This window comes from Miniopterus schreibersii, assembly GCF_964146895.1.
Source record: "Miniopterus schreibersii genome assembly, chromosome: 11".
In the NCBI taxonomy this organism is placed as follows: domain Eukaryota; kingdom Metazoa; phylum Chordata; class Mammalia; order Chiroptera; family Miniopteridae; genus Miniopterus; species Miniopterus schreibersii.
Genome location: NC_138111.1, coordinates 21,231,670 through 21,520,027, shown reverse-complemented (window position 1 = coordinate 21,520,027; position 288,358 = coordinate 21,231,670). Strand labels below are relative to the sequence as shown.

At 36.6% G+C, this 288,358-nt stretch overlaps 1 pseudogene across 1 annotated transcript; it reads right to left on the bottom strand.

Annotated features, from left to right (window-relative positions):
* Nucleotides 1-193,176: 193,176 nt before the first annotated feature.
* Nucleotides 193,177-198,352, bottom strand: LOC308564062 (large ribosomal subunit protein uL6 pseudogene; annotated as a pseudogene). Its single transcript has 2 exons — nt 198,349-198,352; nt 193,177-193,762 (listed from the first exon to the last, which is right to left on the bottom strand). The product of its transcript is annotated as a large ribosomal subunit protein uL6 pseudogene (transcript).
* Nucleotides 198,353-288,358: the final 90,006 nt, after the last annotated feature.

Sequence of the window (288,358 nt, the reverse complement as noted above, 5' to 3'; positions counted from 1 at the left end):
AGTCAATGTAAGGCTAGAAGGAAGGGTCAAACAGGACTTCACTATATCCTAGTGAATCTGTTAACAAATGCAGGTGGGGGAAAATGTGGAGGATGCCATACATCTGGATACATGGCTTGAAAGGGATTACTTCTCATGAAATCAGATTCCCAATTTTCTAATTGGATTTCGGAAAGGAAAAGTGATGGCTCTTTGGGTATTTCCATGTTTTCATCCTTAAATATTTCTTGCCCCACCCCTGCCTTGACTTAGTCTTCCTCTTCAAGAAGTCCTAAGGATTAGGATATCAACCCTCCGCTTAGCTGCAATGTTTCTACTGATACAGTCTAAACAAGTAAGAGTGGACTGAACTCAGAGGTGTAGACCAAGCCATTGTTAATAGCCTCTATTGCTGGAGAGAGCATTATGAAAGTAAAGAAATACTCCCTTTGCTCAGTCATCCTTCTCATCTTTGATTCAGTCACATTATCCTGGTAGGTTTTCTCTGTTACAAGAAAAGAAGATAGTTTTATTTTCTCTCAATAATGCCTTTATATTTTCCAAGGTATTGTTTCTCTCTGTTCAAATTTCATTTCCTATCATTTTTCTCTGATTGCTTCTTGGAGTAGTGATACAACTTCCTTAGTAATTATAGGCTGCTATCATTATTATAAAGAACACTACTTTTTCATGACAAATAACAGATATGGTCCAATGTATAAGTGAATTTTAAAATAAATTATTTTTTTATACTGAATATAACTGGGTCAGTCGCTGAATCTAAAATATCTCGATCTTCATATTATAATTAAGTAGACAAGGGACACATAAAAATTGGAAAACTTCTAATTTGCTTTGATATTTAAAGAAAGAAGGAATTTTTTTAAAAAGAAAAGTGATTTTGTTCTGCCCAATGACAAGACTTATTGTCTGTGTTTATACTTTTCAGTATGTTAGAGTGATAAAAATGAAAGACAGGATGTGATGTTGTTTTGACAGAGCTATGTAATAAATGAGGTAATTATTCAATTAAATAAAGATGTCATATGAGGTTGGAAGACTTTTCTGATTTTCTTGTTATATATATATATATATGTAGGTCTCATAACACATAGATTCTTACATACATACACATATACATGCATGTATAATATATGTTTATATACTATATAATATACCCATATATTTTATATATAAAACAGTATTTCACACGCTAGATTTTAAGGAGTCTAAAGGCAACAATTATAATTTAGATTATTTTAAATCTACCTATAGTCAATACAAAAATAAAATTAACCAATTATAGATAAGACATCTGAAGTTTTATTAAATGGTTGTAGAATGTTATAAAGTTTTAATGGAAAGTTGTTTGGCATTCATAAAATGTAGAGTACTTTCCATGATGATAATATTAGTGGTAAGGAATACTGGAACTTTGGTCAACATAACATTTTATATATTCAGTCAAATTAATCAAGATATTTATCTTGGCTGAGTATGAAATGTTGAATTGGTGAGAATTCACTTATCTATTATGGAATACACACTATGGGTGGTACCTACGATTCACAAACCCTAGGATCCATGTCTTTGAGTAATCGCCTCTCCATGAGTTTGGGCAGGATATGCAACTTTAAGTTATTCAAAAAAAAGATTGCCCTTAGTGGTCTGACATAATCAGGGAAGCCCTTTAAAACGGTATATAGAGATCAAAAACTCAAATAAGCAGAGCAACACTCTACCTTTGCTTCTAGCTTAGAACGAGCTAGCTTCAATGCATTTTGTGTTGCAAAGGAATGCTTCTGCTGTCACTTAGAATGCTTAGAAGTAGATTCTTCCCTAGTCAAACTCCCAGACTGCAGATTATGATTATTGCAGAATCCATATTATGCAGCCTGATTGATGTCTTGGTTTCAGCCTTGTGATAACTTTAGCAGAGATCCCACATGAATCTGTACCCAGACTTTTAACCTACAGGGATTGTGACATAATACATGGGAATCATTTCAAGCTCCTAAATTTGTGGTTGTTACATAGCCATAGATAACCAATGTACTTATGCAAATAAATAACCATGGACAAGCCGGGATTGAGAAACAAAAAAGTTTTTATAATTTTAAAGATTTATATTACAAAATTTTTAGGTTTATAAATGTATAAATAAATATAGCAAGTTAAAAATGAAAGCCTTGTTTTTGTGAATGCCATGTTGAGCCCCTACTCATTTAAAAGTCAGATGGAGAAAGGAAGGAAAGAGGAAAGTCTAACTTCTGTCTTGCAGGTCACATCACAATGCATCCTTACTGTACCATAGTGAAGTAAAACAGCCATTTGTTATATTTATGAATTCTATGAACCTACTACTTAAACTGGGCACAACAAAAATGGCTTGACTCAGCTTCAGATATATGAGGATTCAGACAAAAGACTCAAAGGGTAGGAGCTGGAATAATGTGAAGACCTATCCCCTTGCATTACTAGAGGATGATGTTGGACATCAGACAGGTGCCTCAGTTCTTTCAAACATGGTTTTTTATAGGTGGTCTCTCAGCATGATCTAGCATAGGATTTTTCAGGATCCAGGTATGGGCTGGGTTCCAAGTGTGAGTATCAGGAAAGTATGAGTATTATAGCGCAAAAGGGAACACAGTCATGCCAGAGAGAAGCTGTGTGCTGTATTCTTCTTAAAACATAGCCTTGTAAGTCAGGTAGCTCTACTTCCACCACACTCCATTGTTTGGACAGTTACAAGCCTACCCAGTTCATGGGAAGGAAAATAGACTCAATCCATTGGTCAGGGACTGGCAATGTTCCAGAGGAGCAAGTGGGACCTTAAATATTTCTATAGCTATTTTTGGAAAATACAATCTCTCTCTTGTGTATTTCCTGTTCTCTCAAATTTATGTTTGGATCTAGGATTTATTTGACAAATAAGGACTAAGAGACTATAGTCACTTATATATTACATAATTCATTAAAATGCTAATTTTAACTGTTCTGCATATTTTCAATTTAGAAAAAAACCTGAAAAATTATGTGTATCTTTAAATGAGGTACCTTAATATCTTTATGAAATACAGGGACTCCTTGTCTGTTGTCTCCTTCATAATTTTTTTTTTTTCTTAATAGAGATTTCTGCTCCTTACTCTCCCTAAAGCTCTGGGAATTGCTTGTACAGCAAATTTACCCATGCATTAGAATTAATTTTTTCTCAGTCAAACTTGGGATTTAAAATAACTCCTTTGGTTATTTCATATATCTACATGCACATGTGAACACACACACATACACACACACACATACCCCTTTATAAGTACTCATAATGCAGAGGTCTTTTGCTCAGTCTTTTCAACATTTGAAGCAATCAACAGCAGTAAATATTGTTTAATTGAGGCCTGCAAAATATGAGCACAATCTACATAGTCACTAAATTTCAGTGGCTTAGCAGCCATTCATGTACAGACACACAAACTCATTTCTTTTTTCTTTTTTCTTAATATATCTTTATTGATTTCAGAGAGAGGAAGGGAGAGGGAGAGAGAGAGATAGAAACATCAATGATGAGAGTTATTGATCGGCTGCCTCCTGCACGCCCCCTACTGGGGATCGAGCCCCTAACCTGGGCATGTGCCCTGACCAGGAATCAAACCTCGATCTCCTGGATCTTAGGTCGATGCTCAACCGCTGAGCCATGCCAGCTGGGCACAAACTCATTTATTGCTCACAAAACCTTACTGGGAACATAACCAGATTTTGGGCTATCCACATTCACACGTTAATTCTGGAATCCAGGTTTACAGATCTGCCATATTCAATACTTGGACTTCAAGATCAGCCTGGGAGGTCCCAGAAGGGAAAATATCATTAGAGACTATAAAAGGAATTTCATTGTTCCAGGCCACTAATTAATGTGTATTGCTGTTGTTTATATTCCAATGACTATAACTCAGTCATGTGAAAATTCCTAAGCACAAGAGAGATAGAAAATGGGTAGGTACCCAGTGACAACTCTGCTATGGAAGTGGGTGCATAGACTTCTGGTGAACAGTCAGCCCGTTCTGCCACAATGATCAAGAATTCCTGGGTAATGGTTATGGCTAAGTAAGGCCCAAATTTTGCTCAATTATTTTACTTGAAGAACTACTACTATATATTTATTCAAAGTGTTTTGTGCATTCTATATATTTCAATGCATGTAATGATATGCAAATGATGAAAAAGCAAAGATAACTCCACACTATCTTCTGTTCTCCCACATAGCATCTAGGTCCATAATACACTGAATTAACTGAAGACTGATTATATACCCCATCAAGTCAATTTATATAACATTTTTTATATTATATAGACTAGTGTATTCTTAATTGCAAAATAAACAGACTCCTCAAAAATTATATTTTGAATATGCATTTTTACCACAAATTAAATAGCTACACTGTATTTTCTAAGGCAAACTTAGCTTTATTAGTAAGCCAATGATTTTATTGTTTTAAATTTAAAATGTTTTAAATATAAAAATATGTATCTACAACAAAGACCATTTTTTGCTAACTTTTCAAGCTTGCATACCACAATAGGTGAGTTCATGACCACCATTAGGCATGGCTGTTTGTTCAAGAACAATTTTTTAGATAATCATGTGAAAACACATTAACATACCAGCTGCTATGTATTGAATGCTTGTGTTCCCTCCAAATTCATACGTTAAATTCCTAATTCCCAAGATGATAGAATTGGAGGGGAGCCTTTCAGAGGTAATTAGGTCATGAGAGTGAAACGCTCATAAATAAGAATAGCAAGTGGCCTTATAGAAGAGGTCTGATGAACTCCCTCACCAATTTCCACCATGTGAGGAAACAATGAGAAGCTGGCTATCTGCTTCCTGGAAGGAAGTCCTTCCCAGAACCTGACCATGCTGACAGGCATCCTGATCTTAGACTTCCTGCCTTCAGAACCACCAGTGAGCAGTACATTTCTGTTGTTTCTAAGCCACCCAGGCTACGGTGTTTTGCTATAGCATCCCGAATGGCCTAAGACACTTGTTAAAACATTAATACTAATCACTCATTTTACCTATAAAATAGGGAATTATGTGAATGAACAGCATTAAACTTGTTTACATGATAAAATAACCCTACATAACGTAAGATGTTTTGTTAATAAATTATTTCAATGTGTACTTCTTACTGAAGCAATGTAAGAAAAAATACACTTGCTATGTAATAAGAATGACAGACTGCCCTATGAATTTGATTTATGAAAACTATCGAAATACGGCAACCTTGAGAGAGGGTAAAAAACACGTTGAAATGCCAGGTAGTCTAAATTCAAAAGACTTTTAGGTCATGCTTTCCCATAAATCATGGCTTGTACAACACTATACCAACCTGCTGGGTATTATTTCCTAAGTGAAATATACATACTAATTAAAAGGGTTCAGAAGGCTAAGGATTTAAAAATATTTTAGCCCATGCTATTCCTGTGGAGAAGATGTACACCGCAGTCTCTGAGGCAATACCAAGAGTACAGCATTTCCCTTTCTGCTACGGGCTTGTTAATTTCTAACAACAACCTGGGCTGGGAATTATACCATCGGTTTTCCCAGTTCTTAGACCTCAGACAGACTGGTAACTATTACTGGCTCTTCTGGGTCTCTAGCTTGCTGACTTCAGATCTTGGGGTTTCTAGGTCTGCTATAAACACGTGAGCCAATTCTTTATAATACTTTCATATATAATTTTATATCTATACCTATCTATGATCTAGAATGGGATTTTTCAGGATCCAAGTCTGGGCTGGGTTCCAAGTGTATCAGGAAAGTGTGAGTGTTAGAGCACAAGAGGGCACACAGTTATGCCAGAGAGAAGCTGTGTGCTGTATTCTTCTTAAAACACAGCCTTGTAAGTCACATAGCATTGCTTCCACCACACTCCACTGTTTGGACACTTACACGCCTACCCAGTTCATGGGAAGGAAAATAGACTCAATCCATTGGTCAGGGACTGGCAATGTTCCAGAGGAGCAGGTGGGACCATAAATATTTCTATAGCTATTTTTAGAAAATACAATCTCTTGTGTATTTCCTGTTCTCTCAAATTTATGTTTGGATCTAGGATTTATTTGACAAATAAGGACTAAGGGACTATAGTCACTTATATATTACATAATTCATTATAACTGAGGTCAGAGAGAGAAATCATTGCGGAAGAGTCAGAGACACGGCAGCACGAGGAGGACTCAACCTGATATTTCTAGCTTTAAAAAACAAGAAAGAGCCACAAACCAAGCAACACAGGGAGCTGCCACATGTGATAAAAGGCCAGGAAACGAGTTCTCCCCCAGGCTCTCCAGAAGGGGTTCCAACCATGCCTGCTTTTAGGCCAGTGAGACCTAGGCTGGACTCCTGTTCTACAGAATTATAAAGTAATTAATGGTTGTTATTTTAAGCCACTAAGTTTGTGGCTATTTGTTATAGCTGAAATAGAAAATCTGTGTTTATAATGTGGCATTTGGTTCTCAAGAAGGAATCAGGTACAATTATTTTCCTTACTTTATGGAATCTCACCCTCACAGTGGTTAACTGAGTCAGCTAAAGTGACCATGTGAAAGATAAAGCTGGACTAAAACTCTACATTCCTCTCTGGACAAGACTTATGAGAGTTTGAAGTCATCACCCATGGAAACAGATTCTACAAGGACAGAAGAGAGAAGAAACTGGCAGATTTATAATAACGTGAGATAATGGGTGAGAAATACCCAGAAATAAGAAATTCCAGGAAGTCAAGGTTGAAAATAAAGGAATCAGAAACTTTAAAATAGATACATATAAATATGAGTCCTCACACTGAAGCAACATCCCGATTCTCATGAAGAATAGGGGACCGGCATAAACACCTGTCTGCTGTTGGGGTGGGGCTGCCTGTATGAGAGTGGGGGACAGCTGCGGGGCTTACAGCCTGAGCCATAATAGCATGGAGACAGTAAATGAGGCCTCAGTCTACAGGCAGTAAGTTTAATTTAGGACATCTGCATAGTCATGGTAAGGGCTGTGTAGTGAGGGAAAAGTAGAGACTAAAAAAAAAAAAATACCCATTGGCAAAAGATGAGGAAACATGTCTCAATATATAGTTTTAGGGGGGAAAATCATGCTGAGAAAAGAAAGCTTGGGTCTAAAACTTGTATTGGTTTGGGATTCAAACTCCAGAAGCAGCAGAAATCTTTTATGTAAATGGTGAATTGTATGAAATTTTCTCTCTTGACAGAAATACTTGGCAATTATATAACTAACTCTACAAAATAACTAGAGGAAAAATAGCTTTCTTCTTCTTTTCACCAAAGATGATTCTTCTTAAAAAATAAAAACTTCACACTTTACTGTAAAATATGAAAATGAAAAGCAAAACTTCAAAAGTTCATTTCAGTCTATCATTCATGGAAAGATCATTCTAGACAATACAACCCCCCAAATTTGCCATTAGAAGTTTTAGGGCATTACTCAAAATTCTCAAAGAGAAAGAGGAAAATATTCAGGATGGTATATAGTTAGTGAACTAAAATAATCTGTACTCTAAGTTAATACATATTTACAAATTAGTATTAATTCCTTGAAAAGTATCATCCCTTATGTACTGTTGAACTTTTATTACAGATGTCATCCATTCCTCTTGGAATGGTAAATGGTGACATAGGGAAAACAGCAAACCTTTGAAGGAACTGGAAAGACTGGGTTTGCACTAGAAATCTACCAAGGCTGTCACTCCTGGCAAGTTACTTGCCTCTCTGAGATGCAATTTCCTTATCTATAAAATAAGGGTAAGTATTAGACAAAAAGTATGTATTTCAAACCTGGAACATAGGAAGTTCTCTTAGGCTTGTGTCAAGCTTAAATAAAATTAGAGTCTCTGTAAAATCTTGGACACATAAGGACTTTATATATTAACAAGTGCCTAGAATAGCATTTTTCAAAATATGGTCTATAAACTCTAGAGTCTACAAGACCAGATGGCTCATAAGGTTAAAATTATTTTCATAATAACATTAAAGCACTGTTTGCTTTTTCTACTCGTTTTCTCTCATACATGTATAATAGAGATTTCCAAAGGTTATATGATATGTCATATTATCACTCTAGTAACTAATAGAATGTTATTTGTATATTATCATATTTTACATTTCTCAGATTTAACTTCAAATGTGGTAAATATTAATGGATGTAACCCACAGAGGCAAAAGTTCTTGCGGTCCTCAATAATTTAAAAGCATCACAGTGTCCTGAGAACAAAAGTGTGAGAAATCCTGGTCTATAGATATATTGAGTTCCATAGTATTTTAGACTACAGTGATCTCAGGTAAACGGTAAATAATTTTAATCTTCCCATTCTTGCAGTTTGAAAACAAACATTTAGACTAGACAAGTAAGGCTGATTGTCTAAACAAATTCCAGGATAGCACTATCTTGTCGATGTAGCACAGCCTAAATCTAGTTCTAACTCTTGCTTTTATAGAATTTGACTTTCAGTACATTCAGAGCTGTACAGTGTTTGTTGGTAAAAATGTGCATAAAACAAGAACAAATCAAAATGTCAATTTTTATGTAAATAATGATTGTCATCCCTGTCCATTAACTGTGACATTTATCTGAGGACTTCCTTTTTATACATTCAGGAGCCTGGAAAGATGACTGTAGCTATGCCATTCATCTAAAATGCACAGGGTTAGAGCAAAATGATCTGAGATATATTATGATATACTTCACTCAAGCCATGGTAAAAAATTCTGGAAATATCACAGACCTGAGGCCAAATATAACCTTCTAATAATTGTCATGTTCTTTAAATTAAACTTCTCACCTCCACATAAAAGTCAATCCTGTGTAATTTAAGCAAACATTTTATTATAAGGATACCAAACAATTAACAGCATCATTGGAAAGACTGGAGAAACAAAACTGACATAAGTGTGAAGTCCAAGGGTACCAGAAATACAGTCAATATCATGGACACAAACAGCCTGGTTAAGATTCTACTGCCACAGAAAATTGGATTATGCTCTGGCAGTGCTATCTTCTCCACCATGAATAGGCCCTAAAATGTCACTCTCTTTTGTGTCATTCATTCCAAATTCCAAATAGGAGCTTTGGACTGATTAAGTTTAATTTGCACACCCTTGTCCTATTTGCTGAGGCATGGGATCAACTATTTGGCTCTACTGATTTAATAATCTGTTCTCAGTCAGCATAATGCAAATCATTCTTCAAGCAACAGAAAATGGAATCATCTACATTCCCAAAAGACTTCACTCAAGATCTCAGCAGTCACTGTATCAGCTAGTTCCAAGCGATGGTCTCCAGGTGAAGGTGTATAACATCTTCAAATCTCCAACTTTCACCCTCCGACCTCACTTTCATAGAGACCCTGTAATTACCTTGGGTCCATGTGGCAATCCTTACCTTACCACCTGCAATGTCCCGTTTGAGGTAACATAATCACAGAGAATAGGAATAAAGATGTAGTCATCTCTGGGGGGCCATTATTCTGCCTTCCCCATAGTTAAACCAAATCTTCATTCCTGTGTGACCTAAGAACTTTTTGTCCCTACATTTTAAAATCGTTGTAGTAGTTTCTGTAAACATTTACCCCAGTTGTGGTACTAATAGGAGAAGGAAACCATAAAATGATTTGCTTAATTCCATCTATTCTCCTCTCTACTGTATAGCCCAGTCACATAAGAAGTTGATATATAGAGTTAACATATCTAATTAAAAAAAAAAAAATCTTTTTTTCCTACTCTTTCTATTCTCTGGTGGAATAATTTCTCTCTTTGGGTTAAATCAATATACTCCAGAAACTATGAGGTGGGGACTTCTTATGAGGAGGTAATTTGGTGTGATGGTAACAGATGCACCCTAGTCTTCTACTTCACGGTTCCCAGACCTAAGTACTTTGGCTAAGGAAGAATTAAACCATATGTTAATAGCTGACTAAAAGGCATATATCTTTTTACTGATACCACCACCTTAAACACCCTATTCTTGCAAATTGCTCTAAGACACCCAGCTATGGTGGAGCCAGACAAGTCTTTGCAGTGAAGATATCCATGTTGTTGATTCTACATATAGTATCTATCTCTGCCCAAATAACTTTTTAAATTATATTTGATAGATTTTTAGAGAAAGAGAAAGGGAGAGAGAGAGGAAGAGAGAGAGAGAGAAAACAATTTGTTGTTCCACTTATTTAGGCATTCATTGGTTGATTCTTATACGTTCCCTGACCAGAAATCAAACCTGCAACCTTGGCATATCAGGACAATACTCTTAGCTACCTGGCCAGGACATGCTCAAATAACTTTTTAAAATCAAGACATTGATCAAGCCCATAAAGGGCAAGTAAAACAGGCTGTTGCAGGATTGCTTGTTTCCACTGAATATGCCTTTGCTTTTTCATCTTTAGTTACAGAAATCAAATTTTATTTAGAACTGCGGTGCATCCAGATAAAATACTATATTTCTTTGTTCCTCATCCAGGTAAGACCACATGGCTAAATTCTAGTCAGTGACATAGAAATAAAAGTATTGTGTTCTATTTAAACACTAAGTGATCTGACTTAAATGATACGTGGGTTCCTTTGTACTGCACCCTTTCCTTATTCCTGTTTCTTGACTTGCAAAATGTCAAGATGGATGGAGCTCCAGCTACAATCCTGCATCAGCAGCTGACCTGGAGAGTGGAAATGATTCACTCATGAACATGAAGCTACCATACAGCCATAGACTGCATAGCTCAAGGTGTTTTCTATTAGAGAAAAATATACTTCTAAATTTAAGTCGCTGCTCTTTTATTTTTTCCTGGTATATGTAACAATTGCCTAATTTTAACTCATTCGCAGATTACTGATAGTCATATAACTAGATGTTCTCCACCTGACCTTAAGGAACTCCTCCAGAGCCAGACGTTCAGTGAATATGTATATGAAACACATATTCCATACTCTTTGTGAGGTTTAGTCATATACTTCTTCCTGAAATGTCTTTATCTCTAATTCTCCAATTTTGTTCCTCCCAAATCTTTGGTCATTAGACCAAAGCATTGCCCATTGCCCATCAAGTCCCTGAAGGTTCTTAAGTCACCTTATCTTTCAGACAGAGGTGGTATTTCCTGCTTAAGTTTTTGGCCCAACCAGAGGACTTCTCCATAGGTGTGCTCAGGACACTTTGGAATGAACTTCTAATGGCAGAGCATTGAACTTTGGGATGTCACAATCAGTAAAGTCATTAATGAATCAGGCTCATATTTTTCAACTCATTCCATTATTTATAAAGCATTTTACATGAATCCCTAATGTGAGTTAAAGAAAGAATAGAAATGAAATAGAAGTGTTGAGGATGTGAGTAATTTTTACCCACAACTAATTTATGCTTTCAGAACGTCCTTGGGTCTAGTGCCATAAAAAGCACATTCACACAAAGAAAAAGTGTCTCAAGACACAACTGTGTTTAAGGCTAAGTGGATAGTTCTAGTTGATAATGGATGGCTTGGTAGAAACCATATTTCTTTGTTGTCCCAAGGTCAGATGTTCAAACTTTAAAAGGGCTTAGTAGCAGATGAAAGGCCTTGTAAAAAAAAAAAATCACTACTTGTTAAAGAAGGAATGACTTTAATGAAAGAAAGAAACTGGGGCCTTTACTGTGATTCTATTAAGTCTTCCCCTGGTTTAAAATAAAGCACCACCCCCATCTATGGGAATTCTGAGCATCAATGGATCTGCTGCATCACAAAGCTGAACACCAGACTGCTTCAACTAAGCTGCTTCAACCTAAATGTTAGGTGAAGGACTTAAAAGTAAAAGCTTTTCAATAACAATTGGATGAATTAGAGTAGCACACTCAAATGTAATTTGAATTGCATCTAAATTTTTATTAAGCTCACTGTGTTTTAACTCATTTTTATTGAAAATGACTATGATGCATTTATCTGTCCCTTTGAAAGGAATATGCCACTATGTTACAAATCACTGTATTTTTAGAAATGTTAGCAAGGGGGGAGATCTCTGTATTTTCACGGACTTTTTACCGTATGCTCCTAGATAAGAATTTTTTATACCAAGACCTTTAATGGAGATAACTTCTACTTCCTCTTTTCCAAGATTTTCAAAACTAGTTGGCTTAAAATTGGAAGTGCCCCTGCTAAGCTGCTGTCCCTGCCAGGTGAAAGCAGAATGCTTTTTATGTTGGCTGTTTATTGGTTTAGAGGGGAAAAAAATTATCCCTGAATCAATAGCACACCAGATGCCAGGGGCTGTATTGATTCACTTTAGTAAGGAAGGCACATTTGGGGCAGTAGTTGTAATCGGAAAACCACCTAATCAAATTCATGATAAAGGTCTATAATTCTTCAGGACAAATCTTTTGTCTCAGCCAAACTGAAGAGTTAAATGGGGATGTAATAGGGATGATCACTTCTGAAATGTTCCAGTTTTATGATCTGTGATTCCCACATCAATGGAGCATTGCTTCTGATTCAATATTGACACAGAGAAGTGTTCCAGGAACTTCCATTTGGTCTGTCTTATAATCACGAGTTTTCTCAAGGTAAGAAAGCAAGTATGAGGATGTTTTTCACTGAGAAGACATATCCTTACTATTCACTCATAAATGGGAGGGATTTCAATTGCTGGATTCTATTGGGGCTAATATAAATTGCCTAGTTTAAAATGTTTATTACTTTATCCATCATAAGCCTCTTCCACATTTCCTTGTGGGCTTCACGACAAATTTGTACCAAAAGAACCAAGATTATCTCAGAACAAGTTTATCAAAGTTCAGCTAAACACACACACACACACAGAGAGAGAGAACCACTACAAGGCTTGCAGGAATGAGGGCTTCAGTAAGAAACTGGGTAAAGGGTTAGTCCTTATAAAACACCTAGTAAAACATGATAAATTCATCTGGCTGACAAATATGGTTGATGATATATTTTGATGAAAATGAAAAGAAATGCTCTGGCAACTTTTTACAGAACCTTTAATTTAGAATGAAACAGAATTCAAATGAGGTCAACTGGGAAATAGAAAAATGAACATAAAATGTACTTCATTATTCCAGGGAGATATCCTCTGTTGCAAATATGATCAATATTTTGAACCTTAAGAAGAAAAACTCTGATAAATATTTAAAGTTTTACTACTGACAGTAAAAGAACAGAGTATTTTGGTGGTTATTATTTTTTAAATTTACCAGTGAAGGGAGGTGCAATGAGAAATGTCCTCATGCTCAGTAAGTAGTTTTAAATGGAAAGTGTAGAAAATATCAGGATGAGAGACGAAAGATGGGAGTTACAGAAAGTATACAGAGAGGGTTGAGGATGGCTTCTCTGCCAGTAAGCAGACAGCACAGCAGAGGAAAGAAATGGTTTGGATCATAGTTAAGTCATCATATCTCTTTAAGTATTACTTTCACTCTTTTTAAAATGGGAATGAAACTATATGTTTGGACACTATCACTTTGGTTCTGAGCTGCCCCTGAAGATTCCTGCCGGCCCGCTGTCTTCTTCTCTTGTGAGGATGAAATGATAGCCTTGTCACAAAATATGAAGTATTTACATAGGAGAGTTGTTAGGCTGGCAGCCTTAGAGTCAAACCAAATTCAAACCCCATTTCCACCACTTACAAGCCATTGAATTAATTTCCTAAACAGTCTCCGAAGTCAGCAATAACAATTGTTTTCCTATTGCCTTTGAAGCAATTGAGAAAACTTTTGAATCATATGTATAATAATTTACCCTCAGTCTGGGTTTGGTAGCATTTGGTGTGTGTCAGAAATAAAACCCATTTCTCCCACTGCCCTTGGTAACTATGATTTCACACCCACAACAGGGAGTTTGAAAAAGAAGAGAGACGTGTTCCATACCATTATTCATTTCAGTAAGACCTGCCGCTACTGTTTGAAACTGGAGCCACAAAGTGTTTATTATTGCAATTTCAGTGAAGTTTATTGAATGAGGTTTTTCTGGAGTGTGATACTTTTGCCACATGGTAACACATTTTTTTAATAGAAGTTATAATCAACCCTAACAAATCCTGAGATAATGTTTAAAGGTTTATTATTTTATGTCTTGAACATTACCAGTTAATTTATGCAGACCACATGCTATTATAAATAGGGTAAATAATATCCACCCAACACCTGATTAATAAATTTAACATTACAGCACCAATTGTATTTACACTCATTCAGGGCCCCTACCTTATCACACCTACTTTCCAGCCCACTCTCCTCTCCCCTCAAACATTCACTGTATTAAATTTTATATATACAGTCTATTTTTATGTTTTTTATATTTATGGAAATGGAATCATATGGCATGTTTGTTTAATAAACTTATTTTTATTACTTTAAAAATATATTTAACATATATACACATATGTATATATAGCTATAATGCATTCATTTTCACATCTGCAAGTATTTCATATGAAAATGCCAAAATTTACCTATTTTTCTGTCCATATATGTTAGTGTTCTTTCCAGTTTTCTCTATTACTAGCAACACTGGTATACACATTTCTATATGTTCCCTGGTACACATGTGGAGAAGGTCCCTGAGGCTCTGAGGCCAAGTAGGAGTAGGCTTGCAGATTCTTTGGATATGCAATTCCTCACATATACTAGGCCAAATTGTTTCCTAAAGTCTACAACAATTTACATTTCTACCAGTGGTGAATAAGATATTTAAAAATAAACAATTCTGTATTTTAAGAGTTGTATTTTACATTAGAACATTTCCAATCATTCTTTATAGATTTGGATTAAATAGATTAAAAGTCACAGAGCATTTTTTTTTTTTTTAACTTAAACTCTCAAAAGGACATAAAACACCCATTCAGACAGACATCCCTTCCAGTGGGTATCAATGCCTATTGTTTCTCTTGTGTATGAAGACCTGTTAGTTTCCATCAGAGCAAGATAAGAGCTTGAAGTTTTCTAGATCAAAGTTATTTCACGGCAGGGTAGGTAAGCTGCAACCCTTGCACTGAATGGAGAAACTCATTTATTTCCCAAGAGTAAGTTACATGAAAAGTGAAGGCTTATGCTGAAGAAGTAAACATATTGAATGGTCCATCTGTGGGCATCATCACTGACGATGAGTTTACACAGCAAACGGTACCTCTGAAAGAAAACCTGCTCTCTCCAAAAAAAGTGGGTTAATTTTCAATGGAAGTTACCAACTCAATGACTAGTGGCAACACAGAGATGATCTTTAGATCACCTTTTGCATCTGGCCCTTACCCAGTTTTCCCAAATATTGGAGTATGGATGGACAATGGGTCCAGTGCTGGCTGATTCATACAGGAAGTGGGAGACATGCATTGAGCAAAACATCTGAGCTACAGACAAAGAGCTATCTCTGCTCCCAGAGCACCTTGCAATAGCTATATTAACCTAGAAAGAGTCAGTTTTGTGTGGAAGGAAAAGTTTTCTAGGCTTGGGTCAGAGATGTATAACCATTATCTTGAACATCCACACATGTATAACAAGAAATTGAACATATCCATTCCTCAAATTGCTGCAAGGTTATTTTCATGATCATTTGTTAGTATCTCATTGTTTCCATCTCTATTTATTTGTCAATCCTAAAAGGAGAGTCAATGAGCACTATATTACTTTTGCATCTCATAGAGCAGCAACTATAGTTACACACAAATTGTTCAGGCCAACCTTCACATTTCCAAAACTACATTCTTGAACTCTGTCTAAAACTAAAGTTACTCAAGACTCCCTTTTCCCAGCATGGGGCAATGAAAAAAATTAACATTAACTGTGGACTGAGCTCTGAAGAACACAGGAGACCCAGTGGGTATACCTCTACATCTCTTGAAATAAAAATTAACATTACGATAGTCCCTTTAATTCCTAAGTCTTAAGGAGTACTCTCTTCCCCATCAGTAAATTAAAGTAATGGTAGCTATAAAAATATTTTTTAATTTATTAGTTTCATTTTTTTCAATAAGTAATACATTCATATAATTCAAAATTAATAAGCTTAAAGAAAATCTGAAGTGAAAAGTCTCTCACTTCTGCTTTAAGTAAGTCCTTCCTCCACCCCACAATTATTGGGTTACCATTAATTCTGTTAGAAATATGTTAACGGACAAATAAATAAATTAAATGTAAACTAGTCTTTTCTTCTTTTTCCATAAATGAAAACTCACACTTGTACGCACACTGTTTTATACCTTGATTTATTACATACTAAATAGATCTTGGAAAACTTCCTATCAATTACAAAGATTCTCCACCTCCTCTCTCTACCAGTTTTATCATATCCCATCTTATAGACTAAAAAAAAAGGGGGGAAGACAGAGATAAGAAGATAAAGGGGGGATAAATGGTGACAGGAGACTTGACTTGGGTGGTGAACACACAATGCATTATACAGATGATGTACTATAGAATGTACACCTGAAACGTTTATAATTTTATTAATCAATGTCACCCCAATAAATTCAATAACTTTAAAAAAATTTTAAATAAGAATTCATTTAACTGGTTGTCAGATTATGGACATTTAGGCTGTTGGTTGTGTATTTCCTAACTTTTGGGTTTTTTTCCTAACAATATTGAAAAGAACATTTATAATTTTCAATGCATTGTATCTCTTTGACCCAGGATAAATTCCCAGTTGGAATTGCTGAATCAAAGGAGGGATTTATAAATTGTTAAATGACGACAAATTGACCTCCATAAAGAGTGTATCAAATTATACTATTCAAAGAATATATAGGGTTCTGGTATCAAATTTTGAAAATGTTTTACAATATAATAAGTGAAAAACAATATCTCAGTCAAGTTTTAATTGAACTTTCTATTGTAATCAACTTTTTATTGATTCTTATGTTTTAGAGCTTTTTTAAACTTATTTTTCTTAAAATTTTGTTTTCACATTCTTTGCCTTTATTTACAGGTGTTTTTGGTCTTTAAAAAATCTATATGCAGAATGCTCCATGTGCAAGAAATTAATCCTTTGTATTAAAATCTGTAGATGTTTTCCAATTTTGTCAAATATCTTTTTGACTTAGATTATTTTAAAATTAAGATTGTTTTATGTTATGATGTCAAATTTCTCAATATTTCCTTTAATATCTTCAGAGATTTTGAATCGTAGTTAGAAAGCGCTAGTCATCCAAAAGTTAGTAAAAAATTATCTTTTCTCTAGTAACACTATTTCTTTTATATATTTAAGTATTTTAGTCTTTGATTTATTTGAAATGCACTGTCTAAATTGGCATGCAGTATTTATTAAATGAGTATCTTTTTCCCCAATGATTTGAAATATCACCCCTAAGATATACAAAATATCCATATAAGACTTCAAATGTTGACATCCTTGTGACAGCTTTTTTTAAACAGCAGCATGATATACATTTAAATTTATTATTTTTGTTCATTTGAACTAGATTTTTTTAATTCAAATTTTGCATGGTGCTCTTTAAATTCAAGTCTTTGCATAGACCTTTTATCCCTTGGAATTTGACCTTTCCTTGCTAATGTCAATGGAGTCTTTTCCTCTATGCTATCTTCTGAGAGGCTGTTACTGAAATATGTGCCACCAACTGTTTTCATATATTAATTTTGTACTGTTACTTCTATAAACTACTATATATTCACACATTTTTTTAGTTTATTTTGCTTGATTTTTCTTAGTATAAAATTAGATCATATGAGAGAAATAAAGTTTTATCCACTTTTTACAGTTTATATGCCTCCAGTTTTTTATCTTCTCTAATTGCACTGTATACCACCCTCAGTACAATGGTAAGTAACAGACGTTAATGGATATTTCTTAATTTCCTTAAAATGCTACAGAGCAAATAAGCATAATTTATGTTAATAAGACAAATCCCTATGTTATTATTTTATCATTGTTAACTTCACATCTGTTGAACAGATATATTTTATTAAATACTCCTATAGAGGATTGTTATAAGCTTTTGTTAGATACATTAACATGATGAATTATATTATCCATAATCATGATGCATTATTTTAATATTCTGCTGGATTTTAGTTACTAAAATTAATACTTAATATTAATAATTGAGGTTGGTCTTTAATTTGTTTGTAAGATTAGGAATTCAACCAACCCAACCAACCGAGCCACACCAGCCAGGGCAAACTTCTACATTTTAACCAGACTGATTATTCCACCCTCCTATTCAGTGTTGTGATGTCTTTCTAAAGCCCAGGTAGTTTTTGCTATGTTCCTGGAAAGCACAGACTATCAAAAGATTTAGCCAGGACAAATACAAGCTTTAATTATTTGTTTCTTTGGAAAGCTCTCTTACCCCTTTTAGAAGACAAATGGAGTTTCTTTTATCAAGGGTCTTGGCTGCAATGCACTCTGTATTGCATCTGTCTGATAGAGTTAGGCTTAACATCCCCTCCGTATGATACAATCCTTCAAGCACATCCCATTTCTGCATATATGGCCTTGGTTTAGTCTTTCAATCATTCTTCCTTTCTTGTGTTCCCTTTTTTCTGGGAAAGATTTCAATATGTCACAACAGAACATTATCTCCCATTACATTTGCAGCATGAAAAAAGGAAAACAAATACTGACCATATAGAAGTAGGAACAAAGACATACCAAGCACTCAGTCCCTTCCCTGCCTGCAGTCTGTAAATGGCACAAGTTTTGTTCTCTGGAATTTGTAACTAAAGGACAGAACAGATGGTAAAGGCTTATTTAAAATAAGAGGAGAAACTATTCAGTTAAAAGAACTGCACTGCTAAGATGCAATTTATTCGGGGGGGGGGGCAGGCATGTGTTCAAAGAAGCTTGGTCTTATCTAGAGTGAGATAATATACTACAAATTGATATAATTCATATAAGTGAATTGCTATTAAGAAAGCCACATTGATAGCCTGCATTCACCTTATATCACCCTAAAATGTTAAGCAAAGCATTTTAAACTCAACTATTGTCTTTGGTTTTTAAGAAACAATCCATTTAAGAACCTGCCAACTGGACATTAATTATTGAATTTATGTTTGAAAGAAAAAAACAATCTGATTTCATTTGACATCTGCAAGGATAAGATATTGAACTTGCTATTCCTCAGTGGGAAAAGAAGAAAAAAATCCCTGACAGGAAGTGAAGTGTTTTGGGAAACAGATTAAGTTTCTTAGGCCATTATGTACTGTATGGCTGTTTCTTAATTTTCTGTGGCACATGCATTCCTCTGACATTCCTACTCTGAAAATTGGATTAAACTGATGAAACACACCTCTGCTATTAAACAGCTCTACAATTGATAGAAATAAAGAAATTGAGATTCCAAAGTATTTCTGTTGTTGGATATCTCTAGGCCAGGGCTCACAAACTCAAACAGCTATTAGAGTAAAGGTGGGTATGAACAAAAGATACATATTTCATACTAAATACTTTGTTGTCGAAGTAAATAAGAATAATGTTTATTTCCACAAGGAAATAGTCTCCCCTATTTTTTGGAAATGTTAGCTCTTCTAGATTTATTTTTTCATCTGCATACCTTTGTTAGAGACAGAGAAACAGAGAAATAGTTACTTACTCTAAGAAAAACAACTTTGGTGACATAGTTCACATTCAGCTTCTCTATCACTGAGACAATAAATTGATAGGTACTCTGTTGAACTGAGCAACTGCAACTCAGCTCCAGCTGGGTGCTGGCCCGACATTTCCAAACCTTCTGGTCACTTTCCCCCCAAATGAAGGAAATCATCTTTACTGGGAAGGTCTTGATTTTTTTTAATGTTGGCCTAATTTAAATTTTTAAAAAAATAAAAACTACATAAAAGAAAGCATCCCAGGCTAACCACTATTCATCTTCAGTCTGGACTGGGCAATAGGCAAAGGGTTCCCAGATATTACGGTATTTATTTAAGTGAATCTTTAAAATTACACTACCTGAAAAAACTAGCAAATAGGAGTTTGATTCTATGGAAATAAAAAACTAGAAAATGCAGAACTGAATTCAGTTCAGTCAGACTATATACAAGTATCCAAACTATGAACAGACTTTGTGTTAAGCACCTTCCAGGTGTTACCCACGCTCCCTTGTATATTTATAATGGACAAACAAAATAAAAATGATTAGTATACTGAGTCTTCCTTATTTTTCTCTATGGCTCCGGATCAACTTGCCTTAGCTGTCTTTAGAGTTTTTCTAGTGTGGTGTGATATGATTAGGAAGTATTACATCAAATTATTTCACATAAATTATTTCAAACTATTTGCATTAAATATTTATATGTTTATTATGCAGGTTTTGAGAGTTTTTCTTAAATACAGTTTTCAGCTATTAAAGAATTGAGAATTGACTGACTACTGGGTAATAACTACTCAGGTGTCTATAGATACAGTATTACCTTTCTGTATCATCTGTAAAATGGACATAATATTAGTACTAATCTCAGTGAGTTGTATTAAGTTATATAATATATAAAGCCTTTAGATCATGGTATGACATAGAAAGCATTCAAACAACCTTAGTTATCAATATAAATTTTAAATATTGCTAATTAATAACTATGTTCTGGTAGATAAGATATGAATAAGAATTTCCAGTACATAGAACCTAATTGTTCCCACTAACTCCCATTAAAGAAACCCACAGAAGTATGCGTTGACTCTCTAAAAGCCTAAACTCAACAACTAAAACGACATTTACAAAGAGCAAGTAATAGATTATATTTAAGCAATGTTCTAGTATAAAAACCAATCTGAAAGCTGTAAGGATGAAACCAAAAGCAATTAAATGCTCATCATTAAACAAAAAACAACAAAATTAGGAATAGTAGTATCTGAGTCACAGGTGTAAACCAAGGAGGTCATGAATTGGTCCTTGGAATTGAGACAGAAAAGAATAAAACAGGAAGAAATGCTATCAGACTAAATAATTTAAAGCACTAGCATCCTAATGGCATGAATTACTTCTAAAAGAGTTACTTTCATTGTCAATGCAGTTGTCCATGCAGGAATAATGACTAATAGGGAAGTTATTAATATCTTTTAGGTAGGAAGTTAAGTTACTAATCCCCCCCAAAAAAAAAATTGAGGAAATTACATAATTTGTCAAAGTGACAAGGCTACAAAAATGTAAGAGTAAGAAATCAAATGTGGACCTCTCACACTCAAGAAATCATGTTCTGTTACTGCTGCCTTTCCATGTAGGGACTAAGAGGTTTTTCACTTAATAATCAGCAAGAAGCAATTGTTTGAACAAACAGATGTGTAGGTTGAGAAGGAGAATTTTCACACAAGCACAGTGTATTAATTTACCAACTGGTAAGGGATATTAGCCACTTGTTCACAGGCACTATCCAGTTGCTGGGATTATTTGTAACATATTTAAGGTCAAATAAGGAGCAGGGAATACAACAAATGGTTTTCTATCTCAGTTGTATGCTGGAATCTTAAGGTTCATGGAGAAATATTTTAAACAGTCAAAGCATCTCAAAAGTACATAATCAGTTACATTATTCTTTGACAATAAAGAATGAAATAGCTTTCATTAGCCTGGTTATATTCAGGCTAATAATGACAGCCACTGAAAGAATGCGCAAGTCTATTTCATTCAGTCGTCTACACTGACAGAACAAAGAAATGTGTAAATAAAAATATCTATTACATGGATTAAATATTTTCTTCCATTAGTAACTAAAATGTACTAACAGTTTTGCAAACTCTGCAAATTACATTGAGAATTGTTGAGTCCATTTCACTGTTGTATTTTCTGTGCTTGTCACAGATGAACATTTCAAAGCCTTTCCTAGTGATTCATTATCAATATATATTCTTAAAGCATTCTCCTCTCCAAATAGGTCCTCACAATTCACCCTTAAGTGCCACATGAACAACTCAGTAAGCTACGTGGCTCCAGTCCTTTGAAGTCGATGCTCTAATGGAACTGAATTGTATTACATTGACCGTGCAAAAAGCTTGTCCTAACCTCTAAATATTTTCTCCAACAAGACTCTTACAAATGAGTGCATCCTACTAAAAGCCAAAAAATAACTTTTCAAGTGTAACCATTAATCTGCTGGAAGTGTTCACTTCAGACCTACTATAGAACTACTATTTCAACCTATGAGTAGACATTACAGGAGAATGCCCCCATTCTGACTTTTAGCAACTTGATGAATTAACTTTATGGGAGGCATCCTCAGTGATCATCAAACTGAATAAACAAATCATTCTTGAATTAACAAATAAATCAACAAATATTGTGTTATATAGGGTACAACTATGAGATATCTGGTCCTCACCTTTAACAGCCTCAAATCAAAGAAAAAAATTCAATGCAATAAATGCCAAAAGATCATATGGTATTTGTCTTTCTCTGACTGGCTTATTTCACTTAGCATAATAATCTCCAGGTTTATCCATGCTGTCACAAAGGGTAAGATTTCCTTCTTTTTATGGCTGCATAGTATTCCTTTGTGTAAATGTACCACAGCATTTTTATCAACTCATACCATATGATCTCACTTATATATGGAAAATAATAAACAAAATAAACTGATGAGCAAAACAGAAACAGAGGCATGGATACATGGAACAGACCGACAGCTGTCAGAGGGGAGGGGGAGGGGGGATTTGATGAAAGAAGATGAAGGGATTTGCTAAAGAACATATACTCATAACCCATAGACACAGACAACAGTGTAGTGATGGCCAGAGGGAAGAGGGGTCAGGGGCTGGGTGGAGATGTGCAAAGGGGGATGTGAGGACATCTGCAATAGTATCAATAATAAAAATAAAGTTTAAAAAAGAAATGTTGCTCATTAGTTTTCTTTTTTTATATTGTAGTATTTATTTTTTTCTTGACATGATTGTATAAGTAAAGTTCAATAAAAGGAAGTTTTTACTGGAAAAAAAAAAATGCCAAAAAAAATCTTTCTAGTGAGGCAGGAAAGCTTAAAAATCTTATGGCACACATTTATTTTGGTTGTTCTAAATCCAGTTACCTTTAGGTAAGAATATTTCACTTTTCTTTGTGTTTGTCCCTGTGTTGGCTGGATGCATGATGTCCTGTCCTCAACAACAAAAAGACAAATAATCCAATTAAAATATGTGCAAAGAATTTAAAAAGAGACGTTTCCCAAAGACACAGAAACGGCCAACAAACATATGATAAGATACTTAACATCATTAGTCATAGGGAAGACATGCAAATCAAAATCATGAGATACTACTTCACACCTTAAAAAAAACAACAAAAACATAGAAAATAACAAGTCTTGGCAAGGATGTAGATAAACTAGAAGCACTGTAATATTGCTGATGGGAATGTAAAATGTATATTGCTGATAGGAATGTAAAATGTTTCAAAGCTATTGTGGAAACCGATTTGGTAACTCCTCAAAAAGTTAAACATAGATTTACCATAGGACAATATAATCCCACTCCTAAATATGTAACTGTAAGATTTGAAAACAGAACTCAAAGAAATATTTTACATGGATTTTCATAGCACTGCTATTCACAATAGCTAAAGGTGGAAACAATCCAAGTGTCCATCAACAGCTGTACATATAAACTGTAGTATATGCATGCAATGGAATATTATTCCTTAAAATTATTTCATACTGGAATATCATTTCATAAAAAGGAACGAGGCACTGATACATACTGTAACGTCTCTATGGATTTAGAGACAAAAAGCAAATTGGTGATTCCAAGGGGTTGGGGGAAAGAAATAATGAGGAGTAAGAACTTATTAGGTATGGGTTTTATTTTGAGGGCAATAAAAATGTTTTAGAACTTGATAGAAATGCTGGTTGTGCAATATTGTTAATGTACTAAAGGTCACTACACTGTTTAGCTAATTATGTTAAACGAGTATGTGATAACAATTATGTTATGTGAATTTCACTCCAAATAAATAAATAAAAGATTACAAAAAGGGTGTACTACATTAAAAATCTTGAACAATTAGTCTTTTATTTGGAAATTTAATCATTAAGTGAGATTATTATATGAAAATGATTAACCCTCTTTCATTAAAATGAAAGTGTGATGGAGATGGCTTTTGTTGGTATTAAAATTATTACTATGATTCTTATAAACATATATTTCTTTGTTGCCCCAAGGCACCAAATATATTTTTGTTCACAGAATAGAGAATAAATCTATGAGAGAGTGTTTCCTAAGCTTCTAAATCTATCGATTAGGCTTATAAAGCTTTGCACTATCAGACATGAATACAGCTTCTAGCTCCATCATTATTCTACCATAGCCTTCCACACCATTCTGCCACACTGCTCCCTTTTTATTATAAACAGCACACTTGTAGCCCCAAACAGTTCCTAGAAAATTCTAAGATGCCATAATGAAAGTTAGTAGTCCTCTCCTGAAAACTCTACTGCTACAATCCACTCAAAAAGGCAATTTCTCACTGCATATTTCAAGTTTTGAAACTAGAGATAAAATGCATAAGACACCAGAGTTTATTTTAGTCCATTAATCTTCAAAATGTTACTAACAATATTGCTTTTTCTTTGAAAATTATCTAGTCTATACCATAAATTTCACATCTGTGTCATCTATTGATTTAGGAGTTATAGCTACTCCTGCTCATTAATCAGAGAGTTTGCCAAATTACTTGTAGTTCTCCTGTCCAATTCAAATTCTGTAATCATCTTTGGTGACTTAAATGTTTTACATCAAATATTCAAGGAAGTTATTAATCACATAGAAGTTAAACATGCTAACTTTGATTATACAATTCAATACAACTAAGGCTTGAAAATGAAGTTTGTAATTACACCCAAATCTCTACCCCACCACCAATCTCTCTCAATTGCTCACCTACTGCAAATTTCCTTCCCTTCCCCTCCCTCCCTCCCTCCCTCCCTCCCTCCCTCCCTCCCTCCCTCCCTCCCTCCCTCCCTCCCTCCCTCCCTTTCTATTTCTTCCTTTCTTTCTTTTTCAATTGCAGTACACTTTCAACATTGTTTTGTATCGGTTTCAGGTATACAACATACTGTTTTAGAAATCATATGCTTTCCAGGTACCCACCTGCCACCATACATAGCCACTGCAATATTATTGATTATATTCCCTGTGCTGTACTTACATCCCTGTTACTATTTTGTAACTGCCAATTTGTACTTCTTAATCCCTTTACCTTTCACTTGTCCCCAACACACCTCTCCTTTGGCAACCACCAGTCCACCTTCTGTGTCTATGAGTCCATTTCAATTTTGTTTATTTATTTTGTTCTTTAGATCCCACATGTAAGTGAAATCATATGGTATTTGTCTTTCTCTGACTGACTTATTGCAGTTAGCATAATACCATCTAGGTCAATCCAAGCTGTCACAAATGGTAAGATTTTGTTAATATTTGTGGCCAAGTAATATTCCACTGTATGTATGTACCAAGATTTTTTATCCACTTGTCTATGGATGGGTAATTGGGTTGCTTCCATATCTTAGCTATTGTAAATAAAGCCTCAACAAACATAGGGGTGCATATATTCTTTGGGTGTTTGGGGTTTTTTGGATAAATACCCAGAAGTAAAATTGCTGTATCATAAGGTAGTTTCATTTTTTAATTTTTTCAGGACCCTCATACTGTTTTTCACTGGGGCTGCACCCATCTGAATTCCCATCAACAGTGCACAACGGTTCCCTTTTCTCCACATCCTCACCAACACTTGTCATTTATTAATTTATTGATGATAACCATTCTGACAGGTATTCAATGTTACCTCATGGTTTTAATTCGCATTTCTCCAACAATTAGTGACATTGAGCATCTTTTCATATGTCTATTGGCCATCTATATGTGCTCTTTGAAGAAGTGTCTATTCAGGTCCTCAACCCATTTTTAATTGGATTGGGTTTTGTTTGTATTTTTGGTGTTGAGTAGTATGAATTCTTTATAAAATTTTTTATATTAAGCCCTTATTGATGTGTCACTGGTGAATAACTGTTCCCATTTTGTAGGCTGTCTTTTTGTTTTGTTGGTGGATTCCTTTGCTATGCAAAAACTTTTAGTTTGATGTAGTCCCATTTATTTATTTTTTCTTTTGTTTTCCTAGCACTAGGCGATATATCAGAAAAAATATGTTAAAAGAAATTTCTGAGATTTTACTACCTATGTTTTCTTCTAGGAGTTTTATGGTTTCAGGTTTTATATTTAAGTCTTTAAACCATTGTTTGTTCTTATATATAATGTAAGAAGGTGGTCTAGTTTCACTTTTTTGCATGCATCTGTTCAATTTTCCCAACACCATTAATGAACAGGCTATCTTTACTCAATTATACGTTTTTGTCTACTTTGTCAAATATTGACTGTGTAGGTGTGAATTTACTTCTGGGCTCTATTTTGTTCCAATGATCTAAATGTCTGTTTTTGTTTGTTTCTTTGTTGTTTGTTTTCAATATATTTTCAATGATTTTAGAGATAGAAAGGGAAAGGGAGAGAGAGAGAAAAAATCAGTGAGAGAAACATATATTGGCTGCTTCCTGCAAGCCCCCTACTAGGGATCTAGCCGAAAACCCAGGCATGTGCCAGGACCAGGAATTGAGCCAGTAACCTTTCGGTGCATAGGATGCTGCTCAATAAACTGAGCCACGTTGGCCAGTGCTATATGTCTGTTTTATGCCAGTACCATGCTGTTTTGATCACTGTGGCTTGTAGTATAGTTTGATATCAGGTAGCATGGTATCTCCAACTTTGTTCTTCTTTCTAAAGATTGTTGTGGCTATCTGGGGTCTTTGTGGTTTCATATAAATTTTTGTTATTGGCTCTAGTTCTGTGAAATGAACCATTGGTACTTTGATAAGAAATCTGTTGACTCTATACATTGCTTTGGTTAGTATCACTATTTTAATGATGTTAATTCTTCCTATCCATGAGCACAGTATATGCTTCCATTTATTTGTATCTTTTTCCACTTCTTTCTTCAGTATCTTATAATATTTTGATTACAGGTATTTTACCTCCTTGGTTAAATTTATTCCTAGGCATTTTATTTTATTTTTTGATACAATTAGAACTGGGATTGTTTTATTAGTTTCTCTTTCAGATAGTTCATTACTGGTGTATAGAAATGCAACCAATTTCCAAATACTAATTTTGTGTCCTGCTACTTTACTGAATTCATTTATCAGTTCTAGTAGTTTCTGTGGAATACTTAGGGTTCACAATATACAGTATCACGCCTTCTGCAAATAATGACAGTTCTACTTCTTCCTTTCCAATTTGGATGCCTTTTATTCTTCTTCTTACCTGATTGCTGTCCCTGGGAGCTCCCTTGTAGGTAACTGTCTTTCTCTTGCTGCTTTAAAGAGTCTCTCTTTATCTTAATCCTTTGCCATTTTAATTATGATGTGTCTTGGTGTAGGCTTCTTTGGATTCATCTTGTTTTGGATTCTGAAATTCCTGGACAAGTATGTCTACTTCCATCCCCAGGTTAGGGAAATTTTCAGTAAGAATTTTTTCTCATGACATACCCATTGCAGTAAATTTAGCAAAATGTATTTGGTTCACCTATTCATCTTTGATTGATTCATTTCAAGTATTAAGACAGATATGTGCTTTAATCTGTGTTATCCTATTACCATACGAGCTGACCCCCAGGTTGCACATTCCCTCACAAACTAGCTTAAGGCTTCTATATTAGATTAGCAAGCTCATGGCATTTCTGAAGAAAAAATGGCAATATAAAGATCAAATACATTAGATTTAAAATTCCTTCTGAATTCTGATGAATTCTAAAGTATTCTACAGTTGTTCATAACTCTACAGTACAGCTAAATTAATCTAGGTCATTGTTTCTGAACAAATATAGAATATACTGTCACTGAAGACATCTTCAGAGCTTAGTGAAACTTGAATATTATGTACTGCAATACTAACATTATACAATTTCAATAAAGTTAACCATTTGTTAACTTATTAATTGTATGCAATAGAAATAAAATATGAGTGAAAGGATATGACTGATTTGAAGCCTTGCTATTTCCCAAGCATTTAGATATGTTTATGTTACAACCCTTTTATGGATCTCAGTTTGAACAATAGTTAACATTTTGGGGATAAAAACTTATACAGGTATGTTGTGAATTACAGTTCAGAACTCCTTTCCAATGTCTGTATAAAAGTATCAAATTATAAGATCATACATGCAAATATACCTTAGTATTGCCTAAAATTAAGGACATACATCATCCATTGTGCACCAGGAGAGCCAGGCAAGCGCCAGCTCTGCTGATACTGGCTCCTCTTTCTCCTGGCTCCCTGCATGAAGTATGAAAGAGGAAATAATAGAAAAATGAAGATAAGCACTATCACTTGCAACATAGTTAAATAGTTCCTACTGGACACAACCCTCCTGTGTATAACAACTATGAACTCGAGACGGCCTATAAAAATAAAGCAATGGCCTTGGCCAATATGGTTCAGTGGTTACAGTGTAAGCCCTCCCAACAAAGGGTCATGGGTTTGATTCCGACTCAAGGGCACATACCTGGGATGCAGGTTCAATCTCTAACCCCAGTCTAGGCACGTGCAGGAGGCAACCAAGCAATGTGTTTCTTTCTCTCTTTCTCTCTCTCTCTTTCTCTCTCCTTCCCTCCCTCCTTTTCTCCCACTTTCTCTAAAAATCAATAAAAAAAAAATATCCTCTAGTGAGGGTTAACAAAAATAAAAATAAATAAAAATAAATAAAGCAATGACTACGACGCAAGGGATAGTGATGAAATGCAAAGACGTCCTTGAACTGAGTTAACACCTATTTAAAAAAAACAACGCTACTGTGTGAGTTATGTGTTTTTTTCCCCCTGCTGGCTTTTAGTTTAAAGTTAGGCCATTTTCAATATGTGAAATAACTAAAACTTATAAAAAACCTGCAGACTTCCAAACCTGAAAACCAGAAGACATATTTCAAGGCAACTGTACTTCTACAAACAGAGGGGAGACTCCTGAAGAGGAGAAAGTCACAGAGGAGCCCCAAATTCTGAGTATAAATCCTATCAAAAATCTCTAGTGGGCTCCTGAACATATATTGCATGGTATAGACTCAAAGTAACTTGCAATGAATGCTAGCATAACTAAACTGAGATTTGAGATTTGAGCTATAATAAAATATTTAAATATAGCCAAATTGCCTATCAAAACAAAACAAAAACCAATCTTAAGAATATAACTAAATGCAAATTATCTATATAATAGCATTTGAAAAATAACTGGGACACAATCAAAATTAATCATGTATCAGGAACCAGATAAAATATTACTGATTCTTAAAGGAAAAATTATCCATAGATTTTAACCTTGAGACTGTCCAGATGCTGGAGTCATCATACAAGGACTTTAAAGCAGCCAGCGTCTATCTATGCATTCAATGTGATGGAGAAACACTCATAACTTATAAAAATCAGGAAATCACACCAGAAAAAAGTAAATACATAAAACAAAATTGATAATAATTCCATAACAATTCAATATATAAATAAAACATTATTTGGATAAGAAGAATTAAGATGATGGAAGAAAGAATCAGTAATCTTGAAGACAGATCAATATAAATAATGCAGTCTGAAGACGACCAAGAAAAATGTTTGGGGGAAAAATAAATGAATAGAGCTTTAGGAACCTGTAGGACATATCAGAAGTATAAACTACATGTAATTTGAGCCCAAGATGGGTTAGCAAAAGAAAAGAGGACAGAAATAAATATCTTTGAAGAAGTAATGGTCAAACACTTCCTAAATGTGTTCAAGGCATCATTTTACACAAACAAGAGGCTTAGGAAAAGCCAAACTGGAATAATATAAACAAAACTAAGTCCTAGCACAGAAAAGTCAAGATATAATGATCACGGGTGTGTATGACCTTATAACCAAGCTTCAAAACACATCATGCAAAAACGATAGTATAAAGAACTAGCTAGTTCTCTAAGCATAGTAAAAGATTTTAACAGTCCCCTTGAAGAACTGATTGAGCAACTAGACATAAAAACAGAGACAACCTAGATCTAATGGTAATTATACAGCATTGCATATGATAATGTCAGAATACACATTCTCTTTGAATTCTCATATATTCACCAAGATGAACCATAAACCAGACCGTAAAAAGTCTGAATCAATTTAACAGAATTGAAGTCCTATGGAATAAATTCTCTGACCACAATGTAATTAGATATCAAAAACCAGACCATATCTAGGAAAACTGTAAATATTTCCAATTAACACACTTTGCAATAAACCATTAAAGAAAAAAACCAAAGGAGAAATTACGGAATAGATTGAACTGAACGATCTTACAAAGTACAGCATCTAAAACTTGGAGGAGAGAACTAAAACAATTATCACAGAGAAATTTTTACTTTTAAGTTTTCCGATTTTTTTTACAAAATTAAGGTCTAAAATTAATGACCCAAGACTCTGTATTAAATAATTTTTTTTAAATAATAGGGCAAAGTGAACTAAAAGTACGTCACAATTAGAAAAATAACAGATAAAAAAAGATCCTTTCAGACAGCATGGAGGGAACTAGAAAGTATTATGCCAAGTGAAATGAGCCAGTCAGAGAAAGACAAGTACCACACGGTCTCTCATATGTGGAATATAATAAACAAAATAAACTGATGAGCAAAATGGATCCAGAGACATAGAAGCAGGGAACAGACTGAGGGATCTCAGAGGGAAGGCGGGGAGGGGGTGTGGGTGGAGAGAGATTAATCACAGGACTGACATGTTTACAAGCATGACCCCTGGACACAGACATTGGTCTGGGGGGGCCTGGGGGTGGGATGGATGCGGGGTGTAGGGGATCAGTGGGGGTAAAAAGGGGACATCTGTAATATTTTCAACAATAAAGATAAACTTAAAAAGTAAAATAAAAACAAAAAGTAGGCCGGCCAGGCGTGGCTCAGCGGTTGAGCGTGGCCCTAGGATCCAGGGGATCCTGGTTCGATTCCCCGTCGGGGCGCATGCCCGGGGGCGGCTCCATCCCCCGTGGGCGGCGGGCAGGAGGCAGCCGATTAGTGACTCTCTCATCGTTGTTGTTTCTCTCTCTCCCTCTCCCTTCCACTCTCTGAAATCAATAAAGATATATTAAAAAAAAAAGTAGACAGCCACAAAATAAAAGGCAAACATAAAATTAACCAAGTAGAAAGCCATCGTTTTCAGTCCATCTGAGATGTAGCAACACAGCTGCAAACGACTGTGCCCTCCCTGCCCCCCAAGAGAGCCTTTAAGGGGCTCTACTGTGCACGGCGAGGAGCGGGGGCGGGGGAGGGGGAGCGCGAGGCCCTGCCCGACTCTCCGCCGGCGGCGCGGGGCTCACCTCAGGAAGTGACCCGGGCCGGGCGCCGAGACGCCGCGCTTGTGGAAGTCGCTCCCCTTCCGTGTAGAACGCAGTGAAGCCTAGAGGCTCGCGGGCGCTTCGAGGCACAGTCCACACCGCTGGGCACCGCGACAGGCGAGCGCAGGCCACGGCCGAGCCGCCTCTCACACCCGGCCGGGGGCGTCTCCCCAGGGCCCGGGCGCCCTCGGCCTCCCCGTCACCGTCCCCGCGGCGGGGCGGGCGGGACAGGCCCGGCGGCTCCAGAAGCCCGAGGGCAGGGCCGCGCCCCGTTCTCTCCCCGCCTCGGGGCCGGGGGCTGCGCAGGGCGGAGGCCTCTCCGGGGCCTGTGGGCGGCACTGGCCGCAGGGCTGTGGCCGGGCGGGAGCCCAGTCCCGGCGGGAGCCGCAGGCCGAGGCTCCTCAGAGGCGCCTGCGGAGGCCCCGGCGGCCTGCGGACCGGAAGCGGCTCCCGAGCGCTCGCCCCGCGGCTGCGCCTGGGCCCCGGCTGCGGGGTTCCTCCCGCGGGGTCCGCCGGGGGCTCGGCGGGCGGGCTGTTGGTGGCTCTGCTGAACCTGCCGGGAGACTGGTTCTCCTGACCACGGGCTCGGGAATGTTCCGGGAGCCGTTCCCCTCATCCCAGCAGGGCTGGCGCCTGATCTCGGCCAGGTGGCCGCAGTGACCCGTCCTGGCCGACCGGGGGCTGCGGGGGCTGCGGGGGCTGCGGGGGCTGCGGGGGCTGCGGGGGGAGCGAGGAGCCAGGTGCCTGCAGGCAGGTGGTGGCGGGTGACCTGTCCTCCCCCGCGCACTCTGCCTGCGCGGCTCTGACCCCCTCGCCCCCCCCCCCATGCCCTGCTTTGGGAATATGATGCGGTACAACCAATCTGGAAATCTGTCTAGCAGTTTCATTACAAGTTAATATTCATCCATCATGAAATCCGGCCATTCCATTTCTAGGTATTTACTGCAAAGAAATAAAAACATGTATCCTCACAAAATGCCCTTCAAGGATACTCATAGTTGCTTTATTCATACTAGTGAAAAACTGAAAACAATACAAATTTTCATCAACTGGTGTATGCTTAAGCCAAATGTGGACTATCCATGCAAAAGAATGCTACTCAGCAATGAAGACGAACATGCCACTGTTCCCAAAACCCAACACGATGCATCTTAAAAGTACCTATGATGGATGATTCTATTCACACATTTTAGAAAAAGAAACCCAATCTACAGTGATAGTAAACAGTGTGAGAAGGATTGCTGAGCGGTACAAAGAAACAATTAGTGATGGAAATACTATTCTGTACCTTTCTTGAAGCAGTGATTTTACAAGTGTATACATGCGTCAAAATGTATCAAATTGAGCACTTTAACAGTTTTCTTTCTTCCTCATTATGGGAGAAACCTATTATACATCAAATATGTCAAGATACTACTAAATTGTTGAAGCAGAGGATCAAGTCAGCAATTTTGAAGGCAAGGTAGCAGAGGCCACTTACTCAGTGCAACATAAAGAAAAAATAATTTTTAAAATGAGGATAGTTTGATGACAATATCAAGCATAACAAAATTCACATCACAGGAGTACTAGAAGAAGAGAACAAGCAAGGGATTGAGAACCTATTTAAAGAAATAATGACTGTAAAGTCCCTAACTTGGTGAAAAAAATAGACATACAATTCCAAGGAGCACAGAGATTCCCCAAGAAGATCAAGCCAAAGAGGCCTCCAGCAAGATACCTTACATCATCAGCAGAATGAATGATTAATTGACAAAGAAAATTTAGCTTGTGAGAATAATAATATAAATATTTGGTATTCTCTTCAAGGCCCACACTAAGACACATCATAATTAAAATACCAAAGCCTGAACACAAAGAGAAACTCTTAATGGCAGCAAGAGAGAAACAGTTAGTTACCTACAAGGGGGCTCTCATAAGATTGTCAGCTGATCTCTCAACAGAACTATTGGAAGCCAAAAGGGATTGATACAAAATATTCAAAGTGATAAACAGAAAGGACCTACAACCAAGAATACTCTGCCCAGCAAGGATATCATTAAAAGTTGAAAAAGCAATTTAAAAAATAGGAAAATTTAAAAGTAATAAAGGTAAAAGCTAAAGGATTTCATTACCACAAAATGACTGTTACAAAAAATGTTAAAGGGACTTCTTTTAGAAGATGAGAGAAAAAAAACCAAGGAACATAAATGTGAAGAATAAAAGATCAATAAATATGTACCTATCAATAATCACTTTAAATGTAAATGGCTTAAATCTTCCCATTAAAAGACATAGGGGAGCTAAACAGATAAGAAAACAAGACTCATATATATGCTCTCCACAAGAGACCCACCACAGAAGGAATGTTATACACATACAAAGTAAAGAGATGGAAAAGACAGGAAAAAAAGTGGGGTAGCAATACTTACATCAGACAAAATAAATTTTAAAACAAAGGCTATAGTAAGAGATAAAAATGACACTACATAATGATAAAAGGATCAATCCAACAAGAGGCTATAATTCTTGTAAATGTTTATGCGACCAACATTGCAGAAACTAAATATATAAAGCAAATACTGAGGGACATAAAGGCAGAGATCAACAGTAATACAGTCATAGTAGGGGATTTTAACACCCTATGGAAATCAATGGCTAAATATTCCAGACAGAAAATCAGTAAGAAAACAGCAGCCTTAAATGATACTCTAGACCAGATGAATTATTTGGTATTTTCAGATTATTTCACCCCCCAAGGCAGTAGAATATACATTCTTTCCAAGTGCACATGGAACATTTTCTAGGATAGACCACATGTTAGGACACAAAACAAGTCTCAATAAATTTAAGAAGATTGAAATGATATATATCATCTTCTCTAACCACAATGGTATAAAAGTAGATCTCAGTTAAGAAGAAAAGTGAAAACACACAATGACATGAGGCTAAATAACATGTTACTAAACAATGAATGGGCTAACAATGAAATCAAGGAAGAATTCAGAATACACCCTGATACAAACGAGAATGAGAACACAACAGCCCAAAATCTATGGGATACAGTGAAAGCAGTCCAAAGAGGGAAATTCATAGCAATACAGGCATAAATTAAGAAACAAGAAATCTCTAATAAACAATCTAACTTTACACCTAAAAGAACTAGAAAAAGAACAACAAGCAAAGCACAAAGTGAGTAAAAGGGAGGAAATAATAAAGATCAGAGCCGAAATAAACGAAATAGTGTCTAAAAAAATACAAAAGATCAATGAAACCAAGAGCTTGTTCTTTGAAAAGGTAAACAAAATCGATAAGCTTTTGATTAGACTCATCAAGAAAAAAAAGAGAGAGTACCCAAATAAACAAAATCAGAAATAAAAGTGGAATAGTAACAACTGACACCACAGAAATACAAAGGATTGTAAGAAAATATTATGAACAGCTATATACTAAAAAGTTGGATAATCTGAAAGAAATGGATAAATTTCTAGAAACATGCAGTCTCCCAAAACTGAATTATGAAGAAACAGAAAACCTGAACAGACCAATTAATTAAATTGAAGCAGTTATCAAAAAACTCCCAACAAACAAAAGTCCTAGATCAGATGCCTTCACGGGTGAATGTTGCCAAACATTCAAAGAACTAACACTACCCCTTCTCTAACTATTCCAAAAAAATTCAAGAGGACTAATAAGCTCATTTTCTGAGACCTGCATGATCCTAATTCCAAAACTAGATAAAGACACTATGAAGAAAGAAAAGTATAGGCCAACATCCCTGACAAACATAGACGAAAAAATCCTCAAGAAAATATCAGCAAACCAAATTCAACAATACATTAAAAAGATCATAGACCATGATGAAGTGGAAGTTATTCCTGGAATGCAAGGTTGATACAATATCCACAAATCAACTAATGCAATACACTACATTGGAAAGAAAGGATAAAAATCACATAATCAATTAATAGATGCAGTAAAAGCATTTGACAAGTATAGCACCCATTTATGATAAAAACTCTCAGCAAAGTGGGAATAGGGGGAACATACCTCAACATAATAAAGGCCATAAATGACAAACCCACAGCAAACTTCATACTCAGCCAGGAAAAAACTCAAAGCATTTCCCTTAAGATCAGGGAAAACACAGGGATGTCAGCTTTCCTCAGGGTTATCCAACAGAGTACTGGAAGCCGTATCCACATCAATCAGACAAGGAGACAGTAAATAGAGAAATGATACAATCTGAGCTATTTTTAAAGTCTATTCTAGGTGATGTAAGGCAATTATAAGGGGACAGGTAGGCTGTACCAAGAATAGAAGCAGGGAGAACCAATAAAAAGGTTATTGTAGCCATCTAGTCAGCAATGGAAGAGAGTTAAGATGGAAGCAGTGGAAATGGAGGAGTGGACAGATTTCATTGTCTTTTTTAGGTAGTCTGAATAAGAATTTCTGATAGGTTACATAGGAGGGTGGGTAACAGGAAGGAAGAATACAGACTACATCCTAAGTCATCTGTTTCACAATTAGATGGATGGGCATGTCATTTACTGATAAAGAAAGATTATGTGTAAATCACCTGGTTTCAATATTAATCTGAACATACTTAACATTACTCAAATGGAGACACTAGGAAGACCTGCATTATCACAATAGAATGTTAAAATTTGAAATTTTGAAAGAAATACAAATATTCAGCAGATATAAAAAGCTGAAGCAACTTTTGAGGCAAACTTTCCTAGGGGCTGCAAGAAAAAAAAGGTACCTGAGAATTATTTAGCTCATTTACTTTCATGAGGTTTTACATTGTTGTGGCTGGAAACAGAGGACATTGTTGAAAGAGATCTATCTATTTGGAGAAAGTTGCTGTTGTAGAGTAAGCCCCACCCTTCCTCAAAGGAGATTTAATGAAATGTAGAGTTTAATGTATTGCCCTGCCGTTAGGAAAAACACACCAAACAGGTATTTTAAGCTTTCTTAGGAAATCTATAGGATGAGAAATGGGCTTACGATCTGCTTTGGTGGCAGAACAGAGAAGTGGCTGCTGCTTTGGTTTCCAGCTCCACACTCAGAGACGTCTCAGGAAGAGAACACTTGAGTGGATATTGTGGGTCAGCTATGGGTCATGCAGGAGAGAGAGCTACCTATTTGTGCAGAACTACCTAAAGAGTGATATGAAAATTACCAGACAAAAGATTCCTACTGCGAGTATGGCCATGAGAAAGGCATAAGCAACTGCAGGATTAGACCTAACTGGCCAACATCAAGAACTCTGTGTGTGTGTGTGTGTGTGTGTGTGTGTGTGTGTTTCTCCAAATTACCAATAAAATTGCCCATTTAGAAAACAGTAAGATTTAAACAATTTCTAAATCCAGGAATGGTAACAACATTGTTCAACAATATTAATAAAGAAATTTCCTGCTCATCCTTACCAGTACTTCCTCCCCATTTTCCCATAAATAATAAGAAAGGATAAAAGCATAATATATACTTACTAACATATAATTATATTCTTAACTAGTGAGGGTACTATTTATACACTTATTAATTGACAGGATATACCATCAAATAGTAAGTAATCTAGCCTGCAGCAGGACTTTGCTGGGAGGAAGGAAAAGTTCAGAGATTTTCTTATTATATAGATAAAAACATTTTTTATTTGCTAAATTAAGCTCATGTTGACAATTTACAATAATCGTAGGATTTTCTGTTTCCCAAGAATAACTAGAAAAATCACATGGCCTTGCCAGCTTTCACCTGCTGGAAATACAGTTTGGAAGCCAAGAAGATGTTTTTGGTATTTCAGGGCATAAAAGTGAATGAGGTAACTCAGGGGGACTGAGCCTCTAAGTGGCAAATGCATGCTGTGCTCACCTCTGTGGTTCTGAGGAGCCACACGCTGCATCTCAGTCAAGGTTAAAATAGGCAAGGATGATGTCACTTAGAGATGTATTTGTGAACTGCAGAAATATCAGCTATCCCCAGGGATTTCTAGACCTGCAATATTTTTCTTTAAATTTTGTTTAATTCCCACTTAGAGGAAATAATTATTTCAACAGAAATGGAAGAATTATTTAGCAATAATCAAAGATCATTTTAAAAAATATTAAATCAATCTTATTTAAAATTCAGTCTAATCTTAGCAAATAAGTTTGGTATTGTAAGGAAGGAGAAAATCAGAAGCAGAAGCTCCAGGAAATAGTGGGGGAAAGAATTAATCCTGGATTCTCGCAGATGTAGCGTCAAATCCAGGCTCCAGTAATTTTAACGTGTGGAACTTGCCGCCTGGACTGGATACTCCCACCGACAGCAAGCCACTTACTAAGGACAGACCCCAGGTCCTGGCTGCCCCCGTCCTCCAGCCACACAGCAGGGACAGCCGCAGGCACAATGAATCAAATGAATATGAACTTTTTATCTGTGACAATTCTTTTATGATTACTTGTTTTGTTTGGGAGATTTTTGGTTTTCTGTTTGGTTTTTGCTTTCTCTTGGGTTTGTTAGGTGAGAGAGTGATGGCTCCGGGGGTGGGGGTGCGGAGAAGCCCTCCCTGTCAATGGCTGGGGGTCAGTGCTGCCTCTGGCTCATTCTCTGTGTCTCACATGCTTTTTTCCTTTCAAAATTGGGGTCCTTCATGTTGAGGCAGCCATAGAAGATAGCAAGGATGAAATCTCTGCCAAATGTTTTTTGTTTTTTTAAAAACAAAATGTGAAACAAAACCTATTATATACAGGGTGCCCCCCCCAAAATGTATATACACTTTAACAGCTGATAACTCAGCTGATTATTCATTCTTTTTAGATTTAACCCATTGGAATTAATAATCATTCAAAGTGCGTATACAGTCTTTGGGACACCATGTGTGTGTGTGTATATATATATATGTATGTATATGCATAAACATATGTATCCCCCACCCTCACCCCCCAGCCTTCCTGAAGCTGCTGCTTTCACAGGAAAGCAATTTTCTACTTACCACCCTTGGCCCTCTTCACATTTTTAAAATAAACTTTTAAAAAGGAAAAAAAAAAGTGTGGGACTTACTAATGCTCCTAAATGGCAAGATATACCCACCTCACATGGTTATTGTGTAGATCTGTGAAGTGATTCAGGCAAAGTATCTTACATAGTACTCAAAAAATTTGTTCCTTTCATAATATTTTGTAAGGAATTTATTTTCTAAGTCACACTCTCTAATTACTGTATTGCTAAATATATACAGGCAAATTTGAAAAACCCACCTTTCCTTAAATCTCAAATACAGCTTGTGCGTCTCTTATAGAAAACTTACTTCCATCACGAGGTTATTTTCTGATTCTTTTGCACTGCTATTTCTTCAAATTATGAATAGGCTTTCAAGACAGATTTCACTTCATTTAAGAGCTTTTACTCTCACAGGCTCCGCTGCTCACCCCCCAGGGCATCTTCTCCCCACAGTCAATTGATTCATCGCACAGTTGTTACAGTTCATTAAAAGAATGAGGGATGCTGATAATTCAGCAGATGAAATTCATTGGCCTTTACGGCTCCGCTACCACTGTGCGTTTTGCCCAGTGGAACAGGGCAGCAGGGTGTGGAAGAGGCAGGAAAAAACTGCGCTTGCTGTAAGCCCTTAGGTTTGGTTTGGCTCATCCTCTCTAAATCAAATCATTAAATATCCCCAAGAGCTTCAAGTTGTTGGTTGTTTTTTTTCCCCAAAATTATTTTGACCATCACTGTTGTACAGTAAGAGGTGTTCACTATGAGCCAGTGAGAGTTCTGATTTTATTTTTTTCTGGCAACACTGATTTCTATAGGGGTAGCAACAATGGAATTTTAATGCCAAGAAAGACCTTATGTAAATACAAACTAAATAATTCAATAGGGCAGTATAGTATAGAGAAATGTCAGTGACAGTAATTATTTAGTGCGTGCTAGATATTACGTTAAGCATTCACAGTTTAGTGGTAAGCAGACAGGCACGTGGGTGTGAGAAAGATCGGAAGCATTCCACAGTAGTACATTATCAGTCTTGCGACCACAGAGACTAGGAGCAGTGAGCCATGTGGTTGATCAGAAGATCCACGCACTGCACACACAGGAATTGTTTAATTAAGCCAGAAAGGTGAACTCGTCCTGGGTATAGTCTATGGGAGAGAAGAGAGGGGGGCATGTGTCTCTTCATACCTACGGGTCAAAGTTCAACCCCTAGGGAGATGATTTTCCTGCTACTCCATCATCTGTCACATTTGGAGGCTCTCAGAATGTCAGAGCCCCACCTTCTGTGGCACTGTTTCATCTAAATGCAGGAAATGTGGGTAAAGCTTAAACTTTTGACTCTGTAGCCATTTGGCCAAAGAGCAAGGGGGCGGGCCTGGCATCCTCAGGGCATAGCACTTGTAGCTTTTGGATGAGAGGAAAACAGCACTTAGAGAATGAAGGCGCCAATCAAGCAAAGATGAGGTGGAGCCTAAGGGTTACTTCCGACAGAATGTCAAAGACTTTATGCAGACAGCAGTGCAAAATCTGTCCAAGTGCAATGAGTCTGTTACTGTTCGCTAACGAGTGATTGATAAAATGAACGAGGAAGAGTCATGCACTAGGAAACTTTTGTGAAACATAAAAGATGGAAAAGTGGAGATAAGAAAATTAAATTATTTTTCTATAAATAAATGAGCAGCAATTAATGTCCCTACAACTGGATTTTTGAAAAAAGAATTCTTTCTTAAATACTGCAAAGAACTATGGAGAATTGAAAGAAAAATGTATTGTTCATTAAGATGCTGGAAAAGCAATCATTGGCTAACTCTGTTAAAATAAAAGGCGAATGGAATATTTGCATGGTGTTCACTTTAATAAAGAAATGTACATAATTTACCCCTCCTAATCCTTTTCCGTCCCTAGATATCGAATTGGTCCTTTCCAAACTATTTACATCAAGATAAAACAGCTGACTGTATATTTTAGAAGTTCGAGTCACTACCAGCTTCTCTCCGTCAGACATGTAGGAATGAAGTGCAAGTGAATGTGTGATACTGAATTCCGAGTGTTATTTGCTACTTTAATACATTAAGTAAATGATTTGGAAGTGTGTACAACTATTCCCAATAACAAAGCTTTTCAAAAACATGTTTTAAGTCTCCCTCCATTGTCCTGTCCTATGAATCTTTTTGAAAATGTGTCTTGCAGCAAACCTAATTTAGCAAGCCCGGAAGAAGTACATAGACTGTTAGAGATTTGCTGCAGGGTTTGACTATGCCACGGACAAAAGCTTTGTTATGTACTGTTATATATGTTATATGTATATATTACTTTATTATGTACTAAAAGAGCCAGGAATTTTTTTTATTAGGCTCACAAATTATGTGTTTCACTTATAGAAATTTCACATGTATCACCAAAGCATATATACAATTCCCAAATTTCTCATCAATAAAGTAGGTCAGACAGATAATAGTTAAGTTGGGAGTATTTTCCTATGAAACTTCCTTAAATTATTGCACAGCTTTATAAGTCTGAATTTTTAATACTTCCAAATGCCTGTTAAATAAAGTTTAACCACTACAGCTACTTATTCAAAATCACCTAGGGTAGGCCATAATATAGAGATTATAGCAAGTACAGCTTCGTGTGGTTAGTGTGCTACTTGGGCATGAGCGTACAATGGCAGTTAAGATGGGAAGAAAGTTTTCATTCAAAATTTTAAAAGACTTTTTTCATCATAATGAAGATTTGTATTAATTATATAAACAGTGAAGAGTCCAGACTGCTATGAAATTGAGATTTTTTCCCCCTGCATTTGTATACATTTCTCCTACACAGGATATTGACTGACATCTGTAGCTCTCCATATAGACATTGTAGGGCCCGATTTTCTGATTGCATTTGGGCACACATGCAACCTCTAAGATCTCTAGTCCTTCAAGCACCACCTGATCTAGTGTTAAACCTGCCACATGTAGAGCCTCATAGTCGGATTTTGCCTTGTGCTTGGACGTAAAGCATGATGTGTTATCAAGCATGCCTTACAAAGGAATGGCCTACAGGGCTTAGCATGTTTATTTCTCCCCACTAGAAAATATAAAAATATATTTTATCATCTTGATGAAGCAGACATCATAAGAATCAGTAACCAGACATTTATTGTGCTTTTCTTTTGAGCATATAGTTTCAGCAACAGAAGTATTTCAAAACCAACTGCAACTTACTAAATTGGGTTTTAATATGCATCGTTCCCCAGAGCCAAATTTCAATTTAAGCTTTCTAGTGAGTTACATATTTGAGGCCTCTGCAGATTATGCTGTGTACTTAGAGCATAAGAATTCACGAGACACCCTCAGAGTTCTCATTAGAAACAGCATGTCCAAAATCATTACTCTACCTGCAGGCTCCTTAGCTGATAGACACAGAAGCCTCATGGAGACCTGGTAATTTATTTTATTTGTCCTTGCTGCTACATATACCTTCTCAAGAGGAAGGACCATATATTTTGATGAGGACATATTATAACCCTGTTTCCCAAGTTATGTTTTTCTCCACTGAGAAAACTGAACCTACCACGGAGGTGTGCAATCAGCATATTAAAACTAATGACGGCCTATGTGCAGGGCACAAAAGCCTGAGACCAACTGCCTGAGGATTGTCTGACTGCTGCCACAAGTTTGTATGTTCATTTGCTACTTTTAAAAACAGAAACAGGAAGAAAGTACAGTAATTGTGAGAAGGCAAGGAGGCAGTGTATGGATGCTAAAAATATTGTATTTCCTTATCTGAGAAAAGGTTACTACACATAGATGTCCATGATGTGGCTTAGGATGTATATGTGCTATCAGCAATAAAAAATGTTTTTAAAAACTGACTGACATGATAGTTTCGTGAAGTTAAGCCAATTTCCCAAAGATGTCTTAACTATGAACATCATGCCTGCATCTTAATTTATTTAGGTTGAACAACAAACACAGCCTACCTACTTTGCGAGGCACAGAATGTGCTCATGACAATATTAATAGTTATATCTTGCCAGATTTTTGCAAAACTGTTGTTGTTTTCCATTTTACCCATATGACAATGCAGCAGCTAGTGAATGAAAAATTCTGTCCAAGCTGTGGATTATTTTAAACTATCATCTTTTATATGTTTACTACCATTAGATATATGGCTTTAGAGCTCAGGAACTGGAATATCACTATGATAGTTAATACAATGGGGATATATGAAATCATCTAGAGAGAGAGAGCATGGAGTGAGAAGAAAAGTTGTCCAGGAATACAACTGTAAGAAGTGCCAAGATTTAAAGGGCAGATAGGGGAAGAAGACCCAGTAGAAAACTAAGGAGGAAGAGCTACCTGGGTAGGTAAACCATAGCAAAGTGTCATCAAAGTCCAGAGATGATGGATCCAAGCTGGGAGAAGATCAAAAGTCTAAAATGAGGCAAATCTAGAGTAAGCATTTAAAATTGCTGCCCTTGAACATGCCTGAAAGCTAAAAGGAAAGAGGTAGTAATGTGAGAATGGAAATCCAGAATCCAGGTATCGGATATTCACTTTAAGATACATCTCATTTAGTAGCTACTAAATGCCACATGTTTTAGTCATGTTGTCTGGTTGATTTTTACCCCAATACCACAAGAAAGAATCACTATTTTACAGATTGCTACACCAGTACCTCGCCCTGAGGTAACTAGAATGCACTATGTAGTTACTCACACATCTACCATACTATCACTCCATGTTAACTTATCTCTTGTCAATCATGGAAATTTTCCAGGAGCCTTTTAATTTTTTCTGTCTAAAGTTTAGGATGATATTTTAATAATATTTGTACATTTTTTTATATGTTGGTGGACTTTTTTGTTAAATAGATTTTGGGCATGATCGGTACCATTATATTTACCTGTTTTTATGCCTCACACAGCCTAAATATACACATAAAACAATGCAAGTTAAATATTTTATTGAAACATTTCAGCATAAACTTATGAGCACTTATGATAAGGGGTCTAATTCAAATAAGTAAATATAACTTTATGCACAATGGGGGGGGGCATGGAATAGAGGTTTCTAAGAGTCTTCCAAAGGAAACTTTCTAAAGTTAACATGCATCAATTTGATTAGTGATATTCATGAAGATGGATTAATATAATAGACAAGAAAAGAAAGCAAATTTACAAAGGAGATACGTTAATCCACATACTAGAAAATGGAACCATACAGCAACTTCACAAGGACCACTGCATGGTTACTAAACACAGAACAGGATAATATTTTTGTAAATGCTTTTACAGTCTAATTTGATCTAAAATATTCTTTCAAATGGCTCTAATTTTAGAATTCCATGTCCTTTTGCACCTGAACCAATAGCCCTTTCTTTCCTTATTTATAATTTTTAAGGCCTTTGTTTTTATGGCTATGGGCAGAATTCCATTAGTATGAACTGAATCAAAAAGTGCAGGAGCTAAAGAAATCCACTTACAAAAATTGAAAGAGAAAGTGCAGGGGCTAATACAAATATATGGTATAATTGAATTTTAAGAAGAAACATAAAGCCTATAATAGTTTCCTTTGTACTGATTATGTCACTCTCTACCTTAAAATTATTTAATATCTTCCTTTTGCCAAGGTCCTTAGAATGTTAAACAGGTCTTCCATGGTCTTCTTAATGCTTCCAGCATCATCTCTCACCAGGTCCTCTGGGGCCCCATGCTTAGGTCATACTGAACTCCCTGCAGTTCTCCAAATGCCCCAGACCATTGCAAACCTCTATCAATTTGCATATTTAAAGCCTCTATAAATATTAGCTCTTTCTTGTACCTAAAATGCTTTCTCTCCTTATCTCATTACTTGTCATTCTTTCTAATCTCATTTTTAGTGCCCTTCCTCACAGCTCTTCTTACACCAACCTGTCTCCTCCCTCCACTGTGTCCAAAACTACGCTGATACAGGTTTCAAGCTCAGTCTCTTACATTCTATCACATCTGCTTAAGTCCCCAGCCCCTGGAGCGCTGTGAGCACATTGAAGACAAGATGGTGATTGATTCATCTCAGTATCCTTTGCATTTGTATGATTCTAATTACCATTAAAAAAATCTGTGGAGTGAAGAACCCAGAAATAGACTCATACAAATATGCTCAAGTTATATTTCACAAATTTTCAAAAACAATTTAATGCAGCTTAAAGCACAGTGTATTCAACAAGTAGTGTTGGGGAAACTGGGACTTACATAGGGAAAAAAGAACCTTGACCAAAACCCCACAAACTTACATAAAATTTAACTCAAAATGAATCTTGGACTTAAGTAAAAATATAAACACCTTCAGGGAAATGCATATTAAAATTACAAGGTATCACTACACACCTGTCAGAGTGCCTAAAATTAAAGAAGAAAAGAAAAGAAAACAGTGACACCACTACCTACTGGCAGGGATGCAGAGAAACAGAATCACTCCATAAATTGCTAATATGAATATAAAATTGCACAGCTACTCTGGAAGTCAGTTGGGCAGTTTACTTCAAATTAACATGAACCCATCTATCATATGACTCATCAACTTTGCAGTCAGTGAACTTGTTATGTTTATTAAATTGAAATAAATCATCCCGGTTTGTTAGATGTTTTTGCATATACATCATCATCATATAAATATGACAGTTTTGTGTCTGTATTTCCAATCCTTTTACCTTCTTATTTTCTTTTTTCATTATTATACCGTCTAAAATCAACATTAAAAAGTTGAACATGAGTTGCACTGCAGGCATAATTTTTGCTTTTCAGATATTAATGAAAAGCTTTCAATAATCTACCAGTAAGCATAGCATTCACTGTAAGTTTTTATAGATACTCCTTATCAAATAAAGATAGGTCTTTTTGGCCAGGTGTTTAAAATGGATGTATTTTACTTTATCAAACTATTTTTCTAAATATACCAATATGGTCATATGACATTTCCTTTTTTTCTTAAAGTGTTAAGATACAGTGTTACGTATTCTATCCTTCCTTATACCACATTTGCATTTCTGGAATAAGACCCTTCTGTTACAATATGTTTATAGTAAAATTGTATACAGGCAGGTATGAGCCTTCATAGTTCCATTCATCGAAGCATTCCTCCTTGCATGAGATCTATTTTGTCAAGAAATATATAATTTTGATTATATTATTCCATAGAGATTCTAGAGTGAGACTCTGAGAACATGCGCTAAATTATAACACTAACGAGAGAAAAAGTGGTGTATGTATGTGTGTGAGGGTTGGGAGAAGAGTGAGAGAGGAAGGAAGGGCAGGAAGGGAGGGAGGGAGAACACTGACCTACTCCGTAAGTAAGAGTTTGAGGAGATCCTGGTAGCGGGGGCAGGGAGCTGATCAGAGAACAGCACTTCATCCTGAGCCATTGCTCAGAACTAGGATTCCAGATCTGGGCAGGGCTCTGCGGCTGGCAGCACTGCCTACGTGGCCAGGCCGAGGTTCCGTCTCCTTAGCATATACTCCTCTGCCTTCTCGTATCAGGCGCTGGTTAAAACTGATCTCATGAGCAAAGGCTCCACAGAAGGAAACGGCAGCAAGGAGTGTAGAAACTTCTATCCTGACCCAGGCAAGTGGCTCAGAGCAGGCACCCGGGAGAGGTCCTGGCCATCCTGGTAACTCAAATCACGTGCCTCACCTAGCAACTAAATGCATCGGAATTTAATTACTCGACACTATTATATACCGACGGCAAACTCATTATTGAGAGATTGATTGCTATGATGCAAACATGTCCACTACTCATTTAGCAAACGCTTGGGCATACTTCCCAGACTAGAAGTGAATCCTCCACTTCTTGTCACCTCATAACCTTCCCAGTTGAGTATGTTTAACTTTCTGAGGTTGCTATTTTGACTCATATCATTCTTTCTCATGATTAAGCCATTAAAATTCATTCAGGAAATAGACTTTTCTTCAGATACAAAAGCAGCAGGATAATAATAAAATACAGAATAGTTGTCAGTTCTACTCTGACCACTCAGCTTACAGGCTCTTACTTGGTTGCTCATAGACTTTCTCTGACCCCCAAACCAAGACTCTGGCATAACGGATTGCCTGCTAAAATGTGAGTCGTAAGGCCTTGCTATAAACATTTGTTGAGTGAATGGGTGGATGAGGGAAATGAACTCTAAGGCGCCTTATTTGTCCAATGTTTCCAACTTGCGGAGGTGACATTGACCTTGTATGCTCATTTTCTAAAGAAAATAGTGTTTGCCTTCGAGCAAACATTGATAAATACCTTATTCAAAAAATTCAATAAAACTTTAATGAGCATTCACCCCACTTCATGTTTGTGCAGGTGTCTGAAGAAAAAGTTTTCCTTTACTAATAAACTTCCAACCCCAGCATTATTCTTTCTAAACAGCAAACTCTCAGTGCAAGTTTCAGATAACGGTAGCTCATTAGCAAAGTGTTTTTAAATAACACAGAAAGGTTGTTTTTCAATTGTTCCACATATTAGGGGCTGTTTTGTCCGTACCTATGGATTCAGGATGACATTTTTGGGGTTTAAAATTGTTGGGGTTGGAGTAGCAGTGTACACTCAGGGATCATCAAACCTGCCTTTGTCTTACCTCTACTCCATATCATTTCTAAAGAGTCATCACTTCCTGGATAGCACTGGGTGGTGACTTCTGGACCCAGTTATAAAAAATACTTCCAATTTCAAAGGCACTGAAAGCCATTGTGATAAAGCAGTTCGTGTCTCTCTGAATGTTCACTTTCTACGGTAAGTCACAAGGGCTTCTAATCAGGATCTGAAAAACCAGCTAAGTAAACAAGCCCAATATACAGCTGTAGAGGTAAAAGCCAATATGTGGTTGTGCTCTGGATTCATGGAGATCCCTGTGTGTGTATTTCAGAGAAAGCGGCAAACTGTGTGATAGTGGCAAACTCTGTGGAAGTAACTCAAGTAAATCCATGAAATGGACCCTGACATACATAAGTCATAGTTTCTCAGGACTTCCCTTGCTTTCCCCACTTCTGCTCCTAATCCTGATAGAGATGAAGCATTGGAAATGGGACATCTCAAACCTACAATGTGAAGTATCAAATATAGTTGCAATGTCTACACAAAATGTATTGTAGACACCCTGGTCCCTAAGATGAGCTATATAAGGTATACCCACACTGGTGGCAAAGTAGATATAGCCTAAAAGAAAGAGAGAGTACAGCAGACACAGCAACTGAAGATAGCTTTTTGCAAAGTGACAACAAATATGAAGCCATGAATTACAAAATTCTATGAACTGCAAGGGGGAAAAACAAAGAAATCCATATTTAAGCTCATAAAATTGCTGAAAAGTAGATTATCTTTATATTTTATTTTAATTTTTTAAATTTATCTTTATTGTTGAAAGTGTTACAGGTGTCCCCTTTTCCCCTCCATTGACCCCCCTCTAGCCTGCATCACTGCGCCCCCCCAGGCCTTCACTGCACTATCCATGGGTTATGCATATATGAATATAAATTCTTCGGTTAAGCTCTTCCCGCCCCCCTCCCCTTCCTCTGAGATTATCTTTAAAATACTGAAAAGAACAAAAGACAGACCTAATAGTGATGCATACTAGACTAGTCATTGCCTATGGCTGGAGGAGGTAGAGTGTGGGAGAGCAGGGAGGGACCGGTAGAATGCACAGAAATTTCCTTCTCAGGGACAGAAGTGCTCTAAAATTAGATTGTAGTAAGTGACACAATCCTGTGGGTATACTGAAAGCACCGTACTACACACTTGCAAATATTGTCTTGTGTGGTGTGCAAACTGTATCTCAATAAAGCTGTTAGAAATGGTCGGTCAGAAATAGCAGAAGCCTAATTCACAGTAACTATGGATGCGATCATAAACACACTGGCATACGTACACACAGAGCTATTTGTTTTTTACTGCTTAAATTTGGTTTAAAAAATCCAAATATTGAAAGCAGTCGCCAGGTCTACAGCTACCACAAATACATTAGCAGGCATTTCAGTGCGACGAGTTATGGTCAGCTTTACAACCTCCCTATTGCCTGTCGCGGCCTACATGGGCCCAAGGACAACCTGCTGACACCAGACGCGCTGCGGCTACAGAGATAGCTGCGTCCCGCGTGCTGACAACCATCCGGGTCTCTGATGTCAAAGCAAAGGGGTGAGGACCATTCGTCTGAAGCACAGGGAGACGTGCATGCTCACGCAGCAAAAATGAGGTAAGGGCGGGTGGGAGGAAGCAGTTCGGTGGATAAGGTCAGGTGATGAAGAGAGAAAACCTGGACACGCAGAGGAGAAAGGCAGCTGCCAGTGGCAGGGCACTAAAGGGCACTAAAGGGCACTGCGTGGTAGCCGTGTGGAGGACGGTGGGACACTTCCCACACCCGCACCCAGTCAGGGCCCTGCTCAGCCGGCCGAGTGTGAACGCAGACGGCCCCTGGGGCGCTGTGAGGACGCTGACGGTGTGTTAGGGCCACATCGTGCGGCTCGGGTGCTCCAGCGGCTGGAATAACGGTGGGAAAAGGCGAGAGCTCCGCTGGCCTGCATCACATCCCAACGCCATGCACTAGCGGCAGTTTAGCACCTGCCAGGGAGATTTGGCAGCTGTGGTATCTATCCAAGCGCTGGCGGTGTTATTTTGTGCCTCCAAACGAGCTGGGGAACTAGCGAGCACGCGCCGACAGCAAGCGCCCTGCAAAGCCCTCTCGGGGAAACTTGTGGAAGGGAACTTAATGAAGCTCAGTGAATAAAAGTCCTGTAAGTGTGGAAGACTCGATTGTCTACACCCCCTCTCCCCATCAAAAGAGCCTTTTCTCTGACCACCAGGGAGAAGAATCGTTATGGTTTTTGCTTAACAATGTAATTTAAACATTGATAAAGAAAGAAACAATTTGGAATGTAATTGCTTTAATATTTTCTGCAGTGGATGTTTTAGCTGTGTTGCTGACCCATCTAGGAATCAGGGGTGTTAAGATAAAAAGTTCTTCACCCTCTGTTTAAGAACGATCTTGAAATATGAACAAGTTAGTAATTTGCCAAGAAAAAAATAACCAAATATTTCTCATCTGAAAAAAATAAGATAGATAAGTAGATATAGACAGACATATATAACACTCTGCATCCTAACATCCTGGCTAATATGAAAGCTATGTCCCATCAAATAATGAAAAATTGAGGTTTCCATATTTTTTCACACATTGTTTAAACATGCCTAATTTAATATTTGGCTTAGAGCACCTTGTGGTCAAAATATCTTCTCTGACTAGAAGTAGGATAATCTAAACACAGAAAATATAAAAAATTAATAAAATTATTTAGAAGGAAGAATTAGAGAAATATAAAATATTAGGAAATAATGGGAAGGGAAAATTAAAAATAAAATTGTGAGTTAAGAATATTTTGGATCCAGCAGTTCTTGGTAGTACTTCTACAATAAAGATTGAAATAACGTATCCATATACTTTCCTTCACCTTAACACGATATTTTAGAGCACCAACGACAGCCAAGTCTACAGCTTGGCTGGCAATCTTCCCCCACTCCAAAGGATTAAAATTCATTATTAAGGGAAGAGACCCTCTAGCTTATAGTCAAGATTAGTGTACGGCTGCTGTTTAACAAATATTCCCTAAAGCAAAGCATGTTTCTTGTAAACTATGTAGATGGTAAATCTATATAGTTTACATTTGTTTTTGTTCAAATGGACATGAAGCTACTCTAAAAATGTTAAAACTGATTACACCAAACAACAAATTAGGTAAATATTAAGCAAAATGTATCAGAAATACAAATACTTCTTGATTTAAAAATAACTAGGGTAGAAAATGTCAGCCACGTTCATCACAATCAATCAAATCTAGTAAGTAAACATAAGTTTGGATAAAGGAAATTATATAATCAGTGTATCAACCATCTATCTTTATATATAAACTATTTATATCCTCCTGTGTAACATTGCAATACGGCAAGATAAGATAATTTTAAATTGGTAAGAAAACTAGTACAAAAATATAATGAAAACAGAAAAATTAGGTGGAGATAAAAAAATTTACAAGACAAAATACCATGAAATCTTACACTTCTGATACAATTTATACAAACTTGGACCTAAAATTTCTAGAAACCACATGAGGATAAAAATGAATATTTTAGTAGCCATAATATTAATTCAAAATTATTCAGAAATACGACATTTATCCCCTCTACAGACACCTAATAGAAATTTCTCACATAGCCTGTAGTATAAAGATAACAGCATTGCGTGATGAAAAGAGTAATATTTTCATCTTAAACATAGTAATAAAATCTATTAGGCTGCCTTATATGCACATAAGGCTAAACCAATCAGTTCCAGAAAGGCCAATATGATGTGGTTCAACTTCTGTTCTGAAGAACTACCACTGTTCATACATGGATGCTAAAGCAATGGCGCTTCAACTCTTTTGACAGTGGCCAAAAATAAATATATAAATATTTTACATCGTAACCCAGTAAAAAATATACATGTATGTGTACATACACACACACATAGCCACCCAACAGAAACGTTAAGCAACAATAATTATAATTATGCTATTTTCTAATATTTCTATGTTATTAAAAGTGTGGTATTTGTAACAAATAAACTGACTTCCTGACCTACTAATGGTCCCATAACCATGGCATAAAAATGGTGTGCTAGGTCTCTATATAAAAATAGATATAGGTAAAAGCCATAAATAGAATCTTGCACAGCCCAGCTATCAAAATGTCCTAAGACGGTCAGGCCTACCCCTGAACTAGTGCTGGAGTTACAGACTTCAGTGGTCAGCGGGGGCTAGTTTCACATCCCTACAAAACCAGACCACGATCATGCACTTTCCCACATCAAGCATTGTGCATCCCGTTCCCTTGTCTGCTTGGAAGGTACTTCCGTCCTCTGTAGCCCCGCAGGCTCCTGCTGCTGCTTCAGGTCTCACCTCAGTTGCTACCCAGTCAGAAAGGATTTGGACATCACTAATTAAGGCCCAGTCTCTCTACTACTTCTGTTCCTACTCCCATGACTTTATACTCTTTCTCAAGGCAGGTTTGTCTTCTTCATAGGAAGGTGTTTGAAGACAACATTGATTTCAGCCCATTGACACTCATTTTGGATGTCAGATCTCCAGAACTGTAAGATACTAATTTGTTTTACCCACTAAGTTTGTGGTTATTTGTTACACCAGCAGTAGAAAACTGATATACTTTTTAATAAAAATTAATGTACAACACATGCCTAAATGATTAGTTATATGCCTAACTGTTCTTATACTCCCAAATCAACTTAGAAGTCTTAATTAACAGTGTAATGGTTTTGTTACATTCTGTAAAATTAGTTAACCACAATGAAGAGCCTCTTCTAGGGACATTTTGATACAATACACTTTATAAATAGCACCCTGAAGAATATATTTTTCTTTTGTTTCATTTCATATTGTGTCAATTGTGTTTTCAAATACATTTCCAAAGGTAGGATTATTGAGAAAACTATAAAAAATGTATATGATTCTTTTAAAAAAAAAATCTTTATTGATTTCAGAGAGAGGAAGGGAGGAGAGAGAGACAGAAACATTAGTGATGAGAGAGTCATTGATCAGCTGCCTCCTGCACGCCCCCGACTGGGGATGGAGCCCGCAACCCAGGCATGTGCCCTGACCGGGAATCGAACCTCCATCTCCTGGATCCCAGGCTGATGCTCAACCACTGAGCCACGCCCTGCCGGGCTGTATGATTCCTGAGGTGCATTACCCTAATATGCTCAAAGAAGGGCTGTGCCAATTTTTCCTACCACTAACATTCTTTATCAGTTTGACCACATAACTCACAGTATATTATCAACATTGATTCTTAATTTTGCAAATTGAGCAGGAATAAATAGCACTTATTTGAAGTTCTGATAATTTGTTGTTTTTAACAACTAGTGAAATTGTTTATGTTTTCATATAATATTTTTATGGACTTAACAGTTCTTATGATGTCCTTTGCTCATTTAAAAACTGCTCATATCCTTTCTCTGAGGATTAAATCCAAGGATATTTGCCTTATTTAAAATTTCTATGAGTAATGGTCCATTCTTCATCTTTGATTAGAGAATGGATATTAAAGAGAAAATTCATTTGCTTAACACATTATGAAGCTAGCTTATTCATCCACATTTATTGTCCCAAATAATTAGCTGTTGAATCATGCAATTATGATTAGAACTGTCAACCTGTAAGTGAATTTGGAGAGAAGGAAAAATTAGAATTTTTTATTTCCTACCCCTCTATTCAAGAATATAATGTACTTCCTCCTTTAGAAGTTCTTTTAGGTGTTTCGATAAAGTTTTGTATTTTTCATAAACAATTTGAATTTATATTTGGTATATTTATTGTGAGGAACTTTATATTTAATTTATCCTCTGGGAATTTTACATGAATTCCTAAGGTATGAAAGCCTAAAGTCTTGAGTATATTTATTCTCCCCCTGAAGTACAAAAACATTTAAATCACACTGCCTCAGATAACTGCCACCGTTCCAAATTTATATTTATGTCATTCATATTTATGCTTTAATTTTTTAACTGCACAAATCCATTATTCCTACCTACATCTCAGAAGTTATTTTCTGGCATCATTTTTATTGTACATCTATGATTTTAAAATAACTTAGTAATTATTGCCTGGACCCTTTACCTCATTAGCAGATTCCAAATGGTTATTGAATCAGTCATCTACTGCTGCTTAAAAAGGTATCCCCCAAACCAAGTGGCTTAAAACAATAGCCACTTCTTATTGCTCACCAGCCTTTGGTTAGCTGCGTGTTCTGCTGGGACAGGCCCTGTGGACCTCGGCTGGGCTGGCTTCTGTATTTGAGTTCAGCTGGCAGGCTGAGCAGCTCTGGCAGCTCCAGGATGACAGGGTTAATTATCCAGCCGGCTAGCTTGGGCTTGTTCCCATGGTGGTTTGGGGTTCCAAAGGTAAGAAGCAAAGGACACAAAACCTCTTGAGGTTTAGGCTCAGAACTGTCACAACATGATATTCACTGTATTCCTATTGATCAAAGCAAATCACATAGCTATCTGTGCAGAAATAGACTCCACTTCTGGAGGCACGAGTCTGTAAGGTATTGTTGGAAATGACACAGTGGATAACTGTAGAAATGCCTGCAGCCTACCATGGTTATTATTCTTATTCTGTGATTTCTTCTGAATTTATTCTTTTATTCTTCCTTTTATCAATCTGTGGTTACCTTGACATACGGATCATACCGAAAAGGCAGGATAATGTCTAATTCTATCCGTATGTGCAATGCATTCTGCTCTTGTCTTTATTTTCTGTGTGTAAATCAATTTAAAAAATAATGAATTGATGTCATAGCAATTTCCAATGTTGACAATGATTTCTTAGCCTTCTCCCAGATGCACAGTAATTGTCAGATCCACTTCTGAAGATTCCACTTACAGCAGGGTCTTCTCTTTTAAGGGCATGTTTTTATTGATGATTTCTGAGTTCCAGCATTCTTTGTTTCTCATACATTCTGCTCAGCATGTTTAGACATTTTATAGGTTAATCTAAAAATGTGTGATGCAGCCCATCATATGGATGCCGGGCTTGTCCTTTGTATCTGCCACACAAAAAATGATTCATTCAGTCAAGATACATATCCTTGGACCATTTCTGGTAATAATTTAAATATGCCATTCACATCAGTGCATGTGACTCACAGCATTATTTCTATACATAACCTGCATGCTTTATTCCAATATCTTACACATTTTAACATTTAGTTCCTTTTTTGGTATCCCAAAGATTCTATAAACTAAATTGCTCTAGAATAGAACAAAATTGAGAGAGAACATAGATTTAGGGTGTCAACCCTAAGTTATTGTGGGAATAATACAGAGGGAAGACTGTAAATAAGTCATACAATAGAAATATAACGTGAACCATACAGGTAATTTTATTTTTTTTCTGGAAGCTACTTTAAAAAAGTAAATAGAAACAGGCAAAACTCATTTTAATAACATGTTTATCTGACCCAAAATATTATGGCATCAATGATAATAAACATAGAAAATTATGAGGTATTTTAATCCTTTATTTCATACTGGGTCCTTGAAATCCAGTGTGCATTTTTAAACCAACAGCACATTTCAATCTGGAGCCACATGTTAGGTGCTCAGTAGTGAGATATAGCTAGTGGCATTTTACAGCACAGTGAAATTTAGGATAAGCATACATTTTATACTACCACAAGGCAGCAATTTCCCTTTTCACTACCATCCCACCTTGGGGGTGGGCTTTTAACAGATTTGCTAAAACACACATGAAACAACAACAATCCAAACTACACTTTACCCTCCAATAGAGCTGCTGATCTTCTCATTTGAGCTGCTCCAAAAGTACATCCTTCTCAGGACAGGAGTCGAGAGGGGAAGGACCTGTGCTTTGCTCAGGAGGCAGGGTAGGTAGCTTTCACATGGCTACTCATGCATAACCTCATGTTGCCTCGGGGGGGAAAAATTATATACTAGAACCTAGAATGCAGACCTAACGCCACACAACATCATCATCACAACACATTTGATAAGTTTATCTGATATTATGAATTTATCTGATTATTTTATCCTAAGACTATCTTAACTATGTACATAAGTCCACATTTTTACTTTCTTTGTTGAGGATTACACTCAATACTACCATTTCTGGGTTTTCCTAATCATCAAACTTAAAACACTTCACACAACTGAATTCATTATATTTGAATAATCCAGCATCAAAGTAGAAGCATGTTGCTTTCCATTCAAAGGCAAGGATGTAACTACTGACTTCAAAACATTTCAGAGCATCTCTTCTACAAGGTAGTTCCACAATGTGGATCATTGAAAATAGCAATAACGTAAAGGTGCCACTGTATCACTATAAATATTTTAGATGCAATGGTAGAGTTGAAATCATATTTATTCATCTTGTCTGACCAATAAAATGTAAGTTTTATTACAAAAGCAAATGTTTAACACTAAAAAATCCTTAGCCCTGAATAAATATGCCATTAACTTGTTAATGCATTTAAGGCAAAAAATGTGAATTCGAGAATATAGTTATACTTTATACAGAGTATAATAATAGTAAATAACATTGTACTATTGCAGATTGGACAACTGCATTCCTAATGATTTCATTAAATACTCCTGACACAATCAGCTACCCAACATGGGATCATTCCTTTGACTAAAATGCCTCAGTATTAGAAGCCAAAGTAGAAAATGACCTACATCCATGATTATTACACGTCAAAACTATTCTAGGCACATTAAACGTATCTTCACTAACCTTCAATACATTATATAAAGAAATTATCCACCTTCGATGTTCAGATAGGAAAATATGCTTTCATGAATTAATTATCTAAGGTCACATCATATACTTTAGTGGAGCTGAGTTTCCAGGCAGGATATGTCTGTCCCCAATGACCCAGCACTTCTATTACCACTTAATAAATTTTTTCTATAATTAACTGACCTTACACTTCAACTCAATACTAGAAAAAAACATGCAAATGGAAGGCACAGTTGGTGTTTTGGAACTAACAGTCAGCAGTTTTCTGACTAATAAATCTAAGGACCCAACTGTTTCTCTCATTGGCAGTAATGGAGCAGCCTTTAGGCTCTGCATTTTGGGTTAATTAGAACACTTCTCAGGTGGTAAAATTGATAGCCTTCAGTTGGTATGCTTTAATGCCACCTGAGACATGCTGTTATCATTCGGAAATGCACTGCCTCCCAAGTACACTGCTTAACCCACACAATTAGTTTACACTATAATCATTGGACTGCTTTACAAATAGGATTTGGATGAAAAAAATAAAATATACATGTATTTTAAATTTTTAATGTCCAGTTTTAGAGATTCCTCTATCTTGTCATCACTTTAGAGATCATAGAAGTTACCTATAGATTGTTTTTAAAGTAAGAGTTAATGATACAAATATAACAATAATAACAAAAATCAGGTAAAAATTATTGACTACTTATTTTCTAGTCACTCTGATTAGACCTTTACGTCAATTATCTGGTTTATTCCTTGAGCCTACTCTATGTTGTGGTAGCCACTGCCATTCCAGTTTTCCCAATGAGCAAACAGCATAATGCTGTAAAATAATTTGCCTCAAATCATACAAATATTGAATGTTTGGCTGAGATTCCAAACCAGATAGTCTCACTCTAGACCTTTCCCTCTTACTAACTGTAAATTTTTAAAGTTGTTACCATTTTAAATATAGTAATTTTTCTACATGTCTACCAACACATTTGTTAATTCAAGAAAAACAAACTAAAAAAGTATTATTTTTTCATTTGACTGTTAAAATAAACATCTACAATATTTTAGATGATCCTAATATATTTAAATCATTTTTGATGGCTTCTCAGATTAAATGAGGTCTTTTATTTTGAAAAGCATCTTCTGTGATGCTACCCAATGTGCACAATCATTTGTTGGCCTTAAGAATAACAACTAAATTGAGAGCTTCTTATTTGAAGTAACTCACTAAACACCTAAAATAATACTTTACTGAATTTATAAAAAACCCTATGAATACAGTTGGTATTTCCTTATTAATGTTCAGAGATTAATTAGAACTGTAAGCCTATTGGAATCTCGTTGATCTGAGAAGTATAAGATAAAGTTACAACATTGGCTCTTTAGATATTGGATGACTTCTGTAGAAATAATTTTATGGTTCAATCAGTTATTCAAAAATAAGTGCTTTTGGGTACATACTCTGTCTCTGGAACTATACTAAACAGAAAGGATAGAAATGTGAAGAAGATAAGAATCATAAATTAGGGAGCTTATGGCCAGCAAGTGGTTTACACACTTGGCAATGTATGATTTGTTCTAGCCAATTCATTGAAAACTTTGCCCTATTTTTTTTAACAAGATTATTTTCCAAGGCCACTTCAAAGATATTAGGAATAGGATACTGTGGTAGATTAAATATGGCCACAAATCATTTGTAGTTCCTCTCGTTAACTGTGGGAGTCTATTTCCCAACTTCTTAATTTTAGACTAGTCCTGAAACTTGCTTTGACTAATAGAATGGAGCAGATGTGATGCTCTGGGAGTTCTCCAGTCTAAGCTTCAACATACCTGCTGGCTTTTGCATTTGCTCTCTTGGAATGCTGTTCTGAGAATGCCATGGAAGAAAACTGGTGGAGCCTATTGGAGTATGAGTAGCCATGGGAAAGAAGTGAGCTGTCTCAAGTGAGAGCCAGGTACAACTAGGGGATTTGGGAGAATGGTCAACTTAGATTCTGAGCCAAATAGCCCTGCAGCCAAATTTAGCTCATGAGTGAGTTCAAGTGAAACCAACAGAAGAACCATCTATCCAACTCACAGAATCTTAGAAATAATAACCCAATTATGTTTTAAGACACTAAATTGTAGGTGGTTTATATGACAATATTTAATTGAAAAGGATATTTTAGAGTTTTAAGTAGTATATGAGCTTCAGAGGTTAATATCTTGAAGATGGTTTGGATTTTCATGCCTCATCATAGGTCCTGAGTAGTGGCAGTAAGTAGGGTGAATGAATTTTCAGTGTATAGAGAAATATCTAGTCAAAGTTCTGATAAGACAGATGAAGATATAGGTGTAAACTTTACAATGTATTTTTTAAAATATATCAGCGCTAAAATACACATTTTTCCAAACCCATAGAATGTAGAACATCAAGAGTGAACCTTAATGTAAACTATGGACTCTGGGTGATAATGATGTGTTAATGTAGGTTTATTGATTGTAACAAATATACCACTCTGGTGTAGAATGTCAATCATATGTATTTGTGTGAACATGGGGTATATGGAAACTTTTTGTACTTTCTGCATAATTTTGTTGTGAATCTAAAACTCCTCTACAATATAAAGTTCACCAATTTGAAAAAAACTAAAGTAGCAATGACAACAATAAAAATCATGTGCATTTGATATGTCCTCTTTTAACATATATTCAGAAATTCAATTAAAAAATTTTTTTTTAAATTTATAATTTATCTTTATTGTTGAAAGTATTACAAATGTCTCCCTTTCCCCCCATTGATAAATTAGTTTGTTGTCATGTCAGGATGTAGTCAGGTTTAACTTTACTTTATCCCTTAATGAATATTGCTAAGTATGAAAATTAATTTTTATTTTGTACTTCTAACTACAGAATTCACAAAATATTCAGTTATACCCCAAAAGAAAGAAAAAATGGCATGCTCTGCTGCTTTTACACAAATACACATAGATACCTAAGGGAAATATTTCATTAGTCAGTGAATTGCTCTATACATGCCAACAAACTATAGATGTAGGAAGAAAATTACGAATTATAAAATCACTTGGCAAAAATGCTTAATTATTTCAACATTTTATTTCTCTTGATAACATTTAGAAGAGGTGGGGGAAAAGAGATATATATGATATATATGATATGTGTGTGTGTTACTGTAATTAGCTCATCATTGATGGGAAAGGAAGCAAAGGGGGAGTCAGACATTGTTGAGCATGGTTAGCTGGGAAGCAGAAGCCTGTTTGCTTCACCAGGAAGCTACAGCTTCACCCCTCCACCCCACTCCCGCACCCCACAAGGGAACCACTGGTCTGTTCCCTGCAGATCACTGGGGGAAGGGATAGAACAAAGGGGGAGGTAAGCACATGTGCAATAAAGTCAAAATGGTGCAGGGGGAGGCCTTTACCATAGAGGCCTGTCAGTCCAACCTGGGAAAAAAGATCATTGGCTAGGGGGTGGAGCCAATTCAAGCCTGCCAAAATTTGGAAAGTTGATTGGTTATTTTGAAAAAGCTCCTGGTTAATATCCCAGGGGAACAAAGCAGCTCTCTGTCTTGCTTGTGACCCACATTCTCCTGGTGTGCTCGCCTGCTCTCTCCATAGTAGCCATATGCTGTAGCAGCCAAATGCGGGCTCCAGGCAGGAGCTTGGATACAGCAGCAAAACAACGTTTTGCATCCAGGAACACAAGCTAAGCTTGTCAAATCCTGGACTAAACTAAGCTTTAATACGGCACAGTATCTCTGGACATTTGCTCTATTTCTGGCCCTGATTTCCCATGGCAGAACAGATGGATTGGGACATCAGAGGAGCATCCTTTTGATTTTGCATCACAAATAAATATTCCCATCAGTCCTCATCTTCCCTTGTGGGTCCCCGAAAATGTTTTTTCTCGCAACACCGCAAGAACCCCACATCCACTGGCAACAGAAGCTTCAGCAAGTTATCCAGAAGATCTAGCTAATTAATGAACTAAGATAATAATGAACTAAACAACAGATTTTCAATGAGATAGAGCAGCCTTATAATGGAAGAAGATGCCATTTAGGACTGTCATTGCTGGAGACCAGAAGTCAATGGCTGGCTTCAAAGCTCCGAAGGGCAAGCTGACTCTTGTGTTAGGTGCTAAGGCAGCTGGTGACTTTAACTTGAAACCAATACTCATTTACCATTCCAAAAATCCCAGGGCCCTTATGAATCATGCTAAATCTACTCCATCTGTGCTCTATAAATGCGACAGCAAAGCCTAGATAACAGCACATCTGTTTACAACATGGTTTACTGAAGATTTTAAATCCACTGTTGAGACCTACAGCTTAAAAAAAAAGATTCAAAATATTACTGCTTGTTGACAATGCACGTGGTCACCCAAGAGCTCTGACTGAGATGTGTTATTGAGGTTAATATTCTTTTCATGCCTGCTATTACAACATCTATTCTACAGCCCATGGATCAAGAAGCAATTTCAGCTTTTTAAGTCTTATTATGTAAGAAATTCACTTCATAAGTCTAGAGCTGCCATAGAGAGTAATTCCTCTGATGATCTGGGCAAAATTGAAAACCTACTGGAAAGAATTCACCATTCTAGATGCCATTAAGAACATGTTTCACGGGAAAAGGTCAAAATATCAACATGAACAGGAGTTTGAAAGAAGTTGATGGCTTTCAAACTCAACCTCATGGATGGAGTCAACCTCATGGATGACTTTGAGGGATTTAAGACTTCAGTGGAGGAAGTAACTGCAGATGTGGTAGACAAAGCAAGAGTCCTAGAATTAGAAGTGGGCCGTGAAGATGTAACTGAATTGCTGCAATCTCATGATCAAACTTTAATACATGAGAAGTTGCTTCTTATGGATTAGCAAAGAGAGTGGTGTCCTGAGAAGGAATCTACACTGGTGAATATGCTGCAAAGATTGTTGAAATGACAACAAAGGATTTAAAATATTAACTAAACTTAGTTGATAAAGCAATGGCAGGGTATGAGAGGATTGACCCCAATTTTGAAAGAAGTTTTTCTGTGAGTAAAATGCTATCAAACACAATCACATCCTACAGAGAAATCCGTTATGAAAGAAAGAGTCAATAGATGCAGCAGACTTCATGGTTGTTTTATTTTAAGAAATTGCCACGGCCACCCCAGCCTTCAGCAACAACCACCCTGATGAGACAGCAGCCATCAACGTGAAGGCCAGAGCCCACCAGTAAAATGAGTAAGACTTGCTAAGAGCTCAGGTGATGGTTAGTATTTTTTCTTAAACAGTAAAACATTTTTTAATAAAGGTATGTACTTTTAAAAACATATTGCTATTGCACACTTAATAGACTATAGTATAGTATAAGCATAATTTTTATATGTACTGGGAAATTGAAAAATCCCTGGGACTTGCTTTACTTTTGCAGTGGTCTGGAACTGAACCTGCAAGATCTCTAAGGCAGGACTGCATTTGCAAGTGGGTAATAGTGGGATGTAAGAATGAGGGACATTTTATGGATATTCAGTAATATGGCAGCAGCGACAATAAGGTATAAACTTTTAAATTCAATTTAGGGCAAATCTAAGTAAACCATTGAGTTCAGTCAAGTTTCATTATGTTATGGCTCCTGTGACTGTATTACAATGCCAGGAGAAAACTGTGAAAAATAGTTAATACCATAACAAGAGAATTTTGCCCTTTTGATTGCTAAAATAACAATATCCAACATTTGTTGTGTGCATATTGTGTGCCAGGCACTCTTCTAATCAGTTCACATCTAATATTTCATTTAATCCTCATAAAAACGATTTGAAGTAGATATTCACTTTATAGATTAGGAAACAGAGGCACCGAGAGATGAAATGATTTCAATTAAGGTCATATCGCTACTAGATGTTAGAGCTGAAATTTAAACAGTAAGTTTAACTTCAGAACTCAAAGTCTTGAATACAGGAGCCAAAAAGAAAATTGTAATGTGACTAGCTGTGTACACATAATAATTTATATATTTCTTACTTCTAATGTTTTTAATGAAGAACTCAGATATTTTGATCAGCATCAACAAAAAATTTTTGTCACAAATGGCACAAATTTAACACTTCCTTTGCCAGACCAGTTATCAAAAGGCATTTTCTACCTTGGAAATATTTGCCCATGAAATATATAAAACATTTAACTTAGTTTAGTAAAATAAGTAATGCCGATAGTTACATCAATATGGAATCTTTGCGTTACTACAAAGAAATCAAGAAGCTATTAAAAATAAAGTAGATTGACAGACAAACTTAAAGTTCCTCTATCGTCATATTAAAATAAAACAGACATATGTCCCTATGGGGACTGCATGAAAAGAATCAAATTTTAACTGCAAAAATGATGTTTTGAACTAAGATTGTTATAGTACCAAATATGCTAGGAATTAGTTTGGACTTGTCGATTCACTTTCATAAACGAATTTCTGTATCGTGATACATGTTCCTAAATTTTCACTCCTAAGCTTCTTAACCTTCTGTTTTCACACTTGTCCTACCTACTGCCCCATGGTGTTGTCACCTTTAGAATATCCATTTCTATCTACCACATTGGGCCTGACTTATTGATAATTTTCCTTTTTCCCCCCTATGCTAGCAGTTTTCAGGCTTAAAGCCTCAGAATTTCCCACGAAAGGAAAAATAAAAGTTTAATGTTTGTTTATGCTGATACCCTTGTGGGAATTTAACTGTTCCTATTGGCTTTGGCTAACACTGCACCATTCTGATCAATTTAGGACAGTTTTACTTGAATAGGGGGAATCATTCTAATAAGCACTACTATAGTCACTCACATCCCCAAAACCCCTATATTTGCGTCACATTTGCCTAAATAGACTCTTCCCCTGGGGCAATCAATTCAGTTCTATTCCCACGATTTTCTTCTTAAAGAGCTTTTGCCAATATTTCACACTAAACACTTTAAAGCACCTTAATAACAACTACAAGGTATTATCTCATTTAGTCTTTCTAAGGAGATTCTAAGTGAGGTGTCCTTGGAGACTTGAAATTCTATTAGCATGAAAGAGGAGGCCCAGGATGCTGACCTATGGGTTAAGCGTACAGTAAGTAGGACTGCACGCGTACAGTCAGAGACACGGGGAAGTTCAGTAGCAGGCCCTCGGCCACACCGATGCGAGCCAAGGCTTACTTCAGGGCCACAGGGAAGCAGGCACACCTTGACAGTGCGGTCTGGGAAGGTCCCTGAAAGACCAAGTCAACTTACATCTTTTCCCAGTAGGAATTGCTTGAATATTTTAGCTTACTTTACTCTCTTCTCTATCTGCTACAATTAAAATCTGTAACAAATGATTGAACATAAATCCCATTCTCATTGTTCTGCATGCCTTACCCATGTCTTCCATACAAAGACAAGAACCACGCGATGCTACCTATTTAAGCAAAGGGGCCGATTTGTTTAATCCATTTTCCTGTGTCCATAAAGGCGCAGCTCACAACTAAATCAGTTCCACCCACACTCGGAACTCAGATTCTGATCTCTGTGTCTTGATGCTCAGGTTCTGATTACTTGACCACTTACCCCCTGAGCCCAATTCATGGGTGGATCTTAACCCATAGGTCAGCCTCTCTGGGCCTCCCCTTTCATTCCTCTGAGTCTTTGCTAATAGAATTTCAAGTCTCCAAGTCTATCTAAAAGGACCATTGGTAAAAACTGTGGGCCTTAAACGTCCATGTTATTACAGCACTGCTTCATTTATGTTAGCTTCTAAGACTGTAATCACCATTCTTTTTCCTGGGTCTCCGATTTTCATTTTGTCCTGCTCTTTTTGTCTATATCCTTGAGGACCTATATCACAGGTTGTAATTTCATTAAGTTGGAAGTAATCTGTCTCATTTTGTGGTCATTTAAAACATCAATAATATTCTCACTGTCTGGGCATATAAAAGTGGCTTGACTACCATGCACCGATTAGCTGATTGAAGTTCATACCCAAGAATACTTAAAGTTCTCAGCTACCTCTCCAATCCCTAGCTTTCTTATATCATATCTAGATATTTTTATTTTCCTTTATATTTATTTATATATATGATTTTCAATATTCCAAACATCAGTGCCTCCATTTTGACCAGGGTCCAGTGATATAATCCTTACTAACACAAGGCTTCAAGATAATACTTTGGAATATTCTCCATAAGCACAGCTACCTGAAACATACATATGTTTATAATTTGCATTCATGTAACATAAATGACACGCTAACTTTAACAGCTTTGCAGAATATGGTATACTGAGTTTAACAGAATAATTTTTTAAACTTCTCAGTGACAGTTTTTAATTGACCCACCCCTGTGGATCCACAAGGAAAATATCAGGTGCCAGAAGTTTTCCACAACACTACTTTCAACATGAAAAGTTTGATGTACTTAAATTAATTCTTTTAATGAAACTAACTGCAAATTTACTAAGGTACATTGACAGAATCAATGGGCTTTGAAAATGCAGTTCTTACTCTCTGACTACCTTTGTAGATTTCCCAGATTCTAATCAAATTTTCAGCCGGTATTTTCAATTACCATTTAATTCATTTTACAGTGTATTTGCTGTGTGCCTCTCATTTAACCAGCAGCCATTGATTTCACCTATTCAAGCACTTCAGATTAGCTTTTTCAGCTTGATCATCTCAAACCTTTGTAGCTCTGAAATCTTCAAAATGTCCTTTCAGATACGAAGAGGAAGCAGTCTCTTCCATGCCTCTCTCTTTAACTGTCTCTCCCCTTCAACAGAGACACTAACATGTGGATGCTTGATACGAGTACTGTGGTCATAATAATGAGGGGTCTGGATAAATGACTCCCTGGGGAGGTATTTGAAAAAAATGTGCACGTGATTAGCATGTAGAAGAGAGGAGGTGTTGAGCGCCTGAGCGGGAGATATCATTTGGAGAGCTTCAAATATTTAAGAGCTGCTTTATATATAAGGACACAGGTTTATCGTGTAAAGTTTCAGAGGGCAGAATGAAGATTAATTTGTAGAAGATCCAGAAAGAAAGACTTCGTGTGATTACACTGAAGAACAAAATGAATAAAATATGAAATAATCCAAAAACAAGCTTTTCCTCTCTGCACTTTGATTTAATTCAACAACGATTTATCCAATTCTAACCACAGGCACTGTCATACGGTATAGAAAAGTAGGAAATAAAGATAAATACAGCACAATGTGGAGTCAATTCAGACCTCTGTCTGTGCCACCACCTCTGGTCTCAAGGAGCTTTTATTTTATCTGTAAGGCCCTGACCAGGCAGTTTCTCGTTATCTTCTGCAGTTTGGGACAGTTAACACCTAATATGGATGCTCTCATTTCTTACCACAGTGGCCTCTGAGGACACTTATCTCTACTTTGTCACTCAGACCCCAAGAAGATGCATGTGCATGGCCTAATTTTCTTCCATCCTTATGAAACCAGTTTGGGATAATTTAATAGCCCTTCACTAAAGGTTCGAGAATAATAAAAGGATAGCATTCAACAGAGCATGCAAATAATTAAAATTAGCGAACAGGTAGGAGAGAAATTAAAATCCACAGCCCTGACATATCTTGTTCACTTTTTCACAGCAGGGCTTCTCAAGTCTGAATGTTCACTACAAGTCATTTGGGGTGTCATTAAAGCGCAGATTTTGCAGTAAATCGAGGTGGAACCCAAGCTCTGGGGGCTGCTGCTGCTCAGCTTCGTGGGCGTGGAGAGGCAAAGCTTTCCCGGTGCCTTTCTAAGGAGCTACAGGGCTTCTTCCCTTCCTGTCGGTCTTTCTGTCCAAACCCACTTCCTCCTCCGGTGCCGGGAAGCACACAGGATCCGCCCAGAATGCCATTCAGCATGGACGAGGTCCTCAGAAGGGAAGGGATTTGCCTCTCAACCCCAAATACTGACCAGCTCCCTAGGCCATATTTCCTATTTCAGAAATGTTTGACAGAATGATTTTTTTTTCTGTAATTAACCCAATTTCTAATTTAGCCACAAAATCCAAGATGATAGATTATTTTGTTATCAATAAAAAATAAAAATTTAAAAAGCAAGTTAATAGTTCTATTTAAAGCTTTTTCTAATTTAAAGAATGGAAAACTCCAGGAATATTTCCCATTCCTCAAAAACTTATATAACATCAAATTATGGTCAATATCTGTCCAATCCAAGACAGTGCTTATTAATTCCCATCCAGATCCTTCGATCTATCTCTCATCTTGATTCCGGGGCAGATCAGAGCTGCACAGCTCCCCTGCAGTCTTCTGTAAGTGCTCGAAAACAAAACGCACAGGGGACACTCCTCCAGAAGATATATGTGAGTGTGCAGGCACAGGGCGGTCTAAGCCATCCTGAGAGAGAAGCTTCCCTGCTGGGGAAATCCATGTAGTATCGGAAGAAAGGAAACTGCCACAACATATTTAACTTTTTTCATAATTACAAGAGGTACTTTAACTCTCCTTAAAATCCGAGTTCCTCATCTCCTTTCACTTTCAATACCATCTCTGGTGCATAACTAAGCTGTCCCTCCCTTAGCCCTCAAGTTCGGGAAACAGTCCCTTCCACGGGATCCTCAAGGCCTTCCCTCACATTACCCCCAAAACGGTTTCCAGCTCTGACTCCACGGCCGACTGGATGGTACAAACACCTGTCCGCGTTTCCTCCTAGTATCCTCACTCTCAACTAAAGCCTTTTAAAAAGGCTGACTCAACTTTGGGGAAAGAAATGGAAAACAAAGCAAGACAGAAAAACTCCACTGAGAGTGACTACACGTAGTCACCCCAACTACCAACTAAATTTTGAATGAATTATGTGACAAATGGTGCCAGGAGGTCCTCTTTCTTGAGGATTATGGTTTGTCTTGGGCACATGTGTGCATCTGATTGACTATGTAAAAGGGGGAAATTTCTGTCTCTGCAGTCTCTTAGTGAACCCCCTGTAGTGCATTTCCTGAACAGGCTTAAGCACAAAATATCAAAACAGAACTTATAAATCAAAATATATCAGTGACCAGAAAAATGTCAGAGTAAATTTACTTGAAGCTTGATGGGAATTGCAATAAATTTATATACAATTTCAGGAAATTATCTTTACAATATTGATTCTTCCAATTTATGAATATCGCTTTAATTCACTCCTAATTTATAATTCTGTATTAAAAGATCATCTTTTTTCCCTATTGTCATAATTTCCTTTTTCATTAACATATTCATCAGTTATTTAAAACTTCTTCTTTGCCAGCTCAAACATCTGGACCATCTGTATATCTTCATCTATTGCTGTCTTTTCTTGTGATTATCAGTCATATTTCTAATTGCTTTTCAAATGTGTTTATGCTGAGTATTGTCTTAGATGATTTCATCTTTCACCAGAGAGTGTTTCCAGACCTTCATCAGTCTAACGAGAGGATGAGCTGGTTAAGTTAATCCAATAAAAAATAGCTAAATTAGGATTAGGCTTCAGTTTTAGAAACATCAAATCCATTTCTGTTTCACCTTTGTTCCTAGAATACAGCCTTCCAGGACATCGGTTACACATCTGACTCTAGGCCTAAAAGCTGGATACACCCAGCTCTGACCTTCTTGGATTTCATCCCAGCTCCCCAGTCCTCATTCATGGATGACGGAAAAATCTGGTAATATCTTGAGGAAAAGATCAGAAAAGTGTATGAGGCAGGTACCTTTCCTGCCAGGTTTTTGTTTCCAAAGTCCCAGGACACTGGGAGATGTTGCTTTTTAGAAGCGTTTTGCCTATCTCCCATTCAACAATAACTCAGCAATTGTACTGTGAAGAAAACTGGACATGTATCTGAGTCTCTTCAAGTTTCTAATTTTTCATATCGGCCTCATGAAACCAGTAAAACCTTGTTTTTTTCTTTTTCCCCTAAGCAGCTCTCTGCCTGGGCATGTATCCAGTATTTACACATATTCCCCAGAATATAAAATGGCTAGAGATCATTTGGGCAGCTCACCTCAAAAATGCCTCCCCAAAACTGTATTTTAGATTAGTTGCTTCCCAAATGTTCTGATTTCATTGCAAATATACCATTTGTAATTTAGTTAATTCTTTCTGGTTCTTCTAGTGGGAGCATTGGCTTGTCACAGCCACCATTCTATCCAGAAGGAATATTGTACAAGATTTACATATTTACTGTCATAAATAATTATTATTGTCATAACTATTGTCCCAATTATGACATCTCCACTTTGACACCCTGTTTCTATTACTATTTATTTATTTATTCATTTTAAAAAAGAGATTTATGTTTTAAGAGCAGATTTAGGTTTACAGAAAAAATCAGCAGAAAGAATAGAGAGTGACCATACATACTGGTTCTCCCCAACCCCCTCCACATTTCTCCCTATTATTAACATGTTGCATGAGTGTGGTAGATTTCTTGCAGCTGATGAATCAACATTAATACATTATTAACAACTAAAGTTCATAGTATACATTAGGGTTCACTCTTTGTGTTGTAAGTTTTACGGGTTTTGACAAACGCGTAATATAATGTATCCACCACTACAGTACCATACATTATGGTTTCATTGCCCTAAAATTCCTTGTTCTCAACCTACCCGTCCACCTCTCCCTGCAAAACTCTGGAAGTAACTGATCTTTCAGTGTCTCTAGAGTTTTCCCTTTCCTGGAATGTTAGATCCTGGAAATAATATTGAACTAAGTGTGTAGCCTATTCAGACTGATTTCTTTCACTTAGCAATATGCATTTAAGTTTCCTCCACGTCTTTTCGTGCTTTGATAGCTCATTTATTTTTATTGCCCGATAATAGCCCATTGCATGGATGTTATCATTGTTTGTTTATCCATTCGCCTATTGAAAAACATTTTATTGCTTCCAGTTTGGAGCAATTATGAATAATGCTGATATAAAATTCATATGTAGGCTTGTTTGTGGGCTTAAAGTTTCAGTTCATTTGGATAAATAATGAAGAGCACGACTGCTGAATGACATGGTTGGATTATGTTTAACTTTGTAAGAAGCTGCCAAACTCACATCTAAAGTGGCTATACCATTCCCACCGGCATTAAATGAGAGTTCTTATCTCTCCACACCCTTGACAGCATTCTTTTCTGGTATTATGAATTTTAATTACTCTAATAATTTCTTAATGTTATCTAATGGTTGTTTTAATTTGCAGTTATATAATGTTGAGAATCCAGTTCATATACCTTATATATATTCTTTGGTGAAGTATGTGTTCAAATCTTAGGCCCATTTTTATTGTGTGGTTTTTTATTGGCTTTTATTGGTTTTATATTTCTGAATTTTAAAATTTAATATTTCAGTTGTAGGTCCTTGTCAGGTATGTTTTCTGAAAGTTTCTCCTATTCTGTAGTTTACCTTTCCATTCTCTTAATAGAGTCTATTAAATATATTTTGCAGAGCAGAACTTGGTGGGATGGGAGTTGGGTTTTCCCTTTTCCCATGTCAAAAGTTAGAGAAGGCTACAGTTGGGTATTTCCTATTTCTCAAGACAGGCCCTAGTAAAATAGTTTCCCTTGATGGCAGTCTCTTAGTGTTAAGAAAATAATTATCTGGATGTATTTCCAAAAGGTTATGTTTCCTCTCCTTTTCTTGGAGGCTGAGGAGGATTTTTCTCCAGTCTTCCCTCTGAGAAACTGGTGGGGCTACTTAAGGTAAAAGTCGTGAAAAGCACCTAAGTTCTTTGTGATTGGTGCTTCAGGTTTCTTAGGATATATTCCTAGAAGTGGGATCACTGGGTCAAATGGCAGTTCAATTTTTAATTTTTTGAGGAAACTCGCATTGTTTTCCATAGTAGCTGCACCAATCTGCGTTCCCACCAGCATTGTACTAGGGTTCCCCTTTCCCCACACCCTCGCCAGCACTTGTTGTTTGTTGATGGTAGCCATTCATAATTTACAATAGCTAAGATCTAGAAACAGCCCAAGTGCCCATCAGTAGATAAGTGGATAAAAAAGCTGTGGGACATTCACACCATGGAATACTCTGCAGCTGTAAAAAACAAGGATCTCGTACCCTTTGGGACAACATGGAGGGAACTGGAGAGTACTATGCTAAGTGAAATAAGCCAGGCAGAGAAAGACAAGTACCACATGGTCTCACTCATATGCGGAATCTAAAGAACAAAATAAACTGATGAACAAAATAGATCCAGAGACACAGAAGCATGGAACAAACTGAGGGATCTCAGAGGGAAGGCGGGGGTGGGGGAGTGGGTGGGGAGAGATTAATCAAAGAACTTATATGCATAAATGCCTAACCTGTGGACACAGACAATGGAATGGGGAACACCTGGAGGTGAATGTGGGGTGGAGCAGGTCAATGGGGGGGGAAAGGGAACATCTGTAATACTTTCAACAATAAAGATAAATTAAAAACAAACAAACTCTTGAAAAGTGTTGGAGCCTCCCTGAGGCTGGTCTTCCAGGACTTTTATCTCTCAAACTAGACGGGTCTCAGCCTCCAGCAATTAGTGATTACCTTTAAGTGTTCCTGCAGGCAGCAACTGCTCAGGGTACTCTGTGATTCTCTGTGTTCATCTCTTTCCGATTTGAGAGACAGTAATTTTGCTTGCCACCTCAAATTTCTGATGGGTCTAAGAAAAGTTGTTGATTTTCAGTTTGTTCATTTTTTTTCTTGTGAGGAAACTAGTAATGTTTTCTCTGTTCTTTCTGTGTTGGACTGAAGCTGTGAGTCATATTACCTTTTAAATACAAACTACTCAAATTATTTATCGTCTATTGATGGTGACTGTAAGTGGCCAGCTTGTAAACCTGGATTTGGATGGCACCTGGGTGTACAACTCTAATGGCCTCCTGTGGGCCTGTCTTTCCTGCCCCGGGAAGGCAGAGATGCTGCCCTCGCCCTGACCCTCAAAAAGCAGCCTTCAGAATCCAGTTCCCCTCCTCCGCCGTTGCTGTCTTGTGACTTTTTCATCATCACTGTGCAGGCATGAAGTTTCCTTTTGCAATGGTTTCCTCCTCAGGGTTCCGAACAGGGACAGACGAAACCACCTCTACTTTCAGCTTCGTCCGAATGCTTCGAATGTATTTCCCACGTCGCACTTTGGCTGCAAGGGGCTGGTATCCGATGCCCGTTTCTGGCGCCCCGCTCTGTCTCCTTTCCTTCTTGTGGAACAGGGGTCTTATTTGATGGGAAGGGGAACAAAGGGACTTCTCTCTCCTCTTCTGGTTTGAATGGGACGTTTTAAGTCACAGCGAGTTTTCCCTGTCCTGTAGTATATAGTAAAAGTGATGTTTCAAGTAGGGAGGGATAAAAAGATGGACTCATGCTCGAGTGACTTAAAGTAACTTAAAACCTCATCTCAAAAAAGAACATCTGTTTTTTGCTGGAAACTAAAACTGCAATTTTACTTATTTTTTAAAAATTTATCTTTATTATTGAGACTATTACAGATGTCCCCTTTTCTCCCCCATTGATTCCCTCCACCCTGCACCCACCCCACCCCCAGGCCTTCCCCAGACCAATAGTAAAAGCTAAGCAGTTACATTTTTCTTCTGGCATATATCAATCCCTCTCCTGATGGATAAACCACTGTTTTAACAAGTGGTAGACAAAAGAAAAAATCTACAGGGTGTAAAATTAAAATTAAATTTATTTAATATATATATGTATATTGAGTGAATATTCCTATTTTATAGCATATTTTTCACAAATTTTCTTCTTAGTTTCTTTTTAAATTTTTTTCTCTTATGAGTGAATAAAGTTATTTAAGGCTCAAAATATGGAAACTAATAAAGTCTCTTACAAATCCTCATTTTGGATGTGAGGCAGCTTCGAGTCAACAAGCATGAAAATAAAATAGAATGAGCTAACCTTTAACTTCAAATTTTAGCATTTCACTCTGAGTCATATTTTAAGAGATGTGAAAAAAATTTTTTTTAATGAATAACAGTCATCCAATGCAATCAATGGCAACAATAAAACATAATTGGCTAATCTGCAAAGTGGAAAACTTCTGATTGCACTTATGCAAAATCAGATGTAGCAAATCCATATGCTTGCAAACCAAGCAACAATCTCAACAACTATGCTATCTCAATTCAAAATGAGTGAGATGTGGCTAAGTTGATGTCAATGCAAAAATTTCTGGCAACAGTTAAGTTCTGATGTGATTGCTTCTCCAGGCAGTGGTTGAGATAAAATCTATATATTCCTATTTATTGAGCAATTTCTATACACCCAGCACTGCCCTATTGACAGAGGATTTAATGGTTGCCAAAAGTAGACATCAGTCATAGTCTCAAGAACTTGCATTCTCATATAAGGTACAACTAATAATGAAATACATTAATAGATAAACATTCTCAAGTGTCATACGTACTACAAAACCAGTATAATACGAGGGAGTGACGGTTTTTTGACCTGGTTGAAAGTATGTGAAATGTTTTTTGAGAAAAGGGTAATTGACCTGCGATCTGAATGGCAACAAAGAGTTAACTAGGAAAAAAACAGCAACTGGATGAGTATGCCAGTCAGAAGAAATGACCTGGGTACAATTCTGATGCCAGGAAAACACAAATGTGAAGAAACCAAATAGAGTCAGTTTGATTAAAGCAGAAAGAACAGGGCAGCACGGGAGAAAATGGGACCAACAAGCCTTTTATGAAAGGCTTTTGAAAATTCTGTCTCTTTTATTAAAAGCAAAAAATTGCATTTGAAGTATGAAGTATAAAGAGTGTTGGAAGAAAATGAAGGTATTTTGATCAAATTCATATCTCCAAAGGATGGCTCTGGAAGAAATGTTGAAGCAATATATAAAAAATAACAAGAATTGATACAGATAGAGTCATTAGGCAATTATTTCAGTATTTACAAAATAACAGTAACTTCTATTGGAGCAGAGGGAAGAGATGCAGAAAAGTAAATCAACTCCATAGACATTTAGAAGATAAAATTAATAGGACCGATTATCTTAATCATCAGGTTCTATAGCATATTAATGAAAACATGACAATCATTCTGGCTCATGACAACAAATAAATACCTGCATTTAGATTACAGATTTGCAGGTGTGCAAGGAAACTACCATCTATTTTATCTAGAATGGATTTCTCTGAGCCTTAAGGGCTCCAGGCTACCACTGGCTGCACTCAGGTCTGTTCCATGTGCCTTTATTCTGGGCTTAGGATAAACCATGTGCAGCAGCCTGGGACTTGCTGTTTTCCTGGCAGCTCCCTAGAGTGCAAGAGGGCAAACTTAATCCCATCAGGGGAGGGGGAACTGGGGAGGAAATACTGTACCAGGAGCAACGGTATGACGTATAATCTTAGGTATGGACAAGGTATCACAGGGATACCACAAAGTAAGGAAAGGTTAGAACAGAAGAACGGTACTGAGAAACTCAAATTTTTTATGTTTGGAAAAAGAGCTACCCACCTCTAAAAAGGCAGCAAACGATCTGGTAGAGAAGGGGAGGGGAAAGTAGGAGACTGTTTTGTTACTTGGGCCAAGGAAGATGAGTTTCATGTATGGAGGCCGGATGGATGTAAGGAATAAAGAATGTGCAGTGTGTTTTCGTTACAAGAGGGTTTACTGCTGACTTGGGATGAATGATTTCCATGGAGTGATAGGGCTTGGAACTAGAATTATAGCAGCTTTGAGAGTGAGCAGAGGGCACATGAGTGAAGCAAGGCTTAGAACACTTTCTAGATGTTTTGCTACAAAAGAAAAGAGATTAAAAAAAAATACGGTGGTTTGAAATATAAGGAGATAGTTGAAGGAATTTTTTATTATTCTTTTATTTTCTTTTAAAGGGTAGAGTGGTAAGTGTACTTAAAATACTATGGGAAATGATTATTTCAGAGCAAGCAGTTAAATATTCACAATACTGAGGGAGAAGCCCCCCTCCCCCCGGCAGGAGGCTCCAGGGCATTAGGCTTTGATAAGAGACATTAAATGAGGAAGAAAGATAAGACAGGAGTTGGGTGAAACAGAACGGTTGGAGCATAAGGAACCCACAATTGAAAGAAAATGAACAAGACAGAAAATTTAGAAAGTAAAGATAATTTAGTCTTGACAAGGTCGTGATTAATTTGATGAATCATAAAATAAATGCTAGATATCAAAGGATAATTGATTTTTTATAAAACTGCAGGTTAAAACTAACACTTGAATTATGAATGTTGTAGGTTACAGGTCTACTTTTCTCATGCTTGTAAAAGCCAACCTAGTAAACATGTATATATGATCTCCTACAGTGTTTCAACATATTAAATCTTGTATCCCAGGAAACAGCACAAATTGAAAACCTAACTTCAGCGGATGTGCCACCTCCAGCAGCAGCTCCAACTGCAGCTGCCAGACAGGGGCCCGGCATGGAACCCAGGACCCACCACACCTGAACCTGCCCTGCTCCTGCCAGAGACCAGCAGCTGGCTCTAAAAGAAATGCTTCAAACCAGCTACAGAGCTGCTTCTTCAATCTGCTCCCCCACCAGAATCTATTTTACCCCCCCTTTAACCTATTTCTTTCACTAAAAAAAAAATCTGTCTCCCTTTTATAGTCGCTATGGCATTTATTTTGTTATTGTAGCATGAAGTACTTTCACGATGCTGTGCAAGCATTACCACCATCTAGCTGCAGGATGTTCCATCATCCAAAAAGGAAACCCTGAACCAAAAGTACTCACTCCCCACTCCTTGTGCCCTGGCAAACCCCTGATCTGCTTTCTGTCTCTGCTCCTTTACCTACTCTGGACGTTTTCTATAAATAGTTGTCTTTTAGTGCCTGCTAACTTTTTTTTCCCATAAATCTGAAACCACATTTTGATTATTTGAAAGGGAAATCCCACATGGATTAGAGATCAGATGTAAAAAAAGAAGCCCTTTCTGTAAATGTGAGCATAATCTCATGGTAAAGGCTGCTGTGCTAAGCGCGTCCCCAGGGCCAGAAGCCAGTCTGGCAACAGCTGGCAATTTCTGTGCCCAAAACAAAAACAAGAAAAATGCAAAAATCTGGAAAGACGCATCACAAGCTGGAAAGCATTCCTTACAACCCGAGGCCAGAGAGAGGTATAAAATCCCTGTGGTTCAGGAAACTCTCAAAATTGGTGTTTACTAAAGGAACAAAGAACAAACACATGCACTTCCAACCCAACGAGAGGCAGTGTACAGGCCTGTACATGTCAGAGATGCCCGACATTCCTGATGGGGACACATGCACTGTAAACACTGGGGGGAGAGCACCGTCAGCATCAGACTGGTGGGCTTCTGGTCTGAGGACCATCAGTCCTGGGGACAAAGTGAGGCAGCAGAGGCCCCAGCAGGTCCCTGGAAAGAAGGGAGAGGGGCTCCTCCTCTGGGAGGCAGGGCACAGGACCCGTCAAAGGTCCACAGTGCCCCCTGCACCTGGCAGTGCTCAATGAGGAGGTCACCCCACAGAAATTCTTGCACAATTTTTTAATGTTGTATTTTGGATACTACCCATCAGAGCACTGATGAAATAGCTAGGATTTGGAAAAATCACTACTCTCCTTGGAGAGTGGATGGGATCCACCCATCCTGGTCTACGTGGATGAGGGAAAATGAGCCCTACATGCCTACGCACAAAAGCCTCAGAGGTCCTCTACGTGAGACACATGGATCACTCATCTGCATCCAGGAATCCACCTGTTAGACCACATGCATGTGAGGTCGGGAAGTGAGGTCAATGCTTGGTGTAGTGAGATTACTCTCTTGTCAGGGAGTGAAGTCGCTGCTCTTGTCTGAGGAGGCGCTCAGGGTAGGGGATCTGGGCAGTGACCTCACTTCCTGACGATGGAGCCCAACAGAACCATGGTAACAAGGCAGCCACATTCCATAACTGCCCCTTCCCATCTCATGTGGATTGAGACACTGAAGAGGACAGCATGTTTGCGTGTTGTCTGCCAGTGTCCCGAGGCCATGGCCTCAAGAGAGGCAGCAGGGAGAGTATGTTCCACCGCAGCCGCTGGACTCAGCCCAGACCCCTGTGGCCTTTTTCAAGGCAGGATCCAGAGGTAACACAGCGAGGCCCAGGGCGGTTTTGTTTGGGCCAGGCCACCAATCTGATCCCACCTCACCAGCCTCATGTCCCCTCCCTGTGTGTGTGTGTGCGTGTGTGTATGTGTGTGTGTGTGTGTGTGTGTAGAAGGGGGGGGGGTCATGTGGGGAGGGCCTACCTGGAGCAGGAATAGGTTGGGGGTGGGCGGGTCAGAGCCTGGTGGACCAGTCATGTTCACACCCCAGGTCAAGTCTGGCTGAGTGGACATGGAGCGTGTGTGGCACCCTCTGCCCAAGGTCTATCCCGAGCCCCGGGTGAATCCCATTTCCCCTGGGTGGAGGTCTGTGCAGACACAAGGCTAGGCCTGATCCGGAAGCAGAAGGTCCAGTGGGCAGAAGCAGCAGTGATTGGGGCTGGGCAGGGCTTGAGTTCTCAGGACCGGCTACCCGTCACTGTCATTGCACAATTCAACCCAGGTCGTGGAGAAGCAACAGCTGATTGATGGAGACTCCCGCCCCACATCCACCAGTGAGAGGCCGGTGAGCCACACCATGGAGGACCAGAGCAGGCCTGAAGGGAGTGTGGCCACCTGGGGGTCTGGGGAACCAGGGCCCCTGGCTGGCCGGAGAAGGACTCCTCCGCCAAAGCCACCCAGGCTCCACAAGCCTCCCACCTCGAAGCCACTCCATCTCCACAGGCAGCTCACAAATGGTGACTCCAACCTGGGGCATAGTGCTGGTGCTAAACAAACCAGGCAGGCTGACCTGGAGCCCAAGGAGGCAGAGCCCAAGGGTGCGAAGGTGGCGGACGTAGGGGTGGGACGGGTCTGGAGGTGTGGGTGTGCTCAGGGGGAGGGATCGGTGCCAGGCACACAGGGAGCACCCCCAGAGGCTGGCCAGGAGCAAAGACGGGCCTCCGACCACCCATCTGCTGGAGCCGGCGGGGGATAAGTCCTGTGGTGGGTCCTGGCCTGTGGCTATGCTCTGTCCTTGGGGGGCTTGTGGAAATGCAGGCATACGGGTGATCTTTTCTTCTCTTGCAGCTCCAGCACCAGCCCCGGAGGCGGCTCCTGCTGTAACACCTGTCTTCCATCCAGAGGAGCCTGGCACAGGGGCAGGCCTGGAGGGGCGTCCACTTCCCGGGGTCATGCCCCCTCCAGCAGCCACTCGAGTTGCAGCTGAGGAACCGAGAGTGACCTGTGCAGCGCCTCCTGATGTAGAGGCCCCACCAGCCCTGGCTGATGAGCCCTCCCGGGAGCCTACCCTGGGCCCTGCCCCAGAGGAAGCGCTGCTTGTGCAGGAGGCCGCGGGGCCAGCCCTGGGGCCACCAGCTGAGACTGCTCGCCGGCTCCCGTCAGGCAAACTTGTCTCATCCCCCTGCACTGACCTCTTTCTTTTATTTTCTGTCCTTTTCATGTTTTATTTTTCTCCGTGGCGTGATCCAGTGATTTATTGCTTTATTTGTATTATTCGGGGTCTTTTGGGGTCTTTTTCTTTTTCTCTAGTCTTATTTCTTCTTTTATTCTTTGTTTCTCCACAGGGTGATTCAATTTAAGCAATAAATAAAACTGCTGTTTGAATTTTACATGGTGCCCTTCCTGAGCATGAAGTAGCTTCACGATGCTCTGCAAGCATCACCACCATCTAGTTGCAGGATGTCCCATCACCCAAAAGGAAATCTGGCCCCGAAAGTCCTCACTCCCCATGCCTCCCACCCCTGGCAGCCCCTGATCTGCTTTCTGTCTCTGCTCTTTTACCTGTTCTGGACGCTCCCTCTAAATGGAATCCTCCAATAGGTGCCCCTTTGTGTCTGCTCCCATATTTTTGTTTGTTTTTATCTGAAATAGCATTTTTGTTATTTGAAAGGGAAATCCCAGATGGATTACAGATCAGATGTAAAAAAACAACAACAAACAAAACAGCCCTTTTAGTAAGCTCGAGCATAATCTCGGGGTAGAGACCACTGTGCTAAGTGTGACCCCAGAGCCCAAAGCCAGTCAAGCAATGGCTGACTCACCCTGTGCCCAAAACAGAAACCAGGAAAATGCAGAAATCTGAAAGACACACCACAAGGTGGAAAGCATTCCTCACAACCCAAGGCCAGAGAAAGGTTTAACATCCCTGTGATGCAGCAAATTCTCAAAAGTTGGTGTTTCCTAAGGGGGCAAAGAGCAAACACCTGCACTTCCAAGGAGAGGCAGTGCACAGGCCAGTGCATGTCAGAGATGCCCGACCTCCCTGATGGAGACACGTGTACTGTCAACCTGGGGGGAGAGCACCGTCAGCATCAGGCTGGGGGGCTTCTGGTCTGGAGGCGACCAGCCCTGGAGACAAAGTGAGGCAGCAGAGGCTCCAGCAGGTCCCTAGAGAGTAGGGGTGAGGCCCCTCCTCTGGGAGGCAGGGCGCAGGACCCATCAAAGGACCACAGTGCCCCCTGCACGTGGCGGTGCTCACCCAGGAGGTCACCCCACAGAAATTCTTGCACAATTTTTTAAAGTTATATTTTTGACACTACCCATTGGGGCACTGATGAAATAGCCAGGAATTGGAAAAACCACTAATGTCCATGGAGAAGGGATGGGATCCACCAATCCTGGTCCACATGGACAAGGGAAGCTGAGCAGCTGCTAAAGTGGGCGCAGGGGTCTCTACATGCTGACGTACAAAAGCCTCAGAGGTCCTCTACGTGAGACACGTGAACCACTCATCTGCATCCAGGATCCCACCTGTTAGGCCGCATGCATGTGATTTCAACAGGCAGACATACATATGTGAAAATGAGTCTGAGTGTGATAGAGACAGACGAGGCAGAATGAGAGAGACAGAGCCTGAGAGATACCCACCAAGCCACTCATGATAGTCACCTCTGGGGTGGGACTTGCATATCTCTTATATTCTCCTTGAGGTGATGTCTAAGTTTTTATAGTGCCTGCATGACTTTGACAGTTCTAAAGATTTTAAAGTTGTATGTTAAATGTTATCCATTTATCTCTGGAGTAAAGTACATTATTTAGTTTTTATTTTTAAAAGACTAGTTACAAGGAAAATAATGGTTTATTATGATACAATAATGAATCCTAAAGGAATTCACAATCAAGTAAAGAACAAAGTCCTTTCAGGGAGGAGAGCCCTGACAGGGACTCCCCCATGTGCACCCAGTTCCAGTAGGGGCAGTCACAAACTGTGACTGCTTTGTAGCTCCAAATAAGTACTCCAGGGTCAGTCACAGGCAGTGTCTGCCATAGACCTAAACTTGAGTGCCACCCAAAAATCCCCAGAAACACCACACCCAGCGGTGGGCTTTAGACCACATCAGAACACAATGCAATTAGTTCCACTACTGGCACACCCAGAGGGAGATCTGGACAGCATCAGACTGCTGGGGAAAATTTCACTTTGTAGGGTCAGCCCCACACAGCAGCTCAAACACTGTGGTTGGATTCAATTTTATAGCCAGTCTGAGGGACAGCCCAACAGCAATCAACACTCAGCTACAATAGAAGGGCTCCCATAACCTCACAAGGGAAATTCCTGAAGCACCTAGCTCGGGTGATCAGGGAGACTGCAGAACTGAGTCCCACAAGACACCTAAAGGCCACCATACCAAGAGTGGGAGACATAACAGATCTGCCTAATGCACAGAAACGTATTCAGAGAGGCAGCCAAAATGGAGACACAAATATGCCCCAAATGACACAGCAGGAGAAATCCCCGGAAGAACTAGTGAAATGGAGGCAAGCAATCTACAAGGTACAGAGTTCAAAACAGTGTTTATGAGGACACTCAAGGAACTTAGGGGGAAGATGGGTGAACTCAGTGGGAACTTAGAGTAAGCAGAGAAAAAACACAGAAACCATCAGAGAACCAGGCAGAAATGACAGCTACAATATCTGAAATGGAGAATACACTGGGAAGAGTCAACAAACAAAACAAACATCTTCACAGATACAGAGAATAGGCCCACAGTTGCCAGGGGGGCGAGTGTTTGGGTGACTGGGTAAAAAATAAAAAAGAAGGGATTAAGAAGCACAAGCTGGTGGTCACGAAATAGTCATAGGGATGTAAAGTACAGCACAGGGGATATATCAAAATATTGTAATAACTACGTACGGTGCCAGGTGGATACTGTAAAGTACATGATTGTCTAATCACTATGCTACACAACTGAAACTAATACAGAATTATACTGAATGTAAACTATAATTGAAAAATAACCGAAACCCCCCACATGCTCAGAGTCAGACAAAGGGATGCAGAGCGAGCCCTATGCTCACAATAATTGTTTCTCGGTGAAAAGTTATGCCTGATTTACCTCTCTTTAACATACGGTGTATTTCTCAGTGTTACATATGGACATTGTGTGTGTCCAGAAGACCATGGGGCGAGAATTATATTGTGTCACCTTTGTTAAGAGCTACAGACTGAACTGACATGGAAATTATTCCAACATAGATTAAAAATAGTATGTCTATGATAGTGTGGTTAAATTTTCTTTCCATGTACTTATGTGTCAAAAATATTTATCTATTTTACTTATTTGAGTAAATCACAAGGGATCATTTTATTACACCAATTTCCTAAATTAAGCCATATATGAAAAATTTCTAAAACAATCAAAACTTTTAAACATTGAATTGGTTTACACAAAAGTAACATTCCAGGCCCATGGATCACTAGTGATCCGCATGAAAGGCTTTATAAGTCTTTTCCAATCTGCAGTGCCATCCATCATGTTCATAGATCGAGGGCCTCCAGCAATCCAGGCTGACTGCGTTTTGATTCTGTCAATTTTTCCTCCCACTTAACTTTATTAGTGATGATCATGTCTGACTTTTTGCTAAGAGTCCTTTGGCTCCTTTAACCTTGGCTTCGCTGACCTGGAAGAGACAAAAGCCAGGTGGCATTTCGGCTAACTATGTTTAAAAACAATATCCTATGTTTTTTGAGGAAAACAAAGTAAGGCATTACAGGGATAAGTTAAGTAAACCTACCACAAGAAGAAAAACAAGGTAATATGAGTAGGGCTTCAAATAATTGAATGCGTAGTTAAATATAAGGTGAGGGTGGGGAAGATGTTTTAATATGTGGTATTGGGCATAAAGGTAAACAGAAGGGGAGGGCTTAGGAGAAAAAAGCTGAGAATGTTCACGAGACTTGATGAAGGTGAAGGGAGATGGTCATGGGAGGAATGAAGGGATATACGAGTCAGTGCACACGAGGAGGGACTGCGCTGGACTAGATAAGGGAGGGACTGAAATGGGAGAGGGAGCCACCAGTGCACTTACAGGCAAGTACATTTCTAAGCAGAATGAGCTTAGAACCAGTCGCCTTTATTTTCCCTGTGGAGAAGGAGGGCATTTAAGTAAAATGAAAACAAAGTAGATTGAAAGCTTGAAGACGCAGATGACATTTTTATGACAAAGTGAGTAAGTAATGGATCTGGTTAGGGAAAAGGTAGGTGCTTCTGAGCATACATCATTGGTGTTTGAAAACAGTTTGAGTAGATATGGTTTCTCTTTGATGTATGTTGGCACCTGCTGCATTTGTGAAAGACAATAAATTATTTCATCTAATTAAGCTATGTGGCAGGTATTCTGCTCAACCTGAGAAGGAAAAAAAAAAAAGATTTGATCTCACATCTCAAGGACCTAGCTAAACAGTGCAAAAGTTAGGCACATAGAGAGCGGAGATGAAAGCAGAAGGGTTATGCGCACATGGCAGCCGCGAAAAGCACGGGCTTCACCATCCGAGGACCGGGAACTGAATAGAAGCTCTGCTACTTTATATCTGAACATACTTAACAGTCCCCGAAACTCACATGCCCTTTTTTTCTGCATCTCTAAAGTCTGACTAATAAACCACCTCGCTGGAGCATATATGTGAATCACTTTGTAAATTCTAAAGCTGTATAAAGTGTAGTTTTCTTTATTATTGTGCCTGATGAATATTGTAAAGCTATAAAAAAGGCTTTAAAATAAGAATAAGTGGGATAGAAAAAGAGGGAGAGGGAGAGAGAGAAAGAGATGATGGATGGATGGATGGATGGATGGATGGATGGATGGATGGATGATAGATATATAGATAGATGATGATATAGATAGATGATGATATAGACAGATGATGATATAGATAGATGATAGATGATGATAGATAAATAGAGAGATAGATGATAGAGATAGATAGATATAGATAGATGATGATAGATAGATGATAGAGTAGATAGATAGATAGATAGATAGATAGATAGATAGATAGATAGATAGATAGATGATAGATAGATGATAGATGATAGATAGATAGATAGATAGATAGATAGATAGATAGATAGATAGATAGATAGATAGATGATAGATAGATGATAGATAGATGATAGATAGATAGATAGATAGATAGATAGATAGATAGATAGATAGATAGATAGATAGATAGATGATAGATGGACAGGCAGACATTCTGAGTAGAACATTGAGAGATGCTCTTTAGAGGAGGTGAAATATGCCCCAGGCTTTGACGAATGTAGCCACTTGTAGGCAGAATTAAGATAAACTTATAACCACCTCACCAACATTTTAGAGAAGAGAAAGTGCAAATTATGTTGAGGAATAGAAAGGAGGCCAGATTACCTAGCAAGCAGGGGGAGAAAAAAGGCATAAAATGTAGCTGTGGTCATATCAAGGGCTCTGAATTCTACACGAAAGAGTTGTCATTTAAATTATGGATTGACAGAATCTAAAACTTACATGTTCTACAAAGGCTTGCATTTTCTGCCCCTACCTGTATGTATAACCTCATTGTAGTCACATACCCTTTACTTATGATGCTTCAGCAACACTGTTTTAATCTCTTGGTTTCCTAAATATTGCAAACTCTTTCAGGCTTCCAGATCTTTGCGAATACTTTTTCCAATCACTTTCAGGTCTCACTTTAAATGTCTTCTCTAAGAAGACACTGACTACCCTCTGTAAAGCAGGATGCCTTCTATTATTTTTGTATCTTAACACTGTTTACCTGTATAATACTTGCTATAATTTTAAATAATTCTGTTTTTGTCTGTTTATTTTGCATCTCCCACATTCCTCTCCATCTCACTCAGGATATATGCCAGGATGATAAATATTGTGTTTATTTTGCTCACTGTTAAGTGTCTAGCTCATTATTTAGTCTATGGAGGTGTTTAAATATATATATATATATTAATGGATATTTTCTTTAAGGAGATAGTGAATAATTTTGAGCCTGGAAAATGTCTGGGAGAAAAGGACTGCAGCTAGGAAAAGTAAATTAATACTAGATTACATAATGGATTCTAAAATATGAGACAACATAAAACAGTTAGTAGTTCCTGCCACAGTCACTCATTTACTAATGAAGGTTTGACCTACTGAGCATTGAAGAAATGAAGGGAAAAAGAGCGAGGCTGTCCAGAGTTTATGAAGACAGAAGAAATAGTGGCAGAAATCGGATAGAAGGAGATTGTATTCAAAGATGAAAAAAGCAGAGCAATGTAATTTTTTTCGGTTGTTTCATCCAGTGAGTGGTGCTCCAGCTGTGTTTAACCTCACTCTACCTGGGGGAAGGTGAGACTGAGCCATTTCAAGAACCTTTGATAGTTAACTTGATTTAACTCAGTATGTTATAAAGAGCTCTATGGCGCTGAAATGCTGAAGTGTTGTTGAGTAGTACTTTGGGGAAATTTATTACAAAGTTTCCGTTTTTATCATTTGAGGGTAAGGTCATTCTGAATTTCTGTTGTAAGCTTAGCATGTCAGTGTTTTAGAGACATTTCAAAAGACAAGCAGACCATTCTTCACTAGTTGTCAACACAAATAATTTTATGTTTTAACTTTTAACAAACTGTGATCAAAGGTTTTCTCCGTGAAGCACATTCAAGTTGCTTTCCTAAAACCTTTTGGAAATTTCTAGACCATACTTGTAGGGTATAATGAAATGATAGACAGAATTTACATTATTTCAACCAAGACATTATTATGGCTAAGAATTATATACACAAAACCTATTTCCTCAAGCTTTCAAATGTGAATACATACAAGGGGGAGATAGACTCTCAGGTAAAATTAATGAGCATCGATATTGAAACATAGCTCATGGATTGCATAACTCTCCTCTATTCACCCAAATTAACCGATTAGTGATACCTGACTGATAGTTCTACCAGTTTTGGTGGTATGAGTGACTTCTATATTTTAGAACTAATGTGCTTGTTATGTGATGCTTTCTTATGCAATATTTGTTAATGCGATGTGTTGTAATACAAATTTAAAAAATAGAATCTACTTACAATTATTTAAACAAATTAGGTTGATTAGATATTTGTATCATATTTTTTATCTTTAGAATATTTTCAACTGCATCACTTCATTTTTTTCTTCACAGAAGCCTGTGCAGTATATGGTACCAACCAGTCATTTTGAAAATGAAGAAATGGAGTTGTCCATAGGTACACAGCTTATGCGAGGCAGAGCAAGGGTCAGAATCTGGCTCTGTAACCAATGTGACTTCGTGCAAGTTTAATTTACTGAGCCTATTTTCTTCACATTGGCAGATGTAGATAATATTATCTGCTCTCATTCTCTGTGAAAATACTCAAACTGTGAAGTAATGAGCAGGTATAAGTATCATTGTGTTGTCTCAGGCATTCTTGATATAACCCCTTTCTCTGGTTTTCATTAGATAAATTTTGGGAAAATGTCACTGTGCTAGCCTTTGAAATTACTGTAGTTCTCACTTAAATTCAGGTGAAAGAAAGAAAGGTGGAGAAAAGAAGTCTATATACTGTTTTCACTAATGATGATATTATTTGCATTTTACAGATTGGAAAATAATAGAAATTAAGTGATTTTTCACATTGAGTAGGAATTTGTGACTTTATTTACATCTAGGTTTGCCCAGCTCTGTAGCTCTATCACTACAGTGCAGCAGGGAAAGGTGTAAGCTCAGGAGCCGGAGGCTGTGTGATTTCGAATTCTGTCTCCCCTGCTTACTCATCAGAGACAATGGGCAAGTCACTTAACCACCATCATCTCAATTTACTCACCCATATAAAAAGATAAAACAGTGCCACTGCATAAGCTGGTAATAGGATTAAATGCAGGGTGTTTAAAACAAGCCTGGCACATAGTAAGGATTCCATAAATATTACTGTTGGCGGAGGCTACTTCTCTCCCTCCCCCCCCCCTTTAAGCATCCCACATCTCCCTTTTATCATTTGGGGGGATATACCTATCTATCTAGCTAGCTAGATAAATAAATAAATTCAGATGTATAATATATTTTACTACCTTAAAAACTGTACAAATAAATTTGAATGGAATATTGACTGGATTTTAGAAATTAAAATATACCAGGAATATTCCATTTACAATGAAAATAACTTGTTTTACCATTTTTTCTTTCTGAAGTCATTTCTGGTGTCAGTGAAAATTTTAAATGAGAATATGACTGTTATTTGTTTGTGCTACTTTTGTTGACATATCACCATCTTAAAACAAAGGAATGATGAGAACTTGAAAATAGATATTAATAAGAAATAATTGCAAGACAAGTTCACCCATCAGTAATAATGTTGACAGATCCAGAAGGAGATTATAACTCAATTACTATGAAATGATTGGAAGGATGATTTCTTGATGGATTGATTCTTTGTAAAATCCAGCTTTACAGAAAAAATACCAACAAACCCCATTTAAAGAGTTTTTTAAAGATATAAGTACAAGTTTTATTGGGTCTTTCTACAATGTGTAATGATGATTTAAACTAATCCAAAGGTAGCAAATATTTTATTTTCTAATTTATCCAGACTGCAACACTTTTATGGCTTTTGAGTAGATAAAAGTTTCAACTTCACAATTTGTATTATATTTTTCCATAACAGATGAACATTTTATTAGTTGCTTTTTCTAGCAGACTTTGATATATCCTCTTAAATGCTTTTGCCAGTCTGAAAGCTATGTTTACTTTTGAGAACTAATGATCAGAATTGTGCAAATAATTTTGAGTAATTATTTGGTGTAATATGTGAACACACCTTTTTAGCTAAATCTAATTTTGAGTAAATAAAAATATATATATTTATATATATTTATATATAATAATTTTGTAATACCATTTGCAGTCATTTCCTTCATTTTAAAAAGTGTTAAAATCTGGTATTTTTTTAATTGAAAATAAATGTGTTCCCATTACAAATTGTTTTCAACCTGAATTTATCCATATATTTCTAAAATTGTAGTTGTAGATATATGTAATTATAAAATACACAAAATACATTCTATTATTCTATGTGTTTCTCTTAATATGATGACACATGTTTTTTTATACCTGTGCACGGTCTTCATAGTTATATTTTAAAAGTGAGTATCATTTCCCACCTAGTGCTTGATCCTCAGAATCACCTGAGAGAATAGTTAAACATGTAGATTCTTAGTAACTCCCCAAGAAAGTCTAATTCAGTAAGTCTGGAATGGGACCAGGAGTCTGTATTTGTGACAAGTGTCTCATGTAACCCTTGTTAGTGGGCCTTCTATGGGAAACAATTACTAGTTGAAGAACATATTTTAATTAGTTATTCATCATTGCTGTGTAATCATGCTATATCTATTTTCTCATTGTCAAAAAATCACAATGATCATCATTATACAAATGTTATACTATTTTATTATTCCTTAGGATAAATATCTATAACTTAATAATTAGATAATAAGGTTTGTGATCATTTTGACTCTTGATATCTATTGCAAATTCATTTTCCATAAGCCCTTAGTTTAAACTGCTTTAACATTATATTTATTTATTCAGTTTCCCTGAAAGCTTATACTCATGTCATGTTTGAAAAATTTATCAGAGTTAAATTATGCCTCCACAACTCCATTTCTTTGATTACTTGAAGTAGTTGGATAAGTATCCATACACATCTTTCCTACGTGTCCTCCTTGAAATTGTATTATTTTCTTTTCAGTTTGTGGTATTCACATTGTTATATACTCACTGGTACATCTTAGTTTTCATGTAATTTAAAAAACATATATGAAACGATTGAAACAGGTAGATGTTTTCAGCATCAGATAATAGATATTCAGAATGAAAGTGGCTTAATAATAAAGAAACCGCGTTCTCTCCCTACCGGCCCAGAAGGTCCAGCGCTCCAGAGGTGAGGCACTGGGTGTGCGAGGTCGGGTCCCTGGCGAGGCGTCTGTGCGATGACCCCGACTCCCCCGTTCTCGAATGTTGCCGCGAGCTGACAGCAGGTCCAGGTGTCCCGTCCAGAGGCAGCAACTTTCAGAAGAAAAGGGACCACGACATTCAGTATGAATTTCTCGGAAGAGAACAAATCTTTCTCAGAAAGTCACTAATAGACTTTCTCTATGACATTTGCCAGAATTTGATCACTTTTATCTTAAATGAGGCACTGATGAAAGACATAGAATTATCATGATAGGTGAATCCAAATGGCATATCCCTCTAAAGTGAGGAATAGAGTTGCAATTTATGGGATTTATGAAGTGAAAATAAGGAAGTAGGCAAAAAATAATGCCCAACATAATAACTATTCATAGGTAAATTACCTATTCTTTTGTTCTTCTAATTCCAAGATTTGATTTCATATTTTGGTGGTCGCTATGGAAGTGTCACTCAGATCTCCTGGTGAATCTGCCGTGATGCCATGAGAGCAGTTTCCTAACAGCCCCACTGCCAGGCCTTTGGATCCACTGCCCCTCTCCCTCCAGCTGCTCCAAGGCCATTACCAAGCCAAGCGCAGCAGGTCCTAGTGCTGGGCTTTCCTGCCTAAGCTGGACTCTCCCTGCAGGCACCCTTTGCTCAGCGATGCCAATGGCCTGGCCAAAACCTTCTCAGAACTTCACTGGAGGGTAAGACTCTTCCTACCCGTCCTTTCTTCCCTCTCTCCTTTCACAGGCATCTGACCTGCGCTAGGGCCTGAATGCTCTTCTTGCCTACTCCTGCCCCTTCCCCTTTATTCTTGACAGGACTTACCCCCGGGACACTTCTTATACTTCTGATTTTGCTTCTCGGAACTCCCAAGCTGACATGATATTTAATCATTTGATCCACCCCATGCTGTGATCTATGTTGTAAGGTATTTCTATCTATACTGATATTTACTTTAGTTGTTGATTTTTTTTAAATTGTGTCTAGTATGTGCCAAGCTCTGTATTAGGTAACACGGACATGAAAATTAATAGAAAAAGTTTCCTTCTTTCAAGTACTCAAACAGGCACGTAAACACGTAATGATAATGCACAATGGAAGGCACTCTAAAAGAGGCATAAAGAGCGCTGGAAAACTCGGAGAAGGAAGAAACCACATATTCCTGCTTGTGAAATTCAACACAGACTCTCAGGAGCTCCCTCTAAGGTTGAATTTCCCATTTGGAACATGGAGAACGGACTGTCCCATTGTATTAGTTAGGGCAATGCCAGCTGCAACCAGAGACATCAGAAAATGTGTGATGGCTCAAACCAAATAGACACTTACTTTTAAATTATATAAGTATTTCATTCTGGAGTTCCCAGATGGTTGGACTTTCATTCAGAAGTCCACCTCTGGAGCTAGGGACGTGGTCATGTGACTTGGAAGATACAGTAAGTAGGGAATAGAGCAGAAAACGGAAGTTGACTAGGCAACATTGTCCAACGCTGTCATCATTCACGTGCTGTTAGCTAAAGATCCTATTGCTTTTTGAATAGTTTGAAGATTTGGTTTTATATATGTGCGGCGCCTGTCAAAGAGTGCCACTTCGATATACTAATGTGCCCGAGCAGGTGGGAAAAGAAACACAAGAAAGGCCACGTATGTGCCGGTGTGTGGCTGAGACTTAGAGGTTCCATGCCTCAGTGGCACGCACTCTGCTGTGTGAAAGCCGGGGACAAGGCATATGCAAGCATGTGGGAAGGTGGGAAACAGTGTCCGCGTGCCACCAAAAAGGACAGAGCTCTAAGCAGCCCCAACGACAGAGGTAAGAACCATGTGCTCAATGGCAGAGAGTTATTAGAGTTCTTGGAGGTTTGCAGAGGAATCTAATACAGCTGGAAAGCAGAGTACATGAGGGAAATTAAATACAATAAAGGTAGAGAAGCTAGTAATCGCTCAATGCTACTGATTAAATAAACTTAAATTTATGCACAGCTTTTTATGATTATTTTATTCTACTAAATTTTTTATATAGGTCAATCTATTTTGGCCACCTCATTTTTTCTCTTGATCAATACCACTGTTCTTTTGACATTATTACACTGTTCTAATCATTTTAGGAGCATGTCACTGCAGAGGGAGAAGGCTTTAGTAGGGCTACACAGTATAATTATTTCTTTATTATAAACAACAAACTTATATGTTTAAACTAATGTTTACCAAAGGCTACAGTTAATTTGGCCTTTGTTTGTTTACGATTACTTAAGTAGAAAATTTGCATTCTAATGTTTTATTTATTCAGCAATATGTATTTCCAACAAAGATACAAAAATAGCAGGAAAAAATGAAAGTTCTCTGGCAAAAAACAGGTTCCATTCTTGCTAGGATATACCTTTACACAGATCTTCTCTAATACATTCAAATTGTTTCATTGATAAAAGGGATTCAGAATAACATTTTTTTAAATAGTTCTTTAGGATGTTTAAAATTATTGAGATATAAATAGACTTACAGATATATCCTTATTTACCCATCAGACTGGAAAAATAACAACAAACTCTGATGATAAAAAGTGCTGGTGAGACTGTGGAGAATGGGAATTCTCATACCCTTCTGGTGAGGGTGTAAATTGGTAAAAAAATGAAAACGGAGCACAATTGGGTCGTACTTAGTAAAACTGCAAATGCACATAATCAATCCAGTAATTCTGTCTAGGTAATTCCATAGAAAACATTTTCACAAGTGCAGACAGAGAAATTTTCCTTTAGCAGAGTTCAGAATGCAAAAAATAACCAAATCAGCCAAAATACCCTCCATTACAGGTATGGATAAATAAAATGTGATATATTTATGAGATGAAGTTCTATACAACAAATAAAAAATTGAGCTAGGACCATATCGTGAATACGCATAAGCTTTTAAAAATAAAAACAGTGGTTAGGAAAATAACAAGGTACAGAGTGATAATTCCTACCATGTAAGTTATACAAATTAAACAAAATACAGCTCCAGTAGGGGGAGGTGAGCAACAGTCCTAGGAAACAAAAGATCATTCAACTTTATTTGTACTAATTACATTTATTAATTTAAAATACAAAGCAAATATGATAATCTGTGAAAAATTGTCCTTTTTAGGATATGTGTGTTTATTCTATTATTTCTTCTGATTTTCTTTTTCTTTTTATTTATTTATTTATTTTTATGTATCTTTATTGATTTCAGAGAGAGGAAAGGAGAGGGAGAGACAGAGATAGAAACATCAATGATGAGAGAGTCATTGATCAAGCCCTCAACTTGGGCATGTGCTCTGACCGGGAATCGAACCCCGATCGCCTGGATCCTAGGTCGAGGCTCAACTGCTGAGCCACGCCCGGCCGGGCTGATTTTCTTTTTTATCATTTCTTAGAAAAAAAGATTTGAGAGAAATAATGAAAACACATGATTCTCCCCCTAAGGAGTTAAATTAGCATAATAATAATTTATTAGGCAAAAGTACTGTTAGTCTTCCTTACGGCCCTAGAGTTAGAGCGGTGGGATGATAAATGCTATTGTTCACTCTGATGTCCAATAGTCTATATGACTAGAATCTCAGAAAGACCGATTTAAAACTAATCTACTTTTGTGCAAAATTAACTCAAAAATAAAATGCTCCTAAGCTCCAGGAGGACAGTGACATTTACAAAACAGTTTCTCCACAACTTCAGCCAATGAGCATTTCAGGAAACAAAGTTCTTAAGATTGATAACAAATGACATGAAAGTCTTTTTATAATATTTTAACATCAATTTTGTCTGCTCAGCAGTCTGTTTGTTGATGTTCTTCTATATTTACAACTTTTGTTTCCAAAATAGGTAGCTGAAGTTGTTGTGCTTATTAAATGGGATCATGTACATACAGACCAGCACACAGAACCTGACAAATAAAAATATTATTAAAGCCGAATCCAACCCAGGTGAGTTTTTAACTGAAGCTAAACTGTTTGTCATGCAATTCCTTCTCATGTTTTCCCTTTTCTAAGAAACTAATAAAAAAATGAAGGAACAGAATCTCAATTGGAGTGTAAAAGAAAAATTAATCTAACAGACAGAAAACAGTTTTGTTAAAATTATTGACCATAATGATATTTCACCTATAATGGCTCCCTATACTCACAATAACTTGAGTCTATTAATGAGCTGGTTTAATAATCTACATACACACAACTTTTGTTTCTTGTTAATTCCCTACAATATATCCTATTTGGGCCTTGATTGGGAATTTGTTTTGGTTTTTAAAGTTTTATTAAATTTACTGGAGTGATGTTAATAAAATTACATAGGTTTCAAGTGTACAATTCTATAGTACATCATCTGTATATTGCACTGTGTGTTCACCACCCAGTCAAGTCTCCTTCCATCACCATATATTTGACTCCCTTTATACTTCTCTACCCCCACCCCACTTTCCCTCTGGAAATTAGAATATCATAGTGTCCCTATTGTGAAACTGCAACCATGGACAAATGGCAAAGCTCTCCATTAATGTAGTTCGTCCAAGTGCTCAAAGGCCGCGCCGGGAATACCTGAAGGCTTCACCTCCAGCTCCTCATTTAATCAGGAGCAAATAGCGCCTGCTGGGCTCTGCTCCCCATTTGGGCAGAAAACACGTGGGCAGTGTCCTAGTCCACCCAACACAGCAAAAAGAAGGCAAGAGTAGAGAGAAAGCAGCTCTACAGGCGCTCTCTCTGGAAAGTGCCACTGTGTCAGGTGGCTGTCTTCTGAGCCCCCACCCCAGAGAATTCTCCCCATCTCAGCACTTACAACACTGATCAATAATTGTCTGTTTCCTGTTTGTTTCTCCCACTAATTACACATCTCAAGGTGAAATTGGTACCAAGTTCATTTCCATATCTTCAGTACCATTAGGCGCTTGACCTTGTTGTCTGAAGTGGGGAGTAAATAGTTAAAGATCCTACTCAATTTTTCCCCAATCCAAATGTTCCCCAATTCTCCACTAAGTCCTTTGTTGCTGTTTTTTAAAATTTATTTATTTTAACTTTATTTTTATTTTGTTGACACAATTATGTAACTCCTTTGTTTATACTGATTCGTGAATCAGTTTGGACTGAGAACTGAGATAAGAAGGACCTGAATAAATTCATCCTTTGGCTGAGATTGTGTGGGCTAAGATTTGACACTGTTTTGGTCCCTAGAGTCAAAACCCTCTTCAAAACTCTTTTGCTAACAAAGATCAGTGGCCTGTCCACCGTAATTTGGCTTCAGCCAGTCCGGTCTTGTCTGACCACACTTTCCCCCAAGCATTTACACCAGTCAGGTGAAGGAGGAAAGAGTGGGTTCTAGCACTATCAGACTTTCACATGGGGTGAAGACCAAATAAAATACTAACGTAGGATTACAAAAGGTTTCTAAGAGAGAAAAGGAAAGTGTATAAAGAAAGCAGCATGACTGGAGGGAGCTCCCTGATGAGAAAGTTGATTTTACTGTAAGGAAAGATCCATGACTAAAACACTCGAAAAAATGCAGAATTAAAGGCCTTTCACAAGACAGGTAAAACTCAACGTTTATTGAGAGATTGCACTCTTACATATATTGATGAGTTAAAGTCTTAGAATACCCTTGGATGCACTCTTATTATGATTTTTACAGCCTAAGACATAGAAGACTTATAAAATGATTTGCCCAGTGATCACACAAACTGGACACACAGTTTGCCAGGACCCAGCAAAGCCAAGAGACCAAGGTCGAGCGCCTGTGATTTCAACCACCACCTTACCTTGCCCTGTGCAGAATTAATTCTGAGAAATGGTCATTGCTAAAGGTAACGGCTTATGGTTTCCAGTTTGACCAAACCCTCTAGTGATACTAACACCATTCCATTCTCTTCACTCAAACTTGCACCAAAGTAACACAAATTCGAACACGCCGTCCTGTTCCAATGACTGCCCTAAGAGCACTAGTTAAGCACCATACACAAGAACACCTCCTAAGCCTCATCTGCCACGTCACCTTACTGGACTTTTGTTGCAACCATAACAGACACCGATTTTGTCAGGCTACTTAACAATGTTGTTCTTTTCAAAAAAGTATCTGTCCCGCTTAGAATGTTCACATTATTCTTGATCTAGTAGGTAGGCACGTAGACTATTTTCTCAGAACTACTAATCCATGCTCATTTTTATCTTATTATGCCGTTTGTGTACCCAATAGACTATATTCCTTGAAAGATTATGTTCATCTTTGCATGTCCTTGGTTCATGGTAGGTTCTCAATAGCTGTTAAATATCAAATGAAAGAATAATCAGGAGATTGAGACTTAGATGTTTTTCCCAAATATAAATCTTCCAGAATGTCATGAATTTCAATGAAAAGGTTAGGCCAGCCTGGCCAGTGTGGCTCAGTTGGTTGAGGGTCATTCCCTGTGCCAAGAGGTCATCGGTTGGATTCCCAGCCAGGGCATATGCCTGGGCTGCCGGCTCAATCCCTGGTGGGGCCAATCTCTCTCTCTCTCTCTCTTTCTCTCTCTCTCAAATCAATAAAAACCTATTTTAAAAAATAAATAAATAAATAAATAAATAAATAAATAAAAGGTTAGGCCAGCAGGTTTTGTACAATCAGGAATCATGTACAATTTCCTGCCCTAGGACTTCAATGTGACTGTAATTATTCTTTAATATGCCAAATGCTTTGAAAAATAGAGACACTGTGTCAGTTTTACCGTTTTTAGCACAACGTTGCGTAATATAAAAACCCAGTCATCATATCAAACCAGGCAACCAATTAAATGAAATGAGAAAATACAGAGAATTTAACTGACCAAGGATTCCAAAAACCTTAGCTGTCATCAGGTAATTGTTTGACGGAATTAATTCAAATGGCCGGCTCCCGAATCCCTGCTTGCGGGCATAAGAATGTTCTGATGATGAATAAATGCCCATAAACATACTTCACTCTCTAAAACAGGCAATATGTAAGCATAAGGTATTACTTATACCTGTCAATAGAAGGCACAGAATAAGATGTTTTATTATTCCCATTCTCATGTTATGTCTTTTTCTCTTCAGACAAACACTAAGGAAACCATAAAAATAAATCTATCCACAAAACGACTGGCGCACAGGATTCATGTTTGTTGTGGCCATATTTCTCCATCTCAATACACTACACAAGGTAAACAAAGCAATAGGCTATAGGAGTACCTAGGTGATTGCATTCCAGCTTCCCTACCTTGTGCCTCAATAAATCTAGGATATAATATAAAATTATTTCTCTAATCAATGAAAGAACTACCACAGAACTTATATCTTACAAATGGCTTGATTTTTCTGATTATAGAAGTAAAGTGTAGTTTAAAAATTCAGACAATACGGAAGCGTCTAATGTTGAAATAAGGCTCTCGAGTGATCCAACACCTAGAAATATCCACTGCGAATAGTATAATGTATCTATTTCCAAATTCTTAACATACACGGGTAATTAATATCTATACCTATTAAAAGAAAAATGATTCAGTATAGATATACTAATAGCTCCCATGTGAATGCTAATGCATCTACTATGTCCTTTTCACAGTTCCATGTTGTGTTGATGTTGGAATGGCGGCCATTATACTAATATAAATGGAGTAAGTTCTTCTGTTATATATTCATACGTTGCACAATATATGCATAATACATAATATATGAATGCGTAATAAACATTTCTATCATACTATTTTGTCTAATTACAATTCAGTTTATTTTACTTATTTTGTGTGATTTATTCTTTTTACTTATTCTGTGTGATTTTCTCAAACCTTTTATTTATAGTCTTAATGCAGGTATTTAGGATATGTATTATAAACTGTCACCACTATTGTAATTTTTAGGAATTTTTTCCATTTTGTTCCTAATATAATTGTTAAATTCATTTCTGTTGTTTTATCATGTCTTCTTTGATAAGATTGTTTCATCATTTCTTGTATTATTTTTAGCTTTGTGAAATAAAGCATACATAGGTTAAAGAGTATGAAACATGAATGTATTGGTTAAAGTTATTATGTTTAATAAGAATATTATTAACACTCCAGAAAACTCTTGCATGTCCTCTTTTAATCATAGTATTTTCTCTTACCACTAAAATTAGGATAGGTAAAACTATCCTGACTTTATGGTAAGTACTTCTTTGCATTCTTTATAGTTTTATGAAGCATGAACAAAATCTTTATACCATTTAATACAGAATTGTCTGTTAAGGTCCTCAATATAAATGAAGTAATTGTAGCTTCCCCCGCCCCTTTCAATCTTTGTTGTGTATAGTTATAAAACTTTCATTTTCATTGCTGGGCAGTATTTCCTTGTTTGACTAAACCACAATTTATCAAATACCCACTTTTTGTGGGCATTTGTGTTAATTCTGGGTTCTGACTTAAGACAGACAAACATTTTTATATGTACCCTTGTACAAAACATGCATTATCCGGAGCCTAGAAACTCACTGTATCACCAGCGTAGAAGTAGCAGCGTCACCTGGGCACCTGTCAGAGCTGTACACTCTAAGGATCTACCCAGAATTAATGTTTGAATCTCAATTAAAACGAGAAGTCCAACTCATTAAGACATGCATTAAATATGAGGCACAGTGCTCTATAATACATTCATAAGAGTGCAGCTGCATATTGATAAAATATGCATATCATCTACAAGAGCTGACAGTACCAATCTGTTTCAAAAAGAGGCTGGATTTAACACTCCAGCCAGACTGAACAAATTTCTCTTCTTTTACTCCTCTTGGACATTTGCAATTGCCATAATCTTCAACTTTCGTTAGGTGGGTGAGAAACTGGTTACCTCCCTGTGGTGTATATTTAGTAACTTTTTTTTAGTTTGGAGTTTATACTCTTCTTAATTGCAAAGCAATTTTGTTCTGATAGGTATTCTGTTTATGTTGAAATTCTGTATTAGTGTAATTGTATCTTTTTTGCATGCTATTATTTCATTTGATTCATTTTCGAAGATGTGAATTTATTAATTTTTGACTCCCTTACCTGTGATGACATCTTTGTGATGGATATCTGCTTAAAGAACATGAGTCTACAAAATCAAAGCCATGATATAGGGAAAGGATTAGATAAACATTATAAAATATTTGCTGAGGAGTGATCGGGTAAATATAACACAAGTATTTGTGCATTCAATTTAGAAATATAACTTTTCTAGAGTTTACTTTTTTCCCATTTAATTTTACCTATTTGAGAGGTAGAGTAGTTAAAAGAAATAGAAACTAAAATTGGCATTAGCTCACAGCTACTCATGGTTGAAAGGAAATAGCACAGGCAGTCATCCCACTTAGCATAAGCCTTAAATCAAGCATTCCGGTTATAGGTAAAGCCATTCTGAACTGCATTAGAAACAAAAACCACTGAAAAACCTTTTGGATCATACTTAAGGCAATATTGGATAACACTATGCATTTTAAAATTTAATTATAAAACATAGTTTTTTTTACATTCTAAAGTGTTTAATAGTGGAATCAAGGTCCAAAGATTTGGTTTATTACAGCGAAAAAATATTGCTAATCAATAAAAGTGCTTTATTCTTTAATTGCCCCTTTAGAAGGATATTCTGACTGTTATAAAAATTATTGACCAGGACTTTCTTAACTTAAAAACATGAAATGCCATCTTAGTTGATAAAACTTAACCAGAAATAGCAGGTTGCTCATCAAAAATATTCTTTTGTAACACTAGCAAGTAAAATCTGGGGCAAGGTCAATCATGTAAATGTTAAAACAGGTTATGCCAATTATACAGAAGCTCTGAGGGCTCTCATGAATATTTAAATTCTGAAATACTTCAATTCTCAGGAACTCTCAACCTTCTGTTTTCCAACTGCTACCTACCAAGTACCTTTGTTATATATGTAGAAAGCAGAATTCTTATTTTTGCTGTTCCCACATAAATACAGAGGGACTGACTGTTGGACGGGATATGCCATAGAGAAAGCTGAGAGGGGAATGTGGTAAAATAAATTAAACCTTAGAAATTTAAAAATTGTTCCATGTAGAAATGGAGTGAAATACATTGTTTGTGCCTCATGCTTACCTGTTGAGTTAGAGAAAAAAAAGTAAATGTCCAAGTGAGTAAGTTTTATAACTTGCTTTGGCAAAGTTACACAGATGGAATTATCTCTATAACTGCACTCAGTGATGAACAGAAATGGACAAGTTTTGTACCTCTGGCAACTATGAACCTGTAATCCTCCTGTTAAAAACATTAACGACCCCAGGATACCATCTCGAAACACTGTGATAATAAAAGTAATAAGGTTCTTCCAGTAATTTTCCTTATGTTTACTTCTTAGTTGAATCTTACCTACTTAGGTAATGTTATTTAAATCGTGTTTGATATGTGGGGCATTACCCTCCTGAGAACCGATAATAAACGAGGCTCCCCATGTTTCTTCCTAGCAGATCCACTGTGATGTCTCACCTGCACTTGCTTCAAGAATCTCACATTAACACAGAGAGAGGTTTCACATGTCACTAAATTTGGAGACTCTTTCAGGATAACGAACTTCAAAAATGCCTGCCTCATCGGAATCTCAGATTCCAATCATAATACCCTTGTTTCCCATTCTTATAGATAAGAATATTCCTTTGGATTCTTAGGTGTTTTGTGCGTTTTTTTAAATTTCAATTTTTTATACAGTTTTGGCCTGGTCCATTTTGCTACATTTGGTGTAGCAAAGACCTAGTTCCCTTTCAATAGAAGAGATAAATAAAATGTGGACACTATCTCTTACCAGCACCTGCAGAACTGACCAGATTTTTAAAGCCAAGAGCAGAGTCCAAAACTAAAACAGACTCGGATACACAAGCACTTAGTCCACTAAACCATGCAGCTAAATCCAGAAGGTGGGCTGCCAAAGCCAACCCGGTGATGCCTGTGAAAAGAGGGGTGGACTCCAAGGACTGAGCCATTCAGTTTGTAAAATGTGCCATGAAAGCAGACACAGGTATCCATAAAGAAACAGTTAAAGAAGGCAGTGTTTGCTGTTATAAGCAGTGTTAATAAACAAGAGTGGATTGGCTAGCAGTATTTCAGAAATCACGAAATGACCAACTGCTTCCGGTAATTATTTAGTACAAAGAGCTAAGGATGAAGGTATGTTGCTATGTAGAGGCAAGGACTGGAAAGCTGAGAACCACTTTCTAAATTTTAATTGAAAGGCAGAGCTGCTCTGGCATGAAGCGAGAGAGCCAACATTTTATAGCCGTGATGCTCACCTTTAAGCTGTGTATTGGGATGCCTGGGAAGAATAAAAATAGTCCCGAGGCCTCGGTGCTAATTCAGCCAGCGACACAGCCTCTAAATCAGGATTTTTTAAGTTTACTGTTGATTTCATTTATAACCAAGGTTAACCATTGCTTTATAACAGTGAGCTCTTCACTCCCAGAAACACGAAAGATATTTTACAGACATTTAAAAGATAGGTTAAAGATATTTTGGAAGTTCTCTTAATGATGTTTTCCTATTAGATTTAGAAATCTAGTATTTTGGTTATAGATTAAAATCAAGTATTAGCTATCAGACACATTGTTGATCACTAATTTACTTATGTGAAGGAACATCCTATTAATTGAATTTATATGGAACTTGGAGTCAATCTGGATTTGAGAAGAGGTTCTGCTGAAAAATGTTAAATTACATATAAATATCCATGGATGCCATTTCAAAGAATTGGGAACCATTGAGTGCCATTTGAATGTGTGTGCATTGAGTTTTAATTACAGCAAAAATATGATCAGAATTTCAGTCTGATAAAGATGGCTCTCACTTAATATGGCAAATAACTGGCGGGTGGAGATGGAGTTTGGACAGGAATTGGAGTCAGAGATATATTAAGGAGGCAATACTAACAGTCCAAAAAAGGTGATAAAATGTTGAATTAAGGTAGGACATGCAGAAGGAAAAACATGTGATATGTGACATATCTGCAAAATAATATTGAATTGGCATTGTGACACACTGCTGAGGGAAAAACTGCTGAAATTAAGAACTTCTGAGCTTCAAAGAAGATCATCAGTGAAGAGAGCAAACAGCTCTCAGGTGGGAGAAAGTGTTTGCAAGTATATCTAATACGGGGTTTGTGTCCAGAATGTTTAAAGAGCTCTTACAATTTAATGATGAAAAGACAAATAACCCAATTAGAAAATCGGGCAAATGATTTTAATAGACATTTCTCCTGAGAAGCTGTATGAACGGCCGATAAGCATAAGAACAGACACATCATCATTCGGCATTAGGGACTAAATCTAAGCCACAATTAGCTGCCACTCTACACCATCACAAAATGACTATAATCCTAAAACAGATAATACCACGTGCTGGTGCAGATGTGGAGACATTAGAACACTTAGGCGCTGCTGATCGGAATGTAGTAGTTTAGAAAGTGCAGGCAGTTTGGAAAAGTTTGGCAGTTCCTCAATATTTTTAACAAAGGGTTACTGTATGACACCAAAATTCTACTCCAGGCATCTACCAAAGAATAATGAAAATACATGTCTACTCAAAAAGCTGTACATAAACGTCCACAGCAGCAAAATGCAGAAGAGCCTTAAGGGGATCATCACAAATGCCCATCCCCTGTTAAATGGACAAACAGGGCATAGCCATACAATTGTATATTGTTCTACAAGAAAAGGCCATGAAATACTGATCTGTGCTACAACATGGATGAGAGCGGAAAACATTCTTCTAAGTGACAGAAGACAGTCCCAGAGGACCACATGTTGAATGACCCCGTTTACAGGAACTGTTCCGAACAGGCGAGTCTCTAGGGAGGAGACAGAATAAGGCCGCCCAGGCCTCCAGGACGGCCAGCGGGCAGCAGCTGCTCCCTGGTACAGCTTTCCTGTGGGATTGGTGCCAGTGCTCTAAAATTACATCATGGTGACGGTTATGCAACACTGTGATGTACTGAAAAGCTCTGAATCATATACTTTACGTGGATGTGCTTCATAGATTATACAATAATAAAGTTGCTAAAACAGTAATATTTTTCATTTCATTATAGATGGCGGTGCAATTCCACAGCCTTTGGTATCTGTCTACTCCTCTCAAGGAAATGAAGGGGATTTCTAGTTAGAACAAAGCAAGGGGTGGTAATTTGGGACTTTAGCTTGGAAAAAAATAATTCTTTAATTCAAATAACATTGCTGAGCAATGAACATTGTTAGATGCGATAAGAAGTTGTGTCCCAGGAAAAAAAGCCACTCAAATATATTTATAATATATGGGGACACAGGGATTATGACAAGGAAAACAGAAGAGTGGTGGCTAGAACAGGCCACTTTTGAATGGACATTAAAGAATGGACTGGATTTGAGAGATGGTAGTGCTGGACAAAAGGTTCTACTTATAGGTACAATGAACAATGTAAATAAAGATATATTATGAAGTAAATATAATATAGAAATCAAACTATAGATAATTTAAATGTCAACCTTATCTAACAAAATAATGACAATTTTTATTCTCCCAGTCTTCCAGGAGGCTGGGGAGGGCAGAAGAACCTGAAAGTTCTGTTCCTTTCAGTGGAAGAAGTCAGAGGATGGGGTGGGGAAGGGCATCTCTTTCCTATCATGATGTGGTGGAGGGAATCACACATCTGGAGGGAAGGTTTAGAATTCAGCAGAAAGCAAGTGGAATAGTGTAACTGTACATGATACTTTTCCTTAATGCCTCAATTTTTAGTAAAGTTATAAACAATGCCCATTAAGAGCATGATTAGCTTTCTGTGAAAAATGATAAAAAGAGAAAGTTTTTCTTGCTAGCGGGTCAGATCCATGGGTTTGCAAACTGTCACAAGTATAGGAACATACAAAGCTGACAATGATAATGGAAGTTCAGTCAGTTCAACTATTTTTAAGATTTTTGTTAGCCCAGGTCATACCTTAAATTTCTCAGAATCAAAGAAGCTCAAGACAGCCATGCTACACTTTCATTTTTCTGCCTTAGAAAATTCAGAGGACTTCAATTAGGTGAAGTGACTATGTTCTAGTTGCAGAGAGATATACCTTCAATCACATGTTTAAATTAATGTTGATAAGTTTTAAAATATTTCTTAACTGTTGTGGTGGTGATGGTCTGAAACTCTTTTGAAAATAAGGCCGTAGTTTCAGTTCAATCACGTTCTATATTGTTAGAGACAGAATGGAAGACAAAGCGGAGAGACAGAGAGTGAGAGATAAATTGATTCTATTAAGTGTTGACACAAAAGTATGATTGGAAGGGCAGGAGGAAGCAAAACCAAAGTGTGCTCTCTGAATGTAGCTTGATTTCAAAATGTCTGCTTTTTCCATAAGGTCAAACCTGCACGGATCACTTATGAAAATATTAATAGTATTTGAAACCTGGACGCTAGGTTTTTTAAGTGAGAACCTGAAAGAAATTTCAGAAAATAAGAAGAAACAATAGGGACAGACTTTCTCTAGAGGGCAAATGCTTGGTGAGCAAGGCTCCCCGAGCTTTATTACTTGTCATAAACACCTGAACTGGTACAATGCTTTGCAAATTCGGGGAGACAGCTGAGGATAACAGTTAGTCAAGAGTAAGAGACACACAAGGAAGAATAGACATATTTAAAGAAAATAACTCAGCAGAATCTAGTAATTATCTTTCTGTATATCTGGTCTACCACGACAAATTCAGCCTTAGGGACAACATGGCCTCGCTATTGCTGATTTAGATGACCTTAGTGTGACTTGTGAAGCTGTGAGGCTTCTAGTGAGTTTCTTTACTTGGTGGAGCCTTCTCCTGGTTGCAGTGAGGTTATTAAATCAGGTGAGTAAAATGCTGTCTCACTTAATAATCTGGAACTCAACAAATACTGTTTTATCAGGATTTTCCTTCTCAAACCTGAAATACATGTTCAGGCTATAGGCACCTTGGAATCTCAAGGCTGAGATCCATAATAATTTTAATTTTCCAATCAACAACATGACGCAAACACAGAGCAACAATATAATCTTCCTCGTTCTATCGGATTCATAACTTGTTCTGAACTCAGCTCCATCCTTAGTGTACCCAAAACTCAATGCTCAATATCGTTCCTTCCAGTTTTCCTAGTTCAAGTGCAACACTTTGGTAATTGTCTCTCATCTACCACAACCTATTTCTGACCATGAATTTATAAGGACCATTTTAAAGACTTACCTTAGCAATAATGTATGGAGGACATTCTATGTGCCAGGCACCATGCTGAAAATATAGGGCAAACATGACCTAAAAGTTCCTAAGCAATTACAATTTAGACAGAGATACAGATAATAAGTATACAGGTAGGTTTTATGGTATCAATAATATAGACAACATGATATAGATAATACAGGGAATGGGAGCATAGAAAAGGTATTTAACTGAAACCTCTGGGATGAGGGATGGATGGAGGAAATCTTGGCAGTTATGAAAACTTCCGAGTGGAAATGACATCTGAGTTGAGGCCTGAAGTATGAATAACAATTAGCCAGATGGAAATAGCCATAAAAAAAAATCCATAAACCGAGGAAACAACATGCCTGAATGCCTGGAAGTAGGAGAAAACATGAGATGTTAGAGGAACTGAATACAATTTTATGTGCTGTAGCACTGTGTGTGTGTGTGTGTGTGTGTGTGTGTGTGTGTGTGTGTGTGTGTGGAATCTTTATTCTAGGAAATGTAAAGATAAACAGACACCAAATCAAATTTATCTTTTTATATAAATCACTCCTTGACATTGCAACAAAATGTCTTACTGCTCCCAGACTCACTAAGCCACACATCACAAAACTTTCTCTCTTAAGTATGTAACCACCACATATTTAGCCCAGTTCCCTCATGCCAGGATTCTAAGACAGTCCCATCCCCACTATTACCGAAGACAAAGCTTGGAAAAGAACACACCCAGATGTTCATGTAAAAAGAAAACAAAGAAAAGCAGAAAATTGGCAAGAGCCTCTATTGACATAACACATGATCTGTTTCTTAAGCATCACTAACATGGTTTTTCTGAATAGTAGATATTAAGAATAGAAAATGATTTTTCCAGGTTTGCTATAAAAATCAAATCATAGATTCAGTTTCCAATAAGTTCAAGGAATAGAGAGTTCTGCTCAGTACAAAAAAACTTTTCTAGCAAAACATGTAACTTATATCCATAATACATTATAAAATCATGTATAAGATATCTCTTATTCATTTATTTATTAGAAAATCACCTTCAAGTACTGCTACACTTGCAGTTGAGTTATGGAGCTGAGTAAATGCCTTGACACACTTTTCTGGGCCCCTTTATAAAATGTCTGAAAGAGCCTTGCTTTTGGTGGCAAGAGTTAGCATTATTTATTTGGGTCTACTTCTTTCCAGGAAAACGATCTCATTTTGATTTTATATATTCAAATAAATATTTTCCTTCTTTCTGCAACCCATAAAAAATCGTGTTAAAAATCTTTTATTGCTTTCTGACCATTTTGAAAAATAGTGAAAATTAATAGTGTAAATTATCTTAAGTGCTTGTTGGGGGTTATTGCTGTGTCTACTGAGGAAAGTAGACTATTTAGTACACTTCTTAAAAAGACAACAGTGCTTTTCAAGAAAGAGTCCAGGTATTCAGTTTCATAATTTAAGTTACTATAGAGGCATATAGGAGGTATTAATAAAGTGTACTTATTTAATTAGTTCCCCAGACAAATTCAAGGTGTGGATTTACTGATATCAATTTATTTCACTTTGCTTTTTGTGACCATTAAATGGACCTTCAATATGGTTTGTTCTACTTTTCAACACTCCATGAAGTATTTCCATAGTATGGGTGGTTAAAATAAAAGGATATTGTTTTTGCAAAACTATTAGCTTCTCACATAAAGAAATACATAGAGAATTAAAAAAAAAAAAAAATCCAAACCCTGCCAAAGCTCAAGGGTAATGCCCCTCACCTTAAAAAGATGAACAATTCATGGCCAATGTGGATCTATGTTTTGTAGTTGACCGCCCCCCCGACTTCTTTACTTCTCACTGGAGTAGCTTCTGCACAGAAAAACATGTCTATTCTCTAATACAGTGCGCAGTATTTCAAATCTTCTCCCCGAAGACTCAGAAATAGCCATGATTTCGGAAAAAGGGCTCAGAGATCACTTCCCAAATCGCCCAGCAGACCGGTAATTGAAGTAGAACACTTTTCGCCCGTAAAATAGCTGGGAGGTCGGCGCGTCACCAGGAAAGCAGGCGGCCGGCTGTCGAGGGACGTGAGCTCTCATTTCAGGTCAGGAATAATAGAACTTGCTTCTCCACCTCAGTACTTCTTTTCTGGTTTTACCCCCATGGGTTTTATTGGCAGAGGATAATATTTCTATCTTGTCAAAATAGATTTAGAAATTGTTTTAGTAGAAATATCTGCAAATATTATAGCTTCCACATACATGTATTTGAACACATAGATGCTCAAATATTTTAATCTTGTCCTGATTATCTTTTGGGCTTTCAGAATAACTCTTTCTTACTGCTCTGAGGTGTTCATTACAGGCTTAGCTTTTCTGGCCCAATCATCCATGGACATATGAGGGCTCTTGCTGACAACTGCACTGTTTTTATTTGCAGTTGTTATTTATTTTTAAATGATTCAAATGCATTCCTTCTGATTTAAGTAAAGAAAGAATTTACTGAAAGGACATTTTAAAAATCACCGGCTGGAGTAGCTCAGTGGTGGAGCATCAATCTAGGATCTAAGAGATCGAGGTTTGATTCCCGGTCAGGGCACATGCCCGGGTTGTGGGCTCGATTCCCAGTAGGGGGTGTGCAGGAGGCAACCAATCAATGACTCTCTCAGCATTGATGTTTCTATCTCTTTCTCTCCCTCTCCCTTCCTCTCTCTGAAATCAATAAAGACATATTTTTAGAATAAATAATAAAAAATTAAAAATCACTCAGTTGGTGGGTTGAGGGGCAAATTCAGAAAATGGGGAAGAGTACAGGGACACAAAAGTCCCACCACAAAACCAGTCCACTGCAGAAACCAGTGTCACTAGGAGAGACCAAAGCAGCAGGTTGCTCCACTGTCACTGCTTTTCCTGGACACTGGAGGTTGTGGCCACCACAGTTGCATCCTCCTGAGTCTAATTTGGAGTCCTGGGCAGACACAGGCAGACACAGGCAGGTATCTAAGACTGAGTTGCTTGAAGGTCTCCTGCTGAAATTATGATGCCTGAAACTATGAAACTAGCTTTTTTTTTCTCAATAAAGCAGCAGTCCTGTTGCATAATTACCATATGAAAATACATTTTGTCTTTAATTGTGGCTGCTAGTGACACATTAGTTTCCAAACTATGAAGATGTTAAAATTAAAATTGTTTGTAAGTCACTGAATGGCATTTACATCATAGACTGGCATATAATTTATATAACACAAATATATATGTTCTATAAAGCAATTTGTGATAGAATATATAATATATATATATATGTATCAAAATATTGATACATTTTAGTTCAATAAAGGTAATAATTCCTTGAGCTATAAATACCTTAGAAGAGAAAATGCTTTTCATCCATTTTCCATTTTAAATAGACAAGAATATTATTTTGTCTTCTTCTTTCATTAATATTTGCCCCCAAAACAAGTCATTTTAATAGACAGTAGGGTTATGGAAAGAGACTTGACTTGGGGTGGTGAACACACAGTGCAGTATACAGACGATGTGTTATAGAATCTACACCTGAAACCTATATAATTTTATTAACCAATGTCACCCCAATAAATTCAAAAAATATAAAATAAAATAGATAGTAGGGTTAAATATAAAAATAGGTGTATTACTCTATGCACTCTGAATACTGCTCTGCTTACTTAGATGGTGAAGTACTGAATTTGTAGGAAAAGTTTATTTACCACTAGTTGCTTTTGATAATCAGCTCATGATACATATTGTTGGGCATAGGTAAAAATTAAGGTGTGACATATAGTTAATGGCACTTTTCTAATAAATAATATGCCACCTTTTCTATTAAGTAAGCAAAGTGCTAAGAAAAGGAATGCAGGGATGAGGGACAGGATAGACTTTGGAAGATTCAATAGAGATGAAAGGATTTCTTGTCTTCTCATATATAAGAGAAATGAAAAGAGATATGGGAAGGAATTATAGACACAGATTGAATTCCTCTCCTGCTAATTTGAGGAAAACAGTGTGAATGAGGATGGTACCTTGGTCAGAAATAGGCTAAATGAGTAGTTTTTACCTCGTAATCTGTGTTTTGCTGGATATATGTAAGTAAAAAGGACCAGCCAGAGACACAACACCACTGCTGGGGGTGGGGTGTGGGGTGCCCACAGATAATGGTATTGAGGAAAAAGAGAAGTTCTGATCATTTGAAGTTTATCAATGGGGCCCTAGGAAAGCTGAAAGACTGAAAAGAGAAGTTCTCATTGAGGTCCTTTCTGGCCCACTATGGGTTTGAAGTGCCCATGGATTACGTCAATGGGTTTTGCAGGATGAAGTCACATAAGATTTTTCAATGTCCAGATACACGGCTGACTTTATCTTAGATATTTATTATACAGAATTTCTTGTTACTTAAAGTTTGAATACACTTTAAAAAATAAACAGCTCATTGCATTTTCAGCCCTTCCTATAAATGCTAAGGAAAAGGAAATATGATACCTAAGATAACAGGAATTTGCTAAATTAATTTACTACAGCGTTTATCAGAACTTTTAAGTGTTGTGCTGTGATCATACCTTTATGGGTTGAGAGGAGACGACAAACTGTAAAGTAGAACATCATCACAACCCAAGAAGTCAACAAAAGGCAATAAAACATGACACATGTTACCAAAGAGCTGGACCCCTCCCAGGTAGAAAGCAGGGATAGCGAGACTAGGAAAACAGGCCAAGCACTGGGCCCAGAATCAGGCCCCCAGGAAGGAGCTGGCACGCCCTGGCTGCGCGGGGCTGTTTCTTGAGTTCCGCAGTGACAAAACGTTTCCAGCCCCCTGCGGTTCTGCGGCAGCCACCGTTGCTGGTACGCAGCTGTGGTTACCAATGGGGCCCAGCAGCATGTTTGCCTTTCAGAGGCTCTCAGTGACAACCGGGCAAGATAAATGCCATGTTTGTGATGTGCTATTAGTGCTGATGTTAGACTCCATCCGTTATCACTTTGTTGACTACAGAACTTAAAACTACTCAGATCTGAACCCCTGAAATTCTCAACATCAGTATCTTTTTATTGCCCCATTACAAGATGTTGCTGTCAACAGGCTTTACCCTTCACTAAGGAGATGACACTCACACTCAGCATTGCAAGTCCCTAGACTATTTATATTCTAAATATGCTTCAACCAATTAACAAACCAAAGGGTTTCATTAATTTTTGCCTTCTTTTTCTCATACTCTGAAATAAATGTAATAAACAAGAACAAAAACCCAAAACAAAATGAAGTGTTACCTACACCTCATATTTTAGTATCTTTTGTACTTTATAACCTCTCCAAACCTTATTTTTTATCAAACATTTTTGATCAAAACATTTACTTTTTTTGATAAAAGCATTTTAAAACAAACCATACATTTTGAATGTGCGTAAGTGGGCTGCTAAAGGGAATGACTCTTAAATATGACTGAACACATAGTAGCACAATTTACAATAACTAAGATCTGGAAACAACTCAAGTGCCCATCAGCAGATGAGTGGATAAAAAAGCTGTGGGACATTCACACCATGGAATACTACGCAGCTGTAAAGAAGAAGGATCTCTTACCCTTTGGGACAGTATGGATGGGACCTGGAGATTGTTACACTAAGTGAAATAAGCCAGGCAGAGAAAGAAAAATATCGCATGATCTCACTTATATGTGGAATCTAAAGAACAAAATAAACTGATGAACAAAATAGACCCAGAGACATAAAAGCATGGATCAGACTGATGAATCTCAGTAGGAAGGTGGGAGTGGGTGGGTGGGGAGAGATTAACCAAATAAATTATATGCATATATGCATAACCCATGGACAAAGACAATAGTGTGGTGAACGCCTGGGGTGGGGGGTGGGTGCCAGGTAGAAGGGGTCAATGGGGAAAAAAGGGCACATCTGTAATTCTTTCAACAATAAAGATAATTTTTTTAAAAAATGACAACAAAAACAGTGTAATGGTTGAATAGTAAAGAAGTAGTACCTATCTTCTGATAAACTTTGAAACAAAAAATATCCCTAGTTCAAGGGCTGAAAAAGAAAAAACAGACTGCAAAACTATCCCAAGGTAAGTTACAGGCCATTCTCCCTCTGTCTTGTAGAAAATAGGGGCCAGTACGGGGTTTAACATTTCTGCACATGAGATTTAAACAGTGATTATGTCCTTTATTGCTCTTTGTAGTATAATAAGATGCACAGACATATTATGTATAATTTTATATCCAAGTCTATGACAGATATAAAAAGCAGTCTCCTGTTACATTTCCCCATGAAGGCCAGCTATTGTCCTTCTAAGGTTATGCAAATATGCATATTACATTTTAACAATGAATATTCTGAGATTTCCAAAGTTCAAAAAAATGGAAATATTTGACAAAAGGGAAAACTTGAGTTTAATTCATGTTTACAGAAGATGAACAGACACTGGAATAAAACCACAATAGAAAAAAAACTGATAGGTTAAGAAATGTTGAAGTTTAATAACAGGTTAAACTTTGGCAATATACAACTAGGGTTTATAAAAACATAAAATCAAATATTCGTATATAAGAAAGCACTATTTATTTTTCTGCATACCAAATTGTGATATCAGAGTTCACCTCTAATGAGAAAAAGGAAAATACACTCTACTTTAAATGTAACACATTTACATGCTATTTAAAGATACTATTGATGTGTCCTGGCCAGCGTGGCTCAATGGTTGAGCATCACGACCTATGAACCATGAGGTCATGATTCGATTCTTGGTCAGGCACATGCCCAAGTTTTGGGCTTGATCCCCAATAGGGGGCAGTGTAAGAGGCAGCTGATCAATAACTCATCATTGATGTTTCTATTTCTCTCTTCCCTCCTCTACTCTCTGAGATCAATTTTTAAAAATTAAAAAAAAAAGATATCACTGATGCAACAGAATAGCACAAAGAGAATTTCCTTTGAGAGAAGAGCAGTTCTAAATAGTGAGATTAGTTAAGAGTTACAGTTACATTTTAGGGGATGGAGGCTAGTAGACAAATCTCTGGGCTGGACTTTGAAAGGCTGGATTCTATTTGTATGTCATAAATTATTTTATTTTGTGACCTTGAACAAGCTGCTTAAGTTCACTGTCTCTTAATTTCCATAAGTATAATGAGTTTAGTATTACTTGTTCCTCCATTCTAAAGATTGATTGGAATGCTCTTTCAGAAGAGTGATTGGATATTAATCTCATTAGGATTATTTTTAATATTTCATGTCTTCTCCATGGAATGCTTGTGTGAAAATACTTCAACAAGGCTTTCAAAGAAAGATCTACACTAATAAGCTATGGCTCTCATAAAAGATAAGAATTGATGTTCACCTTAGAACTTGTATAACTATTAACAGGATCAGCCATGAATGGTCTATACAGCAATTTTGCTCATTAAATTAAACAGTTCATTTCCCAAATTTTATGCTTCATGGAAATTGCTTTTCTGCCTAATCAATCCTGTCATCAATGCAGCAATTAACTTGCCCAGGGATATTCTGGGTGTTGATTTGTCATAGCATTAGGTTTCTTTCTGATAGATTAAATATTGTAATTTAAAAAAAAAAAATCTATATTTCTGCAAACATTTTTTTTCATAAGGAATCAATAACAGTAATGATTTGACCACTTAATTATTTGGAGAACTTTCCACAATGTACCCTATTTAACATTATTTTCCTTTACAAAAGAAAAAGACATTGCCTCGTTAATATTATAAGTATCAGTCTTAGAATATTCTTAACATTAAACATTTTGAAAAATGCATGTTTTGCTGCAAGAGAGGGTGAGGCTACAATATATTAACCCTGAAGCTGGATGGTTTTATGGGAACAGGTCCAATCTTCTTGATTGTTATGTATATTTGTTTGTTTTGTTTGAAATATTAATAGATTAACAATATGTATTTCTCAGAACTTCTTACAATATTTATATACAAAGTGTCCAACTTGTTCTGGCGAAAAAAAATGTTTCCTTTAAAGTTCTAATTTTAGAATTTTAAGATTTCTCTAGTTACTAGATAATGAGTCTAGAGTGAAATTCAGGTCTATTCTTGATTTCTGTTGTTGTTAATGGTACTTAATTACATTTGTTTAAATTTTTTTGGAGCCAAGCATCACTCTTCCTCAGCTTTTTTTCTCTGACGTGTAGCATATTATTTGACAATAAATAACTCATAACTTTGAGTGGAAAATGAATAGATGTATGTATTTACAGGTTTTCTTACAACTGACATGTTATAGTCACAAAGAACCAGTTTTCTTTATAATTTACTTCATATTACTGTCATATTTTAAAATTCCTAGCATGGCTTCTAGTTAGCATGTTATTTTAAAGCAAGAGAAATATGAGTAATAAACCTTTCTTAAGAAATTATAGCCCAGCCGGGCGTGGCTCAGCGGTTGAGCATCGACCTAGGATCCAGGCGATCAGGGTTTGATTCCCGGTCAGGGCACATGCCCGGGTTGCGGGCCAGGCAGCCGATCAATGACTCTCTCATCATTGATGTTTCTCTCTCTCTCTCTCCTTCTCCTTTCCTCTCTCTAAAGTCAATAAAAATATATTAAAAAAAAAGAAATTAAAGATATCTGCTAGAGAATTATTTTATCAATTTCCACCTCCCCCTAAAATCCGGGTACTTATATTTCATGAGCACCTATTAACTATATCCCAGATATTTAACAGAAGTCAGTTCACTTAATCTTCAAAACAACCAAATACATTGTATTAAAATAAAAGCCTCTGTCTCCTTCTCTGTCTCTCTCTCAAAGAAGAAAAAGACAAAAGAGGAGGGAGAGGAAGAGGAGGAGTGGCAGGAGGAGGGGATTCGGCCAACTCACAAATCACACAGCAGGTAGGTGGTATGAACCAAACTAAGTCTCAGGACCATTTTACTGTAAAACCAAATCTATTTTCACTTTCCTCAACTTTCTTTTTCTTCGCTGTATTTTTAGGATTGTGAAATAATTTCCCTTATTGGAGATGCTTATCCCTCCAAGTTTGCCAAGTCATCTGTCTTTTAAAATCAGGAGAGATGAGATAATAATAATAATAATAAATACTACAAAAGAGTATGGATAGATCTAAATTAGATTACAATAAATTTGCACGTCCATCTTAGCACACTGACATAGGACATAAGAGCTGAACTGAAATTCTGACCAGCACGCACTCGATGACTGCCAGTATGGACCTAGGTAAGTGACCGCACAAAGCTAAGTGAGCGGTGGGTCCTGGATTTAGAGATCAGGGACAAGCACACAGTGAGCCAGCCCCCACCGGCCCCTACCTCACTTTCTATACAAACAACATTCAAAGGATCAGTAAGAGAAACCCTATGTGTACGTGTGAGAAGTGAGAAAGAGCGCTTTTGGCGTGGTTTTTGGAGCTACTGGGACACCAGCTGAATCCCACTGTGTCACAGTACCCTTGTCTGTAAAGTGAGAATAATAAAAACCTTAGAGATGGTAGGTGCTCAATTAATTGTATTCTTTCCTTTTTCTGTCTTAATGTTCCTGACTTCTCCTTATGAGTGAAAAGTAAGTCACAAATAAAGCCCAAGAGCATGTGTAAGGAATGAGCCCGTAGGGCACAGCGACACTCAGGTGATGACAAAGGGTTTATGAACTGGGTTTGGCTGTAACAAACAGAGCAGCAGGCAAGGGAACTCCTTCTCTGTTCCGACTTTTCACAATAATAGTATTTGTGAGACAGTTGGTAAAGGGGTTAAATGAGTAATGTAAAGTGTTGAACAATATTAATATGACCATTTTAATCATCATGATATTAGTATTGTTAGTGCTATGACATACATGGTAGTGTTATTTGGGAATTCAGGAGATAATATTAATAAAACAGTGTAGTGCCAAATAATAACAACATACTTTTGACATATGTACACTCTCAGAACAATAGTGTCACAAGAATTTTCAGTTTCTCTATATTTCATACCCTCAAATGAATAGTCTGCTATTGATTGGCCTCAAAATACTTACCTAAATACTGTATACTTCATGTGGCACTATCTGATAATTATGTTATGAGAGAAGATTATTTAATGTGTTCATTTAACATTTACCAGAGTGGTTCCAAATGTCCAAAAATGCAAAGCATTTACCTGATATGGATGTGAAAATATAATTTTTTAATTATGTTTTTATCGATTTTTTAGAGAGAGGAAAGGGAGAGGGAGAGATAGAAACATCCATGAGCTCGATCGCCTGCCTGCTGCATGCGCCCTCCTGGGGATCCAGCCTGCATCCCGGGCATGTGCCCTGACCCGGAATGGAACCCGCACGCTCCTGGTGCATGAAATCACGCTCCACCAACTGAGCCACACCAGCCAGGCTAAAAATATAATTTAAAAATAAAAATATATCTTAAATTCTGCATTTAAAAATGGAATTTTCAAGTGAAATTGAATTTTTCCTTTTCGAATGGTGTATTAGTATTGACCTTTGAAGTTCAAACTGAGGTGATAGTGTCCTCAGTTGTAGCTGCCAGTTTGGGTCTCTGGTTCCTTCTTGCACATTTCTTCCTTGGAGGTCCTCTGAGGATAGTAAGAGATCATAACATCTTAGCAGGGCTTCGGCTCTGGCAAGATGTATTTCCCAAATCTCAGAGAGAGAGCATGGCTAAGAACACTCCAAATAAACCCTGGAGCAGGGACTTTTAAAGAGGGTGGGGGTATGATGAAAGTATACCAAATACATCTAGCCCCTTGTGGCAAGTTCAGAGGTGCACAGTTTGAATCCTGCTGCAAGAAGGAACTTGCCATTTCTGCAAGGAGTGTGGTCAGTTATTACTCCAGATATAGCACCTTCAGGATCCTCCTCAATACAAGAGCTGAGTGAGGTTACCCTCTCCCAGGGGCAGACTAGCCAATGCCTGAGCATGACAGGACTCCCTCAGGGGCAATGTTTGCTTGGCAACTCCCATTGGGTTGGCCAACCCTTCAGATCTGTGTCATGATCGCGGTCACAATCTGAAGCTCTCACTGCCCAAGCCTGCTTTTATCTACTGCTCACTGTCAGATCTGCAATGAAATTTGGAGGCTTTTTCTACCTGTTTCTTCCCTCTTTTATGATTCTCATGCATTGATTTTACAGTAAGACGCCGGTTCTCCTACTTCTCAGAGTTTGCTTCTGATAGAACCCAGTCAACATGTCTCCTCTCCCCAGTCACTAACCCAGTGGTTTGACACCATTCATTACAGGTGCTCTCTCCTCACTGTTCTCCAGGCAATGAGCCCCCTTGCTTTTCTTCAAATAATCAAGGTCATTCCTGCTACAGGGCTTTACACTTCCCTCTGCTTGGAAAGCTCTTAGGCTCTTTGTTCAGATTTGTGCCATCTAGTTTCCTGTTATTTAGGTCTCTGGGTAAATGCCACCTTCTCTAGAGTCTTCTGCATCATTCTATGCAAAACATGCCTCCTCACCCCATCTTCACGAAATGCATTTATAGTCTTTATGATATTAGTAACTGAACTGTTATTATTGATATGTTTGTTTTTTTGGAGGTCTTACCCTCCAAAAAGTAGCTTCAAGGACTTGGTACTTGCCTCTTTTGGCAACCCCTGTCTTTCCCGTGCCTTGGACCATATTTAACAAAAACAAGTGGGCGAGTCATCTTTGTTGACGTAATCATTAAATGAATGATTTTCAGTGTAGGACTTACTTAAAAAAAAAAAAAAAAGCTATGTGTTGTAGAGAAGCTGCATAATATCTCTGAGTTAGTATGTCCATTTATTTTTAAAAAATTACCTCTCAGAAAGTTGTGAGCATTAGATGAAATTAAATAAAGTAATATGAGCTGTAACATATGTCCTTTAGTAGGCTCTCAATAAAATGTTTGTTGCTGTGGTCACACACAATATTTATTTAATAAAAAAATCCAGTGAAGTAGACTATTAAATACAAACACACTTATGCACAAATTTTAACCATGGAAAAATTAAGACCAAGAGAAAGCAATCTAGTTGTTGGTAATTATACAGTAAAAAAGTGACAGCATCTCAATCTTGAAGCCGTATCTCCAATTTCAACCACTTAGCTCTCTTGCTAAAGCACAGGGGTGAGTAGAGAGACTACTCACAGCTGGAAGAGGCAGCAGATAATACAAATTACTGGAACTCTGCTAAACTCAACAGTTCATTTCACTCTGAGCAGCCAATAGTCATTAAGCAGCATGGATTTAAAGCAATGACCTAGAAATCAAAGGCATGGAATGACCTATTACAAATCCCTTGAGCCTGCCAGCCGGCCTGAGGACAATATGTAAACACCCTTTTGATTTTGAGGCTGCTATGTCATAAAATGGCATTTTGAAAATTGCAGAGGAAAACAATGTAGGATTTATGTGCTTCACAACTTTGAGCTCCATTGTAATTACTAGGTAAGAGCAATAGCAACTTAGGAAAATACAACCACGCTTTTTTCCAGTCTGGGGATCGGGGAGGGGAAGTTGCAGGGAGAAAATGGGTTATCTGCGTTTTCGCTACAACTAAAATCCTCCTCTTTCCATATGCTGTTATGACCCTCTCCCCTCTCTACATTTCAGCGCTACGCATATCACACACTTTATTACCCATTAACACGTGAGTAACTGTGTGATGATGATAATGACGCTGCAGCTTCCCTCTTTTCTCAGGCAGCCCTGCAGATAAATTATAAGCGATCGATTCCCGCTGAAGTGAATGGATGGCCTAGTTTTGCTGCAATAGTCAAGCTTTTTTCCCCCTGCAGTCAATTCCCAGTGTCCCAGTGATTTATCTACCTTTGCTAAATTTCGTGTTCATGTTCTTTTAACCAGTGGCATGGAATTTTAATTAGCTTTTGATAAAATGTATAGGGATACTTTATAAACTGGGATTGGAGAAAAATTACATTTTTTTTTCTACCTCTACATGTCAAGATTTCTGCAAGCTAGTAGAAACTAAAAAGTATTAATAGTTTGTGCATTTTAAACTAAAGATATATGGGGCTCATTGTGTGACAGTCCCTTGGTTATACCCCAGAAAATCACAAGTTCTAATAGTTTTCTCAATGTAATATAATGTGTTGAGGAACAATTGAATGCCAAATGACCATTATTTTTATTATTTTATTAAAAAATAATTTTAAACTCAGAGAAAATTTGCAAAAAGTGTCCAAAATAAGTGAATTTTTTTCATACTTATTAATTTTTAATATCTTCCCACATTTTCTTTATTATCTTCTCTATATATAAAAACATGTAGTTTTATAATACTTGAGCGTGCATTTCCTGACTTTAAACTACATATCCATAACACATAATATAGTAATCAAATTCAAGAAATTTAACATCAATACACTTTTTATATACTATACACTGAATGTTCCAATTTCATCAACTGTCACAGTAACATGCTTTATTGTTATTTATTTTCTAGTACATGATCCAGTCTAGGATCAGAAATTTTATTTAGCTATCAGCTCTATTTAGTTTCTTTCAACCTAGAGCAGTTCCTTATATTTTCTTTCTTTCAAGCCATTAATATTTTTGATGAATACAACTAGTAATATTATAGGATATTTCTTACCTTGGGTACTGCTGTTTTTCCTATGAATAGATTCAAGTTATGCATTTGGGGCTGTGACACTACAAAAGTGATATATTTTTCTCAGAGTATCACATTTGGTAGCATATAATTTTAATTTATGTATTAGTGATTGTGTTCCTTTTAATTGCTTAGTATATTACCTACTGTTGTATTAAGATAGGGCCACAGAATTAGCAGCTTAAAGCACACACACATTTATTATATGACAGTTTCACTGGTTCAGAAGTCTGGCCATCGCTCAACTGGGTCCTCTGCTTCAGAATCTTACATTGCTGTTTCAAGATGTCAGTTGAGGCCATGGCATAATTTCAAGGCTCAACTGCAAAAGGTTTTGCTTCCAATTTCACAGTTATTGGCAGAATTCAGTCCCTTGCAGGGCATAGGACTGAAGACCTCGGTCTCTTGCTGGCTGTTGGTCTGAGGCTTCCATCAATTCCATGGGCCTCTCAATTGGGCAGCTCACAACAGAGCAACTTGCTTAATCAAAACCAGCAAGGGAGGAAGTTTACTAGAAAGATGGGTTACACCCCTATGGAATGTTATCTTGTAAGTGATATCCCCTAAACTCTTAGGTATTCTATTGATTTACGCAGCAGGTCCTGCCCACACCACAGAAAGCATGACTGCCAGGAGGAGAGTATAACAGGAAGCCCCCTGACCGTCTGTCCACCACACCAAAAGGCTTGCTATGGTATTTTCTGATTTCTTCACCACTTAGTCACCATTTTCCCTTTTGTCAATAAATTTATGGGGAAACTTATTTGAGAATGTGCAAATATCATATTTCCACAACCCCTCCACTCTATGGTTTTAGCACCCAACAATGATTCTTACCAGAATCCAATTTACTATATGAATTCTAAAATGGTAATTTTTCTAATTGATAATCCATTCTGTATCTGTTAGTCAGCATTCTACTATTAGGAAAGGATTTATTTATCATCTATTTATTTGTCTCCTTATCAGCAATCAATGTGTCATTTTTCACAACTGCTTTTAATATTTCCCTTTATCTCTCATTTTCAGCTATTTAATTATGATATACCTTGATGTGACTGACTTCCTTTATTCTAAATTTGCTGTGGTTTCTTGAACTGCTTGAGTGTGTTAATATATATATTTTTTCAAATTTGAAAAATGTTGGCCATTATTTTTTTGATATTTTTTCTGTTCCCTACCTCCAGTTTCAGTGGCTCTGTTTAACTGTTATACTACTTGATATTGATTGAAAACTTACTGAGGCTCTGTCCATTATTTTTCATTATTTTTTCTTACATCATTTTGTATTATTTTCTAAATTCACTGGTTTTTTTCCTTCTGCTGTTTTAAATGTATCATTTGTCCTAACCACTGGGGTTATTTTTTTTCTTTTTCAGCTATTAAACATTTTTATCTGGAGCCTTCCTTATTTCTTATGGTTTCTGTCTGGTAAACCATAGGAACTTAAAGAAGAGCAGCTTCCTATTACTCAGCCACAGTATGTGAAAGCCAGTGCCGTCTTCCTGAAATATATTCGTTTGCCACAATGCTCTTGAGCATCTGCTTCCACGGCAGCTTCTCTGTGTTTGTTATTTCTTAAATCACCTTCAGCTATCTCAGGGTCTGCTAGACTTCAAGTTCCAACAGGTTAAAAGCAAAACTAGATAAGATCAATCATTGTCTCTTTTACCCTATTCTGCTCCTCCATCAAATGTCTAGTGCTTTTCCTAAGAAGACACTATACCACTCATTTTATACATTAAAATAACATATAGTAATTTAATTACAAGTTATTTTGACACATAGGAATAATTTCATTTCATTTTTAAGTTATTCATAGGATTGCAAACTTCAGAAAATAACAAGAACCTATTTTTCTAAAAATCAAAACTTAAAATCTAAGTTGTTGGGATGAAGGAAACTCTATGTTAAGCTCACATACAAAGCACTCTATTTCTCAGGCACTGTAAAGACTCAAATCTGAGAACACAGACAGTTTCTTACTCAGTATTCCATCACTCACACATACACTCACACACATACACACACGCGCACACCATATTGGCACTGCCCTAGAACCTAGTTGGTATTATTAGCATGTTTTAGGGCTCCAGGCTTATTTCCTAAAAGCTCCTTACCCTCCTGTCTTACTTTGCTTTAGGTCCCACATATGATGCTTAAAATGATGCATCGTCATTTATCAAATTTCTGATTTAATATTTCCCAACCCTGTCACCTGATGTGAACAGCTTTTTCCTTCAAATTTTCTAATTCTTTCATGCCTGGAATATATAACTATAGAGGGCTTTTGCTTATTTTGATTTTTTAAAAATTTGTTTGTAATTATGTGAAAACAAGGGCAATGAATATTAATAAGTACCGATAACACGAGCTCTTGTCCGTGTCCAATTGTCTAAGCTGCTGTCACCGTAGCTAAGCCTCTGCTGCTTCTCGTCATGGTTCCGTTGTGGTCATTTTGAACCGTATTAACTTGGCTCAGCTAAATGAAATCTCTGAGGACACTCACCCTGTTTGATTCTAGGTTAACATTAGTCTAAAAAGGAAAGGAAAAATAAGAAAATCAAGAGATTTGGGATGGGCAAGGGGAGCAGCGGGCACTGCATGTGGACTGTGTCACTGGGGGAGGCAGAAGGAGAGATGCCAGCAGCTCCCAGCTCGCCCTGGTTCCTACCCACAGCTCGTCCGTCTCTTCTCCCCAGCTTTTGGGGGTAATGGCCAATATCAACCCAAGGCCGTGTCCAAATACTTGGCTGTGAAGTTCCAGAGGCTTTCACTGCGATGAGGTAGCCACTGCCTATAGAAAGCAAGTATTTTGGTGACCCTAAGACTGCTGTGACGTTGAAAAGAATGGCATAAAGGAACCTAAGGAGCATGATGGGTTTAATCTGCTACTTCTAATTGCATTGAAGAACTTAAGAGAAATAAGATGATAAACTTAGGCTTTTAGTTCTCTGCTCAGAATCTGGGAAGAATCCAAAACGCTTCTATAACTGCCCTGAAAGAAATGACTGCTACAACCACAGGACTGACTTTCTCAAAACTAAACACAAGCTCTAACCCTACAGGTCACTGCATTATTCCACAAATTACACTTGCAATCTGCAGGGTCTAATGTTAACGTTGAGGCTTTGATTGGGAAGGAGCCTCTGAACTGGTTATGGAGTCATTTGGGCAACTTCCGGTGAAGCCGAGGGCTTTGAAGTCCCCTTTTGATGGTACAGCAACCCTTTTTCTGCCTCTGAGGCGAATCTCTTCTCGAATAAAGAACCTGCGATGACCTCCACTAAGGTAAGGCTGCTGATCCCCGTGGTCTGTACTTCCCACAGCACTTCTCATTTCGTGTAAGCTGGAAAAAGTGACCAGTTTTATGTAGCAGGGGGAAGTTAAGCCACACTGGTACTTAAGATAATGTGGAAAATGAAAAATATACCTAACGGAATTATTTGGGTAAGGAGATTTTCAGGCAGAATTTTGAAAGTGTTAACTGGTTTCAATAAGGCTATCTATCTCTGTCATCTGATACAGAGGCATTCACTAATAAGCAGCACTTAAGTTTCCAATAGAATCTAGAGCATACATTTCCATGGAAGATCCCGCTGGGTTTGAGAATAAAGCTGTTTCACACAGGTCTCAAAATAAGAACCAGCCTGAGAGAAAAGGTCAAATCCAGGGCCCTGTGAGTGAAATGTGGTCTCAGGGTCGGCATCCCAAGGGCGTGGTGGGAATGCTCTTCTGTAAAACCTCAGAAAGACTTAGGATGGTGCCTCATAAACTCTCTCAGCTTGCCACAAATTTTTTTCTAAGACTTTTATGGGAATTCTTCTTAGAGCCTCTCTAGAGAAGAGGGCTTCTAAACATGTTAATGTTATACCTCAGCAGCTTGACTCTGAGTCCAAAACAGAGAAAGGCTTGTCACAAAGGGATTTATCAGCATAGTTTTGGTCTGGTGAAGTGGCTTGAAATTTGATACATAGAAAGTCTACAAAGTTATACAGCTTGAAAAGAAAATAATATCATGTTTGTACTGGCCTGACATACCAAAACAGTGTCATTTGAGGACTACCTAAAAAAAAAAAAGCCAAAAAAACTCCTCCTCCCCTATGAAATGTAGAGAAAAAGCACATGTGGGGAAATGTATAGGTTATCTTAAGAGCTGCTCAAACTTTTAGAAGTAAAAGCAAAGAAAACAGCATATTTAGATATTTTACTTCTATAGTAAGGCTGCTAAGGTGAATCTATTCGGCTCTCAACAGCTTTCTCTCACGCTGGGTTCACAGAGATGGGAACAGAACCACCACATGTAAAGGTGGTGTCTTTTCATTTTTTTATTTTTCCAGTTTTCAGACTAGTACTTGAAAGATAGTTGATGGTTAATGTCTGACTAAGCAGGACTGTGGATATTAATTCTCCTAGGAATCAGGAAATTCAACTCAGAGCCTACTGATGACTTCCGTCAGGCTGAACATGTGAAGAAAATGAGAAGTCATATTTTCCCCTGAAAACACACGAGACACGTCATCCCTAGAGATAGAAAAAAAAAATTACGGAGAAATCCAGATGCCAGAGGTTTAAATATCCCAAAATGGAGAAACAAGCCAAAACAATAGTGCATTCTTACAACAGATAACTGTGTATTCAATAAAGAGCACATTCTTAAAACACACTGAAGAGCAAAGTGGGAAAAACACACTATGAAAGCTAAGGACAAAGCATACTATAATGTTTACTGTTATGACTTATTTAACATATGTGAGTACAGTAAAAACCCTGATATATTATTCAGTCAGAACCAATCTTTGGTTGGATCAGTGGAAGAATCACCTACAACTGTAAATAAAAACTTTAATTTCACATACACACCTGTGTGTACATACATGCATATAATTGAAGCCATATATAAATTCACAGATTAAGATTGTCTTTTTTCAAAACCAAGCCTTCACTTAGAAAAATAACAATTGCCATCATTTAATGTAGGGCTAAGTTCTTTTTTTTTTAAGATTGCTGATTAGAGCCCTTATCATCTTTCCCACATAAACAGCAATTTTAATATGTAACCTATGGCACAGAATCGAGTGTTTATTTAAAACATAACATTAAATTAAAGGAACTTGCAAAACTATCTGAAGAAGAATCACCTAAATTTGAACAGATGGTTTCCCTAATCATTTCCTAAAACTAATGCTACAGGATTTTTAAAACATTTATTTTCTAAAGCATTTCACTGAACTCATAGAAACCACCCCTCATTTTCACAGTAAATTTTAGTTTTTACGTAATAGTTAATAAAACTATATGCCTGTATTAACAAGTATAATAAAAAAGTAATGATTACTTTGTAACCACACTTAAATAACGTTGTCCTGTCTTGTAAAGCACCTGGTGGAACAGCAGTGTCCAGGTCAGTGAAATGCAGCTCCCTGGCCGGCCTGTTAGGGTTCAGCATACCAGGGAAGCTGTCTTCTTGTGGAGTAATTGATACAGTATCAGTTAACCTCTCTCAGTTAAGTGTGGATCTGTTAGAATAACTACATGCTGTGAAGCGATCTTCTGTTTATGGCCCACCAAATGCTCACTGTTCGGTAATGCAGAGTTTTAAATATGTGTAACACAAGGTTACTGGATAAACTCAGTAGAGTACAAACAAGAAATGGCTTCATTGATAGTTTTAAAATTTTTATATCGCCAACATAATGTAGAAAGATGTATGAAACATAACTGCACAATTTCACAAATAGTGTAAGGTAAAAGCCATAAGACCATCGCCTGAGGCGATAAACTGCTAGCGCTTTTTACCAGTCGTGATGCCTCCCTCACCACACGGGTAACTACTGTCCTGGCTTTCATGATCATTATCGGTTTTCTTTACTTTTTCTTTTACTTTGAATGACTTTACTACCAGTTTTAATTTATAAATAACATAGTTTACATTTGCCCATTTTTGAAATTTATAAATATGGGCTTCGTCCTATTTTTTTTCTTTAACAATATATATATCACATATATCCAGGTGGTCGCACGTGGCCCAGAAGGATTGCTGACCTTTTTTATCAGAGATGAAATTATTAATTAATATTAATACAAACTACCAAGAATTTTTTGCTAATATACTATCAACATTTACTAATTACTTTAAACAGGATAATTTCATTAACAGATGACTTACGTAACACATAGCAACTAGCTTTACCTATTGACTCAATTTATCCAAGTGGGAAAAAAAAGTTTCTTAAAGCTTGTCTCTAAACTGCTTAGCCACACTCTATTTCTTGACAACTTGGTTATATACAGGGTAGGTTTACAGTTGTTCGTATGGAAAATAATACAAAATTAATGAATACAATAATAAATTGTGTTTTGCATACTCAAAGTGTAAATCTACACTTGCGCCCCCCCGCATTTGTTTTGGAGGACTGGAACTGGAGCACTGGAGCATATTCTGTCTGTATTTCACCAACAAAACTTTACCTGAACCTAGAAAGTCAATTTTAAAACGCATTCTAGTTATTCTCCAAACAGCTTAATAAAATGCCAAATGAGTGTCTTTAATTTCAGAACTAAAGTACTTAAGAACTTTAGAATCACTTCACTTTCACCTCACTTAAGACTCTAATTTTACAAAGCAGATCACAGGCCCGTTCCTGTGTTTCTCAGGAAGCAAGATGAAATGGTGCCTAATCAGTTATTTTGAAAAAAAATTGATTATAATTACCTCAAAATAAAATGCCTCCCCAGGAGGTAAATTTTGAAATGATTGCTACTGAACACATTTTAAATTATATTCTTTACTAAACCTAAGAAATATAACTTCTTTGGCATGGTTCAGTCACATAGAACTACTAGATCTAAGTTGTGGTATTTTCTAAGTTAGACTCTAATCTATCATTTTGCAAAACTAAAGTAAGGAAGCTATGGTTACTTACTGCTATACTGCGCAAATACATAACTGTCCAAAAATGGAAGTATTAGGGTAAGTTATTTGAGTAAAATTATATCAAAGCCTAAAACAAGAATAAAATATATTAAAAAATTATACACTTACATAGAAATAAATTGGGGAATAATTACAACCAGGTTCACATAAGCCAGACCTTCAACCTTTGTGATATTGTTTCAGTTTCATAGCAGAGAGACTTATTTTTCCATGTTTGTCAATTCCTTCACCCTACATTCCATAAAACTTATATTAAATGTTCATACACTTACCTATGATTCCTCAGAATACCCTCTAATCTAACATAAGTTAGAAGACCACCAAATAATGTGATATTAATTCTCTAGTTTATTAAAAAAGACATACTCATAATGCTTTGCTAATTCAAAATAGAGGGCAACATAACCTGAGGAGGCCGATGACTATTACCCTAATTTGGAAACGTGTTAGTTGGTGCATGTTTGGGTATGCAGAGAAAACCATCTGAAAACTACAAGATGTCTGTATTTATAATTTTTCTGTATTATTTGATTTGTTAATAACATGTATTAGTTTCACAATAAAATATAAAGCTGATTTTATTTTTAAAAATTTCTAGGACAGTTGTTTTTAATTATATTTTCTGGTATATTGATTGAAACATGGTAAGCTGTCACAAAATCAAAGGTCTTTATGTAAAGGAAAGCAATATATGCTTTATTAAGGTTTCAATTCCATTTGCTTTCAGATGTTATTAAGGAACAAAAATATTTTTCTGTTTTAATCTGCATTCTCAATATTCTGTATAAAATTTCTCTCTTAATTTTTATTTATTTGCCTGTTTATCCTTCCTTCCTTCCTTCCTTCCTTCCTTCCTTCCTTCCTTCCTTCCTTCCTTCCTTCCTTCCTTCCTTCCTTCCTTCCTTCCTCCCTCCCTCCCTCCCTCCCTTCCTTCCTTCGTCCCTCCCTCCCTCCCTCCCTCCCTCCCTCCCTCCCTCCCTCCCTCCCTCCCTTTATTTTTTAAATATACCTTTCATGATTTCAGAGAGAGGAAAGGAGAGGGAGAGAGAGAGAGAAGCATCAGTGATGAGAGAGTCATTGATCGGCGGCCTCCTACAAGCCCCTGACTGGGGATGGAGCCCGCAACCCGGGCTTGTGCCCTGACCGGGAATCGAACCCCGATCGCCTGGATCCTAGGTCGACGCTCAACCACTGAGCCACGCTGGTCTGGGCTGCCTGCTTATTCTTAATTATTTTCATGTTTTCCTGCCACATAACTGATTTAATTTTACTGTTCTATTTTTTCTACTTTCATAGATACAAGATAAATTTCCTATATTCAATTTTTAAAATAATTCTGCTATAATCTCCCTTTTTCTTTTTCAGGCATAAATCTATTTAATGTGAGAAAGCTTAGGGACGGATTCACTAATTCTGGAAGGCTTGACACATTCTTTAAGTTGGTTGTATTAAGTACAATAAAGTCAGAAAAGCCATACTTACTGGATCAAAACTACAAGTTTGATAAATATGGGCACATTTTATAGCAAATGGACATTAAGTCAACAAAATTTCAGACAGTAAACATATAAAAGTTATAGCAAATGCAAACTTGAAGTAAGTAGTTGTATTTCATAGGAAGTAGTGGAAAACTATTACAATTAAGTGAAATTCTACAAGACATCTTTGGACAAGCAAACTGCGAGAAGGTTCAATTTTATGGTAAAAAGTTGCAGATTATGTATTGCCCTAAATAGAACTTTACTTCACCTGGATATTGCTTTTATGACAAGAATTTGCAAATAATTATTTATCTTTTTCTACATACTTGGCCCTATATTTTTGTTATTGTTTTTCCTAAAAGGGATTTTTGAGAAACATCTCTTGATTCAGATATTCTCAACAAATTCTGTTGATGCCTGGCCAGGCGTGGCTCAGCGGTTGAGTGTCGACCTAGGATCCAGGCGATCGGGGTTCGATTCCCGGTCAGGGCACATGCCCGGGTTGCGGGCTGCAGCCGATCAATGACTCTCTCATCATTGATGTTTCTATCTCTCTCTCTCCCTCTCCTTTCCTCTCTCTGAAATCAATAAAGATATATTTAAAAAATAAATAAATAAATTCTGTTGAAATTTGTGACTGAGAGTTTGAAATACGATTTTGGCAAAGACGTATGATTTGTGACCTAACTTTTATACTTGGCTTAAATGTGAATTTTAATTATATTGATACATTTTTCATGTTTTGAAATTCTTTCTCATATAATTTCCTTCATTTTATCTCCTCTACCTGTAATTTTTACAGTTATCTTGTCATCTCGCCGTGCTTTTCCTCGAGCTTTCTGTTTCTATTTGATGTCATACATTTTTTGCATTGTATTTTTATGTCACCTGTCTCTTTTATTTTTCTATTTCCCCCTTACTGCTTTATTTTGTATTGAATTACTATATTATAATGTAGCATTTTAAATTTTTAGTGATTTTTTCACTATATCTTTTGAGTTATTTCCTTATTGGCTGGTATAGAGCTTTCTAATTTTTTTATTAAATTTATTGGTTTGTACAGGGGGGTTTTATTGAGAGAGATGAAGGAGGGAGGGAGGGAAAAGGAGAGAGAGAGCGAGCAGAGAGAGAGATATCAACTTGTTCCACTTATTTATGCATTCATTGGTTGATTCCCGTATATGAGCTGAGTGAGGATCGAACCCCCCTCAGCCTTTGTGTACGGGCACAATGCTCTCACCAACTGAGCTACCCAGCCAGGGCCAGTGCTAGAGGTTCTTGTTACATGGCCTGAAGACAAAAGTCAAAGCATTCAACCCCACCCAATATAAATACTTTAGTAGTTACAGGTGCATTTGACATTAGAGAATTCTGAAATTTTTCTGGATAGTTCAAAGCACTTGAGAGACTGTACCCTGCTACTAATTGGTGAAGCCTTTGCTTATCCAGGATATTTAGCTTGTTAATTAACCACTATATGGTAGTGATTCCTATATTAGCAGCATTCATGTGTATGGACGGAGATGTCTTGGGGTGGTGAACACACAATACAGAGTACAGATGATGGGTTGTAGAACTGTGCATCTGCAACCCTTTGTTAACCAGTGTCACCCCAATAAATTTTAAAAATAATAAATAAATAAAATCTCATCAGCTGCAAAAATTTTATTGGGGCAACATTGGTTAATATACTTATATAGGGTACAATTCTATATTCATCTGTATATTGCATTCTGTATAGAGCTTTTTGTATACATCTTAACTTATCAGAATCAGCTTCTAGTCTATACAGTTCAGATATACTATTTTTAATTCAGTCAGTTGTGGTAATTTCACCTTTCTAGGAATTTCACCTGTGTTATATAATTTGTTGGCTTAAATCCACTTTTTATTTCAGTGAGGTCTGTAGTGATATTCTCTCACCCCTGATTAGTAAGTATGATTGACTCACCACTAGAAGACAAGTTTGAGTTAATAATGACTTTTCTGGAAAAGTACTACAGAAAAACACAAACTATAATTATTAAATGATAAAAGAAGATAAAGGAGTGTACTGGCTAGAATCCTTTTTCAAGAATGAGGGTCAAGTACTAGTTGGTTGGACCAAGTGAAAGAAAAAAATGCCCTTTTCAATGAATTGGTACTGAAGAGCTCTATTTGACTATAAACATAGGCAAGTAAAGAAACATTGGTATATCTCTAAGGCAAATATTGAAAGAAGTTGTTGATACCTAGGTAATGCATCTTAATAAAGTGATAATAACCACTTCCTAATAAATTAGAAGCATTTCTAAATGATTGTATTTGTTACTTCTGCTGTAATGTATTATAATGAAGTGCATTAAAATGTCCAAGTTAGAAAAGCATGCATAGAAAATTCAAGCTTCTTTAAACTTTCAAGAAAAATGAAGCTTTCTGAGGATATACATAGGCCTCCCCTAAATTACTACATGGATACATACATATGCACAGACCTGACTTGGTCTGCTTGGTGAGGAGTTGGTAGAAGTGGTTATGATATAGTATGTATTTGTGTGTTTCTCTGATTTGATTGTTTTAGGGTTGCCAACATGGTTTCTGGTTCGAATATTATACAGGTATGTCAATAAGAACAAAGTACATAAAGGTAGTTGCAGATAGAGCAAATATGTAATCTTAAGTATATAAAACAAGATTATATTAATCTATCAGGATCTTCTCAGTAAAATCTACCAATTTTATTATAAATGCAAAGGATATTTTTGGAAGATAAAGGTTACAAAAACATTGTGTACTTTTAACTTATTATTGAACTATAATCAGAAATAGCTGAAAACATTAAGTTCAAACTGAAATACAAATTATGAATTTATAATTAGTTATGTCAGTAGGTAGTATATTAGCTATAACTGCATGATGTAACCAAACTTGATGAAAAGAGTTTGAAAAGAGTATGAAAAGAGTTTGGGAGGTTATTTTACTGCATCTTACCTAAAACATTTTCTGGATTTTATGACGGACAATTTTTAAGTGCTCCAGGCACTTTGTTGATTTTTGTTCTAAAATCTACTCCTCCTTAAATAGATTTTTATGACTTTGATATGTGCCCGGAGCAAGGGAAGTGAGATTCTTTGCCAACATGGAATTGCACCTGCTCACATTATGCTCTACCCAATGCATGTTAGATTAAATGGCTGGCTGATATAAATTCACATTACTATGTCAGCATCACACCCAAATGAAGGGAGCTGGCACTATAGGTGGCCTCAGCAGATGTTTAAAAGGAGTTCTATGTTGATGAAGCATACTATGTCTGTGTGCACTGTGTAGGAGCCTATTTTGCACATCCTGGATTTTTTGGCCCAGGCACTACATCAGTTACAAGCTGTGCATGTGCCCACCCTCATTTTCACTGTTATGGGATAGTGTTTCTGCCAAATCAAGGGCAATCGAGTTACTGCTGTTTGCCTGAGGTTAGCTGCTGCTGCATTAGATTTGGCCTCCTAAGAAAAATTGTTTTCAAATGCTGGTGATCCACAGACAGGTAATAGCTTCTATTGGCTTACTGTCTCCTTCAGTCCTTACTCCTTACAATTTGGGGGACATTAATGAGGCTTTGTAAATCTACCACTTTTTCCTTCATCTTTTTCAGGAGAAGTTGCTACAGATCAGCACATTTTCCTATATTTCCTTCCTATAAGTAAGAGATTCTGGCATATGGATAAAAACTTTTCCAAGTTTAAGGGTCATTTGGGGTCTTCTTTGATTGTTATATTTTTGTTATAAATTTCAATAGTGATCAAGGTCTGGGAGGAGTGAATTAGTTTCCCATCAATATAATATACAGAGATTTCTTAAGTATTTTGATAAAGATAACTTTATAATTATTTCTAATCTTTATAATTATCTTTATCTTTTTTCTTTAGCTCCCTTATTTTTTAAAATTTATCTTTATTGTTGAAAGTATTACAGATGTTCCCCTTTCCCCCCATTGATCCTACAAAAAAATAAATTCTGAATTAATCTACTATTTAATAAGTTTAAATGAAAGCATTCATTATGATGATATGTAAGTTGAAAAGAATACTAAAGTGCTTGTTCAATAAACAATATGTTTTGAATTTTTCAAATAAAATGTCATCCATTCATGGACTTTCATTCAAATAGCTGTTCATCTCTAAATTCTTCATGTCAAATTTAGTATCATGGTAATTGAAAACTGACAGAGAAACCCTGTTTCAATAATGACTCTTAAAATCAGATGCACAAACACACAAACCAGATGGACACACAAACACATACATATATACATACACACAAGTACAATTAAAGTAGAGAAACTCAAATAAGATGAGGATTGTATCAACGTCAATGTCCTAGTTGTGATACTGCACTATAGTTCTTGCAATTACCATTGGAAGAAACCAGGTAAAGGATACATGAGATACCTCTATTATTTCTTAAGTGAATGTAGGTTTATACAAATAATTTATAGTTATCTGAAAATAAAAAGGTTAATTGTTTTTAATCTAAATAAGATATGTCCTAATGTAAAAATAGGAATAACACATCTAAATTCTAATTTTCTTTATAAATAATTAGTAAATATATTATATAATCAAGTTATAGAAATTGTTCATCTTTTATATCATCTACTTAAATTAACTTTTTGGTTTAAGTACTAAAATTTCCAAGATGATTTCCCTTGGAATTTATTAAGCAAATAATTTTAGTTTTATAAATAAATTCTTATAAATTCATAAATACTTTTTACAAATAAATTTATAAATTCCTATTTTTATGCATTTGACAACATGAATAATCAAAAAGCAATGAGCTGAAGCTGTAAATCATATCTTTATTGGATCTGTAATAGTTTATACAACTTGTTCTTTCTATTAAGCTCATTTATAAATGTCTACTCATGAAACTGAATGGTACTGCTTGCACAGCCTTTTTCTATCAAGGTATATTTTCTATTCTCAACAGCAACCATTATTGATTTCTCACATAATCAATGTTAAGATTACACGTATCTGTATCTTTTCATAGAATGCCAGCCATCAAATGTGGAATGTAAATAAATAAATAAGACAAGAGATCATAAAGTAAAAAATATCTTAATTTTAATGATTCTATTTGTATGTATTTCAAAACGGATCAATTACAAATATATTGAATAATTTATCAAACTGATGTCCAGTTAGGTGTATTACATTATACTGATTATTACATGTGTCCATCAGAGTCCTAACAAGAAATGAATGTCAAAATAGGATTGAATAATTCGCAGAGAGTGTAATACAGCGTTTCAGTAGGATGTAGGGAAATCACAGGGATATTGCAATACCCTTGGGCTGCTGATAGGATGGGTGTGTATTCCTCTGTGGGCCTGAGGCAGCAGGAGAAGGAGCGGAAGGATGAGCTGAGGTGGCCCCTCACTAGGAAGCCAGAAAGCAAGAGAACCAGCAATTGAATTAATGTAGGTAAGTTTCCTGGGTCAGAGCTGAATGAGAAAGATGAAGACTGAATCTTGAAGAGCAAAGAACAGATAGACAAAATAGATGTTCTGTATTTGTTTTAAGAAAATAGCAATATCCTTACTCTTTAGAAATCTAAAGTCATTTGATAAAGGCCATTTAAAACTCATGTGCAGTACTTGCAGCAAAACAAAACAAAACGCAAGCTGCACTAACCAGGCTGCACAAATACAATTCATTAACCTTGCAACACCTACTCTCCTTACCTTCCCCTCCCCGGCAAAACAACAATAAAAACAATGAAGTCATAATAACATTCTTGGGGTTCGGGGAACACTCCCAATTCATTCCTTCAATGGACCTTTGTTGAGCACCTTCTGTGTGCCTGGAATTATGTTACGAATTGAGATACAAAGATGAATAAGTATGTTTCCAAGAATACATATCTCAGCGACAGCGGTTAGTTCCTATTCTCTCACAGGATTTTTGTATCATCTTCCCTGTCTCATGTCAGTAAACCTGTATTATTAAGGGCACTTACTGGTTTGTATCCTTGATGCTTACATTGCACTTTTAATCTACTCCCCTTCCGAAGGACATTTATAGTAAGTATTCTCCTCTTAGCGATTTCTGCGCATTAGACCCAGCGACAGTGGAACATATGAAAACAAGTTCATGTGGTAGGCAGACCAGCGAATTTCAGGTAAATCTGAGTGTGGTCTTTCGAGTCTAAAAGCAAGAGAAAGCCCGGCCGGGCGTGGCTCAGCGATTGCGCGTCGACCTGGGATCCAGGCGATCAGGGCTCGATTCCCGGTCAGGGCACATGCCTGGGTTGCGGGCTCGATCAATGACTCTCTCATCATTGATGTTTCTATCTCTCTCTCCCTCTCCTTTCCTCTCTCTGAAATCAATAAAGATATATTAAAAAAATAAAAGCAAGAGAGAGGCCAAAGTCCAGTATCTTGCTGATCTTGTCAGTATAAACTTCCCTCAATCCTCTACCTCTACCTCTACCTTTCCTTCTCAGACTGTGATCACTGCTTGCGGTCACCCTAACAGTGTCACCCTTTCTCTATATTTGTTCTCATCATTTCTGTTATTTTGATATAATTTTTCAATGCTTTTCATTAAAGTCTATCGCTCCTGCCTGTGGCACTTGTTCAAGTACCTGCGTTTAGTGGTCCCCAGAAGAACCAGCATGGGCTGATGGAAATCATTTCTAAGGAGTAGCAATGAGGTGGGGGTGTTGACACCCAGTAAAATTACTTCCTACAGACCCGTCCCTTGCGTGCAGAGGGGTACATAAGCTGTCTTAACTGCAGCGTCTGCAGGACAGTTTCAGATGAGAGAGTGGATCATCCTGCCGCTTGTAAAACCTAGGACGAGATGAGCTCTAAATCTTAGCTTCTATGGTCATTTACCAACCTATTATCCCTGCCTTCACCGGCCTTCTTGGCTATAGTGATCTTAGTAAAATTCCAAATAAACACATTACGTTCCTGCCTAGGCATCAAATAACGATACGCCCTCTTCTTCAGACTAAAGTTCAGACTGTCCACTGGCAATCCCTCTGACTCATGAAGCCCCCAAGCTTATGCACAAGGGCACCCCAAATGAACCCTAAGAACCTAAGATCTCCATCCCTACTCATGCTCTTGTGACTTTTCATGACCCCTGCCTTAGCAAGACTATCTTGTCCTCTAAGACCAACTGTCCAAAACCAACATCAATTTCAAGAATGAGCCAAGCCTTCCCTCCTCTGGAGGAATCCCTTCTATTTTCTAAACATGTTGAAATAGCTTCTCCCTTTAGTGCCCCCTCCCCCATAATCTGAATGTATCTCTTCTTGCAGTACTTTTTCTTTTTGTACCACTGTTTGTATCTCTTACACCATCCTCTATATTATAATTTGTATAATCTTATTATTTCAAGCTAGGTAGTATTTTTATTTTCTTAAAGATGGGAATTATCTTTTTATCTTTATGGCTCTCATAGGACCTTGAAATTACTAGGCATCAAATAAATATTTGCTGAATAATTATATTTGCTAGGATGTTTCTGGAACACCCAGAAAAATGGTATTGCTAAAAAGTATAATAATTCTGCCTTCCTATCACTATTTATAGAGAAGTTATGTGCATAGTTTATGTATTCCAGTTATTTTATTGAAAAATTAGCTGAGGTAGGAAAAGCATGAATAATTTAGGGTCAATTATTCTGGTGTATTCTGCCTTCTCAAGAAGGGAAATGGAGGGAATGTAACAAACACAGCAAACCTCACTGGGAATTTTGTATTGAATCTTCCCTATGTGTAATATTATTAACATGACTATTTTATGGAGTTTATCTACAACTAAATCCGTTCATGAAAGAATAATTTAAATACAAAGTTTCAGATCTTTCTTCTGATCCTAAAAGCATAATGAAAGTCATGAATTAGCAGTTTGCTACTATGAGATCACCTTATTTCCTCTGTTAGGACTTTTCAAACATTTCCTGCCTCTTGCTTAAATCAATAGCACCCACTTTTAAAGCTCACAGAACTTTCATTTCAGAGATATCTAAAGTTTACTCTTAAGAAATGTAGTGATTGGGAAAATGGATAGATAGCCATCAGATTAAGAAGCACAGTTCTTGAACTAAAAGAGCCTATTTTTATGAATTATTTTCCTGTAGGTGATTCTTGGGGAAATCAAAATACCGTTGAGGTAAAAACAGATAAAAAATAAAAGACATGGTACATAACTTTCCATGTATGGTTATCTATATAATTGTTGAATATATAAAATTTTGTTAATAATTATATTATCTATTTCCAGCTAAAAGCTGAATGATGCGTTAACTCCATAAAAACATGAGCATCGTGTATAAAACATATTAAAGAATAAAACAAATTATTTTTACACTCCACTGGTAATTGAAACATGAAAAGGCAAGCCACAGAGTGGGAGAAAATATCTGAAAATTCTTATTAGCACTATAAAATAACAACTACAAATCAATAAGAGAAGAGGAAATTGGCATGTACCTTTATGATTGGTTAATAGACATGAATAGACACATCACAGAAGAGAACATTCAAATGGATAATAACTATACATAAAAAAAGGCTAAACATCATTATACATCTGGGAAACAGATAATTTAAAGGCACAGTGAGGTAAAACTGCACACGTGCACACTGGCTTATATATCTAATCTTCAATGTGTATGTAATCACAAGTATACACAAATGTAAAATTAATTCAGTTATTTCTTGAAAATGTGTGCCTCTTTTAATACTCAAAATTACACCTCAATATAAAAAGGCAAAAGTAAAAAAACATATCAGAGGGACTTGGATCATAGGAGAAATTTGGTGAATCCCTCACCTAAGAAATCTCGATGAGAAGCTGCCTGATTCCCGAATAGAAGACTGGTTTAGCAGGCCAACCTTCAAGGTCTCCTTTGCAGCTAGTCACATGACCAGCAAGCTCCTCATGTACATCCTTGATGGTGAATTATAAATGAGGGAAAGTAAATGTCAAAGTTGAACTTCTTTTTTCCCCATTGGATGCTTTAAAATTGGGATTATAAGGCAGGTATGGTATAGGTTAAGAGAATCATTGTTGAAAGAATTTGTTTAAACTATCTTCCACTGGCTCAACTCATAAAACAACTCAGCCATTCCCTGAAAACTTGCTTATTTCATCAATATGGCCCCAGTTGTGTCTGATTTATTTTGCTTGGCAATACAATTATAAACTTTTCAATTAGCTATAGAGGCAATGCTTTTAGTTTTATATTTTGCTTGGTAAGTTTCATACAGTTCTAGCCTTTTCTGCTTCAACATCCTCCTCACTAAAATATGGTAAAAAAATGATTTACAAGATTGACACACTTAAGGTGGTTCTATAGCTTTGTTAGCGTCTTGTTTTTATTAGTAAGAGATTTGAACACAAGGAAATAAATTGTATGTGACTATTTGTTACATAAATTAAACGACAATACATATGTTACATATAAAAATATGTTATATATATAAAAATTATTTGTTACATGAATTAAATGGCATGGTATATATATATATTTATCTATTTATATAACATGATATATAAACTACTTAAAGCCACACACACACACACATACACACACACATGGTTTTAAATAGTACCAGATACGTAGAAATTATGCAGTAAATTATATCTAGTTCCTATAACAAGGGCATGATGTAGAATAGGAATTTAGAAAGATGTTACATAAATTAATAAATATTATTACTATCATTGTTTTTTTTACCCTGCTCTACTCCAGTGATATGAACCTATTTTTGGTTTTATGAGTACACAGAGCTCTTTTTGGTTTCTGACACATTCCATGCTTTTGGAATATCTTTCCTAATTTTTTCTACCTACTAATTACCTACTTTACTGTTATAACTCTTATCCAGTGTCATCTAATCTTTGACTTACCTTAACTAAAAACCCGATATCTGAGTTATTTCTAAAATACTGACTTTATTTATAATATAATGTATTTGGCAACTAATATAAGGTGCTTTAAATATTGTCTATTGTTGATATCTCTCACCACACTGTTAGTTCATGGAAGGGAAGAGTTATGGATTGTTCATCTGTTTTTCTCAAAGAACTAGCATGATATATTCTGATAAAAAATGGCTGATTTCATTATTCCTATTTTTGCAAATCAACCCTATTTTCTCTAATGCATTTAATATTCTCTGTCTGGTATCTAATGTTTATCTTGAAGCCATACTGGAATTAATGAGATGCAGAGAGAGGCGAGCATGGTCTCTGACCCAACATTTCAAGCTTCATTTCACGGTATCTATAATATTTAATGGTAGATGAGGAAGTAATTTCATGAATATCACTGCAATAGCAATTCAAGCTATTGTGTAATGTGCGTTGCCTCTGAAAGGGAAAGACACATTATATTCCATTTAGGACAATCATGATTGTCTCTTTTTGGAAAGATTATAAATGTTCTGTCAAACATACAATTTGAATAGCTTAAAATACAATTTGTTTTCAGGTTGAAGATTTAGTACTATGGGGATCCTTAAAAATAACAATTGATATTCCAGGACATTTTTTGGCTTAAAAGCATACATTTTTATGAAGTTGCTAATTATATGGCTATTGTACACTTTCAGAGCCAAAGCACAGATAAATTCCTTTTAATCGTGAATAAGATACGTGAAATCACTTAACTAAATTTGAATAGTCTCGAGAGACAAATATTCACCCTATTTTCAAAGACCTCCACCAGAAGGATATATTTTTTTGCTTTTCTTTTTCATTGCCCAATGAGGCTTATTCTATCTCATATAATCCCATGAAATTATGATCTTTCATGTCCCTCACAGTGAGGACAGGGACTTTCAGGTCACCCATAGTTATCCTCCAATACTAAACCCATTCATAGGCCATGAGAGTCTCTACACTGATTTCTCCGTACTCTGTACAGTGATGTGTTGTAGAAAAACTGAAGATCCTAATTGCTTGAAAGCTATGTATTGATTTGGTTGAGCGTTTTCTTTCAGATTCAAGGTGAATCATTGGACATAACTTCTGAGCATGAACTCTAAGCTCTATTTTACCATAAGCTATATGGAGAGGTCAGTAATTAGCATTTTTACTAAGTGAAGAATTTTCTGAAATGTGATCTCAAGGACTAATATTATTTTCTGGAATGTGAATAATTAAATATCCACAATAGAAAGATACCTATTGTTAGCTTTTTAAAATAGGCTTTTTATTTTATTTTTCTATTTTTAATGTGTTAAAAGACACATAAAAATTTACCATCTTAATCATTTTTTCTTTTTTTATTTATCAAAACACCTCAATATTTATTCACCTAGGCCTTCAACACACATTTGCATACATATATACACAAACCAGAGTTTGCCAATATTAACACACATACAATGAAAATTTCCCCTTATCTATTCTGAGTTTCTCCCTTTCCTAGTCTGATTCAGTGATGCCTATTTTCTTTTATCTTAAGTGTACATTTCACTGGCATTAAGTATATTCACACAGTTTAGCAACCATCATCACCATATGTACCCAGAATTCTTTTCATTTTGCAAAACTGAAACCCTATAACCATTACACAATAATTCTCATTCCCCCCTCCCTCCAACCCTTGACAACCACCATTCTACTCTCTGTCTCTATGAATTTGAATACTCTCAGTGCCTCATATAAGAAGAATCATACAGTATTTGTTTTTTGGTGACGGGCTTATTTCACTTAGCACAATGTCCTTGAGGTGTATCCATATTATAGCATGTGTGATTCTCTTATCACAGATATAGTCTATATTTGTACTATGATAGGCACTAGTCACAGGTGGCTATTGGACACCTGAAATGTGGTGAGTGTGACTTAGGATCTAAAATTTACATTTATTTTAAATAATTTAAGTTTAAGTTGCCACATATAACTAGTGGCTACTCTTATTAGCACAGCTCCATATAAGCTACATCAATTATTTTCCTGGTTTATCAATTTTAGAGATGATTTTTACTGCTATGATATATTATTGCTAAGCTCATATACATCTTCCCCTCATTCAACCATTATCACTTTTAAAAATAAATTTCTGTCTCCGTTATCTTTGTAACTTTAAAATAATGCACCAAACATGTATGCCCTTCATTCAACCACTAAAAAAAAACTGTTGGGTGGTATTAACTCCCTTGCCTTTTCTTATAGCTTTATGTACTTTTATTTTTACATGTCATAAAAGTTTAAAACAGTGAATCATAATTCAGGCTTTGTCATTTTGAGCTGACAAATATTATTTACAGCAAATTTCAAAGATCATTACATTTATTTCTCCTTTCTGTACTGATTTTTGTTCTGTTTCTCTAGAATTTTTTTTTTTTTTAATATATCTTTATTGATTTCAGAGAGAGGGAAGGAGAGGGAGAGAGAGAGATAGAAACATCAATAATGAGAGACTCATTGATCGCGCCCACAACCCGGGCATGTGCCTTGACAGGGAATCGAACCCCAATTGCCTGGATCCTAGGTCGATGCTCAACTGCTGAGCCACGCCCGGCCAGGCTCTCTAGAATTTTTAAATGAATATTTTTTCTGGCACTACCTAAAATTATTTTATTTCCAACTTCTTCATTTAATCAAATATCCTGGAAGTTTTTGTTCAGAGACCTCCCTGCAATAGCCTGCTGTGCTCTAGCTTCAATCCAGACAGGCTGCTCTCGAGATCTGCTCAAAAGCTGCCAGCTTGCCTTTCCCTTCTCTGCTTTCCGGAGTTCCAGATATGCCTTTCTGTATCCTATGCTGCTCTCTCTTTCTTTTCCTTTTCATTTTAAGCGGTTTCTCAAGCAACTCAAGAAGGAGAGCTGGTACACTATAGGTAAACTTTCTAAGTCACTGGCTATGTTAAAGTGACTTTGTTTTACTAAAACACATACACTTGGCTGCAAAGTTGGTTTGATATAAAATTCTAGGCTGAAATAGTTTTCCCTCAGAACACTGCAGCCATCGGTACATGGTAGTCTTGTCTCAGTAGCAGCCCTTGAGAAGCTATGTGCCATGTTCATACTTTTCAGATGACCTGTTTGTTTCACCTAAAAGTTTTAGTATCTGCTTTTTTATACCTGACTTTGTTCTGAATGATCGCAGACTTCATATTAGAAATTGATCATTCATTGGAATATATATTTGGGAAAAAATTAAAAATTCTTTGGGATATATATTGTTCGCCACCCTTTGTTCTACTTGTTTGACTCCCCTTCACAGGCAATGAGAGGCCCCACTCTTTCTTTATAATCTATACTACATCAAAGCTTGTTGGGTCTTCCCTTCCTGGCAACATCTGGAGATTCGATGTGCTATATTTTTGGACATCTCAAGCAGATTAAGGTAGGTCTCACTGTGTGAGGTATTTAGAGGGCAGCCCCTCTAAAACTCTATTTCCAATAATGAAATGGTACTAACAACATTTTTTGAGATGGCTTCACTAAATAAATATATATTCTAGAGGAAGTTAAGTTGTATTCAACATCACCTTACAGTTTGTTTGCTATATAATCCACACTCTTATATTTATTTATTTATTTTATGGATACCACTCCTTGAGATGTGGCAAATGTCTCATTTTCAAAAAACAAATGTAGACATAAATTAAAATTCTGACAGGGTGGAATAGTGCAATTTAGGATTTGTAGGCTATATCCAGTTACAAGCAATATATCTCTCATATGTTAAATTGAAATTCCAATCAGTTTACCGAAAATATTTTATGGAAATCCCCAGGAGGACATTCAGATTAATTTTCCTGGCTACTAAGTGGTTCTCAGCATTTTCCTTCTCTTACGCTTCAGCTCAGTGAGGGGATGTCTCCTGTAAATACCAAGTCCCAAAGTGGCAATCCACTATTGATCTTCATCAGTGATAATACAAAGGAAAGGTAAAATTATTGAATTATTTTTCTCTCTGCCCCCTCCCCCTCTCTCATTACAATGTCTTCACCTTTGGAAACAGGCGTATTTTTTATGACAAGCATTATGACTATCTATGATTCATATATGGCTCTATGCTTAGAATAGCCTCAGAGAATAACCCAATTATCCCATTTAGTATTTTACTGAAATAGTTATGAAACTTACACAAAGACTAGACTGTAGGGCTAGTAAGTCCCAATTTTTATTTTTGCTTCCTTCAATAAAATGCCCTACCACAACAAGGATGTAGGTTCTTTCTCTCATAAACTAAATGACCAAAGGATCCTTGCGAGATAAAAAAAAAAGATACTTTTCTTATATTAAAACATTCATCAAGTCTCAATTTAGAAAAAGAAAGCCAGTAAAGAGCAATCACATCATCATTCTCCCTAGAGTACTGTGTCAAATTTTTACAAGGGGGAAGTTTGAAGTTTTTTGGGTAATTTCAAACTTTTAGTGTAATATTTTCCTTCACCTATGGTAATTTATTCCAGTTATTTCTATCTCATCTCAGCAGCAGCTCACAACTGATTCAAAACTGAAATGCTCCTCTAGATGTGTCTGTTTTGATTTTAGTGTCTGTCAATAGAATTTTCATAAGGCAAAAATTTGGTTGGGAAGGGAAGCACACATGACAATAATCTGATAATCTAGCGAAACTGGAAGTTGCCCAAAACAAAATTGCAGTGACAACTAATTCTTTAGTTACACAGGGAGATTCTAACCATACTTCCTGTGTTGGATCCAAGTTTAATAGGGTTCAATACATCAAATATCACCTAAAGTTTCTCTAATTTTTAATCTTGAAATTTCCTATATAGGGCATAAAATTAGTTTCTTATCTGAGATATTTATATTTTCCTCAAACTCTTAGTTTCAAGTTTTCATTGAAAGGAAACATTTTTAAAAGTGAGAAACCTAAATTGCCCTGTTCAAGTTTTCATTGAAAGGAAACATTTTTAAAAGTGAGAAACCTAAATTGCCCTGAATTTTAAAAATGTTTAGCCTTCCTAGTTCCCTCATGTTCAAGTACATGTCACTAACAAGCATCATATTACTACTCTTTGTACTAATTTTTTTTCCTTGTTTCATTCTGATGGCAAATAGGACCTGGGTTTTCACCCTTATTTCATCCCTAAGTTTTCTTAAGCATGTATTCCTTGTGATTAATCAGCTGTGAACTATGTTCCTGTCTCTTTCTACATGCATCAAACCCATGGAATTTCTTGTAGGAAACTTCTTTTTGAGGGGAAAAAAATGAACTCAGAACAAAACTTCAAAGTTAGTTAAAATGGATGGCTTGTCTCAGGGGCAATAGCAGCATGGTACATACCCAGGCAGATTTTCCTATTGTATTTCTATTTTTCTTTCTCTAGACTGTCGGGGGTTAAAATGAAAAAGAAAGATACAAACAGTTGTGCCAGTTTTTAAAACACTCCAACAGATTTGCTTTCACTGTAAAAAGAAATAAACAAGGAATGGCATGTTTCCCCAGTTGTTTTGAAAGATGTGATTTTGTTATCTATTTAGCTGTTGTCACCTTCGTTTCAAAAACTAAGAACAACTTGATAATAGTTAGCTAATGACAAATAGTTAACTAACAAGTACCTCCAGAGCACCTACAAAAAAAATGATTATCTTTCAATGGGATCGCTGAAAACAAAGCCAGTGCTACCTGTGCATGCCCAGGCGTGTGAGTGCAAGTGTGTGTTTGCTTGTGTGGTAAAGGGCAAAACTGAACCCCATGTGAACCCTAATCACTCCCTGCCACCCACACATGTTGTTCTCCAGACAAGCACCGTCAAGCCACTGCTGTTTAATTCGTGGATGTAAGTGGGTAACATTCAAGTGGGCTGTGGCAGCACGAATGTAGGGAATTCCCTTCAAGTATATGAGCGGTTTTCAAATGTTGGTAAACAACAAGAAGGTGGAATACAATTCTCAAATGTGTTGGGGGCATCAAGCTGTTTTTCCCTGATTAACAGACTGTCAGAATATCAGAAGCCCTATAGCCATTGAAGAGGTAAAAGCCTGAGAAATCTGTTGTTCAGATGAGAGATGTATTAATCATTGGAATTTTTAAAATAGTTCTGAACCCTTGTCTAGGGATAAATGTACCACTGAAAAATGACAGAGCAGGATTACTCTATCCACAGGCACTGACTGCAGCTCAAAAAGAGGTCTCTTAGAATAAATCTGAATGACCTTTTATCTCTCCTTTTTCTACTGTCCAGGGGAAGCTCTAGGTGCTAAGCTCTGTGATATACTCCAGGCTCAATCAAATTTATCTGTTAACCGTAAAGAACCACAAAATGTGCCCCCTTAGTGTTGTTCTTTTCCTAGAACCACCAACACAAAAATTCCCTGGGCCCAACTACATGAAAGTAAAATGTACTTTCTTTTTATTTAAATAAATCAACTCAAAGCTCCCCATACTTCAAACAAGCAAAAATAAACACAATGTGCGCACGCACACACACAATAAAATGAAGACCAACTGAAAATTTCTACCTCATTTAACTTATGTAAAAAAGCTACATTGCAGTCTTGAGACATGTACATTGGGGTGCTGTGTGAATAAGAAGATACTTGTCAGGCCCTGAGCCCCCTCCATTCTGGTCATAGTGTGAGACATTTGCTGAGCTGAGCATATGCATGTACTTTATCATCACTGGTAATTCCACCTCTTATACCAGAAAGAAAAAAGTTGGGCACTAGGCATTTCTATTTTTATGTTTTTCTCAATATGTAAACATGTGAGTCTCAGAAACATTGAGCTGAGTGTGGTGGAACGACCTAAGTAGCCTTCAATAAGGTCACCATTTAAAAAATAAAAGTAAATTAAAATTGCATATGAAAAATTGGAACTGCAAACACAATGAAATTTTAATTGATGCTTTTAGATTGTTAAACTTTCTTTTACTTCTTTTGGTTCATTCTAATATTTTAATAATAGCCATGTGTCATTTTAAATATTAAAATTATATTTAAAGTAACATTTCTTGATAATAACAAAATAATTTTGATGAGGACATCACATCAGTGGAGGTACAACTTCAGAGAAAAAATATCTCACGTTTCAGAGTTTTGAAGGGTTGAAGTCTTTATATAATAGGTTTCAGTCATTTACTTGTCAAAAGTCAGTTAGAGCTAAGTTCTCAAAGGAACATGATACTGCACGGAGCCATTCTTTTAGAGATAGCTATTAAATATTGAACAGCATATGAAAACTGCCATTGCCATAGGATTCTCACAGCAAGATTAATCTGAGGTTAGAGTCCAATATGCCTAAGCATAGTCTTTCAATAATGAAATTTTTTTTTTGTATTCTGATCGGAAAATCATCCTTAATCATGCAGGAGCCGATAGGTTGTTTGGTTGTTTAGCTAAACTGCATAAGTTCCTTTTGGAAAGTAATTTTTCTGAATTTTTGAAACTCACTACTTCAATGTGCTCAGTTGTTTCTTTGACTGACTTTGAAGATGGTCAGTGTTCTTGTTATCAAGAACAGGCTCATGTAGCATGACCCCTAGGGATTTAGGTTCACGGAAATAGACACTGGACAAAGGGCAGAATTTAAGAGACGTTACTGACTTTTTTTTATTCCTAATGACCATTGATGTCAGGAATTTTTCATGTTCACCCTTGGCTCCGCGACTCTTGTACACAGGTTTTATCAGCCAGTCTTCACTTCGCCAGTACTCACATCATCCTGCCTCCACCAAATGCAAGTTATATGACTTGGGAGGTGAGGATGGAGACGAGGGTACACAGAGAGAATGTTAGCAGTAAAGGAAAAGTAGTCAACCGCTGAAGCTCTACCTCTGTTCCGAGAACAATCCCTCATCCTTCAGAAAGCCTTAAAAATCTAGGCTTTAAGGTATATCTTGAACTTTATGAACTTTCTCCTTGACCAGCATTATGAGTTCAGGAGGCAAATACAAGCATTGCGTATGTCAAACACCTGACCTGTGGACATTGGTGAATCAAAAGTTTTACCAAGTAACTCAGTTCTCTTGGTAAGGAAATTAAAGCTGAAAGTATTATCTAATTCTGTATCATATATCACTCCCAATCCTTACTGTTTATATGGGCAACCCTAAATATTTCCCCAAATCCAACAAAGCTATTTAAAAAAAAAAAAGTGTTCTCTTATATTTTACCTCTTACAAAACCCTGTACTGTTCTGCCTTATAAAAAAAAAATCCCAATCTACTCTAACTTTGCCAATTCCCTATTTAAGGCGGAACACTACGATCTTAGGGGAAGATGAAGAAAGTAGGATCAAACTTGAGGATGGCAAGGTGCTGGTTACTTCTCACTTACCTTCTTCCCCAGGAACCCACTGCTCACTTGCTCTTCCCTGATTTGTGAAACGAAGGCCAAGCCCCATGGGGCATTACTTCATTCAGACTTCCTTCACAGTCAGCTTCAGATTGGGGCCAGCCCAGGGAAATTATAAACAAAGACCAGAAGGGAGAAAACAGATGGGAGATAGTCCTTATATGGTCCCTCCCTATTTTGACATTAGTTGTATCTCTCTAGGGCTACAATGACTACCAGGAGGCCCCTCTATCCAAATTCCACGTCTCACTTAACTTCAATAACCCATCTTTTTATTTTGTTCCTTCACCTCTGGCATGAGTGTCTGAACCTATCCTGATGGATTTATGACATTCACTCTTGAAATAAACTTCCCTTTTACTGTTTTTAAAGTTGCATTTGTCCGACAAACTAGCATGTTGTCTTGCTTTTTTAGTTTTCAGTGTTATTGTGAATTGTCCCAGCTTTCTGTGCCTCCATGGGTAATTGTATTATTGAAATTGTCTTAGGAGATGTTGGCCAGGTGCCAATTTAAATCTTACATATTTAATTTGAAAAGAATATATTTTAGTATTGTGATGAGTTTTTTCTCAAATTTTAGAATCCATATTTGAAACATAATTATGCCCACATTGTTCCTTTGCTTAAAATATTAAATGGCCCATGTTGCTCATGGGATAAAGTTGAATTTTCTTTACAACTATGGTTCTCAAAGTATGGTTCATAGACCTCTGGGGATCTCAAAGATGCTTTAAAGAGGTCTGAGCAGTCAAAACTATTTGCATAATAACACAAAGATAGTTACGGCCTTTTTCATTGCCCTGACATTTACACTGATGGTTCAACAACGTGGACACATAAACTGCGTGTGCCTTAGCATGAATCACAGCAGTAGTGACAAAGTGCAGTGAGTAGTCATTGCATCCTCACCACACCAGCTTGCCCAAAAAAACAAAAGAATCAAATTTCACTTAGAATGTACTTAATGAAGTAGTACATATTATTAACTTTACTAACTCTCTACCCTTGTATGTCATTTTCTACGTGCTAACAGGAGGGGTACATAGACAGGAGTTCTGCTGCGTACCAAGTGTGATGGTTATCTCTAGAGAAGGTGCTTGTGCAATTGTATATGTTGTGTAGTGAACTAATGGCTTATGTGTGAAACACTATTTTTGTGCGACTTTTTTATGGAACACCATTTTTACTTAGGTGAATGACTAACAGAAATACTATCATTATTCAGTCCTGAGTAAAGGATTCACCCAAATAGCAGACATGTTCTCAAAAAATGAACTAACTGTGGCTACCACTTCAAGGAAAACAATTGATAATATGTGTTTCCAATGATAGAATTTGAGTTTTCAAGCAAAAAATAAATAAATAAATAAATAATAGAATTTTTGAAAACTTGTATCTACTGTAAGCATTACACTTTCCTAATAATAAAAGCTTATCTGATTAGATCGGTGTTTATATTAATATAATTTTTTTATATTGTGCTGTAATGAGTCTCCTATTTGAAAGATATGTATAATCACTTAGTGGTCCAATATTTTCAAAAACAATGCACAAATCTGAAATCATGCCTGGGTAAAAGGTTCTTTCAAGATCCAAGACAGACAAATGTATTTTAATGTAACTGTGCAAAGCATTAATTTACATGATTTTATATTCACATTGCAACTAACCTTTATAAAACTACTTCTTGTCAGGTTTTGATGTATTAAAACAAATCCACAATTATTTGAAATGTCTATTATAATACTCTTCCTTTTCCTAACTACACATCTGTCTGAGATCAAACACTCTTCAAGTACTTCAACAACAAAAAATATTGGAACAAATAAAATGCAAAAGCATATATGAGAATGCAGTTATTTTCTATTAAGCCAGTTATTTTATAGAAATTTTTTAAAAGGTAAAACAATGTCACTCCTTACAATAACTTTTCACTTGGGAAATATAGCTATTTTTTTTGTACAATACATTATTGATGCTAACTCTACTGTGTTTATTATTGTTATTTTTAAATGAACTAATAACTATTTGTTAACTTTTATCTTGATTTCTAGATTTAGCCTACCATAATCAAAAGTTATTGAGGTTCTTGATACTTTGCAAATTGAAAAATGGTGCTGGGATTAACATGCTTGAGAAGTAAAAAGCTGCTAAGATTGTATCCATGTCTATTTCTCTAGCCTCTTTTACCACACTACCCACCTCTCTAAAATTCCAAATTACTAGTTTCCATGTTGCCTGAACAAACTAAGTTTCCATCTGCTTCATGTGCTTTAACTGATCTTCCATCTAACTGAAATTCAGGGCTCAGTGTGCCAGATTAATGTCCCTGACTATTGCTGATTCCCATGGTTCACCTGGCTCATTATCATAGCAGTATGTGTACATATTTGGAATCAATGGAAGTGCTAAGAGCACACATATCTACTTTTCTTATTTCCTCTTAAATAAAGGTTGTAGGTTTGGGGTGGTGGTGGGGTACTGGAAATGAATAGTTGGCTTAATTTCAAAATGCCAAGCGTGATTCAATATATCTGTATGAGACCAGACTTCAATAGAATAAAGAGCTGCACGTTTCTTATAAATTTTTATGCAAATGAGAATTAGTGTTCTTGTAAAGTTCTGAGTCCTATATCTGGGGACTGAAAATGACCTTTAAGAATGGCACAAATATATTTAGGTAAAACTGTAAAATTTTATGATAATAAACAAAACAGGCTACGGGTGTCTGACAATTCTTAGGAGCTAAATGGCTGAAAGGTTCAGAAGCCAAGCTCAGTGCTTAGGTATATATCCACCCATGCAGGGCAGTGCATGAACCTTAACATTTAACAAAAATTGCAAAAGTCATCCTATGGATATCAGCACACTTAATGGAATGGAAACCATGATTATGGGCAAGGAAAGTCTGTGCCCTATCCACAGGAAATAGAGAAGAGATTGGAGATATCAACAGTAAACCAAGATATAATTTATCTGTATGGAAATTCAAAAAACTTATAGAGGAAAGTGATGGAAAATTTCAGAGTAAGACTAGACAGACATAGATACAATATTTTGGTAAAAAATATGGAATAAGAAAATTCTTAAAGAGAATAATTAAACTAGGAGAAACCTCATAGGGTAAGGCTATGCAATTGTTATAAATTTGAAACAATTTTAAAATAAACTAAAAATTTCTAAAAAACAAATTAAAAAGCATTTATAAATATATCTACTATAATGCAATTATAAATGTTAGGCTGATATAGTCCTTTCAGTATTTCTCCTATTCTCTACTAAAGAGAGGCTTTTAAGCCATCTGATCCACTCTCTTCAATAGTCCACTATCACACAGAGAACACTGCAAGAATAAAAAAAATCAAGCATAAAAACTAGATACAATGTATGCTAGATAGAATATTAAACTGGTTTCAGCCAATCTTTTTCTAATGGAAAGAGTCCAGGAGGGTGGTGAGTGCAGCATTATTTGGCATATGACATTCTATATTTTGATTTTTCACCTATTCATACATTTTTAACTGATGCTATTATTTGAAAATATAGAAACTGTAAAGATCTAGGGAAAACTGACAACCAATTCTACCATCTATTAAATAACAAACAGTAAGTACATTTACCTTTAGTCTTTTTATGTAGTTTTGAACTTATTAAATTATTATTTATTTATTTATTATTTTGACATGAGTTTAAACTTAAGAGTTTCCAAAGATACTGCAGAGAATTTTTGTGTACACTTTACCCAGATTCCCTTAATGTTAAAATCTTATGTAATCATGGTACATGATTAACTAAATTACAGACTTTATTTAGATGTCATCAATTTTTGTTCTAATGCTCTATTTTGGCTCCACAGTTGTATCTAGGATACACTGTATTGGGTTGTTACTTCCCCCTAATCTTCTGCAATTTATAACATGCTTCAGTCTTGTCTCAAAATCTTCATACCTTTGAAGGGTATTGGCCATGTATTTTGATGAATGGCTCTCAATTTGGTTTTATCTGATGTTTTGTCTTAATTAAATTAAGGCTATAAATTATTGGGAAGACTATCATCTATATATGTTTTAACAAAATTAAAATTATTCCCTTTAAAAAATCTGAAACTTGATTTTCTCAAAATATTATGTCAGATGTTTCCCCCAAATCAATAACACTTTACATTAACATCATTTTCTCATCTGAGGAAATTAAAAGCTAGTAATAAGTAATCATATATACACTAATAATAAACTACTACAATAACCTGATGGCATGATTTAGATAATGTAAAAAAGGCAGTTATAAATTTGAGATGGGCTTTGCAAGGTAGGAGAAATACTGCTATCTAGGGAGTCAAAGAAAGTGAGTAAGAAATATATTGGGAATAGGGACATATAGGATGGAGCGAAGATACTATACAGATATTATCCAGCTGACTTTCAAATATTTTAACAAATATTACATTCTAAAAATAAAATTATGAAGTAGCTATTATGTTTTCATCAATGAAATTAATTGAGGCACGAAAAATTGAATAATTTTTTACTAGATCACCCTATGTAAACAGGACATGAAAAGTCAAATCCAGATGATTTGGATTTCTTATTTTATTGTCTTTCCATCACATTTTGGTGTTTTCTAGTGTTAATTTTGAATAAATTGGTGATGTAATAAAAAATTTTATCTAAATCATATCTTCTCTTTTTGAAATACTATTTCTTTATCTCTTGGATAGCTAAGATACAGTTAATTTTTTTCTTTTTTCAGAAATCATATTTGTAAGCCTTTTAATATCTATGACTATTTCCTTTCTGTTGCCTTCGCATGAATTAGCAAACATTTTGGGGTTAACTATTATATGCATATATGCATACATGCAAGGACACAGACAATAGTGTGGTGCAGGCCTGGGACGGGGGGTGGGTGAGGGGGGGTGGGGGTCATTGGAGGGAAAAGGGGGACAGCTGTAATACTTTCAACAATAAAGATAATTTTTTTTAGAAGTTTCTTCTATGGGTTTACTATTACTGAGAAATCTGACATAAGCCTGATAGTTATGATTATTTTTAGAAAACCCAATAAGACAACAAAACAAAACAAATTTTAAAAAATAGGTTTGATGCATATTGTTTTTACTTAATTTTAATAGGAAATGCAGTCACATTTTTCATAAAACTATACACACATTTATTTGTAAGCATGTTTATGTATGTATGTATTTATTTTCTCTCATGCCCAGTCATCCATTTCCCTAGTTCTGCATCATGCCTACCCAGAAGTAAATTGTTATTAGTTTCTTGTGTATCCTTCCAGCATTTCTTTACATACATATATGTATATGCACGTATTATATATACAAATAAATATATATTCTTATTTAACACAAAATGGAATCGAGTACAGTTGTCCCTTGAACAACATGGGTTTGATCTATATGGGTCCACTTATATGTGGGTCTTTGACAATAAATACCTGTGCTGTTTTTGATCTGCAATTGTCAGCCCACAGATGCAAAAGGCCAACTATGCACTGATCTACACCATTTTATATGGAAAACTTGAGCATCCACAGATTTTGGTATCTGTGGGAGTCCTGAAACCAATTCCCAATAGATACTGAGAAACAAGTAAGTTTTGGGGAGTCAAAAGTTGTACGTGGATTTTTTACTGTGTGGGGGGGCAGCACCTGCAACCATGCGCTGTTCCAGAGTCAACTGTATTCACACCCTCCGATAACTAGCTTTTTCATATAAAGTAAATATTGGAGATCTTTCCACATAGAGTTTCTTTATTATTATTTTTACAACTAAATAGTATTCTATTTAGAATATTATGCAGAATTTAGTGTATATTAAATCATGGAAAAATATTTTTAAATTACATGTTAGCAAAACATAGGCAGCAAAATCTCAGACATCTCTCATAGCAATATGTTTGCTGATACATCTCCTAGGGCTAGAGAAACTAAGGAGAAAATAAACAAATAGGACTACATCAAAATAAAAAGCTGCACAGCAAAAGAAACCATCAACAAAACGAAAAGGGAGCCCACTGTATGGGAGAACATATTTGCCAATGACACATCTGATAAAGGGTTAATATCCAAAATATATAAGAACCTCATATAACTTAACAAAAGGAAGACAAACAATCCAATTAAAAAATGGGCAAAGGACCTAAATAGACCCTTCTCCAAAGAGGACATACAGATGGCTAAGACACATATGAGAAAATGCTCAGCATCGCTAATCATCAGAGAGATGCAAATTAAAACCATAGTGAGGTGTCACTCCCACCTGTCAGAATGGCTCCATCAACAAGTCAACAAACAACAAGTGCTGGCGAGGGTGTGGAGAAAAGGGCACCCTAGTACGCTGCCGGTGGGAATGCAGACTGGTGCAGCCACTATGGAAAGCAGTTTGGAGTTTCCTCAAAAGATTACAATTGACCTGCCATTTGACCCAGTGATCCCACTTCTAGGAATATATCCTAAGGAACCCGAAACACCAATCACAAAGAACTTATGCACCCTTATGTTCATAGCAGCACAATTTACAACAGCTAAGATCTGGAAAGAGCCCAAGTGCCCATCAGTACATGAGTGGATAAAAAAGCTGTGGCACATTTATACCATGGAATACTATGCAGCTATAAAAAAGAATCTTTTATCCTTTGGCATAGCATGGAGGGAACTAGAAAGTATTATGCTAAGTGAAATAAGCCAGTTAGAGAAAGACAGGTACCACATGATCTCACTTATATGCGGAATATAATAAACAAAATAAACTGATGAACAAAATGGATCCAGAGACATAGAAGCATGGAACAGACTGAGGGATCTCAGAGGGAAGGTGGGGAGGGAGAAAGAGGTGGGGAGAGATTAATCAAAGAACTGACATGTTTATAAGCATAACCCCTGGACACAAACATTGGTATGGGGAAGGCCTGGGGGTAGGATGCATGCGGGGTGTAGGGGATCAATTTAATGGGGATAAAAAGGGAATAGCTGTAATGTTTTCAACAATAAAGATAAAGAAACTTAAAGAAAAACACTTTCATGCAAAAAAATAAAATAAGAAAAAAAATAAAAGGATGTCTTATATTAACTATACTGTTGCTGAGTGATGTAGATTATAGTTTCTATAACTAAGCACAGCCCAATTAAAGTCATGCTGTCAGCTCTGAAATTTGACATTAAATCAAACATTAGGCATTTTAATTCATATTTTAGTACTTTCAGGTGGTAGTATAAAAACATTAGTCATTGTAAAGTGTTCACTGTGCTCAATAACATAAGATCACATGTCTTTTTTACTCCTCTCTGGAAAAACATTCATTCTGCCTATTGCTCTCATTACGGTTCTGAAAAACAGAAAATATAGGATCCTAATTTAATTTCATATCACCTCCTAATATAAAATATTTCTTCTTTTGAGATACAGATATATAAGTGAAGACATTCAAATTATAAAATCAGTGATTTTGGAAAGTTCTGTGAATCATGTAATCCTTGGGTTATTTTATAAACTAGCCATCTTTTAACTATAAATATATATATACTTATATTATAAACCCTGCTTTCATGGGTATAGGTATTCTGTATTGGATTCATTTGCAACATCCCAGATAAAAATGTTATCTCATTATACAGTATAAACCTTAAAATGCCTAATTTTGGAACTAAAAAATATTTTGGAAATATTCTGTTTCTGCTAATTATTAACAGACGAAAGTTGAAGACATTATTTAAACTTCCTAAATTTTTATTTCCTCATCTGTAAGGTATAAATGGAAACATATTTCTTTCAGGGCTAAAGAAAGGAATCAACAGGACACATGTTTTGCTCTTGTTTTGAGGGGGTTTTAAGGCATATATAAACTCTTGGTAACTGGTAGCTCTTATAATCAACCATTTCCCTTCTATAAGATACTAAGATTTGTTTAATGCCAGTCATAATGATTCCTCTCTTCCCACTTTATCCAGTCATTGTCAGTTGATGTCTTTCTACCTTTAGGCAGAAAATGAAATTACTAAAACAAAATTAGGGGATTGGGGTTCTGAACGCAGCACATTGTAAGTGGGTAATTTATTCTATCTTACTCACGTATTTCATGTAGGACCACTGCTGTTATAGGTACATACTGAGAAAAATTTTCCACAAATTTTATATTTTTAGTGTATTAGAGAGATTTACTATGTAGGCATCTCTTAGAGAGATGATGAGAATCTTCTAGAAATGAATGGTCAGGGAAGTTAACTCTAACATGGCTACTATCTGAGAAGAAAATCTAAAGCAGCCATGTGGATAGATGTTGAAGAATAGGAAAAACCATAAATCCTGTTTGAATGAAAATATAAAACCCAGTTAGATCTTTCCTTGTTTAATGGGTAGTAATGAGAGGAAAATACAATCTTATGAAGCCTATTGAAATCGTACTTCATAGGAAGTAAAGAATCACTAACTTGAAGTTTCAAAGGAACAACACATATTCAAAAAATTATTGGAGCTATAAAAATATATGGTTGTTTGGCATAATAAATAATACAGCATGGATATATTACATTTTCCATACTATTTCCACAGTCACACTGAAAAAAGCATGCATTCAGAGATGGGAAACACTCTGCAGCCATTTGACAAATGAGCTAGTCTCACCAAAAAGCGGTAATAACCAAAATGCCCACAAACTAGTGGACGGATAAGCAAACTGTCCTTCATCCTTACCATGAGATACGACTCAGCGATTAAAAGAGAAAAAATTCCTAATATACATTACAACATGGGAGAATCTCCAAAGCTATGCTATGTTGAAGAAAACCAATGGTTTTCTCTGTTTTTTCTATGCCATTGATTTTTGCTCACATTTTTATAACCTCCATTCTGCTTACTTTCAGCTGGCTTTGCTCTTCTTTCTCTAGATTCTCATTGACACTGCACGTCTTCCCTCCTACTAGAAACACTCAAGACTATAAATGTCCCTTTATGTGCTGCTTTAACTACTGTCCACATATTTTGTTATCCTCTGCTTTCATTTTAATTCAGTTCAAATAACTCTATCTTCCCTTTTAATTTCTTCTTGACTCAGTTGTCATTTATAAGAAGGTTTCTAAATTTTGAATTATGTAGGATTTTCCTAGATATCTTTATGTTATCAATTTCTGGCTTCAATTCAATTAGTGTTAGATGAGATTATGAGGCAAGCCCCCATGGGTATGATTCCCTTACAAGGGACACTTGAGCCCGGACAGAGTGGCTCAGTTGGTTGAGTGTTGTCCTATGAATTCGAAAGGTCACCAGTTCAATTCCTGGTCTGGGTACATGCCTGGGTTGTGGGTTCAGTTCCCAGTAGGGGACATGCAGGGGGTGCCTAAGTGATGTTTCTTTTTTGCATCAATGCCTCTCTCCCTCTCCATTCCAAATAAATAAATAAATAAATAAAAACATATTTTTTTAAAAGAGACACTTGAGAATGTCCTCTCTCTCTCACCGTATGTGAATACAACGAGAAGGTAGCCACTGGCAAATCAGGAAAAGAACATTAACCACAACCTGATGATGATGGCACCCTGATCTCAGACTTATAGCCTCCAGAACCGGAGAAAGTACATTTATTTTAAGTCATGTAGTCTGTGGTATTTTGATATGGAAGCCCAAGCTTACTAATATAATGTTTAAAATAAAATGTAAATGAAAAGAACAGTTAACAAGACTACTTATATACCATGATCACAATTTTATTTAAAATATATTTATATTCTTACAAAATTATTTTATGTGTATGCATCTACATGAAAAACAGTGAGATTATGTGTGTGGTTTTTATTCTTTATTTTTATTTTACTGTTCACATTGTCTAAAGTGCAGAAAACTCTACAAACATTCTGTAGTGGTACTTTATCATCTATCCCATCAACTCCCTCCCTCATGCTGTGTGCTCTTGCTCAAAGGTAAACAATAAGCAGAGCCAAGACCCAGGCTGACTGCGGGGGTTCCACTTCTCCTGTTACCACCTAGGGACTCTCCAATCCATCCATTCTTTTTATTCCCAATACTACTGCCTCAGTCAGGACCTAATTTTCTCTTTTCCCCGTGATTGGCCTCCTTGTGTCTTACACCATCTATATTCATTCTTCACAATGCAGTTATTGTGACTGACTCCTCTAAGACATAAATCTGAGCTTTTTGCTTCTTGCTTAATTTTCCTTTAAAGGCTTCCTATTCCTCTGCAGAATAAAAATCAAAATGTTAGCTAGTCGTGGTTTATGTGTTGCAGCCAAACAAATTTCTGAGAAGGTAGACCCTGGTTTTTCTAGCTTGCTCTGAGTTCACTGGAAATCCAACCTAAAGCAATGAGCTGGTTGCAGAACATGTTTGACATACGCATGATCTTTTTATTAAATTTTTCTTTTATTTTTCCTCTTGAGTGAGGTTGGCCAAGGAAATCAGAAGGTTTTTTAATGACTGGCTAATTAGCTGTGTAGGATATCTGTATAGAATAATTTGTGTAAGGTGATCAATATATGCTCTGGGGCCCTTAAAAAAATCTAGCTGAAAAGCACAGATATAATGAATGGGCATTTCAAGAATTAAGGCAATAGCAGTTCTCTAAAATTTTGAAATGTTTATCTAAGTATTTTATTCAAAAATTATGTATTCAGCACTTCCTATGTACCAGAGACTCAGGTCTTAGGGACAAGAATATCAGTTAGAAAAAGCATGAGGCAGACATTGTAATATATATAGCTTTAAATAATTAATATCACAATGTACAATACACTGCTATATAATAATACCAAGTTTAGCAAATCCAAATGATCTCAGGTTGCTGAGTTTGGAAAAACATTTTTTCTGCACACCATTTATCATATCTGCCTACTCGGTCAAGGTAGAAGCATTCTGCAACACACTGCTCAGGTTGCAAATGCTCCTGAATTCACAGAGTGCAGTGGGGGAAATAACTGCTCAACCAGTGGTAACTGAAAGACAGCATGCAAATAAACCTTAACAGTGAAGGGTACACTTTGTAATTTTTTTATTCGTTAAGCTTTAGTTATTTTCTAAGGAGGATGGCTTTTGCCAGCTATAGAAACCTTAGCCGTTAACTAGACTCTCAGATTCCTGGGAGGGAGTAAGCCCTGAGAAAGAGGAAAACAACATACTGAGACGGAAACAGTAATTTTGCCAAATTAACTTTGTCAATAGGTTTTATATCCTAGTTTCAGAGCTGCAATACAGGACAGATAGCCATATATAAGCCTTATTTTTTAGGAAGTTAAAATAACAGTTTAAAAAATATACTACTTTATTATTTCAGGATCATATTAATATAAAGTAAATCTTTTCTAATTTTTACATTTACATGTTACTAGAGTTGCAAAAGACTTATTTTAACTGGTATACTAATATCAATAAAGCTTGAAATTATTCATTTTGAGATAAAATATGTAAAAGTTCATTAAGGATAAATTTTCTTTAAGGATAAAAATTTTAAGGTAAAATTTCACTGTTAATAATGTAATGTCTTTTCTACTTTTCATTAAATTCAACCTACACCCACTAAGACTTGTACTTTGCCTATCAATAACAAAGGTGGTAAATAAATACCAAGTAAGTTATCAATGGATAAACATTCTGAATGCAAAATAATCTACATATTTCATTGTCTTCTCCCTTTAAAAAAAAGTATTAGCATATAGAAAAGCAAAAGAACAGACACATGAACCTAAATAAAACCATTACCCTGAGCTACACATACAAGTTCCAATAGAATAAGTCGTATAAACCCTGCTACCATTGCCTGATATTCCTTTTCATCAGTCTCCTATAATGTTTCCGTTTGATCTGATGACATAGAAGGAATTATAATTTAGTGCTGCAGGAATTCATTGATATGAGGAAAAATTAACGAATATTTAGTAGCATCAATACTAATGATAACTAACATTTAAAGAGTAAGTGCACTTGAGTTCACAAAGCACTTTAAACACATTGTGTTTTTAATGATCTAATTAACCTTTAATTAATGACCTTCTCCAGGAAAGCTTTTCCAACTAATCATACACTGTTGTTCTCTCTTTGTGATATGACTAAAGTAACATTTAAGAAAAGAATCTTGTTCAGCTTATGATCAGTTATCGTTGTTGAAGCAATTATTTTCCCTGCTGCACTCTTATGACTAAGCCAAACAAGATATAAGATAAATTAACTAAAATTTAAGAACTATATAAAAATGAAATCACCAAAATCTAACACATAAAAAAGGCATTATTTCTTTGGTATTGATTTAGGATATACATTTCCATATAAGTACAACCAAAGAAAGAAATCTTTAAAAATATATAAGTTCAAGAAGATTGAAATCATATCAAGCATCTTCTCAGACATTTACACAATGGAATGCTATGCAGCTGTAAACACAAAGGATCCCTTACCCTATGAGACAGCATGGTAGGACCTAGAGAGTATTATGCTAAGTGGAATAAGCCAGTCAGAGAAAGACAAGTGTCACATGATCCTACTCATATGTGGAATCTAATGAACAAAAATAAACCAATGAACAAGATAGATCCAGAGACACAGAAGCATAGAACAGACTGACGAATTTCTGAGAGAGGGCGGGGATGGGTGGGGAGAGATTAACACAAGAGTTTATATGCATGTATGCATGACCTGAGGACACAGATATTGGTAAAGGGAAGGCCTGGGGAAAGTGGTGCAAGGGGGAGGGGATCAATGGGGGAAAAGGAGGGACATTAGTGATACTTCCCACAATAAAGATAAATTTTAAAATATATATATATAAATAGCAAACAAAATTGAAGACAAGTAATGGACTAAGACAGAATACCTGCAACAAATACAGAGACGAGGGGTTAACAATTTATAATAAAAGCTTTTACTTGTTTTATGTTTTAATGTATGCCCTATTTTGTCCTCAAAATGGGGTTTGGTGGTCTTAATAGACAAGTAGCTTCAACAAAAAACAAAACACAACAAAACTAATGCCCCAGGTAGTGTCAGTGTGTTGGACGTAAATAGAAAATACAAATAATAGAAATGACTGGTGCCCTGGCCTTGTGGCTCAGTTGGTTGGAGCATCATCCTATACACCATAAGGTTGCAGGCTGTATCCCGGTCAGGGTGAGTGCAACCAATTGATAATTCTCTCTTTCTCTCTCTCCTCTCTCTCTCCCCCTTCCTTACTCTCTAAAAATCAATGGAAACATATCCTTGGGTGATGGTTAAAATAATAATAATAATAATAATAATAATAATAATAATAAAATATATGATTGGTAATATATTAAAAAATTGTTCAATCACAAAAATAAATAAATAGTTGCAAGCAAATCACTAACGACATATAGATGTCTATCATGATGGGAAATACTCATTAAAGCATTATTTTAACAGCAAAATATGGGATAAATCAAAATGCTCTTAAAAGGACATTAGTTTAAAAAATATGAAATAAATCAGATTTGAAATGTTTAGTAACATGACATTGAAATGACACAGTTAAGTGAACATAGCCTTAAATAAAATGATGTAAGTAGCACATTATATGTATGTTCATAGGTATATGTAGTAATTTTCATATGCAGCATCTCATATATATACTTATATATCAAATGTTAAAAGAAATAAAACCATAAATTTTTGTATTAAATTTAAAATGTCACCTGGAGAATCCAGATACGTTCATTCTGACAACATTTCTTTTTACAGTAAATTTTGAAAAATTTCTACAACTACAGAGAAAAAAATATTAATTTTAATTGCAAAAGTATAAGAATACTTTTTAATTAGAATTCTGATTAGAGTAACTCTTTTAAAACATTTTATCCCTATTTGGTGTTAAATAAACAGAACAAGATTGGAACAAAAATGCCACAAGATAAACAATTATCTTTTCAAAATGCAGAGCAGAACCTCAAATCTAAGAGTAGCTCTTTCTCACGCTATATGTTCATCTTAAAAATAGGAAAAGTGGATAAAATGCTAAAGAGGGTGCTTTACTGGGAAACTGACAAGGCAAACAGAAAAACAGATCAGAGCATTTAATTTATACATCTGCAGTTGCTTTCAATGCTTTTTAACAGGTACTGCATTTAAATCTGTTGGACAGAACTGGCTGATTATACACACACGCAGACACACACACACACACTTTTTATGTTATTGTTAAATGGAATAGCTATAGGGTATTTGTGGTTTAAAGCAAAGATGTTTAAATTCTTCATGTCATTAAGTCACCTTCAAAGACATTCTTAGAAAACTGTATTTATTTCTCTTGTACCAAATTCTAACAGCAAGATGCTTCCACAATTCAAAAGGCATATTTTAAATATAATTCCACAAATAAGCCCAACATGAGCCTCTTAGAAAAATATTTTTTCTTAGTTGCACCACTGAATTCACTGAGCTGAAGCCTTTTCTCAAACACAATATATATCCACACTCATTATTCAGAAATGGATTACCCAGTTTATGGGTTTTCCAAGTGTTCGACTTCTTTCTTTTTACAGCTTTTCTTGCATTTCAGGTTGGTCAACAGCTATGCCACTGCCCTTAAAATGGAGCTCAAACAAAGCATAAATTCTGAGGTCCAAATAGATCTTATTGCAAATGTTAACTAGGTCACACATTAGATGTGAAGCCTTCAACAAATAATTGTGTGGAGCTGTATTTGTAAAAGTGCAGTATTTAGGAAATAAAAACAGTGACCATTTATTGAGTAGTTACTATGTGCTGGTCACTTCCCTAAGCATCTTGCATTGTTAACTCACTTATTCTTCACGACAAATAATAGTGTCCCCTTTTTAGAGATGGGGACAGAGGTCAATGCATCCCCAAAGGTCAGAGTTACAGGTGTTAGTCATTCTTCAAAGTTAGAAAGTCTGAATGAGAATGTGATTTCTTTACCACTTAATCCCTTTAATTAACATTTGCACTGCTAAATCAGACAGCCAGGACACAGCTACATATTTTTTTTTATAATTTAAAAAGATACTATTTTATTAGTTACAGTCTGCTGATTCTTTCCTTTAAAAATTGGGCTATGGGCCTAGAAAAATAAATGGAAGCAAACATAAACTTTTCTATTTTTAATTTATTTTCAAAATTCTAGAAAACCAATATCAATGTTATTAGGAAAAATTCTTTAAGTATTCTAATACTGAGCACATACAGAGCTCTATCCAGCTCTTAAATTGATAAACTGGACATTAAATGCTGCAGGGCATAGGGTTTCTCAATATCTCAAGGGATAAACCACAGGTATTCTCAATTTTTTCTGTTTTTCATTCCAGTATATTTTAACCTTCAAAACAAAATATTTGTTAATGTGTGCCTTTTAAGTGATTTATGATTCCACAGATATGGATATTTACCAGGTAAATTCACATTGCCAAATATTATAGCACTAGCCTCAGGCTAAGAATTAAAGATATTGTAACTTAAGTGTACATGGTTAATCATTCAGTACATTAGAGCAAATGGTAAGAAACATACAATAGATGGATAAAATAGAATAATTAATTTTAAAGAGATGGTAAACGTATTTATATTACTTAAAATGTTCCTGATCATTCACTTATAAATTCAGAAAACATGTTCTAAACACAGATGAGTCTGATAATTAAAGACTTGACTTTGAGTGGTTCACACACAATGCAATAATACACAGATGATATATTATAGAATAGCACACTTGAAACCAATATAATTTTATTAACTATAATTTACTTAAATTTTTAAATGAAATTGTGTTTGAAATTTTTTAAATCAAATAACCATTTTATAATGGAAAAATCATCCATAATTTATTATTGGATGAACCTAAATTTTAATATACTCAACTTGTTTATAAGAAGACAAAAGAGTAACAGGAAAATAGGTCTCAGACAACTTTTTTAAAAGGTCAACCTTAAACCCAATTATTGTTAGATAAGAAAATTTTTAGGGAAAAATGCTTTAGGTTTTACTGGTTGTTTTATAGCACTAGGTGCCATTTATGCATTACTATAAATCAAATCATATTGAGACATGTTGGTCAGATGGACAAACTCAAGTTAAGGTGCTGGCCTCAGCCTTTGTAGTAGCAAGATGCCTCCCAGCAACTCAACATCTATATGCTTCCTTGACCTCAGAGTTAGAGCTACGTTCAAAAGTTCTCTCAAAAGAACAGGGGTCACCCCCCCACCCCTACTCCCAGGATTCATTTAAGACTGAACTGCTCTAAGGCAAAGCCTTGTCGCTGGCCACAACACTCTAACCACGCCAAGCTGTTTACAGTCAGAAACGTGTACATACTTTACCCTTCAGGTAGGATAAAACAAGTGCTATTGGGGAACAAATGATAGGGTGGAATTCTGCACCAACGAACCAACCAATCCTTTCTCTACCCATTCCTCTCTACTCAGAATGGATTCAAAATAACCAGTTAAACTTAAAAAAATCACACACACACACACACACACACAGAGAAATTCTCCCTGTTCTAACCTAATATTTCCTATCTCTTATTAGTGGTCCATGCTGGCCTCAGCAGCAAAAATCTTGCATTTCCCTCAGCGCTTTGCTTACTTGCAATACCCTCCTCTTAATGTCTGCTAAAAGGCTGCTGAACCAAATTTGTTTCATGCTGCACCTCTTCACTCCAAAGAACTCTTAGCCCTTTCAAGATATGGATACAGGTTCGTGTATTGGACATATACTACGCTCTGTCACTATTCCAAAGACCGGCAGCCCTGCAGTCCAGCTCTTTCCTCTGTGTTCTGGCCAACACTTCCCTCCCCACTGTCCCTTAGTCAAACACAAGTCTGTCCGGTCAGCATTCATAAACCCTAAGGACAGGCACGCCTTGTTTTTTTTCTCCTTCCACCTGTTCCTTCTTTTCAGCCTTTTTTCCCCCTCTCTTCTTTCTCCCCACCTCCCCCTCTCTTTAATATCAGGCAGATCATGTTAGCCACCTTCACACAAAGTAACCTCTCAGTCCTTTCTATAGTTTTCAGGGACTTCTGCGGTCTGACTTCCCTACGCCTTTTTAATTTCAAGTCTCAACGGGGTTGTACCAAAGCAAGAGTGAAGGACGTGGTCTGCCGGGGGAGAGGAAACTTTTATCACTGACACTGTGTGTAATCGACAGGTACCTGGTGACAACGAAAACTATTTTTAGTCAGTTTTATTATAATTTATAAATTTTATACAGAAAATACACCTCCTGCTGCTTTCATGGAGGACCGTTCATCTGCCACATACTCCTTGGGGTCCCTTTCGCTCCTATCACTCTTCCTTTCCTCACTCCACTCTTCACGTTGATCTCCTGATCTGTTGATTAGATCACTGAGCCAGCCCATGAATCGGGGGGCCTTTGCACTTGCTGTCCTCACAGGCTGGAACTCCAAGTATCCATCTGCATGGCCAGCTCCCTCACCTATGTCACTAACTCATAAATCACTTTGTCTATGTGGTCTTTCCTGACTACTCTTTACAAAGTGCAATTACACTGTCACCACCACAACCCACATTCCTTCATTTCTTAGCACATTTTACTATATAACACACATTTATACTTATTGTGCTTATTACTAGTCTCTTCCATAAGAATAAAAGCTTCCCGAGTGCAAGCATTTCTCACTCGGTGCTTTAATATTGTAAACCCAGCAAAGAGAGCACTGCCATGCTCACACTGGACATTTAATAAATTCTGGTTCAATGAATGAATCAATAAATGAATGAATACGTCATTTGTTCTTAACTACTTACTCAAAAGATCCAAATGCCATTATCTGCCTAGCCAAAGCACATATGAAAATATTAGTAACTAGCATTAGTAATTGAAACAAAGTTAAAGGATAAACCTCTATCGTATCAATTATCAAAATGAGAAACATATACCATTGCAAATGTGCTAGCAAAGAAAAATGAAACAGGTCTCTGTGTAGTATCTGTGACAATAATAAATGGTATACTTTTTGAGGCAAATTGAATACATGTAAAACCAGTTTTAAGAAGGCCAAAATTCTGACTCGACACTCAATAATACTCCTTTCCAAGGTTAAAGAAAATACTATGAATACAATATTTATTTTTAATATACTCATACATATACATTTTGTGTATGTCTGTGGGTCATGAAGATATTTCCTTTCTAAGAGAGCCTTCAGAGTTATGCTACTCATCTTATCATATATTTCTCTGCACTAATTATGAAGGACACCATGAGTTCCTATGAAAAATAGATGCCCTGGCCAGTGTGGCTCAGTGATTAGTGCGTCAGCTTGTTCACCGGTTCAATTCCTGGTCAAGAGCACGTACCTGAGTTACAGGTTTGATCCCTAGCCCTGGTCTGGGCACGTATGGGAGGCAACCAGTCAATGTCTCTCTCACATTTAGGTTTCTCTCTCTCTCTCTCTTTCTCTCTCTCTTTCTCTCTCTCTCTCTCCCCATCTCTCCTCTCCCTCCCCCCCTTGCTGTATAATAAATAATTTTTTGAAAAACAGTAATTTGATTACCTACAAAGGGCTCTATGGCTGACTAAATTAGACCCCTGAGGAACCAACTATTCGGTTCAGTTGCAAAATGATAACCTGTGAGTGAGGACATCAAGGGGAAGTTGGACATTTGGAACATTACAGTATCTCATTTGCCTCGTGCTATATCCTAGCCCCTGCTAAGACTTGATTTAGATATGCCTTTGAATCTCTCAAACTGAGAGATTCATATCATGTTGGCATGTTTCCCCACATTATTAACGTGTGTAAAATTTCAGCTACTTGATAGTGCTTCCAAGAACACTGCTTTTGTTTTTCTGGGAAATTATTAAAATATTTTTAAACATGGAGTAAACTTCCTATATAATTTATTTATAGACTCAAGTAAGATATGTGACTAAGAAAGCTTATGAGAACCAGAAAGCTTATGTGAAAGTGAAAATCATCATTCTAGGAATAAGAACAAAAAATTCAGTGTCAACCTGACAAGCATTAAATAAAATAGGCATTCATATGTATTAATTCCAGCGAATAGCTCTCCTTCCAATTAACTACCCTCTGCCTAATAGATATTTGACAACGGTAGAGGTCCATGATCTATGAAATCATTTGCACACACTAAATCTAAGCTTAAATCAGTAAAGCACCATGGAGGAGAAGAGGAATATACTGCAAATTAATGCAAAAGCACTCTAACTCTTATCTAGAACTATCACTAGATAGTAACATCAATTTTATCATTATAAATGTGCCCACGTACCATCATTAAGGCCAAGGAATGAGATCAGCTCCCTTCAGTCCCCAACTAATTTTTAGATGGCCCTTTTTCAATTATAATACTGACATGTCATTAAATTTGACTTAATTTTGCAAAAATTCACGTAGAAGCAAATGTTTGACTCAAGTTGAATAAGTGAACTGATGAATGAATTCATTCATTCATAATCAAATAACACTTGTCTTAGCTGTTTGGGCTGCTATAACAAAAATACCATACTGGGTGGCTTATAAACAACAGAATCAATTTCTCACAGTTTTGGAGGGTGGAAGTCCAATATCCAAGCATCAGTGTGGCCAGGTGAGAGTCCTCTTCTGGGCTGCAGGCTTCTCTTCCTATCCTCAAATGACAGCGGGATGAGCTAGTCCACTGGGGTCTCTTTCATGAGGACACTAATTCCAGTCATCAGGGCTGTAACATCATGACCTAATCACCCTTCCAAAGGCTCCGCTTCCCAATACCATCATCTTCGGGGGTTAGGACTTCAACATCTGAATTTAAAGGAAATGCATTCAGACAACAGCATACTCTTTTTTTACTTTTTACAGAGCACTTTTTTCTTACCCTGTAACATAATGTCACCAGTGAGCCTACTAGAGAAGACAGCCTCTTTTTCTGTTGAAGAAATGGTGGCTTGGAAATGCATCTTAAATGTATCTCCCAGATATTTAGATGTCTTTTACTGTTATTATTTTAAATTAGTAATATGGTGGTGATATTTCATAATCTATGCCTGCCTCTATATTGACAACATTATTGATTCCACCATTAACATAATGCAAAACATTTTAATTGTTTAAAATTATTTCTAGTCTAAAACATTATCTAGCTAGGAAATTCTGGTATTGCTGCTCAAATTCCTATTAAACTACTTGAAAATAAGAAACAAATTAAAATTGACAACTCCAAAAGGGAAGTCTGAAAACCATCATAATGCCTGAATAGGAGTGGTGTTTTCAGTAATTATAAGGCAACGGTATTGAAGTCAGAATTCTTCTCAGTGATGAAACACAGGTTTCAGCCCTTTAAAAAAAAGTTTGCTGGACTGAAAGAAAAAGGGGTGCTGCTTCGTCTTTCTGCCTCTACCTGATATCTGGTTCAGGCATTTGGAGTCTGTGTCAAAGAGATAACTGGGCAGGAAGCCATCGATTTCACAACTATCGATTCCTCCTGTGGCTAGTGCTTTTAACTACGCCCCAATAAATACCACTCTTTCTACATGAATTTACTGCCTGAAGTTGTTAGGAAACTAGACAGAAAGTGAATTAAAGGGCCTAAAGGAGCAAAATGGATCGTAAGTTGCTCATGCACAATGACATGTAGTTCTAACAAGTGTATCATTTAGGTCGAGTTGAAATTAGGAATAGGCCTGCAGCCTTGCATGCAGATTTAAAGTTTTCAAGTATCAGTCACACTTTCTATAAGGAGTATTTATTAGTTTTAAAAATTATCTTTAAATCACACTTACTTTCCAGTAAGACATGTTCCAAGGTGCTGGCTCCCAGCAGAGAAAAGCTTTTAATAACTCCACTACATTCCCTGCCCTCAGCACTGAGCAAAGTACAGCGAGTCACCTGTCTATTTCTTTCAAGTGCTTGACATGCACAAAAATTCATTGTTTCTACTTGAAAATGATGATATGTTCCACATTCCAGCATGGTGTTTGGCACTTATGTGGGAGGGCCAAAATGTGTGAGCGCTGAAAGCTGATAGCAAATTCCTGGAAGGTAAACAAGGCAAACCACAAGACACAGGGTGGGTATGCGCTGGAGCCAAGGAAAACCCATTGCAATTCTCAGTGAGGGATAATGGGAGATTTTGTTTCCTCACGAGAAAGGTAAAGAAGAACTGAAAAGGAGCGAAAGAGGAAGCATGAAACAGTCCAGTGAGTTTCAGGCTACAGAAGTTTACGTATTAAAAGGTCTCCGTGGTCAATGGCTCTTCATGAGACAGGGTTGCTAATATTTAATTTTCAGGTGTTTATATTGCCAGGATATCACATCTGCCTTCCCATCTTTTCCCAAACCCTCAACAGCATGGAATAAACAACGCATCTCTTGCATGAAAGGTGTGTGTATGTGTGTGTGTGTGTGTGTGTGTAATATTTTGTTTTACTTTAGTTTTCCTCCAAAGAAAGGGGCGGGCTCACTTTCAAGTCCAGATTGATATTATGCGGGTCAGATCTTACATAGAATGGCAGGAAAGGATGGAAACCAAGGAAGTAAATGAACCATGAAATATGAATCATTATTACCATCCTCTAAGATACTTCAAAATACTTGAGGACAAGTCTCAACTTTTAAAGCACAACAATTTCCATCTAAGTCAGTCGTATCTAGTAATGAAGCAGGAAAAGGGATCTAGGACCCAGGTAGTATGTGAATTACAGTGAATGAATTGATAAATCTTTATAGTATTCAAGAAACCAGTGAAATCATATAGATCATTCCCTCATTTTACACATAGGAAGGAGAAGCAAAAGGAGGGGAAGTGATCTGACTTAATACATCAGCAAGAAAACAGCAACACCAAAAATATAGCCCAGGATCTCCACTTTATAGCATTGATAAGACCAGAGTTCTTAGTAATATTCCATGATTCAAATCCTTCTGGTCTAATAAGTCTACATATTCTGAATTTGCTTCGGATAGAAATATTCTTCAGATGTCCTATATGAATGTACTTGAATGTATTAATTTGAATGTAAGGTCACATTTCAAAAACCATGCTCAGAGTCCAGTGTTTTTACTTCCCATTTAACCTGGTTTATAGGATACATGCTTAATTAGCACATTAACTTGGATAGAAACGTTCTTCCTTGGGTCTCATAATATTAGTAGATATTTTTTACCTATATTGCTAAATAAAATATATTAAACCAAAATAGCTTTCCTAATCTGTTGCTTCCTAAGTTTTAACTGAATGTCTTCCTTAGGCAAGAAAGTTATAAGTAGCTGAAAAAAGGAAAGTTCTATTATTGGAAATGCTGAAATACAGATAGGACTATTGTTTGAGTCTTTAGAATTACTCATTTTATATTGTCTTTTTCTATTATTTTTCTAAGCATTAGAATCAGAGATACTAAGAATAGTAGTTACAGCATTTCTGTGAGTAAATGGACCAAGTTTCTATAAATAATGCAATTCAAAATAACTAGCTACCACATCCTTGATATGCAAAATCCTCCCTGGTTATGAGTTCCACAGATACAAAATGTGTGTGCAAAATACAGTCACCACCATGCATTTCTACTACAAATCTTTATTTTCCTCCAAATGGGCCCTGTTCCATTTCCCCCTCCTCCTCCCAGTGACCCTGCACTCCAGGCGGGTCTGGGTTTCAGGCACAAGGAAAGTCAGGATCAGGTATATGCTCCAGGGCATCTAAGAGCATACAGTGCAGGGCATAGCGGTCATCTCCACCCCTGAGGGTATATCACTGCACATTCAGAGGAGCGCTCACTCCAGGTCCAGGAACCAAGCACTGCCTGATTAGAGGCTGCCAACTGCCTGAGTGTAAGCTCCCCTTGGAGGTTGGGTCAGTGAGCCAGTGGAACAGAGTACTGTATAATTACAAGAGCACATTAAATAGCAAATCTTTTTTTTTTTTTTTTTTTTAATCACAGGTGAAGAAAGACACTGTCAAAAATGAAAAGGTTTTACATTTTATTACACTTCTTTTCTGCTTTTTGAACAAGGGTCCCAGCATTTTTGTTTTTCCCTGAGCCCTGCAAGTTATATACTCATCCCTGCCTGCCTGAGACTATGAGCCCCTTAAGTTTGGGACTGTCCTGTTCGCCTCTGTAACTAAATGCAACATATGGCTCTATACCCATCACATGATGAGAACCCAATACATATTTGTTAAATGAATGAATAAATAAGTAATTATTGCATAAAACAGTTCACCATCTTCTGTAGGATGGTGTGGTTGAATAATGAGGTCTGTGAAGAGGTGTTGATAGAAAGCTTTTGACTCGATCACAACACTTAATAGCATATAAAAGCTGTAAAAAACTGAAATAACATTTTCCACACACTAACAAGACTGACTTCATGCTTTGACTCTCTTCAAAGTATAGGATTGAAATCTTATTGCAAAACAATTTTGTTGTCCGCCATATTTTAGAAGGGAAAAAAAAAGCTATAAGTGTCTGCTCTTTGATTTGGTAGTGTGATTGAAGAAGTGATTTTCATTTGTTTTTATCAGTAAATGGTTTTGAAATTACACCAAGCAACAGCACACCAAGTATTTGGGAGAAAAAAGCGCATTCAGGAAAGGAATACCTATCTCTATTTATAAACAGGTAGTAGTGATTAAATAAATCAAGAGATGAACTACTCTATGTACTACAGTACCTAAGCCATTTGTCAATTTACCATGCTTATGATGTCTATTTTATCATTATGTGTATTGATTTTAGTTCTGTAGAAAGAGGAAGAAAAAGCTTGAGGGGAGAGTGCTTTTGTAAGTAAACACATATGCTATATGGCTAGACAAAATTAGGTGAATGTTAATTTGCATTCATTCAATTTTCTACTAGTAGTTGATGGCGATAAAATATAAAAATACATTATAGTCTGGTTTTATATGGGAAAACTCAAGAGTATTACAGATATAGATATTTAGATAAAATGCTTTAAATGTAAAGAAAATTCTGCTAGAGATACTAATCTTTATTCAGTGAGTCAATTATTTTTTAAAAACCATTTTTAAATACCAGCAAGTGAGGGAGTCACTTGAAATAGGGCAGTAAGCAAAGAAAGCAGGTAGAGTCTCTGCCCTCGGAGAACTTACAGCCACTGGAGACCAAAGGCAGTAAGCGATTAATTAGAGATATTTTCAGTAAACAGCTATCTGTGTAATAGGAATCTATTCTAATATGGACAGCAGTATCAGGGAAGGCTTTCCTAAGCAAATTATCTTTAACTTTAGGCCTAAAGGATAGGGAGGATTAGGTAGGCTAAGAGAAGATAAAGCGGCATTTCCGACTATGCTAGCTTTGTTAACAGAATATAAATCTATTCTCACAATTATATTCATATGTTGAAAAATGAACTAGATAAATTTTAAAAAGCAGAATCACTAATTTGGAATGTGGGATACCTTAAAGAAATTAATCAGCGGCATTTGTATTTATCTATAAAGAGATTTTCTTAACAAATGAATAGAATAATAATCACTGGTAATGGGACTTAACACTATTTAAAAGAGTGATTTAATAAATAAAACATTTAAATGCTAAAAAAAAAGTGTCATTTCAGTGTTTAAGACTGGACTGTTTAAAATTTACTCCAAATTAGTGAGATATTACATTTAAAAGGCTGATTTGCACCATCTGCAAGAATTCTTCCAAACTACATACCAGCTGCCCTATGCTACACAAATAATTTAATCTCTCTGAACCTCTGTCTCTTCATCTGTCTGTACTTTGGGGAAAAATAGTGCCCCAGGATACATGTGAGAATTAAAATATTAAATGTGAACGGGCCCTGGCTGAGTGGCTCAGTTGGTTAGAGTGTCATCCAGTACACCAAGTGGTTATGCCCCACACTAATTCCATGTTTAATGGTCTAGATATTGTAAATATATTTTTCCCCCAAAGCAGAGTCTTTGATGGTTTCAAAAATTTCTCATTCTTCATTATTTAAAGAGCATCGGAATTATTAATTCATGATCTAATTTTCAAGACCAAATTATTATTTTTTTAATCCTCACTTGAGGGTATTTTCTCCATTGTCTTTGGGAGAGAGTGGAAGGGGGGAGAGAGAGAGAAACATCAATGTGAGAGAGACACATCAATTGGGTGCCTCCCACATGAGCCCTGGTCGGGGCCAGGATCAAGCTTGCAATCAAGGTACGTGCTCTCAGCCAGAATCGAACCAGGGACCCTTCAGTCCATGGGCCAACGCTCTAACCGCTGAACAAAACCAGCTCGGACAGGCCAAATTTTATGCCTATAATCTCTTCTTTGAATGAAGACTTCTATCACCCCCAATATTCTCTCCACCGTTTTCTGTATGAATTTAGTAGCAAAAACATGTAGAAATATTTAAAATAATAATTCATTGCATCTGTGTAGTCCTTAAAATGTTCCAAATATTTCCACCTAAGATGTGTTTAAACAAGTTAAAGTTCATTCCTCTCAAAATAATCTTATAACTTATTCTAAAAAAATAAAGTTAAAAAAAAGTATAGCAGTTAATTGTTAATATATTTTCTCTAGTTAATACCAAACCTTAAAATTAGTCATGATGAATAAGAAGTTGATCTTAACCAGAATATAATAAAAACAAATTTTTCTATCTAACATCTGAATTTCATGTTGAATATCTGAATAATCGTTTCATTAGACCTACCAACTCTTGGTTATTTTTATGATGTTGGCATGTGTCAGGGTAGAAGTTACCATTGAAATCACAGAGAGGAAGAGATCAGAAAATCCAGATCATAAAGTTTATAAACTCTGGGGCTCACCTACAAGGTATGTATGAATGCATGTATGGATATTAAATAAATAAGCACATCAAAAACTGAGAAACTGAACTAAGAGACAGATCATCTTGAGGTCTCTGACTGACCACTAGGTGGAACTCACCCAGGACATATATGAAAAGCTCTACAAAGGCTTTGAGAAATGAAATGATATTGACACCACAGCCTACAGAAGGTGGGTTGGTACTTGTGGCCTGTATCTAAGCAGGCTGGATTGCCTACATAAACAAACAAACAAAAATGAACATATTCCATAAGATTCAAACAAAACCCAGAGTCTCATAGCATAATATTCAAAATGTTAAGAATACAGTCCAAAATTACTTGGCATATGAAGCACCTCTTACACTTCTGTTCACATAGATAAAACACAGATATGACACATTAAAGTAGCTACTATAAAAATGATCAAATGAGCAACCAGAAACACTTCTGCAACAAATGTTAGAATGTTTAAGAAAAAATAAAAGATATAAAGACCAAAGTAGAAGTTTAAAACTAAAAAAATATAGTAATTAAAATAAAAAATGCACTGGATGGACTCAATAGCAGCATCAACATGGCAAGGAAAATTTAATTAATTTAAAAACAGATCAATAAAAATTATCTAATCTGAACAATAGAGAGGAAAAAATTAGGATAGAAAGATAAAGAAAGAAGCCATTTACTTGTGAGACCATAACAAAAAGGCCAACATTCTTATAATTGGAATCCCAGAAGCAGAGGAGAAAGAGTACAGTTCTGAAAAAGTATTTGAAGAAATAATGGCCCCAACTTCCTAGAAAAAGACACAAACTTTTGAGATTCAAGAGGCTGAGTGAACCTCAACTGAATAAATCTAAAATATGCAGGGCGCCCAGCCAGGCGTGGCTCAGCAGTTGAGCGTCGACCTAGGATCCAGGCGATTGGGGTTCGATTCCCAGTCAGGGCACATGCCCGGATTGCGGGGCTGCAGCCAATCAATGGTTCTGTCATCATTGATGTTTCTATCTCTCTCTCTCCCTCTCCTTCCTCCCTCTGAAATCAATAAAGATATATTCAAAAAAATAATAAAATAATAAAATAAAATAAAATAAAATAAATAAAATATAAAATAAAATAAAATAAAATAAAATATGCAGGGCTAGATAAATCATAATCAAAGTTGAGTATGCTAAAGACGAAGATAAAATCTTAGAAGCAGCCAGAAGGGGAAAAAACAATTCACATCTGATAGAGCTATGATTCAAATGATTGACTATATCTCACCAGCAATTGCAGAGTCCAGAAGGATGCAGCAAAACATTCTAAAGGATGAAAAGAAAAAAGACTATAAACTCATAACTTTATATTTATTACTAATGTCTATCCTTTAGGAATGAAAGTGAAATAATGACATCCTCAGATGAAAGACAACTAAAACAATTCATAACCAACAGATTTACTCTAAAATACTTTCTAAAGGAAGTTCTTCAGACTAAAGGGCAAGAACACCGGGAAAAAAGAAAGAACAACAGAAATGGTAAACATCCTGTTAAATATAAACAGATTATTCTTCTCTTTTGAGTTTTTGAATTTTTTTCTGATGGTTGAAAGCAAAAATTATAACTTCTGCTGGAGTTTTCAATGTGTATAGATGAGATTTCTACATTATAGTTGAAGTAGTAAAATATGGACACTTAGTAGACTGTGAAAAGTTAAGCATGTCTTTTGCAATCCTTAGAGCAATCACAAGAAAAAAAACCACAAAACTAGTTATACTCAAAATCATAAAAGATAAGTTAAAACAGAAAAATAAAAAAAGTCGAGTAACAGTGTCCTCCCCAAAAGGGGAAAAGAGAGGAATAAACAAAAAGAGAGGACAAAGAACAAACAAAACAAAATAAAACAAAATATGGTAGCTCTTAATCCACAATTATCAATAATTATATTAAATGTAATAGTCTATACACAGTTATTAAAAGACAGAGATTATCATAATGGAAAAATATGCACACTCATATGATATTTACCAACATTTTTAAAAATGTAACAATGCAAATATATTAAATGGACTATCCAAGGACAGAACTTATACAAAAACCCTAAAACCAGAAGAAACTTAGCATGTTGAATGATATGTTGTTAAATATGTTTATGATTGCATGTAAAAAGATTAGAGTTTATACATGAACATACTAATGCAAGTAATTCAAGTTATAGAATTCGACCATTTTATTTTGTGGGACTTATTTGCATTTTTTACATTTTCTCAAATGAATATTACTGAGTAATTCCCAAAATAGGTTCTAATAAATGCTTTTGGAGATAAAATGGAGAAACAAGTGTTTTTATTACATGTAAAAAATAGGTTTTAGGGACCAACTAAGGAGGTTGCAGGGACAGAGATGAGTAAAATTTGTGTTTTACTAGATGTAAATCAAGAATTCGAGAGAAAGAAAATTTATCTTGGAAACTGATAAGCTCAATTTAGAAAATTGTGAGGGACACATTTGACTAAGAAGTAATAATTACTTGAAAGTTGGAAGTTTAGGTGTGAATTTCAAAAGAAATTTTAGAGCTAGAAACACAGATTGAGACTATCAGCAGATAAATGGAGTACAGCTTTAAAGGGCATTGTTTAAAAATCTGTATATGGAAAGCTAATTTGTTGAAATGGCTGAGTTTACATCATACAGTTTTGCATTCTAAAGCAGTGGCACATGAAGATTTATTGCTAATATTAATTGGGGAGAGTTGATGTTATATCCTAAGAGCAGTGTTGTTAATATGCATATCTATAAGAACAAGTGGTTCCTTCTCTATATTTTTACTACTTAAATACAACTCTGATTGCTATAGTAATTTAACCTTCACCTAATTTCACTAAATTACCTATAAACATCAGCTAGTAAAAGTTAATTGAAGAAACATAATTGGATATTTTGAGAATAGCCCTACCACACAATTAAGCCATTCTTTTGAATGATGGTTTTAATGAGACATCGGTTGAAAGTAAAAGCTTGGAAAATTTATATAACTGACTTTCATTTTGGGACTTCAAATGAAGCAAATCCTGTTGGGCAAATAGTTTTCTGGTTTTTACTAAAGAGTGCCTTTATTGAGTACCTGTAAAGATGATAGGCATCATTCATTGGTGACCTCAGGATTTTTAAAAATATTCATTTACTTATCACTGGCAGTTCAAAATAAATAGCAGTATTTAAAAAGTTAATTAACTGTAGAGGTGTCAAAACAATTGCTTAGATAAGGAAATACTGTGTTTAGTTAATTGTGTGAGTTTGGAGTAGGTCAGGATAAGGCAAGTGAATAAGTGAGGCAAATTTAAAGGCCAACAATGGAAGAAGTATATAGTCCAGACAGAAATACAATCAATGCAGGTGCTATATTTAAACTCTTCCAAAAGCTGGCTGAACAAGCATTCCACCTCCACCCACTCCAGCAATCCCTCCAAAACCAGGCAGGTGAATGTGGCACACACAGTCTACACAGGGGGTGTCCCTTGACTGCCTGGATCTTGCGGCTGGGGGGATAGCACTTCTGGGCCCCACAGGTCTAAAACAATTGGAGACAGTTATTAGAAGGCTACCACCACCAGGGCACTGCACAGACAGCAGGCGGAAACGAACCTCCAGTCTTCCTGTGCAAAAGGCCTATTACTTATCCCAGAGCTTCAGCCCGAGGCGCAGGCTTCAGATTTCCCCCACATCTAGAGGCCAAGGAAGTACTGTCAGGGATTGTAAACTGGGGGATGGCATCTTTATGCTCTCCTTTGGCCTTGCTACAGATCACTAGTACCTCCTAGAAAGAACCTCATACACTCCTCTGGAGCCCGGATTTTCGTAACTGATACCAAGGGGACATCTCCAGATTGCCTAGTCTGAAGGCCAGCAGTGTTTATAGTTGTGGTCCCACAGAACACCATATACTTACATACCTTAAAAACTGCAACCTAAGAGTCTAGCCTCCGATCATCCAGAAACTAGGTTCTGACTGAGATGTCTCCCTAGGGAACACTCACAGTACTTGGCACACCCTCAATACCAGACCTATCAAGAGTAAATCAGGCTGCTTAGACAATCAAAAAGTTGCAAGAGACTGAGAGCTAGAGCAAGGCTAAACAATAAGGTTCATTTCCTACAGAAGGCCACTCCTTCAAGATTGAGAGAGATCTGTTTTGCATAATACATAGAAACAAACACACAGAATCAAGCAAAATGAAGAAACAAAGGAGTGTTCTAAATGAAATAACAAGGTAAAACTCCAGAAAAAAACCTTAATGAAACAGATAAATAATTTATCTGATAAAGAATTAAAAGAATGGTCATAACAATGCTCATGCAACACGGAAGGAATGGATGAACACAGTGAGAATTTCAACAGAGACAAAAGAAAATTTTTTTAAAGTATGAAACCTTTTTTTCAGTATGAAACAGAGCTGGAGAATACAATAACTGAACAGAAAAATACAGTAGAGGGGTTTATCATGGGCTAGATGAAGTAGAAAAATAATCAGTGATCTGGAAGACAGGGCAGTGAAACTCACCGGAACAGAGCAGCAAAAGGAAAAGGAATCTCACCTCTAGATTACTTAATACAATGTAAATGCTATGTAACTAGTTGTTATACTGTATTATTTTAGGGAATAATGACAAGGAAAAAAGTCTGTACTGTTCAGTACAGATGCAACCATCAGAAGCCTAACCACATAGTACAGGTCAGCAAAAATGTAACTTTTTTTTTCAATATTTTCTATCCATGGTTGGTTGAAACCACAGATGTGTGACCTGCAGATACTAAGGGCTGAGTATACTGAGTTGTAAGAGTTCTTTGAGTATTATGGATACAAGTCCTTTGTCAGATTTATTAAGAATACTCCAATTTGTGTCTGACTATTTTCTTTACAGTGTCCTTTAATGATTGAATGTTTTTAACTATGATAATTTCTAATTCATCATCAGTTGTTTTAATTTTATGGTTTTTGCTTTATAGTACTAAGAAATATTTGACCATGTCAAATTATTTTTATGGAAATTTCATTATTTTAGCCTATATATTTAGATCCATGACTCATTTTGTTTATTTTTTGTGTACAGTATGAGGTAAAGTTTGAGGTTTATTTTTATTCATATGGATATCCAGTTCTTCAGACATCAATTGTTTATAAATCTTTGCATTACCCCATTTAATTGCCTTGAAACCTTTCTGGAAAATTAATTGACAATATGTGATGATTCTATATTTTCTACTCTGTTCTGTTGCTTTAGTGTCTATCATCCTGCCGATACCATATCCTCTAGATTACAGTAGCTTTATAAAAAGACTGGGAATTAAGTAATATAAGTTCTCCAACTTTTTCTTTTTAAAAGTTTCTTTGACAGACTTCCAGTCTGGGCAAGATGATGTAGGCCCATTTTTGTTCTCTCTGCTCACCGTTAAGTACAACTATAAACCCTATAAATGGCAGTAGAAACAAAGAAAGGAGAGTTCTGAAGGTAGTAGGAGGGAGGTGAGGAGTTGGCTTGCAACCACAGGAATGGAAGAATAGCATAGTGGCAGGACGCCTTCTGTTCTCCAAACAAACAGAGAAAAGCCATACAGATCGAATGTTTCTCATCCCCAACCTGGCACAGAAGGCAGGCCATGCAGGCTCATCCTCCCTGTGACCAAAGGGGAGTCCCTATGGCAATATCAGGCAAGCTGGACACCACTGGCAAGGGATATTAATCAGAAGCCCAAAAAAGTTAATGCCCAAGGTAAGCACTCTCAATCCTTCTGGGGCAAAGACAAACATTGTCTGTGAGACAAATAGGTGGGAGAGTGGAACTTTCAAGGGAGACTCACCTATAATAGGTTTCCCAGTTCCAGGAGCTTCATTTAACAAGCCTGAAATTCTCCTCCCCTGCACAGAGACACAGGCAAATAAGAAAAAGGAATGCAGTCACAGCAAGTGTCCTAGTCTTGGAAACCTGTTTATTTCCACAGGCTGAGACATTTCTCTCCCATCTGGGGATATCAACACAACCATGTGGCACTGATAAAATGATCCCAACACATGTCTTCCCCACTGGGAGACACTCCTGCCTGGTCTAGGAAAATATTTTACCCACTCAGGCAGCATCAACAGAGACCACTAGGAGCCCAAGAAGTACCAGATAAACCAAGCAGACCAAAATTTAAAAAGACTTAAAAAATTAAACTGCCATTGGAAACATAGCGTGCTATTCTCAAATACATAATGATCAAAGACCCAAAAGAAAAGGAAGCCAATGTGCTAAATGTGTACACACCAAACAGCAGAGACTCTAACAGTGTAAAGCAAAACCTGAAAGAGCTAAAACGAGAAATAGACAAATCTGTAATTATAGTTGGGGACTTCAGTCCAACTCTTCCCCTCAAAAATTGAAGGAACTCTTAGAAGATCAGCAAAGACATAAAAGATCTGAAGAATGCCATCAACCAAAAGAATATATTTTACTTATATAGAATATTTCACTTAACAACATAAGCTTGCACAATTTTTCCACTGCCCTGGGAAAATTCACAAACATAGACCATATCCCAGGCCATAAAACAAATTTCGACACATTTAAAAGACCTGAAATCATACAGAATGTGTTGTCTAGCCACAATCAAATCAAATTAGAAATCAATAAAAGAAAGACAACTATGAGATGGTTTTACATCTTGATTATAGTGGTGGATACATGAACCTACACAGGTAATTAAACTGCATTTTTATAGAGATGAATTAAGTATAAATATTTTAGTGCAATGTTAAATAAATGCGTTGTTCCTCATCTTAGAGGAAAAGCATTAACTATGATATTAGCTTTATGTTTTCCCTAGATGCATTCTGTTAATATGATGAATTACACCGATTAACGTATGCAAGTTAAAATATTCTTCTCTTCCTGGAATTGAACCTGTGTGTTCATAATATATTTCCCACATATATTGTTGGATTTGATAATACAATTAAAGGCCTTTGTGTCTATATCTATGATGGATATTTTCTGCAATTTTTTTTCTTTTTAATTTCTTTGTCAAGATACAAGTTTAGGATTTGCTGGTCTCAAAAGGTATCTTGGTAAGAGTTCCATCATCCTCTGCGTTATCTGAAGACTGCAGGACTGAATGTTAGAATTTTCATTGAAAACATCTGATCAGGATGTTTTCTTTGTGAGAATGCTTTTTGATAATTCCTTTGCTGTCTGTGAAATGTATGTTTGTATGTATGTATGCATGTACGTATGCATGTATGTATGCATGCGTATATACAGAGGGACAGAGGAGACCAGAGCCGCGCAGGCAGAGTGCGCGGGGGAGGACAGGTCACCCGCCACCACCTGCCCGCAGGCACGTGGCTCCTCGCTCCCCCTGCAGCCCCCGCGGCCCCCGCAGCCCCCGGCCGGCCAGGACGGGTCACTGCGGCCACCTGGCCGAGATCAGGCGCCAGCCCTGCTGGGATGAGGGGAACGGCTCCCGGAACATTCCCGAGCCCGTGGTCAGGAGAACCAGTCTCCCGGCAGGTTCAGCAGAGCCACCAACAGCCCGCCCGCCGAGCCCCCGGCGGACCCCGCGGGAGGAACCCCGCAGCCGGGGCCCAGGCGCAGCCGCGGGGCGAGGGCTCGGGAGCCGCTTCCGGTCCGCAGGCCGCCGGGGCCTCCGCAGGCGCCTCTGAGGAGCCTCGGCCTGCGGCTCCCGCCGGGACTGGGCTCCCGCCCGGCCACAGCCCTGCGGCCAGTGCCGCCCACAGGCCCCGGAGAGGCCTCCGCCCTGCGCAGCCCCCGGCCCCGAGGCCGGGAGAGAACGGGGCGCGGCCCTGCCCTCGGGCTTCTGGAGCCGCCGGGCCTGTCCCGCCCGCCCCGCCGCGGGGACGGTGACGGGGAGGCCGAGGGCGCCCGTCCTGAGGAGGCCCGCCCAGCCCTCCAGCCGCGGCGGTGTTTCCGGCGCTCACCTGTCCAGGTGCCCCAGGTGCCCCGTTGGTGCCCACTGCGTGGACTGTGCCCGCAAGGCCCAGGAGCCTCGAGGCCTTCACCGCAGCCCGACGAGTGGGGAGCGACTTCCACAAGCACGACACCTGCGCGACGGAACCGCCCGCGAGAAGGCCTGAGGGCCGCGCTCCCGAGGTGAGCCCCGCGGCGCAGGCGCCTCGCTGCTCGGCCCTGCGCGGGTTCAGCTGCCCCGGGAAGGAGGGCGGGCGGCAGGGCGAGTCTTTTGCAGCCCTGTGGCTCCATCTCAGATTTGCTGAGTCAGAAACACAGCTTTCCGCTCGCTGATTTTCTACAGTTCGCCTGGCTTTTGTTTTGTTTCTATCTACTTTTACCTTTCGTATTTCTAATTTTGGCGTACCTTTAGTTTACTTTGCTCCTTTATTTTTAAATTTTGTTTTAATGCAGAATCGTGGGTCATGAATTTATTTTTTTTATTTTTTAAGTATATCTTTATTGATTTCAGAGAGAGGAAGGGAGAGGGAGAGAGAGAAACATCAATGATGAGAGAGGCGTTGATCGGCCGCCTCCGGCACCCGGAGCCCGCAGCCCGGGCATGCGCCCTGGCGGGGACTCGAACCCGATCGCCTGGATCCCAGGGCGGCGCTCAACCGCTGAGCCACGCCCGGCCCAGCGGGTTATTCATTTTAGACCTTAATTTTTTTCTTTTAATCTGAGTACTGGAAGGAAATTTTCCTGTAATAATTGTTTTAATTTTATTCACCAATTTTTAGATGCTGTATTTTGTAAGATCATTCAGTTCAAACTATTCTATAGTTTCTCCTTTAATTTTTTTTCTTTTAAGTTTTTTTCAGTGTGTATTCTTTAATTGAAAATATTTGCAGTTTTCCTAGATACGTTGTGGTTATTAATACCTAATTTAATTACATTCTGGTCAGAGAATTTGTTCTATATGATTTCAGCCCTGTTCAATGGCTGGAGACTTTGTGTGGTCCAGTTTATGGTGCATCTCAGTGACTATAGTATGAGCATTCAAAAAAAGTGTCTATTCTGACATTGTCGTGTATAATGTGTGATTATCCATTAGATCAAGGTTATCTCTATTCGGTTTTATGTCTAGTGGCTCAGTCAGTTAGTTGTTCAAGGGGACTGTTAAAATCCCTTACTGTGATTAGGGAATTATATAGTTTTTTCTTTAATACCGTAGTTTTTGCATCATGTGTTTCAAAGCTTGGTTATAAGGTGATACACATTTGTGATTAAAATATCTTGACTTTCCTGTGGTGGGATTTAGTTTTATTTATATTATTCCAACTTGGCCTTTACTGAGCCTCTTGTTTGTGCAAAACAATGTGTTGTACATATTTGGGGAGTTTCTGATCATCATTTCTTTAAAAAAAATTTTTTTTGTCGTTATCTCTTGCCAATCCTTCTTGGACTCAAAAAACATGTAATTTATACTTTTGATATATCCCACAGGTTTCTAAAACTCTATTCACTCTTTTCTTTTTGTAAACATTTTTCTTGGTCGTCTTTAGACCACATTATTTCTATTGCTCTGTCTTCAAGATTACTGATTTTTCCTCCATCAGTTTCATTCTTATCCAATGTTTTATTTACCTATTGTATTTTTCTGGAATTTTTTTTTTTTATCATTTTTGTTTTATCCTTTTACTTTTTTCTGCTGCAATTTCCTGATTTTTATAAGTTATGAGTGTTTGTCCAACACACTGAATGCATAGATAGATGCTGGCTGCTTTTAAAGTCTTTGTGTGATGACTCCAACATCTGGACAATCTCAAGGTCGAGATCTGTTGATAATGTTTTCTTTAAGAATGACTATGTGGGAAAGCAGTTCTGAATAATATCTCACAGCATTCCTTTATGGGTTTTTAGCCCCAAACGTTACCTACTGTTCAAACTGAGATCCATAGAAGGGTTGTAACTTGAACTTAGGTAAATGCTCAGGACGTAGCAAGACTGCAATTATCATATCCTTTGACTCTTATTTCTATTGTAGACAATATTTCTATTGTAATAAGTTAACAAATGGTTAACTCTATTGAAATTAATCTTATTATTGCACTATATAATTTTCAAATTTCAATAAGCTCTGAAAATATCTTCAATGATAGTATATTCTGTATATGTTCAGACACAATGGCCTGGATTAATTTAGGTCTATTGTAGAGTTACCAACAGAAATTTTAAAACTGCTTTCATAAGAATTCAAAGCGATTTTTAATCTTATATGTAATCTTTATGTTGCCTTTTTTCTTCAGAAATGCCTTGAGCTTACTAATCTAATATAAAGTAGACACCTTAAACTTTTTTGTGAGGGAAAAGTACAGTCTGGGTGTGAGTTCCCATGGTGATTAAATAGCACAAATTAAAGCATATATCTGTCATAATTAATACTTGAAATGAATCAATCAAAGATGAATAGGTGAACCATATAAATTTCCTAAATTACTGCCATGGGTATGTCATGAGAAAAAAAATCATAGCTATCATTAAAAAGTGCTGGTTCAGATCCCAATATGTTTATGGGGCGTTTGATATTCTGTACACATTTTTTTCTTCAATTCTTTGGTGATACAGTGAGGCACCTTTCTAAAAATTGAAAATGATGGAAATAGGATTTACTGACCTCTGACAGTTAAAGTTGGGAATATACATTTAAAGGGAATTTGGTAAATTCTAAAATCACGAACTTTTATAGTAAGTTTTAAGAAAACCTTATGGATTTCTGGTAATCAAGTTATCAAAGTATTGCATAGGGCCAAGTTAGTCTGTAGTAACAAGACAAGAGGGAAAACTACACCACAGAGAATTAATACTGAGAGGGGAAAAATAAAAGACATTCAGAGAAGATAAAATGGTCTAAAAGAAAAGAAGTCTGTTTATTTGATAAATATTGAAATATTCCATACATATTGAAAATAAATATTTTCAATTACATTGAAATTGCAACATTCAGTGCATATTAAATATGGTCAATTTGTAATCAGAAGTGCACAGAACTATATCATTTGAATTCTTAAGGTAACTGAACAAAAAGAAGTAAAACAGATAACAATGTGTGGTATTTATCAAGTGCTCACTGTTTCAGGCTTCACATGAATTATCTCTTGTAATACTAATGGCAGTGTTCTTAAGTATTTCTATTTTTTATCACAGTTCAATAGCTTAGTGTAAATTAATAAATTGTGTTACTGTTGTCTATTCTAGTATTGTATCCGTTAGTTTAGATTATGTTTGTCAGATTTGGTACTTAAGGCAGATTACCTCTGGGCATTGAGCGGCAAGCCTGAACTCATATATTAGTGAATATGTCTAACTAATTGAAATAATATTTGGTGTTGCTTTTTAAATTCATCATTCCATCCCTTTCTCTTTAATTCAGTGACAGTGAAGTTCATTTAAAAAATATATTAAAAGATATGTAAAGCCTAAAAGTCTCTATTACTAACATGTAAAATAAGTAAATCTAGGAATATGAATATAATAAAGTATAATTTGCCATTCATAGAATAAGCTAAGTGGTGAGTTATGGAACACCAATAACGACTAAAGTCATTAGCAGTGCTGTACAGAGTAGGCAGAATGCAGTCAGTGGAGGACAGAGCATGTCATCCAGTCAGAGCAGGGAACGTGACAAGGGAAGTAAACATAAGACAAAGCTGAACATTTCTGAGGAGTTAGCCTAGGGAGAGGAGGATGACATACTAGGGGGGCAAGCCAGCTGGTTCAGGGTGGGAGAGAGAGAAAAAGAGCTTGAACAAAAGAAAGGGCCAGATTCTCAGCATTGGATTCAAATAAAAGACATTTCCTTTAGCAAAGACAAATTGTATTATTTTCTGGGTAAATTTAGGATTAAATTTTGTCATAAAGAATGAAGAATTTTCCAGTTACTGGAATATACTATACCAAATGCAAATTCTTTATTCATATAAAAAGAAGAAGCTTACCGATATTTTAATAAAGATCCTGCAGGAAGGAGAAGTACAAACTTCCGTTACTGTTGCTAGATAATTTTTAAATTCATCAGTGAGGAATAATAATAAATTTTTTATATTGTATATATGTATAGCTGTATATTTATGCAATCTAAGAGGTATTGATTTGTCCCCAGTCACAGTTATCCAGGATTTATATAGAGAGCTTCTGACCTTTGTCTTCTTTCCACTGCCTTATAATGCAGTTGTAGTGTTAAGATGAATGGTCCTTGATTAGGATGTTAAAGTGTATTTGTCTGTACCACGCTTTAATTCTTACTCTGTATTTTGTCAGATGACTACCGTATTTCAATGATAATTTTGTCATATGCAGTAAGCATATTGCATTGTTTCTAAACCTTTGTATATTTCAGAAATTTTATGCATTCTTCGTGCAGGATAAAAGAACTAGATTTAAGTTAATTAGTTCATATTATTTTCATATCAGAACTTATTAACAATTCATTTTATTTTTTAATTTAGTGTCAAACTCAGTGTTGCGAGGCAAAGTCTGAAGCCAGTTTAATAGCTGTTAGTTTTTGCATGTGACTTATTGTTATGACATCATTAGTGTTATTGTTGGCTATTTACCCCACTTTGGATTTTTTTTGGTCTTGTTTTTGTTTGTTTGCCTGTGTTTGTCTCTCTTTCTCCTTCAGATTTTACTGCTTTTGTTAAGCCCTCATAAATTTCAGGACAAATTTCAGTTGGTTCTCAAATACAAGTGGACACATGTTTTTCTTTCACTTTACAAGTGCTGCCATAACATGGTCCCTCTAAACAAAAAGTTTACAAAGAATATTGAGTTTTATAATTTCTTGATACGTAGGAAAACGTGTGTCTGTTTTCCTTAATATGCGTGCATCCCTTTTCAATGACCTTGATATTTGAAACCGAAATGTTGTCTGTCAGGACTAGCCAGGCCAGTCTTACAGTTCATCCTTGAGAATTTTGTCACAGTTTGTGCATGTTGATGGAGGTACATATCACATATCGCTTAAATTAAGTAAAGCAAACCTCTATCTGAAATTAAATTGTTGGCAGTTAGCACATGGATTCCTTATACTTTGTCCCAGATAGAAGTCTTGAATATCAGGAATTATACCAAATCATTTTAAATATCTCTAGAGCACTGTGCTTAATTTATTTATTTATTTGTGTATATATAGTGTATGCATCATCTAATCTAAAATAATCGAAAATCTAGAAATATTTTTAAATACACCAAGACTGCCATTGAAAGACATTAGCTAAATCTTCAGTGATTCACAGATGGAAGACAAAGAAGGGATCACAGATTTAATAGTAAATTTTTAACAGAGGTGCAGGTAAAGAATTATGGAATTGCAGAAGGGGGGGGTATTAGTTACTTGAAATGAGCAGTTGTTTGCATGTTTTAAATATTTCAATTTTAATATTCTCAAAGCAAAAGATTCTTCATGGTAAACCCATGTAATCCATTTACCTATCAGAACTCACTAGAAATAATTAATTTTTATTTGTATGGCTCAATTAATGAAGCAGGTTAAGTTCTGTAATCTAAGGGATCTATTTTTGGTAGAAAATACAGAAAAATGATGCAAGTGCCATTTTAATTTTTTTACTGAAATAAATTTTTAATACTGTGGGGAAGGAATGAATTTTTAAAATGTTTTCCTTAAATAACAATACTGATATAATGAGAGGAGAGGGATGGAAAGGAGAATTTTTTTAAGATTCCTCAATCTAGTCATCCTGCCCTGGTTTCCTTACAAGATACTATTGTCCATATATAGGCAGAAGTATCATTGGTAGTGATAACTCAAAATGTAATGCGCAATTCATATGTTTTTTTATTTGTACATTTTCTCATTTAATCATTTATTAAGTGCTTATTATCAATTTTATGTTAGAAATCACATTCAATTACATGACATATATAAACCTAGATATTTTATCACTCATAAATTAAGCCAAAGAGGAAGGTAAAATGTGTATGCTAACTATAATTCAATATAAAACAGCCTATCAAACAACAATATATACTACTGCTTCAGCAGTTTGGCTAGATTTGTATTGTAGTAAGAGGATATCTTAGGAGTCAGACAAACCTGGATTCAAATTCACATTTTACTTCTGTGTCCTTCAGCTTTCTTATTTGTGAAGAACACCTATCTAAATATGCTGTTATGTTGATTAAAAGCATTAAAAATAAAGTACATAGGAGACTGAATTAGTATTACTAATGCTTCAATATAGAGCCAAGGCCACATCCACTGAGAAAAATATAAGTTCTTTTAGATGTTAAAAACAGGAAGTTTTTGTAATTGACTACCCATTATTTGTTCCTTTCTGGAACATTTTAAAAGCAATGTTGAGTGTCAATTATTTTGTATTTGTTTAGAAGGGACCCTACCAACAAAAGAAAAATCTGTAAATGTAACTTACCATGTTTCCTTCTTGGGAAATCTGGGCCAAACTGTCACTCATTTCTGGCATATATGCAGGATGGCTTATGCCTGAAGCTTCACTCTTGGCTTCACCTGCTAATCTTCTCTCACAGTGGTGGGATTTTAAATTACACAGACTCTGCTCCAACTCAACTCTGCCATTTAGTAGCAGTTCCATTCTCTAGGCCTAAGTTTCCTGTGTGGTAAAATAGGGTTAACAATATATACCCAAAGAGATTTGTGAGGATTAAAATATATGATGCAGCCCGACTGCCATGGCTCAGCGGTTGAGTATTGACCTAGGATCCAAGCAATCGCGATTCAATTCCCAGTCAGGGCACATGCTGGGGTTTCAGGCTGGATCCCCAGCAGGGGCATGCAGGAGGCAGCCGATCAATGACTCTCTTATCATTAATGTTTCTCTCTCTCCCTTTCCCTTCCTCTCTCTGAAATCAATACAAACATATGTATATAAATATACATATAACATATATATATATGATGCATACAGAGTACATGGTAACGTGTCTAGAAAGTACTCAGCAAATTATTTTATTATTATCATATTTTAACTACCTATAACTTTATATCCATATATATATATGTATATATATGTAAGAAACCTATTTTCAAAAACTTGATAGGACATAGATGAATAAGCACACTATGATTTTATTTTCTTCAATTTGATGTTATTCATAATTTTAAGTAAAGTTCATTTATCTTTGACCTTTTTATATTAATGTTCCCAGTTTGAGACAAAAACATCAGATATCAATTATTTTGCTCAGCATATGAGGCTTCCCTGATCCCTCCTTTCTCTGAACTTGAATAAGGAAAAATTCCCTTTCCTTTTCCTTCCAAGCATTGAAAGCTGAATCTCTGAATGAAAGGAAATAGAAACTAAATGGAAAGCCAAACTAATTTTACTTAAGAGGTTACAGATTTCAAAGTCACCGATATGGAGCTGTTTGGTGTTGCTTAGTAAATGTAATCACAGATATTTGTCTTGTTGAGAATTATATTGTGACATGTGTGGTAAGCAGGACTGCTATTATATAAATTACCCAATATTTGTTTTTCGAAGTTGCAGAGTACAAAATAAAGCACACATGAAATTTTCTTGACAAAAATATTTCCATTATTTAAAAAACACTTATGTAAGATAGTAACCAGTAAGACTAAGCATAATCTTATTAATATTTATACATTATTTAAGTTTGTAAAAGAAATGACAAAAACCTCTGGTAACTGGTCGAGGAGAGAAGAACTGGTTGGTATCCAAAGAGCAAGGCTGGATTCAAAGTTCTTACACATGTAGATCAAATATATTTCTTCATGGGTATAATTAAAGTTTTCTTCCAAACATTGCATTCTACAGTTCTGTTTCTTTAATCCCTTCCTTCTTTCCCATTTTCAACGTGTATATGTGTGTGTGTTTAAATATAAATATATTTTTTCCTTTACAGATGAGTTACAGATGAGTGGGGGGAGATAGATAATAATCAGATAAAACAAAAACTTATATATGAGCCTATACAAAGTCCTAAAATAGCTTATAAATAAAAACTTATATAAGAGCATATAAAAGGAGGAGTGATTTATTCTGGATGCATTAGGGAAAGCTTACCCAAGGATGCATTTAGACTGAGATTTCAAGGGTAACCAGGTTTTATGTGGGTAAATGAATATAAAGAAGATACTCAGGGTAGAGGAACACTTTATTTGAAGTCCTGATGGGGAAATTAGCATGACACTTGAAGATCTGGAAAAAGATTGGTGTGGCCAGAGCACAGAGTGAGGCGTGAGTGGTATTTCACAGCAAAATTACCCAAAGTATTGTGGGAGGAAAATATTTATCAAGTATTATTCTGTGTATAATCAAGCATCTTTACCACTGTATAAAATACTGATTCCTGAATAAAGACTGTTTGTTTTTTTATTTCTAAAATAATTAACTTGCATCATAGAGAACTTAGACTATATAGAAAAGTTCATGAAAGAGAAACACATGCCTCAAAACCCAGCACTCTTATACATCCTAAAAATATGTCTTAGGATAGTGTTCATTGTCAAGTCAAATGATGAATTATTACAACCACTTGCTACAGTTGTAGCAACTTCCATTATCTAATAGGTTGTATTGCTGTCAAATACAACACAAATCTCAATAGCTTATAACAACAAGCATTTTTTCTCTCTCACACTTCTACCTGCAAGTTGACTATGATTTGGTTAATCAAGGCAGAGGAACGTCTTCAGATTGCCTATGAGCCAAGGTTGGCTCCAGGTGCAGTTTAGGCTTCTTGAAATTTCTCTGCATTCTCTTTGGACAAGTTGCAGCATGGGACAGGGTCTCCTCATGTCACATGGCAGTGGCATAAGTGTAAACATCTGATACCTCTGTAGACCTTGATTTGGAACTGTCACACTTATTTTCTAAACCCACCCACACTCCATTGGCTAAAAGCAAATTACATAGCCAAGTCCAACATCATTAGAGGTGAAGAAATAATTCTCTCATTCCAGTGAGAGGAAAGGTAAAGCCACAAGGCAAAAGATATGAATGAATAATAATGCTAATACAGGAAGGATATGAAGAATTTTACAATTCGACTCACCCAGGAGGTGAAACTGAAGTTGCAGAGACTACAATTTCTGGAGCTGCTAAACCCCCAGATTAGGTAGCCTGCAGTTCCAATAGGCTTTGTCATTACTGCCTCAGAATTTGTAAACTATGTGGCAAAGCCAAGGAAGTCACCAGGTTTCTTATCCCTGAAGCCTTCAGTCAAAACCAATCAGACCTTTGTCAATTCTCATTCAAATGACAGAACCAGGAAACACTTAGAGGAGCTGCATGGAAGGGGGCGGCTCCTAAACATCTTGTTTGCTTGAAGTTCACTGGTGGCAAAATCTAACCCGTGGCATACTTTTCCCTCCTTTCATTTCCCTGAGCATTTTAGGTCACTTATATTTTCCAGCATACACTCTTACATTTCCCCTTGTACTCTGTTTTTGTATTTTTCTTGTTAGGATTACATTTCCCTTCAGGTGATGCTTCCTTCAGTTTTATTCCTTTCTGTTTTCTTAAAATGGTGCTTTGGAAGAAAGCAGAATGAGAGGAATTTTATGGGGTGGTGGTGGATTGAGAAAAATGAGTTGGGTTAGATTAGACACATAAAGGAAAAAATGCTGCTCAGTTCCATGTATCTAAATGAGGAAAAAGGCAGTGGTGAAATGGGATAAATGGAAAGAAAGTGCTACTGTATTTTCTTTATTTCTGTATGGTCTTTTATCTGATTTTTCCTACAGTAAATATGTGTCATCACTCTTCATCAAAGGCGATTTGCATTTTGATCCAGCTGGTTCTTTAATTATTTGAAAACCATTTGGGTAAATAGTGAGCTGTAGTTTTAGATTCTTAAAAAACTAATATTATGATTTTAAAACTTTTTGTTTTACTCTCAAAGAATTTGAGTAACTGAGAGGCAATGAGTACTTAACTAACAGTAAAATATCATTATGAAATGGAACTCATCAGTTTTGGACAGTAAATTGCTGGGTTTGTTGGTCCCATATAAACTCAGTTAATATTTAATATTTATATTTTAATAAGTGGATATTTAGTTGAAACAGTTTCATTCTCAATATTACCTCAGAATAGAACGTAGATTCTGACTATATGCAGGGAACTGTCAATTCTGGAATAGGGTCAATGTTATTTCCGAAGTTAAAGGTTTAATTACTGCTGTATTCTGTTTGTCATTTAACCTATTTTATTCATAAAACTAACTTATATGAAAGCTTAATGATTATGATATTTTATAAAATCTATTCTCTCCTTAATACTCATAGGAACCCTGTGAGCCAGGTAGGCCAGTAATATCTTTTCTGTTTTTCATATGAGCTAAGTATATCTTAGGTAGAATCCCACTAGCATAGATCTAAAATGTTTGTAGGCTACAAATTAAATATAGATCTTATGACATCAAATGATATGTAAGACAAATTTCTCAGCACTGTGCTTAAGGAATAAATCTGTGGTTGAATTTGTACATGTTCTGCAAATCACTTGGAATTATATCAATGTGAAGTTATTTATAAAAACATTCACCTTTTAAAAATTTGCCACTTACTAGCTATATGTGAGCTTGAACATGTTACTTAATAGCTCAGTATCTCAGTTTCCCCATTCATAAAATGGAAGTGATAATTTTACCAACTTTAGACAGTTGCTGTGTAGGTCATATGAATCAAAAAGAATAAAATACTAAGCACAGGTGTTGGCTGTATAAATGTTAGCTATTATTAATATCATCATCACTCCTTTTTTAGAGCATAGTGTCAATACATGGAGGAGGAATAAAGGTTGGCACTGTGTTTACATGGTCTTTTAAGATGAAGGATAAATGATGAAGTCATGTAGGAAGTAAACAAAATTGGTTCCAGTAAAAAATAAATAAAAGATATAATTAAGGATTAAATCTAGGACTCAGCTTTGTCAGTAAATCAAAATTAGAAAACAAATTGCATGTTACTGATGTCTGAAAAATGGAACAAAATACAGATTTATAATATGGCTATAAAAGAATTTATGCCAGGACCATTATGTAGCAAATACTAAAGATTTTCCTGTGTATCTTTAATTAAGTTGTTGTTTCCAGATTGCACCCAAAGACAAGCAAATATTGCTTGGAAAATTAATAGGGAAATGGTGACAGATACCCAAACACTGGTCCTCATCCTCATTGTGATGTAACTAGAGAAACAGCAACTGATATAAGTTGCTCCTGTCTATAAAAAGTTAAAAGACCAGCATGCTTGAACTTGAAATGAAATACAGGGACATAGACCGAAGTGATCACAAAGAGAAGACAGCCATAATCACAGTTGTGGTTCTCTCTTTTCAGCTGTAGCTGCCAAGTGCCCTTGAAGGTTTACCTTGTTGGGTGTATTTTCTTGAAAAACAAAATTCCCAGGACATTAAATTATGTGGCAATATTTGGATTAGGGCTAAACCTTTGCAACATCAGTAGCTTTGGGGAAAGGACCTTAGCGCCACTGTCTGCAACTGTTCAAGAAAAATTTCCCATTTTAAGGAGCAGTATAGAAGAACCCAATGACTCAATGAAGGAGAGTTACAATAAACAAAAGTATTATAAAGTTGAACAAAACTCAGTAGGGAATCTTAAAAACAGATTGTGCAGAAAGAGTTCTTTACCCTGACTTTCACCCCAAAAATCTTGGTTCTAGATATGGGGATTGTTAATTTATGTTTTGAACTTTTTTTTCCTACATAGTCCAGAGAGATTTCTAGGGACATAGGGAAAATGATTTTCTCTGAGAACTGAGTTCAAGAAAATGTCTTATGCCCTGGCTAGTGGCTCAGTTGGTTGGAGCATTGTCCCATACACCAAAACATTGCAGGTTCAATTCCCAGTCTGGACACGTATCTGGGTTGCAGGTTCCATCCCCAGTCGGGGAAGTACGTATGTACAGGAGGCAGCCCATTGATGTTTCTCTCTCACACTGATGTATTTCTGTCTGTCTGTCTGTCTCTTTTTCTCTCTCTCTCTAAAATCAATAATTATATCATCAGGTAAGGATTAAAAAAGAGAGAGAAAAAGAAAACACCTTGTGCTCCTAACTTTTGATCCGTTGTCTTTCCAACTTTGATTACTTCTCTAGTAAACAGATCAACTGTTTTAGTGATATTATCCAGGGTTTTGATAAATCTTTTGATTATGGCATACAAAATTCTGTTTTTTGCATGTTCCCCTTATGAATAAAAGACTGAAGTAGGGCAGAGAACATCATTCCAATATTCTCTGGGGGTAACCAGATTGTCTAGTTTATATATAGTGCTTAATCTTTCTCTTCCAATATTTGATAGTTTCTATTAAAGAGAAATCTGCCTACTTTGCCTTAATTTGAGCTCTAATGTTGGCATTATAGTCAGGGGACTATAAATCTTTAAGAAAACTTTCAGAGATAGAGAACATAAGTGTTGGTTGAAATGAATAAGAAGTTGTTATTTCTTTAACTGATGGCCAAGTGGAATTTTCCAGCTATGGTAGATATGGCCTGAAAATGTATATTTTAAAAGGAAGATTTAAGATTAGGAAAATATAATAATTTACATTCAAGAAGTTAATATTTTTCAAAAGCATTTACACCTATTATGCATTACTACTTTGATTATATACTCACAAGTAAAAAACTTTTTGAAGGGTTCTTATTTTCCATCTACAATGGCTTTACAAACATTTTAGTAATTTATGTTTCCTTAGCAATGTGAGATTGAATACTTTCCTGCAATACCTCTACTGTTTTTAATTCCTGTTTCCCATATCTTTCCAATTGATCAGTATATTACTTATTTAAGAACTCTGCCACCTCTCCAAACAAATGGATTTTTAGAGATATCAGTGTACATTGCATCTATTTCCCAGCCAGTATTAGCCATAGAAAATGAACAAAGCATTTACAGCAATTGGTGCACACATACACATAATCATATTTATATTATGTATGTATAATGCATTTTACATTTTATACATAATTCAGCAGGGTAAATAACATTATTTACTGCATAGGTATTTTCTTTATAAATCTTGATTACACAGTCACACTTAGCTGCATTCAAAATCAGTTATAACTATTCCCTCCCATTGGTCGTTGGAACATTATATCAGTGTGTAGAAAGGCATGTGTATTTCATGCATGTGGCCCAGATTTCTCTTTATTTATTAATAACATGTACACAATAGATATAAACCCAATCACATGAGTAGCACAAATTTATTAAAATAATTTTTTATTCACCATACATTCTTTGTCTATGCTTGTGAACATTTATTACTGAAAAGGAAAGAGTTAAGCCTGCAACCTATTTCTCTTCTATTTGGGATACCCAGGAAAGAGAAAGGTGAGCTCTAACATCTACCTTAAACATGTTTATTACACAAATCCTAGAAAACATACTTATAGGATTTACTAGAAGGAATGACCTTTTTTTATGAAATGCTCCTATTACACACCTATCTCCATTTTTGCTACCTATCAAAACTTTGAAATCCTTCTGGATTAGGAAAAGGAAGAAACATTAGTATGCATGCTGTTATTGCTCAACCCATGTATGAGCTGTATATCTGAGCTAGAAAAACTGCACCATGGTGACAAATACACTGATCAAAATGTTAGGTAGGCCAGGTACAGAAACTAGGGTACAGAAACTCACCAGGGCAGGAATCCCTGGATGCCTAGCAAGGGGCAAAAGTGGGAAAACAAGAACTTTGCCCTCTGCCCTAACCAGTTTGGCTTAGAGGTTAGAGCATCAGCCTGCAGACTGAAGGGTCTCAGGATGGATTCTGTCCAAGGGCTCGTACCTTGGTTGCTGGCTCTATCCCCAGCCCCTGTTGGAGTGCCTGCAGGAGGCAACCAATCGATGTGTCTGTCTCACATCAATGTTTCTCTCTCTCTCTCCCTTCCACTCTCTGAAAAATCAATGGAAAAAATATCCTCGGTGAGAATTAAGAATTTGTCCCCAGGGTAATCTATCCTCCCGTAGCATATCCTGAAGTTTAGACCCCCTGAGCGTTCCTCCCTAAGGATAACATCTAGGCCTCAGTTGTATTTCAGCTCCAGGCCCAGATAAGCAGTGAGACAGAACAAGTGGCTCCTGGCTGACTCAGGACCAGATACATTGACTAACAAGCCCCTCCCTGGCACCGACCAGTCAGTGGAGACCACCACTCCTGGAAAGCTAATGAATATTGTATTGGGACACTCCCCTGAGACCTCACCTCAGATTCCCCCTTACAAGAAAGAGATAAATATGCTCAGGACAAAGGACCCAGCAGTGCGCCCCTGGGGGCCCTATGAAACTCAACAAAAGGGGAGCAATGGGTGGCGGCACTTCATCCCAGGCTTACCCTGACCCTGTCTCTAAGGTTCGCAAACCTGTCTCCAAGGCCTCCTTCTGCCTCTCTGACTTCTCAGTGAACCACAGCAGCCCAGCCTGGGTTCTCCTGCTGCTACTTCTATGCTCTTTCTTGATTCACTGTCCCAAGTATATTTTGCTGCCATCATGGACCCAATACCATTTGACACAGAGCCGTGTAGCCCTTCCCTTTGGATATCCCATCTCCCACCCCCTTTCCTTAAATACAATTTTTTTTTTATTCACCATTTGATATGGCTATTTAGCCTGCCTGCACACCACCGACCACATTATGCTTTCACAAAATAAGCAATAAATGAAAATAGGAGAAATTGTGGCAAACAAAAGATGTTCATATCTGAACCATGATCTCAGGTAAGCATGCGATCAAATTATTTCTACACAGGGGTCTCAGAGCAGGAGAATGGTACTCTTCACTATCTCTGTCAGATCTAGAATTCAGTAGTGGCAGATGATGGGGAAAACCTCGGGATCTGTTTCCTCCAGAAAAGAGGAATTGGACTCGTGATGATTTATGCACTCTGCACAACAACTCCACCTAGATAATTTTTTGAAAAAGTGTGGCACAATATCCCTGATAACTCAACTTATAAGTAGCCACCTTCTATCATTTGATTCACAGTTTATAGTCTATATTTACCATCTCTGTTATTTTTCTGATGACCTGAGAAAAATACTACCAATGAATCATAGAGGGTGGAGAAAGCTGACCGGCAGAGCTTCAGTCACTGTGTGTGGCTATTAATCAAGGTGATGCATTGCTAAAATAGCTGCCTGGGTGTGACTGAAAGCTGAGTGCTGCTGCCTTCCCAGCATGTCTGAAGTTTACTTGCTACTTGGGAGCGTATGGAATGTGAAGGTCAGTGGTATGCATTTAAAGAAGGTGCAAATGGAACTCAAGGGAGGCCAGTTGAGATGTGACTTGGTATCCTGATATTACCAAAAATACCCTCTGGAGGTATGTAAGGGACATTTATGTGATACCTTGTATCACCCTCAGATGAGGACATAGTAGGGGACTGAATATACCTAAGTGACATTTTCACGGGGTGCACAATTTTTGGGGTGCATTAGTCTCCAAAATTGCACAAGATGATAAATATTTGATGGCAGTCGTATATGCTGTGGCTTGATCAGAACTGGCCAGGCAGCCAAAGATAATTCTGTGATATTCTTAGAAATGAAAGGACACACACAAGTAAATGCTTCTATGAAAATATAGGAGATTCTGTTTTTGCCTAGTATGTAGAAACCTGGAAAGAGCATCACTTCCAAACAACAGAAAGAGCTAAACAATACAGAATCGTAACCTTTCGTGAACCCAAGAGATAGCTGAGATAACAGGGAGAATAGTTTAAACCCAGAGGGAAACAAGGTGGAAACACTGGGGTCATCTCTTGCAGAGTATGGGAGGAAGATATGCTGGGCACTATACAAGTGAGAAAGAAAAATAGAAAAAAAAAATTAATGAATTACTAACAGCCGAGTGTGGCCTAGTATACAGATATAGAAGCCAAGAGCATGAGAGAAACGTGTGTACAGTCATACTCTGGAGATCATGTGGGTTCCGTTTCAGGCCACTGCAGTAAACTGAGTACAAGCATACCTCAGAGTTATTGCAGGCTTGCTTCCTGACCGCCATGGTAAAGCAAGTATTGCAACATGGTGAGTCATAATCTTTTTGCTGGTGGAGGGTCCTGACTTCAGTTTTTAAAAAACTCAACATCTGTGAAGTGAAATAAAATGAGGTAAGCCATTCGTTTGGGCCCATAGGCAGGCTCTCCTCCAGGGAGCTCAACAAAGTGTTCAGGAGAAAGGTTGAGGGCAGGGTGAACAGTAATCATGGAAGAGGGGAACAATTGCTCTTAAAAGAAAAATACAAAGCCCTGTAACGGAGTTAGCTGATTCCCTGTCACCACCCAGCCAAAAAGAAGAGATAGGGATTGGACTATAAGTGCATGTTTAATAATAACAGATGCCTAAAATCTGGGAAGGAGACAGGTAAAAACCCTAACATCCACCATCCTCTTAAGCTTGTTAGGAGAAAGCTTAGGGGAATCAGGGAAAAGGAATATGGGTAAAAGTACAAGGGGGTTCTGGTGATTTGCAGCCATGGAATTTGAGTCCCTGTGGGGGTCTTGAGTCTTGATGAATGTTTTTCTTATTGGTCCCCAGAACAGGATGGTCAGTGTTATGAAACCAGTCAAGTGTTGATCGCATGTGTGTCATCCCTGTGTTTCTGAGACCTAGTCCATCACCCTCTGCATTCCTGGTGGCCATGCATGGATGTTCAGGGCTGGGTTAAATGTCTCTTTGTTCTTGCCTGGTCTACTGAGAACTGCAACGAACCTTAGCCAGAACATAAGGTTAAACATATACAGTTAATCAATTACGTATTCTGTTAGTAAAAAGGGAGGGGAAAGGAAGAGAAAATAAGAAAAGAAGGGAAAAACAAAAACCATATTTTTATTCTACCCTCTTACCTCTATCAGCCTCACCCGGATGCTTCTCTGCTGCGAAGCCTGAAACCACTGGGAAAGGACAGGAAGACCTGTAAGCTGCAGCACACACTGCATACGGAGGAAGGGTTAAAAATAATCTCTAATCATTAGAGACAAAAAAGCATCCTGTGTTCATATCACTAGTCATCTCCTACCACTGGAGAAATGGTTAGGATCTTGAAAAAGCCCAACCAGAGACTCGGGGAGATAATGTTTTGTTTTGTTTCATTTTGTTGCATCTTTAAAATGTCACAAATAAGTCTGAGGAATCATCTGGCATCTTACTGCTTCTTTAACTGGGCAGTTTAGCTCTTATTCATCAGCCTGCTGTCCTGTTTCTTTTTCAGAAACATAGATACCGTCCTAAAATTTTCTGATATCTTTGTTTTTAACTATTGTGGCTTGCTGAATTGAAACAGCTGAATTTAATCCAAGCTCAGTGCCATTTCCTTCAAGAATTAACTCATCTTTCTGGGCTTGAGATACTGAACAAGCAACGCCTGATCTCATCCAAACACTGCGGATATATTTTTTCACCCAAGAAATTTCTGATTTCAGCAAGAAAAGCATTCTCCTGAGTAATGACGTGGATGGGGACATGAGCGTACACAGACCTCATCTTGCAGTGGAGCCCAGTGTAACATCCTTGATCATGGTCAGTACATGACTGCAGATAGTGTGAATGGTGGCTGGTTCCTTCTATTTCCCTACCATTTGTCAACCCGAAGCCTCTTCCTTTCCAAGGAGACTGAATTCTACATTGATGTGACAAAAGTCCTTCTACAGGGTGCCTCTGAGGGGAGGGGGCCTTCACAATAACTGCGTCCCCTCAGAGTGATGTCGACATTCTCTGGGATGTCAACAGTCTGATTGCTGAGAATGGTCTTTATCCTCACAGTAGATGCAGCAAAGAGGAGATTTTTTTTTAAACCCTGTTTTCCACTACCAGCTTAGCAAATATGAAGCAACTGTGAAAAGCTCAGCTGAACGTGATGGAGTCATTGTAGGCAACTGAGACAACAAGCCAGAATGGAAGTAACAGTCAAGCCTTTAATCATTCACTGTAATGTTATGGGCAAGAGGCTAAACTGGAGAGAGCACCAACTCCTCCCTCTTCCATTTCCACCTGGAATGGCTCACCTGCTGAAAAGGTGAGTCTTCATGGATATGGGGTCGTTGCTGTAGGTGGAGTCCTGAATGCCAGTATGGACCTGGGGGCTGAAGGAAGACACGGGAGAAGGGCTAGGAGTGGAAAAGTACTGAGAACTGAGTCAGAATAGAGAAAAGTGTCTTTAAGGCTCTCCTCCTCCCCACCAGCCCCAGTAAAGAGTTCTACACCAAGGCATCTGAAGAAGGCTTTTACCAAGTGCCCAGATTAAGAAGCTTCTGATTGGTGGCCCTTGGGGCAGGAATGCTGATCTGTGCAAGATCCCTGCTGACCAGGGAAGCCTGAATTCTTGATTGTAACTTCCTTCAAAAGCTGTAATGCATTGACTGTGTATCAGATCTCCTGTGGGGAGGGTAGCTTTCCCTCTTAACCTTGCTGACCAGCTATTTTGAGCCAGAACTCGCCCCTGCAGCTGGCTATTTTGGTCAGCAAGTTGTTTAAAATTACTTAAATTAATGTAAGTGCAGACCCAAGTTATCTCATGACCAGTCAGCAGCGTTCAGACACAGAAACGTCTGTACTCGTGACTGGTCAGCAAGGTGTTAAACCTGCCTGGTAGAGCCTTTGTAAATTCCTGTGGTTGAACCTGAAAAATCACTGATGGGCTTTTTAGCCAGAAGCCTAACAACTCAGTAACAAGCAATGGGACTGAAAAAAGATACAGCAATTCCATGATGATTTGGAGATTTCAACACTTCTCTATAGCAAGAGTAGACAGAAAATCCATAACAAATAGTAAACTTGAACACCATCATCAAATACTCAAGCTAATAAACACTTATAGGACATTCTACTGCAAATAGTGAGTGTGCATTCTTTTCAAATGCATAGTGGATATTTACCAATGTAGATCATATTTTTGGATATTAAAAATTTTTTATAGTATAAGATAATTTAAATCATATGAAGAAAGTTTTCATACCAAATCAGAATTAAATCAGAAAACAGAATTAAAAGATATATGGAAAATTCTTATTTTGGAAATAAAGCTGCACATTTCTAATAACCTGTGTTAAATAAAAAGTCAAAAGTAAGTGAGGTCCTTCATCCCCAACAAAAAAATTATTTGGCCAAGTTGTAAATACTGCTGAGGTTCTGTTCTCCTAGAAAATAGACGAAGAAGAATACTGTAAAATTTATAGTTTATATAAATTATTTAAAAATTGGTGGCATCATTAGTACTAAAACCCAAGGAAGAAATCAGAAGAAAACTAAAAACGTTAAGAACATGCACAATGGGATGCTCAATAAAATTTTTAAAAACTTAATTTAGCAATATGAAAAAAATAATCATGCCAGTGTGTGGTTTATGCCAGGTATGCAAGATTAATTTAACATTTGAAAATAAATTCACATAATTTTCCATATATAAAAACTAAAGAATGAAAAGCTATGCAGAAATTTTGGACATTTCATTGCTTATATGATGTTGAATTAGGTACCTTTGGAGCTGAGGCACAAGGCATTGTAGCTTCCAAATGGACATTTTGATCAAGGCTCACAAAAAGAGTATATCATGAGATAAGTCGGGTGGCCTTATCTATTTGAACACATCAATGTTGCACTTCAGTCAGGGGTCCAGACTCAGTTTCTTAGGCAACTAATAGCTCTTCTCTGCCTCTGTGCTCTTACTGGGAACACTTTGTGCACCATGATAGGCTTCCCTATCTTCAAATTTGGAGGGCAGTTTCTGGAGCTTTTGTTTCTTACCTCTCAAAAGATCTGTGTCTGTGAAAGATATTGTAGGTATTACACCTCGGCTCAGGCCCCACAGCCAGCTTTGAATATCAGGGAATATTTTTGCATCTCAGTAATATCCTTGATGAAGCACCAAAGTTTCTTCTACATTATGCTCTATAGGTCAATGGATGCTGACTCACCGAACATTTACATAATTAAGGAGGATCATTCAAGTGGATATTTGCAAAACACACAAAGTCCTGCTTCAAGGTGATTTCTGTCCTTTCTAAAATACAGAAGCTTCTGGGAATATCTAGCCAGCATTTACATTATCACATGTGCCATCCAAGGTACTGTGGCATAAATCAGAGAGTTCTGGAAGAGAAGACCAGTGGTCTGGATTAATTCAATTTATATTTGTTGAGCCACTAATATGTACCAGGCATTGGCAACATGAAATTAATATATCCATATTTTAGAACTATTACTCTAGAGAAAGTATGGAAAGTAAGTAGAAGGAAGAGAAATGGAAAAGGTAGGAGGCCTTTGGAGGTATCCAGCTCTAAGAGATGATAACAGCCTAGGCTATTGGTAACTTAGTCTAGTCTTTCTTAGCTAGTCTTGATAGTGTCACAGAATACAGTCTGGACTAGTTTTGGAAAATAGCATCAACGTGATATCTGAATTGATGTGAATGTTTGTGAGAACGAGAGTAGTCAATATAACCATTATTATGGATACAGAACATGGAAGAAAGAACAAATTTGGTAAGAAAACATAAATTGTATTTCAAGCAGGTTGGATTTTACATTATCTAATAAGTTGGTAACAAGTTCTAAGACTCTAGAGATACGGAATTAAGAGTAAGAATTAAGACTGCAGATTATTGCAATCGAGCAATACTAATGGAAAATATTTCAAAGGCAGAGATTATAGAAAGGATAGAAGGGCTCAAGTACAGATCGCTAGGGGAATAGACTTTCACAGAGCAGGACAGATGGATACCCGTAGACATATTAATAAGCTTTAATGTGAGTGGAGTGACCAAGCTCAAGAAAGAAGTAAGTTTTTTAAAAAAGAAGTGATACGACACTGTTTAGAAGGTAGAGAAGACAAGGAATAAAAGTGGGAAATGTCTTTGAAAATAAGGAAATTTAGAATGACTACAATCAGAACATTTTTATTGAATTTGAGGGTAACAACAGTGAAAATGTGGTTATATCATTAAACAGTGACATTTCTCTTTCCTGCTTTCTTGGATCTGAAGTTTTCAAAGTGTGCTTTTATTTTAGAAATGAAATAATTCTTGAAACTCCAAAAGATTAAGAACAATATAAGTATTTAAATTAATTCAACTACAGAGAAAGTGCATTCGACACAAACAAAAACATGTTTTAACTTATGTGAACTTTCCAGGTATAAAGGGCTGGACATTTTTTTTATATAAATGTTCTAGTGATTTTTAGAGAGAGAAGAATGGAGAAGGATAGAGAGAGAAAAACATCAATGAGAGAGAAACATCATTGACCAGCTGCCTCCTGCACACCCTCTACTGGAGGTCGAGTCTGCAATCCAAGCATGTGCCCTGACCGGGAATTGAACCATGACCTCCTGGTTCCTGGGTGGATGCTCAGCCACTGAACCACACCTGCCGGGCAGTGCTGAGCATCTTGAAAGTACATTAGAGATCTCAGTTTTGCTACTGTAGCCATTATAACCTTCAGCTTGTGAAAATTTTCCAGCAAAAATATTTCATGTATTTAAAGTCAGTTACAGACAATCACCTCTGATTTTTTTCTTAAGCTACAATTTTAAGAGTGTGAAACACTCCTCAAAGAACATTTTCTTTTATTGATGATACTTAAAAAGCAATTTATTTTCCAGTGAAGATAATTATATGAGCAGATTACTCAACCCTTTTCTATAAGCAAAATTTTGAAGTTGGTACATAATGTAACCCTACTAAATTTAGCATGATGATGGAATTGCTTTTTATTAATAGTATGTATCATTTGGTCCCCAAAATTTACACAAAGTAATATTTTTTAACAAGGAAGAATAGGAATTAGATCTACACATTCACTCAATCTTGTGTAACCAAGGATATTCATTGACCTGTATCCTAGAGGAAAAGAAAACCTAAATATATATCTGAATTATCTGAGATAGAGACTTTAAGGAGGAGGGTAGGAGAAGGAGAGAGGGAACATAATAATTTGATATCATATGGACACTCTTTGGGATATGCTCTGGGAGAAACATTGACTGAGTTAATGAAGGGAGAGAGATACACAGCTGAAAATATGCCCCAAATAACAGAATTCTCAAAATTGTTAGCGAGGAGAGTATGGGTCAAACAGAATATGTAGTTGGCCATTCACAGAGACTCCAGATTTCCTTGCCCTCTAAACAGGGGTTGTAAATAAGAAGCCAGGTAATTATATGATTGACCCTTGAGCATCAGTATACCATCCCACACTTAAATTTTGCCCCAAAGTTTTATTTTCCCTTATGTTGCTTTCAATATACTAATACTGTTTGTAGAGTAGGTATCTACAGGCTTCAGACTATTTCAGTTGAAATGGGAGTATAGTTTTCAAATATTTTCTACAATTCCATAGGTTATATTTTCTCTTGATTTTTCCTTTGTTGTGTAGAAGCTTTTTGGTTGATGTAGTCCCACTTACCCATTTTTGCTCTTGCTGCTTGTGCTTTTAGTGTCATATCTAAGAAATCATTGCCTTGACCAATGTCATGAAGATTTTCACCCTTTTTTTTTCTTCTGTTTCTTAGCTTCAGGTCTTATATCTTTAATCCATTTGGAGTTGATTTTTGTGTATGGAGTAAGATAAGGGTCCAATCTTATTCTTTTGCATATGGATAATCATTCTCTCCCCCTACCCTCAACACACACCACACACACACACACACACACACACACGATTGTTGAAGAGACAGTATGTTTCCCATTGTATATTCTTGGCACCCATGTTTAAGATCAGTTGATTATATATGATGACAGGCTTTATTTCTGGGGGTTCTATTCTGTCCCATTGATCAATATGTCTGTTTTTATGCCACTAAAATACTATTTTAATTATGATAGCTTTGTAATATATCTTGAAGTCAGGAAATGTGGTGACTTGAGCTTTGTTCTTTTTTTCTCAAGATTGCTTTGACTACGTGACTCTTTTGTGGTTTCATATGAATTTTAGGATTGTTTATTTCTATTTTTTGCCAAAAATCCCATTGAGATTTTAATAAAGATAGCACTGAATCTGAAGATTGATCACTTTGGTCAGTATGGACATTTTAACAATATCAAGTCTTCCAGTGAATGATTATAGGATGTCTTTCAATTTATTTGTGTTTTCTTTAGTTTATTACATCATTGTCTTACAGTTTTCCACGTACCAATTTTTTAATCCTTGTGGAAACACAGTTCCACAAATGGCTGGCACTACAATATTTCAAGACAATATCAATTGTATATTTTTCTAACAAAGACATTTCCATGTCCTCCTTATGATATTTTTCATCACTCGACAAGAAATGGCAAAATAAAACCCAAAACAAAAACCTGCTAAAGACATCAGTAACTTCCCCCTAATTCATCGTGCCCTCTGTTGTCTTGTTTTGAGATGATATCTTGAGACTCTTTCAGTGTTTGATGCACTTAGGTATCCTCACATTACTAAACATCTTGAGTGTCGCTCAGATCTCCTATCCAGCATTCATATATGTATTGAATACCAAAAAATATGTAAATCTCACATATCAATAAGGCAAAGGTAAAAAGGCATAAGAGGGTAGGAGAGGCAGGTTATTACGTGATAGCCCAGTTATAAATTATTTGGAATGAGGTTCCTGTACAGTTCTCCCTCCATAGACCTTAAGACCTGCTGTAGTGAAACCCTGTGCCTCTGATCTTTCAGCCCTCTGTGTGTCTATAATAATCGATATCACTGCCCTCTGATTTTTCTTAGTATGGCTGGGTTCAGAATCAGAAGTGCAGGACTCATGATCATTCCCGGCTGCAGTTGCATCAGAGTCCAGTCTTACTCATGGCTGCCATTGAGAATTACATGAGGAAAGGATATCTGGTTAATCTCTACTTCAACAATAAAGATAAAAAGAAAACAAAAGAGAGAGAAAGAAAAAGAAGAGAGGGAGGGAGGAAAGGATATCTGTTTTTTGAACAAAAGCACTGCCCCTTGGGCTGCTTTTGACCAAAAGCAGAACGTATTAGGGAAGAATACGTAGATAGAATACTTCCAAGAGCAGTGGCTTTGCTCGATTCTGTTAGCTGTGGTGATAGTATGTTGCTGCGGCCTAGGGAAACTCCTATTATACAGGCATAACCTAGGACATGTAAAATATTCTATTTGCCCTGAGTTAGTCAGGTTTTCTAGGAAGCAGACACTAAGACAAGGTTAAACATGATAAAGAATATGAGAGGAAATACCAATGAAAGAAGAAACAGAGAGGTCCCGAGAGGCCGAGAGAGCCATCAGAATGCAACGCACTGCAGGTATAGCAGAGTAAACGAGAAAAGGGAAAAAGGCAAGTGGGATGGAAGCGCCTGGACTGCAGTGCAGTTGTAAAGCAAGTTCAACAGGGTTTCCGGCAAGGTTTCCAAAGTTGCCTGTCACAGTAGTTCTGTGTCTCCCAGAAATGGACTTAAATGTAGCATCCCTGCTGTTCTCAACCATTGGCTACAAGAGGCAAAGAGAAAGCATTAGCCTTGGCACAAATGTGGAGATAAATTTCAAAGCACAGCAGCTGGGGCCGTGGGTGAATTACGCTTTCTGCAGTGAGAGATGTAACAGGCACATTATCATGACGGCCACATACCCTAAGGTGTGGTCTTTTCCAGATGATTAATTGTCTTCTCTAGAACAGGAATGAGCAATGACAAAGCATGAGCTCTCCTCTTAAAACCATACTGCAATAATACCTTCAGTTCTGGTCAGTGAGGTAATGCTCCTGATTTACATTTCTTCAAAGTTAAAAAAAAAAAATCTCAAATGAACTGCCTTACAACCTGTTTCCTAGAGAAAACATTTGTTGTGTACTAGTAAATTATGCCACTCCAGTTTTTCCAGATATTCTTGAACACAGAAGACATCGCAAAACAACTCATCATCACCTTTCTCAACAGAATGTTTTTGCTTCTTCCTCACCTCTACACAATTTAAATAAATTCACCATAAAGGCTGACACTGTGAAACCATTTCACAACAATGCAGTTATTCATACATCCATTTATTAGAATGAGTGTTGTTGGGTTTTTAAAAAAAATCACCTGAAAGACTAAATTTGAATAGCAGATACAGATGCCCTACCCACAGACAAAGCTATTTTATACCTATAATAAGCCCATTTTACAAGGAAAATACCACACATTTTAGTGCCCCTAAAGCATGTTTAAGATCTAGTCATTGGTTACTTCAGCAAAGGTCAGTGCTGTGTTTTCAGCCAATTTTCTATTTGCTTGTTATGAGCCCAGGGTACTTGTTGCAGGTTGACACAAAACAGAGTTGAGAAAAGCTCATTTATATTTGAGTGCATCATATAAAAGAAGCATATAGTCCACCCTTTATCTTGTTCTCACTAAATTCAGTGACCAAATAACAAAAAATACTCAAGAGGTTCTGCTTGTTTCCTGCTAAAAATAATTGGCTTTTAATTGTGAGGTTCCACAAAGGGCATAGTTGGAGAATGTAATGGAATTAAAAAGACCTCATTATGTCTGAGCTTTTTCTGAAAAAGTCAAAATAATATATTGTTTACATTGCGAAAAACATAGAACACATTCTAGCAAAAGCTAAAGGCTAAAGTTTTTAAATTCAGTTTTAGTTAAAAATAAAATAACTGTAAGCATAAGTGATATTTTATATGGAGGATTACTATGAACCAAACAGTGGGGCTTTCTTCCCTCCCTCCCTTCTTCCCTCCTTTCCTTCTTTCCTTTTTTTTTTTTTCCTTTCCTTCTTCCCTCCTATAGTTCTAATTATTTAATAAATCAGTTATTTTAGCTGGTAATGTTGAAGAACAAATCTATTTTGTGACTTCAAATTCCAAGTTATTTATCAACTGTCTCAATCAGATAAAAAGGAAACCTTTGGAGACCATTTATAGTTCAGTGATCATAGGAACATAATGGAGAAAATCACGGCAGAGGCTATCCAGCCTGCGTAATGCACTTCTGAAATTGTAAAGTTACATATGCTCTTTGTATTTGTCATAAATTCTACAATGCTTATTTAATCTCCCAAGAATGAAACTGTCAACTCTGAAGTTTATAACTGCAGAAATTGTATAAAATGCTTGTTTTATTAAGTGTATTTGTTCAGTTAAACCACCATAAAACATCTCTCTACTGGGTAATGAAATTGCTCCCTTAAGCTATAAGTGAACTCACCAGCTTTGTGTTGATTAATGTACTACCCTGCGTATAAGATTAACAACTTTCTACTAACTAACTCTAGTCTCATGGTCTGACTTACATCTACAGTTTGTTTGAATAAAGATTGCCTCTAGCAATTTAGGTGGTTTATCTAATTATAAAATATAATTAGAAGCTAAAAGGAAAAGAAAAAGGCCTTAATTAAACCTAATCAAGTGGTCAAGGCAAGATCACTAATGCATAACTGCATTTACATGTGTAATGGAAATGATTGGTTACTGGGTCTTGAAAATTAATGCCAGTCCAGGTAGCCCCTGTACCTGGGATAACTTTCTTTTCTATATCTCTATACATGCACATTCTGCCCATTTTTCTCAAACACTTTTCACAATCAATTATTTCATGGTTATGTCTTAACATTCTTTAAAAAAATTTATTGAGATCAATCTTAAAGTACTAAAAAATGTTCTAAAAGGTAATTTTCTAAATAGCATTTTAAAAAATATATCTTTATTGATTTCAGAGAGAGGAAGGAAGAGGGAGAGAAGAGAGATAGAAACCTCAATGATAAGAGTCATTGATCGATTGCCTCCTGCATGCCCCTGACTGGGGATTGAGCCCCAACTAGGCCCATGCCCTGACAGAATCGAACCATGATCTCCTGGATCATAGGTCAATGCTCAACCGCTGAGCCATGCCCGGCCGAGCTAAACAGCATTTTTAATGTCTTATTTTTCTCAAAGGATATGAAAGGAGTCTAAATACATGTTTCACAGCAACTAGTACTTTTTTTTTCCTGTCATCAACCAGTTACATATTTTCTTAAGTTACTCTGTGGCATCTCTTTATCAGCCCTGAAATACGTTCTTTCCCATGGTTTCTTTGCCATCTTCTACCATATGTTTGTTTCTCTATTTTTCCCCCTTCTCTTATATTTTCTCTTTTAATTATTCAGATGATTTGGCCTTTCTTTACTCCAGATATTGGAGTTTGGGTGGACAAAAACAATATTCTCCTTAGCAAGAAAGAAAAAGGGGAAGTCGATGAACACCTTGTGCTAATGTTTGTGTCTTACTGTCTATGGAGTCAATATTGAGAACTTGCTGTGTGTCAGGCCCTGTACCAAGTAGATACTGGAGAAATAATAGTGAATATTATGTTTGTTTTCTAAGAGCTAATAATATTGTGGAGAAGCCAGAGAAATAAACAGTTTCAAACACATTGTGATAACTATTTCTATGAATATTTATGAGGAAGATACAAGGTGCAGTGGGGAGGATATTGAAGAGTTTTCTAGTATACAGTCCTCGTGAGTGTGTAATGTTTAAGGAACTACCAGTTGTTCATTTGACTAGAACGTAACATTCAGTAAATGAGATTTCAGAGTGGAGAGGTAATTCAGGAATGTATAGCAGTCTCAGAATACATTAAAGAACCTCTCCCTTAAATTTTCTTCTCATTTAGTAGATGTCCTTCCCCACATTCACAGTTTAGCAGAGACTCTGCTTTATTCATACTGAGATATTGCAAAGTACCGAACACAACACCCGACACAGAGTAGGTTCTCATCAAATCTTTCCAAGGTTTTCATTGTATGAATTGCTACTTTTAATGACAACTTATGCCCTTCATGGGGCTCCTGCTGACTAACCTGGAACTTTCCTTCGTGTCACAATTGTTTTAGTGTTTCTGACTCATCAAATAACACACAAATAATAATACTGGAGTTTTGACTTGAGTAACAGCTTAAACCATCCACACAAAGAACTTCAAACCGAAAGAGTTGAAGTAACTTGTCCAAGACTTTCAATTAAAAGTGAAAATTACCTACATAGGGCACGTCTTCTGTGTTGTGCTTCCTTTGCTGTCTGCCTTCTGTCTCAGAGAATGAGACGGAAAACTGAAAGACTGATACTTGAGACGAGAAAACAATTTTTCTTACCACCATTTCTCCAAATCCCTAAGGGATTTTGTATTCTAGACCATACTAGTTTTATAGGCAGCAGTTACTAGCCGAATTGTTTAATAGGAGATGCTCTAAGTTTTTCATGGCCTCAATTGAGTCAAAATCGGAAAAGGTATTCTTGGGAGCAAAAGCATATACTCACTTAGTAGAGGAAAGATGAGCAGGTATACGTTAGAACTTAGAATTTAAATTAGGAGTATTACTGTATATCTGAATTCCATATTCTAGCCACTTAGAAGAACTGATTCTAGGCCAAGAACAAGCTCTACTCCATTTCTATAGGCAAAAGCCACAAATGAATATATTTCACGTGTTCAAGAATAAGAATAAGTTTTAAATAGTAATGGAAATTTTAGGAGGAAAGGCAAGGTCATCTAGAAAGCACAGAATGTTATTTGTAATTATCTGTTATTATGTAATTATCTGTTATTATGTAATTAGCGTAATTCTCAATTGCGTTAATTGTGCCCCAGTATCCATTCTCACAGATCTTCTCCCCTCCCAAGATTTTAGATGAGCATATGAACACCTAGTTAAGAGATATCTTTGCCTGGCCTCTCTTGAAGTTGCATATAGCCATCTGACTAAATTTTGGATGTTGGTGTGTAAGCTGAAGTGATATATACAGTTTGGGGAATATATGCTTATAATGAAATATTTTTAAAAACTTTTTTTACAAAAAGCACATTAAAAACAACATGGACAGCCTGGCCGGCATGGCTCAGTGGTTGAGCATCTAGGAGATCACAGTTCAATTCCTGGTCAGCGCACATGCCCGGGTTGCAGGCTCAATCCCCAGTCAAGGGCATGAAGGAGGCAGCCAATCAATGACTCTCATCAATGATGTTTCTATCTCTCTCCCTCTTCCTTCCTCTCTCTGAAATCAATAAAGACATATATATGTTTTTTTAATCTTCACCTGAGGATACTTTTTCCGTTGCTTTTCAGAGAGAGAGAGAAAGAGAAACATTGATTTGAGAGAGAGACATCGAATGATTGCCTCCTGCCTGAGCCCCGACCAGGGCCCAGATCGAGCCTGCAACTGAGGTACAGACCCTTGGCTGGAATTGAACCTGATGCTCTAACCACTGAGCCAAACTGGCTAGGGCAATGAAGCCATATTAAAAAAATAAATAAACATGGATTAAAACCTCAGAAAATAATTTACATAAATAAATGTACAAATAAACAAAGCACAGTTCACATTAAGAGTTTGACAATGTAGAATTTGAAGTAAAAAGCATGAAGTTGGAAGAAAACTTTTATATTCATAAAGTTTATAATCCATTACAAAAAGATAAGAGGCTTAAAATGTATGTGCTGAGTAATGTAACACTTGAATATATAAAGGAAAGCTCTTAATAATTCATAGAGAAGTTGATAGAAGCAGAATAAAGATGGAAGAAAATAACATACCTCTCTCAGTTCTTAATAGCTCACAGGACCACAAATATAAATTCAAATAGAGAGTACTCAAATGTTACAATTAATAAACATGTTGAAATATATGCTATAGTTTGTATACTTTTTATCACCACCACTGAAATAATTAAAATATTGTAAATATAATAGTCCCATAAATTCCATGAAGCAGAAATTATGTAGGCTATAACTCTGACTCTCCCCACAAAACACTGAAAAAACACTTGTAAAAGCTATAGCAAACATGCACAAGGAAAGCATTTTAAAAAGATAGTTCAAGGTAATTCTTCAAATATATCGAAAGCTGTAATATTAGAAAAATTCACATATAGAAATGCTTTGAACTTTGACATAGAAAGAGAAGCAATAAAATGAAATACCTCAAAAATTGTAAAAACAAGAGCTCATGGAAATCTACAGGAAAGAATTAATGAAGACAGAAGAATTCTTCCTTCAGGATTTTGATCTGATTTTACATCCCTTAAATTCCACATTGCAATTATATCAATAAAATAAAAATGATTAAAATCTCATTTTAAAAATAAAATATTCAGGTGTCAGTTATGCTTAGGAAATGTTAAGAATGATTGTGTAATATGATTGATATAGAACCAGACCAACTGAAGGACTGACCAGTTTACAATCAATGAAATAGAGAAGAAAACTTGTTCTGGAAGATGAAAGCTTGTGTATAGTAGAATCCCATTGAATGTCTAGACAATAATAGAACAACAGATGCCACTGAAGAGTAATGACTACAAGTATTTGACCTAATAAAGTATTTCCCAAAGTTATCTAATTATAAGAAGCATCTTGCTATTTATTAAACTTACCCTGAAAATTTGGGTAGATTCCAAGAATATGTATTTGTAGCAAGCCCTCCCAGGGTGTTTATCGTAAGGTATCTTACTGGAAACTTTCATCTCAGAAACTACAGTCTCTATGTGGTTTCTTGCCTAAGAAATCACTTCCATTTTACAAGTGAGATAGTTAAGTCTAGTGATTAAAAGGACAGGCTCTAGATTTTGTTATTTTACATTGTCATGTTGGACAAGTTACTAAATGTTTGTAAACTATAATTACCTTACCTAGCTCCTAGAGTTTAAAGAATTAAATAAGATAATATCATAAAGCACTTAGCAAAGTGCCTGAATGTTTTAAGTGCCAATCCATTGTTAGCTCTTCTTATTCCTATTTGCTTAAGCACTCAACATGAGTTAATATATTTAATTCTCACAACAACCTTTTGAGACAAACTGTTAAATTCCCAATGTAAAGGTAAATGACACAGCAAGAATTCAGACTCAGGTCTATGTGATTCGAGAGCCCACATTGCCTGAATATGGAAATATGTTAGATTTTACCAAAAATGCCCATATTTTAAAGCACCACATAAATATAAGGTAAATTAAATAATCAAAAAACTATATATGTACATATCTGCACATATATGTATATATTATATATGCATATATGTAAATTAGAGTCAACACCATTTTTATATATATATATATATATATATATGTGGCACTTAAACTGAATAAAAAAAAACTGAAAATACCATTTTTATGTGGATGAAGATAGTCTCAAAAATGAAATAAAGACAAAAATGGCTTTAGCAATCAAATGTTTTACTTGTCATTAGCAAAGATATAAAAGTGCTTATTCTCAAAAGTAGGAATCAGGCATAATTGTACACTGTTAGTGACATTTAAATTTGTGCAACTTTTCTGTAAGTTGATTTCACAAAATATATCAAAAGCCATAAAAATGTGATAACCATTGATTCAGTTATCTCACCTCTACAAAGTATGGAGTATTTATAAGAATATGGTTGTAACAATTCTTTATATGAAAGTAAAAAACTGTAAAATAATTTAAACATTTAACAAATGAATGGATATTTTATGTTATACGTATCCTGTGAAATAGGCAGCTTTTACCAGCCATGGTTTTGGGCATTTTAAATAATATTGAAAACACTCACATTGAGGCTATAACTCATAGAGGCATATGACAGACCACATGCATTGGGGCCTTGAGAGCAGAGAAATCTTTTCCCCTGTATCCTACAAAAATGTAGTTTTGCGTCGTTGCTAGACTCTCAGGTGACAAGAAAAAAATAAAGGAAAAAATCATGATCTGAAAAGAGAATGATGATTTTCAGAAGATGAGAGGAGGTAGGATCTGTATGGGTAGAAGGGTTGACCTTGGCCATAAAGCAAAGTTTATTTGCAGTAATGAGAGGAAAGGCAAAGTATATGGACATCAATGCTCTTGGGTACAATGATGTAGTGCCAGGTCCTTTGTGGAATATCTTTAGTGTTTGCTTCTGTTCTCTCAATGAAATTGGAAGAAATGTCATCAACAAACAGTATTCGACAGGTTGTGGGGGATGTATAAGGAGAAACGAAAAGATGTGAACTTATTGAAAAAGACTGAGGAAGAATAGGAATGGACTAGAGAAATACAGTGGGACCTTGGTTCTCAAATTCATTCTGGAAGGCTGTTCAAAAAGCTATTTGTTCAAAAACCAAATCATTTTTCCCATTAGAAATAATGTAAATTGAATCAATCTGTTCCAGACTCCCAAATGATTCCCTGTTTTAACCTTTCTTATGTACAGTACATGTCTAACGTTTAATTTATAAATAAACAATTTTAAGAAAAGGACATGAAATGTAAATGAAAATTTAACAAAAAGCAAATGAAATTCAGTTGCCTGTGATCACTGTTTCCTGAGCACATTCACATCCTTAGCAACATCAGCACTTTTTTAAAAAATTTATCTTTATTGTTCAAAGAATTACAGATGTCCCCTTTTTTACCCTATTGACCCCTTCTACCCTGTACCAATGCATAACCCATGAACATCAGCACTTTAATGGCTTTTTTATGTTTTAAAATTATGCTAATCGTCATTTTTGCTGTGCCTTATTTGGTAGCCCAGTCAGACACCGGACACCTCTTAGGACCCTAACCTTCTTAGAACCCATGGCCAGTTACTGTACATATTTAATAATAATAAGTAGCAACAAAAACAAAAACAAAAAAAATACATGAAAATATTCACCGCACAGTTTCCTAAGATGTTAACAAGATGAGGTTTAGTGGTAAACTGACTCATAATCATTCTCTCCTTTATCACCTGAGAGACATGTGACTGATCATACAGATATTAGCATGAAAGGGTTGTGGGGTCAAGAACGGAAGTTTTGTTCAACAACTGAGACATTTGTTTGTGAACAATTTGGTCGAGAACTGAATTGTTCTAGATGGGAGATGTTGAAGAATCTATGTTTGACTGTATACCATAATTGTTGGGCATCATTTCAGACACTGCAAAATTATTACCATGACTTTGAAGTTAGACAGCTGTACATGGTTATTTGTTTTGCTCCAACCAAATGTATGGCTTTTAATGGTAGAAAATTGGATTTAACCAAATCTGATGTTTTTTCTCATGATTATAAAATGGAGGAAGGGAATGTTATGAAACTCATAATTACACAAAATAAGACTTACTCTTGAAGACCTTCTTGACCCAGGTAAAGCATCATGCCCCTCTAGTCATGCTATATGATATTTTACTTCTATATGCAAGCTTAAGTTTAAATTTTTAATTATGTAAATATTGATAAAAAGTATACATACAGAATTTTGATATTTTGAAGTATTAAAAAAATGAACCCTCACCTTATTTAAGAAAATAATCAAAATCATTACTTTTGGTTTCTGTTGCAGGACACTGCTATGTTCTCACCTCAATTAATACCTTAAATGTGTGTTATCTATAATTTGAACACAAACATTCTTAGAGGTATAAAGGTAATTTGCTGAGACTCATTTATCTCACACTTCTGAATTTCTAGATTCCTTCCCTCTCTGCTTACATCCTTTGGTTATTCTAACCTCTCTGTGGCATATAGTCTCAATTCCCTTCCTCCTTGATGATAATTTTGCTGATTCCCTTTCTCCTGTTTCTACCATACACTAACAAAATGCTCTAGGATCCATTATTTTGCTATATGACTTCCAAATCCATGCCTGTGACCATGTTGTTTCTTTTGCCTAGGGCCCTATAAAGACCAGTTAATATCACTTTCTTCATGGAATACTTACTGACATTCCCCAACATTGTGTAAATTTCTGACCTCACATAGAGACATGTCAAATACATATAATTTCTATACTATTATGGTAATTGTTGATAAGTTTCCCTTTTCTTGGTTAAGGGACTCCTAGAATAAGAACTGTTTTATTTACATCTCTATCTCTAGAACATAATATATAGCCCATCACATGGCAGAAGTACAGAATATTGAATGACTTTCTAGTGATTGATCTTTCATTCAAAGTCAACATAATCATAAAAATTCCATTAAATTGCCTAAGTCTTAAACCTCCTTTCAGAATATCCTACCATTAATCAATATTTTCCCCTTGGAATAGTGACAATACACTATTTAAAATAATGCATCTTTTGGAGTACTTTTTATAGTCATCTTGATGCTTTTCATTTCCCGCTGATTAAATGAAGCCATAATCTGATATTGCCTTCTTTTCTTCTTCTCAATTTATATGCTCTCCCTGGGCAGTCTCATCCAAGCTCATTGTTTCATTAAGCATCTTTTCAGATGGACTCTAAACCCATTAATCCATGTCTGGTCTTACTACTGTATCTGATTTAATTTCACATCACTTCCTGGACATCCAGGTATTGTTAAGGTGATAAAACAACATTTTAAAAAAGAAAAAGATGTCCCACTTTAAACTTTATCTATCATTGTAATCAATATCATTCCCTTCTTAGAGGAAAAAACAACTTTGGAATTGACATTGATCACTTCTCCCTCAAGTCTCACTTCCATTTTATTCTGGATTTATTGTTATCTCTACCTTTGAAATGCCCCTCAAATATGTTTCCATATCTTCATTCTAAAAAAACTCTGACTGACTGATTTCAGATCCATATTATGCTTCAACTGAAATATAGAAAGTTAAGATATTCTTTAAGTCTCACTCCTTTTTCCAGTGTTAATTTTAGGCTCACATTCAGGACCCCTGTCTACATGAAGGTATATATACATATATTTTATAACAAAGAATTTACAGTATATGCACACTATGTTATCTTTTTTAACTAATACATATCTTAGGGATATACCTTAAGAGAATCTCCATAACAATGAAGATTTGCAGGTGATTGAAATGGAGATGAATTACTTAGAATGTATAAAGTGTGCATCACAGTGCTTAACAAAAAATGGTACATTGTTTTCCTTGGTTTTCTCTTTACCTTGGCATATAAGATATTCACAGTGTGCTCTCTGTTTATATTTCCACTTTTGCTCTGACACTTGTTGAGGGTAAGTACAGTTTTTTTTCTACATCTTATTGTAGCATGTATTTCTTGATTTCATTTGATTTTTTTCTCCAAGCAAGCAGTAGGACCCACTTAATCCTGATAACTAAATATAAGTTCTATTTTTTTTAAAAAAAGCATGGCCCATTTATACAGTAAGAAGCTTTTATGACATACTCTAAAACACAAATTATTATCATTTTTCTTTCTTTTCCCAGCTTCATTTGTATAATCAACAAATAAAACTGCATATATTTAAGGTGTGCCACATGATGATTTGTTATACATGTATATTGTGAAATGATTACCTCAGTCAAGTTAATGCATTCATCACCTGACAGTTACCATTTTGGGGGGTGTGGTGAGTGTACTTAAAATTTAATATCTAAGCAAATTTCAAGTGTACAATACAGTATTATTAACAATAGTCGCCATGCTGTACTTGGTGTACATGTATGCATGCTCTGATCCCCAGAACTTATTCATCTTATAATTGAAAGTTATATCCTTGGACAAATCTTCCCATTTATCCCACCACATTGCTTCTTTCAACCACCATTCTACTCTCTGCTTCTATAAATTCAGCTATTTTAGATTCTATCTATAAGTGAGGTTATGCAGCATTTGTCTTCATGTATCACATTTTCTTTACTATTCATCTGTTGATAGATGCTTCCCCACCCCCATATATTAGCTATTTAAATAATGGTGCAATGACACCCTGGCCAGATAGCTCAGTTGGTTAGAGCATCATCCCAATACGCCAGAGTTGCAGGTTCCATCCCCAGTTAGGGCACATATAAGAATCAACCAATGAATGCATAAGTAAGTGGAACAACAAATGGGTGTTTCTCTCCCTCTCTCTCTTTCCTTCCTCTCTCAAATCAATTAAAAAATAAATAATGGTGCAATGAACTCAGGAGTGCAGATATCTCTTTAAGACCTCATCAATCCATTTCTTTGGGAGATATACCCAGCTGCATTCTAGAAGTAGGGATAACAGACCCAAGAAAGGAATGTTGACCGGCCAGCATGGCTCAGTGGTTGAGCATTGACCTAGGATTCAGGAGATGGAGATTCAATTCCTGGTCAGGACATATGCCCAGGTTGTGGGCTCGATCCCCAGTAGGGTGTGTGTAGGAGGCAGCCAATCAATGACTCTCTCATCATTGATGTTTCTATCTCTCCCTCCCTCACCCTTCCTCTCTTTGAAATCAATACAGACATATTTAAAAAAAAAAAGAAAAAAGGAATGTCCAGACGTGATGGGTTCAAACTTCCATCATGTTTGTGCACAAGCTCCAGAATAATACCTTTACCCTTTAAGAGCATATTTACTTCTGATAAAAAACAAGAACATTCATTCAGCTGACACTGTTGAACACATGTTGTGGGCCAAACAATATGATAGGCACTGGAGGCATCAAAATATCTTCTTATGGAGCATGTAGTCTATATTTTAAATTTTACATTACAGTCAAGGTATTAAATAAAAAGAATGCATATTATTATGTAGCATGTGTGGATCTATGGACAAACACACACCTGTGAGAAATATATCAGCCTCTATACTAGGATGGAAAAAACAATGTATCTCTATATAGCCTAAAAAAATTCTCATGTTTTTTAACAGTGATTTTTATGTTCCTTAATTTTCCCTTTACCCTTTAACCTTTCATGTTTTGTTTATTCATTGTTGTTGTTCGATTTTTTAAATGTTTCTTTAGTTTGCACTTTTAGGAATTAATAATGTTGAGGAATTAAGAAATCACTAGCTACTCACAATTACCCTGTTTCCAAAGGCATTGAAGACAAAGCCACAGCTTGCTTAAATGGAGGAGAGGGAATCTGGAATGAACAGTGTCGGGATTTAAGAGTATATAAAAGGAGAGAAAATATATGTATATTGTTAGGGAATCCTAGGAAATATTCCATGTTTGGGGGGTCTTGGGCCCTCTTAAGCAAATGCCATCTTGTAATATCCTTTTTGACTATGGACACATAGTTGTCCCTATAATTAGTTGAAGGCTGTAGACCTAAATCAGGAGTAATTTTATGCTATTATTTTAATGTGCTGATTTGACTTTTTTTACATTAAGTGTTTGAATTAAGAGAATGTATTTCCTTTTAAGTCATGTAATTTTAACGAATTGCTATTGCATAGTTACTATCACATAAAGGTTCAGGCAAGAGGCATAAAATGAAGAGCCCTCTTGTCCTTTCTTTGGGACACTGAGATTATACACACTAGAACCTTCCCCGACCAGATGAGGAAGCGCAATACTCCTCTGGGCCCTAGACACTTAGATGACATCTGTTGCTCTTTTTACCACCAGCCTGTGCCATGTACAGAGTCTAGAGTGGTGAGAAATGTGAGTAGCCCTTTCTCTACTTCACATAACAGCAGTCAGTCACTAGGTCCTGTTAATTCTGTTTCTGAAATTGCGTCTGCTGCTCTTCCCCATACCACTTCATAAGGACCTATTCCTTCCTCCACAACTTAGATCTAGTGTGAGGAGGCACATGTAGGAGGTGGCATTAAAAGTTTGAGTTTTTCTTGTCTCTGGAATGTATATGAATTCCATTTTTAAATTTATCACTTACATTAATCAGAAAGTATCATCTGTGATTGGTAGCTTTTAATTTTAGTACTTCCCTAAAACTACTGTAGAATTTATTCATTTTTAAATCATTACATCTATCAACTGACACTTTTACTATGCAAGAGAGATTTAAAATCATTTAAAAATTTCCTCTCTAACATACACTATATAGTGTTGATATATGCATTGGTGCTCATGAATATAAGATTTCCCTAATAATGAAAAACTCTTTATGTCATGGTAAAGTACATTTCTTTTAAAAATTCTCTTTGGAAGTATAAAAAAGATACACATCCTAAAATTTCTAATAAGTTATACTTCTCTACTTATGTAGAGTAATTTGCAGTAACTAATTCTTTTCAAAACACAAGTAAGCACCAAAATTTTGTCTTTTAGCATAATTCTACAGATCTATATATCTGGTGCCCTTGCAAGCAATTTGATTCTATCATAGAGTAAGTTTGGTAAGGAATATGTATTCTGTGAAGTTAAAATCTTCCTGCCTTTTTTCGAAGATGGTGGTGTGCTAATCAGCCTAGCACTCTGTCCTTGTGTTCAAACATCTCTGAATCTGGACTACCTGGGCAGTTCTGCAAGATGCAGCATCACACCCAGTGCAGACACTGAGAACAGACCTTTCCTTGTTGGCAAGACTTTAACCCTGAGTTCAAGTACTGAACATACAGGCAAAGTCAGTTGTGCTGCTGGTCCTGCTACTCTGGTTTTCCTAGGCTTGGTTTCTTTTTACCTCTTCTGTCACTGAATAGCCCCTCTAGTAACTAATTTCTCTAATTGAAATACCCATTCCATTCCCTTTGGAATGGGCTGATGACTTGTTCTCAGTCGAATCCTGGGATCTGGGATTCAACCTCAGATCTAGTTCAAGACCTAGATTGTCATTCTCTCTGTAATCCACGCTGAAAATGTCAGTGTCTGTAGATCAGATTCTCTCTAGACTTCTCTGATCCCTTTTCCTAGTCCTTCATTGAGGCCTTTTCAGATTGCATTTCCTGCCTCATCAATTACATCTTTGCTGAGTATTAAAATCCCTTGTCACTGTGTCTAAATCAATCTATTTATGTTGATTAGCTCCCTGTTATCAAAATATTTTAGAAGCAGAAGTAGTAGGTAGCTAACAAAGAGGGTGAAGGGAAAAAGAAAGTAGCAAAGTGCCAAGAAGAAGTGCATTTGTGAGGCTTTGACTATTGAACAGTAATTCTGGTCAATCTCTCCATTGCACTTTGCTAATGGGATTTTTAAATTAGGTTTTTTTGCACCAAGCTTGAAGTCACAAAAGTTGTCGTTTTGCCTCTAGACTTATCTTTTTGAATCTGAATTCCACATAACTTTTAAAATGACCTTTTAGATTTCAAATCTGACCTAGTCATATCTTTTTATAACTTTTGATGGCTCTTATTTTTACAAACAGATGCTAGTGTGTTGATATGACAAATAGCCTCCTCAATGATCTTGCCAAAACTCCTTTTTTTCTCATGACCTATTACTGTCTTCCCATACTTTACTATTTAAAAATTCCAAACTCCCTCCACATATCATTTGAATACATCCTGTGCGTACTGTGTCCAGCTCCGACAGGCTCCTGCTGGCTCACAAGAGCTGACCATTAAATATTCAGAAATGTTGTTATTAATTATTAAATTATTTGGCAGCTTGAAATTAGCCATGGTGGGACTATACACCATGGAAATCAGCAATAATAATAAATCAGGGCTTCTTTCCCCTCAGATAGGCAGATGACTAGCACTGAAAGCAGCTCGTATACTTTAGATATTAATATCCTAAAGTTTTTTTGGATTTCCATGCCCTTCCACTTGGAACCCTAAAGAGTGGAAATAAAAATGGATGCCAGAGACAGGGCTGCAAGGCTAATTTTTCTTAGTGTGTATAAAATTGCCTAGTCAAGTTTTTCATCCTGAGATGAAAAAAGTTAAAACTTTATGCTATAGATAAAAATAACAGTTGTTGCCCTGCCAATATGGCTAAGCAATTGAGTGTGGACCCATGAACCTGGAAGTCACAGTTAGATTTCGGGTCAGGACACATGCCCGGGTTGCAGACTCAATCCCCAGCAGGTCTGTGATTCTCTCTCATCATTGGTGTTTCTCTCTCTCTCTCTCTCCCTCTCCCTTCCTCTCTGTGAAATCAATAAAAAAACATTTAAAAATAACAGCTGTAATAGCAATTACAACAAAAAGCCTTTGCATTGGGAGATATATGTATGTTTAATGTAAATTATTTTGCTGTTGTGTTAAATTTTAATTAACTACAATATAGGCCTTATTGAATATATTTTTTAAATATATCTTTATTGATTTCAGAGAGAGGAAAGGAGAAGGAGAGAGAGAGAGAGAGAGAGAGAGAGAGAAACGTCAATGATGAGAGAGTCATTGATCAGCTGTCTCCTGCATGCCCCTGACTGGGGATCGAGCCCGCAACCCAGGCATGTTCCCTGACCAGGAATCGAACCGTGAGCTCCTGGATCCTAGGTCGATGCTCAACCGCTGAGCCACACCCAGCCAGGCATATTGAATATTTCTAAATAAGATAAATGATTTTTTATTTGTACCTCATACCATAATATGTACACACTATAGTATTTAAAATGATAATCATATTTTATGCATTGTTAAACCTGTACTAAGATTAAAACATTACTGGTATTTCAACCTTTAGAATTAAAGACATATTCATTGTATTTTATATAAGTTTTAGATCCCTATTACAAAAGACACAATTCCGTAAAAAATATATGATGGGTATTGACTGATCTCACTGAGCAGCTTTAGGTTTGTGAATGTTTTAGTTAGGTAGTGGGTCTGCAATTATTTTTTAATCCTCCTGTTGGGTGGAGAGGTTTGAAATAAGAGATTCAGGGTAACTTTTTTCCACTATGGTAAATTATTGACAAAAATTTTTATGTGAAACACAGCATATCTCTAGTGTAGAAGAATTTCAATATTCGAATATAGGGTACAGTCTAAACACAGCCTGAATTTCAGAGCTAAATGAAACTTAAAATAACACACATTGATTGCTTAATTGAATTGGAGAAATATTCTGGGCTTAAATGGTGTATGCTTTAATCTCATGCTATATTTAACACAGCAATACTATACCTCATTATTTCTTTATCTGTTAAACAGATCCAGGAAATTGCCTTAACCTTTTAACTTTTGCCCTTATTGACAATATAGGTTATATGCAATACTTGTATTGTCCTGTTGGCTTAATGATGCATTATAGATAGAAGGGAAAAAGGAAAAGATAGCTCAGAAAAATATACCCAGATTGGTCCTTTTTTTTTTTTTTTCCTAGGCTGAAGATCATAAAATGTCAAGAAATCCTTGAGAAATTCTATAACTGCCCTAAAGTCCATGTGGACCTCCAAATTGCAGAGATTTTTAATCTTTCCAGGGAATATAAATACAGTTTGTATTGCTCTCTCAAAGATTATAGCAAGTATCCCGGGCAGTTCCTATCAGTTGGTAATATATGACATGTCATGAGTGAGGGTAGAAATACATTGAAACTTTGCTGTACATTTTTTTTCTAGATGTGAATGGACACCCAACCACTGACTACAGTGTAGTATTTTATCCTGCCAGGAAGACAATTTTTGAGAGAAAAGGACCTGATGGCTATCATGACACAGTCCCTCTTCCTAGTACAGTCTGCTTGCCGGTTTCCTTGTTACCTCCCCCAAATTTACCCATTTGATGTGGAATTCACTAATACATTCATTCACCAAATATGCATTATCACTTACTATATATACTAAGCATTCATCTAGGCACTAGGAATTCAGGCAAAAACCCTGCCTTTGGGGAGCTTACATTCTAGGAAGGAGGAAATACATTAAAAGTAATTAATGAAATGTGTGATAGAAAGAGAGGATCATCATTTAAGATTTAGTTTAAGCATCAACATCTCTGACAAACCTTCTTCAATCACCCCAGCCTGTGTTTTGTTCCATTTCTAGGTACTCACAGAGGATCCCATGATTTCCTCATTAAAACAACAGCTCCACATTATTATCAGCTTCTCTTTATGCTTGTCTCTGGCAGTAGCCTCCGAGAAGGGTAAGTGCCATACTTTGTCCATCTTTTTTTCAAAGCCCCATTCCTGCATCATGGTATATATGGTCCAAACATCTATAATTTATTGAGTCCTTTATTCATTTAGAGTATTATTCTAAACCCTTTCCATGTAAAATTCATTTTCTTTCATTCTTTAACAAATTACCATAAATTTAGTGGCTTATACACACACACACACTTTATTATCTCAGGTTCTACGTATCAGAAGTCAGGCCACAGCTTAACTGAGGTCCACAGCTTAAGCAGGGTCTCAAAAGGCTGTGATCAAGCTGTAGGCAAGGTTGCATTTTATCTGGAGACTTGAGTGGGGAAAAATTTGCTTCCAAGTTCACTTAGATTGTTGGCAGTATTTCCTTGTAGCTGTATGACTTAGGACCGTGCTTCTTAATGGCTGTTGACTGGAAGCTGCTCTCATTTCCTAGAGGGAATCCACAGGTCCCTACCATATGATTCCATATACAGTTCACAACATTGCCATTTGCTTCTTTAAGGCCACCAAGTGACACTACAGTCTGACAGGATAGTCTTGTTTAAGGAAATGTTATCATGGGAGTGATATTTCTTCATCTTTGCCATAATCTCCTGCTTAGAAACCTGTTAGAGATTCTACCCATACTCAAGGGGAGGCAATTTCATAAGGGCTTGATTCATTGGGGGCCACCTTAGAATACCATGTATTGTCTCATTTAATCCCCACATTTCTATAGGGCGTGTGCTTTTATTCTGAAGTTAAAGAAGCCAAGGGTACCAGCTGATAAAATGTCAATCCAAGTTTCAAGCCAGACAGGGCTACTCCAGAGTCCTAACTTTTTATATTGCATTATATTGATCCTACTAAATACATGTTCACTGAATTTAAAAATGAAGTAGTGAATAAACAAATGAATTAATGAATGTTAATATAGCTTTCACCTTTACATGTGATATGAAATGTATCTTTGTGCATAATAGAGATACAGTCAGCACAGCATGTTACTTAAATTAGAATCTGAGAGAAGATAAGTTCTTATGCCTCATTTGTTTGTTGGGTGGAATGGAAGAAGGCATTTCCTGGGCTTTTTAATTTTTTTTTTATTTCAGTTTTTATCCTAAATTTTGAATTTTTGTAGCAGTTATATAAATTCCATTATTTAAAATTTCTTAGGTTAACTAATCTATTTTAAATTCATTAGTAATTATTGGGTAATATGGTATCATTTTATATTATATAGAGTGATTTGTTTATATATTCATTCATTCATAGTATATCTTCCCTAACAAGAAGATAACTTCTATGAGAGCAAGGTCTTATATGTTTTAACCATTGTCATATGCTGAAAGCCTATAAAATCATAGGGACAGAGTAGGCCCTTTAAGTAACTTTAAGTGACTTTACAGAATCAAATAAAATAATGTCCTAGGAAAATAATGTCCAATCTACTATCATTTTCTTTCCCTTAAATATGTTTGTATTTTAAATACAACATATCTGGAGAATAAAATAGTGGAATTAATTATCAAGCTTCATTTGGCTTTAATACACAATCAAACAAAAATGTATCCTGAATTTTTTTGTTGTTTAAACATCATAAGCATTTAATTAAATTTTAAGTCACTAGTGTTGGGAAGAATGTCTAATTCTGCCAAAATATAATCCACATAGATTTAGAGGAAAGTTGTGTTTTTCCATATTGGCTTAACCCAGAAGGGCTAATTTATAAAGTGTTGCTCTGATCTCTGGAGACACACTCATTTCTATAATATATGTCATATAATCAAACTACCTAAATGATTTTGGAAAAATATTCAAACAGCATTTTTCCCCTCTTTCACTTTTAGCTACAAAATATCCAAAACATTTATCATGAGGTAGATCTCTCTCGTATCTTACAGCAATAAACTCACAGCTAACATATGGTGTTATTTAGCTGTGTAACAGAAGAGATTCATCAGCTGACAAAATGTCATTATAAAGGAAATATTTTAAACTGTGATTTTCTTTTTTTCCTCTCACTTCATGGGCACCCAGCCAAATTCTTCTGCAGCTGGCTTAAAAAATTACATGTGGAAATTAAAAATCAAACTCTTAAATTATCAGTGGCATTTAATATATGCCACTCTGGAAGTCCACTGCTTATGAAATGTAAATGTTTCTGTTTAACGAGAGGTTACATTGTCATTTTAATTGTGTGTATGTGAAGTAAAGACTGAGAGAATTCACTGAAAGCATTAACATTATCAACATTGTCAACAGCAGCGATGTTCATTCACTTGTTGTCGGCTACTCAACCTCTTTGGAAAGAAAAGGTCTTAACCTCAGAGTAGGAGGACTCATCCAAACAACCGTTAATAAATGTTGTAGCATCTTCTCAAGTAACACTTTAGCATTATTGAATTGATTGTTGTATTAGAATGGTTCTATTATTAGGGGAAAACACACTGGCAGGAAAAATAACACCTAATTAACAATATGTATGCATGGTTGCATTTTTCAAAGTCATATAAGTACTGTAATGATTAAATAAAAGAAAATTCATTTTAACAGTTTTTAAAAATCATAGTACCCTTTCATTAAATTTTTAAAATTTTAAATCAGACGTAAAAACAGTAATATAAGGATTGGGGATCCACTGCTGCTTTTGATACGAAGCTCCTATACTTTAAAATGTTGGCAAGCACTGTAATATCTCATTTATTCCCCATTCACACTTCAAATTGAAGACACTAATATTAATTGTGTGCTTAATCTTAGTAACCACTTTACTAATGAATCTTTAAATCATCCTGGGAGGTAGGCACCATTTACCCAAAGGTCATGGATTTGAACACAGTGTTCTGTATTATTCCAAAGCCTTTGCTTCTCAAACTGACCTGCACAGTAGTTTCTGCACTAATTTAACATTTGGCTAATTTATATGTACCCTGAAGAGACTGTAGGTTTTCAGCAGTTTTGCAGAATCAATGAATGCTGGCCCCATTTTATGAGGGTCCCATCATGCCACAACTTTTCTTTATGGTTGTATATTTATGCATTTACATATTCACTTTATAAATCTTGCAAAGAACACATTCTCATAACATTCTTAAAACCTGCTGGATCTGTGACACATTAATTTGGAATACATTTGTATAAATTAACATGCTAAGTATCAAAACTGAAATTCAGACTAGCTAGAAGTCTGAACCCTACTTCATTTATATTTCCAGAGCATGAATTACATTTTTTTTCCTGAAATAGGACAATCCTTCCTTAATGAGTTCTATCTAAAAATAATGACTACAATGTAAAACATGAAGTCACAGAGGTTGTTTACACTGGTAACTGTTCATAAAATTAAAAAGTCCTTAGTTCCCAGGGATAGTAGCTAAATTGTTTATTGGCAGACACAAGCAAATTAATCTGTTGGAAGAAAAATAAGCACAATATCCTTTGACATTTTCATGCCTGATAAATGCTGGTTTATTCTGCCAAATTTATGTTGAACAGAGAGTAATACCCAGTCCAGTTCAGTAAATATGCATTGAATGTTTGCCATTAACATGTTATTCTACTAAATATTAAGGTTCCAGAGATATCTAAAACAGTTTCTGGCCTCAAAGAATATAGTGACTTTTAGGGAGAAGAAAAGTCATTTTTTTAAGTGAATCTTAAGGGCCTAGTATTATAGGACCTATAAAAGTGATGTAATGTGGTCTGAGAATTTAAAGGGGAAAGAACTAACATTGAGTTGGGGAGATTAAGAAGAGCCTTAAAGAATTACTACAATTGAGATCTATCTTTAATTATGTGTCTTTATGATGGGAAGATAGATAGAAAGAAAGGTCATTGCACTAAGGCTTAAACAAGAATATGAAAATGAAAAGCATTCATTATGTTTGGGGATATAAGTATTCCCATTTGACTGCAGAACAAGCTGTTCATTCTTTCATTCGTTTTAAATGAATGTTCACCCTGTGTTAGGCACTCTTTTAGAGACTAGGAACTTAACAATGAACAAAATAGACAGAAATCTCACCTCTGAAGTTTACTTCATTGTGATGGAAGATAACAGACCTATAAAAATACAAATAACTAGCCAGGCCAGCATGGCTCAGCGGTTGAGCATCGACCTAGGATCCAGGAGGTCTAGGTTCAATTCTCAGTCAGGGTACATGCCCAGGTTGCAAGCTTGATCCCCAATAGGGGCCGAGCAAGAGGAAGTCGATCAATGACTCATCATTGATGTTTCTCTTCCTCTCTCTCCCTCTCTTCCTTTCTCTCCCTTTCTCCCCTTCTACTCTCTGAAATCAGTGAAGACATATTAAAAAAAATACAAATAACTGAATGAGGGATACAGAGTAGGGCTGCAGTGTCCATAGATGATCTCACTAATAAGGAAACTTGAATGCAGCCTTATTTTAGTTCTGATTTTATTTAATACTTTGAGAACCTACCTGTGAGTGACAGAACGGGCACTCATATATAACAATGAGCACGTGCTATGTGAGATTCGTTAGAATTAAAGTAGCAAATGGAATCAAGAGGCTACTGCAAGTAGCTCAAGTGTAATGTCACAAAGGAGTATGTATTAGGGTGACAGCTGTAGGAATAAAAAGAGAAAATGTGTGAAATACATTAAAATGAAGAATCGGTAGGTTTTGGCAGCTGTTTCAATGTGTGAGTATAGGGAAAAGGGTAAAGTTTCAAGGATCTAATCCTTATATATTGGGAATGGCTCATGTCATCATCTGCAAAGGCAAAAGGAAAGCAATATATGATGGCTTGAAAAAGAAGGTAATATTTTAATGTTTATCTTTTCAGAAATGATCAAGATAAACTAGCGATAATGTGCTGTAGGCACTTAGGAAATTGGATTTGCAACTATAAGTGAGGAATCAAAGCTAGACATATAGAAGATTTAGGCTGATTTTCATTGATTTAGTAATGCTGTTTTGACTGTCACTGGGAGTGAACATGGAGAAGGGGAATGGGACTCTTTGGAAATATCTACATTTGAAGAGTTCGAGATGAGTTAGGTTTAATCTTAGATAGAATGTGGGTAAGATTATGCTTTGAAAGTATTTTTATTCTAGTAGACAGAAGGAGAGCAAGGGGACTGAGACAGGGAAGAAACAATGTACTCTAGAAAGGGCATAAGGTTGAGGGCATGAGAAAGTTAAGGAAATATGATTAATAATGATACATTTTATACAGATTGAAGAAAATTAGGACTAAGATGTATCATTTATTTGTAAAATTAAGAGATCATTTTTAAGGTGATTTCCTAGAATGCAGCAAATCAATAAAGCCAAACACCAAAGAAAGCATACCATACGATTTTCTTTATGTACAGTTCAAAACATGGAAAACCAATATATTATGATAAAGACTGCAGTATTATTCTTGAGGGAAATATTGACTGGGAAGTAATATAAGGGGAATGTCTGAGGGTGCCAGAAATGTTCTACATCTTGATTTAGGCTGTTGTGTACTGCATACGTATGTAAAAATTAGTCATTATATACTCAAGATTTGTGTACTTAAATATTAATTAAAAAGTGAATAAAAAGAAAGAGAACAGGGAAAAGGGAAGAAGGGAAGGAAAGAAGGAGCAGGTAAGAGAAGGGAAAGAAAGAAGGAGCAGGTAAGGGAGGGAGGGGTGAAATCTGACCTGTGATAGCTTTATTGGACACTGGATCCAGTTTCATATAAATCAAGTATAATTCTAGATTCAGAAGTAGCACGACTCACTAAATTTTCTGTATTGTTCATGATAGTTAGGCCTACATATTCTATTATTTGCAATATAAAGAGTCCTAACATATATAGCTAGATAAAAGTTTAAGTGTCATTTGCGATTTGAATCATCATTAAAAATTGTATAAGATTTTTAAAGTCATAATAAAGGCAAATAGAATAAAGTATAATTTTAGAATATAGTACAGTTGATATAATTATAGATTACTTATTTACTTTAATATTCAATATTTTGAATATTCAAACTATAAATTCAGAAATCCTGTGTATTTTATGAATTCAACTTAATGTTATAAAGCAGCTTTTAATACATGACAATATCAGATTTTAAGGATACATAATTATAAGTCTGTTAAATATACTATGTCAGTATCTCTATTAGATTATATACAAAGGTAGGTTTATGTTAATTAACAATAGACATACACATAACAATTTTTAAAGTTTATTATTAATTAAAATATTTACTATAATGAAAAATGCAAAGTAAAACATGTAAATGTATATATGTATGTATGTCTATGTGTATAAAATTATCAAATTGATCTATAAGTTTAATATATTCCCAAGAAAAATATGCATATGGATTCTGTGGAAGTTGATAAAGCTAATTCTAAAGATACTCATGGAATTAAAACATATAATAATACTCAAAAAAATACAGCAACATGGAAATGATGAAATTTCTTCAAAATATTACTATATAATACTGTAATATTTAAGTAAGTATGGTGTTGGTATAAAGAGTAAAATCAATGCAGCAGAATTAAACATCTAGAAAAATACTGATTTACATTTGGTACTATATTATGTATTTCAAATCAATTCACAAGAGTTATTCAATAAATTGGAATAGGACAACTTTTGTTGTTATAGTTGGAAATACCTAATTAATCCATCTGTTAGCACCATTTAAAGAAAAATATGTAGATTTAAGGCCTTTTTTTGTCTATTAAATTATTGGTAAACATTACATATAGGTATGTCTATAACTGAGATTAGGAAGCCTCTCTTAAATGAGAAAAAAAGGAAAAGCCAATGAAACAAAACGATACATCAATCACATTTAATTTTAAAAAATACACCTATCCAACAAGCAACATCATAAACATTTGAAAGCATAGACCATCAATATGTGTGTGCGTGTGTGTTTGCAGTTTAATACTTCTACATTATTTATCTCACACTGAAGGTTCTTAGGCAGTGATTTGGGCAAAGAAGATTTCAGAAAGAATAAAGAAACTGGGAAAAAGCATTCTTAGCTGAGGGCACTAAATGAGTTACAGTATAGCAGTATGTGAATCACAAATCTCTGAGGCTGTGTCAATAATATATTATGACTAGAGCATAAGGTGCATCTGTGTAGGGATGGCAGGTGAGAGACATGAAAAGTAATATGGAGCCAAGTCACTAAAAGCCTTTTTGGCGTTGAGCACCATGGGGAGCTCCCACAGAGTTTCCAGAAAGTGGTCGTATGCTTTGTGTGCCTGTGGTGGCTGAGAGTAAACACCAAAAGCGAATGAGTTGAAAGAGCTGAAGGCAGGGAGCCAAAGGATAGATATCTGAAACAGCCCATAGGGGAGATTGCATGACTGCAATGCAGGAACAGAGGTAGAAATTGAGAGCAAGGAGAATGGACTTAAGAGATTTTTTTAAAATTTATGTTTCACATTATTTGATGATTCACTGAATATGGGGCTGGGGCAAGAAAGCAAAAATATGGTTTTCAGGTTTCTGACCTGTGCCAGATGTCTTTAATTTGGCCAATGATTCCATTAGCATAATTAGTAGACACCAAAGGGGCAGTAGTTGAATGATGCAGATGGGGAGGGCATGTGAGAATTAGATAAATTTTGGCCTTAAAAATACGTTTTAGGAGCAAACACATGGAAAATATCAAATAGGCAGTTTGAAAGACAGGTCTGATCATCAGAAAGGAGATGTGAACTGGAAATGCATATATCATCTAACTGTTTACATCAGTTCTGTGAAGGTGTTGAGGCCACAGCAATGCAACAGAAGATCCATAGAATGCTAAAATGAATAGAGAAACAACAAGGCTGAGGATCCTCCTTTGATAATCTCCGATTTTAGGGTGCAAGTTGAAGGAGAACCAGTGAAGTAGAAAGTATTTTGGAAGAGGAAATAGAATGGTGACGTTGAAGCCAAAAGGGCGTTTTCTAGAAGGACGTCTTAAGGAGTTTAGATGACTTAGAAAGGATTAGATAGAATATAAAATGAAGAAGTCTTTGGATTTTCCATTTAGATGATTATGTATGAAGCTGGATTTTTTAAATTGTGATAGTTGAGGCAATGAAATTAATAAATTGGAGATTGAAATATTAATGACTGTGTATAGATTATACTTTCAAGCTGTTTAATTGGAGATGTGGGAGAGAGAATAAGAAACTTGATAAATAAATTTTAGTATAATATACACCTGGACATATTTGTAGTTTAAAAGTAAGTTGACAGTACAAAATAAGATTATGTGGAAAGGATAGATTCTAGATTAATCAAATAAACAGGATCAGAAAGAGAATTTAAGAAGTCAAGGGTAGGGCTGAAAGCAGAAGCTGTTTCAGTAGAGGTGGGGTAAAAGGAGAATCATGGCTCATGCAAGCCCAGTTTCTAACCAATCTCAGCATTTAATTAAGAAGTCCTTAACATCAAAATGCTTGCTTCTCATATTTTATAGCAAAAGGAGCAACTGAAGTAGATTCTTAGAGCTACTAAATTATGTTTTTAACATATGTTCAAATAAGTTTGAAAGTTAAAGACTACTACTCTTAATCTTAGCAAATAAAATGAAATATTATAATATTGTTCTTAAACCTAGCAGCAAATCTGGATTTTTTCAAATATGCTTCAGTTTACTCCTAATTTATACTTTAGTAAGATTTACTGTAATTAAATGTTCTTTGGAACACAGTGCATAAAATAAAAATATAATACTTGCATAAAATAATTTACACCTTTTTAAGATACAGTTTTAATTGTAATTGGGTTGTAGGATATGAGTGAATTGTTTGAAGAAGGCTGTTCATTAAATGATCTTTTGAGACTTAATTATAGAAACACATCTTTAAAATTGAAAGCAAAGGTAATTTGAATAAATTTTTTGAATTAGACGATTCAATGTACTTATTTAGGTAATTATCATTCAAGGATGAGATTAAGAAAATTCTGCCAAGCTGTACATTTCAGCAGCCTCTAAATCACTCAACAGTAACTTCAAAAGGAGGCTGGTACTCAGCTAGAGAACAGAATCATGACTCTATGTGCAATAAAAGCATATTTAAAATACCTGGATAGTAGAAAACATAAATAGTCTGGAAAAATAGAAAAAGAAATGTTTAGCATCTGGTGCCACAAAATCACTGAAGGCACATCACGTAGGCATTCTGAACTTATTTCCTCACATTTCACAAAATAAGTCTTTGATTAAGACTGGTGATACTAAAAATATGTGCTTTCAACTTGGATATACAGTATAACAATTATATTAACTATTTTGTAAGAACATATCATTCTTAAATATATAAGTACAAAAAAACCTAGTGAATTACCTGAACTTCTTTCTAGTTCACACATATTAACAAATCTCAAAACTTACTGTTAGGAAAATCTTGTTTTGTCTGTATCATAAGCCTACAGAACAGTGATTGTTATAAACACTACATGATGTATGAAAAGGTGCTCAGCATCACTAATCATCAGGGAAATGCAAATCAAAACTATGAGATATTACCTCACACCTGTTCAGATGCCCATCACATGCAAAAAAGGTAAATTTGGTGAAGATGTGGAGAAATTGAACACTTGTACAGAGTTGGTGGGAATATGGAATGGTATGACCATTAAGAAAAACAGTATGGAGGTTCCTCAAGAAATAAAAAATAAATAGAAATACCATATGATTTAGCAATCTCACTTCTGATATATATCCAAAAGAATTTAAATCAGAGCCTTGAACAGATATCTGCACTCTGTTTATTGCACCATTGTTCGCAGTCCCCAAGATGCGAAAACAACCTATATGTCCATTGTTGGTTGAGTGGAGGAAGAAAATGTGATATATACATACAATGGAATGTTATTTAGAATTTACAAAGAAGGAGATCTTGCCATGTAGAGCAACGTGGACGAACCTTGAGGACATTGTGCTAAGCGAAACAAACCAGTCACAGAAGAATAAATGCTGTATACCACTTATATGAGGTATATAAAATAGTCAAACACATAGAAACAGAGTAGAGTAGTGGCTGCCAAGGACTAAGGGGAGAGGGAAATGGGGAATTGCTATTCAAAAAGTATAGAGTTTCACTTAATGAAAGATAAATAACTTCTAGAGATCTGTTGTACAACAATGTGCCTATAGTTAACAATGCTATATTGTACACTTAAAATTTTTCAAGCGGGTAGATCTCATGTTAAGCCTTCTTACCACAGTAGAAACAAAAAAGGTGTGTGTGTATTTAGTATATGATTAGTACTAATCTCATGTTAAATCATCTTTATCACTAAAGAACTGTGAAAAGCCTTAACAAAGCAGATGAAGGGGCAGTTTTGGTATAATTTAAATTGTTCTTTGAATTTTCATGGTTGCTGGTATGAAGCGTGCACTTGTCTTCTTTTATCTTCACTGAAAGGCGATTAATTTGCTGCAGGGTACTTATTACCGAGGCCTTATTCTTTGCCAGTCACCTCCTTGAAGTGTACCTTTATATCTTCTTTATGGAGGTTTTGATTCCTCCAAAATGCCAAGTGTGTGCATGATGGTGCTAGCTTGCATCTCTGGTTTATGCAACCTGTGTCTTACAGCAATTGGCAGCTGTGTCATCTGTGCTGCAGCCAGCATTCTGAAACATTCTGCTGACACAATAGGTAGGATATTGTGGTAACAATTGTTGGAGCCTGTGATGAAAATTAATTGCTTCAAGGTACAGCACTCTGACACCTCCTATGTATACTGTTAAATATTCCCTTACAAGGACAACTAACATGGTTGCTGTTTAATCAGTCTGAGCTCAATATCATGTATTGTGGATACTCTTTGTCTTTATATTTTTGAATCAATAAAAATAAATATAAAGGAAATTTGAAGGTCTGTCTCTACAGTCAGATTATGCTAGATTTTGCTACAGTAAAAACAATTCCAAAATCTCAGTGGCTTAAAACAGCAGAGGTCAGTTCCTTAGTTGATGTGACTAATTCTGAACAAGGACTCCGGTTCTGTTTCTGTAACAGCTCCGAGGCCACTACATGAAAAGAAAGGAGGTAGAGAATTGTGCCTTGATTCTTAAGTGCTTGTACCTAAAAGACACAAATTATATTACTGCTTACATTTTATTGGGCAAAATGTCACATGATCACAACCTGAAAGAAATGCTGAAGTACAGTCTTCATGTGTGCCCAGAAAAAAGGGAACAGGAAATATTGGTGTGTATCACTAGCATCTAATAGAATATTAAATTGCTCACTTAAAAGAGAAAAAGTGTGTCATGATTTCAAAGCACTGTGTCAGTCCATTTAAGCAGACAGGACGACACAGCAAGTTTATGGAAAATAACACCCTTAAAAATGGTTTTTGAAGCTCAGAATTCAAAGCTAATTTTCAAGGAAACCTAAGGACTTTAAATGACTTTAAAAACAGGCCACCCAAATTTTAATTAAAGAGAGATCAGCCATAGAAGGAAGCTTCCTGATACCACAGGCAGGGAGAACCATGAGCCTTGATGAGGGGGGGCAGAGCAGCAGGGTTTACCTGTTAGAGACACTAGTGGGATTAGAAACACTTGATGACATTGGAGGCACAAAAATTCCTGCTGTGTCATAGACTCCTCACAAGAAAGGGAGAGCACAGTAGTGCGACTCTTTGAAAACATTTAATTCTCTAGTCAGAGTTCAGACATTTACTTTCCCCATAATTAATGTAGCCTTGGAATAAAGAATGCCCCTAAATCACAGCCCTTCTCTCTATATTTAATCAAGCTTCCTTTGGACACATACTTAACACATATGCTTTTTATTGACAGTACTACTCTCACATCCCTAACAGACATATCTGTGATAAACATGTAAAGCTACTTATACTTAATCAACTCACCTCTTCACTATTTCTATTTAGCTTTTACACAAACCACCATCTTCCCAACTTTGACTAAGGCTTTTTCCGGGAAAACGGATTCAAGTCAGTTTTTTCAATTATATACATGCTTTTGAATTAATTTTCTCTTGTTAAATGTATGTGGACACCATTCTGCTCAATATTTCATATAATCGGTATATACCTTTTCTGTCTTTCTGAGTTGCTGGTCATGTTTAAAACTGCCTTGGTTTAAAATTTTATCCATGTAAATATTACTCAGGTAGCAATATAGGACATGGTCAGACTCACCCCCAAGGGAAACAAGGAAGGCATTTGGCAACATCCAAAAGAATCACTGAAAAGAATGAGTGAGAAGCAGTTTTGAAAAAGAAAGGGTCTATTGTTTGCAGAATAAAAGTAGGAATTGTATGGAACCTACTCAAACTATATATGTTCGTTATTGTGGTTGTTAATGAGATAACAGTAAGAGAAGCACTTATTATTGCTAATAAAAACACAAGCTGGCCCAGTTCGTGTGGCTCAGGTGGTTGAGCATCGTCCTATGCACCAGGAGGTCGCTGGTTTGATTCCTGGTCAGGGGACATGCTCAGGTTGTGGACTTGATCCCCAGTAGGGAACCTTCAGGAAGCAGCCGATTGATGTTTCTGTCTCATCAGTGTTTCTATCTTTCTCTCCCTCTCCCTTCCTCTCTCTCTAAAAAATCAATAAAAACATTTAAAAATAAAAAAATAAACGAATTGAAAAAACAAAAACATAAGCTGGAATAAACATTTAGAGCAAGAAAATCCGCACTTTTTCAAAAAGCCTGAACTTACATCTTTTACCTAATATTTCCTCTTAACAGTATAGCCTGAAATTGGGAAGGACTTCTGAAATTGCAACATTATGATCTTCATAATTACCCTCCTCAGTAAAAACAATGAAAATATTGGCCAAAATAATAGTCAAAATCAACTTTTCCAAAATTCTGACTATTAAAGATATCAAAAAATCTGAGGACCCTTTAATATATGAAAACTACTAAACCTCAGTAAAGGAAGCAATGTCTGTGGCTTTTTGACTTGGCCTATTCCAGTCCTCCATTTCCCATCTCTATGAAAAGCCAGCAGCCTCACCACTATGAAATTTATGAACATCATCAACCTTGCATCTATAAGCAGAAGCCCAGGATTAGAACTCCTTATAAGTTCAATATATGTTGCTAGACTTACAATATAATTTGTCAGATATTTGGATCTGATTACATGTTTCTGTATTCATTCATTGGTTAAAATACTTTATATATTCACTGTTTTCAATTTAATAATATAGATTGGATTTTTAAATTGAGTTTAAGTAAATCATACAGTATGGAAGACATACATCATCAAATACCTCCATATAAATTGAATTAGTTAACTTTCATAATATCGAAGGAATGCTCTCCATGCAGATATTCAAAATTCATGGTGTGGCATCGAGATGGAAAATAGGGTGTTTACTAAAGGTTGCCTGACTAAAAAGAGCTTGGTTTATATTACTCTCTTATCAATATTTATATTATATTTAAGACTTGCTCTACACACAAGATGCTTATGCATTTTGAGGCTGCCTACATTTTTATTTTGAAGCATTTAATGATAAGTTGCTGTTGGCTGAATTTAATAGGTTCTTGAGAAAATGTGGTTGTATTTCCAGATTCATAATATCACACTAAACCAGATTTAGCATTTTATTGTAGAAAGAATGGAGTCAGGAGTCACATATCTGAGACTCTTTTGAAACAGACAGAAAAAGCCCAGAAGTAAAATGGTGATGGGAAAAGACAATTTATTTTTCTCTGCCTGCCTGCATTCAAAATAAGGGTATATTTAACCCAGAAAAGAACAGATGGACTGTATTTATAATAGTCAGTGATAAAATGTTGTATTATTCAATTCTTCTATTAATTTATTTCTGTTGCTCCCACTGCCAAAATGTGTAGTGTTGCACATAGGTGAATTAAATGAAAAGAAAGATGATACACCATGTATGTAGTATATGATTTATGGAAAGCTATTTATTTCAAGTCTACTTTGAAGCATTTTCTAGTTTGGGTTTTACCTACTGACTCAGCCTCAAGGTAAAACAGTATCCAATTTTAATATATATATATATATATATATATATATATATATATATATATATATATATATATATATGTATGTATGTGTGTGTGTAATTTTTGGCCCAGAACAGTGATTGTTGGAAAGAAGAGCCACTCACTGGCACCTTGATAATGTCTTTGGAATATAAATGCTGTATTTATCCATCCAATAAACAATAGTGAGGTGGATAAGACATATAAAGCATAAATTATTATTTCTTAAAAATTTGACTCTGGGGGAGCATAAATAGGCTAAATTATTTGTCTTTGAAATATATGAGGTGTTTTCATTTTTTAAGTTAGGTTTGGTATATTTCAAATAAATCAGTGGAAAAACTCTGCATTGTCTTCTGTCCTGGACTGTGAAATTTAATTTATGCTTGTTTTGATCATTTCCACGTCTCCATCACTTAGAACAGTATCAGGGGCATTGATAAAATGGTCCTTCAAATTGTGTTACTAAACATAGGTATGTTAGAAATAATTTATCACAAAGTTAGGTCTTCACTACCAAATAAAGGCAGATTGGACTAGATGTAAGAAAGTAAAATGGTCTGCATGCACAAAACCATATATAATAAGGTTATCAAAAATCAAATATGTATACATGTTCTTGCACAGGAAGGAGTGGGTCGTGGTTTTGACATTAAGTAGTCATTGGCATGACTGACAGCTCCTTCACTGACTACATGGGAACTAAGCAACTTAGCCATTTTGAGCTTCTTTTTCCTCATTTGTAAGGTAGGAATAATACCTTGTGACATATGAAAATGGGAATTTAGATTTTATTTTTCTTAATTTAAAAGAAATAAGTTCCATGGAAAATAAATGTTTATACATCTATATCATTTGCAATACTATTAATTAATACTTGTTTTAGTATGTGTAACTCTGGATACATTACTCTATCTCAAACTAAGTTATCTAACCTATCTAACTTAGGTGCTACTAAGCACTTCAACTTGACCATTATGCCAATTTACAAGATGAAAATTAAGATTCCCAAAGATGATTGTTTTCAAGTCACAAAATTAGCTATTTGGCGAAATATACTAACACAACTTAATCAGAAGTCTAGTATCTTTGTATAAATAAAATGAAGAAATACTCAGATCTCCTATAGCCCTTTCTTTTCACCTAGTCATCTTGTCAGCAATGAGCGTGACAACTTGAATTCTCATTTCCAGAGTAGAGCTCTTTGCATTAAGATGATGCACTCTTAAACCTTTGGTTAATGCAACTCTTGAGTGCTTCTTCTAACTACCATATTATGTGCACACCTCCACAATGCACCATGATACCCATGGGAGTGGGTAAAATATGCTGCAGACCACCACGCTTTGATTTGTCATGACAAATATTACTAATCGGATCTCTATGTATGAAGTAAAAGTAATAATTATATTTCTAAAATTATAAATTATGAATTAACTACTAATATACCTTGAAAGGGGGATATATTATAAAGATTAATATAAAACAGACAGACAATATATGAACCACAGGATTAGTACTAAAATGACTGACTGTGAGTTAGAGGGAGATCGATTTCATCTTAGGATAAAGAGGGCCCTTCCAACAGTCAATGCTGACAATTATTAAAACCTTCTGAAACTGTGAGTTCCCTGTTACTGAAGAGCTTCAAGTAACTGATCGAGAAAACTGCAGCACTGAATGAGTGCTTTCACTAGATGATGCTCAAAAACATTTCTACCCCGAGAATGAAATTCTGTGATGTTCACAGGATGCTAGTACACTAGACCACATTTTCAGACCAAAGGCACTAAATCCTGTACTTACCGGATGTTAGTAGTGATAACAGAAGTGAAAATAATGAGTGACAATTGTAAGGTGATTTAGAGTTTACAAAGGGATTTTATGTAATGTTTAATTCTCACATCAACTGTGCGTGAGAATTATCATTGCTGTCATTCCAATAACAGATTTGGAAACGAGCTCAGCAACGCTGAATGACTTGGCTCTGATTGTTTGATAGGGGATGAAGATGAGCTCTGATACAAAAACATCTTTCCAAATCTCATGTCTGTTCCACTAAATGATTACGATTGAGGACAAGTAATGTAAATTTTTCGTAGGTTTCCTTTGTGTTCAAAAAAATAATAGGAAAGGTTTAAAAGTCAGTGAGAATCTGCATAAAAGTGTTTTAATGCCACACCTTGATTTGACTGCATAAGGGATTATGTGATGCATGGCATTGCCTGGTGTGGTATTATCAAGACAAGGCCCTGGGAAAGGGCCCAGCCTGTCTACCATGGTATTATGCTGTGGCATCATGCCCCAGTCAGAATCCATTTCTAAAAGGGTAGGTCTCATTTACAAAGACCCCCAGGGAAAGCAGGAGAGCAGGGAACTGCTGACCTGTCTGTTTTGCCTTGGTCGCACTCATTGTGTGAATTAAGAATGCAGGGTCACTTTAAATGTGCTGCTTCAGGGCTTCCTTGGGTCAGAGTTTTTACATCATATGAGTCTCATTTTGTACAAGCCAGGTGACACCATCCAATGCCAGTTCCACAACCTCACCAATGGGACAGGATGGGTTTCTTTACACCCTTGAAGAAACACTTGGCTAAGCAGCTCCCAGGAGAGCAGGGCTAAGTTTTCTCTCCCCTTTGCTACTTTTGTCCCACCACATTCCATTCCTTAACACTGAGGGGGGAGGGTTTTCATCAAAACCCTTTTCAGTCTATTTTAATATGGCTGAAATATGTAATAATGACTGTTTGAATAAAACTTGTTTGTTTTTGTTTTGCTGAACTGGAGGACCTTAATGCAAAGATCTCCCTTTCACCTCTGGGACTGTTCCTGTTCTCTGACCTTGAAGGAGGAGGAACTATGCTTTAAGACTCCTGGCTGTGAATTTAATGGGCCAGTGAGGTTGCTTATAAAAGAAACAAGAGGACAATAGGCTTATGAGGTGATCGTTTAGTAGTTTATCTGTTTTTGTTTGTTCTTTCTGGACGTAGGAATAAAATTAGTCAGAACTCAAGAGGTCACTAGGGTGGGTCAGAAATTTTAAATAAAGTAGAGGTTCCCTGGATGCCTCGGAGCTTATACTGGGTAAAATGCCATAGGATTATATTGGGAGAATCTTATGTCTCAACATAGTGAAGAAACAGGGCAAACTGAATTGAGGTTCCAGAAGACATGTAGAAGCTAAATTTTTATGAGCCTACCCCCCAGCCCTCAGAAGACAGGGAGAAAATTCCCATTTCCTGCACTCAGTTGACTTTCCCTTATCTTCCTCAAAACATATGACTTCATCAGTAACAGCACTTCACCTGCAGGTAGTCTCCAGGTAGCCTGGAGCCTTATGAGGCTGATGGTGAAACATCCAAACATCACTTAAACCCATCCGCCTATCCCAACACAGCAAGGCACCAGAACAGGGAGGGACCGCTGTGGTTTAATCCCTCCTACTTCTCCTCACTCTCACCCTATCACAAATAAACAGGTAGCTATATTTGTACATAAAACCTGTGGTAATAAAGGCTCAGGAGGGAAAAGCAGAGCTGGTAAGAGAATACGAAGTCTAGAGAGGAGTGTGATTTTATAATTAATGGTCATGAAAGTGCTCATAACTATGATGACTTTTTAAGAAGAGATCTAGGGGGCAGCAGGACATGCAGCTTTCTGGAGGCCAGCATGCCAAGCAAAGGAGACAGAAAGCACAAAGCTCCAGAGGTGTAGAAATGTCTGGTGTTTTTGAGGAGCTGCATGACCTTCAGAGCAGCTAGAGCAGAACAATTAAAATAGAAAGTGGATGACAAAAAGACAGATAGTAGGGGCCTAATTATGTCGGGCCTTACACTGCTTTACTCACAGCAGCCTCTGAGGGTTCTGAGGAGTGTGATGGATTCCACTGTGCTTAATAAAATCACTCTTGAGCTGTGTTGAAAATAAATTGCAGGGGAGCAAGTGCGAAAGCAGGAAGACGAGTTAAAATATTATGGAAATAATCCAGTTAAGAGATGGCGTCTTGGGCCAGAAGCGTAACTTCAGAGGTGGTCAGAAATAGTCAGACTGTGGATATATTTTGAAGGCAGACCTAAAAGGATTTGCCGACGGGTTGAATTTGCCCTGTGGTAGAAAGAGAGGGATCCAGGATGGCTCCAAGTTGTAGGCCTGAGCTAGTTACTATACTAAGATAGGCAAGGATCAGATGGCATAAAACCTGCAGTAAGTTCTTCCACAAGATGGGAACTAGTAAAGTGTTTGACCACATGAATTGGTTTTAAAAATTAGAGTTCTGAAATCCATCTTAGCCCCTTTTATGTCCTGCTCACTATAACAGAGTTAGGCTTAATAATTCAGTGTAACTGCCTTTAGCAATAAATTTTTGATAATTATTTTTATTATTCTCCTCTTTTCTTGATTTGCTGTTGTGCATTTGGTCTTGGCATGCTTGTGATTTTCCTCTAAGATGCTTCAAATACATTTTTAAAATTAAAGCCATAAAGACAAATAAAACAGTAACAAAGTTTCCTACAATTGTGTTCTTACAGGCATGTCAAGAGCCCATAATATTCCCTTGAGTTTTAATATATTTTATACAATATAATTGAATATAACAGGTGGAAGAGATGATTGTGATTTTTTACTTTTTCCTAAAAGGCTACAAACCCATGAACCAGAGTTTTTGCATTTCTAGTGTAAAATAATATTTTCTGTATTGATGTATTTTTATAATTGTATTATTTTCAATCAAGCATTGATGGGTTCAGAAGTAATTTTCTCTGATATTTATGTAGAATGATATCTAAAAAATATTCAAAGAAAATGTCCCTGTTATATTAGATGTTATTCCAATATTGCCTAGATACATGCAAAGTGCACAGTAATTGAGCCTCCAGGGATGTGACAGAGCATCACTTTATAGAATACACTCTCTAATTACAGCAAGGATGTCAAACATGAGACTGTCAATAAAGCAATACTTGAAATCAGTCTGAATTAAAATATTTCTAAGCTTTATTACTCTGAAAGAGAGGGAGAGATACTATGTGGCTAAATGACTAAGAATATATGTGGACTTTGCATTGATCTTTGTACATCTTTGCCTATCCTTTGCCAGCAAAGTTTCCTGGAGCCGTTACCTGTTCTGACTGTCTTTGGCTGAGATTTTAGTTCTTCCTCTAAGTTAAAATAAGCCACGATTTAAATTCCTGTGAATGATTGACATATACCCTGCTTGTGCTTAACGGGGACTCATACTCTTTAATTAAAAGTGAAAAATGTCCTTCCCCACACACTTTGAACTATAATTACATCTTGGGATTGCCACTGTGCTTGCTAAGAACATGCCCAGAAGACACAAATGGCTAATGTTCTTCATAGAGCGCCATAACTTAAACAGACTCATGTTCACTCCATCATTGAACAAGCCTTTGTTGAGTCCCTGCTGGGTGTACGCTCAGCTTGTTCCTGCTAAATCTCTAGTGACCAGAGGCATTTTACTTACTATCATTATATTTCAAGGTTTCCATCAGCAAATGAGTGTATTTTTCAATTCTAGCATCCTTGTACATTGTTTTGGAAATTTCTACATTAAAATGATATACTATAGGAATTAGTATAGTCTGGTTTGTACAGCAGGAATAATATTACTTACCCTCTACCGCCATGTTGTTGCACAATATCGTATAAGGTGGTACAAATTAAGTTGCTTAATGCTACTAGGGCATTCAATACATAAAATATGAGAAGTGTTTAAGGCACTGACTGCGACAACATTTTTGGTTTTATCCTCTATATATACAACATGATATGTCCCTTGGCAACACGAGGCCAGTAACTCGGTGGAACAGGCAGAGATAGGAACATGCCCTAGATACATGTCATAGATACATGCCCTAGGCTAGGTGCCCAAATACTGAGCAAATGACACATCCCTAAGGAGGAAAGAGAAAAATCATGGCCACTCATGATACTAGGAGTCTAATTCTAAACCCCCATAACTTCATTGACACAGTTATTCTATTAAAAAGACTTAGGAAGAGAGTAGAAAATTCAGGCAAAAGTTAGTTTTAGGAATCCGGTCATCAGGGTGATTGTAGGAGGGAAGTGTGCTAAAGACTCCAGGCTCCCGACAAGTTTTCTAGTCCTAAGGAACATGACTGGCATAAACAAAGAACAGCACAACTTTTAGTGTGTGGGTCTCTGGTGATACTTAAATCTAAGCTTCCATTTTTGAGGTATTTTTGGTGTTTGTAGACAGAGTAACTAACTGGGCTACGAAGGAGAAAGAACCTAAGCTAAGCAGAAGCACAGTCTTGGAGATCAATAAAAGTAGGGATAGACTTCTAATTTGGAGCTTCCTGTTTATTCAGACTTCAACACTGGTTGAAATTTGAAGTTCTGGGCTTGGTTGGCATGAAGCAGACTTTGTAGTGGGAAGGAGGCAACATGGAGACGTAATAGTAGTTAATCCACCCCATCCCCCAGAACAGAAATAACTTCAAGTCTCAGCAGAGTGGGGCAGCCTCTGTGTAGGGACATGAGTTAATCCTGGTTGCACAAAGCTGGAGAAATGGCCAGGGTCAAGGCAGCGAGAGAGTGATTGCTTAGTGTAAACTTACCTAACTGCTTTTAAAGTAAGCTGCAAATTAATAAACTTTTAACTCCATATATCACCAAGAATATATATGTTTTATCTGAAGACATACAAGGATGCTTATAACCCTCATTCCAAAATAGTAAAGTAAAGCTCATTAAATTAACTACAATTAGTTTGTAACTCTCTGTTATGTATAAGTGAAGGCAATTACTAGCTGAGGCTAAAGACTTTTCATACTCCTTTTCTGATAATAATAGCTAACAATTGTTGAGAACTTTCTACTATGTTCCCCATTTTATAGACAAAGGAACTCATTCTCAAAGTGGTCAATAACTTTTCCAAGAGCACACAGTTAGTAAGGGATAGGATCAGGACATTAATCCAGAAAAAAACAAAACAAAACATGGAGTCTGGAGCATTATGGGGGAAAAACTTTTTAATTTTTTTTAAAAGTACCTTATTTTAAATACTCAGTAGGGATACAATAATTAGTTTATTTAGTATAAAACTAAGGCACACCACTGCCTGAAAGGGGATTAAAGAGAAAAGGAGGACCCATAAGCAATTGATATAAAGTACTATCTTTCTAAACAAAGTATCTGTGAAGCAAACATATGGAGAAAGGAAAATACAAATGTTTGGGAGTAAATTTTTTAGATACAGAAAACTGACTTAACATTTAGTGTAAAGTCAGTGAAGCAGAATTGATATTTTCCTCTCGTGTTGTATACATTTATAGTTCTTTATTGCATTGTATATTACTATAACATGTGGGAAAATCCTGTAGATGCCTTTTATTTGGTTTTCCCTACTGTATTTTGGTTTCAAATATATCTCAAGGTAAAAGTTATTACATTGATATAAGCAATTATAGTTCTACTACTCTTGTAAATGTGTTCTGTAGTCTTTTTTTCTTTCTAGAAAATTCTTTGTTTCACTTTCTTATCTTGTGTATTTCTTTATCAAGTCCTATGCTGTCCTTTTAATTTTACAATTGGAAGTAAAATTTTTAGGACATTGCCTCTCACAAAATAAGCTCCTGCTAGATACTAGATATCACTTGATCATTGCTGCTATCTGCAAAGGGACTGGTAACCACGGTAACTACTGGAACTATTAATTCACTAAATTGCCACTAGAGGGAGGGCTACATATGAGTTTCGTGCACTGTGATAATTGGCACATTGTAGGCAGTTTTACATGAGAAGCTGGACAGGATGGAAAAAATAAGGAGATGGCGAGAGCACAATGGAGTGGAGGGTGACAGTGCCAGGGAGCAAGACAGGAGCTTGCTGGGGTCAATCCAGTGTGTTCTATGAGGCATGCAGTAGTTGTCAAAACTAATGTATTAGGAATAATGGGGGGTAACAACAACAACAACAACAAAACAAACAAAACCACTCTGACTTCTAGGAATAAAAGTCTGGCCCTTTTTTCTCCATTTTGAAATTACTGACTCAGACAAATGTTGAAGTCTTTTAGCCTCGATGCATAATCTGTAAACTTTAATGTTTGTTCTTTTGTCAGCCTTATTCAATTTTTTTTTCTTGCTCTAACATTGTCCAGCAAAATAATAGGAATTCCTAGGAGAGCTGGTCAGGATATACTAAGTAAAGGTCACATTTCTTCAAGCAATAAAGACCTTCAACAGAAATGTTTATAATTACCTATGAATTCACATGAGCAAGACATTTTCAAAGAATGGCCAGCCACTCATTTCCTCCACAATTCTGGAGAAGCTCAAAAGGAAACGTTTTGAATGTTTTGTATTGTAAACGTTATTTACAATAGTGGCTCCTAAACTTGAGAGTGCATCAGAATCACCCAGAAGGCTTATTAAATCACGGATCGCTGGCCCCACTCTCAGAGTCTCTGATTTAGGAAATCTGGGGTAGGGCCTGAGAATTTTCATTTTAACAAGTTCCCAGGTAACAGCAATGATGTTGCTAGTCTGTGGATTATATTTTTAGCACCACTGCTCTATAAACTGTTCTGGGAAAATCAGTTCAAGTAATTAAAACAGCTGTCTGCTGAAGCTCAATTATAGGTTTGATTCTAAAAATGGCCAGAGGAACAGAGATTCCAAATGTGTCCTTTAACAGATGAGTGTAATTGGTTATAAGGTTGAGACAAGGATGTGTGTGGTTGAGCAATTACCAGTCAATAACCATTATTTTAAAAAGAACTGAGTACACATGCTTTATAATGATAAGTCAATTGTATCATCTTCACATAGTACAGATTACACATTATGTTGAATTACCCCACAGGACATTAATGCCCAATCTTTAGCTGAAGTATTAGGGTTTTCCTGTCAATTATTTCCTCCTAGTCTCAGAATAAGAACTACTTTCTTTCTCCCTTTTAAATAAAAAGTATTTGTCATACTTTCTTCATTTCTGCATATTTGCCGCTTTAAAGTATTATGAACAATATAGCTCATGTATTTTTCACAGTCTTAAAGTATAACTGATATTTTAGCAAATATTTAATAAGTTTGTATAATCATCTTGAAAATTGGGTGCTTGTTTTTGTCATTACTTTAATAGTGGGCTTTATAATGTGTTTGGTTTTGATTTGCATTTTAAAATATGATTGTCAGTGAGTTTCATGTTTCCCCAACACACAAACTCGGGGTTCAGTTTAATTTTATTTACTTCATGTACTAAACTGTCGGGTCCCGTTTCTTCTTTTTTCAGTTGACCTATGACATTTTACCTTTCCTATTTTTCCTTAAAGACTTTTTACCCTCATCAAACATTGTTCATGCTGGAACTCCTTTAATCTAGTTCTTCATGAGTTTAGCAGCAAAATAATGATGAAGATGGTACCAGTGTTTCAAAGAGAACTTTTTTTCAAAATATTAGCCGCCATTGAAGTAACCAGGGTTCCTTAGAAATTTGGATGATTCTAGGACTGGGTCAGAGAAAGAACAGATAAACCTGAAACATATTGGATATATGACTTCTTCAGCAACAGGTAGTCACCACCTCATACTCTCTCAAATACTCAGAGTATTTGTGTTGTTTGCTACATCGGCACCTACTTCAGCCCATCTGGTAAGCATATGCCACAGAGAATATTTTAGTTCTCCTGCCTTCATCTTTAATATATGTGCTTTGTGAAGGCCCTTGAGAGTTTTGGGTGTGTGCAGAGTCTTCACAGACCTGCCAGCATACACCTCAGCCTTTTAAAAAGTTCTTTTATCTTCTACCCTCAACTACAGCAGCATACTCCTCCTGCCTCTCCACCAATGATAAATGCAGTGTGAGACTGCTTTATCCTAAGAGGAACTTGTCATTTTCTGAATTTTAGTTTCTTAGGCTTCTTTGTTATCTCACTTCTCTGATACAGTGTTTAGAGCTGTGATCTTGTAGGTTTTCCTACTGTCAGCAACAGAGTAGCAGCAATATTCTGCTGTATCTTTGTGCATACATACATTCTAAGTAGAAACAGAAGTTTTCCGGTTTTATTGGAGTCTTGAAGGGTGGGGTGAACCCAATTAATATACGGGTTACAAATGGTACTCATCCAGGATTGTTTTAAACTCCAGTGCTAAATCCATCTGCATTTCAGACTAAATTACTACCCCAGATTTGATCCAAGACTTTATCCCCATAAATGGCTATTAAATTATTGGATGGAAGGTGAAGGAAAGACTACATTTACACAATACTGACTGTGTGAGTTCACTGACTAATACCTTAAAAATCAAAGGAAGGTTTTAGAAGATTTTCTTAGCTAGACTTCAAAGCCTTTATCCTAGATATTATTGGTTGGAAGTTCCAGATGGAAAGCCTGGCAGTATTTATAGTTGCTAAAACTAATTGGCTTCAAAATTTTCCTATAGATAAGTAAGGAAGAGCCAGGCCAGCGAGGCTAAGAGGTTGAGCGTTGACCTATGAATCAGGAAGTCACAGTTTGATTCCTCGTCAGGGCACATGCCTGGGGTTGTGGGCTCCATCCCCAGTAGAGGGCATTCAGGACGTAGCTGATCCTGACTCTCATCTTTGCTGTTTCTATCTCTTTCCCTCTCCCTTCTTCTCTCTGAAATCAATAAAAACATTTTTAAAAATAGAAAAAATTGAGGAAGAACCCTGAAAGCTGGTGTGAAAGCATTACTGATTGACAAACTTTCTTTTAAAATCAAAGCTTTTACAGGAAGGGTATAGGAAGTCTTTGATCAAGATATTGGGACTATTCGGGAATACATATTTTACTTATCTACTGAGGAAGAACTCCTGGAGCATAGACTTCTGTTGTAGGTAAAAAACGGAGCAAGCCCTGAGATGCCATATGAAACTAAGGATACTCTTAGCTGCATTGCCAGAAAATAATGGCTACACCATACCACAGAGATGTTATAATAATAGGACCATGAGGTAGAGCAGTGAAAAAGACTGCCAAGGAGCCACTCAGGCCGTAGAAGCTATTAGCAGCATTAAAACAGCAAATGCTGTGAGGTATACAACTGACTGCTGAGTGGCAATCAAACGAGAAGTCAATAGAATGGAGAACACCTGTAGTGTACACATATCTCATTTGAACCAACAGAAAAAAGAAAAATCTTCCTTACATGTGTTAAAAATGTGAGAGGCTTTTGCAAAGAGCTGTATACAAAGCAGCTGCATTGCCGAGAAGGAAGAGCCAAGCTTGATTAAAGCAAACAGTGGGACTCTTTATAGTCGAACTCTGCTAGAAAACCTCATTTGGCACAGGAAATCTGCAGGGATTTCCCTAATCCTCCCTTCTGCAGTTCTCCCTGTTAGTAGGCAAGGAAGAGAAGGAGGTAGCATGGGCTGATTTTAAGGAGCAGTCCAGACAGAAGGACCCATTAGGGCAGACCCAACTCTGATCTGGAGGGTGAGACCTGACAATCTTGTCATAATTCAAATTCATTATGCTTAAGGCTTCAGAGGAGTGAAAAGAAGACAGTTAGGACCCTCCCTCCAATGAAAGATTCCAGAGCAGATACACAGCCCTGACAGGAAATTAATTTACTAATGTTCTGCTAAGGTAGAAGATGGTCAACACCAAGACAACTGTGACAAGTCAACAGATTATCTCCTGGGACTTAGCAAATTAGCATGCCTGAAACTGACCCAGGAAAAGTCTTAGTAAGGTGGCTCTCTGTGCTGCCAAGGACCACATGCTTGGAACATGATCCGAGATATAGCTGAGGATATCTCCTAGCAGAGATGTTAGGTAGAACTCTATACAAATGCTCATGGGACTAAAGTCCATGACTTGGCGAAGCTGCGCTTGTGGGAAGGATGGATATTACTCAGCAAACTTCACCATAATGAGAATTGAGCTATAATGATGGGCCAGTTAAGGCTTGATTGGGAAGGACAGGAAAAAATGAGGTGTCATCAGAGAGAAACCGTCCTGAACACATGTTGCCCACTCTGCCTCCTGAGACAGAACCCCCTGAGTCAGAGGATGAGAGTAGCATGCTGTCCAAGGGCACATATTCCCAGCATGCAGGACCAAGGAAACCAATGTGAGCGGGGATTCAGAAGATGGAAGAAGTGTGAGAGAGCAGTGATTCGCACACTTTAATATTCATATGAATCACTTGAGGACTTTGTTAACATTCTGATTCTGCATTACTCACAAGCTCCTAAGCAATGCAGATGCTGTTCAGGAACCGAACTGTCAGGAGTGTGAAGACAGAGAACTCAGTGAGGAAAATAATCACAACCTCCTTGCGAAGCCTAAACAGCACACTGCTAAGTCTCAGTTTTGCTTTGATTTGTTATTAAAGAAGGCAGCACCCCCAGAGTCCATGAGTCACTAGTAGTTTATTTTCTGCTATGCCCCTCAGCTGTACTCATTGTCCTCGGGACTCCAGAAACATGCAGCCTTTCTCATCCTGCAAGGCATGGTTAGCGCTCAAGTTTCTTAGACCATGACAAGACCGTAATAAGAAAAGGTCCGGAGCTATCAGGAGCAATGGATGGAGCCCTGACCTCACTGCTATTAATATCAGGCTGGGGGCGAAAAGCATTCTATTCTGGGAGCTGAATTAGGCAGGTTTCTGCACACAAATTGTATAGATGAACATGATCCGCTAGAACACTTGTCTGGACTCTTATTAAATTCATTAACCATTTCTTAGTGACCAGTTGAATTTGAAACCATGATCAGAAAATAGCATATCAAAGATGTGGTAAGTTCCTCCAAAAAGTGGATTTATATAAAAGGAAATGCTGTTGTTGATCTTATATATTATATAGCTATAAGTTAACCTGTCATAGATGCCAACGGGCATCTGAATATAAAGGTGGCTCCTCCAGATGCCACTTTCAGCAGATGCAGCAAAAAGGCTGTAGGTTTTCCCCCCAGACTGTTCCTTGAACAGGTGCTATCAGATAGCATCTGCTTTTTCCTGCTCATAAACCTTTAATTGAAGTCCTCTCCACACTAACAGTCTACTTGTCTGATACGCATTTGGGTCAGGTTTGTTTGAAGCCCTAATGCGGAGACAAACACCAGCTTGAGATTCAAAGCTGTCCCTGCTGAGAAATAGTAACAAGGCAACTATCACAACTGTATCCTTCTTCACAATTTGTTTTTGCAATCAAATACTCCATTGTAAATTGGTCTTTTGTAAAATCAATCAATGGGCATCCTTATGTACTATAATGCAGGCTGGAAAATTAGTGTACTTTTTCCACCCACTTTAAAAAATCTCTATAATTTAGATTAGAGCCTGATTTCCAGACTTTAGGATTCATGGATCAAAGCAATTAAAATAAAAATTGAAGCATAGCTTAGGGTTACTAGTTTTTACTTTGCAAATTTAAGATTGTTTTATAAAAGGAAAAAGTCTCAACCACTATCTGCTGTCATTTTAATTTCATAAAAGAAATGCTATGTTAACAGTAAAATATAGAAAAATAGATAGGATACTCTTCGAGAATAAAAGTAAGTCCTTTAGGACAAATAAATTTAGCTTTATAGAAACTTCCCTGTCTGTTGTTTTTCCCCTTTCACAATGAATCCTTTACTTATTTCTCAAGCCAGTTTCACTTCTCTTTTGCCTTCTTGGCTATCCATACCATCCATCATTTAGGATCTGAACATTCATTCAAGTTGCTAACTAATAGATGGTGAATTCAAACCTAAGCTTATTTGATGTTTACTTTCCCATCCAGCTCTGGTAGCATCCTCAAAGCAAACTTTCCTATTATTTTCTATTCAGTTTTGCTCATGAGCTGATCCCCCCCCCGACTCACCTGAAAAATATTGGCAAACTCTTACCTCTCAATTGTGCTAACTTAAGTCAACTGCTCATCATATCTAATCTCTTTTCCTAAAACTGTATAACTTGTCTCCATAAATTCAGTCTGTATCATTTGAGTCAAAAAAATGAAAATTCAATAAACGATGCTGGGAAAATTAAAACACCACATATAAAAAAATGAAACTAAACTACAATTTTTCCCATGTACAAAACTTAACTCGAAATAGATCAAAGACCTAAATATAAGATCTGAAACAACCTGGCCGGGCGTGGCTCAGCGGTGGAGCATCGACCTAGGATCCAGGCGATCGGGGTTCGGTTGCCGGTCAGGGCACATGCCCAGGTTGCGGGCTCAGTCCCCAGTCGGGGGCATGCAGGAGGCAGCCAATCAGTGACTCTCTCATTATTGATGTTTCTAGCTCTCTCTCCCTCCCCTTTCCTCTCTCTGAAATCAATAAAGATATGTTAAAACAAGAAAGAAAAAGATCTGAAACAATAAATTACATAGAAGAAAAGATAGGTCCTAAACTTATATACCTTGGTCTGAGAGAAGATTTTATGAATTTGACCCCAAAGGCAAGGGAAATAAAGGCAAAAATAAATAAATGGGACTATATCAAACTAAAAAGCTCTGCACAGCAAAATAAAATATCAACAAAATAAAAAGGCAGCTAACCAAATGGGAGAAGATATTTGTAGACAACAGCTTTGACAGGGGGTTGCTATCCAAAATATACAAAGAACTCATAAAACTCAATACCAAACAAACAATCCAATGAAAAAATGGGCAGAGGACAGACACTCCTCCCAAGAAGACATACAAATGGCAACAGACATATGAAAAGATGCTCAACTTCACTAGCTATTAGGGAAATGCAAATCAAAACTACAATGAGATACCACCTCACACATGTTAGAATGACTACTATCAACAAGACAGGTGATGAGTGTTGGAGAGGGTGTGGAGAAAAAGGAACTCTCATTCACTGCTGGTGGGAATGTAAACTGGTACAGCCACTATGGAAAACAATGTGGAGGTTCCTCAAAAAATTAAGAACAGAGTTACCATGTAGCCCAGCAATCTCTCTTCTTGGTATCTAAGCAAAATTTTAAAAACATTTATTTGCAAAGATGTATGCACCCCTGTGTTCATCGCAGCATTTTTCACAGTGGCCAAGAAGTGGAAACAGCCGAAATGTCCTATGCTAGATGATTGGATAAAGAAGATGTCGCACATACGTACAGTGGAATACTACTCAACTGTAAGAAGAGACAAAATACTGCCTTCTGAGACAACATGGATGGGCCTTGGGAATATCATGCTAAGTGAAATAAGTCAGTCAGAAAAAGCTAAGAACCATATGATTGCACTCATATGTGGGTTGTAAAACTTTGAGTAATAAATGAACAAACAAGAAAAACAAACAAAACCTCATAGCCACACACAACAGTATGGTGGTTATCAGAGGTAAGGAGAGTGGGAGGGTAGTAAAGAGGAAAGGGGGCCAAATATACGGTGATGAAAGATTATTTGACTTTGGGTGGTGGGCACACACTACAATATACAGATCATAGAAAATGTACCCTTGAAACCTGTGTAATCTTATTAACCAATGTCACCCCAATAAATTGAATTAAATAAAAATAAAAAGGAATGGTAAGAAAAAGGTTAATATATAAAAAAAGAAAATTTAGATATTATCAGATCATTCCCTCTCATAAAATAAACCTGAAGCTCCCTGAGTCTTGGCTATGTATTTCCGTAGAGGCCTGCTCCATCACTCATTGCTTTACCCTCATTCTCCAATTGCCCCGTCCACATACCCTACGCTCCCTCCACCATGCATCTAAGGCTTTACTCTAGAAGACCTAGCTGCCTCGACACCCATGCCCACTGTTTTGGTAGATAACTCCTGCTCATCTTTTAAGATTCAGTTCATATTACACCTCCTCAGGGAATCATTTTTTACCTTCTGGCCAGGCAGGTGCTTCTCCTGTGGTCTGTCTTTGTGCTCCTATCTAACATTGAGAGAAAGTAGAAAAAATAACAGGCTCATCCATGAGCACCAGAGTCATAAAATTAGATTTATGCCCCAGCTCTATTATTTCACTAGCTCAGTCACCTAGGCAACTTACTTAAACTGCCCCAAACCCTATTTTCTTATATGTGAAATAATGGTAACAGTAATATCAACTGCATAGCATTTATTGAGATAAGATATAAAGAATGCCACTTACAGTACCTGGCCCAAGGAAAATATTCCAATGGCTGCCAAGTTTTAATGGTAAATTGAATTGTGAACTTTTGAAGTGAATATCATAGCTACTTACACATTCTATTGGAAATGTTCTGTTATTTGTCTCCCTTCCTCACTAGACTGTGAACTCTTTGGAGCAGAGATTGTGCTTTACTTATGCATCTCTAGGGGAACAACTCAGCAAATTGCTTTGTTGAATTAGTGAACACTCCTGTACCCTAAAACATTGTGATTTACAAGGAATTAGCTTATACTAAAAAGACACCTGAAACAGAGCCAGCAAATAGTATACATTTTTAGGATTCTCTGGGGATCACCCAATGAAAAGGCATACTCAAAATTCAGAGAACGTTCTCTGGGGCACATTCTTCCTTCAAGTCAGAGTCTTAAATTAATCTTGTCTTGTGATTTCAACTAGAGTAGACTTCTCCACGCTCTTATTGGGGACCTAATACCACTTTGCACTTTGTATTATGGCCACTAAATGCTGCTCAGTATTTTTATAGAGTGTTACTTCTGGTCATCTTGCTAAATATATCAAGGTAGTCATTAAGAAAATACCTTGCTTTTAAATATCTGACAACAAAAGACTTAAGCATAAAGTATTATTTCTGGGTTGTTTCTCTATAAAGATTTAAGTCTAATATAGGATTGGTTATCTCAGAATGGCATACTAGTAAGCAGGTATTTAAAGGCCAAAGCACAGCTGCAATGTGAATAAAATATTATTAGACATGCCCTTGATCTTTTAGCTTTACTGCAGATTGGAGACTTTTAATTTTTAATAAAATTCATTATAATGACAGATAAGATAGATTGTTCCCAGTGGTGGTTCACATCAAAGAAATGATATAACATGCCTGACTACCAAACGTAATGGTATGATTAATTCATTGAATTAATTACTTCTTTTGTTGCATATTCATGCATTTTATTGAGAAAATAATTCCCTGAAGATCACTTCTGTATGGAGAAATATAATGAAAATAAAATGAACAAGATGTTTAAAATTAATTTTAAAAATTAGAAGATAGTATTATAGGCCACCCAATAATGCGGGTTAGCATATGACTTACAAGTTGAGCAGGGAGTTAAATATTTGTTCAGGATAAAGGAGGGGGTGGCAAAGATCATCATCACATTGTTGTTGAAAGAACATACAAATAAATATTGCAACAAGTCACCTTTTGTATGATAAAATAATTTTTCTGGTTTATTAAGAATTCTAGAAGACCCTTTCAGATTATGATGGTGTTTCTCTAGCAGTTCCTGTTTACCTTCTCTCATTTTTCTGTTGAGCCACTCACAAAAACAATGGATAGAAACACACAGTTGCAATAGCAATAGGAAGTGAGTACATTGATTAATTATCTGCCAGTACCAAAGAGAAATATTCACTAATCAAAGTAAGGATAGAGTCCTGAAGCAGAGCAAATACTTTCAGGAAAAACACAGTAAGACATTTTTATTATAGCACTCTTTCTCCAATGCACACTTAGCAGAGGGACAGATCCTTGCACCCTGACCAAAAGGTGGGCTTCGTTTGTTTGTTTTATTCTCTTTTGGATTGTTTCGATTTAAGTTTCTTTCATTACTTCACAACTGCCCCCCCCACCTCCTTGTGAAAAACACTCTATATGGATTTGAAGTCCATGGTGTCCAATTATTTACAGCTTAGTTAAAGCAGATGAAGGCAAGTAAAGATAAATTATTTCCTGGACTATAGTAAGCAAGAGTACGTGAGAGAGAAGTATACCTTGGATTCTACAATTTTCCTATTAATGTTTTAAAACTTCACTGTCCATAAGGTAGCCACTGGCTATATGTGGCATTTAAGCACTTGAAATATGACTAGTCCAAGTTGAGATTTTTTTTAAGTATAAAATATACATCAGGTTATGAGGAGTTTGTATTTTTTAAAAAAGTAAAAATATCATTACGTTTAATATTGATTACACATTTTAGATGTGTGTTGGGTAAAGTAAAATATATTATTAATATTAACCTGTTTTTGTTTTGTTTTTTAAGTGTGGTTACTGGAAAACTTTTGATTACATATGTGGCTTTTTTTTCCTATGGCTTTCATTACATTTCTATTTGATAGCCCTGGTTTAACATTTTTCTCCTATAGAGCTTCTGAAATAATATAGAAATAGATTTCTCTGTGTATAATTAGACAACTGGGCAGCAAAATCAGGATATCTTTTCTTGTTTCAATAGAGGGGACTAGGTAAACGGTACCAAATACTTGGTTAGTAGTTATGAATGGTTAGGCAAGTAAGGATAAATTATTTCCTGGAATGATTTACTACCCTCCTAACCTCACCCTGCTTAAAAACTGAAACAAAGTTTTAATAGTAAAATGTCTATAGTTAGGGGAACCAGAAAAGCATCATCCATTCTGTTTATTGGCAAAAATGAGACATAGAAGTTAAATTTTGTGCAGTCTATGAACAGATACAATAATCATTACAATAACAAAAAGGAGCCAATGAAAGCATTTTTCATTGTAAGAGACTTAAAATATTCATTATACTATGGTGACGGGGAAGGAGGTGGCGGAGGAGTGGTTACCACAAGAGTAAGAAGTACATTTTAGGAAATTTTTATTTGTTCTCAATGAAATTCAAGAAAGCATAATTTTATGAAACAGTATATTAAAATAACCTGCTTAGAAAATAGACCAAAATACAAACAGAGCTGATTTAGAAGACTGAAGAAACTGAATGAGACTGCAAGGAAATATAATGACTTGAAGGGGAGCATCCGATGCTTTTGTACTTATTTCCACAATGAGCTGACCAATGGAATGTTGAAGTCAGGGATATTGTTAAGAGCTTCTGGAATGTGGCTGGTACTGTTCCTAGTTTCTCCTTGATTTTTAGATGTAATGCAAATGAGAGCAGATAAAAATCAGTCATCAAGAGCTAAGTCTAAAATCTCATTTATTTCAATAATTAGCTTAAATCCTTTTAACATTTCTTAATTTGAAAAGGTAAAAGTTTCACTGAAAAACGTGTCATCAATCAATCAAGAGGTAGATACACAATTTTCGGAAAGAAGAAAGTCAAAACACTTAATAAAAGGATATAGTTGAGATTAGCTAAAACTTATGTGATTATTCATGAATGGGGAATGAGATAGTGAACAAAGAAAATTATTGGTAAGATTAATGAAAGATATTTGATAAATCAGCAAGCCTGAGTTGAGAGAAAATGGGTAGAAAACCCCAAATAATACATCAACCTTGGTGAGATAATTCAACAACTAAAACCAATTTCCATGCTTACTAGTGTCATTATCTGTATTGTAACAACAGTCAATTAATTATAAATATTAAAAATATATTGAGTAAGACTGCTCAAGCTTCAGCAACTTCAATGATTACACCTTAGATCAATTTTGTCTTGAAATTCTGTGACTAATGCAATAGTCATCTTTTTTATATTTGGAGCATAGACAGCTACTATCTAACCATCTATGAAAGTGTTCCTTTTTTTGACATCTCTAAATTAACCATGATCCAAGCCTTAATGAAAAGGTGGGGTTCCTTTTATTTTTCCTCTTCCTATTTTCCTTTTTCCGATTTGCAAATAGTGGTGGAGTAAAAAAAAAAAAAAAATAGGGAATCAATATAAAATTAACTAAAGCAAGAGTGGCAAACTTCTGTGCCTTTAGGAGATTCACAGGTAACATAAGTGTGGGAAGCTGCTAAATATATGACAGTAGAATGTGGTCTGATCATGACAGCATTGATGTTTTGCATTCCTGTTCTAAAAAGACAAACTGCCTCTGTATTTAATCTTGTTTTATTCCTAAACTCAATAAGCTTTGACTCAAAATTGTCTGTTAAGAGCAAAACAAAAGAAGCGCAATAATAATCTTTTAATATAAACCCAGGACGTTCCCACTAAGAGATATGGCAGTTAATATGGAAATCAGATAAATATTAAATTATTTTAAAATAATTGTGGTGAATATAAAATATAAACATTAAATACATATATTTACTCTATACTATATATAGTAATTATATAATAGGTAACTATGTATATAATCAGGGAATTCTGACATCCCACAGTATACTATAAAATCTGAACTATGTGGAGTACTTCTACTAACTTTCATATTCCACCAGCATGTCAGTCACTGACTCTTCCACATTTTAGAGGAGCTTTTGGACATCACCTGTAATTATTTCCCAAGCAAGCCCAGTAATTTTTTTTTTATACTTTATAACTCATCTCAGTCTTTAATTGTTTTATTTGCATATATCTTGACTGAAAGTCATTGATGTTTCTGGTATTTGGGTGACATTCTGTTCAAAACAGATTCTACTGTTATGCATTGAAATATTTATTGCAAACATGTTTTAAATAGAAGAGAATTGAATATTTATGTAATGAACAAGACTTGAGAGAATAGTGTTACTTTTAAATAAAATTCTGCTTCCATGGAGAGGGAAAATAGGAAATGTGAAAAGACCATGAAAATGAAAAGCACAAGAAGCAAATTAAAAACTTCAAAGAAATACCAAACAGAAGTCTGAATACTGCAAAAAATTCAAATCAGAGAGAAATTTTCAAGCTTGAGAAGATAATTTAGAGGCATTGAGAACAGATCCAGAAGAGTAAAAGCACAAGGAGGAAGCAAATAACATGGCAGAAAGTTAATGTCTTCATGAGGCACAGAATTAAAGAGGGAGCCTTCCTGCTATGGCTTACACTCCGCCTGTCGAGATCATGTTGCTCTAAAGATACTAGTTTATTCGTTCAGTAAATCCTCACAACAACCTGGAGTTGAGGGCTATAATTATCATGCCCATTTACAGACAAGAAAACCGAAACACCAAGAGATCAACTGCCTCAGATCACACAGTAGCTGTGTGGTTGAGACAGGATTAAACCTGAGGCTCAGACTCTGCAGTCTGTGCTCTACAGCGCTTTAGTATATCACCTCTCAAGAAAAATGAGCACCCATAACTAGGTACATGGCAGAATAAATAAACAAATTATACATAAATAACCATAAATATGTGTATTTGTATATGAATGCATCTCTATTTCATGGAGTTTATAATAATCCAGGAAGAGAGATTAGAATATCTACAAAGAAATGTACATGTATCTTGAAACATATCCATGGCAACACCCAAAGCCCAAAGATAACAATTCCTTTTCTATAGAGCTAGAAAAGGAAAGATTTTTAAAATAAAGTTACTTATTTGGTATCACAGAGCTAAGTGTACAAGTTACACCAGGAAAACATTCTCACATGTATAACACATGGCAAAGCATACCCTCCACGCACATTCTGGAAGTGACACAGCAATGCAGAAAGAAGGGTGATTAATCAAAATTAGAAATTTTAAGAGAGACTATAGTACAGTAAATACAGAAGCCATAAAATGGTTTTGAGATATTAATTTTTCTGCGTAGTGGTGGTCAATTTTAAAATAACATCATATATTAATGTAGCAAAAGGAATATTTAGTGCCCTTCTACACCCACCAGATAAATGGCACCAATAGCTACTTGTGTTTGTTCCTAACACTGTTTTTGTCAGTAGTACTTGTTATTTTGATGATGTACTTTAATGACATATTCCTTGGCCCTGCATCAAAATGTGACCAAATCAATGAACATGTAGGTCTGAACTTAATTTGAAATAAATAATGTATTTGTATGATTCCCTGATTAAACCAACTTTTTCAAAATTGCCAATTTAGAAGTGACCCCAGTCTGACAAGATGAGTGTTTGTCTCTCTTTCTCTGTCATATCAATACATATACACACATATGAGAGAGGAGAGAGAAATATCAAGGAAGACAAACTATATGTTAATAGTGAGTAGAAATATGTGTTTTTGTGAATATTATCTATTTTCTAAATAATCATGTATTAATTATTAAATAAAAAATTATAGCTGTTTGAAAACATGGCTTTGTGTAAACCCATAAATAAAGTCCTCTTCTATATCTATGATAGGTCTATTAATTTATAGATTTGCAAAACCTTTCTGATTGTTTTAAAATTTTTTCTTTATTTTTTAATATAATCAATTTAAAATAATATTCAGATTCCCCCCTTTTTTTTTACAGCTAAGTAATATTCCATTGCATAAATGTACCACAGCTTTTATATTCACTCATCTACTGATGGGCTTCCAAATCTTAGCTATTATAAATAACAGTGCTATGAACATAGGGGTACATATATCCTTTTGAATTAGTGTTTCAGGTTTCTTTGTATATATTCCTGTAAGTAGAATGGCTGGGTCACAAGGCAGTTCCATTTTTAATTTTTTGAGATAACTCCATACTAATTTTCACAGTGGCTGCACCCATCTGCATTCCCACCAGCAGCGCACAAGGGCTCCCTTTTCTCCACAGCCTTGTCAGCACTTGTTTGTTGATTTATCGGATAGCCATTCTGACAGGTGTGAGGTGATATATCATTATGGTTTTAATTTGCATCTCTCTGATGATTAATGATCTTGAGCATCTTTTCATATGTCTATTGGCCATTCGTATGTCCTCTTTGGAGATGTGTCTCTTCAGGTCCTTTGCCCATTTTTTAATTGGGTGGCAGACACATAGTGCAATATACAGATGACACATTGTAGAGTTGTATACTTGAAGCCCATATAGTTTTATTAACCAATTTCACTCCAATAAATGTAATAAATTTTTTTTAAATGATGGAAAAAATACTCAGAATATTGGAAAAGATAATCATTTATGTCTCACAGCTGGTGGTGAAAATGGAGGAAATAGTCTGTAAATGATGCAATATTCTACATGTATTCCAGATTTCACAACTATGATAAAATTTGACTTTTCACATTTGCTCCCCAATTGTCAGACAACCTTCCAACACTTAAAGTTGTTTGGCTTCCTGTTCCTGGAAAAGAGTTTGCTCATACTTTAATTACAGTATTTTCATTGTTTTATATTTAAAATGCATCATGAGGAAATCACTAATAAATGGAACATAAAAGAAAGTTAACACACCTAAATACAACATACAGTGCAAAACATTGGGATTTTTATTATTGTAAAGGAAAGGGGGAAATAATATTTATAGCATAATTATCACTTTTCAAATACTGTCCTGTGTTTTTAATATGTGTTAGTCTCACTTCAGTCTCATAACAAACCTTTGGTATAGGCATTAATTCCCTTTCCACAAATGAGAGAATGAATTTAAAATAGATTTGGAATCAAATAGACCTTGTATTTCAGTGCAGCATTAGGTATGTAATTAGGCGTTTAACCTACCACTGTCTGCCTCCAGAGCAGCTGCTTCAGTGGTTCACAAAGCGTGGTCCCTGGGCTAGCAGCGTCTGCATCACCTGGGACATTTTTAGAAATGCATATTCTGGGCCCAACCTGACACCAGCTGACTCAGGAACTCTGGCCATCTGCGTTTAACCAGCTTACCAGGAGGTTTTGAGGCGCACTCTAGTTTGAGAAGCATGTGCTACATCAACCCTTGGGTGCCACATTGGCTGAATAAGCACTAAACAGATGTTTTCAGGAATGCTTGAAATCTGCACATCTGTTCTTTTGTTTGGTTCATCCTCTGTCTTTACATTCACAGGACTCTGGAGGACTGTAAAGAAAATTTTGAATATAATATGTAAAGTACGACAATAGTAAAATTAACTGCTGCTAATGAGTATCCTTTTAGTCCGAAAGTTGGTTTTGTGTTTCATCTTTGTGTTTCTGAGGTAGAGAAAGAACTTTAATTTTTGAATACCTAAAATTTCAGGTTTTAAAAAATTTTTCATTTATTGATTTGAGAGGGAGAGAGAAAAACATCAATTTGTCTTTCCATTTATTTATGCATTTATTGGTTGTTTCTTGTATGGTCCCTGACCGGGGGTCAAACCTGCAGTCTTGATGTATTGGAATGGTGCTTTGACCAGATGAGCTACCTAGCCAGGGCCTTAAAATGACAGTATTAACCCCTGAAATTTGATTTTTTTTAAAGTGGCACAAGAAAGGTGGGATTGGAAAAAATGAAAAATGGATCTGGAGCTAATTAGTGTTACTATCGTTTCTGTATCTTCTCCTCTTCCAAAAGTAGATATGGTTCTATAATTATTCAAATTTAATTTTTTTATTCTTGTAATCCAGTAACCATCTTCACTCAGGCCTCAGATTTTACTCATTAGGTTTATGCATTACCACTTTATGACTACCATGGTTCTGACAAACTTACAAAGGCAACCAGTTTTCCATTGTATTTCATAATTCCTAACTGTGTATACCTAGGGATGTTAGTATATTTATTTTATAAATGTCACTTTGCTAAAGTGTTTTGTTGTTTATTGCAAATTATAGATTTCCTTTTTGACAGTGTAGCTTACAATTTAGCAAAATACCTAATGTCCTTAAAAGGTATTTTAAGGACATGTGCTTTATAACAATTCCACTGTAAAGAATTCTGCAAAAACTGAAGTTCTTTGTCTTCTTGTAACTTAGTTTAAAGAACTGTTTACTTAATAGTTGAAAGAACTGCATGTTTAGAAACATAATGTTCTGTACTCGTTAAAGACCAGACATAAATCGGAACTTGTGGAAGAAAGTTGGTAAACTAATGTTAGTGATTTAGGGCTGTAATTGTGCAAATTCTCATTTCTGGGTTAATTCCCATTAAAACTCCAGACCATTTCAGTTGGGTGAAGAAAAAAAAAAATCAGATTAATGAATCCAAGACTGATTTTATATGGGGACATTTTCTACCTTCTCTTTTTCCTGGAATTTGTAAGTAAACTAGAATTTACTTAATACTAGCATTAGATTCTCAAATCATATTTAGTAAATAGATTAATTATTTTATGTGGAAATGAGCGAATTCAATGCCTTAAGCTAGGAATTATTTTCTTTTTTTTTCTGATCATGCAGCCTATATAGTCCAAGTATCTGTCTTTTTACTGTGCTACTATGGAAACTATACTTGGTAAGTCTAATTAAAATAAAACTTTCCCATTTATAATAATGTGGACAAAGTGTAGATCTTGAAATTATAATACCTTAGTGAACTTGTTTCTTCATCTGTAAGATAGTGTAGTAATAATAATAGAAAATGGACTGGAAAATATGAAAGTGTCCCATAAATATTTGTATAATAAACATACAAATGCTAACTATTTTTATTACTCAATTTATTTATTCTCTGAGAAATATTAAAGCCACCAATTACTGAGTTATCTATTATTCATTTCCTCATTTCCAGTGTGAAATCACCAAACAATATTTAATAAATGTCCCAGTGTGCCTGCAGCTATGCTAACTATAATAGGCAATTTACAGATTCGTTTTTTGCCACCTATTTATAAGGCTTAAATTTAATGAAAAATTGCAATCCAGAACTTGGTTGGGGTTTTTAAAGATACGTAGAAATTTATTAGGAAATGTTTCCTAAGTCAGCATGACACATTTGTAGACAAGAAATTCAATTTGTTGCTAGGGAGTTTAAACCATACATGGATTAAACAAGTAATTATAGGAACTTGTTAATAAATAATGGACCCTTACCACTCATTTATGATGGATTATAAAGTGTCTCTCCTTTGAAAAAGTGATTTTTCTTTAATTACTTTAATTATTACATTATACCCATAGAAAGCAACATAGGAACTGTTATTAAATCCTACCTAGGATGGGAAAGAGAAGGCTTGATCCATAAATTTAGAGGCTGTTTCTACATGATAGCAAGACATTCCAGCAATTAAGCTAATTCAATAAAAATCAGAAAAATAAATGTTGTCTCACTGAATTGCTGCATTAAATTTACTGCAGTTGCTTTGCTGAACTGACAATGTTTTGTTTGGCTGACAGAAAAATGGTAGCTGTTAATAAAAGAAATCTGTGAATTTAGTACCAATTGTAACAAGGGATATTTGAATTCTTTTTTAACATTATGAATTTGAATTTGTACCATATATTGTCAGAAGAGACCTAGGGCATAAAATCAAGTCCTTAAGTTAAATGCTCGCCTCTTATGGTTGAATACACACACACACACACACATTTTGCTGCTTTTGCATTACGAATAATCTGAAGGAAATATTGACTTTTTCATTAAGCAATTATGAATTATGTATTCAGAAAGCAAATTTATTTTGTTTGTTTCTGCCCTTAGAATTTATTTCTGTGTACTCTAATGTTCTGTTTCTTGATTGAGGTGCTGGTTGTATGTGTGTACTCCATTTGTGAAAATTGTGCAAGCTGTACATTTATGATAGGAGCATTTTTTTTCTTTACCTGCATTTTATTCCAATCTCCATGTCCATTGTTAATCAAAACTGATTTAATGTAAATCTCCTTGCCATCACTTGGGTCCTTTGATCAGAGAGAAGCCTGAGAAAGTGAGGGTGGTCTTTCTTCTATTTCTAATGAGTCCATTGCTTCACCCTGTCTTGCTAACTAAAAACAAATGTACAGATTCATTTTAGCAACCTATTCATGGCCAGATGAAGAAAGGAGAACAGATCAGGAGGTTGTATAATCAGGTTTTTCCAGAGGAACAGAACTAGTAGGATGTGTGCACATAGAGAGAAATTTATTTTAAGAAATTGGCTCACTCTATTTTGGGGACTAGCAAGTCTGAAAATTTCAGGACAGGGCAGCAGGCTAGAAACCCAGGGAAGAGCTGATATTGCAGCTAGAGTCTGAAGTCAGTCTGGAGACAGAATTCCCTCTTCCTTGGGGAATCTCAATGTTTTTCTCTTAAGGTCTTCAACTGTTTAGATGAGGCCTACCCACATTATGGAAGGTAATCTGCTTTACTCAAACTGCTAATTTAAGTGTGAATCTCATCTTAAAAATACTTTCACAGTGACATCAACACTGGTATTTGGCTAGATATCTGGGTACTCTGGGCTTTTGAAATCAACACAATGAAATTAACCTTCACAGCAGCCATGAAGTTCTTACTTTACTTTGCTTTTTCAAGTTGGATATTATCCTCTGGGCAGAGCAGGTGTTTAAATATGACTCTTTCTCAGTTTGGTGCTTTCCTAGATTCCTACATGCCCAACCGGGAAAACTGACTGCACAATCTGTAGGTTCCTTTCTTGCTTACTCAGACCCTGTTTTTATTATTGTTTTTGTTACTGTTGTAATTATTTTAAATACACCCTATTCTCTATTTGGCTATCTTTGCCCTTTTCAGAGGTTATTGCAGGATTTTAAATGGTTCCAGTGTGTCTCTCTCTCCCATTTGGTCATATTTAATCCATAGGGAGTAAAGGCGGACAGACTAAAAGTACTTGACTTCAGGCTCCATCTCTTAATGTAATGTAGCTTACAAACTGCAAAATCAAGAAGATCCCATGCTTCCATCTGTAGTTTAGGGAATTTGTCTTATTAGTCAAGGTCATGGCAGGAAACAGCACATCAAAAAGTTAAAGAGAGTTCAGCCCGGCCGGGCGTGGCTCAGCAGTTAAGCGTTGACCTAGGATCCAGGCAGTCGGGGTTCGATTCCTGGTCAGGGCACATGCCCAGGTTGTGGGCTCAATCAATGACTCATCATTGATGTTTCTCTCTTTCTCTCTCCCTCTCCTTTCCTCTCTCTGAAATCAATAAAGATATATTAAAAAAAAAAAAAGAGAGAGAGTTCAGTGAAAGGACAGTTTATAGAGATGAATCATGGCTAAAGGAGGAAGCAACATAAATAATAGCCAGAAAGCCAAGGTATCTGGTGATACAGTCTGTAGAAGTCAGCATCCTAAAGCACAGTGTGGCGGGGGGGAAAGAGCAAATAAAATATATTTAGGTAAAAATGGGGATGGGCCAGTGCAGTCCACCATTCAGATTCTATTCACATCCTTTTATTTAGATTTAAAAAACTACCACACGCAGCACACATGAAACACATGCTCTGAAGTGCCGCTTTGCCCTTGTCTTGCTGATGGCTTCCCTTCTACAGGCTCTTCATCTGATGACACCAGCAGTGACCATTTAAAATATCTGTTGCTGCTACATGGCGTCAAGATTGTCCACTTAGTCATTCAGTTTACATGTTACAAAAGCCAAATCCCACTTTGAGGGTTTGATTCTTGGATCAAACCCAGCTACCAATTATTTTGTCTATCAGAATTCTACCAGAAAACAGATTTTACTTCCACAAGTTTAATTAAAGAGAATACAACAAAAGGATAATTTAGAGACATGTGGAGAGGGGTAAGGGAACCAATGAGAAATGACGAAGTACCCAGAGATTAGCAACTTTATGAAACACTAGTACCCTTCCACCTGAATGGGCAAAGGGAAGACACGGTGGCTCCCAGGCGGGCAAGAGGGGGAGCTGTCTCCTGAAGACTGAGTCTTTGGCAGATGAACAAAACCGCTGACAAAACTGGGGCCTGGCAGAGAAGGAACAAGGGAAAGAAATACCCGGTCTCTTTCTTTTCCTGCCTTCCAACCGTCTGCTGATGCATGTCAGTATTCAAGAGAGCCTGGATGCTGCCTTTTATAAAATTTGTCCTCACAGGATGCAGAGCAAGGCAGAAAAGAATGAAAAATGCGTAAAGATTGTCACATGGAGAAAGCTAGCACTGTCATTAACTTTAAGTTAAAAGTCAGTCGGTGATGTCTTCTATTGAAAGTTAATAATTTTGTTAAAGGTTTGGAACAGAAAAACCTTATCACAACAGTAGGTGTCACACCCTTATGAGGTTTTTCTTTTTGTTCCTTTTAAGTATCTAGATGCCTGATTTCCAGTGCTTTTGTCTCACTGAAACTCCAGAATGAAACATAACAGGAGTAAACTATGGTTATCTATTTATTTGACTGTTAGACACACATTTCACACGTTCCTTCCATGTAACTGACATAGCAAAAGGCATTTAGAACCTTATTTTGAAATCATTTAGAGGAGATGTGGGGTATTCCTCGTAGGACAAAGAGAGGGGAACAAAATGTTAAAGAGGAAAATACTTGCAAAGGAATAGGGAAGGCTCTTATCCAAAAGTCAATCAAAACAGTCAAAATTGCATAAGGGAGAAGTCCCATTCATTTTCAGAATGACTAATCTACGCTGCTTCAGTAACGGCTACAAAAGTCAGATGCTTGCTTTGCTCCGGCAGGGAAACATATCCATCATGAGGCTTAATGTGCTCGTATGTACTTTTTCAAGAGCTTTGCCAACGCCTGCTGATTTACCTGCAATACATTTTCCAGAAACCGTTGAGTAAAATGACAACATACATATTTAGTTTCATACTTTGGTCTGTCCAATTAGCAGTGTTTGCAGTACCAGCTGTGAGCCCAGGAGAGGATAAGTACAGCAGTCTAGTTAACAGAAAGAGGAAGGAAGGAAGGAAGGAAGGAAGGAAGGAGGGAGGGAGGGAGGGAGGGAGGGAGGGAGGGAGGGAGGGAGGGAGGAAGGAAGGAAGGAAGGAAGGAAGGAAGGAAGGAAGGAAGGAAGGAAGGAAGGAAGGAAGGAAGGAAGGAAGGAAGGGCTGAGCATGAATTTGCCAAGTATTAGTAGTTCCCAATCATTTGTTTCTGAGAAGTAGCTCTTTATTGCTAATTTCTCAGAGAACTAGCTTCTGAAGTTATATAAAGGATTGGCATGAGGCAGGCTGCTGGGTAGCCGCCTTTGCAGGTAATGTGTTAATTGCTAGGATGCTTTGGGCAGACGCCCTACTCCTATTTGACTTTTGTTCAGTTATCTGAAAAATACAAGTCTTTCTGTGCTTGTAAATTTAGGTTAAAGAGCTTTGAAAACAGTAAAGTCGTATACAATATAAAAACATGAGGGAAAAAAAAGGAAGCGAAAAGATTGACTTTTATACAAAGAGAGCCAACCAGGTAGGTTTTCTCTTTTTCACTCACTATTTAGGCAATGAATAAATACTAACTACTATTTTGGGGAATATATCTGAAGGCAAAAGATGGTACCAGAGGTAGTACTATTAGGAGGAATTTAGAAATTCCAAAGGAGTTTATGAAGTCTAGACTTGAAAATAGTTAAAAGGAGACTGGAAAATCATCTATTCTGAATAATATTGACCAAAGGCAGGAAATTTTTCTGACAATTTTTATTATCCATAGCAGAGATACAATAATCAGAATGAGTTGTCTACTGTTATGAAATATATTACCACAAATGTAGGAGCTTAAAACAACAGACATTTATAATCTAACAATTTCCATGGGTCAGGAGTTCAGGCACAGCCTAAATGGGTCTTCTGCTAAGGTCTTACAAGGCTATAATCAAGGCGTTGGCCAGGCTGCATTTCTTTATGAAGCTCAGGGTCCTCTTCCAAAGGCATGTGGTTGTTTGCAGAATTGTTCCTTTCAGTTATAATAGTGAGGTCCCCATTTTCTTACTGTTAGCTGAGGCAGCTCTCAGTAACTTGAGTCCAACCCCAGGTCCTTGCTACATAGCTCTTTCATATATCCTCTCATGACACAATACCGTACTTCTGTAAGGCCAGTTGGAGAATCTTTCTAATGTCTAGACCCTCTTTTAAAAGAATTGCCTGATTAGGTCAGACCCACCCAAGATACTCATCTTTCAGATTAATTTAAAATCAATCAGGATCCAGGAGATCGAGGTTCAGTTCCTAGTCAGGGCACATGCCTGGGTTGCCGGCTCAATCCCTGTTCGGGGGCATGCAGGATGCAGCCGATCAATGACGACTTTCTCATCATTGATGTTTCTATCTCTCTCTCTTTCTTCCTTCTTCTCTCTGAGATCAATAAAGATATATTTCAAAACAAATAAATTCAATTTCATCTGCAAAAATACCATGACCTTCACTATATAATGTAACTTAATGAGAATGACATTCATCATAATGACAGGTCCTGCCCACATTCAAGGGAGGGTATTACATAAAACTTTTACACCAAGTGGGTAGGAGTCTTGGGAGCCATTTTAGGATTTTGCCTCTAACAGTCTAAACTCTAGCCCCAATGATTCACATCCCTCATACATGCAAAATGCATTCATCTCTTTCAAAGATCCCTAAGTGCCTCATCCCATTTTAGCATCAGCTCAAAGTCCAAAAATCTCATCATCTAAATCATCCAGGTGAGCATGAGGCTCCCAGATATAATCTCTGGGCCTCAGTTTCTCTGCATCTGCACACTAGTAAAACTAAAGAGATTAAGTTATTATCAACCCCCAGTGGTGCTTGTACAACAGTGAGACAGGCATAGAGTAATAGCTACAAACATTCTAGCTTAAAAAGGGGGGAAATGAAAGGTAGAAAGGAGTCACTGGCCCATGGCAGTTCTGAAATCCAGCCAGAGTACCTTGATTAGGTTTCAAAGCCTGGATGTAATCTTCCATGGCTTTTGGTTTCACCCCTAGGGCTCTCAGCTCTACCCACTAAGTCATGATTCCTTTAATATGAAAGAGCATGTTTCCAGAAGAGTAGTTTTATTAACCGCTTACTTCCAGTAGAATCTTGGGATTTTGGCAGCCTCCTTTTATTTTATACTCTCTGCTCCTTTTAGTCCAAGCGGACAGTGTTTCTTCTGAAAAACTTAAGGATCTTGCATAGATTTTCACTGGGCTTCCCTCCATTAAACAAAAGCCACACCCACAGATCTTTCTGAGATAATCCCTTCTCTCTTTGACTCCTGCCAAGAAATTGCTGAGGGTTAAATGCTCTAAAATTTCATAAAGGCTCCCTGTTTGATGGAGGGGAATCTGTGAGGCACACAGTCTCAATAAAAGGGCCCTTTGTGTGACTGAATATCTTGACCTATTGATCTTACAGAAGTTTTAGCAAAAGGTTGTACAATCATGTTGACCTTTTGATCTTTCAGAAGTTTTAGCAAAAGGTTGTACAGTCACACACACACCACCTTTTCCTTATGCTGCAGGTTCAGCTGCCATTTCTGACTTTTGCTATCCAGAAAGGCTGAGAATTTTCAAAATTATCTGATCCTAGCTGCCTCTGTGTAACATCTGTCCCCTCAATTTATCTTCCCTCACACAATTTACTTCAGTAGCAATAAGAAACCAGGCAGCAGCTCCAACACATTGTTTGGAAATCTTCTTAGCTACAAACCAGTTGCATTGCTTACCAGTCCTATCTTCCACATAACTGCAGGAGAAACTATGTCTAAGTTTTTTGCCACTACAAAACAAGGACCCCCTGTCTTCCAATTTCTGATAAAAGTTCCTCACTTTTTTCTAAACCCTCACCAGAGCATCCCTGTGGTCCATAGTTCTACTGACAGTCTGTTGGTTCAGGGCCATTTATATACTCTCTGCCATGCTCTTAAAAATTATTCTAGCCTTCGCCACTGCCTAATACCAAAGCCACTCCCACATTTTATGTATTTTTAACAGCAGCATTTCACTTCCAGGTATCAAAATTTGTATCAGTTATCTACTGCTGCATAACAAATTACCACAAACTCAGTGGCTTACAACAACATACATTTAGTACCTCGCAGTTTCTATGGATCAAGTGTTTGAGCATAGGTTAATGGAGTCTTCTGCTCAGCATCTCACAGACCTGAAATCAAGCTGTCAGCTGGGGCTGTGGACTCATCTGAGGTTTGGGGCTAAAGATTCTCTCCCAAGTTCATGTGGTTGTTGGCAGAATTTATTGCAGCTATAGAATTCATGGCATCTTGCTTCCTCAAAGCTAGCAACAGAGAGAGAGAGAGAGACGGGGAGGGGAGGGGGGGTAGAGAGAAAGATCAAGAGAGATCTATTTCAACTCTTGGAGCCTTTAACCTCTAGACCCTCTTTTAAAGGACTCAGCTGTTATTCTAGGTTCACCCATGATAATCTTCCTTTTGATTTACTTAAAGTCAACTGATTAAAGACCTTAATCACATACGTTAAAAGCCCTTTGCCTTTGCCATAAAATGTAACCCAATCATGGAAGTGACATCAGTCATATTGACCTGTTCTATGCACATTCAAGAGGAGAAGATTATACAGGGTGTATACTCTTGAGCAGGCTAGGGGTGGAAGTGGGGGAGACAGTGGGAATTTTAAGGGCCATCTTAGAAATATGCCTACCCCAGTTTGGGGATGCTCACTGTTACGCATATGAAGGAAATGTTGGATGGTGCTCTTTTCCAGGCAGAAATGAATCATTTCTTCCTAGTTTTATTTGTTGTTTGGTAATTATTCCTTGTGTACTGGAGTAATTTGATTTGGATTCTTGAAAGGTGGAAAGGGTTCTAGTAGGATTCAGTTTTTCATGAATTGGTCATATGTGCCCCTCAATACTGGTAGCATCATTCCTCTAACCTTTGTACCAGTAAGTACAGAAAGGTAAAAATAGGCAATATGTAGCAGAATTGGAAAATCTTCCTGCAAACATTGTTAAAACCTTGAAAAAATTTGGACCCTTATCGTTTATAACTTAAAGAACCAGGAATTTGCTTTTGATTTATGTGAAACAATGGTATGAAATTTGAGCTAGGATTGAAGGGCATTATTAAAATTATTACTATCAATCAACAAACCAAAGGAAGCTCGATGTTTTGGGTAGAGCTTAAACTCATAAAGGATTATACTTTAACAACTGCTAGTGGGAATAAGAGCTCCCCATGCATGTAAAGGTCCAGTTATGTAACTGACTCTTCATGATATTGCACGTTACAGATTTTTATCCTGCTGTGGAGCACAGTTGTCTCCCATGGCCAAAGGAGATCTGGGTTAATGAAATTGGCCTTGAGAATGACAAAGTTCCAATAGCACAGGAAGCTGAATTTAGTCTTTACAGCAAAACTGTTACTCATCATGAATATTTTCCTTTGTTAACTAATCTTTCCAGCTTCATAGGCATTTTTAACCAATAGTTTGTTTCTTAAATGCTCATATTCACTCTTTGTTTCCACAGTATGTGGGTGTATACAACAATTTCACTGAATCATTCTGTACTTCTCTGTCTGAAACGTTAAAAATGCTGTGGTCATACCCTTTTCACAAGTCAGGGTGGTCTAATTCTAGAACCCTGGTCAAGCATAGGGTAGGGATGTGGCATCGAACAATAAGCCTCCCAGACCACAGAACACATTCAGTTCAGGAGGAGTAAGCCCTCCACCAAGTCTGGTACTTTCACAGGAGGCTGACCACAAGAATTTGGCATCATAGACAAGGTGTGGTCACCAGCAGTTCAGCAAAGGGTTAACTCTGGGACAGAGCCAGTGACAAAACCACTTAATAAGACAGCAATGGGGAATCAAGCTAAAGAGTACTCTATGTCCAGGCAAGCAGAATCTGCAATACCTGACATTAGAAATAATTACATCAACCTTAGTGCTTGGTGGTCAGGGATTGGGCAGGGCCCTGATCCCCAGAGTGAAACCAGCCAGAACTAAATCAACTTTCCATTATAAAATAATATGGGAGAAACAGGTAATTTACTACAGCAGGAATTCAAGTTAGAGATCAGAGCAAAAACTATACCTTGCGGACTAATAACACTAGTCATTACCAAAAAACACCTTCTATGTTACTTTCACAGCCATTATTTTATTTAATTCTCCTAAGATAGTTTCAGTGTTTATGGAAGCAGCTTTTGAAATGGCTGCTAATGACCCATGTCTCCTCATGCTCTTCTGTAATCCCCTCTCCTTAGTGTGTGAGCTGGAACTAGTGACTTGCTTCTAAGAAATGGAATATGGCAAAAGGATGGGATGTCAGTTCCAAAATCAGACTTTGAAGTACTATGACTCTCATCTTGTTGGTACTCTTTCTCTTTGGCTCTTCTCATGTGCTTGCTGTGATGAAATAGGACTCCTGGTTTTGAGCTGCCCTGTGGGATGCTATGTGGCAAGGAATGGAGGGTGGACTCCAGCCAACAGCCAGTGAGGAACTGAGGCCCTCAGTCCAGCAACCCTTGAGAAAATTAATCCTGTCAAGAATCATGACAATGAGCTTGGAACATTTGAGCCTTTATTTGAGACCATGGCCTCAATTTATACCTTTTTTGCAGTCTTGTGAGAGACTCTGAAGTAGAGCGATCAGTTAAGCCATACCCAGATTCATGACCTACAAAAAGAGTGAGATAAAAAAATTTTTTAAATGTGTGTTTAAAAGTGCTAAGTTTTGAGGTGATTTGTTGTGTAGAAATAGATAACTAATAAACATGTTGAGTGCAGGAGATCAGTCAATCCCCTGAACTTTGGCTGTTTTACTCATGGTTATGGTTTATTATAACGAAAAAGATGCAGATTAAAATTGGCAATGGGAAAAGACTCATAGGACAGGGTCCAAGAAAAATCAGGTGGCACACTTTCACTTCTCTGCCAGTGGAGTTGTGTGGACTGCTTATTTCTCTCATTATGATATGTGACAACAGGCACAGAGTACTGCCAGTCACAGAAACTCACCAATCCTTGGTGTCTAGAATTTTTACCAGGGGAGTGTGTGGGGGGTGCTGGTAATCACATAGACATGGCTGACTGCCCACCTGGCTGACCTTAACCTCCAGCCTCTCCAGAGACCAAGCCATACTGCTGGACCTAAGGCATCCACTATAAGTCACTGTGTTAGATAGGCTCTCTGGTATGCCCAGGGCCCTCAGGGCCCCCAGGTAAACAAAGATATGTATGAGGCAGGAGTTGCAAGGGTTTAGAGGTTACCTCCCAGGAGCAAACACCAAACTACTCTGTTGGCAAGGCTAGTCCTTTAGTGCAGACAGTGTCACTTGTAGTCTGTATTCTATATTCTTACTCTACTTTTTTATTCTACTTCTCAGCCTGCAGACTTCTGTTCATTTGTATTACTCATTGCATCCAACCCAGATTCCCACATGTGAAAGTTATAATGGCCTTTATGTTGTTTTCAATGTTTTGCCTCTTAGCAGCAAATCCATCCTTTATTATTCTGTTTTGTGATATCAGAGTCAGGCCCTGTAAACATCTCTTTTTTGCGGGGGGTGGGGGGGCATGGTGTTAAACTTGGTCAATAGAGGGTGCTGGAGGGACACTACAGAGGAACGGGCTCCTCCTGTCCCATTTCAATGTGCTCCCCTTCTCTTGCTGCTCCAGTGCTGGTTAGTATGCAGGGCACCCAGGGGTGTTTACCTCCCAGTGACTTTCACTGACACCCAGAGTTCTGTCAGCACCTTACTTGGCTTTCCAGGGAGTTCGATACAATTCCAGCAGGCAGCCTTCCCAGAAAATTCCGCCAGGGCCACAAACAATTTCCCAGGAAATTCAGTAGGGTTCCTAGCCAGTCTTGAAGGTGCCCCAGTAGGCAACTTGCCAGCAAGTTTCAGCAGCTTCCTGGAATGTTTTGTAGGCACTCCAGTGGGCAGTTTCCTGCTTGCCAGCCTCAGCCCATGGCACCTCCACCTGACTATCACCTGTCCCATGGGCCACAGCCACTCCTCCGGTGAGATCCCGATCTGTCGTGAGAGTGGGGTGACCTCTTTTAAATGTTTTTCTTCCTTTAGAATTCTACATCAGCCCTAAGGTTAATGTCTTCTTCCTATATTTGCTTTTCCTGTATTTTTTAGTATTATCATTAACATTTAGTGGTTAATCCTCTGTTAGTTGGTTAATCCTTTCCATGAAATTTTCTGCTCAAATTGATCTGTGGTTTCTGTTTCCTGATGGGCCCCAACTGGTAAAACCTTCAATCAGAAAGGTACAAAAAATAATTTTATGTGGTGTGCTTTGCCCATGTTTTAAAAAAATCGGAAAAGACTTTTAGTTTTTTTAGACTATTTCCTAACAGATTTGCTGAGGACTTATGAACTTGTTATGCTAAAATTCTCCCTCAAGCATTTGTGAAAATTTAAGGGGGAAAAAGATATGTAAAAATTCAGTCTGAGAAAAAGGAGAAAACCAGGTAAAACTCTTCACTTTGAGGACAGCAGTGGTCTGATACATATTAATGTACTTCCTATGAAAAGACATTTTTAAAGTAATTAGGCATGATGTTCCTTTGCCTACCAGGAAGATGTTGAAAGCAAGGGTAAGATTAATTTTAAATTTCAAGGAAAGCAACCTAATTTGAGGTAGACTTTAAAATTGTAATTCATTATTCTGCATGAGAGTCTGAGTTCTAGCTTTTTCCCTAAATTTGTTAGGGATGGAATAGTGTCTGGCTCCCAGTAGACATTCAGCAAATCATTGTGATGCATGCCTGATGCATTTCTATTCTCTAATGGTTAATTCAGTAACTGACATCCAAACTAAAGGTACAAGGAATTGGATTGTCATGATTCTGACAGTTTTATCCTGGCATAGGTAGGATTAGAAACAGAAAAGCCACGTGGTAGTGTAGAACAGTGTTTACTGCCAACTGTGTCTTAGAAATCTATGCTTCTCACATTTCCCGCATTCTCTCTTCCCTTATAACATATTGCTGCTTGGGCAAAAACTGTCTGAGAATCAACAACTATAGAATTAATGGGAAAATCCATTTAGAACCTACTGTGTTCTAGGTGCTTACATGTTCTCTAATTTTATCGTCACTTCCTGCTGGGTAGATATTATCATCGCCATTTTACAAATGAAAGAAATTAGGCTCCCCAAGCTTACATGACCTGCTAGAAAGTCACACTCTTAATAGTAACCAAGCTAGGAGCTGTTGACAGCTTTTCTGACTCAAAATCTAATACTCTTTTCCAGTGTGCTTCCCTGACTCTATTTAAACCATAGAAATTGGAACTCCCCGATTTTCCTTTTTAAGTTCATCCAACCCAGCCACTCGCCTAATAAAGAAATGCTCTACAGTATGTTGACTGGTAGCCTCTGCTAAAAATTTCTAGAGATAAAGATGTTCACAAGACAAGTTCAATTTTTATATCCTTCAAATTTGCAGGAAGTGCTCATGGATAGGGGTACCTAATGTTTCTTACTGACCTCCACCCATTGGTTGTTACTGTGCTCTCTAGAGTGCCCTCTAGAGGTTGTAATTGTTCTCTGTCTTCTGCCAGAACAAGTATGATCTCTCTTTCACACATGCCCTCAGTCAGGAGAAAGGGATACTATTTCTGTGTCTAGCCTGTCTCTCTCTACACTTTATTTAATTAGAACCCAACTTTGAATAGACTCTCTTGCATTTTCAATATTCAATATTAGTTATTATTGCTGCTGGGATGTGTGTAAGCCTTCTAATCTGTATGGCTTCTCTGGAAATACTACTCATTTATATACAGACAGACCCTCACTTACAATGGTTCGACTTACAATTTTTCAGCTTTACAGTGTTGCAAAAGCAATATGCATTCAGTAGAAACTGTACTTCAGGTTTTGAATTTTGATCTTTTCCTGGTTAGAGATCCGTGGTACGATAATCTCGTGATGCTGGGCAGCAGCACTGAGCCCCAGTTCCTAGTTAGCCACTCAATTATCAGGGTAAAAAACGTATACTCCACATTGTAGTGTTAAATGCATTTCCGACTTATGATAAATTTATGGTGGTGTATTGGGGTCAATCAAGAAGCATCTGTATTCTGGTACGCACTTCAGTGAACACAGATGATAAGTAGTGATTTAGTGGAAATCTCCACGCCCAAACTCATTCATCCAGATTCATGGCAATCAGCCCGTTTCTCCCCAGTTATGCTTCTGGGAAGCACTGAGAGGATCTTAGGTGAACGGAAGTTGAAATGAAACTTTGACATAAAACCAACTTGGGAGCATGGTGGGAATGGAGATGAGGACAGGGAAGAATAGGGACAGTCATTTTGGGACCGGGGGGGGGCAACTGTCTGAGAAAAGCCTGAGCATAGTGCAGAGATGGGGCAACACTTCTAATTCTGGAATTGGATAACAAGGCTCACATCGTGGAAACAGGAATCCAAGTTGTTATTGAACCCTTGAGAGTCAAGACAAGTCATTCCAATAAATCAATTGCCCTCTATAATGCTAGAGAATAGAGATACAGTCCACTACCGAGAGACTGGGAGAAGGTAGAAAGAGTCCAATGGTCTATCCAGATGTTTTGAGTTAAACTGAGAGGCTAACCTTGTGAGGTGTGTTTTTTTGGGGGGGAAGTTGTTTGTTTGTTTATTTTTTTATTTTTTTAAATGGAGTATTGAGAAGAAGTTGCTTTCCAAGTCAAAATAGTGGAGGAGTAGCATGTTTGTCAAACCTGAATGCTTCATTATCACGTATTCAAACAGATAAAACAAAAGATTTCACTCATCCTAAGAATCCACTTGGTGAAAAATAACATTTTACTCAAATTAAGAAACCATTTCAGTGAAGTTCCTGCAAAAGACAGGACAACACTGTCATACTGGAATATCAGCAAAATGTCTGGTGCTGTGAGTGAAAAGGGCTTAGTCTGTACTTAGAGTACCACATAAAAATCCTTCAGTCTAATGCTTTAAATGTTGTGTTGAAGGGAGATTATAGATATTGCAACAGCCTCTGATCTCTAAACTGAAGTCAGTGCCAGCTGACTCCGGGCAAAGGTTATCAAGTTAAGCTGAAAGCTGGTTTCCACAACCAGGAGTGATAGGGTTTCCTGTTTGATGGGGAGATATTCATAAATAGAAAGGAAGCTGGTTTTAGTAATAAATGTCAGAAACCGGCTGCCAGAGGATTACCTGGATCCTTACTTCAACTCAATTCCCAGAAGCTGCTGCTCTTCCACCAGAGATAGATAAAGTAGAAAGTAGATGGTTAGGTGTTCCTCACCTTGTTGTACCTGCCTCAGTACAATCAGGTTTCTAAAGACCACAACACCGGGAATGTTCCTGCCACACTCTCCCTCTATTTCTGTAGCTAATGTTTCTCATTCACGTGTCTCCTTTCTTACCACAATAATTGGGGGGAAATCTACAGGATTTCTTAACTCTTTCCCATAGACATAAAACCAGCCTTTAAGGAAAGTGTTGGGCTCGATGTCAGTGTTCTTTCCCCTTTGGGGCATGACCTCAGCATTCTTGTCTCTGTTTCAGTTACCCTTCCCTGCTTTACCCTCCGGACTCCTGTTCTCATGAGAACTGCCTGCAGGAAAATGCTATCTCCAGACATCTTACTACCCTCAAAACAATTAGAGAGGCATGTTCATTTTAGGGCTTTATTGATTGGGAAAATCAAATGACAAAAGTGAGGAAGTGACAAAGTTTGAAGATTATATTAAGACCAATCATTCCGAGTCTCTGAACTCTGGTTTTTATTCCTCTCTGAGACGGTAACTGGGAGCCCTTATGGTGCTGAACCCTAAGCTTTAATTCTTTAAATCTGGAATCCACATTCTGCCTCTCCTTCTCCATTCTCTATCTTTTCCTCTTTCCTCTCTTCCTAACTTTCCATCTATGGCCCATTTCTCTTCTTTTTTTACATATTTTCCAGAAAGTGCTTGACCACCCCCATGACCATCCTATAACCAGATGATTTTTAACTCTTAAGTGTCCAGTCTACATCTGGCTCCTGAGCTGCGATGTTTGTGTATCTACCAGATACCTCTACCTTCGTGCCTGTGGCCACATCTGGCCCAGCTGCTTCTGCTCTGAGCTCTTCTCCTTCACCCCACTGTTCCCTCCCTCTGTCTGAGTTGTTCTATGTGCAACTAACTCAAAACAAACACACAGATGTCAGCCTTGACCCTTCCCTTTTGGTGACAGTGCTCCTGCCTCCGTCCCCAACTGCTCTAACTTGCAGTTCATTTGTCCTCTCCTCTCCAGCCTGTCCACTGCTGCCTGTTCGAGCCCTCGTTATTTCTTGTCTAGATTATCGTAATTATCTGGATTCTTGTTTCGCTGATTCAAGTCTCTCCCCTTATAATTCATTCTCCACACACTAAACAAATTGATTTTTCTTAAACCACAATTGATATTGTCATTAACCTGCCAAAAAAATTTAATCAACATCTGTTTGCTGTTAAGATAAAATCCAAACTTTTCAGCCTGATTCACAGTTGATAAATTGCGTGTATTGTTTTACCCTTGTTTCTCCTCAGTCCCTGCCTGTGATGGTTAATCTCCTGTGTCAGCCTGACTGGGCCAGGGAGTGCTGGGGGTCTGGTTAGATATTGTTCTGGATGTGTCTGTGGGAGTGGTTCTGGATGAGAGTGACATTTGAATCACTGGACTGATAAAAGTGTATTGCTCTTCCCACTATGGGTTTGGCTCATCAACCCACTGGAAGCCTGACTGTTTTTGAGGTGGACATTGGTCTTTTTCTGCACCATCAGATCTCTTGATTCTCAGGCCTTCAGACTGGGACTGGAATTTACACCACCAGTTCCGCTGGGTCTCCAGCTTCAGATGGCAGATTGGGGGACTTTTCAGCCTCCATAACTGTGTGAGCCAATTTCTTATAATAAATCACACACACACACACACACACACACACACACACACACACACACACACTGTTTCTCTGGAGACCCTGCCTAATATATTTCCCTTTATCAAACTTTAAACTTCAGCTAAATTGAACTATTTTCAGTTTCCCCAAAATATCTTATTCTCACACATCTATGAGCTTGAACATGCTTTTCTCACTGTTTATGACAGCCTTTCAAACACACACACACGCACACACACGCACACACCTCCTTGATTGGCTAACATTCTGCTTAATGTCCCCGCACTCCCACTCTCCTGAAAACATAAACCTCAATTTATGCATTAATCTCCCCTACGTATTGTCATTTTATTTCAAAGTTAGCATTTTTCAGACTAAATACCAAGTTGAGTATCAAATGACTTACGCTTTATTCCACAAATATGATAATTGCGACGATGATGATAATGTTAACAACTATACCTCCATCACTTACTGAGTGCTTAAAGGTCATCCGTTGAGTATTCTTTATGCATTATTTATTTTAACCTGCCCAAGCAATTCAAAAAGCATCCCCATTTTTTGGATGCTAAAACTGAGAATTAAAAGTTTAAATATATTGCTCAAAGTAATAAACAGTATCTTGAAGCTAATAGATGGTAATGTTGGAGCTGAAACCTAGGTTTAGCCTCACCTTAGTTTGTGTTCTTGAACCATTTTATAACCTGTCACTTTTCTATACAAAGTGAAAATGACAGCTCTTAAGTGGCTTGTCATTTATATGGTAATTGTTGCCTATATTTCCATGTATATTCTGTTTGAAATTACAATATAAATGTGGAAACAATAATAAACTTAATAAAAAGCAAATTAGTAATCCAATGCATAGGTCTATGTTCAGGGTAATTTTGGCAGGCACATGATAGGGTCTGTTGCCAATTCAGCATAAGCCCCTTACAATATCTACTGTGTGTCAGGGGAGAAAACTTGATCTAATTATCTTGGAATCCCATTTCCTACATTGTTCCCAGTGAGATTCTGCCAATAAAAAGCATTTGAGGAAGACTGGGGGGAGGAGGGGATATTACTATTCAGGTGGCATCTGCGAGCTGACTACAGTTTCTCTAGGTTTCCAGTGATTATCCTGAGAATCCTCCACATTTGTGCTGCAAGAAGCTAATATTCTCGGTGGTAGCTTTCCTGACCTCTGCTTCTGCAGCCCTTTGAAATATTATATAAAATCTACTTCCCTGTTTTAATCTCTCTCTCTTTACTCAAAGTATTTATCATGATGTCTGTATTTATAACTAAACCCCATGTAAACCAAAATTAATTTTAGACTGTAATAAAGAATTTGAAGAAGAAAAAAAAAAGAACTGCAGCCCAAGAGACAGATTCAGGTAGCAACCTAAATTGTGCTCTGCTGAGACAAAGGAGAGATCACTTTTTATAGTTTTCCCAACCACAGTTCCTATTTTGGCCCATTTCATGTAAATGAGGTTTCCAAATTATATGGTTCTGATTGGTCAATACTGATGCAAATGAGTATATAATTTGCATAGTTCTTATTGGACAGGGTAGATCTCAGCCCATTGATTGAAAGACAAAACTAGGGCCCACCTATAGTGGTTGACTCAGATCGAGTAAACAAGCAGGGCATAGTGTGGGAAGCCAAGAGTTCAGTCTGAGGTTCTTCCCTGTTTACAGAGTCAGCAAAGCCTCTAGACTCTTACTGATGAAATTTGGGCCTCCCATTTCCCATGGGGATTCAATCTCATCAGATAAATTCCTTCTTGGGGTTCACATCTAATAAATCTTTCTTCTAGAGTCCACACCCAATTAATGTATTTTTATATCAGCAACTTATGCCTTCCACTATCTATTATTCAAGAGAAATATTTGATAAAACTATACAAAGGCAGACTCTAATGGTTTCACTTCAAATAATTTTGTTAGCAAAAGGAAAAAATTGTCCAGGTACTAAATTATAAAGGCAGGGGCTTCAAGCATCTTTTAAATGGGATGCTCTGATTATCTCTAATGTCTGAAACACCAGGATACCTTATGCCCCAGGGAAACCTCAGCATACTGGTATGTATACAGGGTGGAGCAAAAGCAGGTTTACAGTTGTGAGTACATGAAACAGAGTTTATTCTTGTATTATTATTTATTAATTCTTATATTATTTTCCATACTATAGACCTACCTTTGCCCACCCTGATTTGGTGCTCTGTAAGTCAGTGAAACACTGTAGAATTCATGTGATTTCCATCACCAAATGCTGCAGATAAAGAAGTGAGGTAAACCGAAGTCAGCGCGGAAGCTGTCCCTTGCAGAGTTTTGCCATCCTTCCCTTGCCACCCATGTATCTTGCACAGGTTTCTCTTCTACTTTCCAGACCTAATTTATTTGTTTACCTGCCTATTTCTCCTATTTGATAATAAGACACTTAAAGGCCTTGTATTATTCACTTTAATGTTGCCAGCCCCTATCAAGCGTCTGGCATATAATAAATATGAAATAAGTGTTTGCTAATTTGAACTGAATCAAGTTTCTGAAAGTCAAAAGTACACGCAGTGGCAGAAGGGACCCAGATTCTACTTAGTTCTCTGATCTGCCTCAGGAGCTCCTGGGAATCTTATAATAATCTTAGAATTCTGGGAAACCATCTGGCATAATATCGAACTTTCTAAAGCAGCCTTAGAGATTTCAAACTTTCCTGAGCATCCTAAGTAGGAGTTTCCCTGGAGTACCTTATATGAAGATATTCAATATGTTATATAGATTTAAGTGGAGGGGAAAAACACCTTAATAAATCAATTGTCCTAACTCATTTTGTGGATACAATGCCTTCTGAATGGCTGTAGTGCTTTAAGAATCATGAAACAATAAGAGATTTGCTATTTAATCTTTTATATTTATCCTTAGGTAAAAAATTTATTATGAGACTTGGAGAGAGATTATGTCTTTCTTGGACTACAAGCAGTTAGCTCAATAATTAATTAGAAGACTATTCAAGGTGCTTAAAACCCAAGAGTACAGTAAGTTTACTGAGTTGTTGGTACAGGCAGTAAAACATGAGAGTTCATTATCGTAGATAATATACTGCCTAGTGGAAAAATATATAAAAGTACTAGAAAATGAAGCCTATTATATTTTTCTAAAGGCATGAGAACATCTCTTATAAAATAGAGATTTACAAAGTCTCCTATTATGTCAGCTTAATTAATTCACAGCTATGGAGGCATTTTCAGATGATAAGGAATCCGAATAGGTTGGAAATATTATGAGGAATAAAAGTAGAGTAAAATCAAGAGTCCTGAGTACTAACCAGTCTTAGTTTCATCATCTACTATCCTTTTGGTGTCAGGATGGACACAGTGTCTTTCTTTGAGTGTCATGGAATCATCGGTAAAATAAAGGTGTTTAATAATAACTACCTATTCACATTACAAATGCTGATATGGGGTTCAAATGAAAAACATGTATGTGAAAGCTCTTTAAAAATTGTGAAATGCCAATGCAAATATAGAACACCAAGGCAATAAAGCAGATTTTGCATAATAAATGAAAAAGAAGAGTTCTGTCATCTTTAAAATAGTACTTCTAGAAGATTTATACTTGTTTTAATGATGCTTTAAAATTATTAACAGTCCCTTTTTGGAAGTAGTTTTTAGCATTCACAATTTGAAGGTATGTTTAACCTTTGGGCAATTAGAATAGAACTTGCTAAACAATGCTAGTTATCAGTGATGTGATGAATTATTTAGTAAGAAAGAAGAGGCATAAATGTAAAATAATGATTTTTGTTAGTGTATCTTCAAAGACTGGTTCAAAGAAGAAATAAAAAAATTATTTTAATAATGGAAGCACCTTCAGATCTCTAACCATTTATTCAAGATGCAAATTTTGACATGTAGCAATCATGTGATAAATGATTATGTAATGACTCTTGTCAATTATAAGGCATTCATGTGACATTCATGTAATGAATGAATGTCAATTATAAGCATTTGCTTTAAAGAGAAAATTATATTACTTGTACATCATTAATTGCATAAAATCATTCTTGGTTTAGAGAAACGAAAGTCTCAAAATGAGCAAGATAGAACAGCTGCTGGGAAGACTTCACACAGATGGTTATCTCCTTAAATTAAACATACTTTGTATATCAAAAAACAAACTGAAGATAAAGATAGAAAGAAATGTGGTGATTATTTGTATTGCATTGATACCATTGGATTTGCAAGTGGATAGCTTCTTTAAGATTTGAGATACTTCATTGTATTTCAGTATTAGTCAAATTAACAATATAACAGGAAATAAGTACAAATAATAGTACAGTGTTGACTTGATAATTCAACCTCTGCCATTTATCTTAAAACTTCGTTAGCAAATATGTCTGGGAAAAAATTTTTAAGCAAAACACAATTATACAACAGTATAAAAATGATTAAGTAAATTAAACATTACACATGTTGAAATATTCTTTTGTCACTAGAAAAGATTATTATTAAGATTAACATTTTTGTTAATTATAGAAGAAGCATATATAATGTTTTGGGAACTTAAAAGAGACAAGCACTCCCTCTGCCTAGGAAAATGAGACAGACTTCAAAAAAGTGGATTTATTTAAACTCATTCTTGAAATATGTATTTGCCAGACAAAGAAATTACAGGCATAGAGAAAAAGGTGTTCATGTGCGAAACTGTGGCAGCAAGAAGGAGCATAATATGTACGTAAAATGGTGAACGCTTGGTTTGGTGGGGAACAGGGCACATGGAAGGCACTGAGGATATATTAAAATAAGGCTTGACAGATTTAAGTTTGATTTTAAAGGGGGTTGATCTTTTTTAATATATCTTTATTGATTTCAGAGAGAGGAAAGGAGAGGGAGAGAGAGAGAGAGAAACATCAATGATGAGAGAGTCATTGATCAAGCCCACAACCCGGGCATGTGCCCTGACGGGGAATCGAACCCGGATCGCCTGGATCCTAGGTCGACACTCAACCGCTGAGCCACGCCCGGCCGGGCAAGGGTGTTGATCTTTATCATATGAAATTTGAGCTTCACCTTCAGGTGATGGAGGGAGATCTCAACTTTTTGAAAATTATTAAGCATTTGCTGGCATATTTATGAATGATGTAGAAAAATATGGATGAAACTGGTTGATACTATATCTTGCTTGATGATACAATTGGTTTAATTTGACTTTTTGAGTATTTATCTGTCTTTCATAATGAATTTCAAACTTGAAAATGCATCTTAATGCTCCTAAGATCCTTATGGTTTGGTACAATACTTAGAATAGAGTCAATATTCAATAGATATTTATTTATTTATTTATTTTTTTAAATATATCTTTATTGATTTCAGAGAGAGGAAGGGAGAGGGAAAGAGAGAGATAGAAACATCAATGATGAGAGAGTCACTGATCAAGCCCGCAACCAGGCATGTGCCCTAACGGGGAATCGAACCCCGATCGCCTGGATCCTAGGTCGACGCTCAACCGCTGAGCCACACCCGGCCTGGCTCAATAGATATTTAAATAATGGATCAATAATAACTAGAATGGATGACTCTGGCCCTCTGCCATAGTTTGGTGGCTAGTTAATTAGTTAGTCTCTGTGATGCACCAGGCATTTTGAATACAACAATGGAATATCAATTCAATCATCACATAAGCCCTCAGAGATACATATTATATTTACATATGATCAGACTGAAGATAAAAACAGTTTGGTAAATTTTCTCTGCATCTCACTAACTATAATTTGAGAAGAAGTTCTGCCTGACTACAAAAATCACAAAACTATGCTGCTCACCTGTTTAGTGAAATACCTATCCATTTTATAGATGAAATAAGTTGATGGGAACAAAGAAAATAAGAAAGAGAAAATCAGGATTTTATATTATCTTCACAGGGTAGGAAGTTGAGCCAGAATCCACAGTATGAGACGTATATGGGATATATATGTATGTAAGCTTGAAGGTTCAAGAAACTATGTAAGTTAAATATTTTTTAAAATCTTCCCCACTAGAGTGTGAGATGTTTACCTCTGAGTTCCTAAGCCTACCAGAGTACCTAATATGCTCAAGAAATATTTGGTAAATGCAAGTACAGATGAAACTCATCTTGAATGCCATAGAACTCATGGAAAAAAATAATGTCATGTGACACCACGATCCCTCTACCAATTGCTGAGATTATCGGGACCCCATACCCACAGTCAACATTAGCATTCCAAATCAAATTTAGTAATTCTGGTTTCCATACCTGATTGAAAATTTAAGCATGTAATTAAGCAGTAGTAAATTCAATTAGCTCCTTACTGTAATTTCATAATTCTTTCTGAGCATGACCTCCTTCTCAGAAAGAAAAGGTAGAATCAGTGACTGAAGGAAATGGCATTTGGGTCCGTTACTTGATACTCTTGTTAGAGTTATCAACTATTTAGCGCTGTAGTCCTATAATTTAATATTAAATACCACCCCATGTCTTTCTGTTCATCAGTCAAGGAATTTTCATGCATCTGGATATATTCTTCCTATAAGAGCTCATTTTTCTCCTATAATTTTTTAATCTCTTATTTTTCCCCCTTGTTAACATTAAAACCAAAAAGTGACCTCTACTTAAAACGAACTCTGTGATAATTACTCAAACCTAGGAGTGATTTAATGCTCCTACATTTTCTTTCTTGACCCTTTCCTCCCAGAAATATATCTATGAATTCTATATACACTCTCTTTCACTAGTCTAATAACCATAGAGGAGCAACAGCTGGAGAACAGCATTCATTACCTATGGAATATGGGGGTGTGGGCTGAGTAGCATTTTCTGCTCACCTCTTTGAGCATTCAATTAATTTATCTGGGCCCTAGATAAAGGATAATGTAATGGCATTATGAAGCCACAGGTTAAAGCCAGGTGCCCTTAGGGAGCCGCCTAGTGTGGAATAAGTCATGGCCTTAGGGAGTAGCCTGGTCCAATGGACAAGTGAGATACATTTCTCTGTCTTACTTGAATTCCTATTGAATACTGCCTTCTATATTTGTGGAATATATTTGTTTTATGATACAACTTTTAGCCTCAATAAAACTGCTTGCTACAATTTCCAATGCTGAAAAACAAGGTAGATTAAGTAGCAAACTGAGACTAATGTTTAGACAAAACACCCCTATGCTACTGTTAGTAATGTGTAAATGTGGCTAATCCCTTACTTCAGTCCTATCAAATAGGTATCTGTACTTCTCTGTAAGTAGCCAGGGAAAGAGATTGGTGAGAGTACTTGATAGCTGGCTAGAAGCCGTAGGTAGTTTAGTAACATCATTTGTTAGATTAAATCTTGTCACTGTTCCCTATATTCATATCAGCTCATCCTTCTAATTTCTGTGATGATAGAAAACTGTTCATCATATCTCCACTGAACTCATATGAACACTGACAGTGACCATACTGACATCAAACTGTGACCCCAAACTGTGACCCAGCAGCACAACTACAGGCAAGAGATGCTTCCAGCTTCTATCTTGCTGCTTCCTAGTGTGAAGGGATGTAACGCAGCCATCTAATGATTTCTTTCTGAAGGTGGCGTTCCTGAAACTCAGTGTTCCCACACCTATAGTTTATATTGTGATATAAACTATATTCCCAACACTCTGCCCAAAAGGAACTCATCTATTGACAGGAAATCTGAGAACCACTGGGAACATTTGGAAAACATCCTTATAAGCTCCAGGTTTAGGGTGAACAAAAAGAGTGAGAATCAATGAGGAGACAGCGGGGAATGCAAACTTTGCTAAGCAGTTTAGCTGTGAAAGATCCTAGAGTTATCTAACAAATATATGCTTCCAAAAAAATAAAATTCACCTTGAAACAAATGCTGTCCCAAAAAATAATTAGCACACATCTGGAAAATGTGGCCATAAAAAAAGATGAAACAGTAACCCAAAGCTTGAAATGAACCAAAAGAATTTTAGAGTAAGATCTGGCTTACTCAGCCAGATAATGGAATTTGCACTGGTTCTAAAACACTGCTCTCTCCTTTAAAAATTGATTTTACTGCCCTGGCCAGGTGGCTCAGTTGGTTGGAGTGTCGTCCTGTGCACCAAAAGACAAGGGTTAATTCTGGTCAGGGCGCATACGCAGGTTGCAGGTTCGATCCTCGGTAGGGGTGTGTACAAAACGCAACCAATAGATGTTTCTCTGTCACACTGATGTTTCTCTCTTTCCCTTCCTCTCTCTCAAAAAAAAAAAAAAAAATCAATAAAAACATATCCTCAGGAGAGGATTTAAAAAATAAGTGATTTTACTGTTGCTATACTTTCTGAGATGTACCTCCTCTTTCCTGCCCCACCCTTCACAACTGCCTCTTTCCCTGGGATACACAGCGTTCTCTCTCATCTCTATTTGAATTATGTTTTCAGCAAGTTTACTTCAAAAATGTAAAACTAGAGTTAAACAATTAAAATTTTCATATATAAACAGAATTGTGTCAGGAGATTTAATGGGCTTTGAGTGGATGCTTATTTTATGGAAAAGAAGCATTTTTAAATAACCAGAGAACTTAGAATATGTAGTGGGTATGAAATGACATTAAACATTTTTGTTAATTATTTAAATGGATAAAGCACTATGGATTTTCAAACTGTCCTTGTGAGATGCAGTTTGAAGAATTTAAGAATGAGATGCTCTGACATATCTCAGCAAAAGAAAAAAGTGGGAGGAATACATAAAATGTGTATAGAAAAGTGAAAGCTTTTAAAGCTGGGTGGTGACATTGTATTATTTTGATATGCTTGGAAATTTTCATAATTAAAAGTTTTTTAAAAGTAAAAGGAATTGCACATGAACATAATAGCAAGGCAGTCTATTAAACTGTTAATGACTTCACTAAAATAATTATTTTTATGAAGTATTTCTGGGTGGCTGAGTCCCTGTTTCCAACACTTCTGAGAATTTCCTTGCAGTCAAGCATTTTGTTGTGTGTTAAGTAGTTTTTTTCTTTAAGTAAACAGGCAATTGCATCATTTTAACAGCTAATATAATAATTAATTATATGGGGAATGTCTTAAAAGTTTTCTCTTGTAGACACAGTAGCCAGGAACTCCAAGAGGTTAAATAAGAAAGTTCTTCTACGTTGTGAAATATGAGAATGGAGAGCTTACAGGAGGAATTTTACAAGGAGAGGGCGAGAAGAGGGGTAAACAGGAGTAGAAAGCTGGGCCACACTTGTAGTTAACTGCCAGACAGAGTCCTTTCCAATCGCCACCTGGCTCTTTCCCAAAGTTTAAAGAAGACTCACAAACTTCTGGTTGGGGCAGGTTACCTGTAAAAGGCAGTGCAGAGACTGAATGCTGGGTCAAGGTTCATGCAGGAAAGTGAAAGAAGCGGGCGCCCTTCCAGCCGCCCTCTGAGCTCCAGACACATGGCACATTTTGAGGGGCTTTGCAAAACCGTGGCTTCCATCCTTTACCTGTTACCCTTGAAAATGTAGTGCCTTCCCCAGGCAGACATAAGAATTTGCTACAAGATTTATCTCTGTTATTTTCCTAATGCTGTCTAGGCCTAACTTCAAACGCCAAATCAGAGAAGATGCGGAAATTCAGTTCTTTCCTAATCACAAGCTCATTCCTCTCTTCTTCAGACCCGGTTTTTTCTGTTGGTCTGAATGATGTTGGCCAGTCTCCCCGGAAGTCTGTTCACATCAAAGGCACAAAATGCCCAGGAAACGGAGTCCCAGGAACCCTTTTCTGCCCTGAGCAAGAATAATTAGCCCTACACTGGTGGCTGCTATAGCTTCTTTTCCCTTCACTTTCTCTCTCTTTGTTTTATTGGTCAGAGGGACTTCTTTGAACCCTTCTCCAGTGTCTCTATTTAGTGCACTTTTGTATTGAAATCCCAGGCTTTGTGCAAAAATAATGAAAAACGGTGTGTACAAGAATCTAAAAAAAGAACAAAATATAGAAAAAATTTAAACAAAGACGGCTTATAAAAATGATTTCATACCATGAATATTATGAAATAAATTCTCTATTGAGAACAAGGAATGTATCACTATTGGGAAGTTTTAGTAAATCTACACATATTACCCTTCTCAGAGCATAACAGAAAACACGGAATTTAAGCAAACTCCTAGCCACAATATGACAAAATTAGCAACTTTCAGCATTAACTTTTGTGTATTTTAATCTCAGAAAAACCCTCAAACACTCAACTCAAAATATATTACTTTAAAAACCATTAAATAAGCAACAAAGTAGAAAGACTGGGTTTGGTGACGGAAGGAAGGAGGAATGTTATTTCCTAAATAGACATATGGGAAAGTGGACAGCGCAGCAGACCAATCATTCTGGGGCAAACAGCCCTCTACTTCCTGTGTAATTCTAAAGGCACTTTTGAATTATAGCATGTTCACCTTTATGATAGTAACACTGAGCTACCAAGGAAGAGATAAAGTAGATGTTAAACTCATCAGTAGTACACTGTCTTCTAAATGCTAAAATTAAAAGTTTGGGTGGTGAGGATAAATGGGAATAAATATTTGTTACCTGGGAATGCGATTGCATGAAATACCTACTTCCCAATTAATTCATTTAAATGAAGGTCTCTCAGTATATAAAAAGAGCAATAAATATAAAACTCTTCTCCCTCTCCACACATATACTTGAATCCTGACTAATAGTCTATAACTGTGTTACATTGAAAAACTGCACAGTCTCTCTGAGCCTCAGTTTTTCTTATCTGTTTACCAGGTAAATATGTCTCTAAATTATTGTAATATTTATCTTTTGTGTCTTATTGTTTTAAACATTTGAGAATCTATGAGACCTTTTTTATCCTTAGAAAAACTCCCCTACTCAATAGAATTTCCTCAATCATATGTTTAAATCTACTCACAAAATATAGACTCATATCTACCTATTCTTTAAAAATAACAGCATTGCCCTGGCCAGGTGATTTGGTTGGTTGGAGTGTTGTCCCGGACACCAAAAGGTTGCAGGTTCTATCCCCGGTCGGGCACATATGGGAAGTGACCGATTTCTCTCTCACGTTGATGTTTTTCTCTCTCTCTCTCCGTCTCTCCCTTCATCTCTCTAAACTTATCCATGAGTAAGGATTAAAAATAAATACATAAATAAATAAAATAAAAATAACAGTATTATTTTGTAGCACATACAAGTACATGGAAACAAAGATGACAAACTATAAATGAAGTCAACAGAATAGCCAAAATAACACGCTTACTTTTAAAACATTTTCCCTTGGGCGAAAGCACACAGCCTTAAACTCCCCCTGACTCGGCAGAATCCCCAGTTTCACGCCGAGCGGGGGCCACCAGCTGTTCTGTCACCGTGGACGGGCACAGCCAGCGCTCCTGCAATACAGGACAACCTGCTGGAAGCGTGAGGCGGCATTTCCCGTCCTTCACCTTGTCAGGTGGTTTTTACAGCTTTGTCAACATGCAGATACGGACCTCGGGAGATAACTGCGGCTTGAGGCTGCACAGCCCCCCCCCCCCCCCCCCCCCGTTCATCAGGCTTCTGATGTTCGCAGGCCCAGGCCGCTGTGGGAGACCCGGAGGCGGCCACCAGCTCCCAGCAGCTGTGGGGAGCGAGTGGGGAGTGGGGGGCAATCGTTGTCGCCTGCTGCTCTCTTTCCCTTGGCGGAACAGAGCCTGGCGATGCCCGGCCGCCTTTAAGGACTAAATGTGATGGTAAAACCAGGTGACGGTGTTAAGAGGATATAAATAATACCTAACATTTGTAGAGCACAATATGATTTTAAAAGCACTTCCACATTCATTATCCAGTTTCACCCTCACAACCCATTTTTATGAGATGGATAATAATCTTTTTTCTCCCTTTTTTTCTTTTGAACAAATGCAGAAACTAAGGTTCAGGGATTGCAAGTAATTTGAGAAAGTAAATAATGTCTGGAAGTGGGAAGTGAGGTTCAATATACCGTTCAAACTTGGATTAAAATTAAAGCCTGAATTTACGGGTTGTATGACCTTGAACAAGTCACTGAATGCCTCAGTTGAGTGTTTTTCTTGATTTCAATTGGGAAAACATTGTGTTCTACAGGATGGTGGTTCTCACTAGGTGAGATAATATTTGGCACGCCCTCCCAATGTGTAACTTGTGATATATGCTCAGTACTTCAGTTTCCCTCCTACATTTCAAACTCCTTGTTTTTCATAATCACCTTTAAGCCTCTGAGTACAATTAGCTCCCAGTATAATTTACTTGGCCAACCAAAAATCATGTGATGAAGTTAGAAGCAAGTTGTATTAAGTCATTAGGTGTCCAGATTTTAGTACTTGCTTTAGTACTAACTTGTTGTTTGTCTTAAGGCAAGCTACTAACTTTCTCATTTATAAAACGAAGAAAGTGACTTACTAATTCCCAAAGTGTTTTATCTTTAAAACTATCAAAGTAGTGAGGTGAGGTAACAACGGTGATTTTGCTCTTCCAATACTATTATGAGATTGCTAAATTAAGATTTAAAATAATTACTTATTAATTATGGAAGACAAGAGAGGTAGTCCCAGTGAAAACCAGGTTAGTAGAGCACTAAAATGAAAACATAGCTCAAAGACAGCATGAGACCTCCATTTCCTAGGAAAAACAGAAGTTTAAACTTGGGGAAATCTACTCCAGAATCTAGAAGTAAATAACACTACCCATGAGGCAGGTGGAACTGTGCAGTTAAAACCATATTTGGTTTTACCTTATGTTATACACACTTCACTTAAAAACAGAAATTGCCAGGAAAAAGGGTTGGAGGTTACTGTCTTCCTTTTCTGCCTTCTGATTCAGGTACAAAAGCTGTGCTCTAATCAGAAATGTGGATAACCATAGCTCTGCTACAAAGGTAATGATTTTTGAGAGCTGACAAAAATTTCTCTGTCACTTTTCTAAATGCTTTCAAAAATAAAAATATTCTCACTTCTCCAGAGCAGAGTCAGAAATAGTATTTAGAATTTCCTTTGGTATAGAATTCCAGCAAATGATGGCCACAATAGAAGCAGGGGAAATATATATATTGCTGTCGTTCTCTATCAGCTCTTCTGCCTCAGATCAGAGAAACAGATTCAACCTTTCCCCACGTAGACATTAGAGGATATCTAAGGGCAATCTACAGGCTCTGAGTATGTGAAGTTCTTGCCTGGTTCAAAGATGATGAAAGAGCACAACAAGAGAAATAATGAGTTTCTAGAAATAAAATAGAGCAGTAATTAAAGTAAACTTCAACCCAAAGACACAAAAGAACAAACACCTCTAAGAAATCATCTACTATTCGAATCCAGAAAAAAAAAATTTCAGGAACCTGTCACTCCCAATAGATTGAGAAAAGGTATTGATTCAGTAGAATGGGAGTAGAGCCCTGGCCTGTATGACTCAGTTGGAGCATTGTCCTGTACACTGTAAGGTGGCGGATTCGGTTCCCTGTCAGGGCACATAACCCTGGGTGTAGCTTTGATCCCCTGTCAGGGCTCAAGGCAACCGATTCATGTTTCTCTCTCTCCCCTTCTCCTTTCATCTCTCTCTAAAATTAATTTTAAAAAAACATTTTTTAAAAAGAATAGGAGTAAAAGTATTAAAGAAAAATAGAGCATATTTAATATTAAAATACTAATCTAGTATTTGCTAATTATATTAATAATATACTATATTAAAACATGTTCATATTGTCACCTTTCCGTTAATCCTATGACATTGGCCTTTGTTACCACTATCCTTTTGGAAATTTTTATCAGTACAAGAGTTTAAAAAGAGAAATAAAATTCATAAACATACCTGTTGGAGTTTTGAGTTTACATACACCCAGTAGGAGGAATGGAATCCAAATATTATTCACTAATTTCCTGGTCTTTGTGGTACTGGAGCTGAATTATTTAGGTTCACAGTCCAGCTCTGTTCCTTTTTAGCTGAGTGATTCTGTGCAAATTACTTAATCGCTGTGTCCCAGTTTCCTTCACTGTTAAATGGGGAAAATAATAGTACCTTACTATATCAGTCCACACTGAAAAAATAATGATGTGTAAGAAACAACACAAAATCTCAGTGGTATAATATAATAAACATATATTTAGCCCCCATTTCTGTGACTGGCTGGGGAAGTGACAGCAAATGAGGCCCTGCTAGTGGCAGCTCATTTGGGATGCCTCTGTCCTACAGATCTTTTGTCCTCTCCCTGGGAAACACCAGAGAACAGGTGCAATCATACGAGACTCTTCAAGCTTTTGGTCACATTATACCTGCTAATATTCTACTGGCCAGAGCCAGTCACCCAACCAAATCTCAGGTCAAACACAGAGAAACACACTCCACCTATGGAGGCAGAGTATGGAGAGTAAATAATTTTCAACCTACCTGGGTTATAAAGAAAACTAATTAGCCCATGTACTAAAACACCTAGTACCTAGCACAGAGAAAGTACTCAATAGTTAACTAATATATTTTTTTCATGTTGAACTTGGTTACTATAATGAAAACATAAACAAACGAGTTCTGATAGTTACATTCCTTAGAAAGTACATGGGATCTAAAGGTTGAATCTTTGGTCTGGAAGGGTTCAGAAGAGAACAGACACTCTACATTTTTTTCCCAACCTAAGTCTGAAACTATGCAGACTCGATGACAAAAACCAGACTAATTTAAAAAAAGAAAAGGGTAGAAATAGAATATAGCTGTAATTACTCTTCTCAATAGTTGTCATAGACTGAGCTTCTAGGTCACTTTTCTGATTATAACAGCTTTATGCTTGTATTGTTTTAGAATTCCAAACACCTTTTTATACACGATGACTTTGGCATGCAAAATCTCTATTTAGCTGGTAAGGAAGGCATCATCATTTGTAATTTACACATGAGGTAATTAAGATTCAGACAGGTTTTACCTTGACACAGTTCTTAGGCTAATTAGCAACAGAGCTATTATTACAACCTGGATGTTCTGCTGCTTAACCAGTGTTCTTTCCACTAAATGCAGAACGTCCTGGATCTGGCTTAACTGAGGAATCAAAACCACCCAAAGCCTTTATTGATGAACAAAATTGCCACACATTTAAAAATATATACATATATGTTTTTATTGATTTCAGAGAGAGGAAGGGAGAGGGAGAGAGAGATAGAAACATCAATGATGAGAGAGAAAATGATTGGCTGCCTCCTGCACATCCCCTACTGAGGGTCGAGCCTGAAACCCGGGCATGTGCCTGACCAAGAATGGAACCTGGATCCCCTGGGTCATAGGTCAATGCTCAACTGCTGAGCCACACCAGCCGGGCAGCCACACAATTTTTATCAGTCTTCCTCACCAATCTTTTCTAGATCTATCATTACCAAGTGTTTACAAATGCTGACTTCCAGGGCAGACAACGATTGGACCTAAGATTAAGGCAAAAGTATTTTATTTTCTAAATAATGTCCAAAAAATGAGGTAAAAATTATGTTTCCTCTAAGTTTTTTTCCATGGATAATTAATACAGCATATTTATTTAGTTTTCCAGTTTTATAGTTATTTCTCTACAGGAAACCTAAAATTTCAGTTGGTCTCACTATAATTATAGTA